Below are 248,487 nucleotides of genomic sequence, written 5' to 3'. Positions count from 1 at the left end.
CTGAAAGGCCTAGAGCAATCATGCAAAAAAAAAAAAAAGTCTAAAAGGCATCAATATCAAAAAGGAAGAAGCAAAATTGTCTGATTACAGATGACATAATATATAGAAAACCCTAATGGCTCAACCAAAAAAAATTATTAGATCTAATCAGAGAATTCAGTAAAGTTACAGAATACAAAATCAACATGCACAAATCAGTAGCATTTCTATACACTAACAACAAATTATCTGAAAAAGAAATAATCCCATAAACAATACCATCAAAAACAGTAATATACTTAGGAATAAATTTAACCAAAAAGGTAAAAGATGTGTATGCTGATAACCATCAGACACTGATGAGAGAAACTGAAGACGACACAAATAAATGGAAATGTATCCTGTGGTTTATGGAAGAACTACTGTTGCAATGTCTATTATCCAAAGCCATCTACAGATTCAGTACAATCCCTAACAAGATTCCAATGGCATTTATTACAGAAATATTTTTTTTAAAATCCTAAAATATGCGTGGTTCCACAGAAGACCCTGAATAGCTTAAGCAATCCTGAGAAAGAAAAGAAGCTGAGGCATCATACTGATTTCAAACAATATTACGAAATTACAATAATCAAAACAGTATGGCAGTCTGGTTCAAGATGGTGTTATAGGAAGATCCTATACTCACCTCCTTACACGGACACACTGAGTCTACAGCTGTATATGAACAATTTTGAAAGAAAGAAAGAGGGAGAGAGAGAGAGAAAGGGAGAGAGAAAGAGAAGGGGGGGAGAGAGAGAGAGAGAAAGGGAGAGAGGGAGAAAGAGAGAGAGAAAGGGAGAAAGAAAGAGAGAGAGAAAAGAAAAAAGAAAAAAGAAAAAGAACCAAACTGTGGTACAACCCTTTCACACTGAGCAAACACCAGAGAAGGTAGGAAAGTCTGAGGCACAACCTCACCATAAACTCCACCCCTGACACAGTGAACCAAAGTTGAAAGGGAACTCAAAACCCAGAGCTTCTCCCTGGGGAGTGAAGGGAACAGAGGAGGCTAGTGGATGCAATCTCTGTGCTCTCCCCTGCCTACTCCCAGCTTGCTGGTATCTTACAGAAAGGAGCTTATACACTTTTTTGGTGCCCTGATTTTTATAGCTGCTGCCAAGGAACACCTTCACATTGCCTAGCCCTGGGGACCGAGTGGGGCTAACAGTTTTGGGTCCAACAGGACTGTCACTGAATGGAGAAAGAGTTCTTAAACAGCTAACACCCCAGGACACAGCAAGAGGAAACAGACCCAGGAGATTTTTAATTTATCAGAACTTCAGTCTTATGGGTAGGCTTCTATCTGAAAACACACCCAAGAGCTGACTGTAAACCCTTCCTGAGACCTTGGAGGGTCTCATGCTTCACGCTCTCACTCCACTGCACTCCAGAACACCAACATCACACATTTTGCATCTGGTGCACTGGTGTCTGTGGCTGCAGTCCAGAAGATACTGCTTGATCACCAGGCTCGGGAATCCAGGTGTCTGGTATTCTCGGTTCCCCAGGACTGTAACAATTGAAGAGACAGTTCTTGGCAGGCTACTACTCCCAAGGCACAGCATGAAGAGCAGAGTAGAACACATCCCCAGGCTTTCTGAGAAGTCTACTTACCAGTCCTAGAGTTTTGGCCTGAGGGGAAGGTCTCAAGATTGGCACATACCTAGGGACTACAGAGCTGCTCTCAGGGAATGCAGATCAGGGGACACCATCTTTGTGTTCTTCTTCTGCCTCTCCAGCTCATCAGTTCCTCGCAGAAAGAAACCTGTACACTTCTCTGAAGCCCCACTTTCAGCAACTGCTTCCCAGGAGACTCCTCCTGATCGCCTGGCCCTGGGAACCAGCAGGGCTTATGTTTGTGGTCTCACAGGACCTATCCCACAGGATCCCACGAATCCCCCAAGACTTGCATACTTTAACAGCTGTTGCCTGAAAGTCTGGCCTCCAGTCAGCCTAAATATAGGTGCTGACTGAAATCCCCCTCCTTTGGGACACTCACTGGTCTTCGAACACTTTTCAACTACTGGGAACTATTAAAAATTCTATAGGCTGCTTGCACAATCACAAGGGTTTGAGAGTCAACCAAGAGCTAGGGCAGAGAGTTGAACAGTAAGGTTTATCTTCTACATAAGACCAACTCTTCAAGAGTGGGAGATGTGGCTGTTTCATTTAACTCGTAGAAACCACAGTAAAGATAAAGAAACAGAGGAATAGGTTTCAAAAGAATAAGACAACACCTCAGAAAGGTGAAGGAGACCAGCACCATTACACCAGCCTTACAAGAAATGTTAAAGGGTCTTCCATAAGCTGAAACAAAAGGACGCTAATTAACAACAGGAAAATACATAAAAGTATAAATCTCACTGGTAAAGGAAACTATACAGTAAAGGTAGTGCATTAATCACCTATAAAACAAATATGAGGTTTAAAGATAAAAGTAGTAAAAATAACTAAATATAATATTAGTTTGGGATACACAAAATAAAAAGGTATGAAACGTGACATCAGAAACAAAATGTGAGTGAAAGCCTGAAAATACAGAGCATTAGAATGTGTTCAAACTTAAAGGTTTTATCAACTTAAAATGGACTGTCACTAAAATAAGGTGTATAAGTTTCATGGTAAGAAATGAATCTAAACATATCACTAAAGAAGTCATTAATTCAGAGAGGAAAAGAACAGAAGAAAAAAGAAACAGTGAACTATAAAACAGCTGGAAAACAATTAACAAGATGGCAATAGGTACATACCTATCAATAATTTCTTTAAATATAAATGGACTACATTCCCCACTCAAAAGACAGAATGAATGGATTAAAAAAAGACCCAGCTATATGCTGCCCACAAGAAACTCAATTTAGACATACGGCCACACATAGACTGAAAGTGACAGAATGGAAAAAGATATCCCATGAAAATGAAGCCAAAAGAAAGTAGCTATATTTGTATCAGGCAAAATCCTTTAAAACAGAGACCAATAATAAAGAAGGGCATCACATATTGATAAAGGGGTCAATCCAACAAGAGGATACATTTGTAAATAAGTATGCACCCATGATAGGAATACCTAACTACACAAAGCAAATATTAACAGACCTAAAGGGAAAAACAGAAGAGCAATGCATTAATAGTGGGGCTTGAACGTACTACTTACACTCCTAGACAGATCATCCAGACAGACAATAAAGAAACACTGGCTTTAAACAACACTTTAAACCAGATGAATCTAACAAATACATAAAGAACATTCTACCCAAAAGCACCAGAACACATATTCTTCTAAAGTGCACCTGGACAGTCTCCAGGGTAGATCATGTGTTAGGCCACAAAGCAAGTCTTAACAAATTGAAGAAGACTGAAATCATATCAAGCAACTTTTCTGACCACAAGGATAGGAAACGAGAAATCAATTACTAGGAGAAAACTGAAAAAAATTCACAAATATGTGGAGAGTAAACAACATGGGTAGTTTAGTCTGAACCCATGGGTCAATGAAGAAATCAAAAGCAAAATAAAAAAATACCTTGAGGCAAATGAGAAGAGAAATACTGCACACCAAAATGCGTGGGGTGCAGCAAAAGCAGTTTTTGTTTTTGTTTTTTTAAGATTTTATTTATTTATTTGTCAGAGAGACAGAGATGCACACACACAAGCAGGGGGAGCGGCAGCAGAGGGAGAGGCAGGCTCCCTGCTGAGCAAGGAGCCCAATGCAGGACTCAATCCCAGGACCCTGGGATCATGACCTGAGCCAAAGGCAGACACTTAACTGACTGAGCCACCCAGGTGTCCTAAGAAAAGCAGTTCTAAGAGGGAAGTTCATAAGAATAAATGCCAGGGCACCTGGGTTGCTCAGTCGTTAAGCGTCTGCCTTCGGCTCAGGTCATGATCCCAGCTTTCTGGAATTGAGCCCCGCATCAGGCTCCCTGCTCAGCGGGAAGCCTGCTTCTCCTTCTCCCACACCCCCTGCTTGTGTTCCCTCTCTCGCTGGCTCTGTCAAATTAATAAATAAAATCTTAAAAAAAAAAAAAAAAAAAGAAATGCCTACCTCAAGAAACTATAGAAAAAAGAACAAAGCCCAAAATTAGTATGAGGAAGGAAATAAAGAGCAGAAATAAATGCAAGAGAGACTAAAAAGACAATAGAAAATAATAAACCAAGAGCTGCTTCTTTGAAAAGATAAAACTGACAAAACTTCAGCTAGATGCACACTAAAAAAAGGGGGGGAGGCTCATATAAAATTAGAAATGAAAGAGCAGACATTACAGCTAATGCCACAGAAATACAAATGATCATAAGAGATTACTATGAACAATTGTATGCCAACAAATTGAACAACAAAGAAGAAATGATTAAATTTGTAGAACCACACCGTTCAAGACTGACTCATAAAGAAAACAGAAAATCTGCACAGACTGATTACTGCTAAAGAGATTGAATCAATAATTTTAAAACTCCCTACTTACAAAAGTTTAGAACCAGACAGCCCCACTGGTGAATTCTACCAAACACTCAAAAAATAATTAATACCAATACTTCTTAAATTTTTCCAAAAAATGGACAAGCAGCAAACACTTCCAAACTCATTTTACATAGTCAGCATTACCCTGATACCAAAACCAGACAAGGACACCACAAGGAAAGAAAGTACAGGCCACTATTTCTGATGGACACAGATGCAAAAATCCTCAACAAAATATCAGCAAACCAAATTTAACAATACATTAAAAATATCATATACCATGATCACGTGGAGTTTATTCCAGAGATGCAAGGATGGTTCAACATCTACAAATCAATAAATGCGACAGACCACATAGACAAAATCCAGGACAAAAATCATATAATTGTCTCAATAGATACAGAAAAGCATTTGACAAAATTCAACATTCATTTATGATAAAAACTTTCAATAATTTGGGTATAGAAGGAACATATCTCAACATAATAAGGGCCATCAATGACAAGTCCAGATGCCAATGTCATCCTCAATGGTAAAAAGCTTTTCCTCTAAGATCAGAAACAAAATAAAGATGCCCACTTTCTCCTCGTTTATTCAACACAGTATCAGAAGTCCTAGCCAGAGCACTCAGGCAAGAAAAAGAAATAAAAAGTATCCAAATTGGAAAGGAAATAAAACTCACTATTTAGATGACATGGTACTATATAAAAAACCCTGAAAGCTCCACCAAAAACTTGTTAGAACTAATCACCAATTTCAATAATGTTAGAGTACAAAATATATATATAAATTAGTTTTGTTTCTATACATAAATAACAAACTATCTGAAAGCAATTATGAAACCAATCTAATTTATAATTGCACCAAAGATAACGACACACCTAAGGATAAATTTAACCAAGGTGGTGAAAAACCTGCACATGGAGTTATAGCTGTACATAGTTGTTTGCAGTTATAAGACATTGACGAAAGAAATGAAAGCCAACACAAATGAATAGAAAGACATTCTATGCTCATGGATTGGAGGAGCTGCTACTGTTAAAACGTCCATACAACCCAATGCAATCCAGATTCAACGTAATTCCTTTCAAAAGTCCTGTGGCATTTTGTGCAGAAATAGAACAAACAACCCTAAAGTTTGTACGGAGCCACAGAAGATACTGAATAGCCAAAGCAATCTTGACAAAGAACAACAAAGCTGGAGGCATCGTGTTCACTGATTTCAAACTATATTATAAAGCTATAGTAATCAAAACAACATGTATTGTCATAGAAACAGACACATAGAACAACAGAACGAACAGAGCCCAGAAATGAACCCATACATAAGCAGTCAATTACTTCATGACAAAGGAGCCAAGAACATACAATGGGAAAAGGATAGACTTCAATAAATGGTGGGGAAAACTGGACAGCCACAAGCAAAAGAATGAAACTGGACCACTATCTCATACCATATACAAAATTTACCTCAGATGGATTAAGCACTTAAATGTAAGACATGAAACCATAAAACTCCTAGAAGAAAACAGGTGGTAAGCTCCTTGGCATTGGTCTCATGATTTTTTGGATCTGACACCAAAACCAACAAAGGCAAAAATAAATAGGTAGGGGGCGCCTGAGCGGCTCAATCAGCTGGGGGCCAACTCTTGATTTTGGCTGAGGTCATGATCTCAGGGTCCTGAGGTCAAGACCTGCATCAGTCTCTGTGCTCAGTGGGGAGTTTGCTTCTCTCTCTCCCTCTCCCTCTGCCCCTCCCCCTGCTTGCACATGAATGTGCAGGCTCTTTCTAAAATAAATAAATCTTTAAATAAAATAAACAGGTGGGACTGCATCCAACTAAAAAGCTTCTGCACAAAGGTAGCCATCATCAAAATGAAAAGGTAACCTATTGAATGGGAAAAATATTTACAAAATATATGTCTGATAAGGGAATTAAGATAAAAAATATATAAAGGATTCATAGGACTTATTAAAACAAACAATCTGATTAAAAGATAGGCAGAAAATCTGAATAGACATTTTTCTAAAGACGACATGTAGATGGCCAACAGGGACATGAAAAGGTGCTCAACATCACTAATCACCAAGGAAATGCAAATTAAAACCACAGTGAGGCATCATCTTAGACCAGTTAGAATGGCTAGTATCAAAAAGACAAGAAATAACAAGCAGTGGCAAAGATGTAGAGAAAAGAGAACCCTTGTGTACTATTGGTGAAAATGTAAACTGGTCCAGCCACTACAGAAAACAGTATGGAGGTTCCTTGAAAAAATTCAAAATAGAATAACCATACAATCCAGCAATCCCGCATCTGGTGATTTAGCCAAAGAAAATAAAAACACTAACTCAAAAAGTTATCTGTACTTCCATGTTCACTGCAGCATTGTTTACAAGAACTAAGATCTGGATCCATCGCCTCCACCTTCTGTCCCACACTGGTTGTGGGCACCAGGGTCCCATGTTCCATCACTGGGAGGCCCTTGTGGTGTGGGGGGCTGCAATGTCAGTCCCCAGTGGGGACTTGGGCATGCCGGTGGAGGCAGGCAATGACGGTGAGGACGTCGGCTTCAGGGAAGCAGAATATGTGCCCTCAACTCCATATTGGACCAGATCAGCTCCTGTCTAGACAAGCTGGAGGAGGACAACCACGTCCACACCCACCTCCAGTTGCTGCTTGAGTACACCAGTAAACACACCTTGTGTTCTAGCAGCAGTTCGGGGAGGCCCCTAGTGATGCCAATCTCCAGACTCTGAAAGCCGCCAACCAGCCTCAACCCTGCCTCCCTGGGCGAGGCTCCAGCCTGGGTACTCACCATCCGGCTTAGATACCTTCTCCAGGGCTGGCCTACAGGCTGCCTGGGGGGTCTGCCTGCCTAGGCCACCCTTTGGATCTCCCTGGGCATGGCCGGGCCAGCTCCAACCACCTAGCATCCCCTCCTGGGGTCAGGTGTGGACCTGTCTGCCTGCCCAACTGTGGGACACTTGCCACTCTACCCAGGCCTGGAGCTTTCACATGAAACGGGGCTCCAATCACAATAACAACAACAACAACAAAACAAACCAACAACTAAGATATGGAAACAACTTAAGTGTTCATCAGTGGATGAATGGTTAAAGAAAACGTGGTGTATATGTACAGTGGACTTTTATTAAGTTAGAAAAGGAAGGAAATACTGCTATCTGAGATAAGGTGGATGAAACTTGAGGGCATTATGCTAAGTGAAGTAAGGCAGACAGGGAAAGAAATACTGTGTGATCTCATGAATATGTGGAATCTAAAAACAATCAAACTTATACGCACAGAACAAATTTTTGGTCGCCAGAAGCAGGAGTTAGGGGCTGGGGGAAATGGGTGAAGGTGGTTAAAAGGTACAAACTTATTTGTAAGTTTGTAAGATCTGTAAGTTCTGGGGATGTAATGCATAGCATGGTGACTACAGTTAAGAATACCATATTGCATACTTCAAAGTTGCTGAGAGTAGATATTAAAAGTTATCACACACACAAAATTTTTTATGATATGAGGGGATGGATGGGTTAATTAAACTTACTGTGGTAATCATTTTGTGATACATGTATCCTAAATCATTGTGTTGTATACCTTAAACTTATACAATACTATATGTCAATTACATCTCAATAAAACTGGAGAAAATCAATACAATTCAGCATATTTACCACATATAGAAAGAAATCACAGGATCATCTCAATAGATGCAGAAAAGTAGTGATAAAATGCAATATTCATATATGACAAATACTCTCAGCAAACTGTGAATAGAGGGGAACTACCCCAACCTGATAAAGGACAGCGAGGAAAAACCTGTAAGCAACATCATATCTAATGGAGAAAGAGTTATGCATTCCCCTAAAATCAGGAGAAGGCAAGGACACACCCTCTGACCATTTTTATTAAAAATAGGCCTACACAAAAAAATAAAGGTCTACATACTGGGATAGAAAACATTAAACTGTTATTACTTGCAGATGACAGATGATATACACAAAAAATCCTAAGGAATACACAAATGTGTTACTGCATCTAATAAGTGAATTTAGTAAGGTCCAGGATATAAGATCGGTATACAAAAACCAATTGTATTTTTATATTGTACCACTAAGCAATTAGAAAACAATGTCGCTTGCCATAGCATCAAATATATGAACTATTTAGGAATATATATAACAAGTGCAATACCTGAATAATACAAGATATTGCTGACAAATTAAACAAGACCTAAATAAATGTAGAGATACAGCATATTAGTGGCAGGAAGACTTAATACTGACTACTGAGTCCATTTTTGCTAAATCTACAGATTTAAAGCAACCCTAACAAAAATCCCAGCAGGATTTTTTTTTTTTTAAGAAATTAAATACTCTCTTAACCACATGGCTTCCTTTTTAATCCAGAAAGTTTTGGTGTATCTGCTTCGCTCTGAACTGGAAACAGTCCATAGATATTCAAGTAACTCTCACTTACAGCTGAATTCTATGATGACGACCCAGTGATTTGGGACATTTTTTTCTCTTGAGGAGGAGAAAAGAGACTGATCAAATTCATTTGATTTCTGGGCCTCTCTGTCGTCAAGAGGCCTAAACAATCAACGTTCTATTTTCTTCCTGACAAATCCTTCAAGGGCTATTTAAGTCCAAATATAATAATATTTTCACTAAAATATTTTTTTAAAGCAAAAGCAGCACAAGTTGGTTTGGTCAAACCAGTTTGCTGTTCACACATTTCTGACAATTTACCCTGGGATTTTCAAGAATGTCCTTGTTAGTAATGAAATAGGAACTAGTGAAATATATCGCATCTGTGTGGGGTAATTTGAGAGGTGAGACAGGATGTTCCTGCCCTTTTCTTCCTTGTTTCTGAACCATCTTATTAAATGTGATATATTGTGGTATTTTGTACTACAGTAAATAGAGCACAGAAACCGAAATAAAACTCCCTGTTCTGCCCTTGAGTGACCTGTGTCACTGGCCTTGTGACACTTAACTTTTCTAGGCTTAGGTTTTTTATTTGAAATTAAAGTACCTAACTTCGAAGTCTTTTCTTCTATAATCGTCAAGTACCTCAAATTGTCTCAGAAGAGCTTTTTTAAAAATTTCAGCTGAACACTGAGGGATGGATTCAGAATCCCTACATTTAACTAGAAAGAAGTCATCAGATAGGATAAAGGAAATGGGGTCCTTAGCATCAAGTGATGCCCCAGGTGCGCGGGGTGAGGTAGGGAGCAGTGACAACACACTGGAACAGGAAGCGAATAAGGAGCAACAAAGCTGAGGAAAAGGGACCAAAAGCTAGAAAACTGGGTAAGACAACTTAGAAACACAGGCTGAAGAGACATTTTATCCGGCTAATCCTAGCTGAGTCCAGAACTTTGAGGAGAAAAAACCACATTGCTCCAAATATTTAACATCAAACAAACAGTACTGTTAGCTACTTGAAGGCAAAGGCCATTCATACCTCACTAATTTCTTCTTACCTCCAATATCTACTAGTCAATAACACCTACTACAGCGACGCCTGGGTGGCTTAGCTGGTTGAGCGTCTGCCTTCAGCTCAGGTCATGATCTCAGGGGCCTGCCCTGGGCTCCTTGCTCAGCCAAGAGCCTGCTTCTCCTTCTGCCTGCGGCTCCCCCTGCTTGTGCACGCACGTGCTCTGACAAATAAAATAAATAAAATCTTAAAAAAATAACTACTACAAAAATCAAGGACAGACAGAGACCAGTCTTGAAGGTTCCTTGAGCAGACAAAACTGGTTTAGTCATGTAGGCAAAGCTTAATTTAGCTTCTTTTGCAAGACTAGCTTGACCTGGATAATTTCTTGCTTGTGTCTCTGGAAATGCTAAGCAAAACTTGAACTGTTTCCCAAGGTTGATATGAAGTAACCACTGAACATTTTCATATTGTAACCAATCACAGTGAAGAATAAACAGTCACTGCTTTCTCCCTATATAAGCTGATTTATAACAATATACCACTAAGCCTCATTCTATTGAAATACTCCTGGCTTGCAAATTGTCTTTTTGGTGTATGCGTAGTAAATTTCTACTAATCATTACTTCATGGATTCATTGGTTTTACTTCGGTTATTTTGAACCTGTGACATAGAATTATAATAGATATATAGATGTTTGGCAAGAATCTGATGAAAATATGATGATGATGTCCTTGCTTAACCAGAAACCCCAGTTCAGTCCAAGTTCCTCTCAAGTAGAGCTGTAGAAAGTTCCCATGTTCACCACCACACCACCACCTCCACAATAGGTATCTACATTTTTTTTCATTTAGGATTTTAGAATTCCTGGAGTCACTGAAAGGAATGAATTGATATCAGTACAAAAACCAAAGAAAAAGAACTGGCAATGTGGAAAGTGAACACAGTCAGCTTGCACACACTCTGTCCATCCAGGTTCCTGAACACCCGGATAAATCCTCTTGCAATGGCCTTTCTCGCTGGCTACTGACCAGCACCCACATAATGTTTTCTCTCTTGAACTATGGTCCCTAATGATCCCCTAGTTTTTTGACCTTTGGGTTTCCTCAAACCCTTCTTTGGTCTTTCTTTCCTACTTCCATCATTTCCTGCCCACCGAAGTCCTTTTCCCTTGTAGAAGAGAAGTTTTAGTTTATTTCACAGAAACTTCTTGGCCCATTATAACTTCGAAAGCTTAAAGTGTCCATCAAACCAGAGGGAAAAAAGAGAAAAGATTAGTTATCTCCTAAATTTGATAATGTTTATCAAAATATTCTTATGTGAGATCCTGTGTTAAGTGTTATCTCATGAATTATCCCATTTAATATATTGATAAATAGTATCATATAGTGTTATGAGTTTGGCCTCTATAAACAGACTTGGGTTTGAGTAATGGCTACTCCATTTACTAGCTGAGAATGACCTTGGGGGAAATTACTTGTCTCTGACTCCAAGTCCCTTATCTGAACAATGGTGATAATATTAGTATCTACATTTCATAGAGTTGTTACAAAGATCAAAGAAATTAATGAAATTTAAGTACCACTGAGAACCTATTATATGGTCAACACATGGAAAGTGCAGTCTCTAAATTCTAAACAAATGCAGATAAGCCAACAAAAGCCTGTGGTCGAACAGATACAATTTTAGTTAAACGAATACAATTTTAAGTTATTAAACTTTAAAGCTCAAGAGAGAACAAGGGATTCATGAGAACCTGAGAGAATTTTCATGGAGGACCTTGATTAATCCTTTGAACAATTAATCAAGTCTCTAGGAAAGGTACTGAAAAATTAAAAAGCTGTACTAGATGATTTTGAAGGTTTTTCCCAAAGTGGATCTACCTGACTCTGTGACTCAAGGTTGTGATTAAAGTTTTTTGGTGTCCTTGAGGGTGGGTATGGAGGACAGAAAAAAAGCTGTTGTGGTGATTTTAGATTTTTTAATCCTATTTTTCTATTTACACATCTAGTACATTTTAATAAACATTTTTATGAGGACACTTAAACTAATTTAGGGCCTGTTATAAATTGACCATGCACAACTCTTAGGTTCTTACTGGTAAATAATGATAGCCATCAATGATTAGAGGTGGGTGAGGGATAACTACTTCTCCTCGAACTCACTATTGGGTTATTATAAAAGGAAGAATCTTAGGTCAAATTCTGTCTCACATTCATATTTATCTTAAAAAGCATTCATTAGAAAGCAGACACCAAGTAGTTCGTATAACTGTGTTACGAATCTGATGAAGTCTCAGCTTTCTAACCCATTAGATGATGTAATGACATCCTTCATGAAAAGTTCGCTTGAGGCAGATATAACGATATTCTGAAGGTAGATCATTTACTTTATCATCAGATTTAGTCAACCAGAAATCTTTCTAACCAAGACTGGATTAGAAGCCACTTAAGAAATCAAGCACCATCCTTGAGGTTTCTCAAGAAGTTTATACTTTATTATTCATCAAAAATGTCTCCAAGAGGCACCTGGGTGGCTCAGTCAGTTAAATATCCAACTTTTGGTTTTGGCCCAGGTCATGACCTTAGGGTACTGGGACTGAGCCCCACATCAGGCTCCATGCTCAGCGGGAGGCATGCTTGAGGATTCTCTCTTCCTCTCCCTCTCCCCCTACTCATGTTCTCTCTCTCAAATAAATCTTTTTTAAAAAGTCTCCAAGATATTTTAGCCAGATGATACAATTTATTTAACCAAAAAGATATTTCTAAAATTCATTAAGCCAACTAACAAGTCACTAACTTCACCCAAGAAAATTCATTTCTGACATTTATTACACTAATTAACCAAGGCTCTAATGACGATCAATGATAAAATTAGACAAGTGCTTATAGTACCTGCCTTTATTGCCTGACCTGGATGTCAGATTAGGTTAACTACCTGAACTAGGGAGTACTAAGTGATAAAAACAAAATCTTAAAAGCAGTCAGAGAAAAAGACACATTGCAAAGTAAGGACTTTATATAACTTAAGTAAGGATACAAGCCAGAAAAATAAAAATCAAAGTAGATTTCTGAAGTGCTGAAAGAAAAAACACTGTCAACCTAAATTTCTGTATCTGGTGAAAAATACATTCTAAAAATAGCAAAAAACAGAAGAAATAACCATAAAATCATTCAACACAAAAATATTAGGCAAAATTCAACATCCATTCGTGATAAAAACTGAGTTGATCAGGAAAAGAAGAGATTTAATTCAAGAAAGGACATATACAAAAACAAAACAAAAAACCACAAAAACACAGAGGAGGTCTTCAAAGATGGTGCCACAAGAGATTCCTGAACTTCCCTCCTCCCATGACACATGGAATGAACAGCTAGCTACACAAGGAGCAAGTTCTTTTGAAAGAAAACCAGAAACTATCTGAGTGACACCTACACATCCAGTGACTAAGAAAACAAAACAAAACAAAACAAAAAAACCCACACTGAAATGGGCAGGAAAGGTTGAAACACTCTTGCCATAAGCCCTACTCTAACACAGTGCCATACAATCAGAAGGGAACCCTTAACTCCCAGCTTCTCCCTGAGCAGGAAAGGGTTTGGACCCCACATCTAGCACCCCCAAGTTTTAAGACTCTCCCTGAGGGATAGGCTACCAGAACACCTCCCTCTGAAGCCCACTAGAGCTTGTGTCCATGAGACCTCCAGGAGTATAGCAAACAAAGGTGCAGTTATGAATGGGCCTGAGCAGGAACACTCACTGCAGCTATCACCCCATGTCTCAGCTCAGAGGGGGCAAGCAGAAAATGCCCATCTCTCAGCCTTTCCCTAAAAGGAATCTATTGGCATACTTAAAAAGCTGTTGTCTGAGGGTCAAGCTTCTAAATTAGCACACATGCAAGGGCTGACTTCAATGTGGACACTTCTTCACCATCTCCCTCCTGCCTGCTCTAAATGACCAGTATCTCCCTGGAAAGAGCTTGTCTATATGTCTACATCTCAGCTTCTATGGATGCTGTCCAAAAGACAGATCCCCTGACTCCGACAGCCAACCGGGCATGGATGCTGTCCAAAAGACAGATCTCCTGACTCCCACAGCCAACGGGGCTTTCATTCAGGAGTCCCACAGGATTATAGGAAACAAACTGTTAAGTTCTGACTTGCTCAGGGGCAGCCCATCCCCACTCCTGGCTATACACCTGGGCCCACCACAGAGCAAGCAGGCAAAAACAGTCACCTCCCAGTTTCTCCCTGGAAGCATTCTAATTACATACTTTCCAAAACACTGCCTGAGGGTCTGGCTTCCAACTAGCCTGCATTTAGGTACTGACTACAATTTTTCCCTTTGGGACTCTGATGGGTCTTGACACACCCTCAACTATGAGAAGCCACTAATGAACAAAGAAGTCAACTTGAACAATCACCAAAGTTTGAGAAACAACCAGGAGCACAGGCCAGGATGGTTGACGAGGTTTATCTCCCATAAGACCACTCTCTCAAGATTAAAGAGAAAGGACTACAAATATACCACTACAGAAAATTATCAGATCACTAAGGAAAGGAGCGTAAGAAGAAAAGAACAAAGGATTTACACAAAGCAAATGGCAGTAATTCCATACCTATCAATAATTACTTTAAAAGTAAATAGACTAAATTCTCCAATCAGAAGACATACAGTGGATGAATAAAAAAAATAAGACTCAACTACATTATGCCTACATAAGACTCACTTCAGCTTTAAGGACACACACAGACTGAAAGTGAAGCAATGGAAAAAGATATTCCATGCAACTAGAATTAAGAGACAGTGGTGGCTATACTTATATCAAACAAAATAGACTTTAAGGCAAAGACTGTAATAAGAAACAAAGAAGGTCATTATATAATGATAAAGTGGTCAATCCAACAAGAGGATATACCATTTGTAAATAATCATGTCCCCAAGACAGGAGCATCTAAATATACAAAGCAAATACTAACAGACCTAGAAGGAGAAAAAGCAAAACAAAAATAGATTTTAATATACCACTATCATCAATGGATAGATTATCCAGACAGAAAATCAATAAGGAAACATTGGACTTAAGTGACATATTAGACCAGATGGACTTAAACATTTATAGGACATTTTATCCAAATATAGGAGACTACACATTCTTCTCAAGTGCACAAAGAACATTCTCCAGGATAGATCATATATCTATGATCTACAAAGTTTTAACTAAATTTAAGCAGTCTTAATAAATTTAAGACTTAAAAAACAAGTCTGAATAAATTTGAAAAGACTAAAACCATATCAAGCGTCTTCTCTGACCAAAATGGTATGAAACTAGAAAGCAAATACAAGAAAACTGGAAAATCCACAAGTATGTTTAGATTAAACAACATAGTCCTGAAAAACAATGACAAAAGAGAAGCTAAAAAGATTTGGAGACTAATGAAAATGGAAATACAACATACCAAAATATATGGGAAATAGCAAAAGCAGTTCTAAGAGGGAAGTTCATAGCAATAAATGCCTACATTAAGAAACATGAAAGACTGCAAATAAAGCATCTACTTTTATACCTCAAGGAACTAGAAAAAGAGCAAAGGTCAAAGATAGAAGGAAAATAGCAAAGATCAGAGAGGAAATTAATGAACTAGAGACTAAAAAGACAATAGAAAAGATCAATAAAACCAAGAACTGGTTTTTTGAAAAGATAAACAAAACACACAAAATTTTAGCTAGACTAACCAAAAAGAGGACTCTAATAAATACAATCATAAATGGAAAAGGAGACATTACAACTGATGCCACAAAAATACAAGAAATCATGATACTACTATGAATAATTATGCACTAATGAATAAGAAAATCTAGAAGAAATAAGTGTTTAGAAACATAAACCTACCGAGATTGAATCATTGAAGAAGAAAATTTAAACAGATCAATTACTAGTAAGGAGATTGAATCAGTAACTAAAAATCTCCCAACACAAAGTCCATGACCAGACAGCTTCACTGGTGAATTCTGTCACATTTTTAAGGAATACCAATCCTTCCCAAACTCCCCTGAAAAATAGAAAAGGAAGGAATATTTCCAAACTCATTTTACAAGGCCAGCATGACTCTAATACCCAAAACAGACAAGGACACTACAAGAAAGGAAAAGTATAGGCCAATATTGCTCATAAACACAGATGCAAAAATCCTCAACAAAATATTAGCAAATCAAATTCAACACTACATTAAAAGGATCACATACCATGATCAAGTGGGATTTATTCCAGGGATGCCAGGATGGCTCAAAATGTGCTAAATCAACGTAATACACCACATTAACAAAGTAAAGGAAAAAAAGGTATAATCTTTTAGTTATGAGATAAATAACAAGTAGGGATGTAATGTAGAACGTGTTGAGTATAGCAGGCCTTACTCTACGATACACAAGAATAAGTCTGAAGAGTTCTCATCACAAAAAGAAAAATTTTACCCTTTTTTCTTTCTTTTCTATTTACTGTTTCTATATAAGAGATGAGCTGAACCTACTGTAATCATTTCACAATACATGTAAATCAAGCCAAACCTGTACGGTGATGTACATCCATTATTTCTCAATAAAACTGGAAAAAACCACATGATGATCTCAGTACATAAGAAAAAGCATTTGATAAAACTTAACATTCATTCATGAGAACAACCTCACACCAATCTGTATATAGAGGGAACATACCTCAACGTTAATAAAAGTCATAAGTGACAAGTCCACAGCCAAGATCTCAAGATCACAAACAAGGCAAGGATGCCCATTTTCTCCACTCTATTCAATACAGTATCAGAAGTTCTAGGCAGAGCAATTAGGGAAGAAAAAGAAATAAAAAGCTTTCAAATTGGAAAGGAAGAAGTAAAACTGTCACTATTTAGATAACATGATACCATATAAAAAACCTTAAGGACTCCACCAAAAAACTGCTAGAACAACAAATTCAGTAAAGTTGAAGGATACAAAATAAATATACAAAAATCAGTTGTGTTTCTACACACAAATAACTATCAAAAAGAGCAATTAAGAAACCAATCTCATTTATAATTTCATCAAAAAGAATAAAATACCTAGGAATAAATTTAATCAAGGAGGTAAAGACCTGGTACACTTGGCACACTGCAAACTGTAAGACACTGATGAAAGAAATTAAAGACAACAAAAAATAAAAAGATATTCTGTGCTCATTGTGTTCATGGGTTGCAAGAACTTTTATTGTTAAAATGTCCCTATTACTCAAAGCAATACAGATTCAATGCAATCCTTATCAAATTTCTAGTGGCCTTTTTTTTTTTATAAACAGAAATAGAAAAAACAACTCTAATGTTTGTATGAATCCACAAAGGACCCCAAATAGCCAAAGCAATCTTGAGGACAAAAAAACAAACAAACAAAAAGAACAAAACCCCACAAAACTGGAGGCATCATATTCCCTGATTTCAAACTATATTACAAAGCCATACTAATCAAAAAAGTATGGTATTGGCAGAAACAGACCCATATATCAATAGAACAGAACAGTGCCCAGAAATAAACCTGTACATAGATGGTCAATTTATGACAAAGAGTCAAGAATATACAATGGGGAAAGGGTAGTCTTTTCATTAGATGATGCTGGGAAAACTGAAGCGCCACATGCAAAAGAATGAAACTGAACCACTATCCATACCACTCACAAAAATTAACTCAAATGTATTAAAGACTTAAAGGTAAGACCTGAAACCACAAAACTCCTAGGAGAAAACATAGCTCCTTGATCTAGGACTTGGCAGTGACTTTTTTTGATTTGACACCAAAGGCAACAAAAGTAAAAACAAGTGGGACTATATCAAACTAAAAAGCTTCTGTACAGCAAAGGTAACCTGCAACAAAATGAAAAGGCAACCTACGGAATGGAGAAAATATCTGCAAATCATGTATTTTATAATGGGTTAATATCTAAAATATATGAAGAACTCATGCAAAAAACAAACAACCTGATTTTAAAAATGAGTAGAGGATGCAAACACAGCTTTTCCCAAAGAAGATCTACAGGTTCATGAAAAGTATGCTCAACATCACTAATCATCAGGGGTATGCAAATAAATAACCAATAGAATGGCTATTATCAAAAAGGTAAGAAATAATGAGTATTGACATGGATGTGGAAAAAGGGAACCCTTGAGTACTTTTGGTGAGAATATAAATTGGTGCAGGACTGTGGAAAAATGTATGGAGTTTCCTCAAAAAATTCAAAATAGAATTATATGATCCAGTTATCCCACTTTAAGGTATTTATCCAAAGGAAAAGAAATCATCATCTCAAAAAGATATCTGCACTTCTGTGTTCACTGCAGCATTATTTACAATAACCAAGACACTGAAACAACCTAAGAGTTCATTAATGGATGAATGGATGAAGAAAATGTGGTATATACATACAAGGGAATATGATGAGAAGAATTAGTATTTTTCTCCCCAAAAGGACCCATAGATTCAGAGCAATAGTCATCAAAATATCTGTAGTTTTTTTTTTAAGAAGTTGACAAACTGATTTTAAACTTACATGGAAATATAAAGGATATGAAATAGCCAAATTAATTTTGAAAAGAATAATAAAGTTGTAGGATTTGCACTAACAGAATTCAAGACTTACTACAAAGCTACAGTAATTGAGAATAAGTGGTACTGGTACAAGGTTAGATATACAGATCCCGGAAACAGCGAGTCCAACATAGACCTACCCACAATGGGGAAATGGGGGAAGGTTCATCTTTACAACAAATGGCATGGAAACAATCATATACTCAGATGTAAAAGAATAAAAAAGAAAAACTTCAACCTTTACATTATATATAAAAATCAACTCAAATAAATTAAAGACCTAAATGTAAGAGCTAAAGTTAAAAGTATATAATTTCTTAAGAAAATCACGGGGGGGTGGAATTCACCTCAGATTAGGCATAGTTCTCTTAGGATGTAAGAAGTCCTAATCATGGAAATTGACTACTGACAGCTTTTGACCTGCATAACTTCCCTTTCCCTTTACTCCCATCTGGACAAGCTATTAAGAAACCTTGGATGCTCTTTTTTCACTGGTGATAAGTTCCAGTCACGCAAGCCCTACAAAGACACCCTCACCCCAGCCCTACTACCTAACCACCATGAAATCCCAAATCCCCCCTACTTCCAATCCACTTTGGGACTTGCTTGGGTGCCTGGCTTGCTTTCCCAGAAAACTTTATTATATGAGTAATAAACTTTTTTGTACCTTCTTGGGGGGGGGTGCATCCATGCAAGATCATCAGTTTTGATATCTGAACTAAATTTTGGGTGAAGGGTTACAGTAAGAACTCTTCTGTGGAGCGATAACAACATCATCTTTCACTTCTCTTGAGATGCTGAATATGAACTTACACCTCACTTAATTCTGTAAATACTTATACATTAAGTATCTTTACCTTTAAACCTAATATTTACCCCAATGTACCTTAAGAGGATCACCGTACCAACTAATGCTTTATACAGTGTCCACAACTGGGCAGTTACGTCAGTCATGGAAGTCTTGTGTGTATGTGTGTATGTATGTATATATGTATGTGCATGTATTTCACTTTAAGCCTACACCCTGTTAAGCTCACATCTTCCTTATTCTTATTCATTAGAGCATCTGCATTACCAAGATGGATTATTATTTTGTTCTTTCTCATGCTTTCCTTGACAGATCTATTTCATAACCACTGCAGACTTTTCAAAGATGAGGTCCAGAATCATGGAAGCATACGGTACTTTGGGGTAGACCTGAGACTGCCCGCTTTTTTATTTCAAATCAAACCACGTTCTCCCTTATGAGTAAGCAACCTCTATATTGCAGAGTCTAACCACTACAGTGTCTTTAAAGAGGTAGACTAGTGCTTCAGAGGACACTGTTTATATTGAATTTCATGTGAATGGTACCTTTGGAGTCTGAAAAATGTCCACCTGCCATAGTACCTACCATTCTTGTCTAAGCTGATAAAGAACCTACCATAAATTAAAAAGGTATTGCTTTGAAACCCCAGATGAGTGATTCATCTATACCAAAGTCAGAAGCCAGTACATGCATTGCCAATATCACGGACAGATGAAGAATACAAGTTTTGATGGAACTTCTAAAACAGTCATATTTTTTTCAGTCTTTAATTTATATTTAAGTCTCAACAATCTGTGGGGTTCTCACATATTTGTATTTAGATCGGAAACTTGTAAAAATAAAAGGCTTTCAACACCCAAAGCAAGGATCTCTAGTTGAGAAAATTCATGTGCCATAGCCAAACATAAATAACTTTTCCCTTCCCCACCGAGGTCTTCCCCAGCTTCTCTTAATCATGCCACGAGCTAGGCCAGCTGTCTATACACAGAGGACTAGTCATGGCGCCAAATATCTGAAGACTTTTCTTTTGGGTTCACTCTTTTCTCCAGCTCAATTCTATAATTCCTAACTTTTTTTAAGCAGCCTATTAGAAGGGTCAATTATGCTCACAACTGAATTCTATCTCATTTTTTTTCTAACTGATCCCTGCTCCTACTTCATTGGTTCTCTGGGGCGCCTGGGTGGCGCAGTCGTTAAGCGTCTGCCTTCGGCTCAGGGCGTGATCCCGGGGTTCTGGGATCGAGCCCCACATCGGGCTCCTCTGCTAGGAGCCTGCTTCTTCCTCTCCCACTCCCCCTGCTTGTGTTCCCTCTCTCACTGGCTGACTCTCTCTGTCCAAAAAAAAAAAAAAAAAAAAAAGACTTCATTGGTTCTCTAACACCACAAGAGTAGATATGAAAATTAAGAAGTGCTGGGAGCAACTTAACATCCGGCATGGCTGCTTCTCAAAAATAAGGGTTTGAACTTCTCTAAACAGACTGGAGAGTTGAAAAATGAGTTAGAAACCTTGCACATTTCTTGTCAACACACAGTTTCAAAGACAGCACACCACCTCATGACTCCAGACAGAACTACATTTGCTGTAAGAGATATTGCTATACCACCTCACACCAGTCAGAATGGCTAAAATAACAAGTCAGGAAATAGCAAATGTTGGTGAGGATGTGGAGAAAGGGGAACCCTCTTATACTGTTGGTGGGAATGCAAGCTGGTACAGCCACTCTGGAAAACAATATGGAGGTTCCTCAATAAGTTAAAAATAGAGCTACTCTATGACCCAGCAGTTGCACTACTAGGTATTTACCCCAAAGATACAAATGTAATGATCCAAAGGGGCATATGCACCCCAATGTTTATAGTAGCAATGTCCACAACAGCCAAACTGTGTTAAGGGCCAAGATGTCCATCAACAGATGAATGCATAAAGAAGATGTGGTTCATATATACAATGGAATAGTACTCAGCCATCAGAAAGGATGAACACCTACCATTTACATCCAACGTGGATGGAACTGGAGGGTATTATGCTGAGCAAAATAAGTCAATAAGAGAAAGACAATTATCATATGGTTTCACTTACATGTGGAATATAAGAAACAGGGCAGAGGATCATAGGGGAAGGGAGGGACACTGAATGGGAAGAAATCAGAGAAGGAGACAAACCATGAGATTCTCAACTGTAGGAAACAAACTGAGGGTTGCTGGAGGGAAGGTGGCTGGGGGGATAAGGTAACTGGGTGATGGGCATTAAAGAAGGCATGTGATGTGATGAGCACTGGGTGTTATATACAACTGATGAACTGCTGAACTCTACATCTGAAAGTAACGATGTACTATGTTGGCTAATTGAATTTAAATTAAAATACATATATATTGCTATCCCATGAAAGTCATTATATTGAATTTATCAAAGAAAATCAGGTTTAGTCATGTTTTTAATACCAAAATATCTAGCAAATTCATCACTGAGTTAGAACTTTAGATTAACAGAGAAATTTGAGGACTTTTCTGTAATTTTATAGAAATGGGAACCAAGGGCTACAGAGATAAATGATTAAGGTAAACAAAAAGCTACTTAGTAGCCCATTAGACTATAGCCCAGATTTTATGACTCATGCTGCAGCACTCTTTAATCAAGATCCTTTGTTTTCACCTGCTCCAAATCCATCACCATAACCACTTCTTCTGGTAATGCACCCTGATTTTTCTTGGGAAACAATTCCCTTTCTTCTCAGACCAGTGGAGCTGGCAGAGCTGACTCCCTCCCCAGCTTCAACAGCTGGCCTGTGATTTAGTTCAGGCCAATCAGGGCCAAACACACTCAATTCCAGGGCTATGTTTCAGGTTCAAACAGTAATGCACCCCACAACCATGGCTGCTGAGAGAACAGATTGTAAGCCTGGAGCTGCTGCAGCTAGCTTACTACCTCAAGGAGCAAGCCTGCCTCAGAATGGAGTCAAACAAACAAACAAAAAGCATATAGAGAGAACAAGAGTAAGCCTTAATGATAAGGGTTGAACACTTAGATTCGGCACTACCTAAAGAACCCTGAGCTCACATGAGTAAATAAATTCCCCTTTGGCTTTAACTGGGTAAGTCAAATTTCTGTTTCTTGTGATTAGAAATTCCAACTCATACAACTTCTACTACACCATGCCATATATGATCAAATTTTTTAAAAAGAAAGCCTATCTAAAACCTGTCAAAGACATTCTCTAATATAATGCAGTTATCTTTTCCTTTTCCATGGTATGCTTTGATATACTGATATAAAGTCTTAGAAAATTGTACTTTGTTCTGCCTTCATTTTGAAGGAAACAGTATGATTAGTTACAGGTCCTAGGCCAATTGGAGTGCAGAGAACAGGACCCAGCGTCTGTTCATCCACACCAAGGAATTGAAACAGTTGCAAATCTGAGCCAGAGAATATTTTAAGAAACCTTCACAAATCTTCCCACAGAACATTCTAGTTTCTAAGAAAGCTAACAAAAAAGGTGCAATCTAAGGATTGTATGGTCTTTCATAGACTGCACACAATTGTTTTTTTAATATGGCAATGATATTATGAAATTTTTTTAGAAAAAAAATAGACAATTCAGTCTTGATTCTAGCAGATCCACTCAAAATTCATTCTAATTATTGACAATATAGGCGAGAATTTTTTAGCTCTATTGGTAATACTATGGTGCTATTTCTGGCTGTGGGCAGGATGGACCAGATGGCCATGTAGGCAAAGTCATAATGGTCTGGATTGGAGAGCAAAACAGTGACTCATTCAGGTTCTTCTCCTTGGGGCAAAAGATAGGATTTGATGCTGACTGAGGTCTACCAGAGTCAAATTTTAGAGGCATAGAGGTAGGACTGGCCTGGGACCATCAAGATTTCAAGTGAAGTGTTCTGTATTTCTAACATGCTTGGCTACTATATTATCCTACAACCTCTGAGAATATCTGGAGGCTTGGAAAGGGTCAGTACAAATGAAGGTCCGTGAGCTGAAGCTTCATCAGTTAGCTCTATGTGATTTCCTTTGGCAGGTTCCTAAGCCGAGGCCCGAGAACTGGCCATTTATCTAAATTTGAGAGTCTCTACGGGGAGGTCAGAGAGGAAGGGAGAGGAAGAAGATCCAGCTATCAAGGCTTGCACTGTGAAGGAAGTTAAGGGCTGAACATGGACATGAGGCAGCCAATATATTTCAGTGGTCTACAGACAAGTCATTTTGAGATACTGAACAAGTAATTCCATCACATTTTATAGGTGAGAACAGGGAAACCTAAAGGTAGGCTGTCAGCCCAAAGTCACAGGTGACATAGCAGTCACAAGCAGACTTGAGAGGTGGTTGAATATTATGCAAACTTACAACAACCATGGGTCAATGAATTCTCCATGTCTTAGAGGTTTCCTTGCTAAGGCAGCATGGAAAGTGCGTGGCCATGTTTATCCACCTGGCACTTACCTAATGAGAATGATGGTCGTAAGCACTGTGTGGAAAACAGATTTTGAGATGGGTTGCCAAATTCTGGTCCTAAAGGATTATTGGATCAAAGATGCAATTGCTTCTTGAAATGGAGCTCTGAATGGCCTCTGTGTGCAGACCCACACAGTGAGTTGTACATGAAAAATGTGAGAACCTTAAATCAAAGGAAAGGCATCTTACCTCCCCAACCGTCAGAGAATAAAATAAAGTGCAAAGGAAAAGCTTCAAGTTAGATACATGGAGAATTAAAAAAAGATTTTCATATGGGTTAGAGAATGATCTCACATGGAGGTTTCCACCATACCTGAGAGAGAAGACTAAACCTCCCTCAGAGCCCATTCATTATCTGCCCTGAGGTACTACCCATTTATATCTTCCTTTTCTTTATGATATTAAGTTTCCAGCCTCTTGTCGGACGCTAACACAACACCACCCCACAACAGCCCCCCCTTTTTTTTCCCAAGGGGCAACAACCCAACTTGCTGTCTGGGAGGAAAAATATAATTCAATAATCCTAAAAGTAAATACTGTTGATACAAAGGGATTATTAAATAAAATCCACTCTGTGTTCTGTTGACCTTGACAAAGTTTCCTAAAGGAGGTCTTTTCCTCTGAAGAAAAGGAGCCTTGATAAACCAACGGTAGCAATATAACAGACAGCAATTGGAGCTGAAATCTTTGTTCTCAGTGTTTACCTCTAAATGGAGAACAAAATGTTGACCTTCAGAAAGTATGTAAAATCGCTAATTATGAAACATCAAAGCATTGGTTATTTGAGTAAACATCTGAAGAATATCTTGGAGGGGCTTACCATATTAGACAAAGCTTCTGTGATTTTTATTTCATTCATGACTATTTCTTGATACCTCTGAATGACTCTGGAGTCTGGAGTGAAGCAGTCAAGTGTGAAGGATCTTAAGGTTCTCTTGACTGGAGTCCACTGTGTACCATTAACAATGAAGATAATGAGTCTAGGGATGTCTAGTTGATGGACTGTATTAAGCTTCATCCAAAGAACTTAGCAGTAGTACTGAATAACTTCCATACTGTAGAGTAAGTACATTTCCCAGAAAGAGTGGCCATTTTTACTTCATAAGATGCAGGCCCTAGTACACAATGTTACACTTCTTTTATTTTCTAGTAGTTCTTACCCCAAGTTGTTTAAAGGCAAAAGAGAAACTCATAATAGGTTTATCACAGAGAGGTGAAAACTTCATTCAGATAATTCCATATATTATGAACAGTGGGAGTCTCAACCTAATGGAAACCATTAAAAGGATCCAAGTGAAGAAATGCCATAGAATGAATGTTTGTCTCTCCCTGAAATTCTTAGGTTGAAACCTAATCCCCACTGTGATGATATTAGGAGGTAGGGCCTTTGGGAGATGAGGGAAATGATTAGGTCAGGAGTGGGCTGATGAATGGGCTTAGCTCATGAATGGGCTTAGTGCCCTTATAAGAGACCCCAGAGTACTCCTTTGCCCCTTCTGCCATGGGAGGACACAGGAAAAGAAAGTTGCTGATGAACCAGGAAGCAGGCACTCACCAGACACTGATCCTGTTGGTGAACAAACTAAGACAAGAATCAACATTGAGGATTAGCTTGTTTACTGGTTAAGGTAGATTAGATAACAAAGCAGAACTACCTCACTCCCTCTCTAAAGCCAGACCTTGACTATGATTTTCAGACTCATTGGCAGGTGAGAAAGCTAAGACCCTACACCAACACTACTAGGTACCAAGCATCTGTCATTTCCTCCCAGAGGTTATCACAGTCTTGTAGAGGGACACACTCTAGTGCAGTAAGATTTTGTGCAAATGTGCAAAACTTGCAAATGTACAAAAAGTACAAAATGCAGTAGCATCAGTTATACTTGAGAAATAGGGGAGAGGTCCCCAAAAACTTCTGGAGTATATGAACAACATAATTTATCCAGCTGTGCTTGAAACTGAGCATATGAGACAGTAGATTTAAAGAGGGACTCTGCAGCTATTAGCAATCTAGGCAAGATGTGGTCACCATCCAGCCCAGATCAAGGCCCTGAATAGGAAGACTAAGAACAGGGAGAAAAAGGGTTGGTGCCCAGTACCATATTAGACACTGAAGACGACAAACTTGTCACAGTTATTATAGCCACTCCACGAGTCCCAACCTAAAGCTACTTCTACAAAGCCCCCTCCACCCTCCTACCCCATCACCCACTCAGGTGCTCTGTACGTCTTCAGAAGTCCCATAGACTTTATTTGTGCCTCTCGTATACTGCCTATCATCATCAGCCTTGTGTCCCAGGTATTGCTGTTATTAAGTTACACATTCCTTGGTGGCAGAAACCCATATTTAGCTCTCTCTCTGTGCTTTATACATAGTAAGTGCTCAATAAATCCATATATATTTTGCATTTAATTAAATGAGGACTAACTTACTAATAACTTAAGAATTACAAAACTGAATAGCTTTGGAAGCCGGGGTGCCTGTAAGAGGAAAGGGATCAGTTGTACAATCTACGGTCTTTATTCTTACTATATCCCTCTGGAGAAAAACATAAAACCCTGCCTCGGTTGCGCCACTACACATCACAGTCCGGTCCAGTGTCCAGTCTCAACGAGACCTCGAGAGGCACAAAATCTTTTTATTTCCTTTCATTTTCTGTACTTCAAAAACTTCATCGTGCAAGTACCTTCCCAAATGCTGTTCTTTCCTCTTTTCTCATTCTAGCCAGACTAAAATATTATGCTTCTTACTCCAAGGATAAATGAGGCCACCAGCTGGGAATTCCCTTATGCTCCTATTCTTATTTCTTGACATCCAAATATCCAAAGCATTATAGCAAAGCTTTCCCATGAAAATGCACCACCCAGGTTCCCTGATGTGCGAGCATAAGTGCTGATGACTCCGGCTGCTGCCCTCCGGGTCCACCCCTGCATTTGTTTTGAGGCCAGGTTTCCCTTGTGCTACCCCCAGCCAGTGACTGAGTGTGGAAGGGATGCTGACAGGCCCTGTCCTCGAGACATGGGACTTCTTCAGCTGTAGGCCTTGGCATTTCATGGGCCCCATCAGAACTTCCTTGGAACTCAGTTCTGAGTTATAGCTGAGATGCTTCCTACCTAATCCTCCCTGTGTCCCTTTTCTTCATAGCTGTCGACCTCCACTGAGGTCTGAAGGGTCTCCACACTTTCTCTTGCTCCCTCTTCCTCATCTTTCCACAATAAACCTCTTACACATCTAAACACATCTTGGTGTCTGCTTCCCGCAGAACCTAAACTAAGATACTTCTACCACAGATGAGGTTTTCCATCACCTCTGTGATTATCCCAGGACCTACCTCCTTCAGAGACCTACTGGGCACCCTGCATCTTCCCTCACTGTAGTTCTTTCCCTGAAGCCTGCATGTGAGCTCAAAAAGCCCCCACTAAAAAAATAAAAAGGATCACCTTCTAGCAAATGACAGCTCTTCCCATGTCTTCTCATCCAGCCTTTTCCTTTCCTCCTTTATTCTTTAATCAACTAAAATGTGCTCACATTAATGAAACTGCTATTCCTAAATCACCAGTGATTTTCTAATTCCCAGAACCAACAGTTTTTAAGCTTGAAATGAATACATTTCTATGCTGTATGTGGCACCATTGATTATGCTTCCCTCACCCTCCTTCTTCATGAAGACTTTCTCCTTCCATGGCCCCCACGACATCAAGTTTAGTTTTCTTTCTACTCTCTGCTCGAAGCCTCTCCGCCTCCTTCGCCGGCCCCTCTATCTGTTCACCTCCAAAGTCCCAGCACAATGCTCCTCTCTTCGCACTTGCTCTTCTGCTCAATGCATTTTCCTCAGAGAATCTCATTCATTTCTATGATTTTAACAACATGTATGCTGATGTTTACCAAAAATATGTATCTGTATGGTGCGCTGGATTTACCTAGACCTAGCTGACTGTGAAATGGATGTCAGATAATTGTCTCCAATTTGACATGTCCAGATCACAACCTATTCCTTCTCCTCTCCCTTCATGAGCCCGTATCCTTAGTTCCTTATCTCAGTCTTCAGAAGCATAAAGACAAAACCTGCCAGTCACCCTTATTTCTTCTCTCCAAGTAGAGACTGCATGGATGGTGGTTTCTACCATAAAATGCTGAGCTTACGTCTCTGCATCTCAATGTTGGGTGATAGTCTAGAGTGTCTCTGATAGATAGGAAAACCAGAAAGAGAAGGACAAAAGACAAGCAGAAAAATAAAGGAGGGCATAATAAGACTTAAGAAGGACTACCTATTTACTTCTCTGCCTTTAGACAGATACGGAAATAGTATTGTTATCCCCAATTTACAGATGGATAGCTTCGAACCAGATTGATGAACTAAAGGTCAGCTAACAAGTCTGCTACAAAAGGGAAACTAAGACCCAGGATTCTGGTTTATTAGTGCAGAGCACCTCACGCTACATGACGATGGCTCAACGGTGACCGAGTGAATGTAAGGGAGGCCAGGTCTTTCAGCAAAGGCTGCCCCACCATCATGGGACAGAGACATCTTTGAGAGAAAGCTTCCTCTCCCTCCATGCGTCTCTGAGCACAGGGCTAATCTCATATACTGTCTGGCAGACAGTGCAGCATCAGTAAAAAGAGATCAAAGGGCAATTTACTCTCCTCTGCTTGTCACCTGAAAGGAATAAATCCTTCTTGGATGACAACCCAAGTCGGAGAAGCCATTTGGGGCAGTCATTCTCCTAAAATCTATGAACATCTGCGGACATCATTTCATCATTGGCTGCAAAGAAATCCTGATACTGGGAAGGAGATCTGGGTACCCTAAATCTGACACAACAAATCTCAGAGAATTACATGCTATCTGACCAAACATGATAATGATTTCACTGAGGCGTTGGAGAGCATGCTGAAGTTATTACCATTCAGTTTTTAAAAGTCTACCAAATCACTTGTAGAGTGGGCTCTTAGCAGAATCTAGAATTAGGACTTTTTAAAAAAACATCATTTTGGTCAGCCAGGCAGAAGAGCACACTAAATTCACTGATCCTTAGCAAAAGAACTTTCCAAACTTTTCTTTTTCTTTCTTTCTTTCCTTTCCTTTCTTCTTTCTTTCCTTTTTTTCTATCTCCCCTTCCTTCCTTCCTTCTTCCCTTCCTTTTCTTTCTTTCTTCCCTTCCTTGTCTTTCCTTCCTTCCTTCCTTCCTTCCTTCCTTCCTTCCTTCCTTCGATTTCATTTTTGAGAGAGTGAGAGAACAAGGGAGCACTAGCAGGGGGAGTCTCGATCCCAGGACCCTGGGATCATGACCTGAGCGGAAGGCAGACCGTTAACTGACTGAGCCACCCAAGTGCCCCCCCAACCTTTTCTTTACATAGTGGATAATATCATGTTCTGACTTTCTACAACAAAGGCCCTGTGAACATTGCATCTGACTTAATCAACACCATAATCTTAGGGGGTACTACTTTTTTGCATTTGATGAAAATGAAGATCATGTAGCTTATATTTGTTTTCCAAACCCACACATAACTTAATATACCAGGAACAGGCGAGGATGGAATTATAATTGAAGTATTTTTTTTTTAAACATCTTATTTATTTGACAGAGAGAGACAGCCAGCAAGAGAAGGAACACAAGCAGGGGGAGAGGGAGAAGCAGGCTCCCAGCGGAGGAGCCTGATGCGGGGCTCGATCCCAGATCGCCAGGATCACACCCTGAGCTAAAGGCAGATGCTCAGAGACTGAGCCACCCAGGTGCCTCATAATCGAAGTATTTCTAACTTCAAAGTTCTGCTCTTTCACTATGTTCCAAGATAGGCTGTAAAAAGTTAATAATCCTTTTGTTGATGATGATTTAATTTTAGCTAGATACCACCACGCTGTGATAGAATGCTTCACTTCTCGCCTACTCACATAAGCATACAAAGTGCAACTGACATGGAAACTACTTTCCTTACTTAACCAGCCCAAACATTTACCTTGCTCTGCTGTGTAGACAAATGTGTATCTTCACATTAAGACATTTTGGCTAGATGGGGCTTGGGGCTGAGGACACTATAGTACTGTAGAATTAGTTACCATCCTCTCCAAATTCATCCCTATATAACCACTATTATCTCTTCCTAGAATCTTCCTTTGCTTATACAAACCTACTCAAATATAGACAGATAAATAGATAAATTGATTTTTTAGGGATGCAACCTTTTTTTCAGCTTTATTGAGAAATAATTTATGTAAAATGAACTGCATTCATTTCACGTAAAATTCCGCAAGTTTTGACAGTTATATACATCCATGAAACTACCACTACAATTAAGATACAAAACATTTCCATCACCATACACTGAGTATTTAAAGATCATTTTGTATTTTACAAATTATTACACCTTCTATTTACATATTATTTCCGTAGGCCAATCTACTACTCAAAAATGTATTGTGGATATTTTCCTAAGTTAACAAATATAGATTCAACATTCTTTTTAATAGCTATAAAGTCCCTCTTATATATGTATCATAATCTATTCATCCATGTCCCTATTAATGGTTTTATTCAGAATGTTTGTTTTTATATGTTATTTTTGCCACTATAATCAATGTCACAGTAAAATCTTTATACTCTTTACTTAAGTATTGGTAATTTTGTTTCTGTGCGATAGATTCCTAGAAATTATTTTGCTGTGTGAAAAGACATTTTGAAATTATGAGTTCTATGGGGTATCTGGGTGGCTTTTTCAGTAAAGCATGCGACTCTTGATCTCAGGGTCGTGCATTCAAGCCCCACGTTGGACATGGAGCCTACTTAAAAAAAATAAATTATGAGTTCTAACATTTTGAGGAGGGACATCCTTGAATGAAAGGAAGGTTATCTTAGAAAAGTGGTCAGTCCCTCTTAACTGAAGAATGCTGCACCTTACAATGCAGTGGGAGCCCACACCACAAACAGTGACGCTGTAGGCACAGGTGGAGTTTTCTGCTCTTTGTAGGCAGCCACAGAGCTTCTGTTCCTTCTGGTGTTCTGAGGAAGGGCAGAAAACCAGGACAGGGTCCACAGAGGCTCACCTGAAGCTGCCCCGCCTGCCTCTTTTCCCTCGTTCCCTACAGGTACCTGCTGACTTTCTAGGCTGGAATCTTCTGGGTTCCAGCTATCCTTCTTTCCTTCCTCCAACACATCAAATTCAGGGCTTTCCAATTTCTGTTCCCTCTATCCTCCCCCAGATCTAACAAGGCTGACCATTTCAGACCATTTGTGTTTGAGCTAAAATGTCACTTTCTCGGGCATGCCTTCCTTCTCTGGCTACTGGCTACTAATGTAATTACCTTCCTTCACACCCCTCCTTTCCATTATGCTCTTTGCCTTACAGCACTTCTTACTATCTACCACTGGCCAAGCTGCAAAATCCCATCCTACCCTATGTGGAAATAGGGTTTTTGCAGATGTAATCACATTACATTGAAAATAAAAATGGGCCCTAAGCCAGTGACTGGTGTCCTTATAAGAGGAAATACCAACACAGAGAAACCCAAAGGAGAATGCCATGTAATGACAGAGGCAGAGATCGGAGAGATGCATGTATTAGCCAGGGAATGCCATGGATTGCTGGCACCGACCAAAAACTAGGAAGAAGTAAGGAGGATCCTCCCCTAGAGCCTTCAGAGAGAGCACTGCCTTATCAAGAGCATGCTTTTAGATTTCTAGAACTTTCAGAACTGTGAGAGAGGAACTTTCTGTTGTTTTAATTTACTCAGTTTGTGGTATGTTGTTACAGCATCCCGAGAAAACATAACACACCACTTCTCTATTTTTTTAAAAAAAAATGCTGTCAGTCAAAAGATACGATGGTGTCAATATTGAAAATATGATGAAAAGAGTTCAATGGTGATCTCTGAACGTTCTTCCACTTTATTTTTTTTTTATTTTTTATTTTTTTAAAGATTTTATTTATTTATGTGACAGAGAGACAGCCAGCGAGAGAGGGAACACAGCAGGGGGAGTGGGAGAGGAAGAAGCAGGCTCCCAGCGGAGGAGCCTGATGTGGGACTCGATCCCGGAACGCCAGGATCACGCCCTGAGCCGAAGGCAGACGCTTAACGACTGCGCTACCCAGGCGCCCCTCTTCCACTTTAAATATCAGAGATTCTATAAGCAACAAGGTTGTTTAAGGTGAGGAACTAACCATGATCTGGCCTGGCCTATTAGACATTTGCTTAAAGACATTAGAAGTCTGATTCCCATGCCAGAGAATAAGGGCTCAGTTCAACAACAGGTAAGGTGAACAAAGATACACTGCTATTACCTTTACTGACAGGAAGCCGAGAACATAGAATTAGCTGATTCATATGAATATATCCTGAGACAGCCTCTAGGAAAGCCAGAATTTACGTATGCATAACATGTCACACACCCAGACAGGTAAAACACTCTTTAAACCACAGCATATGTAAGGTATGATGCTTACGTGGCCTACACTTCTCGGGTAACACAGTGCTAACTGAAATGATCAGTTGAGGTTGTATACATATATATTACTAACAAAACCTCAAGGAGTTCCTTAACCCAAGAAATTCAGAAATAACAAGAATTGAGAATAACTAAACCTACCTCATGGAAAAATAATTTTATACATGTAGAGAAAAATACTCCCTCCCACCTCTGCCCACATCCTCCCTCTGCCCCAGTAAGCATGTGAGGCTTAATAACTTGGGATGGAGAAGGCTGAGTCTCAGGAAAGAGCTGGCATAATGCGTGGGATACTCCACGATATTTTGTGATACTGCAGAAGGATGAGAGAAAACAACAACTCCTTATGCATTCTAGGGGCAAAGCAAGTGGCCTTCCTGGGAATTTCTACTCAAGCATGGGAAGGAGGAAAAAATGGAAAAGGCCACACGCAATCTACCTTGTGGAAGGAGCTGCTGATTCTATTGTGTTTCATGATACGAAATTACTCTTTTTATTAGGCAAAATGGTCAATACCAGAAATTTCGTAAGGTTCAACTTCATGCATTCTGCCTAGACTTTTTAGAGAGAGGACTTTCTTCTCTGCTCCTTTTGGTGAGAGGAATAACATTCACATTGAGTCCAAAGTGAGGATTTTCCAGTGTCTATAACACTATTAAATAAGTCCCCTGATGCAGTGTGTCTGTGTGTGTGTGTGGGGGGGGTAATCTTTTTACCATTCCATGCCAAATTAGCAAAGTTCAATGATCCTTACTTTTAGAAATGAAAATGTTTAAATCAAATCTAACTTAAAACTGCACCAAAAAGAATAAAATACCTACTAATAAACTTAACCAAGGAGGTAAAAGACCCATACTCTGAAAACTGTAAAACACTGATGAAAGAAACTGAAGATGACACAGATAAATGGAAAGTTATTCCATTCACATGGATTGGAAGAATTAATATTATTAAAATTCCCATACTACCCAAAGCAATCAACACATTCAATGCAATCCCTATCAAAATACCAATAGCATTTTTCACAGAACTAGAACAAATAATACTAAAATCTCTATGGAACCACAAAAGACCCCGAATGGCCAAAATAATCTTGAGAAAAAAGAACAAAGCTTGAGGTATCACAATCCCAGATTCCAAGACATACTATAAAGCTGTAGTTATCAAAACAGTTCGGTATTGCCACAAAAACAGACACACTGATTGATGGAAGTGAGAGCCCAGAAATGAACCCATGCTTATTTGGTGAATTAGATTAATTTGGTCAATTAATCTATAACAAAGGAAGCAAGAATCTACAATGAAAAAAAGACAGTCTCTTCATAAATAGTGCTGGAAAAACTGGACAGCTACATGCAAAAGAATAAAACTGGACCACTTTGTTACCACATACACAAAAAATAAACTCAAAATGGATTAAAGACCTAAATGTGAGACCTGAAACCATAAAACTCCTGGAAAACATAGACAGTAATTTCTTTGACATCAGCCTTAGCAACATATTTCTTTCCAGATATGTCTCCTCAGTCAAGAGAAACAAAAGGAAAATTAAACTACTGGGACTACACCAAAATGAAAAACTTTTATTCAGTGAAGGAAACCATCCATAAAACAAAGAGGCAATCCATTAAATGGGAAAAAATATTTGAAAATGATGTATCTGATAAGGGGTTAATATCCAAAGTATATAAAAAATTCATACAACATGACACCAACAAAACAACCCAATTTAAAATGGGCAGAGCACCCAAATAGACATTTCTCTAAATAAGACATAGAGATGACCAAGGGACATTTGAAATGATGTTCAACGTCACTAATGATCAAGGAAATGCAAATCAAAACTACAATGAGATAGCATCTCACACCTGTCCGATTGGCTAGAATCCAAATGACAAAAAAATAACAAGTGTTGGTAAAGATGCGGAGAAAAAGGAATCTTCATGCACTGTTGGTGGGAACATAAACTGGTACAGCCAATGTGGAAAACAGTACGGAGTTTCCACAAAAAATTAAAAACAGAAATACCATATGATCTAGTAATTCCACCACTGGGTATTTACTCAAAGAAAACAAAAACACTAATTTCAAAAGATAATTGCACCCCTGTGTTTCTTGCATTGTTTACAGTAGTCAAGATATAGAGAAAAGAGGCAACCAAGTGTCTATTGATAAGATGAATGGATAAAAAACAATGTGGTATGTGTGTGAATGTGTGAATGTGTGTGTGTGTGTGTATATGTATGAATAACCACTTAAATATAAATATATATACATTATACATGTATATAGGTTAGGTTTCTCCAAAACCTAACCCTGATTTAGGCCCACAACTCAACCCTCCAGAGAGGTCTCCACTGTGGTAGCAGATAAGACCCACCGAGCTCCTGGACCCTAACACTAACCCTAGACTGGTTTCTGGCACTACCAAAGCTCTAAGCACTGGTCTGAAAACCAAGAGATTTTGGACACCTGACCAACACCAGGAGTCAACCAACATAACAGAAGGAAATTGTGCCCTTAGAAGACCAGAATGGGGCTAGGATGGAGGTGCCAGAATGAGAACTTCAGGCAGCTCACACAATCAGCACCACTTTGAACACAAACCCTAAGCCTGAAGCTTACCCTATCCCTGGCCCTCAACTCAGACCGCCAGGGAGTTTCCACAGTGCCTCCAAGATCCAGGGTGGTAATCCTAACCCTAGTCATGGCTCTAGCACCATCCAGGCCTAAAACCTAGTTCTGAAAAACAAGGGATTTGGGACGTGTTACCAACATCAGAAAACTCAACCAGCAACACAGAAGGAAATCATGCCATTTGGAAGACTGGAATTGGGTTATCTAAATGAAAACCTAAACCGACTCACACATTCAGTGCCTCCCTGAACACAAACCCTAAGCCTGAACCTCACACTAACCCTCACCCTCAACTCAGCCCTGAAGGGAGGTCCCACACTGGGGGCAGATAAGACCCTAAAGCTCCTGGGCCCTAACACTAACACTAATCTTGGCTCTGGCACTACACCACCCTAAAGCCTGTGTTCAAAAAATCAGCGGGGGCACCTGGGTGGCACAGCGGTTGAGCGTCTGCCTTCGGCTCAGGGCGTGATCCTGGCGTTATGGGATCGAGCCCCACATCAGGCTCCTCCGCTATGAGCCTGCTTCTTCCTCTCCCACTCCCCCTGCTTGTGTTCCCTCTCTCGCTGGCTGTCTCTATCTCTGTCAAATAAATAAAATCTTAAAAAAAAAAAACCAGCGAATTTGGGACACCTGAATAGGACTATTTTTCAACCATTAAAAAGAATGCCATCTTGTCATTCGAGAGAACATGGATGTGCCTACAGGTTATTAAGCTAAGTGAAATACATCAGAGAAAAACAAATACCATATGATTTCACTTCTACGTGGAATCTAAGAAACAAAACCAACGAACAAACTGAAAAGAAATAGACCCATAAATACGAGCTGATGTTTGCTAGAGGGGAGGGACCGGGCACAATGGGTGAAGGGAGTGGCAGATGCAGGCTTTCAATTATGGAATGAATAAGTCATGGGTATAACAGGTGTAGGGAAGTCAATGGTATTGTACTAGCATTGCAGAGTGACAGAGGGTAGCTACACTCGAAGTAAGCAAAGCATTATGTATGGAGTTGTTGAACTACTATGTTGTACCCCTGAATCTAATGTAACAATGTAATAATTATGTTACTTTATAGTGTGTCAACTATACTTCAATTAAAAATAAACAAAAAAATAAATCACTCAAACATAGGTGGTATTTCTTTATATTTTTAAAATCTAACTTCCCTATCACTTTGTTTTAAATTGTCTGCTACTGTATGAATTAAAATGACCCTTTGGTTTTAAAAGCACAAGAAAAGAGATTATTTTCTTTCATGTCTTTTCCAACCTAAGGCAAGCCTGAAGAGGTCTCTGCCCAGCAGGGGCTGCATTCCAAAGATAGCAGCCTGCCTAGGGAGAGCTGATCTTCTCAGGCATGCTGTTAGCCATGCTAACCTAATGCAGTCACACTGACCACAACTGTTCATCAGGGGAGATAAAACGGGTCACTGAAGTTAAGATATGGTTGGCATAGCTGTTTTTATTATTTTTGTCTTCATAGAAAAAATCCTGAAATCAATAACTCATTTGTCTTTGAGGGAGAAAGGAGGCAACTTTCTGGACTCTGGGAGAATATACTCTCAACAGCACTAGATGGAAATCATCCAAGAAATACCTAGAGGAGAGTTATTTCACATTTATTAATAACATTCGACCAACCCCTCAGCGTGGTATCAGTCAGTGCCTGAGGCACCACTACTTTACAGGGCTACTCTCAACAAAATCCCTTCCATTAGGAGAGATTTTACGCAGGCCGACCTACCTTCTCTCTGCTACTGTTCCAGAGGCAAAGATCTCACAGGATCCGGAGTAAGAATGTTTCCAGAAGATCCAACACACATTCCTTTGGGGCCTCTTGTGTTTGCCATGGGTTTTTATAACCTAGACAGCAAGAGCCATGAAAAGAAAGTTTGGTGGGAGCTGACAAGATAATTTAATAGAACTTCTTCCAACAAACAGGATGTCTGTTCAAATGAAATGAAAAGAACCAAGCCCTCTGAAGACCAAATGAATAATAGTGTAAAAGGCAAGGTTAGAAGATAGCCAAAAACATTTAAAAAAAAATGCTGAGAAGATAAACATAACACCAGACAGTTGTGTTGATCTGTCTTCTTTCATAAGGGCAGTGTCTCTATTTGTTCCAATTAAAATATTGTTCCAGCCCTTTCCAACTCTAAAGAGCAAAGTAAAATGCAACCCGCATGCTTTATATGCCTTTCCTGGAGGCTACTACATATTTATATGGGAACTGTATTCAAGATTTGTAGAGAGCATGTTAATGACATACTGGCCTTTTTCACCCTAAGGATAGAACACTGTAATAAAAGGCTTGGCATTTATAAACAATCCTCCAAAACAAATGAAAATACAAATGAAAGCCCTAAATGCCCTTTTGATTGAAATGAGTTCTCATTCCCTTTTTAAAAAGAGTTTAGCTTTCCCACAGGATAAATGTATTTCTTATAAATTACATTGATCTTCACATGAGAAAGGTTCTACAAAAATTAGAAATAACCCTTGATGCCGGTGGAATTTAACAGAATAGCGATCATGTCTGTTCTCAACAGATTTGTCTCTAAAAATTATAAGATGCTTATGGCATATTTATATTATCAAGTCGCTAAACCATTTCGCTGTCAGTGAACTGAAAACTCTTTGAAATAGATTTTCTTTCCTAGCTTTGGTAGGTGCTACTGGTTAATTGACTTAGAGTTAACGGTATCAGGTTGAATTTCAACCACATGTTGCATTGCTCCAAAGCCAAAGAGCATTCAAAGGTCCTTTCCATTTTCTCTAATTCTTCAGTCGGAAACCCGGGCAGACCTACAATCATGAAAGTGATTGATTACATTAAGAGGGAGGTGGATTTGACTTAGAATGACTAAAAAAACAACACAAGTTCATGTCACCCATTCACCTTAGTGATTGAAGAACACCATTTAGACTACCTTCTTAGACTTTGTGTTTTTTTTTTAATAGAATTTAAAAAATTGACTGGGTCAGAGTCAACACTCAAAATACTGAAGACCCTGTTGGAGGTAGTTAAAAATTTACTTCTGCACAAAGGCATGAGCCAGAAAAACCTTTGGGGTTGCCTGGAACTCTTTTGTATGTGCAGTTGTAGAATCTTCACGACTAGAGTGTGGGCGACTGATGTTTGAACTGTCTACATTCTAAGAAGTGAAAATCCTGGAATACCTTTCACTTAGTCAACTTCAATCACTTAGGAGATATAAACAGAACCAAGTGGAACTCTGGAACGCAGTGGTAAAGTTATAAAGCAGAGTCTATTTGAACAGCTGGAACAGAATTTATTTAGCCTTAGAACCATACAGGAGAAACTTTCTGCATTCTGTCACTAAGTCAGGGGGCTGTATGTGAGCACTCGTAGACAGATGGGAAAATTTGTGACTCATGGACGGACCAGAGGGAGGCATCAGAAATCAGTTTGAGGAACTGAGAACACTGCCTCACATAATCCACTAATATGTGACCAGCTATAGAAGAGTCTCTGAAGCCTCCAGCTGCTGCCAGGACAGGAACCCCTTGAAGGGTAGTGATTCGAGCAAACTCATTTCTGCCTATTGTCATGGGCCACGAGAAACATCCAAATCTCTTATACTAGTCCCAATTAATTCCCCGTTTGGAAATGGGATCGTATCCACTCCTAAGAAAATGCACATATGGACAGACCCACATTCAGGCATATAATTCCAGGGGGTGGGGAGGTTCATGGATCCCCAAGGCCACACAGATTAAAAATCCCTTATGCTAGAGAAGCTGACCATCAAAGCAGTGAATTGTTGGGACCCATTTCTAGTTGGGTAGCCCCACAGTCAGAAGCCGAAAGCTGACTCCATCACTCTGTTGTGCGAAGCAAAGAGAAAACACATTACTTCCCTGCCCTTTGATTGTAGGTGAAAGTAAGTTGTGCATCATCGTCGTCGTCTCAGCTCTGACACCCTAAGACCAAGAGGAACTGTAAAGCTGTTGAGAAATTTCCCATTCTACCCCACGTTCTCACATATATTGACAAAAAAATCCCATCACTAAGGTGATGTGTATAGAACTTCTTGTGACCTTCAAGAGCCAAACTAATATAACTGCCAAGTTATGAGATGGGATGTCCCACTGGGGTTACTCAACAGCCTGCTAGAAAGCTGGCTTCTCTCCTCCCCTCTTCCCTGTAAGTTCACAACAAAGATGGGACCACCCCACATGCCAGCCCTTATCCTAGCTACTGACTGAATTTATTGCAGACATCTGTTGTTTGCCTCTTATTGTGGGCATGGAAGTAGGTAGTTTCTGGGTACTTGAACTCTGAAATGAGTAATCTGGTAACTTGGAAAACAAGTGCTCATAAAGGTTGCCTAATAAAAGGCTGTGAGGGTGGGGAATTGAATCTCAATTAGAACTTGGACAGATTCCTAGAATTTTCTAACTGTCCTTCAGTACACAGTGTTTTTGAGAAGAGTATTAGCCAAGATGAGTCACAACCAAAGTTTCACAGGTCACAGAAAATAGAAGCACCACAGAGATTCATAAAGATCAGGTCTAAAGAGCACTCAGGACACCACCACTTCCATTCCAACAACACACACATGTATTCATACACACCCTCACTTCCACTGCACAGGCTCATAACCGGATATGTAAGATTAAGATGGAACCAGTTTTACTTAAGATTTAGATCAATGTTCAAACCAAACAGGAGACTCAAAGAGTCTTTAAAGAGAAAGTCTTGAAGAAAATGGATAATAACTTCTCTAGAATGAATTATCTGAAGGCTGGGGATTAGACAAGATTCGCTCATTTTTCATTTCTGGAATTGATAATCTTGAAGAAAATTTCAAGAAAGGGTTAAGGAAAGGCAAAGCAGTTTTATTAGCTAGATTATGAAAAATATTTTCTATTTTTTTACATAGGTTCTCTGAAAAGCAATGTTGGATAATGTATAGCTGCACAGGTAGAAAACGGAATTATCTGGAGTTTTTGTTCACCAATACCCATAAAAGCAGCAGTAACAGTAACAAGCAGCCCACCACTTCATCCCCCGAGCTCTCATTCCCTGGGACTCCACAAACCACCCCCCCACCCCCCCACCCCCCGCCGCCAATCTGATCCCATCTCTCAGATCTCCCAAACTCCCTCAAATCCTCCTATTGTTACCCTTTGGAGTCACAGCCCTCACATCTTGGCCAACTGTTTCTTTCATCACATTGTTTTAACGAAAAGCTTGCTCCTTCTGAGCATAGTTTTTTTTCTGGGGCCCTTCCAAGTGAAATGTTTTCTTTTCCACACATCTTGTACCACCAGACCTGGAGGTAGAGGATGAGGTCCTCTTTGACACTCATCGTCCCATCCACACATTGTACCTCCCTCCTCCGCATATGCCCTTCACTGGAGTTCCAACATCAGACTTACTACCACATCATTCTATGGTATATATTTCTTCTGGGTTACTCCCCCTCATTTGTTGAAAATTTTATCTCCAGGTTTACCATTACCCTCATCTGGTATCATCTTTGGTGACTTTAATATCAAAGTAAATTATTCCTGATACCCTGGTACCTCTGTCTAGCAACGTCTTCCTCCACCTTACCCCAGCTACATACTCCCACGCAGTACCTTGGCTTTACCATTACCAGTCTTTGCATCTCACCCATATTTCAAGCATTCTGTTCTCCAACCAACTCCTTCTCTGTGGCATCCCAACTACAGAAACACTGAGACCCCACAAAATTCACAGTCCTTTGATCCACCTACCTTTTCAATATACCTTGCCCCTCTGTGTCCTAATTTCTCTTCCTCACTTAATTTGCATTACCTGATTCCAAAATGTAATTTTTCGCTTTGTATTCTTCTCAACTCCCTCACGCTTTCTTTCGTCCCAATATAACTGCTTGGCATAACCCCAAACCTAGTTAAATCTAGTTCTCCACCTATTGCATGACTACATATGTGTAGCTGAAGATCGTTAAAAAACACACAATCATCTTTACCAGTCTCCCTTAAAATTCATGAACGCCACTGTAAATGGATCCTTTTATGATAACTGCCTATCTTTATTCTTTTCTCTAGTCCATCCATTCCCACATCTTACTCCAAAGCCATGTACCAAACAGAACCAAGATATTAGAAGGTACTACTTTCTTCTGGGCAGGACCTGTGGCAACCAGAACCTCTAAGCCAGGGGCCCCCTGACACAATAAACTTGTCCAGGCCTCCAAATGCCCTTCCAATTGCCAAGTGTGCCACCCAAATATTTTATCTTTTTTAAAAAAATGTGTCTCAGGCTCTTGTCCTGTTTTGTTTTTAAGATTTTATTTATTTGACAGAGAGAGACAGCGAGAGAGGGAACACAAGCTCTCTCAACCAGCTTCTCCTTCAGTCTTAATCTCAGTAAATAACAATTTCATCCTTAAAGCTTCTCAGACCAAAAACCTTAGCACCATCCTTGAGTCTTCTCATCCTGTATCTTGTTTATCATCCAATTTTGTTGCTTCTATCTCAAGATACACACGTGCAGAATCCAACCACTTCTCAGCTACGCCATGGTTTCCACTTTGGTCTGAGAAGCTGGTCTCTCACTAGGACTACTGCAAGATATTCCTAACTGGTCTCTGCATTTACTATGTCTTTCAGCTTAGTCTCACCATAGCGGCAGAGTGACCCTGTAGAACACACTCCAATCACTTCAAAACATTCCAATGGTTTCCCTTATCACTTGGAGTAAAAGCGAGTGTTCCTCTAGAAGCCCACCCATATCATCTGCCCCCAACCCTCCACTTCTCTTTATCCCTAGGATTCTGTTTTCCTCTCTAATCTGGACACCGTGCCTCTGCCTGTACCTCCAATGTACTGACCGTGATTCTCCCTTTGCTTTTGTTCTTCCAACTGTAGCAAATACTCTCCTTCAGCTACCCACATAACTTACTTCTTCACTTCATTCAGGTCTCTGCTAAATTGTCACCTTACTGGGAAGGCCTGGCTGGCTCAGTCATTAAGCGTCTGCCTTCGGCTCAGGTCATGATCCTAGGGTCCATTGGGCTCCCCGCTCAGCAGGGAACCTGCTTCTCCCTCTGCCGCTCTCCCCGCTTGTGCTTTCCTTCTCTCTGTGTGTCAAGTAAATAAATCTTAAAAAAAAAAAAAAAATTGTCACCTTACTGATGAGGGCTTTTCTGACTACGGAATGTAAAATTATCCCTCTAAATTTCTGCTTTATTTTTCTCCTTAATTACTATCTGCTATATTACAAAGTTTAATCACGTATTTTCTGTGTCTGCCCACTAGAATGTAAGCCCCATGAGACTGAAAACTTTGCCTTTTTGTTTGCTGCTGTATCCCTATTACCTAGAACACATAAGATGGTGCTCAATCTGTTCAGTATCTGGTTAAGAATTTTCAACTGATGTTACCAACAATTTTTTAATAAATGCCTCTAACATACCCTCAGGTGGGGTAGGTGGGTGGTTCAGTCACTTACGCGTCTGACTCTTGATTTTGGCTCAGGTCATGATCTCAGGGTCACGAGACTGAGCCAAACGTGGTATCCCAACTACAAAAACATTGAGACCCCACAAAATTCATAGTCCTCTGAACCACCTACCTTTTCAATATACCTCGCCCACTCTGTGTCCTAATTTCTCTCCTTCACTTAATTAAATTACCTGATTCCAAAATGTAATTTTTCCCCTTTGTATTCTCAACTCCCTCACCCTTTCTCTCTTCCCAATGTAATTGCTGGACATGGAGCCTGCTTAAGATTCTCTCTCTCCCTCTCTCCTCCCCACCCCCTCTCTCTCAAATAAATAAATAAATAAAACCAATTTTTTAAAAAAATTACCCGCAGGTGCCAGGCACCACTCTACTGATCTTACCCTTGGTGATAAGCCTCAGTCTCTCTGGCCAAACTGCTGCTGTGCTCCACTGGTTTCCTGAACATCACAGCTCTTTTGGCGACTTGGAAAGCCCAACCTACATGGTCAATGATTCTTAGCTGGCTGCACATTAGAATTACCTGGAGAGCATTTTAAGCTATCAATAACCTAACGTCATCTCCTAAGATTCACTTTAATTGATTTGACCTGGGGCCTCGTCTCCATGCTTTCTCAAGCTCTCCCGGTTTTCACAAGGACTGCTCTGATGATTATCACTACCTTAGTTCAGGCTGCATAACAAAATACCACCGACTGGGCGGCCGAAACTACAGAATTACTTCTCACATTTCTGGAGGGTGGAAGTCTAAGGTCAAGGTGCCGGTGGTTCCGGTGTCTGGAGAGAGCTCGCTTGCTGGTCCACGCCAACCTTCGACCCAGCGTATCTTCACGGAAAAAGGACCAGGGAGCATTCTGGGATCTCTTATGAGGGCGCTAATTTCATTGGGAAGGCTCCACCCTCATGACCTAATTTCCTCCTACAGGCTCCACCTCTTGATAGCCTCTCGTTGGTATTAGGGCTTTAACATCTGAATTTGGGGTGGGGGAAACACAAATGTTCAGTGCAGAGGAATCACTTTGACTTCAAAAGGATAGTCTAGGTCAGTGGCTTTTTAAAACTTGAATGTGAATAGTAATCACCTGGAGGGTTTGTTTAAACAGTTTCCTGGGCAAATCCGAATGATTCTAACTCAGTAGGTTGGGGGAGGGAGGCATGAGTTTCTATTTCGAAGCTCGTAGGGAATGTTAAGATGCTGTAAGTCCCGGAACCACTAGTCTAGTTCTTTCAGATTGATTAATATTTCTGTGGAGTAACTTCACTACCTTACCAGGGACTGAGTTGAGGAGTTCTTAGTGGGACAGCATTTTCTGAACCTCCTCCTAGAACTCCCACAGCTGAGGCTCTTTCACTCTCCCTTTCCTCAAAATAAGTCTCCTCCCCAGCAGTGAGGACACAGCTGATTTTCCTTTTTTGGAAAGCCTGACTCTGAATTGTGTTGATTTAGTATTTAAAGTATTTATACAAGTATTTATTAAACGCCCATGATGCACAAGGCACCCTGCTGGGCACTGGCGAATTCAAATGGGTTGCCATAGCAAAGTTAACTGCCTGCCCCAAGGTGTTTTTCTGAACTCCTTCCAAAGATTGGCAGTTAGCCTATGGGATTATTCCAGAGTGGTCCTAGTGGGAATGCAGATTAGGCTTCTGTGGGAAGCTGGGTGTGCCCTCACAGACCCTAGCAGCTAGCAGCAGTTTGTCCAAAAGCTCGATCTTTAAGAGACAGAAAATAGGAACTATCTTCCCTAAACAGATCCTAAAGGATAGCAGATGGAAACACTGTTATGCAAATATTTTCCAGCTGGTGGTAAGGATTTCTCATCTCCTTTCCTTGCTGAATAAATGTTCTAGGCCAACCTTCCCCAAAACACAGAGTGTAAATAGCACATGGAAATAAACCCAAATATACCAGGAAACATTGCATATGATATGTCACTCTTACAAAGTCAAACATGCACCTTTGCATATTATAGGTTCTGAGGTTACTACAAGTAGTAACCTATAACAGCCCACTAAACAGACTGAGAAACTACTGATACAGGTTAATCCCTTGTTATTACATCTTTATAGACTTTGGAATATGTTAAAAGGAAGCACTCAGACATTAGCAAAGACTATAAAAAATCGGTGACAGAGCCACAATCCTGAATCTTGGTTGTGCTGGAAAACATGAGCTTGAGCGTGCTGTGAGATTCTGTTTTTCTGAGATTTTCTGCAGTTTAAGACTGGGGGAGGGCAGAGATGAGCTAGTAAGCTCTCTAAAGATGAAAGCATAACTATAACTAGGAAATGATTCTCTGACTCTCTGTGTGGCAAACTCAGATGACTTTCCTCTGATTAGAAATGAATCTAAATTTTCCAGTGGCTCAAAATTCAGGAGTGAGATGTGATTTCTGGAAAGACCTACAACCTCTCTGAGCCTCACAATAAAAGAACCTCCTTAGATTTTATGGGAAACAAAAGGAGAACTATATATGAAATGTAACTAGCACATAGTTTAAAAAAAAAAAAAAGAACTGATTCAAAGAGTTACCCAGGAGGTGAAAGATAAAAAAAAATTGGAAACCACAGGGATCAGTATTAAGCTGGAGGACAACTTCCAGCATACAAAAGTGAGGAACTCTTTGGACCTGCTCCCCAGTGAAAAAAAACCATTACTGGTAAAAATTATCAAACAACCATTTAAACTCTCTGGAAATTGTCCTAATGGCACACAGCAAATGAAGAAGCATTTATTCAAAAAATTCTTAACTCTTCGTAGAACAACATAGTCTATGGCACGTTAGCCATAATCTACTCCCTCTTCCCTCCTCTAGCTGTGACAGAAACTCTACTCCAGCTGTTGTGGCCAAGAAGGTGGGGTTCCCTCTTCCCAAAGGTCACAGTCAGACCACAGTGTCTTCCTAGGGGTACAGGCCAACAACATTTCTCATTCCCCCATCCCACAGCTCTGTGTTGCAAAGGCTACCTCCAGATGAGTGCGACAGGGGGGTCAGGGGCTCCCTTCCTCCACCGAGTCCCCATTGTAGGGCAGAGGATCATCCCAGGTACAGCAGGCCAAGAATACTATCCTCACTCCAGCTCATTCATAGCATGGAAGTTCTATGCCAGGAGATGCAAGCTTAGAAGACAAGAGTCTACGACCCCTACCCAACACTTTGTATAAAGCTAGGGTGTAGCTCCAAGAGAAATAGAAACTGTATTTTCCCCCAGCTCTGGAGCAGTGGCTCCCAGATTCTGTCCAGGTGGAAAGCCACACCATAAGGATGGAGAACACTCCCCTGCCAAAACTGACCTTATTTGGGACAGAGTGGGGGAAGCTCAAGCCTGAAGACACTCTCAGAAACAATGGAGATTTAGATGGAAAGCAATTGAGAGTAGGCTGGTAACAACATCAGAACAAGAAACACAATAAGCTAAACCACTGGGTCAGTTAATTTATCAGAAAGAATCATGGGAAAAGAGCTAAGAAAAACAAAACAAAACAAAACAAATAAACCTAAATATGTCTCCAGTTGGTAGCATAATCACACAGAGAGGGATTCTTCCAAATGATTTTAAAGCATAGTAATATGCCTGTATCTCTCTGGTGGAATATACCTTAAAGATGAAAAGAACTTGAGGGAGAATAAGAAAAAGGAAATTAAATATTCTTCAGTAATCATAGTGTTGGTGTTGTGTTGTACTGTTATTTTGAAACTGGAATGGGATAGGACAAGTGAAAAATTATATAATATCCTAATTCTTATTATTGTGGGTATTGTTGAGACCTGAGATTCTTGGCATGGAAGAAAGAAAATACAGATATAAGATAGAAGAGGGTAAGCAAAAACCCTGAAGTACAGAATTTGAATTGGAAGTAATAGTATAAACTTATGACATATTTTCAGGATAGTAAATACAAAAAGAGGTAAAGATATAAATGTGAAAATGACATATCAAGAGATGTATTTCTTGGCTCACTTCAAATCTATAATATTTTTTATTTATTTCTTAGGTCAATCCATCGGAAAGACTAATCCAAGGACCCATTCAACTTAGCAACTCTATGACCAAATTTTGGTCTTCAAACACCATTTCCCACTGAAAGGGCTCCTTGAAGGAATGGTTAATTCCATGTTTGCAAGTAAGCTTAGATTATAGAAATCAGCTTAGAATATCTTCTCATACCAAAATGCAAGGCAACTATCAAAACCTATTAGGGTGTGTCAAAAAAATTCAGAACCCAAGAAGAAGCCTTTGGATCTAACTGCCAGTTTATAGGAAATATGGAGGATAGTAAATTATTAAACAAGACTAAAGAGATGAAAATAGCAAACTCCAGACTGTGGAAAATGGCAAAGGATAAACAATCTCGTTCTTCAACCAGTAAACTGCATGGAAAAAAGAAAAAAAGAAAACGTAGGGAGGGATAATCTATAAAGGGACTTAAGAGAGATATGAACCAATCACAATATGTAAATCTTAATTGGATCTTGATTCAAACAAACTATAGGCAGTCTATGTTTTGTACTGTTGGTTCAAATTTCAGTTACCACAGTATTATCAACAGTGAATTACTGCATAAAGTGCAAACGTCACCACTAGCTTTTCAGTCCACAAATCACTACATAAATAACAGATTTGCACCATGCTCAGCAACCAATTATATCATTTTTTTCACAGTCTGTGGGTGATTGGTCACTGTGCAACTGTTACTCAGTACACTCACAAAGTGCGGACGGTGTGCTTCTGTTGCCTCCTTGTCTCTCAGTGATAAACCTACATACTTTACAAAACTGGAGAATCAAAAGAGACAACTGGCCAACAAAGATGAAAATGCAGCAGAAGCAAAAAGCTATAATGCCGGGAATGAAATTCAATCGAGTTATAGACGAAAGCCGACAGAGGACATGTTGACACTGCAGCCATTCAAGAGACTGCAGATACGCAGCCAGAAGAACTTAGTGAAGGCAAACTTAGGAACGTAAATGAGGAAAGGGGTTGTGACGAAAGGACAAAGATGTCCCAAAGAAAGTGACATCTTGGAGATACTTCATAACGTTGGAAGCTGATCCAAACTTAGGAAGGAGTTGCCAAGACATAGAAGAGATGCCGTCTTCATATCGTAAGTCTCTCTACCAGAAGAAGACAAGTACTGCTGAAGCTCTTCTTGGTAAGTATTTTACCAAGAAATAAAACACTTTAATTCTCAATGTTCCTAATGTTTTAAATTACAATGTACTAAATAAATATTAGTTTTACTAGATATTTCATTTTCTTACATATGTGCATCCAACAGTAAGGGAGTTTTTAATGTTTGATTGTTTAATATTTTTAAAGGTCATGGAACAGTCATAATTTTTCCCCTAAATTATTTATGTTATCTTGGCATGGTCACTTTTATAGTTCCACCCTACTGTGCAAAACAAAGACCGACTATATTTGAAAAAAAAATGAGATACTGACATTTATATGTTGAGTGGGTATTTAAGGATATTAAGGACTTTTTTTAGTTGTGGCAATGGCACTGTGGGTATGTCACAAAAAAGGGGGGGTTGTATAAGAGAGAAAGTCCTTGTCTTTTAAAGATATATACAGTTAAAATTATATAATGTCTGGGATCGTATACCAGCCCCTGGTAACCACCATTCTACTCTGTGTATTAACCTTTCTTTTTTAAAGAAAACAGGAAAAGCTTATTTCTTTTATATTAAAGTTTTTGGTAAATTACAACTTTCATTTCATAGGAGTTAATCGCAAGATACAGTTCTGTATTTTTTTAAGCATTTGTGCCAATACTTGCCAATCAAAATACAATTCAGTTTTAGTTCCATTTATCAGCATATCTATCATTCCTGATAATTAAAGAAAATTGCTATTATTCCATCAAAGTCCAGGTGAATGGGAGAGACTATAGCTAAAGAGTTGCTTATACACCAAAACTTCTAATTTCCAATATCCGTAATGGTTTAAGGAGAAAATGTCTTGCAGGTTCATTTAAGTTGGTGTGTGACTCTCTGTGCTCAATTTAGTAGTTGGCATATGTGTTTTTTGGGGAAATCAGTTATCCTGAAAATAGAACCAAATATCGACAAGGGGGCAGTTCTTAAAAGTCATTCTGTACTTTGATTTTGGAAGTTTGGAAGATTCCAAATTTTTGGAAGATTCTATACTTTGATGAATGGAAGGTGTAAATTGTGTTTTAACTTTTTATCCAAGTTACTATTCAGCATTATTGCTGCATTAATTCATTTTGCTACATGAAATTAAAGGCCAGCATTAGCATATTCACTTAAACAAAAATTTTGACCACCTTTTCCAATGCACTATATCATTTTACAACTAGAGAAACTGAGTTATTAAAAAACAAGTGAGTGTTCTTACCATAATGAATTAAGGATAAACCTTAAAATTCTGCCAAGAATTCTCCCTTCTCTGAGAAAATACACAGATACTAATTCCCCCAACTCCCTTTCAATTGACAAATAATGACTTGGGCCTCTTTGGGTCTACACACTGGAGATGGCTTATAATTTCCAACCTATTGATTTGGAGTTCTCATGCCCTAATGTATTTGTCTTGAATTTATACGGGCTGAAAGGAGTTTTTATAATAAGGAATTGATTGTCCACACCTGTTTTAACAGGCCAAACAGGTTTTTATATTGAGCTCTTTAAACCTCATTCTAAATTGTCTTCCACATAGTATTTGAGGTTCTTTATTTAGCAAACTACTAAAATATTTACATTGGGGGTTTTATTAGCCTTTCACTCTAATACATAATAATTTCCCAGCCCTAGAAGATCCCTGGTTACTGGAAGGAAATGTATTTATTTTAAGTTAGTTTTTTTTTTTTTCTCATAAAGAGGAAGAACAAAGTAAAAGGGCTAAGAAATAAATGAAAAAAGTTTGTGTCAGATGGGAGTGGGCAAAGACTGAGACATGGAAAACCCAACTCACAACCTGAATATAGGAACAATTATGTAAAAGTAGGAAGTCTGTGGCCAAAATAGCTTATTTTTTTAAATGTTAAAGAAAAGGGGAAAAAAATTCTGATGTAAAGAAGAGCCAACTGTTAGGCTGAGCAATGGAGCTTGGGTGACCAACATTGACTTTCCATCTTGTTTCAGTACTTTTCTTCTTAAAGTGATCTTTCAGAATTAGGGATTCTTTTGTCACATATCGTTTGCATTTGACTCCTACTACCTGCAAAGCTCTATTCTTCTTTAACTCAAAATGAGCTTCAAAGACTCCTGCTTTCAAATCTGGCATATGTACAAAGCTTAGTAGTCATGACTCCAACCAACCTAACAACAAGTAAAAAGTTGAGGAAACTGAAAAAACAATAACTCTTCTTAGATATGTCAGAGAAGTGAGATCACAGGGCAAACTGCTGACCCCATAGTTGGAGAAACAGACAGGTGGATACAGAGATTCACAACTTATCTGAGTAGAAACCAATACCGGGTTAGGAAAACCTAAACTATAACTAATGAATTGTTAGAGGCTCAGTGTGGATAAGCCTGAGAGATGAAAATTGTAAGGAGACTCAGTCTTCAGAGGAGAGAAACACACACTTCCATGAGTTTTACCTTCAGGAGCTCAAACAGGTACTCACAGTAAAAATGGGTAAAAGTTCCCTCTTGCTCTTAGCAGAATGAGGGTTAAACTAACCATTTGGAAAACACACACACACACACACACCCAGAGCATTGTTCTTCTTACCAAGGCCTACCTATGGAGAAACTATTTTATCAGAGCCCAACCTACGTGAGGAAAAGAAATATCCAATACCAGTCTATTCTAGCTGTCCTACTCCACTTAAAAGAGGAGAAAAAGCTAAGCAGCACTAGTGAAGTTCGCAGTCTAGAAACACAGGCTTACCAAAAGACTGAGACCTAATTAGAGGACTACAGAATGTTCTCCTCCTCCCAGACGTTATTACTACATAACTAAAGATCTATTTACCAAAGCTCCTTTCTCCTACTACATCATGTATGACTTTGAATAAATATTACAAAGGATACTAAAAGGCAAAAAAACATACTTCGAGGAGATTAAATAAGCATCAGGACTACAGGCAGATATGACAGAAATGTTGAAATTATCAGACCAGGAATGCATAAAAACTATGATTAATATCCTAAAGGCGCTAATAAAAAAAAGAACACAAGATAGAAGAAAAAGTAGATAATGTAAGCAGATAAGTGGAAATTCTTTTTTTTTTTTTTTAAAGATTTTATTTATTTATTTAACAGAGATAGAGACAGCCAGTGAGAGAGGGAACACAAGCAGGGGGAGTGGGAGAGGAAGAAGCAGGCTCATAGCAGAGGAGCCTGATGTGGGGCTCAAACCCAGAACGCCGGGATCACGCCCTGAGCCGAAGGCAGACGCTTAACCGCTGTGCCACCCAGCCGCCCCAGTGGAAATTCTAATAAAGAATCAAAAAGAATTGCTGAAGATCAAAAACACTGTAACAGAAACGAAGAACGTCTTTGACGAGCTCGTTGGTAGGTGGAACATGGCTGAATCCCTGAGTTTGAGGACATGACAATAGAAACCTCCAAACTGAAAAGCATAGAAAAAATAGACTGGAAAAATATAACTGGGAATATCCAAGAACTGTGGATAATTACAAGTGTAATACACCTGGAACTGGAATACAGAAGAAGAAAGAGAGAAAGAAACAAAAGAAATATTTGAGGCAATAATGACTGAGAACTTCCCTAAATTAATGTCAAAACCTAAACCGCAGGTCCAGGAAGCTCAGTGAACACCAAACAGGATAAATGCCAAAAAACCCCACCCCACACCTAGGCATATTCAAAGTGCAGAAAACCAATTAAAAAAAAAAACAAACTTGAAAGATGCCAGAGGAAAAAACACTTAACCTGTGAGGAGAAAAAAATAAGAATTACTCCTCAGAAACCATGCAGGCAAGAAGAGTGGAGTGAAATACTTAAAGTATTGAGAGAAAAAAAAACAAAACCATCAACCTAGAATTCTGTAAAACTATCCTACAAAAGTAAAGCAGAAATAAAGACAGTCACACAAACAAAAATTGGGAGAATTTGTAGCCAGTACACCTACCTTGAAAGAAATGTTAAAAGAAGTTCTTCAGAGAGAAGGAAAATTATTTAGGCCAGAAACTCAGATCTACATTAAAAAAGGAAGAACATCAGAGAATGAATAAGTAAAGGTAAAATAAAAACTTTTACTTATTCTTTATTTTGTTTTCCAAATGAAAGATCTCACATATTTATTACTGAATCGACCTAACTGGTGCAGAAACAAAGTAACAGAAAAATCATTTTTCTGATAAAACATGTCTATTGTTCAAGTACAGTGATATTTACAGAGTGATATGATACAAGCAAGTGACCTTCATGCAACATAAATACTTATACCGTCTCATGTGTGATTCCTTACAGACCAAGGCTTTGGTTCTTCTCCAATGTCTCTTGTTGGAGTTGTACCTGATTTTGTTACCAGTTTTCATCCAAATCCACTGGGGGAATGGGACAATTCTGTTTTTGTTTCTTGGCCAGGAATCACTTGATCCTGAAAATCTTGGGAGAAGGCACGGTGAGGAACAGTCAACTGCACATGTCACGATGGTGGAGAGAAGGACAGCTTATTTTTCTTGTTCTTAATTGATCAAAAAATTACAGCCTGGGAGTGCCTGGGTGGCTCAGTCAGTTAAGCATCTGACTTGATTTCAGCTCAGGTCATGATCTCAGGGTCCTGAGATTGAGCTCACTTTGGGCCCCATGCTGGCCACGGAGCCTGCTTGGGATTCTTTCTCTTCCTCTCCCTCTGCCCCTCCACCCTGCTCACGGTCTCTCTCTCTCAAAAAAATTATAGGCTGCTCAACAAGTAGTAACAACAATGTATTTGATTACATATACTACGTATATAAACATGCTTATGTATAAATGAAATGAAATTAATGACAGCAATGATACAGGGAACAAGAAAGAGGAATTAGTAATATTTTGTTTTCCTGAGGTGTTTGTATTACCAATGCAGTGGTATAGTGTTATTAAAGGGGACTCGGATTAGTTGTAAACACATATTGCAAATTTCAAAATGACCACTTAAAAAAAAAAAAGTACAATTGATATGCTAAGAAAGAAAAAATGGAATCATACAAAATCCTCAAAGCCACAAAGGGAAGAAAAAGTGAGAATGTCAAAAATAGCCAATAGAAAATAGTAAAAAAATACAGTAGCTATTAATTGAACTATATCAATAATCATTACACATTTTAATGGTCTAGAAACACTGACTAAAAGATAGAGGTTGTCAGAGGGAAAAAAAAATAAGACCCAATTATATGTTATCTATAAGAAACCTACTTTTAATATAAAGAAACATGGATTAAAAATAAAAGCATGAAGAAAGTTATAGCAGGGTAACTTACTCATTAACGCACGTGTGCCCAACAATGGCAGCACATAAAAATACACAAAGCAAAAACTGATGGAACTTAAAGAGAAACTGAAATAGATGAATCTACTATTACAGATGGAGACTTTAGTACCCCTCCAAAGTAAATAAAAGATTCAGCAGACAGAAAATCAGTGCGGGCATGGTAGAACTTAATAGTACCATTAATCAACTAGATACAATTGATATCTATAGAATACTTCATCCAACAACAACAAAATACAAACTCTTCTCAACCTCACATGGAAAATTCACTATGTTAGATCCCATCGTGAACCATAAAACACCTTAACAAATTTGAAAGAAAAGAAATTACATGTTGTCAGACCACAATGGAATTAAACTGGAAATCAACAACAACGAAAAAAGCTGGAAAATCCCAGAATACTTTGAGATTAAACATTACATTTCTAAATAACATATGAGTCAAGAAACCTCAACATAGATGAATAATATCTTTTTTTTTTAACTTTTTTTTTTTAAAGGTTTTATTTATTTACTTGACAGAGATAGACAGCCAGCGAGAGAGGGAACACAAGCAGGGGGAGTGGGAGAGGAAGAAGCAGGCTCATAGCAGAGGAGCCTGATGTGGGGCTCGATCCCATAACGCCAGGATCATGCCCTGAGCCAAAGGCAGATGCTTAACGACTGCACCACCCAGGCGCCCCCATAGATGAATAATATCTTGAAATGTATAAACATAAAATACAACTTATCAAAATTTGTGGCATGAAGCAAAAGTAGTGCTTAGGTGGAAATTTACAGCATTGAATGAATATATTAGAGAAGAAGAAAGATCTAAACTTAATTATCTAAGCTTCCACCTTAGAAAACTAAAAAAGGAGAGCATATTAAATCTAAATTAGGTGGAAGAAAGAAAATAATTAAAGTAAAACAGATTAATGAAATTGAAAATAGGAGATCAATAAAGTAAATCAACAAAACAAAAAACTGGTTCTTTGTAAAGATCAATTAAGTAGATAGGCCTCTAGCCAGGCTAACTACAAAAATAACAGAGAGGACATAAATCACTAATATCAGAAGTGAAAGAGGGGAAATCACTACTGATCCCATGGACATTAAAAGGATAATAAAAGAATATTATGGAAAACTCTATGCCCATACATTTGATAACCTAGATGAAATGGACCAATTCCTTGAAAGATATAATCTGCTAAAACATGAAAACAATAATCAATCTGGGGGGCGCCTGGGTGGCGCAGTCATTAGGCGTCTGCCTTCGGCTCAGGGTGTGATCCCGGCATTCTGGGATTGAGCCCCACATCAGGCTTCTCCACTAGGAGCCTGCTTCTTCCTCTCCTACTCCCCCTGCTTGTGTTCCCTCTCTCGCTGGCTGTCTCTCTCTGTCAAATAAATAAACAAAATCTTAAAAAAAAAAAAGAATCATCAATCTGAATAAGTCTATTAAAGATATTGAAATGATAATTAATAACTTTCTTTTATTAACGTTTATTTGTTTGAGAGAGAGAGAGAGAGAAGGAGAGTTGTGAATGGGTGAAGGAGCAGAGGGACAGAGAAAGAATCCTCAAGCAGACTCCCCACTGATTGCAGAGCCTGACATGGGGCTTAATCCCAGGACCCTGAGATCATGACCTGAGCTGAAATCAAGAGTCGGACCCTCAGCCGACTGAGCCACCCAGGTGCCCCAATAATTAATTATTTTCTGAAACAAAAAGCACCAGGCCCAGATGAGTTCACTGGTGAATTCTACCAAATATTTAAGGATGAAATTCTATCAGTTCTCTACAATTTCTTTCAGAAGATAGAAGCAGAGGGGATAATTTCTAAGTCATTTTTTGAAACCATCATTACCCTAATCCTTAAATGAACAAAGAAAACTATAGATCATTATCTCTCATAAACATAGATGCAAAATGTTCAACAAAATATTAGCAAGTTTAATCCATGACCAAGTGGGACTTATCCTAGGTATGCAAGGCTGGTTCAGCATTTGACAATCAATTAATGTAATCAGGGTGCCTGAGTGGCATAGTTAGTTAAGCATCCAACTCTTGGGTTTCAGCTCAGGTTGTGATGTTGGGGTCATGAGACTAAGCCCCCCGTTGGGCTCCATGCTCAGTGTGGAGTCTGCTTGAGACTGTCTCGCCCTTTCCCTCTGCCCCTCCCCACCCCCTGCACTCTTTCTCTAAAATAAATAATTTTTTTAAGAAAATAAATTAATGTAATCTATCAAAATTACAGGCTAAATAAGAAAAAAACCACGTGATTATATCCATAGATACAGAAGAAGCATTTGACAAAATCCAACACCAATTCCTGATAAAAACCCTCAGCAATGTAAGAATAGAGGGGAATGTCCTCAGCTTGATAAAGAACATCCACAAAAACCCTACAGCCAACATACTTAATGGTGAGAAACAGCTTTCCCAGTAAGATCAAGAACAAGTCAAAGATGTCCCCTCTCACCATTGCTTTCAGCATCCTACTGGAAGTCCTAACTATGGAACAAGACAAAAAAAGGAAATAAAAGGTACACAGATTGGGGACCCTGAGTGGCTCAGTTGGTTAAGTGTCTGACTCTTGATTTCAGCTCAGGTCATGATCTCAGGTTCTTGAGATCAGAGCTCCACGTTGGGGTCCACACTCAGGGGGAAGTCTGCTTGGGATTCCCTCTCTCCTTTTGCCCCTCCCCACTCCATGCTGGCTCACATTCTCTTCAAATACATAAATCTAAAAAAATAAAAATTAAAAAATATATACAGATTGGAAAGGAAGAAATAAAACTGTCTTTCCTCACAGAAGACATGATCATATATGTAGAAAATTCAAAAGAATTGAAAAAAAAACCCTCTTGAAACTATTAAGTGATTATATAGCAAGGATGCAGGATACAAGGTTAATATACAAAATTCAATCACTTTCCTATTTCTAGCAATAAACAAGTGGAATTAGAAATTAAAATCACATTGCCAGTTATATTAGCAGCCCTCCAAAAATGAAATAGTTACAAATCTACCAAAATATACATAAAATCTATATATGAGAAAAACTATAATAAACTTTGATGAAAATTTTGATGAATAATATCTAAAAAGAACTAAATAAGGAGAGATCCATGTTCATGGGTAGGAAGACTCCATATTGTCATGTAGGAAGACTCCATATTGTCATATTGTCAAGTTGTTGTTCTTCCCAAATTGATTTATAGTTTCAACACAATCCCAATCAAAATCCCAGCAAGTTATTTTGTGGATATCAACAAACTGATTCTAAAGTTTACAGAGAAAAAATAAAGACCTAGAATACCTAACCAATAATGAAGAAGAATGAAGTCCAAGAACTGACACTACCCAATTTCAAGATATTCTATCAAAGCTACAGTAATCAAGAATATAGTACTGGCAAAAGTATACACAAGTAGTTCTGTGGAACAGAGCAGCGAGCCCAGAACTAGACCCACATAAATATGATCAACTTACCTGTGACTATGAGGGAAGGCAATACAATAGAGAAAAGTGTTTTCACCAATGGTGCTGGAACACCTAGACATCTTCATGCTAAGAAATGAATAGACACAGAACTTACACTCTTCACAAAAATTAATTCAAAATGGATCGCAGACCCAAATGTAAAATGCAGAACTGTAAAACTTGTAGAAGACAACATAGTAAAAAACCTGATGACCTTGGGCATGATGATGACTTTTTAGATACAACACCAGAGGTACAATCGGTGAAAGAAAACTTGATAAGCTGGACTCCATTTAAATTTAAAACTCCTGCTCTGCAAAAGACAATGTCAAGAGAATAAAAAGACAAGCCACAGACTAGGAGAAAATATTTGTAAAAGACACATCCGAGAAGGGACTATTATCCAAAATACACAAAGTACTCTTCAAACTCACCAATAACAAAACAAACAACCCAATTGAAAGATGCACAGAAGACCAGAACAGAAACCCCACCAAAGAAGATATATAAGTGGGAAATTAGCATATGAAAAGACACTCGACAGCATGTGTCATAGGGGAAATGCAGACTAAAACAATGAGATACCACTATACATCTACACTAGAATGGTCAAATTCCCAAACACTGACAATGCAAAGTGCCTGGGAAATAGGAACTCTCCTTTACTGCTGGTGAAAATGCAAAATAGGACAGCCACTCTGGAAGACAGTGTAATGGTTTCTTAACAAAACTAAACATACTCTTACCATAAGACTCCTGGTATTTACCCAAAGGAGTTGAAAACTTACATCCACACAAAAACCTGCGCAAGGATGTTTACAGCAGCTTTATTCATAATTGCCAAAACTTGGAAGCAACCAAGACATCCTTCAGTAGGCACATCCAGGTAATGGAATATTATTCTGCACTAAAATGAAATGAGATATCAAGCCATGAAAAGACATGGCTCCATGTCTTAAAGAGGAAATTTAAATGCATATTACTAAGAGAAGCCCATCTGAAGATACTGTATGATTCCAACTATATGGCATTCTAGAAAAGGCAAAACTACAGAAACAGTAAAAAGGTCAGTTGTTACCTGGGGGTAGGGAGAAGGAGCCGATGAATAGGGGTTTGCCAAAAGTGAACATTAATGTAAACCATGGAGTTTGGGTGATAACGATATATTGACTATAAAAAATGTACCCCTCTAGTGTGGAATGTTGACGGGGGGAGGTTGTATATATGGGGGTGCAAGGAGTTTATTCGGACTCTGTACCTTTTGCTCTATTTTGCTGTGAACTAAAAACTGCACTAAAATATAACGTATACTAATTAAAAAAAAAAATTAGAATGATTAGAATAGAGCATGCTCTGAGACTGCCCTCTTGGGGTCATGTGTGAAAACAAACCTCTCCAAATAAGGAAAGACAAGGTTGGAGGACTTGGTAGGGGTCTACTTTCTATCTACCACACCCTGGCCCCTGCATCTGACATGAAGAAACTCTGCAAGGAAGAAAGGGGAACCTAGGAAGCCTCATCAGTTAAACACACGGACTTAAACAAAGAGAAACCACTCAGCTTCCAGGAATACTACTTCCTTTGATGAGATTTGCTCATGGAAGAGCTATCAGATAGCTACCACTATTTGAAAAGGCTTTCAAATACATAAATGGACCCTTGCAGAATATACATCTTTTGTATTCTATTAGTCTCAACTTTAAAACAAAATAACCTCAAATGTGTCCAAAGGCATGAAAGCGGGGAACACAAAAAGGTATTTGTACACCCCTGTTCATAAAAGCGTTATTCAACATAGTCAAAAGGTGAAAGCAACTAAAGTTGACAAGTGAATAAACACAATGTGGTCCATACATGCAGTGGAATACTCAGCTTTAGAAAGTAAGGAAACTGACATATGCTGCAAGATGATGAACTGTGAAGACATGATAAGTGAGAAAAGCCAGTTGCAAAAGAACAAACATTCTATGATTTCACTCACATGAGATACTTAGAGTCGTCACATTCATAGAGACAAAAGGTGGAATGGAGCAAGTTTGCCTAGGATTGGGAGGAGGGAAAAAGGGAAGTTTTTGTTGAATGGCTTCCGTTTCAGTTTTGCAAGATGAAAAAAGTTCTGTGGAGGGATGGTAAGGATGACTGTACCACAATGGGAATGTATGGAAGCCGACAGAATGGTACACTCAAAAATGCTAAATTTTAGGTAATGTATCTTTTACCACAATTTTTAAAAAGAAATTATTTTTTAAGAGCATCTTAATTTTTTAAAGACTTTTTAATTTATTTATTTGAGAGAGAGAGAGAGCATGAGTGAGGGGCAGAGGGAGAAGCAGACTCCCCGCTGAGCAGGGAGCCCAATGCAGGTCTTGATCCCAGGACCCTGGGATCATGACTTGAGCTGAAGGCAGACACTTAACCGACTGAGCCACCCAGGTGCCCCTAAGAGCATCTTAATTTATGTGGAATTCTCAAGAAGCTGTATTTAAAGAAATGATTCGTGTTTTGTGTTCCAAGACCCTTAAAGGCTGAAGTAAGAGATCAAAGAGACATGATTAATGAACACATCTGAAGACAGCAAAGTTTCACACAAATATATGGATTTTATTGGCACATGATATTTTCTTACAGTAATAAATAGAATGCAATCTCAACAGTTAGTTTGGAGTTTGGAAGGCATGTGTCTTTGATAGGAGCGGTCAGATTTTGTGGTACGATTTTCTAAGAGGGAGCCTGTGCGCTGGCAGGGATCATACAGATGTGCAAATCTTTGTGAGCCCCAATGCTTCTCTCTACACCATCAAGGTAATTCATAACCCCTGGTCAATAGCCCCCCAGTCCTTTTTCCTTCAGTTTTAACATATCATAAAAATAGCTAGTGCCATAAAAAGCCAACATTTCAAATATAAAATTCTTTTAATACAAATATAATTCATAATATAATCATCTTAAAATACAGCCATTTATATGTGTTTGAAATATTAAAATAAATATTTCCTAGAGAAAATTTTATTTGCATCACAAACTTTTAAACAGAAGCATATAAAATGAATTGATTGACTCTTTCCTGTGTCTCCCATTAACTGATTATCTGTCCCCGCTCAGTCTACACAGTAGGAAATGCCTAGAGCGAGCCTGAAACTGCACATTACTCTATGTATACCTATATCTTTGGATTTCATGTACATCTACCCGTAGCGCCCACAGCCTATCTGCTTACATACTCTTTTCCCAGAGTTTCTGGGGGTAAGAAGGATTTCTTGCGCCAATTTGCATTAAGCATTTTTTTTTTCTAGCCATCCTTCTGTTCAAAGGTCTTATGAGCCTGTTACTTTCTGGAAGCTGGGGAAAGTCATGTCAACTTCTGCATCGAAGGAATTATCCTGTCCCCCACGTGGGACTGTAACAGCCCTCTTCCTGGGTATGGGATGTATTCTAATTGTCTGAATTGTTTGGATTTTTGGTAAAGCAGTGAGTGGTATTAACACAGATTTCCCAGATCAGGAAGTTCTCTCTCCTGATACCTAGATGTTATATGGTATGTATTTAGACGAGCTGACTTGTGACTTTTGCAGCATGCTAATACTTGCTTCAAATCAGAACAGTCTGCGTAATAGACGATAGAGTTGTGTTTTTAAATATCTTGGGAAGAGTAGAGGCAAAGGGATATAAACTTACATAAACCACTAAAGTTTCCAACTATCTTTACTTAATCATATCTCTAACTAGTAGGATTACAGTTGTCCTCCAACAATACACATTAGCAAGCCTCACTACACAGTAAGTTGAACGATTACGCTGGCTGACGTGGGCAGCCACCTTTCCAATTACTACCAAAAGGAAAAAGTTTTCAGGAAGATCTGGCTTGCAAACACAAGTGGTAAATCTTCAAGGATGTGAAGTACCTTTCACACAATTTGACCACTGCCAGGAAGCCATGTATCCAGACCCATCCGAGCGTCCTTCTTTCCTCTTATCAAAATTCTCCCTTTTAAAAATAAACATTACTCATCCTTGTTTTCTGAAGCAGAAACTGTGTTCTCCTCCAATTTCATACGCGATCATCCGGTGCCAGTATTTGTAGCGCCCTCTAGAGCCTTGTTTCTTGCACCTCTTCCTCTGTCTCCTCCTTCAGAGCAGCGATCTTGGATCGAGACCTGTGCTTGCTGGAGCTCCGGTGTGGGAAGAACCGCAGCCGGTCCGAGGGGCTGATGGCCTGCCGGAAGAGGCTCTTCTCGCTCAGCAGCTTCTGGATGGAATCGTACTGCCGCACCTTGCTCTCCTCTATGACCTAGGGAAGTGGCCATTAGTGAGGTCTCGGACAGAAGGCGGGGTGGACGAGAGCAAGGACAGAAACTCGCAGAGGCTCAGAGGAAGAGAAAAGCCAAAAAGAAAACAAGGTGTCCAGAGGCTGGCGGTCTGAACAGTCAGATATCTCATTTCACTGCGGAGTCCTCTTGCTTTACGGAGCTTAGCCATTTGGGAAATTAGCTATAATTTTCTACTTAGCAGCTGGAAGAGTTTTGTTTGTTTGTTTGAATTGGTATAGTACTGAGCAATATGCTTCTTCAGAGAACTTTAAAGGAACTAACATTGCTTGGTAAGCCAGAAAGATCTTTGATAGATCCTCACATACGACCTTAAAAATGAACGTAAATTCACAGCATGATAAAGACTTGAGCCTCTTCAACAGGAGGCTTGAAGCTCAACAACTCCACATGGGTCAGGACGTGCCTGAGTTGAACATGCCTCCTTCACTTGTTCAAGTGGAGCAAACCTGAGGCCAGACGATAGAAGGGCTTTCCCCAATCTCCTGAACCTGGCCACAGCAGGGCAAGGGGCTCTGGGCTGGCCCCCTAATTTGTCACTTGAAGCTTATTGGTAATAACAACCCTTCAGTAAGAAAAGCATTTACTTCCAGGAGCCTCAAAGGCCTTGACAGAAATGACGCACTACATCATCCTCAGAACTTCCTTGTGACTAAACCCCAGGGAATTTGTAAACATCACTTGAAAGAATCTGTGACAGTTTTGAAAGCACAATAAGAAGGTGGATGGGAAAGGCACTTACCTGAGCTCCAAATAATGACTAGAAGAATGAAATGAGTCTTTCAAACTATTGCATTAAAACCACACATCGGATTGCAAGACAATGCAGGCCTGTGCTGGACCCCATCCAAGGGAGATTAGTTATTAAAAGCATCAGGACTTAGACTTTATTATGACTTGATCCCCAAATAAAGGATTCGAATGTATAGATGTTTCAATTTATTAATGTAACTTAATAACATGCTGCTATTTGAGATTTACTGGATTCCGACCTCACCTCAGAGCTCAAATTTGTGCAGCTATTTTGAGCACAGCTGGATGGCTGTGTGACACTTATTTTAAGGAAGAACTTGCACATTGTTGTGTTGTGATTTGCAGGAACTCCTGTATAAGATATGGTTAACAAGATTTAAAGGAGAAATGAGATCTTAGGCAAATTATAAGCTCACCAAAAATCGCTGACATTCCAACATAGCTTCTATCCTGTGTTCAGAGAGGATTACTGTGCAATCTGCAAATGCTTGTTTTAGGGTTCTTCGAATGATTTGGTATGTTCTAGAAAAGAAAGAAAATACCACATGTAACATCACAGAATGTCAATAATCTGCCTTTAACCTTGATGACATACCTACTGTCCTATCAATTTAGTTCTTTGAATTACTTATCTTTTTTAAAATACTTTTATTACTATAGTGCTGATACAGAGTTGGCCACAATCAGCTTTCCAACCATGGGGTAGATTCTAAGTTTCCATAAATGAACAGGACAGATATGTTGAAGAAAATTTCATGAGTACATTTTATTCTCATGTGGAATCACGAATGGTTCTTTTGTGCTATAAAAATTTCTTATCGTATAAATGGCATAGAAAGGAAAATCATAAGAATCAGGTTATGCCTATGTAACTAAATATTTCATCATGTGTTGACAAGGGGGAGAGTTTGTATGAAATTCCAAAATTACACTCAGAAGAGCATGCAGGGCTCTTATACCAGGAAATAAGCACTTGTGCTCATGTCAAATAGTAACTTTTCCACTGGGCAATCATTTCATATCTGGGGGCGGGGGGCACTCCTCCACTTGCAGACATGCCTAATGGGAATTTGTGTCAATATGAAGTAGGCGTCAAAGTTCTGCTCCCGTTGTGTTATTAATAGTAGGAATTCTGAAACTCACATTGGATCCAAATGAGCACTGGGTTCATCAAGCAGCAAGATCTTTGCTTTACTGAGAACAGATCTGGCCAAGCACATCAACTGCTTGTGGCCGTGGCTTAGGACGTAACCCCCATCCACCAGGACAAAATCGAGCTTCCCAGGAAACTGCTCTATCACAGATTTGAGTCCAACCTGCAGAAAAGAAAGAGGGGGAAAACATGGTGCTTAAAAGGGCAATTTAGATACCACAAGGTTAAAGACACTCGAGAGGCTGAAAGTTTAAATTTCACATCAACAACCCACCGCTCCTGCCATTTGGGTTTGATTTAACAAAAGTCTACGTATAATCTCGGCAGCTCTAAAGAATACGCCTAAGCCTTGTTTCAGCTCTGTCCTTCACTCAGGAAGTTTTCAGTGAGTGCTTTTCTGTGCCAGGTGCTCCACACAGGGATCAAAAAAATGATAAATGGTACATGGCCCCTGCAAGGCTCAGGATTTATAAAGACATACACTAATAATCACAACACAATTGAACACATGCTAGAAAAGATAATATGTATAAAATGCAGTTATTTGCTATATCACAACAGATTCCTATATTCTACCTTCCATTCCCTACTCTGTCATAATAGAACATGAAAGGTAGCAGAAAAGAATCAATGGGGAGCTTCTTCAATTCATAAAAACTTTTTTTTAAAGAAATTGATGAAACTATGAAGTAAAAAGGAAGAGTTAAAATAGTGGTATATAATTAAGGGATTTAAAGGTGCTTAGATCTTGAGGTGGAATATGAGAGTTGTGTTAAGGCTTATTTTTTTTAAGCTAGATAGGAAATAGTAAGGTGAAAATGTGAACAAGATATAGAAACAAATTTTTTCAAAATAAGACAAAAATGATGAAAGCTTGGCTCTTATCACTTATTCAGATAAGTGTGCATAAATTCTTATTTTTTGCCAAATATTCCCGAGAGTTTGAGGGCCAAAGAGATACATGGATCACTGTCCCTGCTCTTGGAGAATCTGGGATTTAGTATTAGGAAGGAAGATATAATACTAATTGTATTACAGGCAGAATGGGATACTGGCTTTAGAAAAGACTCCTGACTTCAGTGATGAATTTACAGATGGCCCATATCACCATGTTTGATCAGCAAATTCTAACTGTGTGCCCGTGACAGTATTGCAGGTGATACTTCTTTCCTTGACTGGGCTCTCATTAAAGTAATCTCACTTTGTGAAAATTCATTACTTTTGAAAAGAGTTTCTGAGAAGGTAGGGAATGCGAACATATTAATTAGACAAGGGGGATTACTCTGGTGTATCCTGGAAAACTCAACTGTAAAACTACTTTCATATCCAAGGATCCGAGAATATGAATAAAGACGCTGTGTAGGAGTCAGAGGACCTGTGTTCTTTCTTTCCATCTTCATCTTTTTGTTTTTTCTTGGTTTCAGCCTGTGAACCTCAGCAGTCTCTCCCATCACTTACCTCCGGGCTCTCCTTTAGCTATTAATCTGTATCTACCCCCTTTGTAGAAATCTCAGAAAAATTAGTGTGTGTCTGTTGCCTCCACTGCCTCACAACAGGGAACATTTTTTCCTTCTTTGAACGTCTATTCCTTGACTTATGAGAAGCTACATACTCTATGACCACGTATTATCATGCGTGGGCAGCTCTCCCTTTTCCTGTCCCTTGAATATTAGTCTTCCTCACCCCTAACTCTCCAAATTCTCCTTCTGAGAACTCATCCATTCTTAGGGTATAGATGACCACTAATAAGCTAATGATTTTTCAAATCTTTATGTCTAGCCCTGGCCATATTCCAAATACTTCTTAAATTCTTCTCCGAGCTAGCCCCATTGCGGCGGCCATGATTATCCCTTAAGCTTCACACTGTAAATCCCAAGTGGTCGATTTGTCAATTGACCACACAAACACCCCAGGGATCCTTCTAAAATACAGGTTTGACCACCTCATTTCTCTGTTTGAAATCTCTTCCTGACAGAATAAAACTGAGCTCTCTCATGTGACATAAACAGCATCCAGAATCGAGTCTTCTCCACCCTTCATTCCAGCAGCACCAAACAGATTATACCGTGACGTACCCTTCTGAATATTCTGGATCATCCTAGTCAGGCACCTAGCCATGGTAGTATTTGTGTAAGTTTCCCCTGTTAGACTACTTCTTGAGGGTAAAAACATATGCTCTTTAGCTCTATGCCCCTAGTGACAATACCGCGTGCTGTCAGCCTCGACATTCCTTCATTTGTTCAAGTATGTACTGAGCCCCTAAAATACTGGCCAAAAAAACCAAAACAAAACAAAAAACCAAACATGGTTTTGATGAACACAAAAATGAATCTAAACTTAAGAATGACAGGGTGCCTGGGTGGCTCGGGTCGTTAAGCATCCACCTTCAGTTCGGGTCATGATCCCGGGGTCCTGGGATGGAGTCCCGCATCAGGCTCCCTGCTCAGCGGGGAGCCTGCTTCTCCCTCTTCTCCCTACCTGTGCTCTCTCTCACTATCTCTGTCTCTCTCTCTTCCAAATAAATAAATAAATCTTAAAAAAAAAAAAAAGAATGACAAATGATAAGTGAACAAGTGCTGATTTTGTTCTGCCAATATAGAGTGCCATCTAAGACAATCCACTTCCCCTGTCCGTGTGCTTTCTTTTTCTCATCTTTAAGACTTCATAAAATCCCTTAAAAATAGAAGTATAAAATTAGAAGTTCCTTAACACTGGTAAGGATTTTTTTAAAAAAACTTTAAAGTCAAAGTAACCATCAGGAAAAGTACAGATTAGATGGATGTTAACAAGGCTTATCACGGTGATCGTTTCACATTGTATACAATTATCGAATCATTACGTTCTATGCTTGAAACTAATGCAGTGTTATATGTCAGTTATACTTCAGTTAAAAAAATAAAAGTACTGGTTAAAGATTGGGGTTCTGAAGTCAAACAGAAGTGGCTTCGCATCTGCACTTCTCCACTCATTTGCTGATGGTATCAGGTGTGTTACTGTAAGTCTCATTTACCACACTTGAAAAAAACGGGGAAAATTAATAGTATGTACTTCAAAGGACTATACCACAGATTAAGTGAGATAATTTCTGGAAAGAGGTTGCCACACAGCGAGGCAAGGTAAGTACCTAATCCATCCTAACTACTAGAACTTGGGAAATCCCAAGGGCAGGGGCCAGGTCCTGACACTACCCTGGTATGACAAGATGTGTAAGATTTTGGGTTCACAAGTTGCCTTGGGAAGTACATTAGCAGGAAGTACTGCAACATTATTCATTTACATCACACCTCTAAAAACGAGGTTGAGAAATTGGTGAAAATGTAGTGGCATATACAGTAGTCTTCCTCAATCTCCACACCAATCATACATTCCTTTCCCAAGCCATCTTGCTGTATTATATTTTGTTTGTGTGCTTTCCCAAATGAAGCTACTTCTTAAGTAAATAATTAAGTACTTAAATATTTATCACCGTCAATATTTGGAGAACAAAATTATTAAAAATAAATGACAGTGAGACAGACCAATCTAGAGTCTATTCGGCAACATTCCTATCTCACTGTTTTACTCACTATCAAGTACAGTAAAAAAAAAAAAATCAAATCACATTCACCAGAGAGAGATCAACAGGAGTTAGTAAAGCTGTAAGTTTTGAAGTAAGTGAACATTTGACAAGTTTAATTACCTATTTTCCATCAGATACTGTGGTAGGTTTTGGAGAGAAAATAGGAAGCAAGACAGACTAATAATTGTTTTCGAAAAGATACAAAGTTATTACCATAACTCTAGGTGTAACCAACTTTATGTGTTGGAAGAATGGTTTAAATTAGCCTAAAGATTATTTGAATGTAAATGACTGCTCAGTCATGCATTCTTTAATAGGCTCTTAATGAGGGTTTATTAAATTCTAGGTACTATGGCAGACCAGGGATTCAAAGATGAATAACACTAGGCCCTGCCTTGCAGAAATTCATGGACCAGGTGGGGAGAAAAATAATAAGTGAGAAATTACTGTTCAAAGTGCTGTGAGGAAAAAAAAAAGATTTAAAAGGTAATTACCACAGAGATAATTTAATTTAGTAATTTAGTAGAATTCTTTATATGTTAATATATATACATTAATATATCCATATATATTCCTGATATAATGTTATTGATATATATCACAAATTATTTTTCAGTAGATTTAAAATAAATACAAATTTTAGCTTATCTCTGTCCAAGCAAAGTAAATTAAAATTTACTAGAATCCAAACATTTCTAATTAGTTTTATTCCAACTTGGCCTGAAAAATAAATAAAAGCATCAACAGTTTACGGATATAAAAACTTTACAACAAAAGAATTTGCCACTTTTATGCAGTGGAGCTGAAAAGTCCTATATTTACAAGGAAAAGATTTTGTTTCGTGACATCAAACTAAAAAAAAAATGTACTCCAGTCTGTAAGGGACCAGACATTTTCTTCAAAATGTTGACTCTGCTATTGCCACACTCTGGAATGTCATTATGAAGCAAGAGTTTGCTCTTGTGACATGAAAACATGGTGGGGGGGGGGGGAACCAGAAAAGTGAACTGTGGTTGGACCAAACAGTCCATTAGCAGGCAGTTATAAAAATAGACACTCTCAACCCTTCTAGGCACTCCTTTTGTTGCTCTGCAGGTTTTCCAGGGCAGATTTTCAACTTAAAAGGCCACAGTGTCTCCTATTTAGCTTGCTCTTTAAAACAACTTACCTGACTATCAATGTGTTAGGAAGAGAACTATGTTATAAGTTATCGAAAAAGCAAACAATTACCAAAAAAGCCTTCATTCTAAAACCAACAGATGCACTGCTGAGACTAGGGACAACTAAAAAGCTCACTGCAGTAAAAGCCTGTGAACCAGAAGTCCAAGGAGCAGCTGTTCCAGCCTCCACCAAGCCCCTGAGACTTCTCAAGGCTCAGTGTGCTCACTACTAATGGCAACACCTGTTGTGTACCAATCACAAGGTTATCTTCATGATATTTCACACGTGAATCACTGGTTTATTCATTTAAACAAATGAATTAAGCCATTTATGTATTCGTTCAATCAACCAATATTTACTGACCACCATCCACATCCCAACAGTACTGTAAGCACTGGAAATACTGCAGCGAATGGGACAGCATTCCTGCCTTGAGGGGATGGGGAACGTGGACAAGTTACGAGGTGAGTCTCTCCTGTGTGAAGAATGCTACGGAAGGGCTGAGGGTACAGGGCACAGCGAGGAGGGGCTCCTCCTCAGGGCTGGAGCATCAGGGGAGGTTGCCAGAAGAAGGGATGTGTAAGAAGAGACTTGAATGATGAGGAGGAGCAGGAAGTGAAGGTACAGAGAGCAGCATGAGAAAAAGCCTCTGGAGGTCAGAGAGCACATGGTGCTTTAGAGGAATTGGATCATGGTAAGCAGGGGGAGGCTGGGGCATGAGTTTAGAGAGGCAAGCAAAGATCAAACCATGAAGGACCTTGGAAGCCACCTTGAGCAGGGTGGACTTAGTTTTAAGGATGACAAAGAACTCTGGGAAGGGAAGAAACAAGTGATCAGAGAGTTAAGGTTAAGAATGATCACCAGAGCTACAAAGAGCAGACTGAACTGTAGGAAGCCAATGAGAAGGAAACCAGGTAGAAGCCTATTTTAAACATCCACAGAGAGTTAGTAGTGGTATCAGATGGGGATGGAAGCATTCTAGATACTTGCAGGACATGGCATTAACAGGACTTGATAGGTGGAGAGAGGTGAAGAAATCAGGAGTGAAGAATAAGTCCCAGGTCTTGGCACTGGGCACCTAGAAGGTGCTGATGGCATTTGCTGGAATTAGGAACACAGGACAGCTGTGTGCATTGGGGCAGAGAAAGTGACTATGGAAAAAGGTGCTCATCCATGCTGAGATGTCAGGTAGGGAGCTGACAGGCAGATTTGGGAGTCACAGCATCGTGGTGTGAGTTAGAGCCAAGAGGTTGCATGAAATTTCCCAGGAAGAAGTAGTAAAATAGGACTTATTGTAAGGGCAAACACCAACATTTAAGAGAGGGCCAGGCGAAGATCAGATGGAAATAGGATCAGAATAGCTAACAGTCACTTAACACCTATTATTTGCCAGGCACTGTGCTTGCTCATTATATATGTGTAAGCCTGAAAACTTACAACAATCTACCAATTTATTGAGCCACAATGTTAGGGGCCTTTTTTTTTTCCCTCTTGGGATTCAGTCTCTTGAAATTCTCTTTGGTCTACACAGCTGATAAAGTCAGTGCTCCTGGGGAGAAACTATCTGGCTCTGAGTCATTTGGGGATGGGAAAATTGGACCATCTTGGCCCAAGGTCTTAGATAGAAACCCTCTTTCCCTCCTTTCGACTTGCTTTAAATTCATCCATAGAATGATGAGGCTCAGTGTGCCGAGATGCAGGTGTGGGCCTCTGGCACAAAGGGAAAGGAAGCTATTTATGCTAACTTTGCTTCTAAGCCTTAGAACTAGTAACGAGGCACCATCCTCATGGCTTCACAAAGTCTAGTTCAGATCAGCAAGAATAAAGTTTCACACTTTATGGGGGAGTATGGGGCCAAATGCAAGGTAGGAATAAAGTGTTTCTTGGCCTGGTGTCGTCATCGTGTGTACTTCTGATTTTCAGTTGGTGGAAAGCGGAATTATGAAGGAGGCGCTGTTGAGATAAGATTCAGGTGTTTGGCTAAGCCATTGTTACTTAGTTCATTTCCCCGTATTGACACAAGTCACACCAAGGTCACAGCGAGGACTAGATGAGACGCCATGTGTCTGGGTTTGCCCCAGACAGTACTGGTTTATGCCTTTTGTCCCAGTACCCTGTCCAGTTTAGAAACTGACACACCCCAAAATGTTCCTGTTTGGATAAATTATATGATCAACCATGTGGACAAAAGCCCAGGACTTGTAACTTTTAAACCAATTATTTTCTGCTTCGCTGCTTCTCTGGGTTGTTGCTTATTTGTACGCTATCTTTGGGCCTCCTCAACAGAAAGTTATCATTACTACTCAAAAGCACATGACATGAATGTAAGAAGAGCATCATCTTGGTTTATGAATAGCAAAGTATTTTTTAAAATCAGTAAAAAAGAGCTAAATATGAGTTGATCAAATGAAAATCTAGACAGGTAAAATTTATGTATTATGTCAATGTTCAAAATTTTAACCATGTCTTCTAAAATTTTAGATTAGTATGATCCTGATTTCTGTAAATTTTATTGTGACTTGGCAACAGCTGCAGATTTTATAAAGTCTAATGCCTTCTTCCCCAGTTTCTGTCCCACCACAATGTGTTCCTATAGCTCATTCTCCAAGTCACATCAAAGATCTTCAAATATGCCACTTGCAATTTAGTTAATGTTTTCTTTAAAACCCCTGTTTGTTGGGTAATAAGGAAACTTTGATAATAAAAATAGTTAATCTAAGTGTATTTTATGAGGGGCATATTAAGGTGGGGCACTCAGTGGGTAAGTAAGTGTTTAACACTCACAAGGCTGTCAAAGCTCCTGGCAAGATCCAATCCAGAGGGAGGCACAAAAGGGAAGAACATTCGGGATAAACAGAACCAGGCTACAATAAAGACCAAAACTATAGGAGATAGTGAAATAAAGTTGTTCTCTAAGAAGACCTTTGAATCTCAATGTTTTTAGGTCCCATTATTACAGTCTGCCACCAATCAGGGTTTTGGATTAAGCCTCAAATTTAATGAAATAGAACAGTTGATGGTCCCTTTTTTCTTTCATATAATGTCTCTATGTCTAAGAATGATCAGTTTACAGCTGGGGTATTCTGTTAAGGAAACCAAGAATTTTGCTCTCTGCACTCTAAATTCTTCCATATGATGCCTTCAACTATAACCACCTATTGGGTAAATACAGGGTATGATTTAGGAATTTTGATTCCATTTTAATCCATATATTTCTAATATGGCCCTACTGACCTCAGGGGATGGTGCACGCCACAACTAGGTCATGTGACTTTTTGCCTAGAAAGGCTCATAGCCATATCCCCTGAAAGCAACTGACTCCTGGTGACTTCCAGAGAAGACTGCGGCCATTCGCAGGGGCTCCAGGAGGATCATCATTTCTCTGTGCTAAACCCATGCTTCCTAGAGAAGTAGATTATGCTACGCCAAGTGCTGGGAATGCTTCAGAACCCAGGCAGAGGGCAGATGAGAAGGTGTGGAGAGATGATCCATAGAATCACAAATAATCCTGGTGCCCTGTAAGGTGCCTGGGTCTCTCCCAGCCTGTGTCTCATTGATGTACACTGGTAGGGAAGAAGGCTAGTGCAGTGCTGTCTCTGGGGCCTGAGAGTTGGAGACTCATCACAGGGGAAGGGGGAGGCCTAGTCCAAAGTACTGGGGGCTCCAGGTATGTTAGCGTTCTCTACTCTAAAGTTGCACATATTTATACAGGAATAAAGGTAACTGTGTAAAACCATCTCGGCTATGACAACCACTCCTGTGTGTGTATGAACTACCTCTTTCAAAATTATTTCAGTTGGCATTCTTACCTCATCTGCAACTTTCCATATTTCTTGATCATTCCACTGTCCATAGGGATCCAAGTTTTTTCTAAATGTTCCAGAGAAAATAAATACTTTCTAGAGCAATAAAGAAAAAAAAAGAGGAAAGTATGAATAACCTAAACATCTTTGTATGTTTCCATTATTTTATTGCAAAATACTTGAAGCAGAAAAAAATGTTAAAATAACAACAAATGTCCATGTACTTACCAACTAGTTTTCTTAAATTTTATTTTATTTTTTAAGATTTATTTATTTGCCTGAGAGAGAGAGAGAGAGCACAGGGAGGAGGGGCAGAGGGAGAGGGAGAGAGTCTTAAGCAGACTCCACGCTGAGCACAGAGTCCAACGTGGTGCTCTGTCTCAGGACCCTGAGATCATGACCTGAGCCAAAACCAAGAGTCGGATGCTTAACCAACTGCGCCACCTAGGTACCCCTGGTTTTCTTAAATTTTAAAATTTTATCATAGTTGATTTGTGTCTTTTTTAAAGAAAACATTACAGCGACATTAGAAGCACCTAACGAACACTTATCTAATCCCAATGTCCTTAGGATAAGGAAACAGATCATTGTAAGTTGTGAAAAATTAAAATTTGGTTTTATTCCTAGCACTTTTCCTTATTAAGAGCAAGTGTAACAGAAAATTGAACAGTTAAAAAAATTATGTTTGTGAGTTATAATTAACTTGTTGGAACAAATTCCTATTTTGTTCATGTACTTTCCTTGGATTCCTTTGATAAGTCTAGCTTCCTAAAGGATTTTGAGATTGTTTGAAAGTACAGACACGTTATTTAAACACACAGGTTCATCTGGTCTATAAACCAAGGCACACATCGACTTGTACAAGCAGGAGAAAGCCACAACTTAGAAATCAGTGAAAAAAGGGAAATCAAATATTTGTCTAAGTGAATGCTGGATGAGGTGGGTCCTGCTGAGCTGACAAAATGACCATCTAATGCCCTGCAAGGAGAAGGGCACGATGATCACCCTGAGACGCTCTCCTTGCCGTATCACTGTCTACTCAGGTCTGCCTGGGGTGCTAAAAAAAATGCTTTAAAAGAAAATCACTGTCTTGCTGAGAAGTGCTGATGTCACAATACTAATATTTAGTCCTCTCTTTGTGCCTACGGGTGAACTGAAAAATACTTTTGATGTTAACACTCAGAATAATATTTTCTTTGCCTTTTTTCTTTTGCCTTTGATTAATATCCAGTAAAGAGAATTAAGAACTACACTTTTTGAAGTCTTAGTTTTCACCAATTGCCTTACGCTGAGAGAGAAAGCTCAGTGTCCATCTATCTGTAAAGAACTGCACAACACAGGTGGGCCCTGGATGAACAGTATCTGCGGCTCTTGGGCAGAACAAGAGCGTCCTCACCATGCAGTCAGGTTCAAAGAGGGTCACATTAAAGACCTCATTCCCCAGGGAACGGTTTATGGCTTAAAGAACAACATTGTAACAAATATCTCAGGAACCATCCAGAGAGGGAACAAGACGACTTATGCTGGTATTTCTTAACCTGCATCAAAATTATCTTCCTGGGGCACGTGGGTGGCTCAGCTGGTTAAGTGTCTGACTCTTGGTTTTGGCTCAGGTCATGATCTCTGGGTCATGAGCATGGAGCCTGCGTAAGATTCTCTCCCTCCATCTCCCTCTGCCCCTCCCCCCTCCCCCACTCGCTTGTGCTCCCGTACTTCCTCTCTCTCATTAAAAAAAAAAAAAAAAAAAAAAAACTTCCTTAGGGGCACTTATGTTGTTTTATGGAGGTGGATATAAGGGATGAATACATAACTCAAAAGACAATGGATATATTTGTGCATCTTCCTCCAAGCTTCCCAGGAAATCAAAGTAATGTCCCAATAAGCTAAAGAGAGCAGGCAGACAAACAGCATTACTGGGGAATTCTGATAAACGAAGAATCAAATAAGAAGTAGCTCTGAAAACTTGAGTCAATTCATTATTTAAGCAATTGGGTTTATTTCGTACCTAAAGTCCAAAGGCTTACCAAGGGAATTTTGCTCTTTACTGTTTTTTACATTTTTAAAAAAATATTGTGGTTCTTTATATAAAAGTTTCCTCGCATTACTGAGAAAGACAGGAAATAACCACTGTGAGGTTTACCACATATCAGACAATCATGACATGCTTTGGAGAAGTTATCTCCGCCAGGAACCAAGCAGCGGGAACACAGAGCTTCATTTTATGACAGGTTTGCCATATTCCAGGTAAGACTCTTCACATGCATTATCTCTTTTTATCTTCCAATCAGCCTAACGAAATAAATCCTATGATGGCACAGGAAGAAATTGCAGCTGGGAGAACTTAAGTGACTTTTCCAACATCACTTAGCTAGTAGATCGTGGAGCTAGAATTCAAACCCAAGGGTGTTTATTTCCAAATATGTGTTCCTTATCACCAGAGCGAAATGTCTCAAGTCCTACACAGTTCAGTTTTTATTTCTGATCTGGGGCTTAGGAATGATTAAAGGTTGGGCTGAAGCAGCCCAATGGGTCTATAAAGAGCCAGTCAGTGCTCAGCAGCATAGCCTTTGTGTCAGCATCACTGGCCATCCCCTGGCTATAGGCTCAGTTCCTGCACCATGAAGGGAGAGGCTTGCTTCCTCTTCCTAGGCAGAACCTGAGTTGAAGCGTTTTTATACAGGTTACACTGTCTTTGTAACCTTCAAGGATATTTACACATCCAGTGAACAGAACAATAGGAAATTTTAATTTGGCCAAATGGAATAATGTCATTATTCGGGAGGACCATGGGTAGAGGCCAAAAGTAGCATGACAACAAAGCAACCATGGAAGTGATTAAAGGTAACGTGGCTTGCAAAGATGCTGTAACAATGCAGCTCTGGCCCAGTAGGTATATCCATGAACAGGAACCCATGCTCTTTGAGCCTCAGTGTTCTGTCAAATGGGGAAATGCCATCTTTCTTCTCAAACCTACTCTACCTATAGGCTTCCCCAGTTTGATAAGTGTATGGCCACTTCACTTCCTCAATCCAGAAACTTTAGAGTCATCCATGACTTCTTTCTCCCTGATCCTCCCAAATACAATCAATCATCAGTCCTGTGGATTTTCCCCTCAAATATATCTCAAATCCAGTTATTTCTCCATCCCTACGGCCACTAAATAGTTCAAAACACCAATATCACTCTCTGGAACACTGCAAGAGCCTTCTAATTGACTTCTTTCTTCTCACTCTTGCCTCCCTTCCAGTCTATTTTTATTTAGCAACCAAAGCAATTGCTACACCTCTAAATTGGATTATCATTAACCTTTTAAAAAACCTTTCACTTTCCACTACACTCAAGGCAACATGTAAAATCCTTAAGATGGCCTGCAGACCCTACATGGTTTACTCCCTTCTACTTCTTCTGGCTCATTTAGCGCCCTGCTCCACCCCCTCTGTTTTTCACCCCAACCACATGGCTTGATTTCACTTCCTCAGTTTCTTTATACATTCTTTCTTCCCGCCTAAGAATCTCAGCCTGTCCATTCTTGCCGTGGCTGGTCTTTAAAAGAATAATACTAACTATCCATTAAACTTTGATCTTCTGCGTCATAGTTGAGAAATGGTATGCCTAACTTTATCTCATAATAGCTTCATCATTTATACATAGTACTTATCAAGTGTTTGGCAATATGTTATATGTTCATTTTATTTAAAATAGATACATATTAAAAATTGTGAAGGAAGAAAGCTGTGGAAATTCGACATCCAAAAGCCTTAGATGTAGTGGATTTGAGACCACTCAGAAATTCTGTAGGTCTTTTGTTTAGAGTTTGTTGTCTAGCATTAAAGTAATGCTTTCATTTTAATTTTTAAAAAATTAACTGAATGGACCAGTTGAGTTAGAATTAAATTTCATACAATTAACTACACATTTCATTCATCTTATAAATAGCATCTCTTCCTTTTGGAGGTGCCAGCCAGTGTCTTAGTTCTGTTTTCTGAACTGTTTGAAGTTTCCACAAAGGTATCTCTAAAGCCGAGAGGTCCTTGCAGGTCACCTATGTCCTTTCCCCAGGTTTACAAATGAAACAGCCAAGGCCCCAAGAAGATATGTGGCTTGGCCAAGGTGACACAGTCAGATGGGTTATACAGCAAAAAATACAGCTGCAACTAAAAATCACAATGATCCTCTCTTTTAAGAAACTATTCGTCAATAGGAAAATGAGGATGTGCAAATATTTGATATTTACTTAATGTCATGGATGTATGGCACAAAGAGCAATTCTTGGGACTCCAGGAAGAATAAAGAGAGCACCATTGTTCACCAGCTGACTAATCTCTTTCCTGAAGCTGATTCCTTAACTCCTCAACTCAGTGGAGACTGCTGAGCCTACGTGGGGTGCTCAGAGCTGCTCACATCTCAGAACAGCAGGCAGTAGCTTTAACCTTGGATGTCAAATGAAACAAAAAAGCAATCTGGCTTCCATGGTAATTGAATGCAGCATAAATTAAATAAGCAGGAGGAATGACTCCTTATCCTTATGTTTATAGTGCTGTTTTGTTTTGGCCAGAAGGGGAATATATATATACATATATCATGTAAAGTTCTATTAAAATGTGGCCCCAATGCTTATAAGCATCACAGTGGCTGTGATCTCACCTTCTGGCAATGTCTGCAAAATTTTATTATAAGTTGAATCTGTACAATAAAAATCCATCCAATTCAAACAAATCAAGATTCTAAGGTTGCATTATAGAATGTCTAAAAATAAGTGTTGTTTGGCTTTAAGAATATCCATTAATAAGAACAAGGTGACTAGAGTATTAGTCAAAAATGTTTAAGATTTAGAATAGAGAATAATTTTATAATGTTAATGTATATATTATTTATTTACATGTAAATGGCTGCATGTAAGACATTCAAATATTTGGTTTCTGTAAAGTCATTTAATGTTTCACAACCTTTTACACTACACTTTCCAGTATACACTTTCTAGAGATAGCATTTTTATTTTTATTATTATTATTTTTTTAAGATTTTATTTATTTATTTGACACAGAGAGAGACAGCCAGCAAGAGAGGCAACACAAGCAGAGGGAGTGGGAGAGGAAGAACCAGGCTCCCAGCAGAGCAGGCAGCCCAATGCAGGGCTCAATCCCAGGACCCTGGGATCACACCATGAGCAGAAGGCAGACGCTTAACGATTGAGCCACCCAGGTACCCCATAGAGATAGCATTTTTAAAAATGATTTACAGATCTGACAAAATTGTTAAAATTTTCAAATTTTTTGGCTCAGAAATAGTAAAGTTGTGTCATACTAATATCCATACTAGTTATTTTTCTCTTCTCCCTTTTTTTATTTTTCCTAAGCAAACTCTACCCTTCTACATGGGGCTCAAACTCACGACCCTGAGATCACCCACGCTCTACCCACTGAGCCAGCCAGGCACCCCTTCTCTTTTCCCTTGAATTTGGCACCCCGTCCCCGCTGTGGTCTTTGCTATAGTCCAGGATCTTACCACATCACAGCTGGAGAGTTTCTCAGCCCACCTTCCTGCTTCTCACACTCCCTCCCAGAAGTCCATCCTCCACATGCTGCTGTTGGCAGGAGGCCCTTCAGCAACCTTCACCCCGCTCTTCCTGGCCCAGAAAGAGTCAACTCCTTCCTCCCTGAGCCATGACAGTACTTATCAAGTCTTTCCCTCTTTCTCTTAATACTCCCTAACATGTGGCCTCCCCTGCCCTTTGCGCCCCAACTCTTTCTAATCCCCTTCTCTGTACGTGTTTATAATATCCCTGTCTGTCTGGAATCCACCACACCCTGCCCCCAACCTTTCTAAAATCTACAAACGTGCCCATTATGACCCACCTTAATTACCACCTTCTCTGTGAAACTGCCCGTACTCATTTGTTCATAGCAGTGGGAGGAGAAAAGAAGGAAGGATACAGCTACGGTGAGCTGGTGGAAGCAGCAACAGGGCTTCCGGCTGTACTCACCCCCATAAGTACCCACAGCGCCCCCTGAACAGGCCCACGCCTTGATTCATAACTGTATCTAATTAATTATCTTTGGTTTATCTTTTTGGTTTCTTCTTTTGCTCTCTGACTTCAATTTTGAACTTCTCATTGGAAGCTCACAGGTGGGATTGGGACCTCAATACCTTTCACATAACTACAGAATCTATAGCATATAGAATTACAGTACGTTATAATTGTAAACATATAAGAGTTTCACAACTAATTAATTAATTATTATTACACTGAATGAGAACTGCTGCACTCCCAATTCCATTGCTCGAATCTAGAGATACATGATTTGGCCCTATCTGATACCCTTCACAGCAAAAGACGTTCCAACTCTGTGGTGGACAGTCACATGTGGGCATGCATTATTTTCAGGTCATAAGGTCTCACTGCAAGTATAGACCTGATTATTTACTTGAAACAGCTTGCAGCCCTTCAAAGTCATAATTGAAGTTTTACAAATACGTTTAAAAAATTGTTTTCTGTCTTTCAAGAATAAAGTTCAAGGCTACTAAACAATTTCAAGTCTTGATATTCGAATTGCCTAAGGCAATGGGGCTCTGACTGGAGGACACACTGCCCCCTCCCCATGCCCTCAGACATGACCTCACAGGTAAAGTGAGACAAATTAAAGAAGGCTTCACCTTGAAATGTACACAGTACCCTTTTTTCTAGGCTGGTGCATTCTCCAAGATTGCTTTCTAGCTACATGAGAGAACGTACGCACACACACACAGAGCAAGAATTTGCCAAAACTAATGACATCTTGTGATTCCACAGCTGATGTCTCAGGATCACTATGAGGGAGAGAAAAAGGTTTTCATTCAATATTTGTCCCTGTTTCATGTGTCTCAAAACAAGTGACTAATTTACCCAGAAATATTTGATGTTTCCCTGTCAGAGATTCCCTTGCAAGGTCAGAAAGATGGAAGGAAGAAAGATGGAAACACAAATAAAAACAGTTCTTGGATTTTTTACCGTTTCTTCCTTGTTTTGTTCTTTGCTTTTTTTTTTTTTAAAGATCAAACTCCAGGCAAAGAAGAGAAAATCACTTAATTTGAACTCCTAAAGGAAAGTTAGGAAAATAAAAGCATCTCCTAGTTAGGATATTAAAAATGTATGAGGAGTTTGCCCTCTGTTTTTCGGTCATTCACTTAATGTTCTCAAGATGTCACTGTAGAAGAAGTTGTACATTCTGTCTACAGATATCCCTGTGATACTAGGAGACAGTCCCAGAAATGGGGTCATAAAAATGTAGAATGAGATGCATTTGTATTAGCAAGATCACGCATTTTTGAAGGCATATCTCAAAGTATTTCTTGTTTAGTTGATATAATTTTATAAAGCTTGAAGCCACCAAAGAGGGAAAATGAAATAAAGGCAAGTTTGGAAGATTTACTTCAGCAGAAAGAGAAGATAAAGTATTTTCATAAGTGGTTCATTCAGTTTTCCTCCAGGTCTTGCATATTTAGGTCCGTTAAATAGAACACATAATTTTAAAAAAATCTATCACATGGGGCACCTGGGTGGCACAGCGGTTAAGCGTCTGCCTTCGGCTCAGGGCGTGATCCCGGCGTTGTGGGATCGAGTCCCACATCGGGCTCCTCTGCTATGAGCCTGCTTCTTCCTCTCCCACTCCCCCTGCTTGTGTTCCCTCTCTCTCTGGCTGTCTCTGTCTCTGTCGAATAAATAAATAAAAAATCTTTAAAAAAAAAATCTATCACATGACAGATAAACTAAAGGATCCTCAGTGAAACTGAAATTATTTTTTAGAGCTGTCCTTATGTTAATGCATAGATTTGTGTGAATAAGAACGACAAAAAAAACCAAAACAAACAAACAAAAACCTTCACTACAGCAGTTAAAAATGGGACCGGGAGACTTAGAGTCAAATGAACAGCAATGCGTCTTGGACAACCAGACAACCCGATTCTATTCTGTGTTCTTCAACATTGTTATCTTGCCTAAGGCTATCACCTTGGGATACTCGTATTCCCAGTGTTTCTTTATCTTTAGACCATCTGACAATCTTTTTTTTCTTTCTGAAAAACAATACTGTTTTTCAAAAGCTCGACCAGGATTAAGCTTCTGGCAATATGGCAAAGTCTAGACAAAAAAATTAAAAGCATCAATCCAGCAGCTACAATATTTAGTGCCTCATTAGGTGAAAAAAAAGCAAATGTTCCACTAAAGGTAATCTATCAAGAAATAGAAGCTTTTTTCTCAGGCTAGATTTATAGTCCATCTATCGGGAGACGCTCCTGGCATTTTAATTTTGTGTTAAATGCAGAGAATTGTTTAGAACGTGCTTGCGGAATGGATTCAGCCCATTGGCACAAAGGGAGCAATGGTAACTAAAGCAGTGAATATGTCCACAGAGAAGAAAGCAAATGCCAGTAGAAATGCAGCACGTGCCTTCCAGATTTGGCTCTGGTAAAGACATTCCCTGGCTTCCATTAGGAGCATTTTGAACTAGAACTCCTGCTATTTGTCTCACATAGAAGAAATCCTCCTCTACAATGACACAGAGAAAAAACTACTAAGCCAGGGAAGCTAGAGATCCTTTGTGACCCCAAATCAAAGAGTGACATTAAAAAAAAAAAAAAAAAAAAAGCTACCGATCCATCTGACATGGTTCATTTTATCCAAAGAACAAAAAACAATCATTTACTTTCTATGTTCAATTCCACAACTTCATGCTTCCAAGCATTTCTTATTTCAGCAGCATCATTTACATCTTGCAAAGCATTTCTCAACCTGCTGGGATTGGTAACTGGAGCTCAGGCCACTGAAGGAGGGGAGAAAACGCTGATTAAAAATGAAAGTCCCATGCTCCCAGGTGTATTGTGTCTTCTGGGAAATGCTGTGAAAACTATTAATAGTTCAATCACTGTATGGCAGAGAGTTCCAAACTTTTAGAGATAGTTCTTTTTCCCTGTGAAAACACTGCATTGCAGGAAAAAAGATAGCAATAAATAACAAATATATTTTACAGGGAAATGTGATTTGCTTGTGTTTAAGTGTCAAATAATGGTAAAAAATATATATATAGTTAGTCACTTTTTTTTTTAGTAAGTCTTTCTGACTTACCTGTGGGATCACTCCAAAGGCTTTCCTCCACTCTTGCAAAGTTACTGAATCCCAAGACACACCATCTATTTGGATTTCTCCCTCAGTGTTCAGCAGTCTCAAAAAAGCCGATAACAAAGTACTCTTCCCTGATCCGGTTCTTCCCAAGAGGCCCACCTAGAAAACAAGAGTGACAGAATTACTCCTGTGACAGACACCATACAAGTAATGTAATCTAGTATAATACTTCACTAATAAACAATGGAACTGGGTTTTTTTTGTGTGTGTGTTTTTTAATATCACCAGGGGAAGATTTCATCTTATTCTTTCAAACCTTTCTGTAACACTCCCAATTCTGACCAGTAGTGATCTGAGGCAGAGCAACCCTGGAAAAGAATATAGAAACTGACCATAAGGAACTGGACTTTTAATTCTGGACATTTCATTTATCACTGACCTTTACTAATGGCATATAGGTTAAAAATGCCCATTTCACATCAAGGAAAACAAAGATAACAGTGTCTTAATGCATACCATTTCTAAGGATGGCCTTAAGCCAAAAGCAGGGTCCTATATAGCTTGATCTAGTTCCTAACATGAATATGAGCCTGAAAATTAACGGATCTGAAACAGTTCTAACGTTCAGACACTGTCCATAATAATTAAGCACCAGTTTAATGGGCCTGACAATAAACAAGAAAAAGTTCAGTGAGCTCTGTGTTCCCAGAGAAGGCAGGCCAAGCCTTGCCACTTGGTGTATAAGCACTTGGACAGTTGTCAAATCAAATTCTTACATCTACCCTGACTGGCAGGAAGAGAACTTGGAGAAGCAAAAAGGATATTAAGGAAAAGAAATTTAAAAAAAACTATTCTTGTTACCAAAAGACTGTTAAGAGCATAGAACGGAAGGGACAATGCCATGCATTGCAAGAGGAGATCAGGTGCTACAGGTGGCCCACAGGGGCCCCACCTCTGTGTTCCATGTGGGCTTACATCCAGCACTTGAAGGAAGATGCTTTGAGTGGGCAGAACATTCCTGCAGTCATTAACTGAACACTGAAATACAGCTCAACATTTAGTAGCACTGAATAAATGTTTACTTCCTTCCCCTTACATGACTCCTGTTTCTCTTTTATCACTTAGTTTTTTTTGTTTGTTTGTTTGTTTGTTTTTTACAGGAGAGTCGAGCCAGTGGTCTTTTAGAGTAATGCTTTTTGTATTATCTGTGGCAAAGAACAGTTTTGTTTTGCTTTGTTGTTTTTTGGTTTTTTTTTTTGTTTCCAATTCACTGCATATCAGTACTTTAAAAGATAATAAAAATGAATTTCTATATGCTTCCTCTCAGTTCTTGTACTTATCAGAAACCACTAACAGCTTATAAACCAGAACCAGTGCATGGACCACAATGCATGCTTTAGAGCTTCTAACAACTGGTGATGATAATAACTTATTAAATACTTATTAGGAAACTGGTAATAAACCAGGCCTTTGGGATAAGTTGGTAAACAATAATGACACCATGTCTTTTGTTCGTAAGAGCTCTGTAATGAGACTTTCACGAATGCTTGTTCTCTGAGACAACTGAGAAAATCAAGCCAAAAGTTATACACAATACCCTTTTGACATTCTTCATACTACTAATCAGAAGCAGTAATTACTGTATTTATTTTTTCTTGATTATTCCTTGTGTTAACCCCAAGAATTTAAGTTCAACAAGGACAGGGTGATCTATGTTGTTTTCCACTGAATTCTCAGCACCTGCCATAGTGGTGGGTGCTCATAAAGTGCTCAATAAATGATTTTTTGGATTGACTGAGGGTCAGGTAGACAGAAGGATGCATGAATGGACAAATGGACATATGGATGGATGGATAGATGGATGGAAGGAAGGAAGGAAGGAAGGAAGGAAGGAAGGAAGGAAGGAAAGAAGGAAGGGGAGAGTAAAAGGGAGAGGGAGGGAGAGAGAGAGAAGGCAGATGAATGAACAAATATATTTAGTTGATCTAACAAACAAATGAATTTAGTTAATTTTGGTCAAATACCAAGTCAAGTTTTATTTAAAAATCTTGTGAAATTTAATATGCACACTTCCACTTCTGAATCGGCCCATGCTGTACAAATATATTCATCATATGCCTTGATTTTTCAACCACAACAGTAAAGCTTTTATAAGCAATCTGAATATGCCTTGTGTAGATGAGGTATGGGGAAGGAAAGTTCAATAAGAGGAAGTCATTTGCTTTAAAGTCATATCACAAATTTAATCAGACAACAAAAAGAAATAAAAGGCATCCAGATTGGTAAGGAAGCAGTAAAACTTTCACTATTTGCAGATGACATAATACTCTATATAGAAAACCTGAAAGACTATTTGCTAAATTGCTAGAACTGATACATGAATTCAGTTCAGTTACAGGATACAAAGCCAGTGTAAAGAAATCTGTTGTATTTCTGTACACCAATAATGAAATAGCAAGAAAGAGATATTAAGGAATCAATCCCATTTACAACTGCCCCCCAAATAATAAGATACTTAGGAATAAACCTAACCAAAGAGGTGAAAGACCTCTACTCTGAAAACTATAAAACACTGATGAAAGAAATGGAAGATGACACAGAGAAATCGAAAGACTCCATGCTCATGGATTAGAAGAACAAATACTGTTAAAATGTCCATACTACTCAGAGAAATCTACACTTTTAATGCAATCCCTATCAAAATACCAACAGCACTTTTTAAACAGAGCTAAAACAAACAATCCTAAAATTTGTATGGAACCACAAAAACCTTGAATAGCCAAAGCAACCTTGAAAAAGAAAAGCGAAGCTGGAGGCATCACAATTCCAGACTTCCAGTTATAGTACAAAGCTGTAGTGATCAAGACAGTACAGTCCTGGCACAGAAACAGACACAGAGATCAATGCAACAGAACAGAAAACTCAAAAATGAACCCACAACTATGTGGTCAGTTAATTTTCAACAAAGAAGGAAAGACTATCCAATGGTAAAAAAACAGTCTCTTCAACAAATGGTGCTGGGAAAACTGGACAGTAACTGGACATGCAGAAGAATGAAACCGGACCACTTTCTTACACCATACACAAAAATAAATTCAAAATGGATTAAAGACCTAAATGTGAGACCCGAAACCATAACAATCCTAGAAGAGAGCATAGGCAGTAAACTCTTTGACATCAGCCATAGCAACTTCTTTCTAGATATGTCTCCTGAGGCAAGGGAAACAAAAGCAAAAATAAACTATTGGGACTACATCAAAATAAAAATCAATAAAACTAAAAGGCAACCTACAGAATGGGAGAAGATATCTGTAAAGGATGTATCTGATAAAGGGTTAATATCCAAAATCTATAAAGAACTTACAAAACTCAATACCCCAAAATGAATAATCCAATTTAAAAAGTGGCAGAAGAGGGGGCGCCTGGGTGGCACAGCGGTTAAGCGTCTACCTTCGGCTCAGGGCGTGATCCTGGCATTATGGGATCGAGCCCCACATCAGGCTCTTCCACTATGAGCCTGTTTCTTCCTCTCCCACTCCCCCTGCTTGTGTTCCCTCTCTCACTGGCTGTCTCTATCTCTGTCAAATAAATAAATAAAATCTTTAAAAAAAAAAAAGTGGCAGATGACAAGAATAGACATTTCCCCAAAGAAAACATCCAGATGGCCAATAGACACATGAAAAGATGCTCCATATCACTGGTCATCAGGGAAATACAAATCAAAACTACAATGAGATGTCACCTCACACCTGTGAGAATGGTTAAAATCAACAACACAAGAACCAAAAGGTATTGGTAAGAATGTGGAGAAAAAGGAACTCTCCTGCACTATTGGTGGGAATGCAAACTGGTGCAGCCACTGTGGAAAACAGTATGGAGGTTCCTCAGAAAGTTAAAAATAGAACTACCCTATGATCCAGCAATTGCACTACTAGGTATTTACCCAAAGAATACAAAAATACTAAATCAAGGGGATATATGCACCCTGATGTTATAGCAGCATTATTTACAATAGCCAAATTATGGAAACAGCCCAAATGTCCATTGACTGATGAATGGATAAAGATGTGGTATATACAATGGACTATTACTCAGCCATAAAAAAGAATGAAATCTTGTTATTTTCATCAATATGAATGGAGCTAGAGAGTATTTAATTCTCTCTCTCTCTCTCTCTCTTTTTTTTTTTTTTTTTTTTTTTAGAGAGAGAGAAAGAGAGCATGATCAAAGGAAGAACAGAGGCAAAGGGTAAGAAAGAGACTCTTAAGAGAGAGAATCTCACTGAGTGTGGAGCCCAACTCAGGGCTTTATCTTACAACCCTGAGATCATGCATGACCTGAACCAAAATCAAGAGTTGGACACTTAACTGACCAAGCCACTCAGGTGCCCTTGGAGCTAAAGAGTAATATGCTTAGTGAAATAAATCAGTCAGAGAAGGACAAATACCGTATGATTTCACTCATATGTGGTATTTAAGAAACAAAACAAATGAGCAAAGGGGAAAGAAAGAGAGAGGGGGGCAAACCAAGAAATAGACTCTTAACTGTAAAGAACAGACTGATGGTTACCAGAGGGGAGGTGGGTGGAGGGATGGGTAAAATTAAGGTGATGGGGATTAAGGAAGGCGCTTGTTGTGATGAGCACTGGGTATTGTATGGAAGTACTGAATCACTATATGTGCACCTGAAACTAATATCACACTGTATGTTAACTAACTGGAATTTAAATAAAAACTTAAAAATAAATAGATTAAGTAATAATAAAGTCATGTCACAAATTTTTTATAAAAAGTACCTTGAGGTCCAGACCTCTATATTGTTAGCCGGGGTCCTAATAACTAGGATAAATGACCATGTTCCCTTTCAAGAAGCAAATACTGAAAGTTTTAGAGAACTCAGTTTTTATGTTGGTTTAAGACTAAATTGAGAGGCAATTGGTAGACCTTTTGTTTAGCTTTAAAGTTTTGTAGCTATTCTCTGGTTCTTTTATATTATTGAACTGCTGATATTGCCTTGTGTCTGACATGTTTTTAACAGCAAGGAATCTTATTGGTTCATACCTAACAAAGTCTTCTTGTTTATGTAATTGGCACATAATAATTCTTTTCCGGGATTTGTTTTTCTAGGCTTCTCAGTGATCTGTTGAATAAGGCCAGAGTACTTCCCGCAAATGAGCTTTTAAGGTATATCCTAATTCCAAGTCAGTGATTTCTAGTAACTTCAGTGAACTTCCTTTCTGAGAATTTTGGATCAAGATAAATCAAAATATTATGTGGACAGCTAAGCAGTGTTGAATTTGGTGCTAGCTGTAATTGCATTGTACCATGAATAGAACAGTCTCAGTACATTCTTTTCAGAGTGCCTGATTCACTATTTTAGTATTGCAACAGACTGAAACCTGCTATAATTATTTTTCAACTTCTGTGGTCTCACAAATAAAATGAAATTTAGATCACCAAAGTGATAATAATGGTACCTTTTATATATTTATCATTAATGAAACATAATTCTTAACATAATAAGTTATTGAGAATATGCTCCTTATAACTCCAAGATAAATTGCTGAATGATTCAGCTACTAAACACCAATTTTTATCAAGACAGGATGCCATATGTGTTTAACAAATCAAATAGACCTATAAGTGCTTATGCTGCTATGATCTGAACCCTTGATACTGTTGTAATTGCTTCTGGCATCTCAGGATTTTGAAAAGACTACAAATAAAGAACGCAGGTAAGCTCACCCAAAAGAACAGACTTTGAAGTACTATTAAATATCTATTTAATCAGAGGACTGTCCAGTACTGTGATAGACACAATTCACCACCTAAGGCATTTTGATAAGTCTACATTTATCATGAAGGACCTGGCTCCAAATTAGAATCCCAGTCTGCATTTTGAGAGGAAAAGAAAAGGGAAAAAGGAAGAGATATTCTATTGGGGGAAGGTAATCTGGATGTTAAAATTCAGGCAAAAAAAGAAATCAAAAGGTTTTAAGGAAACAACTATTTGAGATAAAAAAGAAAAAATAGGTTTTTTTTAAGTTCATTGTAAAAATATTGCTCTATTTCTCATGAACTGAAAATAAAATTTAAAATACAGATTCTGGGTGGCACAACGGTTAGGCGTCTACCTTCGGCTCAGGGCGTGATCCTGGCATTGTGGGATCGAGCCCCACATCAGGCTCCTCCGCTATGAGCCTGCTTCTTCCTCTCCCACTCCCCCTGCTTGTGTTCCCTCTCTCGCTGGCTGTCTCTATCTCTGTCGAATAAATAAATAAAATCTTTTAAAAAAAATAAAATACAGATTCTGTGAATTAAAGGCCTAAATTAAGAGCAAAGAAGATAATGAGACATCTCTTCCCTAAAATAATTGTTATGGACAAAGTGTTTTACTATGAAGACTGAATAACTTTTTTGCATAAAATACTAATTTTTAAAATCTTTCACCATGCTATGAGCTGAATATTTGTGTCCCCCCCAAATTCTTATGTTGGCCTTTGGGAGGTGATTAGGTCATGAGGGTGGAACCATCATGAATGAGATTAATGGCCTTATACAGAAACCCCAGAAAGCTCCCTCTCCTCTTTCACCGAGTGAGGTTACAGTGACAAGACAAACATCTATGAGGAAGTGGGTTCTTACTACACAATGAATCTGCTGGCACCATGATCCTGGACTTCCCAGACTCTAGAATTGTGAGAAATAAATTTCTGTCATTTATAAGCCACCTAGCCTATGATATCGTGTTACAGCAGCCCAAATGAACTCAGGCACGCCATCTCACCAAGAATGCTGAAATCCATTAAAAATTAAACAAGAAATGCCCACTTAAGTCCTTTCCAAATGTTTTCTTTTTTTCCAAGAAGATGAATTAGACCATAGCTGATCTTGCAGGATTTTGGATAATCAAAATAATATACTGAATTTGAGTCTTCTTCCTCTTCTTCTTTTTTAAGATTATTTATTTATTTATTTGACAGAGAGAGAGAGCCAGCGAGAGAGGGAACACAAGCAGGGGGAGTGGGAGAGGAAGAAGCAGGCTTCCCAGCAGAACAGGGAGCCCGATGTGGGGCTCGATCTCAGGACCCTGGGATCACACTCTGGGCCAAAGGCAGACTCTAATGACTGAGCCACCCAGGTGCCCCAAATTTGAGTCTTCTTCTTAATTCAGCATGCAAGAAGTATGTTTGGGGCATTTTGTTATAGATCGCAAGATGCTGTTCTAAGGGCAAGGCAGTAGAAATAGCAATCTTAAGAGAGCTGCTCAGAATAACATTTTAACAATCAATTCCTATCTTAATCAATTATATGACCTAGAAGTAGGTATAAGTTATTCATTCATTCATATTTAACATATAGTAAGCTAGGCAATGTGTTAGGCAAAGAGATGAAAAGATGAAAAACAGGACTTCTGGTTTCTGGTCCAAAATATAAGGAACTTGAATGTTAGCACTCTGTCCGAACAAGTAAAAAGCTGAGCAAACCGAAAAATCAAGTCTTCTAACATCTGTTAGAGAGTGAAGATACACTACAAACCACAGCCACCATAAATGAAGAGACAGACAGACAGATATAGAGAATCACAATTTACTAGAGAAGAAACCATGATCAAAAACCTCTGCAGAAACGAGAATCAGGGTAAAAAACCCTAAACTGTAACTGACAAATTACTGGAGGCTCAGTGTGGACAAGTCTGAGAGTAAAAGAGTCCAGGGGAGGCCATTTGTAGAAGGGCTCCACACTCTGTGAGTATCACCTCCAGGAGCCCAACTAGGTTTACCTTCTCACAGTGAAGAACATAGAAAAATTCCTTGGTGCATCCAGCAGAAGGAGGAGAAAGCAACAATTTTTGCAATATTCCAGAGCATTAAAGAAATCTGCTCTTCACAAGTCCTCCCACAAGAGAAACTATTTTATGAGACTGTAACCTACTAGGGTTTTTATTAGAATCCAATTGATCTAGGGAATGAAAATACCCAACTCCAGCTCACACTAACCATCCTGTGGCATGCAGTGAAAGTGGTACAGAGGGAAATTTATAGCATTAAATGCACATATTAGAAAAGAAGACAGATCTAAAATCAATAGTCTTAAGTTTCTACCATAGGAAATTAGAAAAAGAAGAGTAAATTAAATTGAAAGGAAGCAGAAGAGAAATAATAAAAATTAGAGTAGAATCACCTAACTGAAAATAAGAAATCAGTAGAGGAAATCAACAAAAGCTGGTTCTTAGAAAAGATCAATAAAATTAATAAGCTTTTAGTCAGGCTAAGAAAATAAGAGAGGTGATACAAATTACTAACATTAGAATTGCAAGAGGGGACATCACTACCTATCCCATGGTCAGAGAATAATAAAGGAAAACTATAAGTAACTATGTGCTCACCAATTTGATAATCTTGATGAAATGAATCAATTCCTCAAAAGATACAATCTTCCAAAGCTCATACAAGAAGAAATGGACAATCTAAATAGGCATATATCTTTTAAAGAAATTGTATCAATAATTAACAAACTTACAATTCAGAAATCTCCAGGTCCAGATAGATTCGCTGGTGAATTCTACCAAATATTTAAAGTAGAAATTCTACCAATCCTCTACTTCTTCCAGGAGATAGAAGCAGGAGGAATACTTCCTAACTATTCTTTGAGGCCAACAATAACAGAACACCAAAACCAGGCGAAGACCAACATTATAGACCAATATTTCTCATGAACGTAGAACCAAAAATCTTCAACAAAATACTGGCAACTCAAGTCCAACATTGTATAAAGAGATTATATATACCATGACCAAGTGGGATTAAGTCCAGATATACAAGGTTCAAAATTCACAAATGAATTAACATAATCAATTCTATTACTGGGCTAACCTGAGAAAAATCACATAATTGTGACAATAGATGCAGAATTCACTTGACAAGATCCAATGCTAATTTCTGATAAAAACTCTCGGCAAACTAGGAATAGAGGGAAATTTCCTTAACTTGATAAAGATATCTATAATAACCCTATAGTTAACATCATATGTAAGGGTGAGAAACTCAAAGACTTCCTGCTAAGGTCAGGAACAAGGCAAGCACGTCCTTTCCCGTAACTCATTTTCTACATTATGCTGGAAATTCTAGCTAATGCATTAAGACCAGAAAAGGAAATAAAAAGCACACAGATTGGGAAGAAAGAAATAAACTGTTTTTGCTCATAGATGACATTATTATATATGTACAAAATCTAGAATAATCAGCAATAAAACTCCTGGAACTAATAAGTGATTATAGCAAGGTTGGAGGATACAAGGTTAATATACATATGCTTTCCTAAATATCAGCAATGAACAAGTGGAATTTGAAATTAAAAACACATTACCATTTACATTAGCATTCCCAAAACAAAATACTTAGATATAAATATAAGAAAATATATACAAGATCTAGATGAGGAAAACCACAAAACTCTGATGAATGAAATCAAAGAAAAATTAAGTAAATAAAGAGATGGTCCATGTTCATGAAAAGGAAGATTCAATATTGTCAAGATATTAGTTCCTCCCGACTTGATCTATAGATTCAATGCAATCCCAGTCAAAATCTCAGCAAGTTATTTTGTGGGTCTGACAAACTGATTCTAAAGTTTATATGGAGATGCAAAAGACCCTAAATAACCAACACAATACTGAAGGAGAAGAACAAAGTTACAGGACTGACACTACTCAATTCCTATGACTTATAATTGACTTAAAAGATCAAGGCTGTATAATATGAACACCTTCAGTTTCCTAACTCTTTTCTCATCTTTCTCTTTAACTCCAGTTACCTGCTTTCCTTCTGTCTCAAAAAACAAACAAAATAAAACAAAACAACAAAAAACAAAATCTCTACAGTGCAAAGGCAAAATTCTTCCACATAGCCATCCTCTTAGGCAGGTGTTCTTTCTCTTTCCCACCACCACCGTTGGTGTTCTACATAACTCCTCATTTCAGTACTCACCCATTCCCTAACTCTTTGGAGTTGGGCCTTCTCTACACCTAATAACTGTCTTAAATTGGGCTCTCTACACCTAATAACTGTCTTAAATTGGGCTCTCATGCTTGGAAGGGCATGTATCAGTCATACAGACCACGGTCCCTACACCCAGAGTTCTTATTCAGTAGGGTTGAGTGGGGCTTAAGAATATGTATTTCTCACAAGTTCTCAAGTGATGTAGATGATCCAGATCCAGGGAATCATACTTTGAGAATCACTGCTCTCTTGAAGATAACCAAAGACCACTTAGTAGCAAAACTGGGTAGGATTTTCTGAATCTTCAACTTCCTTTATTATTTCAGCTCCCATGATTCACAATTTCCATCACGTTGCTCCAATTTGTCTTCTGTTTTATCCTTTAAGCATCCGCCAATCTGACCAAACCAGTCATTGTTTTCTGTACATGCCCCATGTCTTGTATTATTCCCTCTGCCTATAGCATCCTTTTTCACTCACCTTTGCTTGTTCAAATACACAGTTCAAGTCTCAAAGACTTCTTCTAAATGCGACTTCCTGTGGAAAACTTTCCCTGAATAGCCCAACTCCCAGTTGATACTAATTGCTTCCTCCTTACCTTAGCATTTTATCTATATATCTTTTATTCAAGGGTATAACAAGGATTTTTGGAACTGAAACTTATACATTATGGAGGAGTTCTTCCCAGGAATAAAGCTTTCAAAATTAGAAATAAAAAATTAAGTACAGGGCCTTGGAAGGGGCTCAGGCAAGAAAACTTCTCTGAAATTTAAGCTTTGTTAACTTCACAGTGATCTGCCTCACTTCTTACTGGATGTTGCATTTCCCTTTTTAGATGGTCATCGTCTGGGACAGATATCTCTTTTTCTCACTCTCTTCCTCTCTCCTTTGGCTCCTTCTTTTTCTACTTTTAAGGGAAGCAGGTGAAAAAGAACTTTAAAGTCAGACAGATCTGGGTTTAAGATCCCTGCTAACTCGTTCACTTAAGTGAACTTCAGTTTCTTTCACTGCACAAAAGGGGTAATAATATCTACATTTGGAATTAAAATAAGATCAAATATGATAGCAAATAAATGTCTTTAAACAGTGCTTAGGACATGATAAGCACTTGATAAACATTAGTTTCCCTCTTTGGATGGCAAGATCCTTATGTAAGTAATTTTCAATTCCCCCAAAGCACTTACCATTCCTTGCAAAGAATAGTTACTGAACACATATGGCCTATTTTCTATATAAAGGTTCAGAGAACATAAAACCCCTAAGCATACTGCTTCTTTCTCATTTTACAGCATGTTTTATTATTACTCTCACGTCAAGGAAACTACCTACAGAAATAAGGACTCTGCAAATTCTGTCACTCCACTAGGACTTGGTTGAATTTAATTTAGTGGGAAATTGGGCATCAATAAAGCAAACGGTTGGGAGGATGTCAGGAGAAGGGAAAGGAAGTAATTTACCAAGGCTTTTCACTCTGGCTTATATCAACCTATTTCCTGCTATTGTTCGTAACTTGACATCACTTTTGGAATCTATCATGGTGGTCTCAAGAACATCCTCTGCTGCCTGTTGCATTCACTCATGTGCAAAGCAAAAGAGAATACTTAATTATGTGTTTTCTCAATGCAAGGGAGGAACAAAGGCAAATAAATTTACATATTTCTAAAGCATAACTTAACAACATAAACAACCTTATTCTAATATAGGGGATAAATTTAATCTAAATCCAAACTTTCCATTTATGTTGATTTAAAACTGTTTTCTCTCTAAAATTGCAAATGAGAGAGGAGAAATAACAACCAACACCACAGAAATACAAACAATGCACTGTTTTGCACTGTTGGTGGGAATGTCAATTGGTACAGCCACTGTGGAAAACAGTATGGAGGTTCCTCCAAGAGTTAAAAATAGAACTACCCTATGATCCAACAATTGCACTACCAGGTATTTACCCAAAGAATACAAAAACACTAATTCAAAGGGATACATGCACACCTATGTTTACAGCAGCATTATCTATAATAGCCAAGATATGGAAGCAGCCCAAATGTCCACCAATTGACGAATGGATAAAGAAGATGTTATCTATCTATCTATCTATCTATCTATCTATCTATCTATCTATCTAAGGAATATTTTTTAACCATGAAAAAGAATGAAATCTTGCCATTTGCAATGACATGAACGGAACTAGAGAGTATAATGCTAAACAAAGTAAGTCAGAGAAAGACAAATACCATATGATTTCACTCACACATGGAATTTAAGAGACAAAAGACATGAGCAAAGAGGAAAAAAGAGAGAGAGACAAATTAAGAAACAGACTCTTAATTATAGAGAACAAAATGCTGGTTACCAGAGAAGAGGTGGGCTGGGGGGATGGATTAAACAGGTGATGGGGATTAAAGAGAGCACTTGTGATGAGCACCAGGTGATGTGTGGAAATGTTGCATCACTATATTATATACTGGAAACTAATATAACACTGTATGTTAACTAACTGGAATCAAAATAAAAACTTAAAATTAAAAAAAAAACCCTGCTTTCTCTCAAAAAAAGAAAAAAAAACAAATCCCATTCTTGATGAGCAAAAATATAATAAAGAAGTAATTTTAATAGTATGTATTTATCCTAACTGTATGATTAAAAAGGAGAGTCAGAATCTCTGCTGTGCCATTTCAAGCAGTTTAGCATGGTATATAGAAACATTTTTACTCACCCTACATTTTCTTTAATAAATTTTTTTCCAATGCATCAAATTATGAAATATTCCTAAACCGAGGGGCCAAAGTAAGTAATAATAGTCTGTTCCTACGTTAGTGACAGTGATGGTGGCCTAACAAAGGTTACTAACATTATCTCAATGGTAAAAAAAATCTCTATTTGAAATTAAATCACAAAGAGATAAAGTTTTTAAAATTCAGTTTTCATAAGAAGTGGCTTTATTGTATTCTATCTCAATTTTAAGAAATAAACAATCAAAGGAATATAACAATTCTGTCTAGATTTATGGAGCAGCCCAGAATAAGCGATCCGAAATATAAAATATAATTTGAAATATATTTGAAATATAAAATATAACACCACATCTAGAACATGAAATATAGGGAGAATAACTGTCACTTTCTCCAAGAATCAATTCCAGAATTGGTATATCTGAATACCACTCATGTATTCAGCCCAGGGCTGGGATCTATAAGGACCACCTCAAAATAATGAGTGGTTATTTTTGCTTACTAAATAATAAAATTGTTGCTTAGCAAATAACTTTTGCTTAGTAAATTATTGGGAAAAAATCTAAATAATCCATACCTCGATTAGAATTCCAAATAAACTAAACAAAGCTAAGAAAAAAAATACCACTTGTTGGACAGAGTGTAAATTAGGTATAATTCATGAAGAAATTAGAGTCAACAACAAAATATTTCTCTTCCCTGAAATGGAAGACAGTTTCAAGATGCAAAATTTAGAACATATTATAATTCTGGTTTATTTAACAGCTTCTTTTAGTTAGTAACCTAGCAATCGATTAGATATTCTACAAGTAGAATCACACTTAAAATGAACCAACTATATCGTTTCTGTTCTCAGCAAACTAAATATCATATGAAAAAATAATGGCTTCACAATTAATAACTTGAAATATGTATATTCAATATTGGGCTTAGTCTACAATAATGATGTTACCAATGGATTTTTACCAACACATTGCTTGAGGCTCCTGAGATTTACTTACTAAACACAGGTCAAACAAAGCAAGGAATATTTAAAGCTCACCCTCTGGCCAGGACTTATTGAGAAGGAAATGTTCTCTAATATGGCATTCCCACCATCTATATACTTGGCTGTGAGGTCTTTGACAGTCATTTGGCCCCCTGAGGGCCAGATGTCATCTTCCTTCACATGATGATTCTCAGTAATCAAAACTTTTGAGAGCTGGGCATCCTTGGATGGTTTGAATGACTTGGTAGGTGGTTTACTTTCTTCTGTTGGCATGTCAATAAACTTGAAGACTCGGCTCACAGATCGCATCTGAAATGAAATAACAATATTTTATGTTTGTTTGCCTAATAACTGGAGGCAATGTCATAATTAGTGTGATGTTTCCTAAAAAAAATAACATGTAAGATGTGATGTTGCTCATCGTCACCCGGTTATTTGTCAGGAGATTTTCAATGAGCTAACAGGAAATAATTGGATATAATTAAAAGCTTAACCAAAGAGAATTAACTAGGATTTATATAAATGGGCTCTGTATCGACCTGTTTATTTTTGTGATCATTTAATTCTCAGTTATGCAAGCCACACATAAATGGCCAAACTATACTCAAAGGAATAGATGATGTCAAGGGGAAATTTTTTCTTCTACTATGAACACTGTACACTGCTGTACAACTGGTATACTATAATAAAACTTTCCACGCCTCAAAACCACTACTAAGATTTTCACCTTTCTCTCAAACTGCCTTAAAAACTGTCTACAATTCTGTATGTCAGCTGGGTAGCAAGTGGACCCTTGATGCTTAGTAAATTTTGAATGACTTCACAATAATCTTCAAACAAATTTAAGTCATTGTCCCCTATCTGTGGTTAAATAATTACCTTTTTTATATAAATTACTTACAGGTCAATTTCCATTGCTGACATTGTAAAATGTCACTGCATATAAAAGTTGTGTTTGAAATTAAATACATGGTTGCTCTATAAATCTATTCATTGTAACATTTAATAAAGTGTATCTTTAATGCATACAGAAATAAAAGAGCTCAACTATATTTCAAAGGTGCTTAAATTCTTTAAGAACATATTCCTCTGGATAGTTATGATTTATTGGAATTTGGAATATAATTTTAAAAAGAGCCTTGCAAATAACAGGCACTTAATAAATATTTTAAAAATTCATAAAGGAATAAAGGAATGAATATGTAAATGATTACATATATATGAATCAGTAAATGAATAACAAGAAAGAGTTGAAGACTTTGAATTTACTCAATTCCTATTTTTAATAGGAATTTAATACTAATCCTTGATGGCTCAGCTCTGCCCAGGAATTACTAGCTTACTGGAAGGAAATTTATTGCTTTTTTTGTCTTAAAAGTAATTATTGATTCTGGCTTTACTTGGTCAAGAATTCAACCATCTTGGGGTGCTTGGGTGGCTCAGTTGGTTAAGTGCCTGCCTTCAGCTGGGGTCGTGATCCTGGAGCCTTGGGATTCGAGCCCCATGTCAAGCTCCTTGCTCAGCAGGGAGTCTGCTTCTCCCTCCTCTGCCTCTCCCCTGGCTTGTGTTTCCTCTCTCTCTCTCTCTCTCTTAAATAAATAAAATCTTTAGAAAAAGAGAGAGAGAGAAAAAAAGAGTTCAACCCTCTCTTTCACAATGTTAATTTATAACCATATTTATAGTTAAGGCTTAGATTATTGGAAATGATTTCTTTTGCAAAAAAAAAGCGAAGAAATGTATTTGGGGCATTTGCTTCTATTATTGCTATTTTTCCTTATCAAAACATGAAATGGGAATTTTTTTTCATCTGCACTGTGGAATTATTGGTAGATAAATCAGAGGAATTTAAATATTGATCCTTGATCGAACATTAAAAATTCTATCTTAGCAAATGTAATTGTATTGCTTGTTTCACATGCTACTGATCAAGCTTGCTCTTTGTGAAGCTCTTCCATCTAGTAATTCTGTTGCTTTATTTTTTTCATCTTGAAAATATCTTCATATCATCTTCAATAATTTTTCAAGATTCAAGAGGAGAATTCTTTCAAACCAAATCCATTGTTATTGGAAGTGAAATATCCAAAGCCCACACCCATTATAAATAACTCTAGAGTGGCTCCCACACATAATAATTTCAATTCCAAATTATGGGCGACTTTCAGAGGTTGTTAAATCCTGATTCAGTTATTTTTTATTAACTTTGAATTAAAATACACTCCTCTATTTCATTATCATTAATTTTCCTAGAGAGCTGCTAGCCTATATAAGGCCTGGAAGATCAATTAGAATTATAATTACCACTGAGATGGAACTGCCAGAGAACAGCTCAAATGCATTTAAAGGGGTGCCTGGGTGGCCGTCAGTTAAGCATCTGTCTTTGGCTCAGGTCATGATCCCAGGGTCCTGGGATCCAGCCCCGCATGGGGCTCCCTGCTCAACGGGGTGTCTGCTTCTCCCTCCCCCTCTGCCTGCTGCTCCCCCTGCTTGTGCTCTCTCTCTCTCTCTGTGTCAAATAAATAAAATCTAAAAAAAAAAAACATTTAAAATATTTTATTGTATTTATCCTGCATAAGAATAATATTGCCCTCCTGAAATGATTGAAAGAAATCCAGAAATGAAGCTTAATTTTATGAAATAAAGTAAGTCTGTTGACATTTCTGCATGTCGTGTTAAGTGCTTCAGTACATCAAGAAAGATACGATACAAAAAATCCTTTATATTTTAATACTTCCAAACAGCAAGCAAAACTTATATACTGCTATCCAAACTACTCAAAATTATATGTAGTGCTATTAGAAAATGACATTTAAAACCATTATTTTGGCAGCACTGAAACGTATATAATTTTTTTGCATAAGGAGTTATGAAGAGAATAGCAAATTACTCCATTAGTGAGGCTTACCACTGAGGGTGAATCTAGAACTTCTAAGGTCAAATGTAGTAAATGGAATGTACCTATCAAATTTAGAAAATGAAATTTTCAACTCATCATTTTTCATATAGTCTAGTTGTTTAAAGTGATCTCAAGACAGGCTAACATAGTTACCCACAGCATAGTCAAATATCCCTGATCAAGAACAAGTTCATCTTAACAATGGGCACTCATCCACAGCATTTGAGCAGACGCTTATTCAGTTCAGCGGGTTGGGAAATTTTCTGATGAGGAGAAAAGGTGGCTAGTGCAGATACCTGCATTATGGCCAGTTTTGCAACTACTGAAATGCCATTATGAAGGGATGATGTGGCCAGATAATATTATAAATTACTAATTCCTTGTACCTCACAGGCTCTCCAATTGGCACATTCTACTTCCACTGCTTTTGAAAGGAGAAGCCACAAAAGAACCAGAGCAAAAAAAATCAATTTTGGTCTCTCAAGTTTCAAAAATTGGCTTTTGGAACCAGAGATGGATAGTTTGAAAATTTTGAGCCATATGAACACTGGCTGTTAAGTTTCAAAGACCAAAGCTTGAAAGACTCAAAGCACGGTGTTTATGCAAAAATGGTAGCCATAGATTTATGATGGTTGAGAAACAGCTCCTCTCCTCACCCCAAAATCTGACTCATGAATCGGGGTAACAAGAGGACTTAGCCACCAGTTCCTTAAAAAGGAGTCCTGACTTGCAACCAAACTCTAGTTCTATCCTTGAATACATCTGGGGGATTTTTGGAACACAGGAGGCCTATGCCTCAATAACAAGGTGGAGCCCAGGAATGAGGCATGCCTTAGAGAAACTTCCAGTACGTGGCATAGCATGGAAGCAGTAGGGTGGACATGGGTGCTGGGCATATCTAGACACAGATAGTTTCAGATTTCCCTGTATTTCCAGAGTGGTGCTAGAGGAAAGCCAAGTCCCAATCCTTTGGTCCCTCAGGGTCTTCCATGCTTTGGGCATGGAAGAAGTTGAGAGAGAGCTCATCAAAGATGACTCACAATCAGGATCAGAAGAACAAAGATGCAGTCTCCCTAGACTGTCCACCTCTAGGTCAAAGAGCCAACTCAACGTCTCAGAGACAACACAGACAAGGGGAAACCTAGGACCAGATGCTCCCCTCAGTATACTGGCATTCTGTAAACTCCATTCAGAATTTAGATTCGCTTCCAGCAGAATTTCTGAATATGCTGGGATCACTTCTTGCACTCAGCAGCACACATGTTCAAGCAGAAAATAAATTCAACTACAGCAAAGGCAGAGTCATATTTCTTATACATTTGATTTCATAGCCAAAGATTCACAGCTGACCAGGGAAGGACCCCAGTTTGGTGGAACCTAAAGCTTAAATAATTGAAGGGTCTCTTCTTATGTGAAAGCATCAAAATTATGCATTTATAATTAAGTATAGAGCCTCCAAATGTGTCCATGCAAGAGAGAGGACCTGAAGCTGATACACCACGGGTTTCATGTTAAGCCCAAGTTGCCTACTACAGTAACCTTACTCAAAGCATTCCTTGTTGTATCCTACCCATCTAGGGCTTAGCACCGAGTAGTCCCTTAATAAATGTTTGTTAAGGATGATTGACTCCATTGTTCTACCTCATCTGCTGAAAGCAGTATCTGGGCAGGGTGAATGACAGCGCTGAGTCCCTCAGCAGGCAATCGAGGCTGCCATTGTACCTCTCAGCTTCCCAGTCTGAAAATATACATTGCTATTTGGATTTGAAGGAAGTGGCAACATACCAAACTATTTTTAGTCTCATCTAGTTGTTTTCAATTGAGCTTTTTATTTTAACTTATTCCTTTTTCTAATTTAGAATGTCTATTAACATTTTCAGGTGATATGTAAAAACCACCATGCCACTGGATGGAAATTCAGATTTGGCAATTATCAGAGTGACTGTAGACCGTAGACTAGCTGCCTCTTCCTCTGCACTGAAGGGGTTTCCTGAGGAGGAACAAGGGGCAGCTCTGCCTGGCCCCCTGACAGGAGAGTCTCAAAGTAGCCATCACAAGCTTAGGTGAGAGCATTTGTCTTAGATTTTGAGAAATAAATGATGAAGGCAAAATGAGACTCAGGCGCTAAGATGCTCAACCCATTCTTCATGTGAAGAGGAAAACCTGACATAATCTGTACAGACTTCCATAAAATTCAAGTTTAGCCAAATGAGGTGGGATTTTTACTTGAGAATCAGCTGCTTTAAATTCCTGGTTTTGCTAAAAAATAATAATAAAATTAATTAATTTCTGGTTTTCTTATTTAAATTTATTATGTTCCAAAAATTCTCCTGAGTCAATCTTTAACAATGAATCTCATTATCTTTATAATAACTTCTGAAGTTTCTAATCTAAGCATTAGGAGAACAAAGTCTTTAGGGAATGTGATGGTCTTAACAAAAAGAAAGCTCCACAGCCTTATCACAACCTTATTTTATAAGTGATGTGTTCAGCAAAAAAAAAAAAAAAAAAAAAAGTGATTCCTGATTTTCCTTTTCCCTCTCTGTTGATAATGAGGGAAGAAAAGGCTTCAACATCTTTTCTGGAGTAAGTCAGAAAGCCAGACTCCCCTCCTCCACAAAAATATTTGCTCTATTTCCTTTCATCCTTTTGGTTGTATAGAAAACAGGGCATCAAAACTATGCATGAACATCTAAACTATATGCTTAATACCAGAAGAGCCATGATAATAGAAAATATATTGCATAAGCCCGACATCTGGCAGGCAACACTGTACAGAGATTTCATAACTGGTTGTTATAAGAAGATTACAAGAAATAAATGTGAAGAGAATCATCTGCAAAACTGATACAAGGTGAAAAACTTCACACATTTTACAAGAGAAATTTTCAAACCATGAATATAAAATATATAAAAGTATATAAAGTATATATAATATATACATATATACAATATATATAATATAAAGTATAAAGTATATAAAGGAAGATTTTAAATCATAGATCCTTCCTGCTAGGTCCAAACAAAAAGTTTTTCAGGACTCACTAATACAGACCTGCCACCCAGAGCCACATTACAGTCATTAGCATAATCTTTAGCCCATGCACATAGACTTATGAGATAATGGTTATCATGAAAACAGTCTCTGCTGAAAACATGTTCCTGAAACTTTGGTCTATCTTTCTGTGTCTATCACTTATGCTCCTAGAGCATTTAAAAAGTTAGTCAAGGACTGTATTGCTATAAATTATTAATAGCATAAATGAGCTACTTATAGTGTATTATGCACTCTAATGTTTTGTAAATTATTATAGCCTGCTACCTACATAAATTGTTTATTGCCAACCTATGGCAAATCACATGGCAAATCAATGTCACTTTTTCTGACTCAAGAAGTAATAGAAATGGTGTTCTTAACGTAAGAGAAAGAAAATCTATTACAGTTAATGACAAAAGGCATATCCTAAGAAACACAGAGGTATCAAATATGTTGGTGCTTATTTTCAGTAATTAAGAACATTAATAATCATGGTATTAAGTGTGCCAACGGGCAGGGAAAACTCTCAAATTTACCCTTGAATTTGAAAAATCTCACATCACTTACTCAATCTACGACTCAAACTTGAACTTACTTACACTGTATCTGGTATTATTATTTTTTAAAAGCAATGACAGGCCATCAGCAAGTGCTTGATGATTAAAATTCGGTCCATGCGGTATCCATTAAAAGTTTTCCAAAGAAAATCTCAAGAAGAGGGGTCTAAAATATCATATCAAAATATTTTTTCAAAGTTTATACAATTTTAACAAGATTCTCTCTAAGCATCTTAATTTTGAAGTATTTTGGCTTCCCCAAAGTACTGCTACTAAGCATCATCCTTTATATGTATTATAGATATATTAGTTAATATATAGGGCAAAAATGATTTGCTGGTGGTCCATCAATTCCAAAGTAAATTCTATTCCATAGACCAGAGGTCAGAAAAAACTATGGCCCAATGGCCAAATCCAATTGTTTGCATTAGCTTTGCCCTACAAAGCCTCACAAAGAGAGACCATATAGCTCACAAAGCTGAAAATAGTAACTATCTGACCCTTTGTGGAAAATGTTTGCTGACACCTTACTATGACACACACACAAAAAGTCAGAGCTAAAATGAATGTTAGAGATCATCTAATCCAGTGATTCACAAGTCTAGATACACATTAGAATCACCCGGAACACTTTTAAAAATATCGACATCATGCCTAATCACCCTGCCCCCGACCAAGAGAACTGATTTAATTGATCTTACAGGACCCTGAGTAATCTAATTTTTGAAAAGTTTCCTCATGTGCTGTTGAGGTTGAGAACATCTGATCTAATCCTTTAATTCTTGGTACAAATGAAAAAAACCTAAACCCAGGAAGTTAAAAGGACAGGCACAAAGCTCAACAAATTTTCTAAACTTTCCAACACTCCAGCAATCCTTTATGGCTCTCATAAGTCTCTCCTACTAATTCAAGACTCCAGAACATCTCAATGGCACTTTCTCTGTTGGCTCTAGTAACATACTGGTTCGGTTCTTTGTTCTGCTCCTACAAATGCAGTGGTAAATGACTTAACCACTGGAGTTTAGCAGTCAGGGATAGTGGCAGAGAGGTCTGATTCCTGGGGACATCTGGAATAATGCCTACGTATATGCCAATCAAGACTTGAAATTTTTCGTATGAAAAGGATTCAGAAGAGAATGACAGAGTTAACATGGGCCTTAGAAAATTTCTAACCAAACTGTTTACTTTTACAGAGAAGACTGAAGGGGCGGGGGGGTGATGACTTGCCTAAGGCCACACAATATTTTGCTGATAAAGCAAGAGTGGAATGCAGAGTAGAAAAACCATTCTGCAGGATAGAAAGAAAATGTTTGGATGAAAAGAAGTCTGGGGACAGATGTCATGAATGGAAAACATGCCACAAGGCCTCAACAAAACAGAAAAACAAAGATATGATCGAGAGACTACTGAAGGGGGGGGAATAGGAGAACTAAATACTCCCCTCAAATTCTTAGAGTGAAAACTGCATTCAATACAAGAGAATTGGGCACCAAGAGCAACAAAGAGAAGCCACGTTCCCCTTTTTTCGTTCTCTTGTTTGTCACTGTACCATCCGTCACCTGATCTTTACTGGAATCCAAAATAAACACAGGCAATAAAAAGATAAAGGAGAAACAGAGGGAGTTTCTATTGACAGAAAACTCTTCTCAGATTGCATCACTCTTGCAAGAACTTTCTGGAGCCTCATTAACTAGAATCTAAATATTAAGCCCTGCAGATACACAGTCTTCCCTGCTCATCCTGGTGGCTTCCTTCCTCTTGTCTTATTAGGAGCACACAGTACAACAGGCATGTCTTATCTGCTGCTGTAGTTAGAGAATTAAGCAGGATACTATTCACATGCTCAGATCTTTTAGTTATGCTGAGTGGTAGACAATTCTGAAAAATACATGAATTGTCAACTATCTCATTCGAACAGACTTTGAGTGTGCCTAATATACCAGTCACCAGATGGCTTGATATTGCTAAGTTTGAAACATCACTTCTGCACCCATCCTAACTCTTATTTACTTGTCATTCATTCATGGAGGCAGAAATATAGGTATAAACATTGCCTATTTAAGATACATAATGCTTAAGTAGCTAACAATAGGACAAAAAGAAGCTTATTACTAAAAATGGCAGGCATCTTGTGAATTCAAAAAAAATAAATTAGTACACAAATTTGTTAATACAAAAAATTGGGGTGCCTGGGTGGCTCAGTCGGTTAAGTGTCTGCCTTCAGCTCAGGTCATGATCCCAGAGTCCTGGGATCAAGCCCCGCACTGAGCCCCGCATTGGGTCCCAGCTCTGCAGGGAGTCTGCCTCTCCCTCTCCCTCTGCATCTCCTCCAGCTTGTGCTCTCTCTCTCTCTCTCTCTCATTCTCTCTCTCGATGTAAAAATACAATATTTTTTAAAAAAAGAACACAAAAAATTTAAAATAATAGCTTTAGCAATAACAACTATAATTCATACAGTACTTGAGGTATGGAGTTAAAAGGAATTAACGCTTCATTTTTTGCTCATCTACAGAATGGTATAAAATACACACGTGAAATAAATAGACATATACACAATTCGTGTTAAACTGAAGAGTGAATTCGAAATAACAGTATTTAAAACATCATGGTATCAACTGAAATAATTGGAAATTCCCTAAAATGGGGGTTTCCTGTGGGAATTATTAAATTTGACTCTCTGGTAATTTTACTATTTTTTAAATTTCTAGGGTAATTCACAACCTGTTAAACTATATCATTCATAAAGTAACAATGTTCAGATGAATTTTTTTCCAAACTACTATATATAGCCAGACAAATGAGTAGGTAGAATAGAAGCTGTGTTCCCTTTTAATGGTCTCTTGATACCCCAGGTGGTATTTTGAGGAGATTCTAGACAAGAACTTATGCCCCAAAATGTCAAGTTTCCTAAAAGATACTCTTAGCACTGTGCTTTCTAAGCAGAGAGAGGAGTCAAGTTGGTATGGTATCTTCAGAGAGCAGAGGAATGGTCTAAACTAGAGATATGAATGAGTGATTGAGAGATGATTTCTATAGCATGGACTTAGATGGTAGCACCTACAGGGAAGACAGATAGAAGAGAGCTGGAATATAGCTAATGCTCAGATCTGTAAGAAGAGGAGGGGCCAGCAAAGAGAACTAAGGAGGAACCAGAGAGGTAGCAGAGACAGGCGGGAGGAGCAACATGGTAATGAGAGAAGGAAGTATCACCAAGAAGGATTTGTCCCTGGTGTACGTACTGCTGAGAGGGTAAGGGAGACAAGGACGTTGGCTCTGGTAAGATGTTGGTCATGAGTCATGGGGCTGAGGCAAACGAAGTGAGTAGGCTGTGGCAAGAATGGGAAGGAGGAAATGGAGACAGACACTCTTTCAAGAAGTTGTGCTATAAATAGATCAAAGAAAAGAGGTGCAAGTTAGACATCAAGGGAAGGTAGTTTTATGATGGGGACAAAGGTCCCACAAAGAGCAGTTAATTGCATATTACTGGTCTTTAAATAGGAACAAAGACACAGAGGGAAGGTAGGGCCTATGAGTAGAGGTGAAATAGGCTGGCTGGTGCAGTTGGTGGAGAGAAACAAGGAAATTCTTGCTGGTTGCATCTGGTTTTTTCTAGGAAGTATGTAGCAAGGTCATTGGCTGAGAGCACAGGGGGTGGAATGACTGGAGCTCCTGAGAAAAGATAAGAAGGTGGGAAAGAACTATCTTCAGGAATATAATAAAGAATTTATTAGGAAAATGTAATCAAAGGGGTTTTGGTCAGCTTTGAGTGCTGATAACGGAGATGTGCAGTCAGTTACAGATACAAAGTGACATGAAGTAACAATGAGAAAGTGTTATCATCCAAATATTACTGTTACTGGGTGAAAGCTCATAAAAGCCAGGCACCTGGGTGTAAGCAACTGATGAGCAGTAAAAGAAAAGTCATATTGCCGTTTTTATAACTTCATAGTTCTGCTTATGTTTGATTCTGTGTCTGTGTCTAAACTAGGCCAGAGAGGTAAATGAAATACTCTAAGTCTAAAGATAGTTTTTTTTTTTTCTGAGTAGCTCTGCACTGGAAAACTGGAAGTGTATATCAAACAAAGCACCCTCTTTACTGCATTTAAACTCAGATCTAAATTCAGTTAAGACATTCAATTAAGTTAAATAATGTAACATGAGAACACAGTGAATTTTTCCTTCAGAGGTCACAAGGACCTTCAATGTTAACATTATATAGATGTGAAATTTGAGGGCACAGCTATCTCCCCTCCTACCTGCAACACAATTAACTACGAATACCCACAAGGGCCCAGGAAAGACCACTTGTGCTATTTCACAGGGAAATGAAAACTAATGTGAGCACTTTGATATTCAAACAAAAGAACATGACTTTTTAAAATGAGATCAAATGCAAATACTGATACTTTTCATAGGCTGTATTATAACATAATAGTTCTTTGCAAGTACTCTTTTATGCCAGAAGATCAAAGACACAGTGTCAAAGCACTGGGTTACAAACTCAGGATGCCCATGCGAAAAACTTAGAGAAGTCAACATACCTTAAAGAAACTATTTTTTTTCACACTAAACTTTAATGGAGATTAGACATGCAGAATAGAAATGTATCAGACAAAGGTTTCAACATCCAGTGTATAGAGGTTGTTTCATAAACCAAGAAAATTAATGCAGCAAAGGAACTGTGCATATACAAGGTAAAGAGATATTTTTAAATAAAGAAGTGAAATACAAGAGGATTCTAATTGTAAAGTCAAAGTTGTAGAAAGTTTGAACAAAAAATTAATTAAATGCAAGCACAATACTGATTTACTCCTCTCCTGCTATTTTCCAACAGAAACATTTCTAAGTACATTTATGAGACCCAACACCCAAAGCATTAAGACTTAAGTGAGGAGATTAATGGAGCCACTGAAAAAGTTGGCCAATCCCCCCAAAAAATAATGTTCAGAGAAAAGAGAGAAACCCTAATATAAATCATGTTAGGGTTAAATTACATTTCAATGAATTATTAAAATGCTTTGCTTAAATAAAATATTAGGACACATGGGCAGAAAGAAGGCATGAAAAGTTTTGTTTTTTCCCTAGAGATATTATTTTATGATGATATTTGTTCTTTTTTTAGAAAGATTTTTATTTATTTACTTGAGAGAGAGAGAAAGAGAGAGCATGCAAACAGTAGGAAGAGCAGGGAGAGTGACAAGCAGACTCCACCCTGAGGGAAGCTCAATCTCTTGACCCTGAGGTCATGACCCGAGTCAAAATCAAGAGCCTGCCACCTAACCGACTGAGCCATCCAGGCGTCCCATGATGATATTTGTTCTGATAGGAATTGGTTATAAACTTTTCACAGCTGAATGAACATGTGCATTCTGGGAACATGCGACCTATTAGGAGAATGGAGAAGGAACTTAGGCAAAAAGTATAACGATAGTGTTATAAATACAGTCATTCTCAACTTGGCTCTCTAGCCCCTCTGTAAACACAGTAATGGATGACTATTCCAGGCAGACTAATCAAAGTTGATGAAGAAGCTATTCTTGAAAATCATGTATTTCTTTAAATAAAGTGGGAAATCTGTCTTTCTTCCTTTTATCTCTCACTCTTGCTGCCATGGGATTTGTGCCCCTGACACAGTATTCACTCAGTTCTACACTACTCCAGGCCCTGCATTCCGGAGAACCAAGACAAGAGAAACAACAAAACCAAAACATGATCTCCATACACACTAATAAAGTATATAAAAGTGGGGGGATATTGATCCAAAAAAAGAGAGAGAGAGAGAGGGAGAAAGCAAAAAGAAACACTCTAGGAATGAGAAAGGAGATATCACTAAAGACTGAAAATTTTAAAAATTAAAAAAAAAATACTATGAAAAATGTAATGCTGATAAATTAGAAAACCCAAGTTAAGGAAGGGTTTCTTAAACAAGATACCACAACATAAAGGGAAAGATTAATGAAAGTAACTTCATTAAACTTAAAAGCTTCTTTTCATCAAAAGACACTATAAGCTAAGCCACTGACTGGGGGACCATGTTTAAAGTACACAGAATTGACACTTAACCCAGAATTCATGAACTCTCATGAATCAATAAGAAAAACTTCAGCCTACTAGAAAAATGGGCAATTGACAGAAACAAGCAATTAACAGAAGAGGAAGCTCATAAAGCCAGTAAATATGTATTAAGCAGCCCTATCTCCTTAGTAACCACTTCACATCCATCCGATTGCCAAAATTAAAAGATCTGACAACCTCAAGTGTTTCTGAAGCTATGGACCAATAAGAATTCTTATGCTCTCTTGATGGGAGTATAACTGATACAAGATATTTGAGAACAACTGAGCACCACCTGGTAGCTGAATGCGGGTAAAGTCTTCTATGACCCAGTAATGCCACTCCTGTGTATCTGTCCTAGAAAAATCCTTGGATTTTTCACTACAGTGCTAGATCTTGACTGTGGTTGTCTATGTGGAGGAGGAAAGAGATATGGGTCTAATGTGAGATTCACAGTAGCCTTCGATTTATCTGTGATGTTTTATTCCTTAAGCTGGGGGCTGGGTATGCAGTTGTCCCTTATGTCATTACCTATACTCCTAACATAAAAATATTATTATTAAAAATATTATTAAAAATAATAATTACTTACCAAGCTATCCACATCTATGCTGGAGTTTACAGCCCATTGCAATGTACCCATGATATTCATGGCTAATGTTAGAATAATACCAATTGTTCCTTCTCCTTCGCCTACAGGTGGGAAAAAAGATATAAACAGGCTTTACGTTATTTCTCTCTTCTGTGAACCACTTTACGCGTCTCCTAGGGCATACATCATATTAAAATTATATTCTAATTTTGTGCTAATTTTAACCATCTTTCATCTCAGTTCTCCACAGTATCTACCACTAGTAATAATATCTTGCATACAGTTAAGTATTCAACCAGCGTTTTAAATTGAAGAGTGACTATTAGGAAAGAGTTGCCCTTATTTAAAAAAAAAATGCTTCAGATACTGAAGGGGCTGCTGGTGTTGGGTAAATACCACGGTCATCTCTTCTACTCCTCCTCTGTCAGTAATAATACCTTCAAAGACTACGATGGGCAATGCAAAAAAAACTTCTACGTCTGGATGAGCTCCTCCACAGAGAAGTCAAAAACAGGAGAAAGGTGTGTTTGAGCAGCATCCATTAGATGTTTAGATATGTCTCCTGCCTTTGTGGGGAGGACTTTCTCTGCTAATCAGATGCTTTGGGAGAGAAAGTGGACTTAGGGTTTCATGAGGAAGTCAAAACTCATGCATCTGCCATTGAGAAAGGGAGAAAACTGCTTTTTATGTTTAAAAAAATTACTAGTTCGCCCAGGATGAACAATACTTAAGTATTTAAGTAGAATAAATAGTTTTTAGGGCTGGAGGCGATCACTAATTTATGGCCATAAAAATTTTCTAACAGGAAAGTTCTTAAAACTTAAAATTTTATCAAGTCTCCGTTGAGAGTCAGTCCTGGCAACTGCAATGCAGGGTGAGATTGTCACTGGGTTCTAAAATTGGGAGAAATAATCTGTCTTATTATTACTGATTGAAATTTTTCTTCCACATTTCCTCTGACAGGAGACAAACCATCAACAGTAGGCATGTGCTTTAAAAACTAAATCGTTTATTCTAAATAGGAAAGATTTATCAGGTCCCCAGTATATTACTCATTCTGAAGGTTAAGATGAGAGTAAGATAAAATTTCAATAATAACAATAATAAATAAGATTTATGGGTATTTACTAGGGACCAGCACTATACTAAGTGTTTTGCACAAATTATCACATTTAATACTCACCACAAAAGGATAGGTACTATTATGATGTGTATTTACAATATGGGGAAAATGAGGGCCTTAGAAAAGCTAATTAATATGTGCAAGTTACCATAGCTGAAGACCAGGAGAGGCAGGGCTGGTATTCGTCGTGTGGCTAACATTCCCTCTGGCTGAGAATCCGATGTGACTGATAGGTCCTGACCTAAAGTGATCTGTCCACGCTTTGACTACCACCCCTAGTATGTCAGGACTCAATCAGATCCTTAACCACTATTTTATAGCACAAGATACACTGTTAACACATCTTTGTTCATTCAGCCCTCTTCAATCCTGTTTCAAATAACTGAAAGGACAAATTTTAAGATTCTGAACCTAAGAAGAAACTTGACTGTACCGCTAAGGATTTAGTTCATTTGCCCGCTCACTTATATTCATCGCATGGAGTCATTTCCCACCATGCGAGCTGAGAGCAGGATGTATGTGGGGAACGTGCTGCCCTCACAGCAGCCAAGGAGAGCCTGTTCTCTGTTCTCTGCAGGACCCTGTAACTAGACGGAAGAATGCTGCTGTTAACTCAAGGGGCCAGAGACAGTCAATGTGGCACAGCTCTGGTTCACCCGGAAAACCAGTCTTGGGGGGGTGGGGAGACAGAGAGAGAGAGAAATGCAGGAAGCAGCCACAGAGGGAAGCACACGGGACGCATCTGGCCTCAAGAGCTGAGACGAGCAGAGCCGAGTCTCGCTCCCACATGCCTCTTCCATTTCCTCTGAAGGCCCAGCAAGCCTCCTACTCGGGGCTCCACAGGGCCCTCCTGTGACTCCGGCCTGTGCTTCTTTCTGTTGGAGCGGGATTCTTCTATTCCTAAAAACCAAACGATCTCCCCAGTTTGGCAGGTGCTTGGAATACGTGTCCACTGTCACATGTATAAGCTATTTCAACACTTCTAGCTCAGTAATTCAGCTTCTTAAATTAGAAGAACTCATTTGTCCATATAGATTTTCATTGTACTTATGGTGAAAGGTTTTGGGTTTTTCACCCCAAGACCTTAAAATTCAGGACACTTCTAGCTTAAGAATATGGTACTTCTGTCTAAATTATTTCACTTCTATGGTAGTTTTTCATCGTGGAAAAGTCACAGTAGGATAATGAATTGCACAACTGGTGGTAAAAAGAAACAAATTTACCAGGGAGGGGGAGGGGGATTTTGTGTGCCTATGATTTTTGACACCAGGATTCTTTCCCAATATGAGAGTCAAAAGATGATTTTATTCTATCAGTCACAGATTTGTTATCTGACACTCACTCTGTCTGTTTTTCAAACTGTAAAGATGGGACAATACAGCTCGAATTCAAAGAAATCATTTGTTCCACAATAAATGAATTTTTAGATTAAAAAACTCCCCCCAAAATCTATTTAAAGAATACTAAAATGGTCAACCAATAAGAATGTAACATTTTGGGGTTGACAAAGTTTTAAATAAATGGCCAGTTAGATAGTTAACAAGTTTATATTACCTGTTGTTAAAATGGAAATGAAGGTAACAGCAATGAAGAATATGACAAAAATAATTTCCATTCTCATTTGGAACCAGCGCAGTGTGGAGAGGTACAAGAACCAGTTGGCGGTATGTAAGTTCAGAGCCTTGTGAAACAAAGTTTCAAAGTAAGGCTGACGTCCAAAGGCCCGAAGTGTCCATAGTCCTTTTAAGCTTGTAACAAGATGAGTGAAAATTGGACTCCTGCCTGTGAAATATTCCCACAGAAAACAATGCAAATGATATAACGACATAATGCAAATTCTTACTACCAGGTACCTGAAAAAGATTAGCTTAAGAAAGAGTAATCATTCACCAAATGTCATTGATTAGAGTTTTTGCATACTGGTGCCATATTTTGAATAGATGCCATTTGTTTTTATTATTATTTTTTAATGAATTAGACTCCTTTGTTACTTGGCCACCATGGATGGGAACTTATTATAAAATCAATGCCATGTTTTATTCATACTTCTTAGCTACCACTGGGCGCTTTTTTCCCCAGCTAATCCTAAATTAATGACTGCTGAGAGAAAATGTTTTCCTTTTAAGACAATTTATTTAAGTTTATGTGACTTCATTTAGATAATAACCTTCAACAGAAACACACTGGATATCTAACCCTGAAAATGCACCGGCAACAAAGCTGTTACTGAAAAATGTGCTTCCCAAACAGCTCAAGCAGTGCTCGGGGGCACACAAAAAGGCAGCCCCCAGGAGAAAAGGAAGGGTATCTGAAAAATTTTATCCAGTATTGTTTGGGAACCCAGACAAACCTTCAGTAATAGTAGCACTATCATTTTAAATTTTAATTTATATAATTATGTATATTATATACGAATATCCTATACTCCAACCCTCACAAGACCGTACGCTTGTTTTAAAACCAAAATGAATTCCCATGGTCATGAACAAACACAATCTACGTGCACCTTGTAATTTACTGTGCCCTTTTGCATACATGTTCTTAAAAGCCATTGTTACATAAGGCAAGAGTTTAAAAGCAGGGGAAAAAAGGGAAAAGTAGGTGCAAGATCAAGAATCACAAATAGCCATTGTAGTTGTTTTCCACGGCGAGCGGTGTACATGCAGCCTCCTACCTTCAGATTCCAGCTGTTTGAGTTGCTGTGAGGTGTGGAGGAAGTAGGCCCTCAGTGTAATGAAAGCTGCTATCACGGGCACTGTTGCTAGGAAGATGTAGGGTTGCAAAGCCGAGACTACTACCACAGCTCCAATCACAATTAGTAACAACTGCCGAATCAAAGAAAATGCTTGGGTGAGTAAATGCTTTCATGTTGCAAAGCGCACAAGGTATGTCAGAGCTCTTTCTGAAGAGGCTCTTCACATTCTGCTCATTCTTCACAAGGGACAGCTATCTTCCTAGTAGGAAGGCAGCCACGTGAAAGCAACGTTTTTCGTAAGCTCTATCAAAGTTCAAAAAACTGGTCATGTTGCTTTGAATAACATTCTGAAGTTTTGAAAGCATGGTGTTCTTGGATCTCAGGATAGTCTCATTTCCCATATGCCTTAAAATGCAGTATGATAAATAATCATGGGTGAATATGATTTTTTTTTCTAGCCTGGCCTTCTTTTAAAATAATGTTTTTTAATTTTGAAATAATTTTGGCATCAATGTGAAGTTTTAGGACTGATTTTGTTTAGACACTTTCTGAAAATCGGCATTCATCGTGGAGCTTTCTGAGGCAGAAAGATCTGATTTAAGTGAGGGCTTGGTCATTTAGGCAAGCTACTTAGTTTTTCCAAACAGAGGTGATTCATGTTTAAGATTTTTAAAAATTCTATTTTATACATTTTACTCCCCTCCCCAACTCTTCTATTCTCACTCCTCAAAATAACTGGAGATGATCTAAAGGCTCAAAAAAAAGATTTTGAGGATACGGCTGATTTATTTCCATTTTATATGTTGTCAAAATGAACTTTGTGCTTCAGTCAAGCCCATCAGTTAGAGATATCTCTTCACATTATCCACCAAAACACTGGAGCCCTTGGCAGTCTCAGAAACAAGCTAACCATATTGGTATTCTTCGGAATCAAGCTTGTATTCTCGTATTTCCACATGACACTAAATCCATACGCTTTAAAAAGAAAAAAAGTCTGCTAACATTGGCTCTACAGTAACCCATTTGAATAAAGTATAAATAAAGTAATGTCACAACAAGGGTTAAAAAATAAACTTATTAGAACATCCATATGATAATCAGTAAGCCAGTTCTCTATCGGTTTCCACAGGTGACACATGCATTTTTCCAGCTGATACAGGGAAATGTACAACATTTTGGTAGATGGCAGTGGGGATAGGGGTGTAGCTAAGAGCTGCATAAATCTTCTTCAAGTGGGTTGTTATTTTCATCTAAAACTTCAGATGATCTCTTAATGACACCTTTCTAGGGAAAATGGCTCTATGTCTCCAATCAATTCTGCCATACCAGCCCCTCGCTCATCAACAAATACTCCGATAAATCTTTACTGTGCCAGACACTGGACCAAGTACAGATGATGACTCAATAATCTAAGGACAGTCTTCCCTATTCTGTTCTTGCCCTATGAATGCCACCAATACAATGAGAAAGCCCCAAAGGCCTACTTACTACCCCACAAGACTTCATCAATGGCAAACCACGGTTTTTTAACCAAAGACATTTATTTCCTAGAAATAGGATCTTTGGGGGCAGGGGGAGAGAAAAAATAAGTTCCAAGCATGATTAACTAGGGAATATGATTTAATTAAAATGGACCATCACATTAAATACCAGTATGTCTGAAAGACAAATGCTATTGCACTGGCATCATGGAAACATTACTCCATTAGGATCAGGGTCTTTTATTTGCTGTTGACAGTTGTAAACTGCAACTATGTCACAATAGAATAGGTAGAATTGGGTAGTCAGACTACACAAGATATCACACTGGGTTAGAAAAGAATGAGAAAGGTGGGTACGACTGGAAATTATGAAACACAAGATAAATTTCCAGCAATTAGAATCATCCAGAACATAGCTCAAACTGAGAAATAAGTGAAAAAGAAGTCAAAGCATTGAGAAAAATAATTCTATTTGCTCCATAAAAAACCATCCTTAGGCACTGAGGGCCACACGAAAGGCACTGGTTTAATATATTTGATATTCTTATTACACATAAAAACCTTAAATTCTGTTCTAGTTTTTAATTCACAGTGGATAAGAACAAGGTCATTTCAGGTGCATTCATGAGAGGACAACAAAATAAGTAGAAGGAATTCAAGACAAGATGAAAATATGAGCACAGATTTCTCTTTTTTTTTTTTTTTTTTTAAGATTTTATTTATTTATTTGACAGAGAGAGAGAGACAGCCAGTGAGAGAGGGAACACAGCAGGGGGAGTGGGAGAGGAAGAAGCAGGCTCCCAGCAGAGGAGCCTGATGAAGGGCTCGATCCCAGGACTCCAGGATCACGCCCTGAGCCGAAGGCAGACGCTTAACGTGAGCCACCCAGGAGCCCCTGAGCACAGATTTCTAATTCCCAATCATCCTTACCCAAATCCTAAATTTCTTCAGGGAAAAAAAAAAAATCAACAGACTGTAAAGCCTGCAAGGCACCATCCATTCATGGTCCCAGGAAAGAGGCAGCACATTTTCACCCACTGAAAGCAGCTCAAAAGCATTCCTGTCACTGAAGGGTACCTAGCACTGCCTGGGAAACTAGAGCAGATGAGAAGAATGAAGGATCACTCTAAAATCTGCAGTAAGTTAATGAATGAATAGATAGCTAAATAAATAAATATCTATTTGAAAACAAGGACATGAATACCAGGTTTGGAATTTAATTCATAAATGAATTAAGTAAAGGATTAATGGGATTAAGAGAATGAATGGGGAGGGGAAAGATGTGCAAGACACAGAAGAAATCGAAGTAGTAGGACTCAGTGTGGAATCATATATTAGGATAAGAAGAAGAAATCAAAAAGACCTAAGGGTTGTGAGGCTGAAAAGAGAAGATCTGGATATTTTAAAATACATCGGCTTCTGTTTAAAAAAAGATTGTTCACCCAAACATGGAGATAGGTAGGATGCTAAGACATGGTTTTTCTCTGTCTCAGAAATATATCTGGCCTAAAATGACTTGTTTCTTATCCACTCTGAATTAAAAACCAGGACAGGATTTAAGGTTTCTATGTGCTATGAGAATATCAACTATATTAAACCAGTGCCTTTAGTTTTGTACACAGTGCTAAATTATTAGCTTCTGACCTTAGTACCTAAGGATGGCCTGAGCAAATGTGTCATATATGGGCCATTTCCAGCACGCCAATCCTAGGCACGGAACTTGAGTACTGAAAGTGACCATCATCACATTTATCTACCTTATTTTAGGGTTAGAAATAGAATTCAGATCTTCCATTTCCATTATACCATGTTCCAATCCAGAAAGCAAATTTGCTAAAATGTTATTAAGTGTTAGGAAAAAGAATAGAAATTAATTTTTAAAGGAAGTTTACAGGTATGCTTTATTCTGTGCAAAGATCTGTTCCTGTAATTCTGTGACTCGAATAAATTTCTTTAATGAAAACATAATTAACCAGAGAAGCTCACAATCCAGAGAAGTTTCTTAACTCCTGTGAGGAATGACTGATTTTTAAATAAAATCAAAACTAATCAGATTTTTTACTGCTATTTAATTGTCATATATTATGCTTCCTTAATGTGAGGCCCTCTCATAAATAAAATAGGGAAATGAAATAAATAAAAGAGCCCTGCCTAATGACTTGTGAAACCACCCTAATGAACCGCAACATTAGAAGTTGAGCAGAAACTATTCCCGTTGCTATAACAGAAAGGATTTCAGAGTCATTGCATGTGTCTAAAAGGTGTTAATTTATAAAATAGAGACTTAAAAAATATTTCTCCTACAGGATTTCTGAAGCAAGCTTCACGCTGATTCAGAAAATAGTAAACTACGAAAGTAAAAAAAAAAAAAATTATCAAAGGCCAACATTTGTGAATCTTTTTGCAATCATGTCAAGATGTCCATGTTCCAGTTTGCACCAGTTTGTACCAGTTTGTATTTAATAATATTATATTTGGGACCAGTCAGTTACACTCCTAGAACGAGGAACTAATGAACTACAATTAAAGAAAGACACGGAACATGCTCCTTCAAATGCATGACCTCAAAGCATCGGTTAAAAAATTCCAGCAGCAACTGCTAAGTTATATCTCTAAACAGAGCAACTGAAGGAAATCCAAAATGCTAAAGTTCACACGGAACAGTTAACGCATTTAATTGTGCCAATCATTTCAGATGAGGCAAACTGACAATCTGGTTTTTCTGCACCTGCCATTGTCAGTTGTGTACACACACAAATGTGGTAGCCCTTATTTTGTTTTACAGGTCCTCTCCAATAAAGTATTATTATGGGGGGGGGGGGAGAAGAGAATGACTCATCCAAAGATGGGCCGCAATGTTCCAGCTGTCTCTCCAAGGAGATCACGGGGACTGTGGCATTTGCTTGACCTAAGCCACACAGGAAACTGTTTTCAAACCCAGTCCAATAGCCAAGGTCACTAACTCACAACACTCTTAAGTCCTGCCACTCATGGAGTCCTAGTGTGCATCCCCTAGGTCACCTTCATCTCCTTCTCACCTCCAGTCAATCACCACACCCCAGGGATACATGCTCAGAGCCAGGCTTCCCTGGTGGCTCTTCAGATCTGTCACCCAGGGACAGTCCTCTCTAGGGCTCTTTCCCCTCTCATCTGCTTGAAAATGGATCTGTACTTCTGTCCCTATATTATGGTCCTTAAAGTGAGGATGCTGGCTCACTAATTGGGGCCAATGTGTTCCTGGATAAGATTGGTTGAAACTGTAGCCCAACAAGGAATAGCTCTTCATTTTTAATATGGGCCCTTTGGAGGCAGGTGACTTCCATCAAACAGTAATGCCAATGTCAAAAACGTCATACTTTGTGGACAGTGATTTGGCGAAAGATGGTCTATTCCAACTTTCAAACCATTCCCAACCACACGGCTATTATATCTAAATGCGGAATTGCCTTAGGTTTGGGTCAGGTAAACGGTTCTGACTTATCACTGAATTTACTAATTTTATTCCCGTTTTGAAGACTTTTGATATTGTTAAAATTCACACAATAGGTAGGACTTCCACTCTCAAAAGAAAAATAAGCAAAACTTAATCTACCTCTTTTTCTAATTACTAAACGTATGACAAATGTAAAGACACTTAATAATTCTTATTTTTACAAACCTGGATGAAGTCAAATATGGTAAGGGGCAGAAGATCATCCAAAATTGCTATATCTTTGGTGAATCTATTAAGAATCCCACCTATAATATAAAGGAAGATAAATTCCTCAAAAAACAGTAATCTTGAAGAGACATATCAATATTTGATCAATTTGGATGATAGCAGAAGCATTCAGATCTCAAATAAGAATTAGCATGTAATAAGAGAAATAAGGACTTGAAAATTTTAGTATTGTACAAAGATTCTAAGCAACTGTGCTGAGTTATGGTCTCCTACATTTAAACCTTCATAAAATGCAGATTGATGTAAGATTCACCCTACTACAACATCTCACACTTGCAAGCTTGAATTTAATGATAGTTTACTGGACATGCTATCGTCATTCCCTTGCATCTGTATTCCATAATATATGCTCTCCCTCTCCTCTGACTTCTACACCTTTCTGACATACCTAAGCAGAACCCATGGCTACTCTTAATTTTTGGCTGCATGTGATGTGGACCTTCTTTGCCATGTTCTCTCTTTCCACCCTCTTTACTGGCAATCTAAGCCTCAGCCTGTCTTCTGAATTCCAGACTCATGTTTATAAATCTGATCATGTTTTCCTTCAATGAAAAAAAGTTATATAGGGAGTGTTTACTATGTGCCAGGCATAATGCTAGGCACTGAGATAACAGGTGAATAAGCCGTGCTCCTTGCCCTTGAGGAATTCATTGTCTACGGGAAGTTAAAGAAAATATTAGATAAAACATAATACGGTACAAACAAAGTGATACTGAATCTTATCATTCAACCCCCCCATTAACCACATGGTAAAGTCCAGAATTCTTAGTTTAATATTTAATGCCACCCAAAATAAGTTCCCCCTAATCTCTCATATTTACCTTTTTTTTTTTTGGTGGGAACATTTAAGTTTTATTCTCTTAGTAAACTTCAATTATATAATATAGTGTTTTCAATTACAGTTACCATGTTATACATTAGCTCCTCAGACCTTATTTATCTTAAAGGGCAAGTATTTGCCCTTTTACCAACCTCTATAGTAGTGTCAAAAATACTTTAAAAATGTATTTTGGATTTATTCCTCCACCTCCACCAAAACAAAAACAAAAACAAAAAGCAAAACCTTAGAACAAATTTATTTGATCATCTTTGAGCAGTTACATGAAACTAGATTATTCTACCGCATCAGAAGACTTCATCAGTAAAAGAATTTTATATTTCCCTTGGTCACTTCAAATCTTCTTCTCTTTTAAATAATACTATATATTGGCAACAAGATACCCGAGAAGGGGCTAGGCCAAATATCTGAATCGAGAAGGACAACTAACCCAGCAGGCCTGTTCCTGTTGCTACACTCCCATCCCCAACAGAAACACGAGGAGCAGCATCTAAGAAATGTGCATGCCAGTCATAAGGAAGTTCAACAGGGCAGATGCCTCCATCAAAACCCAACGCTCCTTCTAGAAAACCAACAAAATCATAGGACTTTTTGATTGTGGATCAGCGGTATCATTTTGTATACCTAGTCAAATACCTGCTTTCAACGTGTTGAGGGTTGACATAGGTGCTTGAAGAACAGCACGTAACATTTTGCGGTGTAAAATTTTCGACACTGTGATTAGAGTATGCACCAGTGGTAAACCTCTGAAGAATCCCAGAGCAAGCAACGTGTCAGCTACTCCCACATAAATATAAAAAACATAATATGTGCTGGTATTGGTGAAGATCACTGCATAACTGCTATTTATGCTCTGAGTACTATTCCCTTTCTCTTGAGAAGCTGTTCTGCAAAGCAAAAAGAAATTGTTATTTGGCAACCAAACTTTCCCACTGAATTTCCCATACATGGAGACAAACCTGCACTTGAGTCTGAAGAAACACAACATATTTCATTAGCATGAGTTATGCCTTTGATCTCGAGGGCTTACTATCGCAATGAAGTAGAGTACATTTTTCACCAGTGAAACAGATAAAATTTACTGTTACTAAGCAGTCCGAGAAAATACTAAATGTAAAATGTTCTTTTCAATATTTTTATTATATTTTATGGAAACTAAACACAGCTAAATCCTTTAGGAACTGGCAAACAGCTGCAGAAACTGCACATGCTCACAATTTTAAACAAAAGAATTTAATTTTCCATTTCTATAATACCATGGGGAAATGAAGCACCATGGACACTACAATATTTAATAAGACCCACATAATCAATAGAAATAAAATATAGTTTGCAATAGGACATGGAATACTCACTTATTAAGCAGCCACAACACAACCAAAGAAACAGCCACCTAGAATAAAATAATACACCTTGATTTTTTTTCCAACATCTCTACCTATTCTTCCCATACCCACCTCTAATGCCACCACAACCAACAGCAAAATACAATTTCATTTTCCTTTGCTTTGCTTTCCTGGGTACAACAGCTGCAATAATTGTTCTAAAAATCATTATTTGTGGTAAGAACATGTTAAATTAATAGAATTCAAATTTTACTGTATTAAATACTTTGCCATTTCTCTCCATCATTCAACAGGAACTATTCATGGAACCTCACAGAAGAGCTAAGATTACAGTTAAATGTTTTAAATAATAAATTTTGTTTCTTGTAAAGAGACTAATATCAGCCTACTGGCAGATAATTTGTTTAGTTAGTTGTCATAAATAATTTCATTTATTGCAATGGACAAGGGACTAATTCCTATGAAACTAATTATTGGAAAAGATATTAATATTTATGAAAATTAGTTAAAAGTTTCAACACTGCATCCAAAATATTTAAAGAACTTATAAAACTCAACACCCCCAAAACAAATAATCCAATTTAAAAATGGGGAGAAGACATGAACAGACATTCAAGTAGCCGACACATGAAAAAATGCTCATCATTTCTTATCATCAGGGAAATGTAAATCAAAACCACAATAAGATATCACCTCACACTTGTCAAAATGGCTAAAATCAACAACACAAGAAACAACAGGTGTTGGCGAGGATGTGGAGAAAAAGGAACCCTCGTGCACTGTTGGGTAGAATGCAAACTTGTGCAGCAGCCACTGTGGGAAACAGTATGGAGGTTCCTGAAAAAGTTAAAAACAGAACTACCCTACGTTCCAACAATTGCACTACTGGGTATTTACCCAAAGAATACACACTGATTCAAAGGGATACATGCACACATATGTTTATGGAAGCATTATAGATAATGACCAAGATATGGAAGCAGCCAAGTTTCCACCGATTGATGAATGGATAAAGAAGATGCAGTACACATATATACAGCGGAATAAATATTTCACCCATAAAAAAAGAATGAAATCTTGCCATTTGCAATGACATAGATGGAGCTAGAGAGTACAATGGTAAGTGAAGTAAGACAGAGGAAGACAAATACCATATGATTTCATTCATTTGCAGAATTTAAGAAACAAACCAAATAAGCAAAGAGAAAATAAAAAAGGAGAGAAGCAAACCAAGAAACAGATCCTTAACTACAGAGAACAAACTGATGGTTACCAGGGGGGAGGTGGGTGTGGAGATGGGTGAAATAGGTGATGGGGATTAAGGAGTGCACTTGTGATGAGTACCAGGTGATTAAAATAAAAACTTAAAAATAAATAAATTAAAATTAGAAAAAGATTATTTGTCCAAAAAAATGTCTCAACAGTACAAAAATTCAGTTTATTACAGATGCAGGTTGTTACAAAGACAAAACATACACTTCGGGTTAAAACATACACTACTAGTCCTATTCAGGCTTTCTCAAGGTTGAAGCTTTTGTCTAAGAGATAAATATTCTATACCATAACTGAGAAAACAAAAATTTTTTAACCACTTTGATATGTTTAGTTCCTTCAATATTTAAGAGATCTGCACTCAGTTCTATTTCAATTTGGTATCCTATTCTCCTAAATCCTGTGGAGAGACAATCTTGTGTTAATGCTGTCACAATCGTAATACTAGAAATGACTGTAATTTTACAATTCTCCCAAAACTAACTTTACCGAAGAATCTAATAGAAAAAACAAGAAACTGTGAGTAAAATAATTTGAAAATTAACACAGCATAAAAATCTCTAAGTGTTCTTTCATACTCAAAGTATCTAATGGTACTATATAAAAAAACATATAAAGAACATTTGGCATTAACTAAGAAATTATATTATGGAGTTCTGTATTTTAAAGAGATGTACAAGTTGTAGTTAAATTCACATATCAGGAGTATATGAAAAATCTAATGTCATCATTCTTACTTTTCTACTTTTTTTCATTGTACACATAGCCTCCATGCACGGTGTTAGGAAGGAAGAAAAACAATTGCTGTTCCCTTGAAATTTAAGAAAATTCAAATTGACAAGAAACAAGGCAATAATCTGGCTATTTCAAAAGTCTGTGTTCCAGTACAAATGCTTTCCTATTTTCTAAGACTAATAAAATCACTCAAGAACTTAGGTAAGGGTACACTTCTGAGTCACTCTTGGGTTATTATAGTCCCCCTTTGTTCCAATTAAAGAAGTGTCAATATTGCTGGCATTGCCAACATTCTCAGGATAAGAATAAATCCCAGAAACAAATATTTTATAATATTTACTAATGAACAATAACCAAAGCAGTTTTCCAAAGAACTGCTCTAGTCAGCGTAATACAGAGTTATTACGCTGTGAATTTGTGAATAGAGACCACTAGTGGAGAGAGACACAGAACTGCCAACCCAAACTACTTTTGTTGACTGGAACAAAAACACTTCCAAGGACTTGATATAATGATATTAGTACAAATATTTGGAGCATATAGGAGCAATTGATTAAGCAAGTTCTATCATTTCATTTCAAGATGTTTCAAAGTTGTAAAGTTCATGCAGTTTATGATTGAGTGACAGTCCTGGGTGATTAAAAGGGAAGAGCAAAAGGTCTTTATTTTTATTTTTTAGGGTTTTAAAGTTCAATCCATATCACCTAGCAAACAGTACAATCTAAATCAGCACTGTCCAAAAGAAATTTATACAATAATAAAAATGAACCAAATCTGCATTGTTCAATATTGTTGCCACTTCACACATGATCACTGCAAATGTGGCTATATGTGCTACTGAGGAACTGAATTTTAAATTTGATTTTATTTTACTTAATTTCTTTAATTTATATGGTCATATATTGCTGGTGGCTGCTGTATTGGACAGTGGATGCACAGATTATAATAATTATAGGGGTATAGACAGTATTTATTACATATCCATGTAATAATCTGATGATGGCATCTCTAAGGACAGCTCCATGAATGACCAAGATGATGATTCGTGAACTGTGCAAATGACGCCAAGATGGAAAAGAAGTAGCCAGTACTGGGGCCCCTGGGTGGCTCAGTTGGTTGAGCATCTGATGGATGACTTCAGCTCAGGTGCTCAGGTCATGGTCTCAGGGTTGTGGGATCGAGCCTGCCTTGGGCTCTACGCTCAGTGGACAGTCTGCTTGAGATTCCCTCTCTCTCCCTCTCACTCTGCCCCTCCCCAACTCTCTCTCTCTCTGAAATAAAAAAATCTTTAAAAAAGACTACATTCGAAAAAGCAGATAACATGTCATGTAATATAGGGTATAAAGAATCCAAACCAGTTTATTCTACAAGTTTTTATATACACAGAATTCAGAGCTACCTCTTAGTTCACACAATGAGATCTGTATGTAAATGAATACCTATTAAAATACAACTGCTATTTTGAGTTTTCGCCAAAGGAGTACAGTATTATAAATGTTTTGTTAACACTATAAACATAAGTACATTAGCACATTCCACCCATAAGTTCTGTTTTGTTCACTATACACACAGTACACACTGTATACACAGAATTGTGCCTGACATACTGAACAAAATATGTGTTGAATGAGCAAATGGCTACATGAATGGCAGGCAGTAACAGCAAAGTGACACCTTGTCCTGACTTCATACACAGATTTCAATGCTTCACAGATCAAATAATGTCCTAAAACACAGACCCATGCTAGGGAAAGCTGCGTTAAAATGATTATTATTAATCTAATAAATCAGTTATAGCAGAAGTATTATGGGAGTATATTACATGTCCATTTTACTAGTAATGTAAAGCTACCCAGGGTTTCCTTCTTAACAAAGAGAAGATAAATCATGAAAGAATAGGATACAGCAGTACTCTGACACATTTCTTAAAAGTTACAGAATTAAAATACTAAATTTAGGATCTTGAGGTACTCCAGTCAACAATACCCTCTGGTTGTCGTAAGAAGCAGCAGGAAACTTGTCTCCTACTCTTATTTGCAGTTCTTCTCTACCTACTCAGTGATGTACTGCCAAGCAGCAGCACTAGAAAGCCCAACATGACAGAAATTTTATAGCCTTGGGGCACCTCGGTGGCTCAGTTGGTTAAGTGGCTGCCTACTGCTCAGGTCATGATCGCAGGGTCCTGGGATCGAACCCCATGTTGGGCTCCCTACTCATCGGCCAGTCTGCTTCTCCCTCTCCCTCTGCCCCTCCACATCCTCTTGCTCAACTCTCTTCCTCTCTGCTTCTTTCTCTCCCAAGTAAAGAAATAAAATCTTTAAAAAAGAAAGAATTTTTATAGCCTAAACCATTGGGGTTAATATCGAAGAGCTTTCAGAAAATATTGCTTTGCGGTAGAAAAAAATCTTATAGGGGCACCTGGGTGGCACAGCGGTTAAGCGTCTGCCTTCGGCTCAGGGCGTGATCCCGGCATTATGGGATCGAGCCCCACATCAGGCTCTTCCGCTATGAGCCTACTTCTTTCTCTCCCACTCCCCCTGCTTGTGTTCCCTCTCTCGCTGGCTGTCTCTATCTCTGTCGAATAAATAGATAAAAATCTTTAAAAAAAAATCTTATAAAAATATAAAGGTAGACTGACTCCCTTATCAAAATAACACAATGATATGTGGTAACAAACTGCATAAATCAAACTAATTTTTTTCTGTTTCACACTTTGAAGAAGTAAGAAAGGGAAGCATATGGAATGTACTCTATAAAATATAAAATCTAAATTGAAGTATGGTACCTATGAAAACTATAAATGGATAAATTGCTGTTGTCAAGGAAGAAATGTATCTAAACCTGTCTTCAGGTTTTCTGATCATGATGAGTATGAGGCTGTAAACAAGGTTTAAAAGAACTAAGCTATCTTCTGGGGTTAGCACCTGCACCATGATGCACACGGATGAGATATGTCAATAGTAATGAGAAAGGGGCACACTGGTATTAAGAGAAGCTTAATCTAAAAGAAAAACTGTGTAAATTTTGATTCAAAGAAGGTGCCGTAATTGTGAACATCAGTGTTTAGCTATATAACTGTGCACATCACTAAAACAATTGCTATTTGTCTACTATCACCAAGGTTTATCACTCAAAATTTTGACAGCCTGTTTATTAGCAATGCCCCCAGGACACTGGCCAAAAAAACCTCATCATAGGATATCATTTCTTGCCTAGTAAATGGCATTATCAATGTGTTTTGTCCATTAAAAAGACATTTTTTAAAAAATAACTGGGAGCTACCCTATGATCCAGCCATTGCACTACTGGGTGTTTACCCCAAAGATACAGACGTAGTGAAGAGAAGGGCCATATGCACCCCAGTGTTCATAGCAGCATTGTCCACAATAGCTAAATCATGGAAGGAGCCGAGATGCCCTTCAACAGATGACTGGATTAAAAAGATGTGGTCCATATATACAATGGAATATTACTCAGCTATCAAAAAGAACGATTTCTCAACATTTGCTGCAACACGGACGGCACTGGAGGAGATAATGCTAAGTGAAATAAGTCAAGCAGAGAAAGACAATTATCATATGGTTTCTCTCATCTATGGAACATAAGAACTAGGAAGATCGGTAGGGGAAGAAACGGATAAAGAAAGGGGGGGTTATCAGAAGGGGGAATGAAGCATGAGAGACTATGGACTCTGAGAAACAAACTGAGGGCTTCAGAGGGGAGGGGGTGGGGGAATGGGATAGACCGGTGATGGGTAGTAAGGAGGGCACGTATTGCATGGTGCACTGAGTGTTATACGCAACTAATGAATCATCGAACTTTACACCAAAAACCAGGGATGTACTGTATGGTGACTAACATAATAAAAATATATTATTATAATAAACAAAAACAACAACAAAAAATAACTGGGAGGGCTCCACTAATCATTTACATCCTCCCTTGTAATTTTGTTTCTAACTTAGAGACAAAGGACCACTGTCTTCTTCAATTCTTCAATTCTCAATCACTAATCAGTTAATTAATTATACACCCTTTTGAAAGGAGCATAAGTTCAACTTCATGGATCTGGATAGCACAAAGATCCTGTAAATGAACATAAATCATCACCATATTCAGATAGGACCATTTTTTCTTATGTAACTCTCTACACTGAGGACAATCAAGAAATGTGACCTCTCAGTGCAGAGATTTAAATCATTAACAGTTACGAAGGGCTGGTTTGAGATTAAATGTGGCACAGGAATAGGTTTCATTCACATTAATGCTGGTCATTAGGCATGACTAGCAGAGATTAATGAGGTAAATTTAAAATACATTTCAAAGCAATTTTTATGACTCATGAGAGAGTGTCAAATTACCCAACCCCATATTTTTATTAAAGTATAAAAGGGATTATTGAAACTTTCATTGTATCTGTTACAGACTTGCTCACCTCAACCTATCTTGAGCTTTATAATAATGGTGTGACATTAAGGGTATCAATGAGAACAGCAACTAACTTGCTCACTATGTGCCAAGCCCTACATTAAGTGCTTTATAACCACACTGTGTCTTAACTCACAAAAATGACCTAGGAAGTCAGTACTATTACGATCTCTGTTTTGTAGGTGAGGATCTTGAGGCTCAGAGTGGTTAACTACCTTGCTCAGTTTCATAGTGTTAACAAGACAGACTGAGGTCACGGCCAAGCCCGCGCGATGCCACAGTTGGTCCTGTACTATATTGCAACTCACCGCAAACCTCCATCTGGTGTCTTAATTTACAAAAGAAGAAATATCACCAGAACTCAAGGATCAAATGGAAACTGATGGTTTATAAGTGAAATAATATGTACAATTTTTTGGTATATACCTGTAGATATGTAACACTATCTTAGTTGGTCAGGGAGAAGTGATGATTTTTATGTAGAAACAACCCAACAGTAGGAAAACACCAGCCGCTATAAGACTGGGTTTCAGTTACATATACATTTACACGTCTCGGGAGAGGCAGTTCTTCACCTGGGACATTTCTTCCCTGAAGGCAATATGGGCCTTCATATTAGATTTAGCTTGTATACTAAGGGGCATCCAGTGGTGTCCCCTGGAATAAATATCTAGGGTAACTAGTCATTCACAGGCTGAATCCAATCCACATGTGTATTTTGTTGAACCCACCTAGCGTTCATTTGTTTGTTTTTATTTAATCAACTACCTACATTTAAAAAATGGGAAGACTTCACAGAAAAAAAAAATCTGTATTTCTATCTTATCTAAATAAACAAAAAGATTTAGCAAAACTGATCCCAACTTGCCTTAGGGCAAGTCCTTGGCTGGTGCTGAGTTTTCGTTGGCCCCATTAGACATCTGGAGGGCAAGTGCTCTCCATTCAGCCTCAAAGCCACTTCACCCACAGACATTCTCTGCCAGGCTTCTTTTGGCATTGCGGTGGCTGCTCCTCATTGAGAGAGAAGCCTCATCCACCATTCAGCTTCAAGAACCTCTTACATTGCTGCGTACTGCACTTGCAGCCCTACTATGCTGTTTGTACTTCCCTCCCTTGTTGTTTTATCCTGGTGATGTGACAGACAGCAGGGGTGTGACAAAGAGATCAAGATGGTGGCACCAAAGACAGACAAATTCTACAAGCAAGCGGGTGATGTGGATATCTGAAAGGATTGCTTAAACGGTTACCAAGCCACTAATACATATTTATTTCAATTTGCAAAGACACAGTCATTTAAAGGTGGTGATTCATTACTTGCATATTCCATAATGCAATATCTATAGTCAAATGAACTTAAAATTGAGTACGGGATAATTTTCACTGTTTAATTTCAATCCATATGAAGGCATTCTACTTAGAGGTTTTGAACCTCTCTACTAAAAGCTCTTCAAATAGATGATTTAAGTATATTTTATATGAAATAGTAAAATAGCAGTACAAAAACTATATGAAACTATACATGTCATTATATAATGTAAAAATATGTACATATATTTATGTCTATGTGTACATATAGACACATTATATATGCATATATATGTATATAGTCTTGCAAACTATTCTTAATGTAACTTTAAATCACAGTAATATTTTACAACAGAAAATTCTTACCTCAGCCAGAAAAATAACTAAGCACCAAATTAGCACAAAGACTAAGTTCTTGTGGATAGTAACATATCGAAGGTATGTGTTCCATGTAGTCACCGGTGGTATGCTCTCAACATCATCAAAAAAGCACTCCTAATAAAAAGAATCATGGTTACAACAAGGAGACAACACAATTTCACACCACCATTGTGGTTTTATTTTGAATGAACGTGCGGACATAAAGGAACACTGGTGTTCGAAGCTAAAGGAGTTTCAACAAATACGAACCATCATGAATGGCATGTGTGATGTCACTCTATAGCCAGTATAATGTCCACCAGAACAACACAGCTTTTTAAAAAATGAGAAATTCTGTAATTTTTAACAATTCTGGAAGTAAATTAATGATGATACAACTGTATTGATTTTGGACAATTTTTACCATGTTAATGTTTAATAGCATCACACCTTTTATGAAATAAATAGTACCATCAAGCTGAAGTTTCCTATTTCTTCAGGGGTCCATGGACATATACCATTTGGAATTTCGCTGGCTACAGAGGTCTGCCAATAGACATGAAGGCCAGCTGATGTTTGTATGTTCCTCAGGAGCTGGGATTATCTCTTTCCCGATATGACTTAACTTATTTAATTCTAATCTTCAGTATATTTCCCTGGAAGTCTGTATTTGTCCTTTGGTAGAAGCATTTCCAAAATTTGAAAAAGAGCAAGCCCAGATATTCCCAAGGGGAAACACACTTTTGTTTCTTAGAAGTCAACAAAATTCATATAAGAAGCCCCAGAAACTCAAAGAGGAGGTTCTATGAAATTGGAATATAGCACGCTAACTCGATGTAAAGATTTTTGGAAGTAAATAAACCTGGACTTAAATCTGAACTCCACCACTGACTTCCTAGGAGCTGCCTGAATTTAGGCAGCTGGACTTCTCTAAACTTTAGTTTTTTTAATCTGTAAATGCGGATAAGGATACGTACCTACTGGGGTAGTGGTGGGGACTAAATATACGCTGCCTGGCACTAGAGGTGATCAGTAAATACTATTATCAGTTAAAGAGAAATTTCCCGTTTGAGAAATTCATTCAGATTGATATTAAAACCATACAGATAAACCATCCCTTAGGAAACCTTTGTAAAATTATAGAAATACTGAAAGTATGCATTTTAGAGATCACCTGTTCTGTTCTCTCATTTTACAGAGGAGAAAATTTGGGTCCAAAGATGTCAAATGACTTGTGCCTTGCCAAAGCTCATACTACTCTTAAATGATCTATGCTATTAAACATGTCAATTCATTACAACGCTGCCCAATGCATGCAAGGCACTTGAGGAATTTTTCTAGCAAAAAAACAAAACACAATAAATGAAAACCGTCCTCTTTTATGTTGCCTCTATTTAAGAATAAAAGCATTTTATTCTTTAAAACTTAATATAAAAGACTTCCTATCTGAAGGTTGGCACTAGTATACATTGAGTTTCATATACCTTGTCTAAGAGAAACCTGTCCAGAGCGCCGCCTTATAAAGCAAACTTGAAAGATAAAAAGAAGCCCACACAAATTCAGATAAGACCAATGTATAAACCAGAATATGAGTTAGTCCTGTCGAGAGACTAGTTGCTTATACACCTTACATAGGCTATCTCCATACCAAATACTTCTTGGCCTCTAAATAATTGAAGCTGTTATTTGTTTATACATTTACTTATACTCCACTTCTATCCACAGAGGTTTTTAAGGTGGTAACAAAGCAGATTTATAACTTACCATTTTTCTAATTTATAATAATGATTGTTACTGGCTCACTCAAGGACCCAACACTGGCCCTTCCCATTTTACCGGAAGAGATATATGTCCATTACCAAAGGAAATAGTTTATTCTTGTGCATTTTGACGTTGCTTACATAATATATGGATTCTGGACTTTCTGAATCTTAAAATAATCCTCATCTTCAGCCCATAATTTGCGTAAATTCTATATCATACTATATACTGCATTTCACTCAGTTGCACTCTGTGACAAATACAAAACCACTGATCATTTATACATACCTTTAAGTCTTCTTCGTTAATTTCTTCACTTATTTCCAAGCCACTATCTTGAGATAACCGTCTTGAATATATATCCATTTCAGTTAAGTTTGCCTGCGGGGCCAGAGACATTTTTCGTGTGGATGCAGCTGTCCTTCGGTGAATACTTTGACCCTGGCTCCCTGGGGAGCACGTCATCAGATTCAGAACAGACTGCCTTCGTTGTCTCTGAAACGTGGGGCCACTGTTGATCATGTTGCTTATAGGCAGGATGGCCTCTCCTTGCTCACTACCCGCAACTAAGGACAGCCTTCTCTCTACGGGTTCATTGAAATCTTCTTCAATGCCATTCATTTGTAATGGAGTCTTCTGTACAATTGAAAATTTTCTGATAGAGTTGATTGGATTAAGAATAGAGTTCTTCCTTTTTTCACCAAACTCTCCAGTCTGTTTAAAAGATTGCTTTTTTGTTTCATTCCAGGAAACAGCCGCATCTCCTTCTAATGAGAAACGCCGTAAAGTCTCAGTTATGATTGAATTTCTTCTTTCTGCACTAAACTGGTCAAAAGAATCATATCCCATGAGCTTTGAGCTGAAGTCGGGCCGTAGACTTTGTAATTCAGAAAATGTCCCATAAAAATAGCAGCTACCTTCATGTAAAATTAATATTTTGTCAGCTTTCTTTAAATGTTCCATTTTAGAAGTGACCAAAATCCTAGTTTTGTTAGCCATCAATTTACAGACACAGCTTTAAGAATATAAAAAGATATAAATAAGATATCAATTATATAAACACTTTATTACAACAATGTATTGCATTTATCTTTTTATTAATGCATTCTTATGTAAAACGTCTATCATGCAATGTCATTATTATTCTTAAAATAATTCTAAAGTAAATAATAGCAATTAATTTGATGCCTCTTGAATTATTATAGAATGAAATATATTACTGATTAGAGTATGCTATATCATAAAGTTGAGTGTTAACAGATCTAGAGCAAAATTAAATATCTGATACTAAATAAATGTTGGATTGAGCAAATTGGTTACCCTCTGGGCCTTGGTTCATCTAGACAATGAAAGAATTATTAGATAAACTTTAAAGATCCCTGGGGGTGGGAGGGCTATACTTCTGTGTCCTCTAAAATGTCAGAGCTTTCTCCTTCTTTACATTTTCTATTAATTTCCTTTCACATTTTAAGTTGGCCATGAATTTAGTTCTCAAGAGCTTATATTAAAACTAATCTGATTTGTTAAAAAAAAAAAAATAAACCTGAGAATTAAATAATAAATTTGATGCTCCTCTAATAAAATTTTCTTTTAGTTTAAAAGTAAATCCTGACTAGAACCACCTAAGGAGACCAATTTCTTTTAGACATAAAGACATTATATATTGTATAGAAAGAGGCATCATTCTAGGGCCACCTGGGTGGCTCAGTCAGTTAAGCATTTGCCTTCGGATCAGGTCATGATCTCGGGGTCCTGGAATCTAGCCCTGTGTTAGGCTCCCTGCTCAGTGAGGAGTCTGCCTTTCCCTCTGCCCCTCTGCTCCCTGCTCAGTGAGGTGTCTCCCTCTCCTTCTGCCCCGCCCCCACACCCTTGTTCTAGCTCTGTGTTTCAAATAAATAAAATGTTAGGAAGAAAGAAAGAAAAAGAAAGAAGAAAGAAAGAGAGAAAGAAAGAAAGGGAAGGAAGGAAGGGAGAAAGGCATCATTCTAGATTATACTTTAACATACTACTATAGCTTACAAAGTTTATATTAGTGAAGTTACTTATCACACTCAGGATTGTAAAAATCTTAGGTACTACATTTAAATTCTAGGAAAGATGCTTCTAGGGGGAATGCAACCATTTTATACACACACACACCTCTACATTCTTATTGCTTAAAATCTTTATTTTAGAAGAGTATTATAATAATTCTCCCAATAAACTACTTTATAGTTCATGAAATCATTTTGAAATTGAAATCAAGTCATATAAAAAAATGCTCCTCTTAGGAATTTTATATACATTGAGCCCTAGTGGGAGCTCACACGAAATGTAATCCCTAGTTTTGTGTGACTAAGAAGGAAGTTCTGTAGGAGATATCAAGGTAGATGAATAGTCTGAGCAGTCGACTGCACTAAAACAGTCAGCTTGTGGAACGCCTGGGTGGCTCAGTCGGTAAAGCGTCAGCCTTCGGCTCAGATCATTTCTGGGATCGAGCCCAGCATTGGGCTCCCTGCTCGGTGGGAGTCTGCTTCTCCCTCTCCCTCTGTCTCTCCTGTGGCTTGTTCCCGCCCTCACCTCTCAAATAAACAAATAAAATCTTTAAAAAAAAAATTCAGCTTGTTTAGTTTCTTAAGAAATATCCTATCTAAGGAGAAGATGGAATAAAATACTAACACAGAAAAGTAAAAACGTTAAGTACAATAACCAATTTGAATAATATATGCCACAAGGTAAGAATACTGAAAAAACTACACAGATAGTGACTGTTTTAACAATAGCAATGGAAGAAATTGGTTTACCATGAGGTGGTCAGAAAAGGTTTTAACAAAGTGATCTTGAATTTTGACTGTGAAGGGACGATCAGATTTGAGTGAGTGCTACGTCTCTTTCTGCCACAGTGAGTCACAATGGTGGCAATAATTCTCAAGGGTAAACTGCAGTCTCTGATGGTATAGTTGTTCTTTCTTGTCTTTTAGCATGAGCATTATAAATTATTCAAAGAACATACCTTTCAAATATTTCTTTTTCTGTTAAAACATCCAGATATCCAAAAGGAGAGTCTAATAGGTATAAATCAGCATCTTTATATACTGCTCTAAAAAGAAAATGGACATTAAATTAGATTTTTAAAATATTTCCTGTCATTTAGTGTAAATAATTCTAAATGAGAATCAAAAATGTAAGTCATAAATGACTTTTGTGGTTTTCATAATATCCCAAGAACGACTGAAGTGGCTTTGTTAAAAGTAAGTGGCATAAACTAGAAGAAATCAAACGGAATCACACCACACCACACAATTTAAAATACTACCTTGAAAAAAGGAAAATTTTTAATAATAGTATCTGTTTAGAGCCAAGCACCATGCTATGTGCTGAGAATACAATGGTAAAAATTACATAGTCCCTGCCCTCAAAGATCTTGCATGTTGGTGGGAAAGCAAAGAAGAGAACAGACTTTTTCAATGCTGTAAAATGTCAGAGACCACAACTAAATAGCAACACTACATAAGAAAAACGTTTTAATGTTCTTTGGTGTTGACCGCTTCCAACAAATTGTTGTGGCTGTAATACTACTTTTTTATTCCACAGAGTTTCAGTCTCTGTACCATATTTACAAGAATTCCAAACAAGTGAAGGATCAATAATTCATAACAAAAATGTACACCCATACAGTTTTATTTTTTAAGTTAAAAAAATGTTTTATGAGGAAGTAAAATCTTCATCAAATTGATCTTAGCACAGTAATAAGATGAGGAATAGTCCCATATTAATGGAATAAGATTAAATCTTCATAACATTTAAATTTTTCAGGTGTGGTTGTTAGTGACACTACCACTACCCCTGTCCCACACATAGGATTCAGTGTTTATGTATAATTCTTGGTACTTTCTGTAACAATTGTATTCTATCAGTTTTTAACTAAGAGAAGTAATTTTATTTTATTTTATTTTTTTAAGATTTTATTTATTTATTTGACAGAGATAGAGACAGCCAGCGAGAGAGGGAACACAAGCAGGAGGAGTGGGAGAGGAAGAAGCAGGCTCACAGCAGAGGAGCCTGATGTGGGGCTCGATCCCACAATGCCAGGATCACGCCCTGAGCCGAAGGCAGACGCTTAACTGCTGTGCCACCCAGGCGCCCCAAGAGAAGTAATTTTAAAAAACATGCAATAACATGCAATAGCTAGATAAAAGACCCCTATCAAAATGGACCCTCAAGGTCTTTCCTTCCCACTACTCAGTTCTTACTTCTCTCTCTCTCCTTCACATCTATGACCACAGTTTCTCAAGAAACGGAAATAATACTTTCACCATCCAAAACTGGACAACGTATGACACATTCTGATCAGAATAAGAATAAATAATTACTTTAAGTAGTACCTCAAATTGTGTGCACCTTATAATAAAACCAAATTTCAGACTTTTATAAATACAAACTCAATTCTGTGATAAATGCCTAACAGCCACAGAGCATACCTTAAATTTGAAATGGAATGCTTAAGATAAATCTTACTATGGCTCATAGATTAATCAATCTCTAACTATTTGAAGCCATTATCTTGTTTGTGAATTATCCATAACTAGCCATTTATGACTTCACAAGTAATCCCAAAATCAAGTCATGGCTTAATGTCAAGAGTCAAGAGGACCTGGCTCAAATGGTGACTCTACGATTTCCTGGTATAGTTTTTGGCAAGTGAAGCTCTAACAGCCTCAATTATCTGACGATCTCTTCCACAGAGTGGGGAGAACAATTCTTTCTTTGCAGGGGAATATGAAGATTAAGTAAAATTATGCGCACACATAAACACACACCCACACAGTCCACCTAGAATAATACCAAGCAATTGCAGGTGCTCAGTAAGTTAGTTTACTGTTCCAGCCACAGTAAACTAAAAGAAAGGAGCCAACATATCAATAAGTCAATGTGATTTCTTGTTAACAACCTTTGCAACACAGTGAGAAGAATTCTATTCAAATAAAACTGTTGGAACATTTGACTTCTCATATTACCAATAGTTTTTTAAACTGAAAGTTACAGTTTAACCACAAAGTTTTCTTCTTGACACAAATTAACTTTACGTACTTATCTTTGACAGCTCAAAATGCTTAGACAAAGAATGTCTCTACCAAGGACTTCACTGTCCCCCACAATGTTAGATGTGCTTGTCCTATTTATTTTTCCTTAAAGATTACAGACTTGAAGCCAAGTGACATCATTTGCATTACAGTTTTTGTTATGACAATTACTAATTACGTTGAAAATTTGAAAATGTATGTTTACGTAAACCAAGAAGTAGAAACAGAAGCTTAAAGCAGATGAGTGGGGGTAAGTGAGGGGCCCTGTGATAGATTTAACAAAAACACTTTTTTCCTTGTGTTATGCAGAATCCCGGAATTTTCTACTTGCACTAAATCTTAACACCATTAGCCAAACAAATATACAGATACTAAAATAAGAGCATGCAATTTGAAAAATCCATCACCTTTATCAAAGATGAATACTAAATCATTATCTACAGTTCTTAAGGATGATTCTTAACCTGCTAATCATAAAACCCCAGGCGTTTTTCAATTTCAGAAACAGAATATAAAAAAATAGAGAAATATCTATGATTTTTACATGCATGATATTTACAACAAATGCTCACTGAACCAATAATCGGATATTCACCTTGCTAAGGAAATTCTTGCTCGCTGCCCTCCACTCAGTGTGATTCCGCCTTCTCCAAGAACAATATTGTCCTTCTCTGCAAACTTGGAAATGTCCTATTATCAAAAACAGGAAGTTAGAGAGGACTTGTTAGTATGTTTCTGAACTTGAAAGGTACATTTTCCTTCAAATGTATTCATATATCAGACTGTTGCTCTAAACACAGCCAAAATTTAAAACACCACACCTCAATTCAAATCCACTTCAGTTGGGCCGAACATGGCTGAAATTTTAGAAATAAATTTTTCTTTAATTTTTAGAATGTCCTTCATGACCGTGAAATAAGAATTGGAAAAATCAAAAGGTAAACTAAATGTACCTGTATGGGTATGTAAACATGTTTGTATCATCCACAGGTTCATTACACCAACTCAAGTTTGTGCTAAAATGCCATTACCTTCCAATTAAACTCACTCTCTTAAAAGGAAATCTCCAAACATGAATAAACCTCCTAACAAGAAAAACTAAAAGAATACTACTCACATCACCTACAGTACCTAAGCATATTGAGTGGGTGACCAAGGATACAGGCAATTCCTTTCCAAACTTCTCTCACCCGCCTACCACAGTCTTCTTCCCCATCCCTCCTCAGCATCTCAATCCTAATAAGTCCTCTGTCATCTGCTCTGCCTCTCCTGTCACCACCGTCCACATGCGTCATAACATCCTTACTCCCAGTTAGTGAACTTCTCTGTGCAACACCCATGCCAGGCATTGTAAAACAAGATTAGAATTAATAAGAAATAGTCCTTTTTTTTTTAATGATTTTTTATTATATTATGTTAGTCACCATACAGTACATCCCCGGTTTCCGATGTAAAGTTCGATAATTCATTAGTTGCGTATAACACCCAGTGCACCATCCAATACGTGCCCTCCTTACTACCCATCACCGGTCTATCCCATTCCCCCACCCCCCTCCCCTCTGAGGCCCTCAGTTTGTTTCTCGTAGTCCATAGTCTGACTCCTGGTCACTGTTAAGTCTAATCTGGAAGGTAAGCCATAGTTCTGGGGGATGCTAAATAACATCCCAATGACTTAATTCTTTTAAGATAAGTTACAAAACAGTACACAATTAATTGGCAAATTAATTGCACAGACAACAGAAGTATCCTATAATAGACAGAAAACACTAGAAGGCTTTCTGGAAGAGATGAGGTTCGCCTGAGACAGAGAAGAATGAGTTAGACAGGTAGCACCCTCCCTTTAGTTCAAAAAGGTTGCTCTCCCTGTGCTCTTCTCATCCCCAAACATCTGCTCCTCTCTTATGTTACCACCTTCTTCTCTCTCCCTCTACTAAAAAAAACATTTCCATACTATTTCTCCTTTTTCTTTCACAATCCAGAAGCAATCCACGATCTCTCCTTGACCTACCACCACCATTATCAATATTTAAATTGTCAAAATGGTTACTTCTGTTAGTCATTGGTTTCTGTTGTCCACCTTATAAAAGTTAAATAGAACTTCCTATACAAAACTCTAAACTCACAAAGCAGGTAAATGAACAAATATTCATTTATAATAAAAACTACTTGGCAGCTCCTGGAGGATAGACTCACACTAGCCACTGGCCCCAATGCACTGCTAATGTCAATACTCCTGACATAAGGGGACCAAAGGCCTGAGATAAAATATGCTGACATGTTGGGGGAGATGCAGTAGAACTCAGCAGAGTTGGCCATTCAGGCATTGGAGAACCATCACATAGAGACGTCACTGACAGCCAGCAGCCCTGCAGGTGAGGAAGACCTTGGTGGCTGAGACGTATTAAACCAACAGCTTCATTTCCTTCTACTGAACTAAAGGATTTTTTTCAACTCATGAGCCAAACAACATATCTAGGATTCTATCCAAATACAAGGACTACAGCTGAATTCCACTCTCCAGAGTCTAAAATCCTTAGTTTCACTGAAAAGCACCTCCAGGAACACCTGGAGGTTTTTACTGAGCTGTTCAATGAAGCATATTCTCTGTACTTGGTTTGGAGCAATTAATAAGAAAGCTCACATGTGTACTTTTCTCCTGCACCACATTTACTTCCCCCAATCCCATTCTCTTTTAAAAAATAAATCTTTTAGAGTGAAAAAAATCAAGAACAGTTTGCCTTATGTGAATGTATTGAGTGCAGGCTTTTATAAAGGAGGCAAATTTTCTAACACACTATTAAAAAGCCAGAGGCTGCTGGAATTATTGGAGTTTTCATTTCCCTAGATTTGAATTCAACACCATACTAGTTAAATCAGTTAAAAGCTTTTAATATTATTAAAATTTAGAAAAAGTGGTAGTTATGCTGATAGTATGATTATGACATAGTTACACTTAGGGAATAGATTATGAATTTAGAGGATACAAAATCCTAGCCTAGTATGAACATTTAATAAAGATTTGTGGAATGAAGGAAGAGAGAGAAAATGAAGGAAGGGTGGGTAACCAAATATGAAGTAAAAAAGAAAGGGATGCATATAAGAAAAAAAAATGAAGAAAAGCAGACGGAATAGAGAAAGAAAATGGGAAAGGAATAGTGTCAGGAGTAGATATCTTTAGAAAAAAAGCAAGAAGATATTGGCAGAATAAAAGAGACAAGAAAAGTGAAGGGGAAAATAAGAAACAGTAGAAGATCATGAATGAACATTTCTACTTTCCCTACTGAATTTAAATGTCCAAAGAGCACAAATGCAATTTTATTACATTAGTTTTAAGACAATAAATAAGAGGCTGTTCCAGCCAAATTTCTTTCATTCGTCTTTGTATGCTATAGATTTTAACAATTTTTTCCTGCTCTTTGTTTTTACTATGTTTATACCATGTGACATGCAAAATTTTCATTTTCATGAAGTCAATATATCTATCCAGAATTCCTATATTGGTTAAAAAGTACTACTCCACTTTCAGGTTGTTCATGTAATATCCTAAATTTTCTCTTAAAATGTCTTATTATTCTCATAAAATTAAAAAAATATTCAAGGTACAATTTTTGTTTGTACAATGGTGTAAGAATCTAACCTTCTTCCCTCTTAGCTGGACAGCTGACACGATTCATTAAATAATTTTCCTCTGAATTTATACAACATCTACTATGTATAAAATTCTCATATTTTCTAAGGTCTATTTCTGGGCTCTCTGGTTCCTCTCATTCATTTCCTATTCCTATAGTAATACTATGCTGGGTTTTTTGGCTTTGGTCTTTTAATGGCATTAAGTATCATTTACTATCTGACAAAGTCCAATTCTTATTCATAAATCTTTGGCTCTTTTTGTTCATTTAGTCTTCTATATAATAACAATATCAGCAACAACAAAAATAATAGTAATAATAGCTAATGTATACTAAGGGCTTTCTATGTGTCACATACCATTTTAAGTACTTTACATGTATTAACTTTTTAAATATTCATCCTGGCCTCATCCTGATTTTAAATATGAAGAAATTGAAAGTTAGAAAAAATAAATATCATTCCAAAATGGCACGGCTAGTTTAGAGCCAGGATTCAAACCAAGGCAGGTCTTGTTTTAGATCCTTCAGTGAGAGTTTACAATATTCTTCATATATGTCCTATAAATTTCCTGTTAGATTTACCCCTTATTTATTTATTTATTTATTTATTTATTTATTTATTTATTATATTTTTTGAGAGAGAAAGAGAGCAAGAGAGAGCACATGCACACATGTGCATAGAGAGGAGGGGCCAAGGGAGAGGGAAAGAGAGGGAATCTTAATCAGGCTCCACACCCAGCATGGAGCCAGACACAGGGCTCAATCTCACAACCCTGAGATCATACCAAAGTCGGACACTTATATTATAATATATTATAATATAATATTATATTATAATATTATAATATAATATTATAATATCCCTTATATTTTTTAATTGAGATATAATTGACATATAACACTGTATTAGTTTCACGTGTACAACATAATTTGATAGATGTATATATTGCAAAATGATTCACACAATAAGTTTAGTTAACATCTATCACCAAACACAGTTAAAAATTTATTTTTCTTGTGAAAAGAACTTAAAAGATTTGCTCTCTTAGTAATCTTACAAACACACTACAGTATTTGTTAACTATGGTCACCTTGCTGTACACTATATCCCCAGGACTTATTTACCTTAAAACTGGAAGTCTGTACTTTTTGACCACCTTCACCCATTTCGTCCTCTCACCCCCACTTCTGCCCCTGTTTCAGGCAACTGCCAATCTGTTTGCTGTGTCTGTGAGTTCAGGTTTTTTAAGATTCAACATGTAAGTGAGATCATACGGTATCTGTCTTTTCCTGTCTGATTTATTTCACTTAGCATAATATCTTCTAGATCCATTCATGTGTCACAAATAGAAAGATTTACATATTTTTATGGTTGGATAATATTCCATTATATGTATGTACAGGTAGGTACGTAGGTAGAGATAGACAGAAAGGCAGACAGATAAAATATCTTCTTCATCCATTCATCTGTCGATGGACACTTACATTGTTTCCATGTGTTGGCTATTCTAAATAATGCTGGAATGGACATGGGGGTACAGATATCTTTCAGGATAGTGACTTTGCTTCCTTTGGTTAAATACTCAGAAGTGCAATTGCTAGGTCATATGGGAGTACAACTTTAATTTTTTTGAGGAACCTCCACACTGTTCCCCACAGTGGCTGCACCAATTTACATTCCCACCACTACCCCTCAGTATTTTATTGTTTCCTACTATTGTGAATTGAATAGCTTTCCATTTTTACTTTTTTTTTTTTTAAGATTTTATTTATTTATTTGACAGAGGGACAGCCAGCAAGAGAGGGAACACAAGCAGGGGGAGTGGGAGAGGAAGAAGCAGGCTTCCAGCGGAGGAGCCTGATGCAGGGCTCGATCCCAGAACACTGGGATCACACCCTGAGCCGAAGGCAGACGCTTAACGTACGCTACCCAGGCGCCCCTCCATTTTTACTTCTTGGTGACTGTTGCTAGCATAAAGAAAAGCTAGTTACTTTTGTATGTTTGTCTACTATCCAACCATCTTAGTGAACTCCCTTATTAATTCTAACAGACTTTTGTTTTCTGTTTGTTTGCTCTTTGCTAGAACCTCTTTGGGTTTGTTTGGTTTTGTTTGTTTTTTTGTATGAACAATCTTTTCACAAGCATTTAAGATTGTCCCTATTTTAAGACAAGTGGCATTAATCTTTCACCATTTAAAATCATGTCTACTTTGGGATGTTGGGTTAAAATAAGTTACTGTATTTATGAAGTTTCCTTCTACTTCTAGTTTTACTTTAAATTTTTATTACAAATGACTGCTGAATTTTATGTACACTTTTAGCATCTACTGACACTGCTATATAATTTTCCTCCTTATCAATATAACAAATTATACTATATTTACAGATTTCTTTATATTGAAGCACTCTTGCATTCCAATCATAAATCTTGCTTGTCATATTTTATCATTTCTTACATCATGCTGGAATCTATTTATTAATGTTTTACCTGATAACATTTTATTTGAATATCTATATCATTAGTATGATTAGCTATAGTTTTGTTTTTATATTATTTTTCAGATTTTGGTACAAAGACCATTCTGGTCCTAGAAAAATGGGAGAAAAGGGAACCCTCGTATACTGTTGGCAGGAATACAAAAAGTGAAATAAGTCAGACAGAGAAAGGCAAGCACATTATGATATCATTTATATGTGGAATCTAAAAAAAAAAAAAAGAAAAAAGTCAAATGAACGAACAAACAGAAACAGATTCATAGAGAACAAACTGGTGGTTGCTAGAGAGGAGACGAAAAGGGGGATGGGCAAAATAAGGGAAGGGGATTGAAAGATATAAACTTTAAGACACAGGGATATAATGTGCAGCATAGGGAACGAAGTTGATAATACATAACAACTTTGTGTGGTAACAGATGGTAGCTAGATTTATCATGGTAATTGCTTCATAATATATATAAATGTTGAATCAATATGTTTTATACCTGAAACTAATACAATATTGTATGTCTACTACACTTCAATTTTTAAAAAAAAGAAAAAAAATTATTTGAAGAGCTTTCCATCTTTTTCTCTGGTTTGGTATAGTTTAAATAATATAGGAAGTATATGTTACTTAAGGGTGAGATATAATTCAATCATAAAATCATCTAATGATAGTGTCTTTGGAAGTAAACCATCTTTACAATGGTAAATGTCTATTCGAGTCCTTTTGTGCTTTGAAATGCATTTTGATCACTTGCTAGTAAATCATCCAGTTTCTCTGGGTGAAGAAATTTTTTTAGGTTTTTAGTTTTGGATAGCAGCTGTGATAACCTCTGATTCGATATTACTATACTTAAAAAAAAAGAAAATGGTATTTTACACACCATTAAAATACTGTTGAGGAAAGCATTGCCAGAAGATAAAAAAAATCTTGTCTAACACTTAAGACATATTTAATTTCCTATTAGTTTACATCCCCTCCAAGTAATTTTGAAGATCTCTTCTCTTAAGCTAAGACAGAATTAAACATTTCATGATTTTATTAGGGGAAATACTGGTGTATAAGGAAACAGGGAAGGGGGCAGGGAAGGCTGGGAGATATGTCAGACCTAATGCAAGTCCAACCTCCAAGTGAAGGAGAGAAGGACAGAAGGTTGGGTGGAAGGACTAGACCACTGTCTAAATCTAACCAACTGTTGGAAAGCCATCTGGGAGTCTCTGAACCAAAATCAGTTAATAAGTAAGTCCCACATCCTCTAAACACAAATCTGCTAATTTAGTATCCTGCCACACTCAATGATCCACAGAAAGCTGCCTGTGGAAGAAGTCTCAACAAAACCTCCATGAGTGAAGGATTTCATGTATAGCATCTGGGGCCGTTGTTCAGTTCCGCTTCCTACAACAGTGATCCATAAGGCATATCTCATAACCACCACAATCTCTGACCCCCCCCCAAATTGGCAAAGGATATGAAATCAGAATGGCAAACCAACATGAAAATATGTATAATCTCATCAGTAATCAGGGAACTACAAATTAGAACAACAACAAAAAAAAGAGAGATAGAGTTTATTACAAATTAGAATGGCAAAAATTAAAGTATCAATAACAAGTGGTTTCAAAGATGTCTATCAATGGGGACACTCAGAAATGACTGATGGTAGTCTAAATTGGTGCAACTACTTTAAAGTATAACTTGGCAGTCTCTAGTAAAATCTGAAATGTGCCTACGTACCCCAAAACACCACAGTTCAATTGCTAGATATCTACTCCAGAGAAATTCTTGCAGGTGTGCGAAAAGAAATATTCAAAGATTTTCATTGCAGTATTGTGTAAAATCTCGGAACAATCTAAATGTTCATCAATAACAGAATGAGTAAATAAAATGTGACACAGGAGTATAAGAATGAAATAAATTTCCACATATAAGTAGCATGGCTAGACCTCAAAAAGGTCATAGGAGCAAAGAAATCAAGTTGAAGAATGATGTGTGGGAAGTCTACCACTTACATAAATTCCAAAGCCACCCGAACAAAACTGTTAAATATCGTTTATTGATAAGCAAATGTATACATAGGTGTAAATTCAATTAAATGGATCAAAAAAGTACATATCACATTCATCATAGTGACTGCCTAAAGGTTGGGGATTCATGGAAAAACAATGGTGGAAAGACTTTGCTAAAAATTCTACTTAGAATTTGTCCAGGCCCCTAACAAGGCAGGTAGAAAACAGGGATGTTGTCATATAATTGTTTCCTATCCAGAATGGATACTAATGATACAGACTATCTTTCAAAAAGCATGAAAATAAAAGATTCCCACATCTGAAAAGATTTGAGGTTCTAAGCCAGAATATTTGGCCTCCTTTTCTGGATGGAAGCCACTTATGAAGAAAAATGTATAAATGTGGATAATTTAATAAGTTTCTCAAAGAGTGTAATTCATAGGAAAGAGCTGAGATTGAAAGGAAACAAAATAGTAAGGATAGATTGAATAGAATTGTGAATAAGCTCATTATTTTAAGATCAAATAAATTAGTAATACCAATATCCTGCTGCTAATGTGAGTCCTTGCTCTGATTGCCTAGTTTATTGTTCATTTGTAGATTTCTTTATTAGTGTTTGGCTTCTTCTATTTGGTTAAACATAAAACACTATTTTGTGTACATTGTTAAACACTTATCTTTGCTGATTACTAAGGGCACTCAAATCTGACAATATATTTATCTTAAGGGTGTTGGTTTTCAGTCTTCACGGCAGATTTTCTTTTATGTGAAAATTATAAACGAAAAAAAAATTGTACCACTTGGTACTGTCGTGAGTTTGGCAAGCACCATAAGGGCATGTGTTGCTCAGAGAAGATTCACGCATGGAGACAAATGCTGTTTCTCTTCACAAGCACGTGACTTGAGCTCCTCTGGAGCTATCCATAAAAATTGCTGGAGGAAATCATTCAGTGCCATTAAGATGCTGGACATGATGTGACTTCTTAAGTAAAAATGGACTACTAAGATTTTTAAGTAAAAAACCTAAGGCTTAACATAAATCAAATATAGACTTTTAAACAGTGGACTAAATTTTCTTGTTGAAGGAGACCCTGAAGAACCTTTTCCTGAAGCCCTGATACATACACCAGCATTTCATTTTTTAATAATTTCCTCAGCACAGTTTTTCTACAGATAAAATCAAATATGTGGATCATTGGTTCTCAAAGTGAAGTATATGGACCAATTATTTCAAATCGCCTGGGGAACGTGTTCAAAATGTTGTATCTATTCTTACTCAGATGAATTAGAGAAGAGCTCAGGAATTTGCATCTTGTGGTTATTATACCTGCTCAAACACACCCTTACTCTTTGAGCTAACTTCCTTTACAACATGCTGGTTGGAAAGGCAAATGCCAACTTCAAAGGATTCTGTGCATATACTATATTAGGTCTGTTTGAGATTGTAAAACACTTGAAAATACCTAGATAAAGAGCAAGAGAGAAGGTCAAAGTAATGCCATAATAAGTATGCCATAAAGATTAATTTATTGTCAAGAAATGTATAATATACTCAATGTGATGTATGCGCTTCTCGCATAAATGTTTATCATTTTACTTTTTAAAAATGCACCTAAACACCACCCTAATATTATTCAACTGAGCCAGACAAACCAGAAGTTGTTAAAGAGGAACTGCTAATACAAAGCTCACTAACTGACTTGAACACGTAACAGAGGAATGATATAGGGTGTCATTATATTTAACAGAGGGAGAACTTTAAGTAAAGGGCGGAGTGTTACATTTAATGGTTCTTGCAATTTTGCAATATTTGCTGAGTTCATTTGAGCTTCCTGTGACTTGTAGATAGGAAAGTATCATAGACCTTGTTTTATGGCTACCTTATCACTGTTTAAAACAACCTTAACAATATAGCTGCTTGTGGTAAGGGAGGAGGGTGTGAAGCTTGGATTGAGGGAACATGAACTTTAGAGGTAATAACAGGCAATAAAGCATGTTTTTAAGAGTAAATCACTGGACAGTTAGTGCCAAAGTTATTAATGTTTAATAATTACTAAGCACTTGTGCTTTATACACAAGGAAAATGAGCAAGGAGGGAGATGAAAAGAACTGTTAGGGAAAGAGAGAGAAGGGGTAGGGAGGACAGAGGAAGGGAAGGAGAGAATGCAAGAAAGCTAAGAGAGTTCTAGAAAGAGAGCGAGAGAATGAATTTCAAACATTTTTGCACATAGCTTTTATAAACACGGATGTGTTATCTTGAGAGTGTTGGGTAGCTCTGTATGATGTATCAACAGAAGTTAACTTCTACAGCAGTAAATACACATGAATAAATTCATAAATTAAAACCTAGAGTTCTGCTTATTAGGAAAGATAATTTGTTGACTTAAATCAAACTTGATTACAAGTAGCTGTACATGGAAATATTGGCTAAAGATTAATCCTTGCTAGAAAGCATAAGAAATGAGAACTTTTTATCAACTTGAAAAATAAAAGCTCTTCTTTCACTGAGATTTGGTACTGACCAAATTTATAGCAGAAAACTCAAATTCCAATATAATTTTTATTGCAGCCAACAAAAGTACAAAATGCTGGTTATTTTATGTAATGGATTTACTCACCAATATTAAACTACTGTTTAACATTTGGAGATATACATACATATATATGGTTTTATGTCTGAACTTGTGAGTATATACGTAATTCTGTTAAAATCTCTATGCCTCTTTAGTGTTTATTTCTGTATGTATGTAGGTCTGTATTTGAATTTGAAAATAGCATAAGCATTTTTAAAGGAAGAACTGTGAAATGCAATGATTTCAAGTGTCCCCGGGTAAATGCTCCCAAGGAAGTAAAGTTAGGAAAGTTGAAGAAGATGAAGATGAAGATGAAGATGAAGATGAAGATGAAGAAGAAGAAGAAGAAGAAGAAGAAGAAGAAGAAGAAAAGAAGAAGAAGAAGTAGTAGTAGTAGTAGTAGTAGTAGTAGTAATAGAAGGAGAAGGAGGAGAAGAAGAAGAAGTAGAGGAGGAGGAGGGATAGGGAGGAGGAGGAGTAGGATGACGATCTTATTTCTCTTATTCTGGCTCTACATTAGATTCATTTAACTTCTGGACTCCAGATTTCAGATTCTCTGAAATGACATTTAAAAATCTAGTTTTTAAAAGCTCCCTAAGATGATTTTGCTTCAGCCGGTCTAAGAATTGGCATTTAGGAAGCTGTTAATTCCTTTACTATCTCTTCTAGGTCTACCCACCCAAGATTCTGGGACCAATCCAAGGCCTGATAAAGCACTTCTTTCCCAGTACTATGGCAGCACATTGCTGTGCTATCCTGTGGTTGATCCTGCTCTGGACTTCCTAATTCCTAACTCGGCTCCCAGCTCCCTAGTACCTAAGTCAGCTTTGGAATTCAGTTCCTTAGGAGATGGGCTTCAACACTCACTCACCCATTTCCTCTGAAGCAATCCCACCATGATCCTTGTTCTCTCAAGACCTGACTTTGGAGCCCCAGCTGCTCAACTCGCCCTGAGCAGGCTTCCTCCCCTCTGCAGACTGCCCACCTACTTGGACTTCCATATTGTAAATTTGAGGTTATAAGGCATGAAGAAGAGATTCTGCCTCAGTGGGAAAGGAAAAGGAGAAGACAATTTGGAAGAGGATCTGGGGAGAAATTTCCTAACTTACTTAAATTTCAAGTGTGTGGTATAGGTGGCTTTTCCAAGATACGTTTATTTAGGACCATGTGGCTTGACATATCATTTCCATGAAAACAAATAGCCTGCAAATAGTCTTCACAACTATGTCATGGAATGCTCAATGTCATTAGGTCACAAGGTTTTGTTACCATAATCTTCTCCTTTACAAATGGCAGATTTACAATCTTAATGGCTTAATAATACTGTTAACATCATAGTGAGATTAACTAGCCTAAATCTTAAAACTTAAAGTCAGCAATGTTCAATGGGTAAGTCATTAGAGTCTAATTTAGAGTTTCTTTTCTAATAAGCAATAACCCTAATAGCGTACAGAAAAAAGGTAAGGAGTCAGAAGACGGACTCTCTTGCTGGTCCTATCAATTACAGATCTTCAGCAAGTCTCTTAAAAATTTTACTTCCTTTTCTTTAGAATTGGAATAAAAATACATCATAAACTTCCAACCACAACATCTCCATTATCCCCCTTCAATTTATTTATTATATTAGATGAATCTTCCCAAAATACTGTTTTTATTATGGCACTTCCCCCAGTAAAGAAAAGCCACCGTGGAGGATGCTGGAGACCCATTTGCTCTCCTCTGAGGGTAATTCCCTGTGCTCCCACCAACTACCACATTTCTCTGTCTCCTCTGCAGCTAGAATGCTGTATGAGAATTGGATTTCACCAATTGGATTTACACGAAACACAAAAGTGAAACTTCGTCTTTCTACCTCTTTTGGCTTTTTTTATTTATTTAATTGCTGGCAAATGGAAGGACAGAAACCATGATATGATTGTCCTCTCCCAGTTCAGCTATCACCATATACCCCTATCTTTCCAGACCCCAGTTATGCTGCCCTACCTAGAGCTCCTGCAAAAGTGCAGTGCTCTCTCCTGGCTCCGGGCGCATTCATTACACACTCTAGCCACAGAGAACTCACTATAGCTCCTCAAATCTACAGTGCTCCCTCTGGGCTCTAGGCCTTGTACAATCTGCTCTCTTTCTGGAATGTTCTCCCTATTCTTCTTCAAATAACTCCTACTCATCCAACATCTCTCACCTGATATGTCACTTCTTCCAGGGAAATCTTGCTTGAACTTCTAAGATCAGATTAAATGCTGCTTCTCTGTACTCATTGAAGGACCCCATATTAATCAATACCATAAAATTTACCAAACTGCTCTGGTTTTTACTTGGTCATCTGTACTAGAATAAAAGCCCCTTAAGGACAGGGATTATGTCTTGTTCATTAATAATTCCCAGAGTTTGGCAGAGTCTTTAGTTCAATGTTTGCACTTACAAATATTTACTAAATGAGTGAAAATATATATATATATATGTCTTTCCCCCCAAATATCTGTAAGTCAAAAATTAACTGCAGACAGGGACCCTTGTCACACTTGTAGGCAGCATCCAGAGTACCTAACATACTGTGTCCATAGGAGGAACTCAAATATTTGTTGAAATCAACTGTTTAATTTAGTAAATTTGAATCACGCCTAGCTAAACCTTTTGAATAAAAATTAGGTATTATGAACTTCGTTCTGAAAGACATTAATGGTAATACAATTGCCATTTTGAGGGCTGTTTTTCAAGAGAACACTTGTACTCAGAATTTTTAGAAAAACCAAGTTTCCCTTCCTACAAAAACCTTCACGAACATGACTGAGTTCTAACGTTCCTGAAAATATAAGTGTAAAATCTTCCCTTGATCTTTTTTCATTAGCCACTGCTACAAAGAGGAAAATTCCAAGAGTGCAGGGCTCAGAATCCCAGTTCTTCAGGAGGGATGAAAACTTAGGCAGAGACATAAAGACACATCATAGCTTTCACCTTTGGAAAACTTCACCATTTTTTTGTTTTTTAATATGAAAACCTAGCTTAAATATTTTCATTTCATTATTTACACATGAGATAGCCTGGTCCCAGACCATTATAATTAAATTTTTATAATATTGTTCTGTTTACTTGCCCAAATCTCACTAAGACAGGCAGTCTTACAGCTATTTTGGTTTTAGAGATGCAAAACTCTCATTTGTTAAGCTAATAATTAATTCCAGAATTTGTCATTTCAACTGCTAAAATGAGGATCACACTTTTAGAAATCAGCACAGTTTCTCTTTGACTGCAAACTCTAAGCAAAGTTGTCCCTAGGTAACGAGAAAATGAGAATTCAATGGACCAATGTGTGCAAAGTACTTAGCACAGCAGTGCCAACATGTGCTCTCTCGACAGATGTTAGCTAGTGTTTATTTTTAAGTTCCAGGGCTCAAATGAAGTGAAATAACAGTTCAGTTCAGGAAATGCTATGGCATTTCTGTTAGGTTCTGGTTCAATGGTTTTATAAAATAAATGTACTTGCTTCATATTACAGTAAATAAATGGCAGTGCTTTCCAACTTAATTACCTATTAGGAGAAAATTACAGGTGGTTCAAGGTGCAATCATTAAGTATGGTTTATTCTGGTATAGGGGACACCGTTCAATGTTTCAAATATCTGTTTTACGTCTCCATTATGTCTTGGCTGCTACTGAATGCAAATGTTAATTTCTATGGCCCCTTTTTATTTACAGATCTCTTGAATGAACATTACTGAATTTTCCTATAGTGGTAGACTCACCATCCAAAGTTTCAGCCTCTGTTCATACAGGTTAGTTTTGGTCAGATCTGGATATTCTGAGGTCAAATTCAAATTTAATTAGACTTGTGGTATCTGCATGATAGAATTTATTTTCCAGAACAGTCATTAACTCATTTCTTTGCTTACTTCCCTCCCAAGTTTTTCATATTTCTTGCCAATTTCCCTCCCAAGTTTTTTTTTTTCCTTTAGCAACTTCTTGCCAATTTTCATCCTAATCTGTTTTCTTCTAGTGACTTAAAGATGAAAACTGCCAAGCAGTGGTGGTAGAGAAAACACAAACAGATTTTAATTCTGCAACTTACATAGTAAATATTTTTATTACAATGCATATGTAATGGCTGCCAAGACAAATACTTAATGAAGACCATTTTGCGGTTACAAAAGGATCTCAACAACTCTGTGGAAACCGATTACATATCCTAAGTCCCTAACCTCTTCTCATATCCCACACCCCACCTCCCACCATGCACTATCATAAAAGCCAAACCCAGGTACTTTTACAAGAGAGTGAGTCACTGAATATAGTCAGTCCAACTACCCATTACCTAAACACCAGCCTGCCTAGAATTCTCTTGCTGTCAGCTGTGGGGCTCTGTGTTAGGGTAAGGTATTGGTAAAGTGTTAAAAAAAAAAAAAAAAGCAGTACCCTGGAAATAAAAAAAGACAAGAGAACAGTGAAGTCTGTCCTTCTTTCAATAACAAAACAGGGTTACAATCTCCTTAAGGGATAAACTAACAAGGGCCCAGTTACATGAAGTCCTCTTTTTAATCTAGCAAAATCTCTAGTGCTAGTTACAAAAGCATACAAATATTTAGGAGGACCCTCAGGGGTAGTCTGGTTACATGGAAAGAGAAGAGTAAGTTAATGGGCATAGGAATATAAAATGGTATTTAAAAAAAAAAACACAAAAAACCTGTACATTTGTCTAGGAATCCATGGCACCATCATCCAGATCCGAAGAAAGAAATGTAAAGCAAGACATGGATATGTTCCTAAAGGACAAAACAGAAGGGGAAGGACCCGCACCTGACTTGCTGCCTCATGTCTGCATGCTGGGAGTCCTTCTATCAGCACAGAGCTGTCTCCATGCCCTACCCTGTGATAATGTCTTTAAGCGATCCCTGTGAGGGAAGAGTTTCCAACAAACTGAAATCAGAAAACTATGTGAAATATGTTATGCGTGCTGTTTCCTATCCATGCCAATTTACACCTATCTGCCTGCTCCTATGACAGCAAACACCACTACATACGCAAGTGCTCTGTAGATACTAGGGCTGAACAAAAACACAAAAATGAGGAAGAAAATATCCCGTTCTCATCTCCAGTTCCAAGTCTGGCTGGAGCACATTAAGAAACAGATCAACGCTGGCCGTCAAAATGAAAACAGACTGACTCATGGCTGTTTGTATTTGGGGCTAGGGGCCGCTCGGGGAGCACAGCCAGGGCATCTGTCTGTGGCTGGCCCTAGCAGCACGTCCTCGGGGACTCTGCGGGGGTTTCGTGGTCCTACCCGCTAAACTCCACGCTTAAAAAAGAAAAACTTCACTTGGGAAAGCCCCCTCTGGCTCTTCCTGAAAGGGGAGGAACACCTGCTTGAGAAGGACAAGAAAAATACCAAAATTGGAAACCCTTAAGGACTGAAAATAGAGGAAACCTTTGATTTTGACTAAGATAGTCTAGCATTCTAATTCCTTTTGTTAGTCTACCAGTAAGGTACTCTTGCCATGGGATCATCTCCTCCTGTCCCGAGAGATTGCAAGGCTCAGAGGGGAACACATGCTGAGCAAAATTCCCATAACTGGCAGGCCTACTCCAAAATATTGTTGAAACAGTCACTTAAAAGAATTTACCAGACTGCCTCTCCACATCCTGGGTGGAATATACCAAAATAAACTTTTAAGAGTCAGGGCTCTCAAGCAATTTGCCATGTAATTGGATAGATAACAGCATACAGGGAATATTCAGCAACAAGAAAAGAAGCAGGCGCACTGTATATTCAGTGTATTCACTACATCTGCCAGCCTCAAATACAAAGAATTTAGGATGCTGGATGTTTTTGCCTATTACAAGATGACCGGAAAGGCCTAGTTGCAAATGACAGCAGGACAAGAGAGAGCGGGGACTCAGAGATCATCAGGAAATGAAAAGCTAAGTGTTTTGACAATCTAAGGCAAAGGAGAAGAACAGGGAAGTCTACATACCAAAAGCAAAATGCACATCGTCATCATCACTGTTATAACAATTACTTTTTCAAGCCCACCTAGGGGTGTCCTCCAGTGGAAATTTTGTTAGTAAGACCTGTGATCTCTCTGCCTTGATCGGATGTCTCAGTTCTATGTAATTCACCTCCACACGCTTCCTTCCTAAACCCACAGCAATCCTACCTGTCCCCCTTTCCAATTCCCATTGGGCAGGGAATCCTTCATCCTAAATCAATTTCTCTCTTCTAATTTCTTCAGGGAAAAAACCCTCAGTCTTCCCCAAAGGCCCATTTTCCCTGATGCCCTTTCCTATCCTTGGATGGAAATAGTATATAAATATGGCATTCCAGATCTCACAATTTCTCCACTTACCTTCTGTTTCCTCTTGTCCCTCACAACCCTTATCTGGATTATGGAAACAGCCCGTTAGTCTTCCTTCTTTTAGTCAGAATAGCAAATACTACTACTACTACTACTACTACTACTACTACTACTACTAGTACTTCTGTTACTACTACTATTACTACTACTACTGGCTGTTTTATTTATTAAGTACTCTCTATAAAATAGATAATATAATCTCTATATTACAGAGGATAAAACGCAGTGTATGATAGGATTAAGTAACTTTCTTTAGTAACCCAACTCTGTCAGATTTCAAAATATATGTTCTTTCTGCTATCCCACAGTTTCAAAATGCACCCACCTTAATTCTGTTTCTCATCTTACAGCCAAAGTGATAGATCTAAAATGCAAAACTGACTGCATCCTTCTTCCTCTGATTAAAGCTCTCCAAGACCAAATTCCTGAGACTGGTGTACAAGGCCCCCAGGACACAGTTCCTTGGGTTCATTCCTCCCTCCACACTCAGTGTCCCCCAACTGTACTCTGGTTCTATCAAGATGCATGTGGTTCCCTGTACTAACCAACTAGTTTCATGTCCTGTGTTTCTGCTTAGTTTCTTTTGTCCAGAATACCGTTCCCATTTTTACTCATCCTTCAGGCTGTCCACTTTTAGAGAAAGCCCTTCCTGAACTGCTGCAGAAAGCCAAAAGCCCTCAACTGGGCTTCCACAGAGCCCTAAGAATACCTTTATCCCAATACTCACTGTTGTATATTGAAAGGGTCTCTTTCTGTCTGTTTTCCTCCAACCCAGCCCATAAGTTATTTGTGGGAAGGGATGATAACATTTTCATTTTGTACCCACCCTGACCCCAACACAGTGAACAGTGTCTGGTACAGAGTCACGTTTTGGGATGTGAAAGGCACATAGAAACTAGAATCGCCTCCCATTGCCATTTCTGGAGCATGGAAGCAATATGCCTGAACTCCAGCTTGTCTCAGGCCATCTGTTTTCTTCCACAGAATACTCCAACTTTTGTTGATTGGGTCATGAAGAACAACCACCATATTTACAGATAACCACTTCTATAATTTTTTTCTTGTAACCACTTTTGTCATCATCAAAATTCACATGGATGACTTTTCATAGCCATCATGGTTCCCCATCTTAATTACACTGTTTCATCTTATTTCCGTAGTAGTCACTCCCTGACAAGAACTGACTCTAAGAACACATTTATCTTACATCACACTCTCTAGCAGTATTCTCCACCTCAAAAGGAAGTAGAAATGAGCTAATATTTACTGAATGGCTAATTTACACCAGACGCTATGTTACGCACTTTATATTTATCCCACTTAATTTTCTCAATAATCCAGTTACCATTTATTCAACAATCTCCTGCTTCATCAGACCAACCTAACCTTCTTTCTACTTTATTGGCAGCTCCAACGTTCTTAATCAAAAAAATTCCTCCAAAGCCATCAATTTCACTCTTGTCACCACTGGAATTCCACAATGGATCACTTGTACCTCCTTTCAAGGTTATTTCCTTACATCAGGCAGACGGAGATCGATTCCTATGCTCTCTCTTTTCACTCCCATAGAAATGGCTCTCTCATTTTCTATTAGAGCACCAACTACATTCTCTATTGATGTGTTTCCTTCCCTTACTGGTCCATGAACCTCTCAAGTATAAGGATCTTATTCTATTCATATTTTTACAAAATGCAGCAAGTCTCAAATGTTTTCAAAATGAAGACTTCTTAACTTTTTGAGTTCAAAAGTTTATTTGGGCACAAAAGGCCATATATTGAATGTCTGCATTTGTGTTAAATATCCAGAACGGGAAAATTTTAGAGACAGAAGGTAGATTAGTGGTTGTTTAGAGCCAGCTGTGTGTTCAGGGGCAGGGTAGGTATGAAGAAATGGACACTGATTGCTAATGACACTTCTTTTAGAGGAGAAGATGTGGTGATGGGTATACAGCCCTGTGAACATACTAAAAAAACACTAACTTACACACTTTAAAAATAATTTTGAGGTTGGTCATAGAATGAGAAAAGAATATGCTCTTCTTTCTCTTATCCTCTTTTCTTTCATTATTTTTAACAGCTTTATTGTGATATAATTCACATACCATACAATAGTTCACTAAAACACAGATCACTATGACATGAAACCTTTAGAAAATGGACCGTGTGTTTTTCAGCTTGGTTTTCTCTCACTTAGCACAGTATTCATGTTAGTAAATGCTCATTTCATGAATAAGGGACCCACAGCTCTGAATTTATTATTAGTAATATAGCTATGCTCTGTTTGGATTAAATATACTTTTATTTGGTGGAATCAAATCACCATCTGTAAAATTATTTCTATGAGAAAAGGTATATTCAAAGCAAAAAAAGTAAAGCATACCAGAAACCTTCCAACACCTTTCAACCAATAAATAAAGCTATGATTTATCTTGCAAGACACTAACACTCCTACATCCCAGTCCCCACCTAGACAAATATCTGTGGTCTCTAAAAACACCCAGATTTTTTTGTTTGTTTGTTTAATAATAAATCTCCTGAGAGTTTCAACCTCCAGGTTGTGAAATACTATTCTTGGAAGAAGAGCTTTTGAGGAATGAAGAATATCTTCTTCAAAATAAATCCAGTACCTTTTCAGGATGGTTTTTATTTTCATTATGCTTTCATGTATAGAAAATAAGAGAATGGAAGTCTACAAAACTCCTGTTGAAGGGGTCAGTGTATACACGGAGAGCCACTTGTACAAGCAGGTATCTCTCGTTTATAAGAATTGCAGCTTCTTTCTAACTGACAATTAGCCTTTTTCTATTTTTCTTTCTTTTTTTTTTTTTAAGATTTTATTTATTTATTCGACAGAGACAGAGACAGCCAGCGAGAGAGGGAACACAAGCAGGGGGAGTGGGAGAGGAAGAAGCAGGCTCATAGCGGAGGAGCCTGATGTGGGGCTCGATCCCATAACGCCGGGATCACGCCCTGAGCCGAAGGCAGACACTTAACCGCTGTGCCACCCAGGCGCCCCGCCTTTTTCTATTTTTCATGCACTGTATTTAACTTTCATTTTATTACTACTACAGTTTTTTTCATAAAACGTGACTTAAAGGAATCCTTAGTGTCAGATGCCACCTATCAAAGATAGTGACTTTGTTTGTTTGTTTTTTAGAAAGAGGGCACAAGCAGGGGTGAAGGGGAGAGGGAGAGGAAGAGAGGGGCTGGACAGATCATGACCCTAAGATCATGACCTGAGTCAAAATCAAGAGTCAGATGCTAAACTGACTGAGCCATGTCCCAAAGACAGTAACTTTGAATCAAGATCACTATTCAGGCAATATTGTTGATAAACCTCATAATTATATATTTCCTGCCTAAACATTTACATCGATAATTATTGAACCCTCCACCATACGATTTATGTATTGAATAGCCCAAGATCTACATACTGGCTTCACTTGGAATACTTCACATATTTTCAGTTAATTAGCCTATTCCCTAATGTGATTATAACATGAGTCAATAGCATCATCTTCATTTTGCCTCTGTTTTAGAGAATGACAGTCACTAGAGGTCATATGGTTATATGTTCAAGCCAAAGGATAAAATATAGTCACAATATTATCTCTGATTCTCTACTGGCAGGTCAATGCTCATTCCATTAGGCTTTGGTGGTTATTAAAATTATTAAAATCCTCTCATGTAATTTTGAAGTATCTTTTAAAAAATGCATGCCATATAAATATCCATTGAGAACATGCGTCTCACTAATGACTCAATAAAATTCTCTCCATTTCATAAAGGGCTTTTATTGTAACTAAATCAGCCCATCATTTTAAAAATAAATTATACCTTCTCTATGTTTTGTAAGTCTCTTAAAGCAGGGGTCATATATTTTATTAGTTGATTTACTCAGAGTAGTTTGCCCATGTTGGAAACTTGATTAATATATGTAGACTGACTGATTGAACAGGGGGCTAATTATATACCTTAGATAGTTTGAAGATTTCATATGCATAATAAGTATGTCACACAGTTACTTACCTCCTCTAGCTGACATGCTTTGATGACACTCCTATATCTGTACTCATCATAGGAAACACCAAAGATGATGTTTTCTTTAATGGTGCCAGGCATGATCCAGGAAAACTGAGAGCAGAATGAAATTCTTCCACTGTGCTTAATCTTACCCTCTGAAGGCTCCAGTTCTCCCATAATCATCATTAGAAGTGAAGTCTGTAAATAAAACCATGGTTATTAAGTTAAATCATTTGATCAAATCACTCAGAATACACCTGCCTCCAACTATCATCCTAAGCAGAGGTATATGTTCTGATTTTAAAGGATTCTACATTAATTCATTTGATTCAAAATTTATTAAGCACTTTCTGTTCTGGATATGTTTCTGTGTACAAAAGAAAGAGGAATAAAAGAGACAATTACAGTGCAGTGTGATAAGAGCTATGGTAGAGGTTCACAGGGATGGAACACCTGATTCAAATCGTTGGGGTGGGTTTGGAGGACGTTAGGGAAAGATTAGAACCAGCTAACATTCGTTGAGTACTCGGTCTATGCTGGGTGCTAGTCTCTGTGATTTAACTGCATTAATTTATTTAATCCTCATGATAACCCAACAAGATAGATTCAATATGATCTTCACCTAACAAAGAAGAGATCAGTTAAAAAGAGACAGAGTCAGATAAGATTGCTTCCATGAGCACTTCTTGAAGAAACAAGGATAAAATCATCCAAGAGACTGAAGAAGATTCAGCAAAAGGACTATCAGTGAGCAAAGTCTTTATATAAAAGACTATGAACTAAAATTTAAACTAATGTGGGAATTAGAGTTGAAGAAGAGAATTTAAATATGTTATATGCCCTGACAAGAAGAAAAGTTTTAAGTAAAATACAAACAAAACAAAGGAAATGGGGTATAAAGAAAATTTACCGATTGCCTTATCAAGAAAAACCGGAAGTCAAGGATATCATTTAAACATAACACATTGGGTAACAGAAGTGTAAGCATATTTAACAATACAAAGATAAAGCATTAAGAAAGATAACACTACTGACTAAAATTGAGTAGAAGAAAAGGAGGCAACAGAGAAAGAAAAAAACTGATTTTATCGGAGCTCACACCAGGGAATAAAAAAAAAAAAGAAAAACCCAAAGATTTCATGTAAAGTTATTATGAATATATCCTGTATGACAAAACACCTCCCTAACCTCTAAAAGTTGGAAGGCCCTTAGGCTCACACCTTGATCCCTTTCCCTTCTTACCATGCTCTGTCCTTTGGAATCCCACCTGGCCTCAAGTTTTTACACTGCCAGCCCCCAGGCCCTTGAAACCAGACCTGTATTTCCAACTAACATTTCAACTTGGATGCTGAATATGCATTATAAACTTAATGTTCTAAAATCTAGCTCCATCCAAACCAGTCCCTCCTATAATCTTCTCAGGTAATGAATGGTACCTTCATGCTTCCAGTTACTCACCCTTGGACTCATCCTTGACTCTTCCATTTTTTTCATATGCCACCTTCAATCTAATTCTGTGGTATCTTTATTAGAAACATGTCCGGAATCTGACTACTACTTCCATCCCTACCTGGATTAACCAACATCATCATCTCCTGCCCAGTTAGCACAATAGCCTCCTAACTCATCTCCTTGCTTCTGCCCTTGTCTCTCTACAACATATTTCCAAAGTGGCCCCATCAAAACATAAGTCGAGGCATGTTACTTTTCTGCTTAAAACCTTCCAATGGCCTCTCATTTCCTCAGAAAGAAAAGCCTTATTCTTTACAAGCCCCTTCGTAAGGCCCTTGAGGCTCATTTAGAAGAGCCCAAGTAATGGTCTAGCCCACATTACTCCTCTGACAGCTCTACCCTCTGTGGCTGACTCTGTGCCAACCCCGCTGACCTCCTTGCTGTTCTGTGAACCTTACAGGCTTAGTGCCATTTCAAGGCTTTGCTCCACCCTCTCTCTGCAAGACTCTTCTGCAGTTTATCCACATGACCTTGTCCCTCACCTCCTTCAAGTCCCTGCTCAAATGTTACCTCTCAGTGAGGCTTTCTCTATCTCCCCTATTTGAAATTGTACCCCTATCACCAATCTTCTTCTCTCTGCTTTATCTTTATAGCATTTCCTATCAGGTGACATTCCATATACTTATTTTTTTGTTTGTCTCCCACTAGAATGTGAGCTCCTTGGATGGGGATGAGGATATGTTGTAGGTTTTGTTCACTACCATATCTTCAGGGCCTAGAATAATACTTGGCACAAACTGGTGAATCAATAAATTTGTTAAATGATATAATTCAATAATATGATACATTATATTAAATTATAAGGGCTCAATAACTTTAAAAATGAATTACTGTTACATAAGAAACAAACCAATGGAACAGAAATAAAACTACAAACCAGATCCAAATGCACAAACGAATTAGTATTCAATAAAGGTGGCATCTAAAATCAGTGGGGAGGGGCGCCTGGGTGGCACAGCGGTTAAGCGCCTGCCCTCGGCTCAGGGCATGATCCCGGCGTTGTGGGATCGAGCCCCACATCAGGCTCTTCTGCTATGGGCCTGCTTCTTTCTCTCCCACTCCCACTGCTTGTGTTCCCTCTCTCGCTGGCTGTCTCTATCTCTGTCAAATAATAAATAAAATATTTAAAATAAATAAATAAATAAAATAAAATCAGTGGGGAAAGATGGATTATTCAATAAATGGTGTTGGATGCTAGACAGCCATCCAAAGGGCAAACAAAGAAATTTTGTCCATACCTCATACTATATTCATGATGAATTCCAAATAGGTCAAAGAAAAAGTACAAAAATAAGACTTTAAAATCCTTAAAGAAAGCACTGGGAGATGCCTAAAGGGGAAAAAAACCAACTGTGGAGTAAGAAAGCCTTTCTATAACTCAAAAACCAAAAGTCATAAAATAAAATTTTTTTATGAAAAAAAAAACCTGTGCCTAGAAAACAAAAGGAAGAAAGTGTCAAAGTGAAGTAAATATTTGCAACTTAGATCACACAAAAGAATAATTTATCTCTAAAGAAGTGATTCTAAAATCAAAAGCAAAAAGAAAGCAAACCCATTAAAAAATGTACCAAGTATGTGAACAATTATTTCACCAAAACTGAAAATAGAAGAGGCCTTTAAACATATGAAAAGATATCGTACTTTATTCATAATAAGAGAAATGCAAATTGAAAATACATGGCTATGCCATTACCCCCTACAGTAAGACTGAAAAAAATGTAAAAATTGGATAACATCATCTGCTGGTGATGCTATGGAGAAATCCACACTTTTATATAGATTATATGGTACACAGATAGATTAATGCAATCTTCAGGGACAGAAGCTCAATGAATACACAAATGCTATACCATTTCTAGGAAGCTATCCTACTGATACAGATATGCTAAATGGCATGTGTGCAAGGATATTCACCGTGTCATTTTTGTATCAGCAAAACCCTGGAAACAACCCAAGTATCAATCAATTGATGACTCATTACATTATATAACATCCACCTGTACAGTACAATACTATGTAGTTATTTAGATATATATATTCAAAAAATTAAGAGTGGCTACCTGGTTTGGGGGAGAGAATGGTGGAAAGAGGAAAACTGATCAGAGACAGAGTGAAAGGGAAATTTTTCAACTTTTTATATATTTTAATTTTCTAAAGTTTTTAATTGTCAGTTAAATTTTAATAAATAATAATATCAACTAAAATACATTAGGAAGAAGGCAGGATTAAGTAATAGACACCTTTGTGATACACATTTCAGTATATTTTATAATTTTTATTACATGAAGAAAAAAATCTAAAATATTTTATTTCTATGGAAAATCCTTTTGTATAAAAATTAAAGCTAGACGCAATATTTATTTTTAAATATTTTTAGAAGCATTATTTTGATATACAACAGCTCTATAAACCCAAACAATGGAAAAGATCTGACTACCTATGTTAAATATATATAATATTTACATTATTTATATTACATATTAATGTTAATATTTATTAATATAATACAAATATTAAAATATATAAAAATATATTATATAAAATTATTTATCAATATTTTGGTATTTTGAGAGCTAGGACATTAAGTGAAACCATTACTGAATAAATCGTTGATAAAATGTTGATAAATGTTGATAAAACTTCACGGGCATTTGTATTTTATTTTAAATGTAAATAAAAGTAGGCACTAATAGCTTATTCTACACATTTGCTGCTCAGTTATTATTAAGACCAAGCTAAAATTTAGTACCAGGGTAAGGTCAGGATGGATGACAGAAACTATGTGGTGTCAGGAGTTGTCAGCAAGGCCACAGAACTGCTTCAGCTGTGGTGGGGACAACAGAAGAAATGAAAATCCCTCCACCCAGGGGGAGATGCCACAAGCCAGCCTTAGGTCAAGGGTACCCAGTGGTTCAGACTCTTACACCAATCTTGCTTAATTAAAATAATTCACAGAAATTTCATAAACGAAAGACACTTAATGTAGATTAGAACCAAAAAAAACTACTTTCCCAAAGATGTTCAATTAAATAAATGTGTGTCAAGCACTAGGATAGTCCTTGGAATACAGGATAAAGAAGACATGGTTCCCTTACGGTCTAGACAATTATAACAGGAAAGAGCAATAAAATTAAACCTGACCTTAGTGTTTCAAGAAAATAATATGTATTAATAGATATATATTATATATATATATTATATAACTGCAATATATATTATATATTTATATATTTTATATATATATAAATTGTTGTAACTTTGGAAAATCTAGAGATACAAAATATAACCAAAGTCTCAGAGATAGCAACTCGATCCATAAATGTCCTTCCGGACACATGTATACCTATATACGGGCTTTTATAAAACACAAATCATTATGTACATAATATAAGTTGCTTTTATTAACAGTATATCATACATATCCTTCACAGTTATTTTTAACATCCTTTTTGCTGGCTGAATAACATGCCATTCTGTAACTACACTAAAATTTGTCTAATCGATCCCCTAATAGTAGACATTTAGGGATCCCTCCAATTTTTGGTTATTGAAACAATGCTGTGTTGAATACCTTTATGCTATAAAATCTCTGCAAGCATACTAGGTTAAGTCATACAAGTAGAAGAATTATTCAGTTATCTTGAAGGCTTTTGGTATACCAAACTGAGTGAGATAGGATTTGACTTCAAATGTTAATATTTGCAATTATTCAATCTTATACGTTAGCTAGATCTTCTGTCCGGTAGATTATAAAAGACTCCATTCCTAATACTATGCAAAGGCTCCCTCCTGGATTGAGCTGCCAAGTCCTCAGAAGAGCTTAATTATCCCTAAGGAACCACTGCCTTCCTCTGACTTGGTCTTCAGAGCCACTTTCCAGAAGATCCAACTGCAACTCCAGCCAGCAATTATCTGCTCATCAATTCTTAATAGAATTGCCTGAAATTTGGGGCGCCTGGGTGGCACAGCGGTTAAGCGTCTGCCTTTGGCTCAGGGCGTGATCCCGGCGTTATGGGATCGAGCCCCACATCAGGCTCTTCCGCTATGAGCCTGCTTCTTCCTCTCCCACTCCCCCTGCTTGTGTTCCCTCTCTCGCTGGCTGTCTCTGTCTCTGTCGAATAAATAAATAAAATCTTTAAAAAAAAAAAAAAAAGAATTGCCTGAAATTTAATTGCTATTAAGTCTTATAATTTGTGAGTCCAAAGCTATTTTTGTACACCTTTCAAAGAAGTAACTTTAAACATATAAACAGAATTTTAAAAATTATATGAAACATAATTACCTCTCACCAGCAAACATTCCTGTTTAGATCATCTATAATTTGTTGATGAACAACTCCTCCTATGGTTATCTTTTTATTTTAATAGTGAAAATTGCCACTAATATTATATAAAAAATAGAAGGGAAAAATAATACTTAAAAGGAGGAACAAGTTCTCCTAAGAAGAAAATATAAAACTACAGCTACTTTATTTAAAAGGTCTGTTTTACATGTAGAAAAACATAATTGGAGAAAGAAATAAGCAAATTGTATTACTAGCATTGTGGACACCAAATTCAATGGCTAAACATTTTCTGCAACATTTTGTTTCTCAAGTTTCAAATTAAATCCTTCAAAAATATGGTTCTTCCTATATTAGATATTAATGAATGTCTTTCAGGAATGTTTCTTAATTTCTATTTTTATTCACATTTTTTTCTTACAGCAGCAGTGTCCCTGCCTCCCTCCTTCCTTCCCTTCCTTCCCTCTCTCCCTCCCTCCCTTTTTTCCTTCCTTCCTTCCCTTTCATCCTTGAGTTTGACCTTTTAGCTGTTTTTGCTTTTTAACCTGTTAATTTTCATCAGACGTATCTCTAAATATTCTTGGCTTTTAATAAGTTGGGGTGGGGGTAGGGAGTGGGAAGCAGACCAGCTTTGAATAAATTAACATTCCTATGTATTTCTTTCAAAAGCCTATCCCACTCAGTAATTTTTTCTCATAATAAATCCTAAGCAAGTCTGAGTCCATTCTCTAAAATCCTAAATCAACAAAATAGGGACCTTCTGCCTATGTGGTTCTGAGGTAAAATACATGTCATGATTTTCCTGGACCAGTTCTGAAAAAATGTCTATGCCAAACACCGGTAAAAATGAATGGTTCATTTATTCAATAAAGTTACTGAATGTCCACCATGTATAACACACTTTGTTGACTTACATGTGAAATCTAAAAAACAAAAGGAAAAAATAAACAAACGAAAAGCAAAAAAAAGACCCATAAATACAGAAAACAAACTGATGTTTGCCAGAGGGGAGAAGGGTGGGGGGATGGGTAAAATGAGTGAAGGGGAGTGGGAGATACAGGCTTCCAGGTATGGAATGAATATGTCACATGGATGAAAGGTACAGCATAGGGAATATATCCAATGGTATTATAATAGTGTTGGATGGTGACAGACGGTAGCTACATTTGTAAGCATAGTGTAATGTGCACAGGCATGCAATTGTTATATCGTACACCTGAAATTAAGGTAACATTGGGTGTCAACTATGTTCCAATTTAAAAAAAGAAAAAAAAATTTAATAAATGTAAGGATCAGCACTTGGGGGAAAAAAAAAGACATTGTGTTGTGTGCCATGTACCACATAAAGATGTGGAAGAAAAAGCCGCTGGAACTAATATGAAGAAAAAAAAAAAGACTAGGGAATATGATCAGTAGAATAATTTTTATTATAGGGGACACTATATCCAAGCTTTCTCCTACTACCAGTGTAAGAATTTCTCCAACACACCCTCTTACACTACAACCTAGGAAAAGAAAGAAATGCATGCCAAATTAAGTTCTTGATGAGGAGGAATAGAAGACATTACCTTGCCTGCTCCAGTAGATCCAGCAACCGCCAACAACTGTCCTCTTTCTATCTTGAAATTGATGTCTTTCAGGACAGGAGCACCCAGAAGTGAGAAGTTGCTGAAGAAGAGGCTGTTATCACCATTGGAAATTTTTCTGTCATTACTGTTTTGTTTTGCTTTCTCAAGTAATTCCCCAAATCCCTGAAAAAAATATATAGAAAATACAAAGGTAGGTTTTTCAGGTATTTTCAATAGCTATTTGTTTTATGTCGTATGAAAAGCACATGGCCCCTGATCCATACTTCACAGTGTGTAATTCTGTAGTATATGAGTTCTAGAGCACATGGTGCAGAGGTTCTAGAGCACATGGTGCAGAACACTGACAATTTTAATAAAGCATTTAATGGAAACATAATTTCAATATCCTAGACTGTCACTCACCATGAAATTAAATTAAACTTAATTTGATACTGAAGAAAATGTGTACCTTCTATAGGCTGAGCAAATAAATATTATCTAATCCTCAGCACAATAATATCGGAGTTGGATTTTACAATCCGTCTCTTTCAAAGCGGCAGACTTTGTGACTCAGAGGTGAAATGACTAAAGTTGGCCAGAGTGAATTACAACCCAATCTGACCTCTATTCTAACGTGCCGCTGGCACCTTCCTCAGAAGCCTAAAACATTTAAGTAGTTATTAAGTATAAATGTGATGAGACTGCCAGATAATTCAGATGAATTCCCTTATATGAGAATAGCTGGGAGAAAGGAATTCCCTTTCGAAAGTTCCTGCTTCTCTATTGCCCCATGGGAAGCTTTAGGGTAGCAGTCTTCAATCCAGACTAACCAGCCCCAAGGACTGATGGGGAGGAAGCTCATGCACACGGTCTTGAGGGAATCTATTCCCACATTCTCAACGTCCAAATATACTCCTTCCTCAAATCAATCTGCCTGAGATCTGCTTGCTGTTGTCATTTCTTCTTTCCCACTTCCCCACTCACAATCATACTTGCCTCACTTGCCACAGAAGAGGAGCCTGTCACCAGTACTAAGTCTTACTGTGCTATCCTTCCTGGAGTGTAAAAACCTCTAGGACACACACAAGGGGACCACAGAAGACTAATTTTCTCCTGAAAGAGGGTCCCACAAAAGCGAAGCCAGAAATACTAAAGCAGGTAACATCTCATTTCACCTGAAGGCAATCTACAGGTCTTACCTAGCTTAGAATAAGATTATAGAAACTAGTGGCAGGATAAGGCATTTTAATTAACTAATTATTTGATTACTCACTTAATTTTTAATAATTTAACAAATTTAGTTGATACACATTAGTTATCTGCATTTTAAGGTTGTGGTACTCTTTCTGACAAAAAGCAAGCTGAATGACTTAACAATGAGAACTGACTGCATAAAATCATTTATCTTCCATAAACTGCACTCAAACTATAATGCCAAGGTTTTAACAAAAATTCAGTTAACATACTTAGACAATATACAATAAACAAGAATTATATCTCTTGCCACCACTTAAAAGTACATAAAAAGTTATGTCAACTTCACAATGTGTCAGAGGTTATGTGTCATAGTTTTTCAAAATTCCTTTAGGTCATGCATAAAGCAATTAAGTTTGAAGACCACTGCTTTGAGTTCTCATGATATGCACAGCTAACGTCCCCCTTAGTCCTCAAACAACTAAAATCAAAGCTTTTAAGAAGTAGACAATAAAAAGTCTTATAAAATGGGACAAAAGCATTTGTTCTTCCCTTATTCATTTATTTTTTAAAAAAGATTTATTTATTTATTTGAGAGAGAGAGAGTGTGTGAGCAGAGGAAGGGGCAGAGGGAGAGAATCTCAAGCAGACTCCCTGTTGAGCACAGCACCTGACTTGGAGCTCAATCTCAGGACCCTGTGATCATGACCTGAGCCAAAACCAAGAGTCGGACACTCACCCCTCAACCAACAGAGATACCCAGGCGCCCCTCCCTTATTCGTTTATTTATTTCACAGATATTTATTGAGCACCACCTCTGTCTGAAAGACCACTTCAAAAATCCCACAGGGGAGAATAATGTATGAGTAGATATTAATACTGAAACATGCTTAGTGCTAGAACTGAAAATCACAGCAAATCTTATGGGAGTACATTACAGAGAGCAAGAAACTCAGCCTACAACTTGACCAAGTAAATGATCTGCAGGCTGAGCCAGGAGGGATAGAAGTGGAATTTCACAAGACCAAGAAACGGTATAGGTACTCCAGGAAGACACAGCTGCATGTACAATGGTTTAGGCTTAAAAAAACAAAATATGTCTCAGCAATGGTGAGTGGCCATGTCAGATGTATGTGGCAAAATGACAAAAGGTGTCCTTGGTAAGATGGGCAATGCAGGCTGTTGAAAGATTTGTTGGGCCGTGCTTGGAAGCAGGACTTTTAGCCAACAAGCACAGGGACCAATGGAAGGTGTTGTGGCTAATAACCTTTATTTCTGATTACAGAAGTAAGATGCATATTTCAAGAAATTTGGAAAATACAGAAAAGCAGAACAAACAGAAATCACTTGTAGTCCTACCACTGAGAAGAAACCATACTTAACAATGAACTCCCTCCACTTTCTTGGGACGCCTGGGTGGCTCAGTTGGTTAAGCATCTGCCTTCAGCTCAGGTCATGATCCCAGGGTCCTGGGACTGAGCCCTGCATCAGGCTCCCTGCTCAGCGAGGACTCTGCTTCTCCCTCTCCCTCTGCCCCTCCTCATTGCTCATGTTCTTGCTTTTTCTCTCTGTCTCTCTCAAATGAATAAAAAATCTTCAAAAAAAAAGAAATCCCTCCACTTTCTTACATATAAACATATATAATTTCATATATATATATATATATATATATATATATATATATATATATATATATATATATGAAACCAGGGACGAAGGGTACAGCATAGCGAATATAGTCAATATTATTGTAATAACTTTGTATGGTGACAGATGGTTTCTACACTCATCATGGTGAGCATTTTGTAATGTATATAATTGTTGAATCACTATGTTGTACACCTGAAACTAACATAATAGGTCAACTGTATTTCAATAAAATACATATAATTTTTTACAAAATTAAGAAAAAGTAAGGTGGTGACCCACTTTTTCTGACTTATAATAAATCATCAATATTTTCATATACCATTAAATATTACTTTTAGTATAATTTCTAGTTGTAAGATAGTATCCAAGAGTATAGATAAACTATTTGCACATATTTTGCTATAAATTGGGGAGCACATTTTTTTTTTGTATAAATTCCCACAAGTGGAATTTCCAGAGCAAAAGATATGTGAAATTCCAAGACTTGTCAATTGTAGTTCTAAATTTTCTTCCATCAATAATTATATGAAAGTGCTTGTTTTCAAGAACACTTATCAACACTGTTTTTTGGTTTTGGATTTGTTTTTTGTGGGGTTTTTTTTTTGTAGTTTTATAGATGAAAATGAAATCTCACTATTGATCTTATTTTTATTTATTTGGTTATGAAATGGTTATGAAATTTAGAAATACATGTAAGACGTTCAGGAAAGAAACTGGGGCCAGACTGAACAGTTTCCGTGGTTACATGCCCCCCGTAGTTGTGCATGAAATGTTTATGATATCCTTTGTCTTTACCCCATTCTTGTGACATCTTCTCAACTAGCTGGCTAATGGTTGACAAGTCATTGTAACATTCTGAACTTCAGTCTCCGGTGTTGTTGAGGTTATCAAATGGGATCATGCATGTGAAAGCAATATACAGTAAAGCGGCAGTCACTCTTTTTTGTTTCGTTTTGTTTAAATAAGGAGCAGTATGGTGAGTGGGAAAGCGTTTTGGAGTCAGAGAAACTTAGGCTGACCTTTAAGCTCTGCCCTAATTAGTTGTCTAACTTTGTTCTAGTTGCTTAAACTCTCTAAGTTTCAGCTTAGTAAGTAACTCATAATTCTACCGACTCCCAGGTTTGGACTGAGGGTGGAATCATATATAATTCACCAGGGACTTGTCCCTTGGGTAAGTGGGTGGATGGTGATGCCAACAAAGGAAATAGCAAATACACTGGAAGGAGCAGGTTTGTGAAGCTTGGTGAGTGATGAGTGTGCAGTGCTTGAGGAGCACAGAGGAAATTTAGAAATAGATGTAAGAAGTTCAGGAGAGAAACTGGGGCCAGAAATTTGCATTTGAGACTCATCAGCACATTGATGTCAGTTGGCCCGGAGCTTGAGGTCATCCACAGAGGGCATGAAATGCTAGAAGAAAGCCTAAGTGAGGACCCAGAGCCCATCACCATGGAAGCAACAGGCAGGGAAGATGTAGAAGTCATGGTCTGAGGAAAAAATAATATGGAAAGAGTGGTCACACTAAAGCTAAGTGATCAATTCAAGAAGAAAGAAACCGTTTTGATGTGTTGGCGAGGGCAGAATCCAGACTGCGATAGGGAACAGCCCATGAAAGATGAGGAAATGACAACACAGGGACGGAGAGGGATAAGGTTTGGAGGATGAAGCTGGGTAGGCAAAAGCAAGGGATGACTTTTTTTTTAAATTGAAAATATTTGAATGGGAAAAGGAGTCAGTTGAAAGGAAATGTTGAAGCTTCTAGAGAGAGGGCTGCTGGCCCCCTGTTCTAAATAGATGAAGCAAGGTAGGAGTAATAGTTCACTCAAGGGCAGTGGGAAACATCCATCTTCCTCGTGGGCATGAAGGAAGGAGGAACACATAATTCCAAGGGTGAACAGGGAAGCTGGAAGCATTCATACATGATAATGGCTTCTCCTTTCTTTCTGTTTTGTAGGAGGCAAGGCCATGCAGATCCTGGGAGAAGTAGGGGCTTTCGGGAAAGTGGTAAAGAAAATTAACTAACGACAAATGAAAAGATTTCCCAAGAAGGTTTACAGGCCCCACTGAGGTTGAAACAAGAGCAGTGTAGAGCTCACAAATGACTGAAGTGCATGATTTTCCCAGATAGCTTCATCACGGTCCATAAAACAATGTTTTGCAGCAAAGGATCCAGCGGAAATGGGAATTGGAAGAGTTGGAGGGGAAGAACTGAAATGACTGGGCTTGGAATCAGCAGAGACGGAACCAGGCAGGGTTTGAAGGGAGCAATGAAGAGACTAGAAATCTTGAACCTGAAAGACTACAGTAAAGGTAGGATTTAGAGATAGACAGAGCTGGACAGTTAGGAAACTCTGGGCTGAGAAGAAATTTGAGAGTGTAACATTTCCAAACAAACACCACTATCCTGAGCAAACGTGATCAAGAAGTGCCCGGAGTTTGGCAGGTGACAGTCAAAGACTGGAAGATGAGGATATTGCCACATGGGAGGCAACAGTTGGGTGAAGAGGTTGTAGACTATGACTTCTGGGTCCAAATTCTGCCTTCGGCCCCTGCAGTTGTGTGAGCTGAGCCAAGACCCTTGACCTTTCTTAACATCCACTTTCTTATCAGTAAATTACTTAGGTCACAGGAATGTTACGTGAATTAAATGAGACAACACGTATAAAGTGCTTACCCTAGGACCTGGCACAGAGTCAGGGTTCAAGCATGCTACCTATTTCACTAGATGGAAAGAGAGGGAAATGGAAGATTTTTGCAGCGGAGCAGAGAAACAATTTTGTCTGAAATTAGGAGGGAAAATGTTAAACTTCTTATTTTTCCCTCATGCCTAGAAGAGCATTTGAACCTCCTAAACACAAAAAAAGTAAAATCAATCTGATCCCTTTCTGACCTGACATTTTCCCACAAACAATTTTCTTAGACAGATAAAGAATTATTCTCTAACCTGTATCTTCAAAAATGAGGTGAAGTGAAGGCCTGGCTGTCAAGTTGCTTATATAAATAACCAGTTGCAGATATTTTGGCAAATGCAGAAATAGGACATTGGTTTCATAACTCCTCTATCTTTACTCGGCAGATATAAGCAATAAGGAAATAGGAACTCAATAGGTGTTCTCAATCATCAAATATTGCTTCTTGAGAGGCTGAATATCCTCGATAATATTTTTCTGATTTTAAGATATACGACAGAATTTTTAATAATGAATGGAAATAAGTAGAAATAGAAAACAACACATTGATGTCTCTCTCCTACGTCTTTATGTTGACCAGTGTAAGTAAACACATTGGGCTGAAACTTGAGAGCAGAGAAGGGAGCATTTCTTGAGGAACTATTATGCAATAGTTAGTAAGTAAAGCAGTAGTCACTCTTTTTTGTTGAGCACTTCACACTTCACAACAAACTTGCAAGAAACCAGGCACTGGTTGCATGAGAAATATTAATATTTCCTTTTACAGATGGAGAACTAAAGGCTCCACAAGTAACTCAATCTAGATCACACAGAGAATAAATGGTGGCGCCAGAACCCAAGCCGGGCTCTTACCGGGCTCCAAAACCTATGGGTTTTGCATTACTTCCTAATCTTAATTTATCGAATAAGGGCAGCGGCTTCCCTTCTGGTGCTACCAGGTCAATTATCGTTCTAACTTTCTTGTCTATTAGGATGAAAACCAGATTCACAACGGAGAAAATGTTAAAGTGTTTAGAGCAAACAAACAAGAAATTCTGACCTCCTCCCAGAAGGCTGTTACATTCTCCATCACTACTTCTGTAGTTGTTAAATTATATTCCAACGTCTTATACTCTTGCTTTTGTAAGAAATCCTGTTTACAAAAAAAGGCAAAAACATATTATAGAACTAGAATATCATTATTGCATTATTACATCTATTTTACACTCAAATAGTTCTGTATCTTGTATTTGGATTTTTTGAAGATTTATGAATATATTAGAAATTACTTCTTAATAAAATAATTGTTCACAGTGTTCTAAAGTTACTTTGCCAAGCACTCGGATTTATCACATTTGAAATGCACTCTTAAAACGTGCTATTTTATAAAACTGTTTTTATACATTAGATTTTAACATGCAACTGATTCTTCCTTCTACTCTTACATGTTAACCTGGGTGATGAATTTATAAGGCCTCCCTGAATTACCCTCCAATGTGCCTCAATTCAACATTAGGACAGAGAGAAAGCCAAAGTTTTCACGTCTACAGCACCCTCCTTATCTGAGGCATCAATAGCATCACTTCTCTAGGTTACGTAACGGTATGACGATCTGATATAACTGATTTTAAAGCATTGAACCTTGACTCTGAAAGAAGGGCTCTATTAGACATTAATAGGATTCTATAAGGAAAGGTGGGAGCATCAGAAAGAATTAAGCGCTTGAAGTCCTCACCACAGGACAGCCTGCTCCTTGCCTCACTTTAGCTTTTTCTCCTCTACTCTTCTCTCACTCACTATTTCTATTTTGGTTTCTCTCTTTTTCTCCCTGTTTTGTTTCTCTGCCTGTGTTCCTGTTCAGTGACTCTCCCTGTCTTTGTGATGTTCTCTTTGAGTCTGTATGTTCATTTTATATCTCTCTCTCTCTCCTCGATCTCTCTCTCTCTCAGTTGAGAAGGGTTAACAGAAAAAATACAATTAGTGCAAGAGCTGCTATGGTTCTGAGCTACATTCCCCAATTTGTCTAACTCACAGATCTCAAATTCACATATTTTTAAGATGATAAGCTTAAGGAGGGTGGCTGAGTAGAGATTGTGTAGAAGAGGGCAGGCCCTCTTTGAGGGGGGAGTTGCCACAGCTTTATAAGGGAAAAGGACTCAGTTACTATATATTCTAATTCTCCAAAAGAGGCTGAAGACATGATTTATTGCATATGTAACATCTCCCAACTTCTAAATGCTAGCAACTAATGCAAATGGATTATTGTTGTTGTTATTATTATTATTATTATTATCATTATTTAAAGATCAAGTGAAACATGTTTGAGGCCAAAATTAGGTCCATGGGCCACCACTGGCAAAATCTAGCCAAGATTACATAATGGCAGAACCACCTAAAAGTGGCTCACCCTTCACCCTCACTTTTCTTTCTATCACAGTGATTTATTTTCTGGTTAAATATTTAAATGGATATTAAAAAAGTATAATGATACATTTTTGATCTGCATATTAATTATAAAAATTATAACCACACATAAATCCATGCTGGTGATTCAATTAGCTTTACATATACTCGGTATAATCACCTGAGGACTTTAGAACTTCTCTTCCAAGCTACCAGCTACATCAGCATTGCTAGGATAAAATGCCATTCTTATCTATCTTATGTTCTGGAAAGTAGGTTGAAAATTTTTAAAAAGTTTAAGGTGAACATTCTAAATTTTAGCTGGAATGTTTTATGACTTCTTCACGAATCTGCAACCATCTTTTTGCACATTTGCCTAGTTCATTAGAACTGATCTATTGGTTGATTACTTAAATAAAATTCTCCAGAATACAGAAATAATACTTTTTTCAACTTCTTTGACTTAAGAGAATCCCACAGGCCTTCATTTATTTCACTAGGCTTTCATCACAAGGGCTCATTAGACCACATGTAGACATTAGGAGCGGAAATCCTGTGCATCGAACAGGCCCAAGACCAAGATTTCGCCTCCAGAGAGTTTGCTTGCTAGAAAAGTTCAAAACTGTTCTAAAATCACTGCATACGATGCCTAGTTAGGTACATTACCTGTATTTTGTTTATAGCTCCAAGAGAGTCATACCACGTTTGTACAGCCCAGGGGAATTGCCGAGTGACCGCCATGCGCAAAACGATGCAGAATGAGATGGTTGTGAATATTTTTCGGAGGATGATTGTTTTGATCAGTGCATAGGGAAGCACAGATAAAAACACCACAAAGAACCCTGAGAAGAAGAAGGCTGAGCTATTGAAGTATCTCACATAGGCTGCCTTCCGGGTCAGTTTCAGTTCTGTTCTATAAAAAAAAATATATAAAATTTGGGATGCTTATTAACTTTTCCAATACCAGGCATCTTGGAATGTAAAACCTGAACAGAAGCTCTCAAGGCTTTCTGCCTGTGTTCTGATCCTAGCTCCGCCCTATATGAGCTGCATGACCTTGGACAAGTTATTTAATCTCTTTGGGCCTCAGTTACCTTCTCTGAGAGGGAAATGGTAATGAATGTACCAGTGTCTTGGACATTATACCTGTAAATATTATTTTTAAATTATAATTCATAATCTCGGTTATTATTTCTGTTATTGTGACAATATTTTAATATCTTTAATCACTTCATTATTAATTTGTAAGATTGGTAAGACTTTGATTCAAATTTTTTGCTTGTTGGTTGGTGTTTTAAGTAATTAAGTGTGGAAATGAGGACAACACTGAAAGATTTATAAAGGAAAAATATACTTTTGTGATTCCCTAATGGATTCTTAACATTTTAGAAATTCTAGCTTGGCTTTGAGAAACACTGAAAACAACATCTAAACAACAAAGGAGCGGTTTCTCAAACCACTAGCATGGGTGAAAATCGCCCAACAAACTTGTTACAATGCAGCGTCAGGCCCACCACTCAGAGATACTGACTGAGGCTTCCAGAATCCATGTTTTAAACAAGAACCCAAGTGATTCTGTTGCAGGTAACTTTTGAAAAGTTACAAAAGAGTAGCTGCTATAGCCTCTCTGTCTCTAACTTTAATATAATTATTTGCAAAAATCACTTTTTAAAGATTTTATTTCTAAGTAATCTCTTCACCCATCATGGGGCTCAAACCTACAACCCCAACATTAAGAATCACACGCTCCACCGACTGAGCCAGCCAGATGCCCCCGCAACAACTATTTTTCTTTTACTTCTAATCTTCTAGTTTGAACTGCAAATGTGAACTGGGTTTTTTGTTTGTTTGTTTGTTTGTTTACACATAGAGAAGAGGTTTCAGTGCTCCAGCACGCAGAAAACAGGGAGCGCTGATGCTGGTAATAAGAGAGAACAACGCTGCCTTCAACCTCCATCCCACTCAGCCAGGACCAGAAAAATTAAAGTCAGTTGTGATCCTCCTATTTGGCTCTTGCAGGGGGAAAGGCAGCCATGAACAGAGAAGTAGAGGGTTCTGGGGGGAGGGAGCAACAGCAATAGCTGTGCCTGGCATTTGGGGACTAGCTTCACACATGTGTAGAATTCGGAGAAGTTCTCATTCTCAAGTGGTAGAATTCAGAAAAAAAAAAAAAAAATCGGTTTTTTTTTTTTTTAGTCTGAAAAAGAGTCTAATCCTGAGCACTCTGATAAAAAAAAAATGAAGTTCCACGTGCCCAACCTAGACCGTGATTCACAATTTAATGTGGTCTAATGCTTACTTATTTCAATCATTTGGCACTGAAGGCAGACTGTGATTTTGGAATCTCACTGGGGTTTGACCCCTGGCTCTGCCAGTGAGAACTATGCCATCTTCAGCCAACTGCTCTTCCCTTTGATCCTACAGAATCTGCGTGTGTGGAAGGGAAACATACCATCTCCCAGGCAGAGTCGTTGCCAAGATAAACGAGAGCACAGCAGAGGGCATGGCACTAAGAATCTATGCTTAGAATCTTTAATCTTCAACAGAAAAAAAAAAAAAAAGAATAATATTGGCTAGGTTGATGTTAATAAAATGCTAGAATACTCTGTTCACAAACTTGTTCACAAATTCATGAAAACTGTTGTTGAAATGTATTAGAAACCACTGAGGAAAATGGAAGAAGTGGTATGACAAGAAAAAAATAATGGACGGACTTAAGAACATTCCTAAGGATCACCCAGAAAACAGTACTCTCCATAATAAAATCACTTGTACTTTATGAGTCATAAAAATACTTTATCAGTTTCTTATTTAAAAAAAAACTTGAAAGTGACTTTATTACAGAAGAGCAATAAAGGAGGAGATTGGCAGAGTTTTACACAGTCTCTGCCCAGTTCAACAGGGGCCCAGGCTGAGGTAATCATCCCTTTGAAGTGCATCCTGCCAATTTCTTCCAGAATATTACATTTGCTCTTTCGAGTAGAAGCAATTCTTGCTTTCCCATATTTACACCAGCACTTCCCAGCCTTTTTGGTTAACAATTTCATGCCAGATTAAGGAACCAGATCACACAGGTCACAACCAACCATTTGCTATTAGAATCGGTCAGATAGAAACACGAAATAGAAGGGATGAATTTCATCTTTTGAGGAAGAAGAAAAATAAAAACCAAAGTCAAGAGAAGTCAGCACCTAGAATGACCTGACCAGGAGTTTATCTGGAGGCCCGAGACAACGGATCCTCTGATCAACTCCCCATCACATTCTTGGTATGCCTGTGCCCATAGGCATAGAAGTGACCAAGGGGACAAGTAGGATGGAGAACTCACTTGTTAATAAGAAAAACGACTTTAACCGACTAAACAATTCCCCGAGATCTTTAAGGATGTTTCTGGAAAGAAAATATAATTCCTTTCCTGGATTTGTCTTGAAAGGCATAATAAAAACAGGTGACCTATAATGTTTGGGAAATATTTACTCTTTCACTCTTTCTATTTACATGGCAAAGGACTTAATATTTCAGCATTTCTTTTGTTGTTCCAATCACACACCTGCAGCTCAGTTACCACTGTCCACCAGGATCAGCAGCCCCGAGTCCTCATAACCATATTCACACCATCCAAAAGGCTATTCTGCTTTTTAGTATATTTTCCCTGTGAAACTCTCATGTGCTATTGGACCTGAAATCATCTGGTCTTCAACAGTAGTATGTCTATCACTAAGTCACCTAGAACCCTTTTTGACTGCAGTTTGTAGAACATGAAACTTGACTGAAGAAAAATGTTCTCATGGCTGCAGAAATGCCCTAATTTATATTGTGCCCCAAACTATCACAGGAATCATATCTCAGGCTAGGCTGTACTTTTTTGCTGGATATAATCTTTACCAATCAGTAAGAGAGGTTATCTGAGGTGAAACAAGACTAGAGACAGGTGCCAAGTACTGAGTCTATCTCAGGTGATGCTTTCATTGCTTGAGCTGACCTCTCGAGTGCAAGGTTTCTAGAAACACAATTTATGGATATTACCCTGGATTATTACTCTTAAGTTAAGGAAGAACAATGATATGATATGTTAACCAAAGAGAAAGGTTTCTTTCATTTTTCATGAGCTATAACGTAAGTTAAGTGAAATGGAATAACAAAAAAACACTTATTTGGTTCAGAATTGTACAATTATGACTCTGGTGGTTTCAATTAAGCTTTCAATCAGCCTCCAGCATTGTGATCATTATTTTAGTCAAATAAGTATAATAAGCAGCTACAAACACATATAGGAGATTCTTTCACAAGGCAGAAATACCCCTGTAATGAAAAATAACACACTTAACCAACTACATAAAACTACGGCCCATGAAAATGACTTTATGCCACTTGATACTGATGCATGAATAGTGATATAACTTAAAACAACTGATTGTCAGAAACTTCAAATATGAACTGGAAGTAAGTCCATTGTGACATACTCTTTTTTAAAATATTAAACATTAACTGGCTAATGATATTGAAATTATCAGAAGGACTTACTGTCTTATGTTTTCAATCATTCTTTCCATTGCTTCCTCCCAGCAGTATGCCTTAACAGATTGGATATTTTCAATCATTTCTGAGGTGATCACGAGTCTTTCATTGATCTTTCCAGCTCTCTGATCTCTGTAAATCAATCAATCAATCAATCAGATACTTAGTAAGACCAAGTCAAATTGTCACTAAGAAGTACAAAGGCTTTTTAAAAGGCCACACTTCTTATTAAACAGATGGACATTTATTATCTGATAGATGATAACAAAAAAAATTGCTATCTTTTAGTAAATGCCCTCTATGTACCAGACACTACTAGACACATTCCATAGACTGTCCCAGCGTGGGACACATCATGGCGCTCCAGGAAAAGTGGTTATCTCCATTTCAAAGATGAAAAACCAGAGACTCAGTGAGGCGAGATGGCTTGAGTCAGGTCATATAACTAGTAAACGCAAAGTCTGGGGTTCAAGTCAAGAGCTAGCAGACTCCAAAATCTGTATACAGTCCTCTTTCATACACTGGGACTGGAATTACTGGTTCATTCTGTAATAAAAAGTAACTAAAGTTCTGGTGTGATGATCCATCAACCAGAGCAGGAAAAAAACCTATAAAACTCTATCCAAAATTTTTGCATTCCCTCCCATGTACATATATGCTTTATCCATTCTACCTAATCTTATGATCTATCCAAATGAACTGAATCTTCATGTATTTAAAAAGAAATTCTATAGACTGATAAGCCCCCAAAAATGTCCCATTGATATAGGGAGTATTATTTACACCATTAAAATAACTCCAAGTAGATCCCGGTTCAGTAAATAGAGCAGTCCTGGTTTTACTACAGTAGACTTTGTGAAAATCTAATTCAAAACCCTTCTGAGCTATGTAACTAGAGTGCTGCTACCTGTACTTCATCATCATTCTTCCCAAAACGGCTTGAAAAAGGGCGAGGACTATGAGGAAAGCAAGACCACAGAAGGCGGAGGCTTGTAACAAATCCCAGAGTAGCCCCATCAGAAGCGTTACTTGTAAAGGTACAATCCACACAAAATGTGCCAAAGCAAGTCCCTGGAAAATAAAATCACAGTGAAAACCAGTGACAGACAGACAAACAAGCCTAGATGAGAGAAAGTGAGCACAGAGAGTTTAGACAATCAAACACATCATGGTTCCCCGCATGCTAAAATCAAGGCGTTCATACCATGGAGCACATAGCAATGTGCTTAAACATTCTACAAACACACTAAGATTTCCCAAGGAACAAATTTCGAGTCATTGCATTTTTCAGTGTATTTTTATTCAATGGAATTAAGATTAAATATCTTAAGTATCATGCCAGGGATTTATTTTACATAACTTACTTCTACTTGGCTAAAGCAAGAGCCATGATGTAAACATGCAAGAGCAAAGGGGTCTCCAAAGGCTCTCAGTGTAACAACTCTATCACCTGACAAAATATTAAGAATAAATGCATATGCTTAATTCAAAAGTAACTTATTTAGTGCCTGCTGTGGGTTTCACACTCTGCTAAATATTGAGAATGCTAAGATAAATAAAACACAGTTTGTCCTAAAAGACCTTGCATTTATTTGTGTCATTAGACAGCACTGAACAAGAATTGCTCAGAGTATCATATTCAGCCAAAGTAAATACTTGATTTAAAGTATTAAAAGGAAACAAGATCTGATAAAAACTTGAATTTTGAAAAACTTCATTAAATACACAGCAAGCCAAGATGCCTTTGTATTGGGTGGTCCCATGAGACCCCAAAATGGCACTCTGCTACACAAAGTCGCTGGCAAAAATAGGGAAGGGAGGGATGTGTATGACTTAAACACTATCACTGTTAACTGACCCAGGAAAACCCTTGGGGTTGTATGAGGTATAACAATAATGCAGAAAAGATTAAATCAGTAGGTACATACTTCATCAAATTTGTTCAGGTTGTTGGAAAGGAGACTAATAAGTTGTCCAATACTTATTTTATCCAGAACACGGCTTGACAGCTTTAAAGTCTAAAGGAAAAATGGGAAGTTAGGTGATGCTGGCAAAGAGAAGACAAATATATGAATAAGTAACATTGTAAAACAGCGGAAGAATGAGGTCACTATGCACGCATTTTTAAGTAAAGGTCATGAAAAGCATTGTTTTATGTTCATCTACCTTGGTATCGTATCAGATTTATAAAAATTTCTCTTCACAATAAATATTAGAGTAGCATGCCTGCAGTTATTTCATTTTCCAGCATCTAGGCAGTAATGACATGTTTTCTACTCCCAAACAGGAATGATATTACACTTAAATATCCATCTATATGATGTGGAGATTTGGGTGGGTTTTTGCTTTGTTTTTATAGGCAGCAAAATTTAAGATTAAAACCTATAATCTTGGGGCGCCTGGGTGGCTCAGTCGGTTAAGTGTCTGCCTTTGGCTCAGGTCACGATCCCACGGTCCTGGGATCTCTGCTCAGCAGGGGAGTCTGCTTCTCCCTCTCCCCCTCTTCCCCTCTTGTGCTCACACACTCTAATAAATAAATAAAATCTTTAAAAATAAAAAACTATAACCTTATAGTAACCCTATTAACCTATAGTAGAGTCCTATAGTAATTCTACTGAATAAAATCACAATTAAAGTCAATGAAAATATATTATGAATAACTGAATCATTAACGATTTTGCGAAAGATTGAAAAATACATCCCCATACATGAATAGAAATTGTTAAGCAGGTAAATTAATCATGATTATGAAAGCTCACAGTAATACTTTGCCTGTAAAATTTAATAAGAATTGATTAGCCATTAGGTGCCTTTGATTGGAGAATACCCATCCAATATTTGTTTCAACTGAATATATACATATTGAGCACTTAGGAGATGCAAATCACTGGATTCAAGGCTTCAGGATTATTTGGATTTCTTAATACATAATTCTTGCCTCAAGGTAACCTAGTACACACATAACTAAATATGATACGATAAAGGAGTTACAGGGAACAGAATATAATAGGGTGGTTAAGGGAAAGTTCACGTATCTGGTTACAAATATCTAGATTTTATTGAGGCAGAATTTAAGATGGGTGTGGAATAATGAATAGCATTTAGATAAGCACAGATGAAGAAGAATCAAAGCAGTTAATTTCAAAACACTATTAGAACAATATGACGGGGAAAATTCTACTGAGCTGGATTACACATGATTCAGTAACAGACTGTCTGTCTCAGGCGATTTTGAGTTCTCCAGAAGGCGTAACAGGGAGGTACGTGCACAGTAAGCACACAGTAAATATTTGTTCATTTTAAGTATCTTCCAGAAATTCACAGGCAAAGATAAATTTAGTTTGTATTTAGATTCATTATTTTCTTGTATTTTTTAATTTTTAATTGAAGTATAGTTGACTTCCAATCTTGTCTTACTTTCAGGTGTACAACATAATGATTTGACATTTGTATAATGTATTTAGATTCATTATTTAAAATATAATTTGAATGTATCACAGTGGCAGATTTTAGAACAAAGCAAAACAGCACTGTAGTACAAAATTTGGGATACTGTAAGAGTTAATGGCTGCTTGCCATGTGGATGGAACTGGTCAGATATGGGACCGTTAACTCTAGGCTCACTTTAGGGACTAAACCACAGCCATGTGAAGATACAACTGCATTTTCTGGTGATGATGCCAATGCAGGCCAATAAGGGTGCCTAGAGGGGTAAACAAACCAGGTAATTACACAGCTATTCAAAAACAAGAGAAAAAAGGAAAGATACAATAGCTTCTAACTTTTCCTGAATGTGTTCTGGATCTGAAAGCGCATATACTGTTGCATTTGTGCTAAATGTTATATACGGACTTATTTGCAAACTAACCTTTTCCTTCTTTGCTCTCTCCTCCCCTTTAGCCCAGAGTACCTCATACCTCTCTCCTATATGACAATTTGCCTTGCTATATTATTCCAGTACTTTTCCCCTCTAATATTTGGAAAGTCCTCCACGTCAAAGACTATGATTTACCCATTTCAGAAATTTTGAAGTGTTTGCATAGTTCTCTATACTTTCTAGGTCTTAGTTTCTTAAAATGTTTTATGCATAAAACAGGGATAATAGTTCCTACTATAGAGAGTTTTGGAGAAGATCAAATGAGATAATACACCTAGCTCACTCAGAAGCTTGTCATGTACATCCTTTGCTATCACATTATTATGATAATAAGCACTTTTTATAAATATTTTTTTAGACTGAATTGAACTTTCCTTGATATTCATGCTGTGCAATTCTACTTCCCAAGTAATACCTAATAATTTATTAACTTACATAAAACTTCTGGATCAAAATAAAATTCTTGTTGATTTATTACCCATGTTTTCCTGGTACTTGGGAACTGATGAGATTGTAGCTGAGGTGATCTGATTAAACTGTGGACTCCATTTTTTCTTGTGCCTCCATAAAAGGCTGTTTTGAACAATAAAGTATGACTATCAAGGTTTTATAATACAACTGACCTTGCATATATATTATTGGAAGTGTTATGGGTTATTTGCTAGAGATCGTAATTTCAGATCCATGTCCCTTATAAGCCAAGTATATAAAGTTTTTACATTGGGGGAAGAAACAGAGAAGAAAGGTAAAGCAATATCCAAATAATTCGACAAAAATAGCTTTCTATGATGACTTGGTGGATCCAAGCAGTCACACAGAGTCTAGACATGTGTTTACATGTCACTGAAATTACCTTAAATTGTTTTTGTAAGGTAGGTAGGTCTTAATCTGCATTCACCTAAATCAGGCTTCAGCAACTTGAGCTTCTGTCTGGACAATGCATACAGAAGAGCAGAGAAGCTTCTTATGGTTGCCACGCATGTGTTGTTGCAAAAATTTTTAATTTGCAGGACTCACAGGATGACAAAAATCTAACTCTGAATAAAGCAGTGGATGAGTGGATGTCACCACTGTGTCACAACTAATTAAGGTAGAAACTGTTACTGCTTAGAATTTCACTAAAAATTACATACTATACTCTTGTTATGGAACGTACAGATACATGGCATTTTGCCACAAGATGATATTTTGTCGGTGACTTTTATGTAGATAGTAAGTATCATTTTAATGGGGAGCCACAGATTCCAAAAAAATGATGACATGACTAGTTTAAAAAAATGAAATCCAAAATACAGGCAGTTTACAGAAGATGCTCAATAATTATTAGCTGAAATGAACTGAATTAATTACCAAGGGAAATTAGAAACTTTAATTGTTGCTGCCATTTACTTCATAGGCATACAAAATCGATTTCAGCGTTTATCCCTTATGTGTATCAACATGACATTTAACATTTAAAACACAGAGACTGTGCAAGAAAGCACTACCTTCTTATAAATCAAGCTAAACATAGCTATTCTCATCTGCATTCCAATGTGATGAAGGCCAAAAATGACTGGGTGCAGGAGAAGCATCCTCGTGACAAAGAGAAGGCATAAGCCTATGGCTAGGTAAATCGCAATGGAGCGTTCCTGCTTGTTATCCGGATCGTAGGAAGCTATGATTCTTCCCAGTAAGAGAGGCTGGACTGATTTGGTGACTTCCTGAAAAGAGGAGAAACAAAGAAATTAGATTTCATTTCCCTTTCATAAAATGGCCCCACAATTTCAACACAAGAATTTTCATCTTTAGAGAAGGATTTAAAATGGGCTTACACAGAGAGCCACATCGTATGTAACACTCTTGACGTTATTTTCAATATTTTCATGGTTTGAAATAAGATTTGATGTTTTGTTCTAGCAAAAGTCATTTGGAGACAAGTTTATGTATAGGGTATTTTTGATTGAAAAGTGAAAGGTGTGGTCTCTGGAATGGTGTGTCCATTAGTAACATCTACATAGCCCTACTATAGCTACATAGCAGAATTTATGAAATATTTTCATTTGATTTTCATGACATACATGAAATGTTTTGGCAGTTGAGCTGTACACGCAATTTTTAGAATTAGAAATGTACAGGTGTACATAAGTGTTTTTCTTATTGAGTAATTTTAACTACACTCCCTGCCCACTGTGTAGCCACTATTTTTTTTTTCATAACCTGCCATCTCTATCACAACAGACCTACTTGCTGAGTGGTTATTCAGTTGCACTTTTTAACAAAATAAGTAAAATCGGTCTTAATCTGATTCAGGTATCTATTTTACATATTGTCATTACTGAAATAGTTAGTGGTCAACTTGCCTCAACCAAAAGATGACATGTTCATCCTTTGAACAATAATGGCTCTTCTACAGAGACACCACTAGTGCTACTCTGGGAGGTTACATGTTCATCGAAAAAAAAGTAGTTTATTTTTGGTAGAGAAAAATGTCAGTAAGAGGTCATCTGCAAACAGCAAACCAACATACATCTCACCACAACATGGAACTGTCAACATTCAAGAACAAAATCAGCACTCCAACCCATCCCCCATAGTATTTTCCTTAATCTGTTTGAAGCAGCATGTTCTCTAATATTTACAATGGAACCACTTACAGATAACACCTGATTTTTTTTTTTTATTTAGAAAGGAAAACAATGATAACCAGCTTAGTCTATGAAATAGAACCTTTACAAAAATCATCCCTGTGACTGGGAAAAACAAAGTTCTCTATTTTTGATATGTGAAAGCTTTGTATACCTTGTGGCTTGAACTATTCTGAGACTAAAGAAATTTCCCAATTTGCCACCATATAAAATAGTGGAAGCTGAGTCGTGAATGTCATAAGGAGTAACATAAATTTATTTGAAAATTTGATTACGTGTTTTATTACAATGTTTATTACGTTTTATTACATGTTTATTGTTCTTATTATTATGTGTTTATTACATGTTTTGTGACACAAATCAAGATGCAATTCACTTAATGTTTCACTTAGATAACAGAAGAAGCCTGATATCTGTTTTTAAGCTAATGCAACAGCGAAATTCAGAGTCAGGAAACCCAAGTTTCTATCCACATTACCTATACTATCTGTGTCACCTTAGTCTCTTCCTTTCTCTGGACATTTTCCTCACTGATTAACCAAGTGGGGGCAAGCTGATCTTGAAGGTCCCCTCCAGGGCTAACATCTCTGTTTATATGATCTGAGTCTGAGGAGTCTCCTGACAGAGGCTGGGGATTCCTTGGGCAATTGTCCTGGCCCACATCCTGCCACCACAATAGGCATTTTCTACTCAGGTGGATACAGGTCAGAACAGTGTGAGTTCAGAAGACTATCTGGGTAGAGAGGGTCAGGTTAGAGACCCACGCGAATGATTGCATTCCTGGTGGGAATAATCTTGGGTCTCAATTTAGACCAGCCTCCCAGAGAAAACTTAAGAAGGCTGAAAAGACCTCCTGGGAGACATATCTGGTCTTTCATAGGACCCTCCATACCAAAACTCAACATGTGGATGAGTCTAAATCCTTTCACCATTTCTGTTCTGCCTGCATACTAGGACAGGGCCAGATGCTTCTAGAAAAAGGGAAGTTTGCCCAATATTCAGACCATGAAAGAAAGCTCAGGTGAAAACAAGAAACTTTGTTCAGGCTTACAATTACAAGGCTACGTTAAAACCTACACTTCCAAGCCCAAAACACAGTTGTTTCTTCTGATACAGGTACACGATTAGTTGAAGAACTTCTAAGGTTACGTGATTTTCTATGGTGTGAGGTCAATAAAATCATCACCATCATCATCATCTCAACTTGTTTTAAATATATTTTATGTCTTTATCCCAGGAATACTAGGACATTATTTGAGAAATTTTGGAAAGTTAAGATTTTTCTCAATACTGAGAAATTTAAATAGAGTACCAACAGACCATAGAAGAACTTACGATTATCTCAATAAACAACTGTAAAGAAATCTGATGAAACTTCAATACCAGTTTCTGATATACGTTCTAAATATACTTGAATATAAAGATGTTTCATTAACCTGAGAAAGAAATTCTCTCTCAAGACAACTGTCAGCAACTAATTAATTAATACTAATTAAGTAGTAAAACTCTAGAAGCATTACCTTCAGAATCAGGCAAATACAAACAATAGGCATATTGGTTATTAGAACAATTTAACATTCTTCCAGAACTTTTAGCTGATACAACTCAAGAGAAATGATTGATGTATGAGTATTATAAAGAAGTGAAAAGTATCATTATCAGCATAGAATAGGACTATCTATATAACAAATGTAAGTGAATCAAGAGTTTAATAGGTAGAAGTTTAAAAAATAACTATACTAAGAAAATAAATTCCTATATACCAAGCATAATAATCAATTAAATAAGTACCTCATTTAAATATAACAATTTCTGTAATATAATAAGAGACATTATAAATACCAATAATTAACATATATACCTTAAGTATATTTTACAAATATTACTAAGACATAGTTTAAAGTCGTAAATAAAAGTCTTAAGGACTTAAAATTTTTCTATAAAGAAAAACCAAATACTATGAAAATTATATTCTCCTTCAAGTTATTTTGTAAGACTAATGCAATCTTCATCAGAATTTCAAGTAGATTCTTTGGAACTGAACTTTCAGCCCCAAAGTAGCAGGGCCTGTTTGTCTTAGTTTCTACAACAATCCTAACATTATGCACAATACCTACCACAGAATATCCACCCAGAAAATATTTGTTGAATCAATGGATAAAGGATTCTAAATTACATTTGAAAAAATGAGACACTAGTCAAAAACATTTAAGGAATAAGAAAAATGTGAGAAAGTTTACATTACTGCATATTAAGTCATATTATACAGCTATTATAATATGTGGCATGACAAAGAAATACAGTGATTTATCTGTGAACAGGTCCAAGTACATGTAATAATTTTATATATAATATGTCATTTTAATTCAGTGGAGAAAGACTAGATTATGTAATAAATGATGAAGAAACTGGATACTCATCTTTAAAATTAGATTTCTATTTCAAACATACACCAAAATAAATCACAAATGGATTAGATATTTAAATGTAAAAACATAAATATTTGGTTAGGAAGGGCTTTTAAAAACGTCTGATGACAAAAGCAGAGAACCAAGGAAAAGGTTTATAGATTTGGCAGCAAATATTTAAAAATTAAAACTTCTAATTGTTAAGAAAATAAAAGGTAAAAACTCACTAGAAACAAATGATAGGCTGAGGAAAACATTCTCTCATATATCAATAAGAAAAAGACAAATACTAAAATAGGCAAAAACACAAAAAGGCAGTTACATATACAAAAAGAAATCTAAATGCTTAATTAATATATAAAAACTGTTTAAGCTCACTGGAAACCAAAAGTAATGCAAGCAAAAATAATAACACTCTCACTGAGTGATTTGGAAATATTTTTTAAATGATAATACCTATTATTGGTGAGGACTGAATTTGCACTTTAGTAGCAAGAAAGTAAATTAGTACATCTTTTCTGGAAAGCAATTTGAAAATCTGCAAATCTGCTAAAATTAGCTTTTAAAGGGATGTGCATTGAAGGACTGTTTATAATTATGAAAAATTAGAGGCAATATAAATATTTAACAATGGGGAACTGATAAATTATGGTACAGCCACATGATTCATTAAACATTAAGGTGACTAGGTAGAAAAGTATCTAATGACATGAAAAGGCATTCACAACACATTAAGAAGAGAAGCAGATTTATAACACATTATATAAAGCAATGATCGCCCTCCCTTTATTAAGTATATATTCCCATGGGGAAAAAAAACTGGATAGGCATAAATCTATCAGTATTATCTGATTACTTTTATAATCATAAAAATACTTAAAAGAATAAAATTTTGGATAGAAAATTGCATATAACTTATGATAATTAATACATGGTAAAAAGAAAACATGCATAGAAGAACATAAAAGAAAGTAAACACAGGTATACACCTAGAACTTTTCATAAGACAAAAGAGTACTGGCTTATATACCAAAGCAAAGGCTTAAGATTCTGCTTTTGACAGGGTAAACAGGAGTGTCAAATTTTTGTTTATCTTGATACACTAGAGTCTGATGGTAATTTTTGGCTTTATACTAAGTGCTAAAGGAAGAATTTTTCCATATTCAGTGTAGAAAATAACACCTAGTTACTGCCACGATTTTTCGTAGTGTTTATAAAAGTGTTTGTATACCACACCAAGAATAGAATCTCAAAAAACACTATCATAATACCTGTCTACCTCTGAATCGTGTTTTTAGAGTCAATGCCTAATTCAAAACGTTTTGCTTTTGCTATTTTCCTTTTAGGGTTTATTGATTCATTAACCTACCAGCAACGTCCTCAACTAGAAATCTAAGCTATATTCTTCATGTTTTATAAGAAAAAGTTCTTGGATTTGTTGAATAGCAGGAATAGTAGGTTTAATCCAGAAAATGCAAAAATGGAAGATGTGTTAAAATACTAACTTTAGCCCCGAATCTCCAAGGAACTGTTGAAAAGGAAAAACAAAGCTGGGGGCATCACAATGCCGGATTTCGAGCTGTACTACAAAGCTGTGATCACAAAAACAGCATGGTACTGGCACAAAAACAGACACATAGACCAATGGAACAGAATAGAGAGCCCAGAAATGGACCCTCGGCTCTTTGGGCAACTAATATTTGATAAAGCAGGAAAAAACATCCGGTGGGAAAAAGACAGTCTCTTCAACAAATGGTGCTGGGAAAATTGGACAGCTACATGCAAGAGAATGAAACTTGACCACTATCTCACACCATACACAAAAATAAACTCCAAATGGATGAAAGACCTCGATGTGAGACAGGAATCCATCAAAATTCTAGAGGAGAACATAGGCAACAACCTCTACGACATCGGCCAGAGCAACCTTTTTCATGACACATCCCCAAAGGCAAGAGAAACAAAAGATAAAATGAATTTATGGGACTTCATCAAGATTAAAAGTTTCTGCACAGCCAAGGAAACAGTCAGAAAAACTAAGAGGCAGCCCACGGAATGGGAGAATATATTTGCAAATGACACTACAGATAAAGGACTGGTATCCAAGATCTACAAAGAACTTCTCAAACTCAATACACGAGAAACAAATAAACAAATCAAAAAATGGGCAGAAGATATGAACAGACACTTTTCCAATGAAGACATACAAATGGCTAACAGACACATGAAAAAATGTTCAAAATCATTAGCCATCAAGGAAATTCAAATCAAAACCACACTGAGATACCACCTTACGCCAGTTAGAATGGCAAAAATAGACAAGGCAAGAAACAACAATTGTTGGAGAGGATGTGGAGAAAGGGGATCCCGCCTACATTGTTGGTGGGAATGCAAGTTGGTACAGCCACTCTGGAAAACAGTGTGGAGGTCCCTTAAAAAGTTAAAAATTGAGCTACCCTATGACCCAGCCATTGCACTACTGGGTATTTACCCCAAAGATACAGACGTAGTGAAGAGAAGGGCCATATGCACCCCAATGTTCATAGCAGCAATGTCCACAATAGCTAAATTGTGGAAGGAGCCGAGATGCCCTTCAACAGATGACTGGATTAAGAAGTTGTGGTCCATATATACAATGGAATATTAGTCAGCTATCAGAAAGAACGAGTTCTCAACATTTGCTACAACATGGACGGCACTGGAGGAGATAATGCTAAGTGAAATAAGTCAAGCAGAGAAAGACAACTATCATATGATTTCTCTCATCTATGGAACATAAGAACTAGGATGATCGGTAGGGGAAGAAAGGGATAAAGAAAGGGGGGGTAATCAGAAGGGGGAATGAAACATGAGAGACTATGGACTATGAGAAACAAACTGAGGACTTCAGAGGGGAGGGGGGTGGGGGAATGGGATAGACCGGTGATGGGTGGTAAGGAGGGCACGTATTGCATGGTGCACTGGGTGTTATACACAACTAATGAATCATCGAGCCTTACATCGGAAACCGGGGATGTACTGTATGGTGACTAACATAATATAATAAAAAATCATTTAAAAAAATAATAATAAAATAAAATAAAATACTAACTTTAATCTCTGAAGTAAGGCTTAGAATCTAGCTACCATTTTTAAATATTAGCAAAACATATTCCTGTGCCCTATAAAAATCAAATGGGTGCTTTAAGATTGCTTATAACATTTAGAGGGAAATGCAAATGATATGAGTATTTGTGCAGGTAGGTAGATACTCTATTTTAAGATATAGTAATAGCTATCATTTATGAAGCACTTGCTAAGTACCAGGATCTATTCAAGTGTGAATAACTTGGCCAGTGTCACATAGTACTAAGTAGCTTTACTACTAGGCTTTGAACCAAACATTTGACTCCAAAGCCTTCCTCTTATTCATAACCATAAATTGAAATGGAAAAGTTATAACATGACCTGTTTCTCTCTCAAGTGACCATCAGTGCAAGGATTATGATTAGTTCAACATCAACTCTGCAAATCATGTTATAAGTTTAGGTTACTGTGATTTAAGACAAATGCCCCCTCTCTAGGACCCACAGCATGGACACATAATTTAAAAGGTTGAAGAGATCATAGAGATTTATACTTTATTACAGCCCCTTTCACCATATACTCAAGGAAACTGAGATCCAGGCAAGTTCTTTGATTTGTCCCAAGATCATAAAACAAGCTTGTGGCAACAACGCATGAGCATGCCCCAGGGGAGTTAAGGAAAAAAAAAAAAAAATCCCACTTTTGAAAAAAAAAATACACACTTGAGTGCATCACATATAATTTAATTTATTTCACCATATCTTATTCATTAGTCACTACTGGATACTGGTTAGCTATAAGAGCTAAAAATATACCATATTCCTACTAGGAATGGGAAGCCTGGATGCCCTCATATCCAGTGGAAGTTTTTAAAAATATGATCACAAACAATACCTAATTTACAAATCAATTTTGTTCCAAAATTCCACATGAAAGAACAGGAGATACATTTTGTCTCAGATACAGTATTCTACTGGACATGGTACTGGATTCCCAGGTTAGCCTTCAAGGCAGGGTGCCTTGGTGGCACAGTTGGTTAAGCCTCCAACTCTTGATTTCGGCTCAGGTCCTGATCTCAGTGTCATGAGGTTGAGCCCCATGTCAGGCTCCATGCTAAGCATGGAGTCTGCTTGAGATTCTTTCTCCCTCTCCCTTTGCCCCTCCCACTTCTGTTATCTCTCTCTCCCTCTCAAATAAATAAATCTTTTTTTAAAAAAGTACATATACTGCTAGGGGCACCTGGGTGGCTCAGTGGATTAAGCATCTGACTCTTGACTTTGGCTCAGATCATGATCTCAAGATTATGAGATCGAGCCCTGTGTCAGGCTCTCTGCTCAGTGGGGAATCTGCTTGAGATTCTTGGATTCTCTCCCTCTTCTCCTCCCCACCATGTTTGTTTGCTCGCTCACTCTCTCTCCCTCTCTCTCAAATAATACATAAATCTTTTTTTAAAAAGTACATGTACTGCTAAATGCTCTTAGAGCACTGTTCTGTTCAAATAGTATTCAAATAATATGGTACATAAAAACCCAACCAACCTGTATAACAAAGTTTCTACAGAAAAAGATGTAACATCTCTCCCTACTGCAATCTTGGAAGAGAAACAGAGTCCCTCTTAGCCATATCTTTACCCTCTTCATGCACTTGACTTCTGCCTCTCTCCAGTGGACTCCAGTGGAGTCTCTCTAGTAGTCTGGAGGGGTGCCAGAGGAAGACATGGAAAGTTAACACTAGTTACATTGGACTTTCCAATAGATCTTTAGCTACATTTTAATCTTGGTGGGATTCCCCCCATCACTTCTACTCAGGGGCTCCTCAGCCCCAATGAATCTACCTACTTCTCTTTTCACAACTATTCCTTCTTCCTAGGCTTTCTCTTCTCCCACAACCCTGCAAAACCTTCACCTCAGAGCTTTTAGAAATGCAGAATTTTAGGGTCTCACCAAAAACCTCCTAAATCAGAATCTGCATCTTAGCTAGATCCCTGGGTCACTGGTATGCATACTAAAGTTTGAGAAACATTGCTCTTCTGTCATTAAGGTTCATATTCATTTTTATATGTTTTTAAATTTTTCCATATTATCATTAAGAAAAAAATCAAACTAAAAAGTTCTCTCGATGTGGGCCACCCAACCCCTCCCCTTAGATTCTAGCAAAAGTGAGATGCATGCAGTGATAATGGTGCTTGTCTACCTGAATCAGAATCACTTGGGGACTTTGATGAGGATACTAGTATCCCAGGGCCCATTCCAAACCAATTAGATCACATTATCTGGGGTGGGGCTACTGGATACTTTAAAGAGTGATACAAAAATTCTTTATATTTCAAAGAAATCTAAACCCCAAGAACATCCAACTCCTCTTGTCCCAGGAACTGAGGAAGGTGTAGACTGCCTTCATTCAGGTAGAGAGCACAGGAAAGTGTGTTTTAGAGATGGGGGTTCTAGTAGGGAGTAGAAATAGCATATAGAGCAAGTTTAGGGAATACAGCATGCAAGTCACTGCTGGGTTTAGAGAGGGAGCTACATATGGGGAGAGGTAGGGATGGGAAGGAAGATGAAAAAGGGGACCTACCTAACAAGCATCTAGAAGATTTGCTGGAGAAAGCTGTCCCTTCGGTAGCCAATCTTATGAAAGGAACATACATAGGTCAAAGCCTAAGCCAGGGACTGTCTGTGCGCAGAATTCCCCAAAACACTCTCCTTTCCTTAGCAGTAGGCTTGTATTCAAGTCCCTCCCTACTCAATGTCTTTGGCAAAACATAAGGGACAAACATCTTCTGCAATACAGACCACGAGACCTGAGAACTCCAGCAACATCAGTACTAGGACTTCTACTTTATGTCCTTAACCTTTTTGGAGTTGAATGAATAAAAGGAGTTCCACCGAAGTTGCACTGACACGCATCTCACCTTGATAATGGAAATACGCCCAGAGCTGCCTAGGACTCAAGAAGGGATAACCATATTCTCTCAGTAATCTGCTTACAGAACTCCCTCCACCTGGCTTGCCTCTCACTATCCTTAATTGACTCTCATGCTCAGCTTTTCAACAGCCAGTTTCTCGTCTATGTTAGGAGTCTTAAATGTGAAAGATAATGGTGTATCTGGCTGCTAAGTCAGATGAAGAAAAAACAAGTACATAGCTAACGAAGAGAAGCCATAGATAATATGATTTAAAATTATATCAACTCTTGCAGAGAGACAAGCTCCTTTATGATGGCATTTCCTTTTTTTCTTAACCTTTCATAATCAAAAGCAAATTTCATAGTACTTTTTCTATCCGTCTTGAAACCAACCAAACACTCTTTACATCACAATTATCCTTATTCAGACGGACTAAGGAAGTACAGGGCATTTTGAAAGTATGTTCACACTTTACCAAGAGTAGTGTTACAGCAATTTCAAGAACCCTCGTTCATTTCACGGACTTTAACAATTACCAAGCTGATACATGCAGAGGAAAAAAGGAATACCCCAAAAGAATTCCACCAATACTAAGGCACTGGTATAAGTTATTTAAAAAGACAGAGGTCTTATAAGAATGGCTACATTTTCTCCCCTCTTTTCTCTGGGAAGTGACAAAGTGTATGGAGTCCTGAGATCAGGCACCCTGAAAAGCTGCATTCGTCATATTGACCACACGGTTATCTAAATTCTTTAAGACTTTAAGCGACCAACATTTTCACTACTCAAAACTTCACAATATCAGTGAGGCCTTTTCTCTGTGACAAGGGTGAGAAACCTCCAGCCTCAACACACATATACCGTGACCAATGTAAATTTTCCACTCCGTGCCTTCCCACCACACTTGTTTCAGCTGCTTTTCCCATCCACCCTTCTTCTCACCAATATTCTGTCGGTTATCAATAGCTGTGAGCTGGCAGAAGTAAACTCTGCCCTTCAAATGTGCGGATGGTTCCAGACCTGCAGCCCAGGGCTCAGGTTAGCTAGAGACCACATCCTCCCTCTCTCCCACCCATGGGAAAGCCTTTCAGATTCCTTCTGCCGGGATAGGTTTAAGACTTGAGAAGTTTAAGAATAAGTCCTTCTCCACACCCACTCCATTCTTCCACCCCTTAATTTTGTTTATAAGTTTGACCCTAGCACTACTGGCCCTTGGGTGGATTTCACACAGTTCCTTCTGGAGTATAAGCAAGGGAGAAGATTCTCTTTGGTCCCCCTACCCTGCTTCTTACTGTGAACTTTCTGCAGATTTGCCCCTGAGGTGACCCTGGAAGAATCCTCGTCTTGTCAGCTTCTGTTAACCTGGGTCTCCTGAGAAGATGCAAAGAAACTCAGCAGGCCCACGACTGGTTACTAGAGACACCATTCTGTTGAGTAACTCAATACAATCATTACAAATATAATGATATGGCAATTATAATCTGCTATTGCAGAAGGGTCATAGACTTTGAAGCTAAAGAGACCGATCACTCAAATGTACCATATGTGTGACTCTGGAAGTTTCATAATTTCCCTGAGTTCAATTTCTTTTTCTGTATATTAGAGATAATAACATCTGTCCCATGAAGTTACTAGAAGAATTAAATAAAACAATCTGCATAAAGGGCTTAATGCTGAACCTGGAATAGATTAGGTACAATAAACATTAAACTCAATAAATACTAAACTTTCGGTTGTGGTTTTGTACACACAAACGAAAAAAATTGATAAATATGCTCATGTATCATCTTAACTTTCACAGTTCGGTGAGTGCTTTTGTTTGCATGAAACTTTGATGCTGCTGGATAAATTATTTCAGAAGCTAGGGCATAAAAGGTGCTTGATCGTGAGGCCTCTCTTCCTGCTTCTCCTCACTAATGCTTATGTTAATCAATGGAAGCAGAATGTGATGGAGACCATGACTGAGGAGAACTGTCAGTCCCACCACAGTCTCAGTCATGACAGAACAATTGTTGGGAGTGTGATTCACTTCAATCCAACAATAACTTATTGAGAATGTTACATTCTTATGTATGACCAGAGTGAATTGTACTTCTATACACTGACTCAAATGTATGCACTGTAATCATTAAACATCCAACAAAGGATTCTTTTAATTAAGTCAAATAGAGCCAGATGCTATGGATAAAATTGCTTCCCAAGGTTCTCAGTGCTCTCACTGAGAAAAATCACCTCAAGACATCTTAAAAGATAATTAATTCTTGAGCTGCCTTACTCACATTTACAAACAAAATATTTCACCCCCATACTGTTGCAGGTTTCTGTAGGAACAGAGAGGCAGAAAGATGGATAGACAGGTAGGTAGATAGGTAAATGTGGGTGGGTGTATGGATGGATGGATAGATGGATGGATGGATGGATGGATGGATGACAGATAATTTCAAAAACCAGAAGAATTTTTCCAGGTGATTTTCAAGAGCATTACAAAATATTCTGGACCTAAATGTGATCATCTTTGTCAAGATAAATTTTTATATGACTTTTTTTCTTAGTATGTACAAACTACAATTTCTTAAAAACATGCAACTTGAATGGCATCTTTTGGGGAGACACTATGGCACTGCCAATTCTCCAATGCATGAAGACCAATATGAATACGTGTGAATCCAGATGGTACTTATACAAAAGCAAATATTGTACACAGCCTTTACTGAAAGACTAAATAAGTTTTCAACCCATCATTGCGTTTTATAGGTCACAACCAAGGATATGAAATGATGCTCTGGTGATATAAAAAGTAATAGATTCGAGTAACATTTAACAGCAGCTGGGAAACATCACAGTCTGCACTTCAACACCAGAAAGCCTGGGGCTTTCAGGCACCGAGCTCTCTTCTCAATGATGGAGATGTAGGAAACTGAAAAAATATATCGCAACAGTACCTTGCTGCCAAATTTTAAATTTTTGCTATTTTTCCTTGAAACTCAGTACGCAGATATGATTTCAAAATATTACAGATAGTCATACAGATAATTGGCTAAACTTGACCTCATTCTTCTCGACATTGTATCTTGAAATTCTACTGTCAAATACAGAAATATAAAAGCACCAGTAATCTCATATACTAGTAAGATAACATGATTTGGGATCATAACAGAAAATAAACCTCTTCAAAGAAATTTATTTTACTGAACCTATTATTTATTTATGTATTTATTTATGAACCCACTTTAAATTGTAGATTGCTACCTGCATTCCAGGACACCTTAGTACTTTTTACTTGTCTCTACAGAGTTTTAGTGGTTTCTTTGTATTCGGAGTTGAATTAGTCCTTTTATCTGAACACGAGATTACCCTGGTCATAAAAATGAATATAATTACTTTAGATTAATAAAATAATAATAATGAATATACTTATTATCCATAATAAATTTACGAATGAGATCCTTACCCCTAAATATAATAAGATTCCATAGAACATAAATCTCCAGAAAAAGCATCGCCGAAGGGCATTAATGAGTTTGGGGTTTTTCTTTGATGCCAGCTCTCTGTCCCATTCTCTGCAAAAGAATAAAAAGAGGGACCAATAAGTTGCATGCACAAATATTTGAGTTGTTCTATTTCCCTTAACGTAGTTTTATTCTCACAAAGACATCCAAGGAGATTAACCCAAGTGACTGAAGAGATAAAAAACCTTGTGGAGACCTTCCAACACCAACACTCCGTCAGATATTTGGCAGAATTTGATGCTTCACCATATATCAATTTTCAGGGATTTGACGACATGACAAGGTCAGATTTTATGTATGAAAGGAAGGTTCTGGGCTTCTTAAAAGCAATGCAAGAGGTGGACAAATAAAGTATAACTCTTATGAGTATACATTACTGTGTTTGGGACAAAGTGAAAAATAAACAAAAATTTAACTTTCTTCCCCCTTCACCTTTTGATCTTTATTAGTTTAGAACTGTAGATTTTACAAAATTTAACTGTCAAAAAAAAAAAAAACCAACATAAAGTCAGGTGGATTTTTCTGTTATTTAACTTTAGAAAAACTTGTCTAAATGGCTGTTTTTAAATGTAGGGGTATGAAACAAATACAATCAAACTTCATTTTCAACTATTAAAGTCATTTATTAGAATAAAAGTCTTTGGAAAATTAGAACAGAATCAAATTCTATATTTTCTGGTAGGAAAAGAGACCACATAGTCTGAAAGAATGGTGATATCCAATAAGTTTTCCATTAAAAACTGTAAGTTCATCAATGGATTATATTTACATTATAGCCACTTCTATCTGTTAATGAAAGCCCTTTCTCTTCATTACTAAACCATACAGAGATGAAAAGTTTCACAGGCAAGAACTAGGTAAAGGTTTTGCATTTCATTAAGAGGTATGTCCATTACTATTCATCTGTGATTATTAGAGGTTGTTTTAAATTACCCCAAAGAAAGAACACACAACTGAGATGTGAGGGCAAACTTGGCAGTCTCTGTGCATGGACCCTGGCTGCCCCAAGAAGCTTACTATCTACAATGCCTAATTACCATATTCCATCTATCCACCTCTCCACTCGTTCACTCAGGCCTTGCTCCCATCCATATCATTCAGTGACTCACAACAGGGTAAGAAACTAAACCTGGAGGCAGATTCAGCCTCTCTTTCAAAGGAAGAATGAGTCAGATGAGAAAGTCAGGAAAGAGAGGTGGTATGTAGACCAAAGAAATGGTTTCAAGGTGGGAAGAAGTGGTCCACATGAAGTCATGTAGGAAGAGACCATTTTACTTGACATTAAGAGATCTCTGATGACCCTGGTCAATGTCATTTTAGCAACATGGTAGACATGGAAACCATATTTCAGGGAGCTGAAGTGTAAAGGAAAGGTGAAGAAGTGGAGAGATCAGGAGAGCAGAGAAATAATAGCTATGAAAGAAGTGGGAAAAAAAAAGAATGGGGGAGCAACCTGAGGGAAAAGCAAAGTGGGAGAATTTCTTTTAATGGGTGGGATTTGAACAATGAAAGAAAGAGTGAGCAGGGAAGAGGAGGTGGTGTGGTTTCAGCAGCACTATAACAGACCCAGTAAGAATCCCAAACACGAAGTTAAATCACAAAGGAAGAAGCTCTATACTTATCAGTTTTGTAGCTTCTCATGGAACAAATGTGAGTGTGCACGGAGGAGTGATGTAAAGGGTTCAACACTGCAAACTGAGCCAGATGGGCCAGTGTGCCTCAACTACGTGGTAACCACCAAGGACCTTTGTCACAAGGCAGTTATGAAATGTGAGGCCAGGGCCACTTCCCAAGGATGCAGAGGTACAAAGTACTATAAATGGTGTGTCAGTCTTCCAAAATGTTTCAATAAATTCTAAATAACAACTTTAATTTTTTAATTTATTTTATTTTTTATTTCTTTTTTTTATAATAAAAAAATAATTTTTTAAATGCATAGGGTGAAAAGAGATACAAAGTAAAGACAAAAGTAAGAAAGACAAAATGTATAGACTTATGCTGGCACAGAGTTGTTGAATTGAAAAAAATAGGTATATTTTTAATTGAACTGATATGGGAGATATAATAAAAACAGGAGAAAAAAATCTTAGGCCAGATAATCCTACAAATTCAGGTGTCTTCTACTTGGCCATAAATAAAAATTTATCTGGAGTATACAGTCTTTTGTTAACCTAGCCCTTGTCTGATTAATCTTTCCCGTGGCATCTGTTCAGAACTTAGGTATTCAATATCCACTGTTTTATTGTGAACTTGCTGATATACCTACAATGTATTATATTTATATATTTTATCTCTGCAACAATATTACAGATTTTTACATAATGCTAGTCATTTCACCTTCACTTATCATTCATTCAACAAATATTTATTGAGCAGCTACTATAGGCCAGACCCTATTCTAGGCACTGGGGGATACATCATAAATAAACCAAACCAAACCAGCCAAAATATCCTTGCTTTCATGGCATTTCCATGCAGTAAGTGCTCAATAATACGAACTGGTCCTTGATCTTGGTAATATGAATCTATTATTCTCACTAGCCAAATTCTTTTAATCAAGAAAATTAAGACTGAATATCTTACTTTGCCTTGAAAATATTTTTTAAAGGGAAATGAGTTTAAGGGAAATAAGGTCAACAAATTACAAGGCTCAACTTTTTTTTATTTTGGAGCAATCATTTAGTAGCTACTTTTTCTTTTTCTTTTGTTCCTTTGTTTTTCCTTTGGTCTATGGAGTGAGTGTGCGACCCCAGAATCTCTGGGATTTTTCACATTTGGCCAAGGAAGAAGGGCTCTTTCCTCTGTGGTTTGTAAAGAAATGAGCAGGGTTCTAAGGACCCACTGCTTGGAGGAATGTGGTCTGAGAGAGTAAAACCAGCACAAGCAGAGGCCACCAAGTGGCATCGGAGTCCCTGGTTCCACTGAGTCTCTAAGGCCAGTTCTCTGCCAAGGCCCCTTCACACAGGAGCCAACAATTTACTTAAGCTAGTTAATTGGGTTTCTGTCACTGGTAATCAAAAGGGTTCTAACCAATACTCTTAGAAAAGGGAACTCTGAGAACTTGTCTGCAATGGGAAGTGCAGATCTGTGTTAGAATCATGTGATTCCATTTTAGCTGGAAAATTTCATCATCTCTCTGAGTCTCAGTTTGCTGTCTGCAAGATGGAGGTAACAATGCTTTCCTCCAAGAGCTGAGAGGAGGTACTATACCTAGCATTCAATATGTACTCAAAAATATGAAATATTTATATTTTTTAATATCCAGTAGCCATTACCTTAAGATTTCCAAGTATGTACATTCGTAGTCACATATTAAGATTTTGGAGGCAAATATACACAATTTGCTTCATAAAGATGCTACTTCAGTCTTCACAAAATCCACTTACTGTACTTTAAAGACAGGGAACGTCTTATTTTCCAGAAAAAAGTCATTTATCAAGAAAATGGTTAATCTTTCAACCTTTCATTGTTTAATTTTTAATTGGTCAAGACTTCAGCAAGAAAATAAGATGTTCCTATTTTAAAGACGCCATTTTAAGAATTAAGCCATCTAATAAGTTAGTCCTCCATCACCTAGAGTATTAATAATATTAATAATATTAATTCCTCCTTTCAACTAATGAACAATGTGCATGAACATACCTTTCCAATTTTTCAGACAGATTGTCAGCAGAATCAGCAGAAGGGATTTGGTATATGTCTGATAATTCCAGGCGCTGTCTATACCCTTTTGACAAAATTGGTCCGGTCCAGCTAAAACAAAGATAAGGGACAGATGTAAATATTCACTTAACTTGGTCTCCAATATAGACTTGGAATCTGATACTGTTTAAAATCTTCTGTCAGATGGGAAATGGTGGGTGCATAAATATGAGAATAAAATAATCCAACTTATAAAATACCAGTACTTCATATCTTATATCTGTATAAAACACCAAAACCTCTGAGCTAATGTGACTGAGAGAAAGGATCAGGAATGATAATAGAATCCTTTCCAGAGGAAAAAAACAAGTCACTACACATTCTATATTAAAAGTACTCTTTAAAAAAAAAAAAAAAAAGGCAAAAAAACTGCCCTAGGAGCTCCTGGGTGACTCAGTTGGTTAAACATCCAACTCCTGGTTTGGGCTCAGGACTGATCTCATGGTCATGAGATTGAGCCCCGCATCGGGCTCTGTGCTCAGCACTGAGCTGGCCTGACTTTCCCTCTCCCTCTCCCTTTGCCCCTTCCCCCTGCTCTCTCTCTCTGTGTCAAATAAATCTTAAAAAAAAAAAAAAGCTGCCCTAAACAATGAAATACTAGGCGTTTATAAGCGCTGAAGCCCAGTCTCTACCACTTTAAATATAAAATGATCTATGAATGATAAGATAGACCCTCAATCAATACCCCTATACAAGGTTGTTCTTGTAGTACATGGTCCTCAGCAAGAAGCTATTTGTTGAATGAACTAATTATAGCTGAAGGATTAATGAATAGTTTGTATTAATTTGTTCACCTAATTATCACTTCTGAATCATTACTTGAGGGTGGGGATCATAGTTCTACATTTTGACTCCTCAATTCACAGCAGTTACACACATCTGCCCTTTACACATCTAATAAAGAACAATTTATGATGGACACTAGTGAAGCTAGTATGATCAATAATTAGACAGGATACCCCAGGTCTTTTCTTTTCTTTCAGTTATTTTCAAGTATATTGTTTCTAACTAGTATGGATAAGACAAAATAATCTTCATAGAGATAAGAGCCTAGACACAGGAAGACCAAAAGCTGGCAGACTACAGGCAGTGGGGTGGTATGCAGGCAAATCTTTAACCAGCCCTTTCCTGGGTGAGGGGGGGGGGGGGGTGACTTAAGTCATTTGCCAATTTCTGTGGTGTAAATACTCCCACTGTGACCAATTTCAAGCTACCAAATGTGAAGTTACTGAACACAGAGTTGGGAAGATACACGGCTGCATATTATAACATAGTATATTTACCTTTCAGCTATAATGAAGGTAAATAAGCTCAACAGCAGAGATAATAGTAAAATGTCAAATTAGGTAGTGACAACTTTTGAGTTTTTATTATCTTTGTTTTAATATAATTATACGTTTATATCATTTAATTTTTAATACTAGTTGTACTTAACAACGAGCTCACAAGCTTCCTGAAAATTTAACAATCTGCTTAGCCAGAAAGGGCCAACTGCAGAAGATCGCTGACTGCCAGATGATTGAAAGACTTGAGACAAGGGTAATGGCATTGAAGACAAAAAGGAAGGGATCTACAGAAGGCCTAGGAAAATGTACTCCATCTATTAACAAACACTGCATGTTCAGTATGTTTGAAATTATTAAAATATGATACCAAATTTACAAATAAACAGAATTTTACTATCTGTAAATTCCAAATACCATAAGACATTTGCAGGAAATTAAAAAAATCTTTTCATCTCTTTAAAAAATATATAAACATACATCTTTTAGTCCATATCTAAGATCTGATGATCATTCCCATGAATGAGTCTCAACCTCATTTTAAAGTAATACAATTTGTTGGCTGCCTCTATACAAACCTTCCTGTGTAATTTGTGCCCATTTTAAAACATATATTACACCTTGATATCAAGGTTTGATTATCAAGCCCAGAATCATCAAACCAAACATATTCAGTAGTATTAAAACTCAAGTTAGCCCTTCACAATTATTAATAAAAGTTAATGTTTCCTGATAGGCTTACCACAATAAAACCATATTTGTATCCTGAAATAGAAACCTGGCTTAAAGTGAATTATGAGAACTAAAATCAGTTGACCTTAGGCTGCCTAGTAATCACTAGACTTACCCTACAGAGAAAACAATATTCTGTTAAGTTAAACTGATAACATTGTATGAAATTTCTGCGCCAATGAGTTCTCCATGCCTGCCTCAAGCCTATCTTAGAAATGCAAAAACAAAGACAAAACAAAAAATTCCCCAGATATCTACACTTAGACACTTAATGAAATATTAGTTAATGTAAAACTCCAGCCGCCACTCCTTTTGAATAATCCTGAGGAGGTTAAACATACTTAGATAGAATTTAGGAATGCCTGGTCAGGATTTCTACTTCCATATTCCTTTCATTTGGAATCAATGATCATCAGGTGGTTCATAAAGCAAAGCGGGTACGCCTGGAATTACCCAACGCAATAAACCCTGTTCCTTCTTCCCTTTGAATTTGCTCCCACCGTCTCTTCCTCTCATCTCTAATTAACTTTATCCTTCTTCATTCATAACCAGTCACTATATAGTGGCAATGGACTTTAAAAAATGGTCTTAGAAATTGTGAGTTTCCAAAGGTCCTAGTATCCCAGATAAACTGTTCTATTCATATAACTATACAAGGCTTCAGATTTCATTGAGGAAAGATGCTATCACTTCATTTTTTAAACACACACACAGAAGAAATTGTTTTTTAATTAATTTCATTTCTTAGGACAATACTTCCAACTTTTGCATAGAGTGACTTGTAATTTCTTATAATGAAAATAATTTTTCAATCATAGCCACTATTAAAGCCTTGGTTTTCACAAAACCTATTGCCCTAAAACCACATAATTAGAGCCTATAATCATTTTTCCATTTGACATTGGCTTTTATTAATCCAACAGAGACATCTGACATTTTCATGTGCTAGAATTTAAGATGAAGGTCAGGTGTTAGACCTTTTCAGTTCAAAATGATTTTGTCTGTATAAAACAATCATGCTTCCACAGTATTTCACTTTACATTTCCTTTAACTGGCCAAATGAAATAAAAGAGCAAATTCAACAAGTACTAGTTGCACAACTCTTCTCCCAAATACTGACAAATTGATACACTCAAAGACTAATAGTCTTTTTCCTTTTTGCATGAAATAATTAATACTTGAGGAACCAAGTAGAAATTAAACTATTTTGTGTAGACAAATATAAATACACCTGAGGTTTTCTCATCATCCAATTTATTTACCATCAGTTTGAACTAGCCCAAATAATCTGAACAGTCCTAACAGAAGAAAATGTTGAAGTTCAACGCAGAGGAAAGATGGGGAATCACCTAACACACTGTAATAATAAATCTCAAATTTCTGCACATAGTGCTGTCATTTTGCTTTGGGTTTTTTTTTGGGGGGGGGGGGGTTGCTTCTTGTTTTGATAAATGGCTATGATGGGAAGGATTGATTTGAGACCAGAAGTCATTCTCATCTTTATAAGGATTTAAAGAAAAAAAGTCATAGAAATAATTCTTCAAATGTCACAGTTGTTTTTATCAACTTAGATTCAATATTATCTCATAGTCAGATGTATTTTTCTCAGTGAATTTCAGTGAAAATAACACTTGAGACAGTAGTGGTACCTGGCTCTAAAAGTCCTGTGTAAATCTTGCAGGCTTCAAGGGTGTACCCCAAAGTCATAGCTGTGGGGTGAGGGGCAGGTCAGGGAGTTCTCCTTCTCTGATTCCAGACGTGTTTAAACAGTATTTGCTGTTCACCCATAAAATGGTGAATTTATAAGTAATACCCACTTGAGTCAGCTCAAAAACCTTTGGAAAGAACATGCTAAAATCAGCCATTTTTGTGTTTGAGAGTTAATTATTCATGAGGGTCTTATTTTACCAAGAGAACTGTGGAAGTTCTTCTTCTTTCTCCAGATGAGTGAACAGCACAGTAAATGTAGTCAATGAATTTTAGACAATCTGGAAAGATAATTAATTGCTGCTTAAAAAAGACAACGAGCTAATTCTGAAAAATTGGACTTCTGGAAGTCCAGAATTTACAGCCATACAGGCCTCTTAATATAAATTAATTTAACCTCATGCCTAAGGAATCCAAACATTAAATAGAAAATCTATCTGCCCATTTTATAAGATGCTTCTAAATGTAAGTGTATTAGGAATGTATGCATATTAAAAAAATGTCTGAAAAGATATTTTCTTTTTTACTTATCTATATTCTCCAATGTTTAACTATGAGCAGGTCTAACTTTGGAAATAAGGCAGAAGTTCTTTTTAATTAAAGAAGGAACACACAGTTATAATCCATTACTTGTTATGGCTATCCAACATAAACTTTCTAGTCAAATGTGTTTTTTTTTAAAAAAAGATTTTTGTTTATTTGAGAAAGAGAGAGAGAGCAAGCACAAGCAGGGGGAGAGGCAGAGGGAGAAGCAGATGCCCCACTGAGCAGGCAGCTGGACAGCAGGGCTCCATCCCAGGACCCTGGGAATCACAACCTGAGCTGAAGGCAGACACAACCAACGAGCCATTTGGGCACCCCTCTAGTCAAATGTGTTCTAACTCCATGATTCTTACATAATGTTCACTATCAGTGCTGATTTCCCACAAAATTATTTTTTTCCCCTGATATGGTTGTCTGAGGTATGATTTCATCATGAAGACTACAAAATGCCAGTCACCTGACTCTTACTATAAATCTGTTACTGAAAAAACTGAATTAGTGATTTTAAGAAGAAAAGACAACTCCAGGCTCCGACACTGTCTCTATCATTTTCCAGTCATTTGACCTTGGAAAGTGCTCTGGATCTCTCAGCTGCAGGTCCTGATGGAAAGAACAACTACCATGACTACTTTACCTGATTTTCACAGGGGCCAAATTCAATTGTTGTCTATAAAGCAGTACAAATGTACCTTATTACATGCTTCTTCATGTAAGAAATTGCTTGGCTTCAGTTTAATTTACTGAGTGCTAGAGCTTATTATTACTGGGAGTATAACAATAGTAATAGCTAACATTAATAGAGTCTTACAACAGCCCTGCAAAATGCTAGGGATTTCACATATATTATTTCATCTGACCCCCACAACAGTTCATAAGTCCTAGTATTATCTCCCTCTTACAGATGAGTAACTGAGCCTAAGGGAGCTTAAATAATTTGCCCACCAAAGAGTTAGAATTAAAAAATAAGACTGTGATGCCAAAGCCTACACTTCTATCAAATGTGCCATATTAGGACCAATTAAAAAAAAAAAAACCAAAACCAGCATACACTTAGATATAACTCCAAAAGCACAAGCAACAGTAGAAAAAAATTAATGATATCATAAAAATTAAACACTTTTATGTTTCAAAGGAGACTGTCAAGAAAGTAGAAACATAATCCAAAGAATGGGAGAAAATTTTTGCAAATCATCTATCTGATAAAAAAGAGTTTTATCCTTAGTATTTAGGGACACTTATAACTCAATAATAAAAAGACAACTCAATTTAGTCAGGGGAAAAGGATATGAATAGATATTTCTCCAAAAAAAGATATACAAAAGCAAATGAAAGGATTCTCAAGCTCATTAGCCATTAGGGAAATATAAATCAAAACCACAATGAGATACCACCTCACACCCTTTGGATAGCTATCATAAGAAAAACAGGTAATAGGGGCACCTGGGTGGCTCATATGGTTAAGTGCCTGCCTTCAGCTCGGGTCATGATCCCAGGGTCCTGGGATCCAGTCCCACATCAGGCTACCTGCTCAGTGGGGAGGCTGTTTCTCCCTTTCCCTCTACTGTGCTCTCTCATTCTGTCAAATAAACAAATAAAATCTTTAAAAAAAAAAAAAAAGAAAGAAAGACAGGTAATAATAAGTGTCAAAAAAGATGTGGAAAAATTAGAACCTTCATCCCCTGTGGTGGGGATGTAAAATGATGCAGGCACTTTGAGAAAATTGTCTGAAAGTTCCTCAAAATATGAAACATAAAGTTACCCTATGACCCAGCAATTCTACTTGCTGGTACGTCCCCAAGAGAAATGAAAACGTATGTCTGTGCCAAAACCTGTACACAAAGGTTCACAGCAGCGTTTTTTATAATAGGCAAAAAAGTAGAAATAATCCAAATATCTACTGCTGAATGGATAAATGGGTATTTCCACAACTAGAATATTAGTGATTAAAAAAAGCATGCTGTACTGACACATAGTACAGAACGGACGACTCTTGAAAACATCACACGAAGGGGAAGAAGTCAATCACAAAAACTACATGGTTCCACTTGCATGAAATTCATAGAATCGTCAAATCTAGTGAGACAGAAAGCAAATTAGCAGCTGTCTAGGATGGGGTGGAGGATGGGGAATGACTGCTTAGAGGCATAGAGTTTCTTTCCAGAGTGATGAAAGTATTTAAAAAAAAAATACTTTTTTAAAGATTTTATTTATTTATTTGAAAGAGAGAGAGAGAGCACAGATGGAGAAGGAGAGGGAGAAACTGACTCCCCACTGAGCAGAGAGCTCAATGCAGGGCTCGATCCCAGGACCCCAAGACCATGACTTGAGCTGAAGGCAAACAGACGCCTAACCAACTGAGCCACCCAGGCGCACTGAAAGTATTCTAAAATTGACAGAGATAGTTTCACTACCTGCCAAAACCAATGAATTGAATATTTTAAATGGGTAAATGGTTTGGCATGTGAATTATATCTCAATAAAGCTGATATTAAGACAAATAGCATACAGAAATTGACTGTCAGTGTTGATCTTGGAAAGCTTTACCACATTTTATTTTTACCCCTAGAACTCGTGAAAGGCAGATTCTTATTATGGTGACGTTGACACTCTAAGCCCTTTCAAACAGGTTTGCGTGGGTGGCTACTTTGAGTGATTAACACCCTTCCCATGAAAAGATCTAAGGACTGGTGACATGCATCATTAAGTCATGCAAATTACTTATTTCCTGCCCCCCCCCCCAGAAACAAGGTGCTTCACAGCTGAAACTACTATACTTTTTCTGTAGAAAAAGTGACCATGGTGATAATAGCGTAAAGAAACTGAGGAATGAGTACCACTGACGAAAAACCACTTATATCAGCTCGAGCTAATTCACTGGATTTCAGGGACTCATAGCCTATGCCCATGTACTTATGAAAAGCAGCCTCAGAGAGGTATTTCATGATTTTTGTTTGCTTTTTATTCTATCTGGGCATGAAGCCACCAATAAAAGCCACAAAATTTATCATAGCTGGAACAATTGGCTAGAAAGATAGGATGATTAACTGCCTTATAAATTTGCTGCATCCTTTATAAGTTCACTTTTAGGAGCTCCTTACTAAGAAAGACAAGTGACACCATCACTCTCTGATTTCTGGGTTTTATTTCCATTGGCAATAAGAAATATATTTGAAACCAAGAAAATAAGGAAGCGGGGAAATGGATTGGCCTTAAGATTTTACGGTAGAAATGCCACTGGGTTACTGGCTGGCATTTGTAAAAGCTTACAGAGAGAAAATTGTGTGACTGTCAGAAGCTCACCACTCTTACTGTTATTTTAGACAATCACATTCTGGAGAGCAGAGCGGAGGAGCAGTTCCAAGCATGCCCAGTGAGAACTGAGAGGCAAAGAAGGAAAACAAGTTCTCTCTCTTCTTCTTGCTAAGGTAGGAACAAAACCTACTTCACATGAATGATTTATTACGGATATCACCCACAGGATATATTGATTTAACTTTACTGGTATTTGTTTTATAACTATCCCATTTACCTGGTATTCCCTCCCTTCTTCTAGAACCCTGAATTCTTTATTGAAGCTCTGTGTGTGTTTGGACACCACAACTAGGACCCAAAGTAAACAGTCTCTGATGGATTTTTGAATTTTTTTTTTAAGATTTTATTTATTTGACAGAGAGAGACAGCCAGTGAGAGAGGGAACACAACAGGGGGAGTGGGAGAGGAAGAAGCAGGCCCCCAGCAGAGGAGCCCAATGTGGGGCTCGATCCCAGAACGCCGGGATCACGCCCTGAGCCGAAGGCAGACACCCAACGACTGTGCCACCCAGGCGCCCAGGGTTTTTGCATTCTTGAGCAATAAAATATCCACATCCTTTCCAAGTCCTGGTTTTCATTCTAGAGTTAACTCAACATCTGGAATCAAAGGTACTTGATTTTTCTCTATTCAAGTGTTTCTCACAGTGTGGAGATGATACTCCTCTCCTGGGGACAGTAATCCCGAGAAGCTCTCGGCTGTGGAGTCAGAGCCGCCAGAGGCAAAGCAGAAGCCAACTCTCACGACCTTCAACATCCAAATCACTTAATGATCCCTCACTATGTGTACAACAAATATCACTACTTATTAAATCCTCTCTGAAACATGCTTGCTACTTACTGCCTTGACGAAACTTTTCCCAAAATTAAAAAAAAATAATAAAATCAGTGTGATGCCACCCAACATAGTTTATTCAAAGATGTATTTATTTGTTTATTTTGCTTGACAGATAGAATGGTAAAATGGATGTTGGAAGCCACCTTGGAAATGTTCTAAAATAAAGACCATTAAGAACAAATACTGCCTGGGTAACACTGATACGTGCTGCATCAGGAAAACAAAGTTTGACGATTTTTTTAAATTCAGTCATGATAAAGTTGGTCTTGAGGGTTCTGCTTGAAATCATCTAACCAGATAAATGGTCAGTCACATTTTAGGGTTTTTTTCATTTATCTTAACCTTCTCTTCATTTTAATTTATTTATGCTGTCTGCTCTCTCACACTGTTACATTACTGCTACTCGTGATTCCCTCTCAGAATGATTCAAAGAGGAACATGGCCTTGGATTCAGACTTCCCAGCTTCAGATGATTTTCCATCTTCAAATTATATGTGAAATTTGGTTATTGGTGGCATTTTAACCTGTTTTATGCTTCTATTGCTATTATTTCACCCTTGGAAAGCAAACTGCAAATTATAGCATTGAAAGGTAAATTTAGTATCCTGTCTCTTCTCCCTTTGGTGACACATTGCATGACTCAAGATTTAAATTTCAGATCCTGTTCCTAAGGTTGTGGAGCAATGCTAATGCTATTTCTCATTTTCTTGGAGCCTTGATATTACTGGCGGGGGGCGGGGGGATGACACTGACAATAAAACTCCTGAGAGGTTCAGGGAGGAGGAGAGGTGGCTGTACCCTCACCCTTGCCCCACTGTGAATCCCAGAAAAAAAAGAGCCTGACAGAGGCAGGGCATGGAGACAGTCAGTGGTTCAAGGATGACCAAGGAAATAGAACTGCACTGTAAGAGCCTTACTTTAAATCCCCTTCACTTAATATTTACATCTTTTATCATATAAGAAACATGTGGGTAAATAAAGGTCCATAAACACCCTAAGTGGCTTTTTCCCCCCAACAGTAAAACACACAATAATAGATGCCTGAATTATTAACTGATCCTAATAAGCAATTTAAGAGTTCAAAATGGTCACCCTTCCCATCAGGTCTTGAAAACACAAATCATAACAGAAATCACAATAGTTTAGTGAAAAATCATTTTATAAGCATTTAGGAATTACTGTGATCTTAAAATGTCATGATCTCTTGCTTCCATACGCACTTTAGGAAAATGAACTTTAAAGGAAATATCGAGCCAGATTCTCTTCCTTTTGAACTCTACAGGAGTTCCCACTGGATGAAACCATTGGTGATAAGGGAGATCAGAATTTTTAAAAGGATTCTCCTAGTCTCATCACCTAGCAGGGCATTTTTTGGTTTTGTACCAATACCAACTAGGTGCTAGCTTACCCTGAAGAAAAACTAATAAATTCCTTGAAATAAAATCTGACCTGTATTTCCAAGAAATCTCAAATGCACTGAAATAGTTTCATATAAATTATGTATGTGTGAGCCTCTCTGCATCCAGGTTAAATTTTCTTCCTGTGTGCTCCATTCTTGCCTATAATTCCTCCACCTGAGCCATAACCACAAACTGTCTATTTACTTGTCTGAAATTCCCCGTCTCTAAACATACTGGACTGTCAGCTCCATGAGGGCAAAGACCTTAGAGATCTTTTCTTTTCCTGCTGTATCCCCAGCACCTATCATACAGTACAGCACATAACTGTCACTCATTTATTTTCAAAATTGTTAAATTAACGTTACCACATTACACTTTGTTTGCTACTTTGTTTTCCTTATAAGACTAACTTCTTGGACAACGTAAGTGTCATATAAATTTGTATATCTCCATTGTCTTCTCCAGTGTTTAGGACAACAAACGGAATAAGTTAATGTGTTAATTAATTCCTCGAAGATGGGATGTTTATAGCCCATCTGAGGACACTGATATGATTGCAAATATGTGTTGTTCAGCCAATACTCCTGTTCAAGTGTATTAAAAGCCAAAAGCAAAGTCAACACATTTTTCAAGTCTATGGTCAATGCAATGCAAATGTCAAAGTGTCTATACCCTCATATAACATACAATTAAATGTTTGGGCTTGCTCAGCGACCATTTTTGAATAACATCTCTGAGTCATAACTTAAAGCCAATAATCTTAAAATTTCTAGCCAAGATTATTTAATTCCCCTCAATAAAAAATTTTCATATTTAACACCCTTCACTACCAAAACATTCTTCCAAACGTCTGAGCTTCATTCTATTTATTCTTAATGGTGATGTACAAAATGTTATAAATGAAAGTAATTCTTCATTCTACTCAAGAGCAAATGGTCCCTTTTATTCTACCCTCCTTGACAATTCCCATGTCATGTCACTTGGCATCTTCTGCATTATCTCCATGTCATTTCTGTACGTTAGAGATGAGATACACATAGCTTTTTAAAAGGTTCATAAACCAGTGCAACTCCGTATATGTATTATACTTTACAGTTTCAAATTGCTTCTATATTTCATTCTGTTTCTGAACACTATTACTATTAGGAATTGAATTGTATTCCCCAAAAAAAGAGATGTTGGAATCTTAACTCTCAATACCTCATCATGTGACCTTATTTGGTGATAGGATCGTTACAGAGGTACTCATGTTAAAATGAGTTCATTTAGAGTGGCCTTAACCCAATACGCCTGCCCTTATTTTTAAAAAAGGAGATTTGGACACAGAGACAGACACACCGAGAGAATGCCATATGAAGATGAGGGCACAGGTCAAAGGGAGGCCTCTTCAAGTCAGAGAATTCAAAGAGTGCCGGCAAATTACCGGAGGCTGGGGGAGAGGCGCAGAACACAGTCCCCTTCACAGCCTCAGAAGAAACCAAACTTGCTGACACCTTGATCTCAGACTTTTTGAATTCAGAACCGTAAGACAATAAATGTCTGTGGCTTAAGCGACCCAGTTTTTCGTGCTTTGTTACAGCAGCAAAGATATTGGCCTCCGAGCACAGAAAATCTCCATGTTACGACAGTGCATGCAGAGGGACAATGGAACAAAGGTGACACTCTGAGGATTTACGATAAGGTTAAAAGCTGGAGATAAAAGCCAATGGCAAAGCACAGGCTACAGATGTGGAATTGGGCAGGGGCATTTGGGGGAATGTGATCCCCATAATTCAGAGAATTCACTGGGCCTAGCTTACAGAAGAGAAGGGTTACTTAGAGGAAAAAGGTATTTTCTTAGAGCCTGGTTGTGAAGATGGATACAAATTAATTATAATAATCATGCTAATGGCAGTCTTTACCATTTATTAAAGAACTACTCTATGTCTGGCTTTACTCGCTGTCATTTAATACATGGACAGTACTTAATTTTATGTGTTAACTTAGAGAGTGTTTTTGGACGAGATTTATATTTAAATCAGCAACTTTGGGTAAAGCAGATTGCCCTCCATAATATGGGTGGGTCCCATACAGTCAGTTGAAGACTTACATATAACAAAAGGCTGGCCTCCCAAAGCAAAAGAGAATTCTCCATTGTACTGCCTTCAGAATAAAATGGGAACATCAGCTCTCCTGGGTCCCCAGCCTGCCAGCCCACCCTGCAGATTTTGCACTTGCTAGCCTTCATAATCATGTGAGCTAATTCTTAGAATAAATCATATGTATACATGTATGTATATCCTATTGGTCTGTTTCTCTGACCTCTATGACCCTGACTAATATACACAGTAAACACTCAATGAATGTTAGATATCCTAATAATGCTGAGTTGTGTTAAATGAGGATAACTGACTGTACTGACAAGCATAATACCATCATCAGAAGATAAGTAAATTGCCCAAGATCACACTGTTAATAAGTCACAAGGATTCCAGCCAGGTTTGTCTCATTCCAAAGTACATACTTCTTCCACTATATATTGCCACCTAGAAGTTGACAGTAAGGATTAGAAACAAAGTAGAATGTGAGACTATTTTCTCAGAGTATAGAGTGGGCGAACTAAGAAACTCAAGGGAAGGTCAAGAACAACAAATATGGGAAGGAAGATCAGCTCAGTGGTTTTCAAACTGTGGGCCCTACCACCTAGTATTCCCTAGAGATACTTCAAGGAGCTCACCAACTTTTGATTTGAGGTGTTAATATTTTTAAGCATGTTTTATTATTTCAAAAATAGGAATTAAAAACACCACACATTCTCATATGTATTATATGAAAATTTTAGCATACTGGATTCATTCAAACATGTTCCTGGACAGTCAGGCTAACTCACTTAGTACCCACTATGAAGGAAAGGTTCCCCTGACATCTCTCTGCACATATTGTAAAATATTATCGTCTGTCATTGGTTATTTCCACACTGCATAGGTGAGCATGTCACTGTGGATACACGTGGGCCAAGCTCAGTGAACAACCCACCGTAGCTCTGGCATTCCTGCTCACACAAGGTCTCATCCCAGCCTAACAGAATTTTGCAATCTCTAGGGAATGTTAACAAGCTACATCAGATATCATCATGGTTTTACAATACTTTATGATGTTTACACAACAATACAGTGACATTGATTCTAAAACTCACCATCAATTTAGTACTAGCCTTTCCAAAAAGAAACACTACATTTTAAAAATACATTTTTTAAAGAAATTTTCAATATTATACACTTACTCATGCAATTACCTACCCCTTTCTCTTTAGTATCATAATTAAAGTTTTCTTCTAAGCCTTCTTCACACTCAGATCAAAAGTATTGTTTTGACTCACTCTTGACTATTCACAGCAATGAACAGGGTCACAGTGACAAGCTGCATTCATAACACATTCACCTGGAGGGCAGGCAGGGCAATTTCGAGGCACAGTGAAGTGCTGAACTTGGGCAATTTCTACTTTAATTACAGAGTCTGGGCTGATAAACTTCACACTAAATCTTAACTGTTTCTTTCAAAACTAGATCACAATGTAATCATTCTCAAGAAATTTCAAGCTAGAAACTAAATTTAAGTTAAAAGTCAACCTTGTGAGGTGTAACCAGTATAAATAATTCAACTGAGGTCACAGGAATATGTACCTTCAATATACTGCTAAGTTTCCATACTATAATTCATTCCTGGGCCTGAGGGCTGACAAGTTTCCTTTGACATCAGTTTTAAGAGGCATCTCGATTTCAGAAACATAACACTGCGGAATAGGTGAACATATAGGACCAAGAAAATAGTGCATAAATGTTATATAATCATTTCAGCCCTTATTTGGGAGCAAGAAATTAACTATATCTTTGTATTTATGGAAGAGTTATTGTCTTATATTATCACTTTTATTTGCATATATTGCCATTCCATGGAAGATTTCATTTGGAAATTGGGATTCACTGATGAAACTATTGTTTTTAAAAAATTGTGAAAACCACTGCAGCAAGGCAAATCCGAGACTTACATATACAAAGAATCAAACAACAAGCCAAGAACCATCTGACAGGTGACTCTGCCTCTTCCTTCCAGTCCCAAGAAACAGAATAAGAGTAAACAGAAAGAAACAGAAGGCAAAAATGATGAATGTCTAGGAATTGGTGATCACAGCAGGACCCCAGTGAGAGTTGGTGGTAGGGAAGGGAACACTGAAGGGACTGAACTGGGATGTAGCTGAGAGCTGAAGTTGGTAATGGGAAGAGTGGATGCAAAATCTTGGCAGAAAGTCTGGAGCAGTAGTTTTGATGAAGTGGAAAATGACAGGAAGGTGGATTTGGAAAACGAAAAAAATGAAGGGTGATGGCTAGTACCCTGATGGAATGAATCAGGATAAGAAGTGAAGTCTGGTTTTGTACAACTGAGCTGTTTCCGTGTGACAATGGTTGGCTACTGGCATGCTCTGGTTTTGTACAACTGAGCTGTTTCCGTGTGACAATGGTTGGCTACTGGCATGCTTTTTGGCTGACCACATCTTTCATTCTCCAACAGGACATTTAGAATCTTAAAGATCCCATTAACCTAAGATAAGACAATGCGCCCTTTCTCCCCTCCTCATCCTCTCTTCTTCATCCCCCTGCCCCCAACTCCAAGCAGCTTGTCACATGGACCTAAGTGGGAAGGCATGTTTCTGGCACTTCCAAGAAGAATAGAGTCTAATGCCTTATTTAAATGATATTAATTATAATGCTTGTATCAAAGATAATAAATTTTAGAGACAAGAAAATTAAGAAAATCTATGTAGAATGAAGTGAAATTATAAAATTCACCAACTCCATTCTAGGCTTTTGGATAGTGGGATGTACTGGTTAAGAGAAGAGCTCTGGATTTAGACCAATATAAATATACATCTTGACTTCACAGTAATTAGCTGGGTGACCTTGTATAAACTCTTCATAATCTTTCTAAGCCACGTATTTCTTAGGTGTAGAATCTGTTTGGAATTGAAGAATTCGCCAAGATAATATAGACAATCCCTGGTACATGGAAAGTGCTTAGTAAATATTAGGAGATAGTGGGAGACCAAAGTACAGATTTCAAGAACTACATGAGAGGATATTTTGAATTCTGTGGCATATTAAACTGTATCTATGTTTCTGTTGTTAATTTACTGAAAAAAAATGTCAGTAAATTCAAAATCCTCTTCCCTGGACACTAAGGTTGGGAAGAGGAATGTTGGGAGAGAGAAGGCTCATGGAGCTGGGAGAAGATGGAATCACCTCCATACCCCCCATTTTATGATTATGTAGTGGAAACCCATCATTTTTCCTCAAATCTGTAGTTTTTCAATCTTTTATTAAGGTTGAGAAGCAGTAGTTGGGCCATTTAAACACATTTTCTTAAGACTGACCTAAGGGTTCCCAGATTTTAGTAGACAAAAAGAATCACCTGGAATGCCGAGAAAAATGCGGTTGCCTTCTCCCAGAGATTTTGACTTAGTAAGGATGGACTGGGATCTAGGAGTCTGCATATTTGATGTGATACATATGTCTTAATTTAAGTTTACTTGATAATTAATTTTAATTAATAATTCATTTGATAATTAATAGATCAATATTTTTAAAGCAGGTATTTGGCAGACCAATTTGAGAAGTATTTCCCTAAAGCTATACAAATATTATTATGAAGAAGCTCCTAATTTTCAGAGCACATGTATTTACCTAAAGAATTTCTTTATCCTGTTTCTACATTTCCTTTTCAACAGAATAACTAAGCTTTGATCAAATTTCCAGAAGCAGCAGATTTGGTGGCTCATTGTTTTTTCATAACAACTTATACATATCTACTAATCCCAGAATCTGACTCGGTTCTTCAGTAATAGTGGCTAAAGTGACAGAGTGTGACTTGGGAAAGACATGAGTTGTGTTGCTACCCTTAACAGCGGCAAAAGCAACTGAATCAGGGGCACCTGTGTGGCTCAGTTGGTTAAGCCTCCTCTGACTCTTGGCTTTGCTCAGGTCATGATCTCAGGGTTCTGAGACTGAGCTCCACATTGGGCTATGTGCTCAGTGCAGAGTCCGCTTGGGATTCTCTCCCTTTCTCTCTCCCTTCCCCTCTGCTCCTCCCCCCACCACCCGCACCCCCGCAAATGCTCTCTCTAAGAAACAAATATCTTTAAAAAAAAAAAAAAATTGAATCAGCAAAGCTTTACATGAGTTCAAAAAGGCTGCCAAATTACTAAGCTAATATCTCAAGGGATCCAAAGACTCTGTTCAAGGATTAAATCTGATATATAGGGGCACCTGGGTGGCTCAGTCAGTTAAGCATCTGCCTTTAGCTCAGGTCCTGATCCCAGGACGCTGGGATCGAGAACTGAACCCCAAGCCCCAAGCCCTGCATGGGGCTCCCTGATGAGCAAGGAGCCTGCTTCTCCCTCTCCCTCTGCTGCTCCCCCTGCTTATGCTCTCTCACTCTCTCTCTTTCAAATAAATAAAATCTTTAAAAAAATTCCAATATACAGTTCTAAATGTAATCACCTTATGTTTATATTTCATAGGAAATATTATTTTTAGTTTTAAAAAATACATCAATTTTTGTTGTCAAGGAATTATATTGTTGACTTCCAGTTAATTTTATTATGTGAGATGACCTTTCTTCAGTCAATTTTATAAATCAATAAAAAACTTAGGTTCGCTTCATTAAATGGGCCAAGGGAAAGATCTATAGATGTATGATGGCCTTTGTGCTCCAAAGGGGAAAAAACTGCATCATTAAAAATATTAACATAAAAATTCTGGTAAAAGAAGAATAATTAGAATGTATAATAAGTTTTGATATACATTCTAAGTTTCTAAAGTACTATATTATGGGAACATACCAGACACTCAATATTTATGTTAAATAAATGCATGTGTTCACGAATGAATGACTGAAAATCACATATGCATTTTAAAGTTATACATTAATGAGTTCATTTTGTAGTGATTGTCTTTCTAATAAAATTCCATTGCATAAAACTTAGTTCTGATGTTATTGGGATGGCTACCTCTGATCTTTAATTTTATCAATTTATAAACTCTTTAATATGTGAATACAATTTTGGATCTCATTATAGGTATATATATATATATATATACTTTTTAAATTTTTATTTGAATTCCAGTTAACATATTGTGTAATATTCATTTCAGGTGTACATTACAGTGATTCATCACTTACATACAACACCCAGTGCTCATCACAAGTGCCCTCCTTAATCTCCATCACCTTTTTAACCCATCCCTCGACCCACTTCCTCTCCGTAACAATCAGTTTGTCCTCTATAGTGAAGAGTCTGTTTCTTGGTTTGCCTCTCTTTCTCTGTCTCTTTTAATGTAAATACCCAATGTCTAACTATTTAAAAGATGTTGGTCCTAGTTGACTCCATAATCAAATTAACCCATGGAGAATTTATTTGCATTGTGCACTTTCATTCACAATGTGTATATACAAGCTATGCATTGACTTTTCTGCATAAAAGAGAGTAACCCTGTTAGATATCAGGTGACAGGGGTAGAAAAGAGGCTAATGCGAGTTTTTAGAAGTCAACCCTATCTTTGAGCCAAAAGGTAGAAGTGCTTTTGGTAATAAATATTTCATCAACCTACTTATTATTTTATTGAAAAAAATGTATTCAGAGGTCCAAGACTAAAATGAATTAAAGGTTCTCTTTTTTTAAAGACTAAATTGTGGTACATACATTTAGGAAAAAATTTTGGAAATAATTATTTTTATGACCTGATTTTAAATTAAACTATCAGACATCCTGAAAACTAACATGAGATTGGAAGAGAAAAATATTTTTGGGGAAAAGTCTATCTATGGCAAAGTTGGTTATCATTGAAATTCTGAAGAGAAAATGATAGTGTACTAAGCTGGAATTTTCCTATAAAGTCCCACATATTACACAAGCAAGCAAAGGAAACTGATTTTCCTATTTTGTGTTATACTTCAGAACACATGGATTTGGTAAAAACAACTAATATTTTGATTCAAAATTTGACATTTTATCTTCAGAATACTAAAGTTTAAGGTCCACATGTACAAGTAAATTTTACATTTCCATCAGAAATTAAATTTTAGAATTATATCCATAAACTTTAGTCAAGTTTTAGTCAATTCAACAAGTATATCTTAAGGGCCTATTAGGTCAAGGAGTCAGACAGATGCTTGGTATCAAAAAAATGGATAAGAGCCTCTGCCTTGAAGGACACATCAAAAGATGCATATGCAATCAGAAGTCAAGAAGAAATGGTCGATAGGTCCCTATGAGACAAAACTATTCTGAGAAATTAACTAATAGCTGTTAAGCTACTATTTTCCTCTTCGGAAAAGTCCATTTTGCTTCACTTTCTTTTAAAATCTGTTTGTTTCACTTCCTTTTAAAATTACTCAATTACTGGATAACAATAATGTGAATTACATATGAGCCTTGAAAACTTTTCCTAGATCTTTTAGTAATTTTAAAGCTGTATTTTGAAGCTTCTTGCAATAGACTTTTTAAAAAAGAACATTTTGTGACTGAGTTATGTAAATACCTAATGTGCAACTGTTGAAAACTATATGTGAAAACTATATGAAATTCAAATTTCAGTGCCCATAGTGAAGTTTTACTGGAACACAGCCATGTCCATTTGTTTGTCTACTGTCTCTGGCTGCTTTCCCACATCGGCAGAAACCACATGGCCCACAGCGTTGAAAATATTTACTATCTGGCCCTTTACAGGAAACGTTTGCCAAACTCTGATCTAAAGTATAGCAATGAACTTGGGGTACGTGGGTGGCTCAATCGGTTAAGTGTCTGACTCTTGATTTTGGCCCAGGTCTCCATCTCACAGCTATGAGTAGGCTAAGAGCCTACTTAAAATTTAAAATAATAATAATAATAATAATAATAATAATAATAATAAAGTATAGCAATGAACCTGGGTTGAGAAAGTAAAGCTTTGTTAGCTCTATTTTCCAGAGTTCACAGGGATGTTTAAAATAAACAAAATGTGCAAAGAGAGCTTCCTATATAGTTTCTCCAAGATGCTGCCTCTAGAAGTATGACTGGTAACCCCCACTAGTAGGAGATTCATTCTCTTGTTGCTCCCACAACCAACACTGGATTCCAAACTCTGGCCTTGAACTTCCTCTAAACACAGCTGTCAGACTTCTGGGATTCTGCCTTTTCAGCTTAATTTTCACATATTGACTTGACTGGTACCAGATGAAATCTGTGGGTCTCTCTTTCAAATTACGAACTTCAAGTTAAGAAAATCACTAGGCATTTGGGGGGGCGGGAGGGGAGTGCAGGGTGATGGTCCTGTGGAAGCTCAGTAGGCAGTGCTAAGACAGAGAGCTCTGTGTGTTTTAACAGGCTCAAAGTTTGAACATGAAACAATGATACCTAATCTTTTGCAGAGTAATGAGAATCTTTTGTTAACGCACACGCAAAATATCTCATGCTAGTAGGCGTGCGCTGATTGACTCAGTCACTGCAGACAGTACCTGCGGCCCCAGCCGATTTTCATACCTCTTTGAATGTCTATGATCATAGAAATCAGATATGTAAAAACCACTGTGAAAGAAGTGAAATTCCAGTGAGATGGGGGCACTTCAGACCCCACCTGAGTAGGTGGGTTTGGAGAGGGAGGGTCGTAGGAGGGTTTTAAGTAGAATTTCTAAGTAGATCTTACCCCTTGCCATCCCTAGAACACGGCTGCTGATTCCTGACACTCTCAGGGTGACTCCATAGCACAACAAAGCCAAACAAGTAGCCACTTTAACTCCTTCCCTGGACACCACCCTGGACTTTACTGAACAGCGTGAGGGCAGTACTTATAATCCTGACTGTCACCTCGGACTTCTTAATTTCTCTTACCTCAAGCTGGAAATCACTTTACTATATTTTCAAATAACCATATTACCTGGCCTTGAGCCATATGCATCATTTCCTTCTTTACCTTAAAGAGAAGCAGAGGGTCCACTAGGCCTCCACTCCCACCCCCAAGCCTTCTCCCAATCTCCTCACCCAGAATACTTCACCATCATCCCATTACCCAAGTCAGCACATCTAGACATTATCCCTGATGCTTCTCTCTCCTTCACCTTTCACAGCTAATCAATTCTAATCAATTGCCACGCCCACTCCCACTCCCAAATGTCTTTTTTTTTTTTTAAAGATTTTTTTACTTTTAAGGAACCTCTACACTCAACATGGGGCTAGAACTCACAACCCTAAAATCAAGAGTCACACACACTACCGACTGAGCCAGCCAGGCGCCCCCCCCCCAAATGTCTTTCAAATCCATCTTTCTATCCCTACAGCTCCCCATTTCCTTGGCAAAACTGCAACAGCTTTGAACTGGTCGTGTCACTCCTCTGCTTGAAATCCACGGCTTTTCACTTCCAATCTGATAACGCCCCAACAAAGCTCACCAAGCCCCTTATAATCAGGCCCTGGCTAGAATTTCAGACCCATCTCCCACAAATCTGTCACACAGCATATGCTCCAGTCACAGAGAATGTCTCTGAATTCTTTGAAGGTGTCATGCTCCCTCTTGCTGCCAGTCCTATACAAAGTCTGCTCCTTCCATGTTTACATTTTTCCCAACCCATCCCTGCCCTCTCTGGACAATCTCCTTTAGGTGTCAACTCGGGAGTCACTTCTCCAGCAAGCCTGCCTTAGCCAGCCTTACACTGGATTCCATGCTCCAGGGAGTGTTTTTACAAGCCCCTGTGACTCTGGGTTTCAGAGAATTCATTCCACTAAGGCAACACCAATTTCTTTCTTGTCCACCTCAACCTTAATAACACTCTGCGTAGAATACAGAAGGTGGTGAATGAATGAATTAGGGCATCCTCTAAGCTGCCCTGAATCATTACCTGCAAAGGAAGTACTGCTCTGATTCAGCTCTGTAAAGCCACCTCTGGGAGATTTCTCTGATTCTATCAGAGTAAAGCCCAGTTTCAGGGCTGAGAATACTAATAATAAGGAGAAACCTTTAAATCATTTCCTAATCCCACGAGCAAGGAACTAGCAAGCAGGCTTCCCCAGAAAGGCTAAGACCTGGCCATAAAGGGACACAAGAAAAATTTGACAGAATTATTGTTCTGAGCAATAAGAATCTATCCACGGCCCTGCTTGCGTTGACCCTTTTCTATCAGAATGAAGGTGCATTACAAAACTGTTGAATGTCATCAATCTACCACATCTATAAGCCTCTCAGGTCGATCACTATGGAATCATTATCATCACAAAGAGATATTTATTAAACCATTACACACAGGAGTTTTGCTATGGTCTGAATACTATATTAAATGAATCATAGAAGGCCCTGACATCCAGGGCTTTACACTTTGAAATCGTCATCGATGTTAAAAGACAGTAATAAGCTAATGGAGCTGCAAAGAGAATAGCAACTTGACAAGCCTTGCCACTTGGAAAGAGCTGTGAAAGCCAGATCTTTCAGAGCTCTATAAGAAATATATTCATTCTCTACACCAAGCAATCTATTTGAATTTTTACAAGTTTCTTGCTACAGGAAGCCTAAGCTCCTGGCTGACATAAAGCTCAATAGTTAAGTCACTTTGTAATGCTAATTTTCCCTCTCAAACAACTACCGGGTGAATTCTGCGGGAGCTGGTGAGAAGCACCTGAAATTGTACTGTTTTGCTCAGTGATAAGGTACTTAACATATTGGATACATCACACCTTCGGTCAGGGTCCACAACCAGACCTCCCTCATAATCTGTTTTCCCCTCTTGACCTCATTGCATCTCCGGGATTTGGTTCCAGGGACGTACGTACTCTGCACAGATGCGTCAGGAATCCGTGGAATCAAAATTGCCAAAATTGCTGCTGAGTCAGAGGTGTTTTTAAAAATTTGACAAACAACATATAGCTGCATGCTGAATGGTTAACACCCTTCCCTGATGGTTTTGCAATCCTATACTTATATTGTAGCTGTATCACACGGAAATTACAGGTTCCTATGAAACAACACTAACAATAATAATACAGTTTATAGAGGTGCTCGTTTACGGGCCTTTTAAACAAGTTTGAACATTTATGCATGGAATATTATCACACTAAGTCCTACTTCCTCCCGCAAAACATAAACGGAAAACTGGAAAACCATGATTTCCCTAGTGTATCGGCTGGCTCCAGAGATATTTTGATTGTCATATCAAACATAAAATATTGATGAAGGAGTTAAGAAAAATAGATTCCACTTCTCTGTTTAACAAAGAATTGAACATTATTAAAGCTAAACTATCTGCTATGCGTTTTTAAGTATATAAGAATACTTCTGGACTGTCAAGTAAGTAATAATTTGAACTACTGAAATACACTTCAAAACCAAGGAGGAATTTTTTAAACTAGCAAAATTAACCAAAAGGAATTTAATTATATATACATATATCTTATATATTTATATATATGTATATATAATTTCAATTTCAATGCAAAAGAGATAATCTTAGAATTCTCAAAGTTAAACCAATCAAGATTGACACATCCCAGGCTGGAAAATCTGAACTATATCATAAAACATGATCAGCAAAAGATGGATGGATAGAAAGGGATAGTCAGGGACTGATGTAGGGAGTAAACATTTGTCAGTGTTCAGGCAACACTGTCCAAGAGAAAGGGGTGACTGTTCCAAAAGTGGTCTCCTTCAATTCCTAGAAGAGACAAAGCCAAAAGAGTACAAGGAAACCCTGCGTTGTCCTCATTGGATGACATTTGCACACTGACTGACTAGATGGACTCATGGTATTCAGGTCCCCTTGGCAGCTAGACATCTCAAGATGAATTGTGCATTTCATGTTGGCCTTTTGTTTCATGCATCTATTTCTTTTGATTTGGAGAGGCTCAGTTTTGGCTGAGAGACAAACCTGAATGCACATGTATTGATCAGGATAGGACTAGACCCTTGTTTGAGCAGCCAACTGTCTTTCTCCACAGCAGTTCCATGAATGCTCACCAACAAACGGCAAAAATACTTATGACTCTGCCATAATTTTAGATTTCCTCATACCTTACAAACAAGTAGTGAAATGTAAATATAAAACCACTGTAACAGATTTTTTTACAATGTGCCATAACTTACATAATCAAACAAGTATGGTTCTCTTCAAAACTGTGATCTTTATGGTTCTTTCATTATAAACTTATTGTAATTATGCTTCTGTTGCTCAAAGCACTTATATTAAAAAAAAAAAGCACTTACATTTCTCTTCATTGGGAAATGTCTAAAGCTTGCAATACATTTTTTTGAATGATAATACCTAAACTTAAGTATCACTTGGCTGTTAACAAAGCAAATTATGATGAAGAATCTTTACACCTTCAGGGTGGATTTGATTTCAAGATACAATCAAAAGTCATTTAGGAGCAAGTTCAAGTGACCAGTCTGGGCAAGAGGACTAATAATCTAATGCAAGCTATGACTAAAAATAATGGCTAAAAAGTAATGACACCACTATATACCCAAGAGAAGAAACTTATATACTGTTTTTAAGGGTAATTTCATAAAAAGAATCCAAAAATATTTTGATCAAAGGCAGAATGTTTAGAATGAGAGCTTCGTTTTCACTGATAGCTATTCTGATGCACCACATCCATTCTAATACATAAATTCTAGTTTGTTTAAAAACCTCTCATTACTTTGTGTTCAGTAGTTAACAAAAGTATCTTAGGGACACCTGGGTGGCTCAGTCAGTCAAGTGTCTGCCTTTGGCTCTGGTCATGATCCCAGAGTCCTGGGATCAAGCCCACGTCAGGCTCCTTGCTCAGTGGGGAGCCTGCTTCTCCCTCTGCCTGCAGCTCCCCCTGCTTGTGCTCTCCCTCTCTCTTTGACAAATAAACAGAATCTTTAAAAAAAAAAAAAAAGTATCTTAAATGATTTAGTACTTATGAAAGTATTTTAAATGATCTTATTATTAAGCTGAGACTTATGCAATTCTTGGCCTTAGATCCTAATATTACTGTATTTACTCTTTGATCTTATTTGAGACTTCTCTGTGGAGTTTATCAGGAACCCCATTCAGTTTTGTAAGAATCTGTGGCACTTGGATTCTGTGGGGCTCTGACAATTCTTCAAGAATTGATCTAGACTCCTGGTATGCCATGACTAAAATTCAAGGTATTCAAGACTTCAGATGTCTTTCAAATTTTGTACTTGATGGGAAGCCCATGCAAAATTTAAAAAGTACTTAAAATTATCCCAAACTTTATTACCTTTTCCAATAATAAAACCTAAACAATGAGAAATTTAATATAATCTATAACCCAAACCATAACAGCTTTACTCTTTGATGATTCTGAAACTGAAGGGATCATATTCAGAAAGTTAAACTGTTAAGTATTTAACAACATATGATATAAGCATATGACTAGTAAGGCCATGCTAGATGAAATCTTACCTAAATTAAATTCTCATCGAGGCCCATTCTTACAGACTGATAGTCACAAAATTATATTCAACAAAGATGAATTGAGGATCTTATATAAACAAAGTACTTGGTATTATAATGAATGTAAAAATATGACAATAATACTAGCTAACATTTACTGGGCTAACCACTTTACATGCATTTTCTCAACAGATTAACCCCTATGACATAGGTCCTATTAGTCCTGAGTTTTAAAGATCAAGTCACACAAACACAGAGATGTTAAGGGACTTGCCTCAGGTCACACAGCTGAATCGAAACAATCTCAATCAAAACAGTCTGAATCCAAAGCCTAACACCCTTGACCACAGAGCAGTAGTGGTCAATGCAGAAAACAAATTGCTGACCCAATGCAGAAAATAAATTTCTTACCCTTTAGAATTAAAACCAAGAAGGAAGTTTATAATCACTGCTATTTTAGGTGATTGTCAGTTCCCATAAATAGTAGAAACTTAACTTTTAAAAATAACACCTCTTCTTAGAGCAATTTATTATGAAATAGTTTGGAGAACAGGAATGAGTATGCTCTTAACAAACTTCGTAGTCATTATAATACATTTTTTTTAAACAAATCAACCTCAAAGCATTTTTTAAAACTATACTAAAATTTATAGGTGATCTGTTAAAAAACTATTTTGATAGATCAACAGTGATCTAATTTAAATCAACAATGTGCTAATTAAAAGTTCCTTAGCACTTAGAAGTAGGCCTACTATATTCATGTTTCTGAAAACTGCATTTTTACACTTATTGGCACTTATGTTCTCACTGTGCTCTACTAAAAAGTCTACAGTTTAGGCCAGTTAGTATTCTGATTTTGTAAGTAGTAGGAAAATAAATGGACAGATAATTCAACTTTTATAGATGGAGTAACAAAAGGTGCTGAAAACATAAATACAGAAGGTAATTTCAAAGAGTAAAGTCCTTCTCTCTTATCCACAGGGACGAACTTTCCTTCAATGGTCAACGGCCATTCCTTAGCACCTGAGTTCCACGCTTACTGCACATGCAGAGAATAAAACATAGAAAGATATGAAAGTCCCTTCCCCCCACACACATACGGGTATATTTATATTTGGCTTTTTTGATACCTAAGTACGCTGATTCATTGGATAATTATGAGTCAAGTAATATTCCATGACAGAGCTATACCTATTCATTCATTCACATAATATAACAGGAACAAAGTAGATACTGTATCCAAAGAACACTTCAAATTTAAAATGCTACATCTAATTACACTTGGCCTAAGACTCTGAACTTAGACTCCATTTTTCAAAACATCATTAGATGAAGTTTGCAAGCTTTTATGGCTTATCACATGCAAAGTAGGATAAGAGTATAATTTATTACATGTCAGTTGTGCATAACTTCAGTATCCAGTCCTATGGCTTCACATTTCCATGGTAATTCTGATCCCCCCACCCCACCCTGTAAAAATGTATGACTTGTAGGGGCACCTGGGTGGCTCAGTCAGTTGAGCACTGGACCCTTGATTTCGGCTCAGGTAATGATCTCAGGGTCTGGGATGGAGCCCGTGTTGCCCTGCTTGGGATTTTCCCTCTCCCTCTGCCCATCCCCCCTCTCTTTAAAAACTAAAAGTTTAACTTGTAGAATTGGCTTTTTTAAGAGAGATATTTCAAAGGATTTGCTTTCATCCTTAAAAGAATAATGGAATGGTGGCAAATACTCTTTAGATTTACTCAGTATCATAACAATAAAAAACTTTATTTAAGCTCATATTACCCACTTTACTCATCTCCCCTAAAAAAAGTTCAATATTCAGTCAACAAGCGTTTTCTGAGTACCTACTACATGCAAGCATGGCACTTGGAATAGTATGCCAAAAGACATCTAAGTTTCCAAGGCATGAAGTGGGTGCAACAAGGGACCAAACTGAAGTATCTGTTATCAACAAGTTTCTCATTCACTAATTCCTTAGAAAAACCAAAGAAAACACTTGCACAGTAGCACATTTGGGTCTGCAGAGTGCAACTTTCAGTTGCAAGTAGTTCAGATTTCAAAGTTAAGCTAAAGCTCTCTATCCAAACAAGCTTTAGTTTATTCTTTAATCTCTTCTTCACGTTTTCTATTTTGTTCCCAAAATCCACATTCTCTTCCATAACAATGAATGATAGCGCATCTTTAAAAAAAAAAAAAAAAAAGCTATTCCTCTTTCCCCAAAACCCAGCCCATACACACACCCTCTTCTTTCGTGGGCACGTGTCCTTCCAAAACTCGGCAGGACACCCCCTCACCTGAAAAAAAGTTTGGAGAGGACGCTGGCCTTTTCCAGAGGCGACCTCTGCATGGTCTCTGTGGGCGTCGGGGTCCCTGCCGGGGCAGGCTGGGCTCGAGCTCCTAATGCCAAACGCCCTACTTCTCTGGCGCAGGCTGCTCGCCCCTTTTTCTCTGACCTGCTGTGATGTCATTTGCTTCCAACCCCCCCCCACCCCACTCCTACCCCACACACCTCCCCTTTCCTTGAGCTCCTTCCCCCGCCTCCACTGCCCAGGTTAAAAGCTGGGCGCTCTCTGGTCCAGCCCCCAATTTGCCCTAGCGGCTTTCTCCACCCCCTGTGCACCCTGACCGATCTTCCTTCTTTCCTCCGCTTCCTAGCTGCCCTGCGTCTCCCTTTCCCCATCCTGACTCCCATTCTTCCTCCTTCGCGCGCGCTCCTTGCGCGCCCGCGTGCCTACCGTCCAGCCCCCACCGGGCCCGCAGGTGGGGGACAGCCGCGGCCGCTCTCCGGGTCCTGTCTCCGACGCTCAGCAGGAGCAGAACCAGTCCGGGGCAGCCTCCTGGACCGTCCTCCGCGCCAGGTTCCGCGGGCCGCTACGCACGCGGCCGCCAACTTCTGAGCCTTCTTCCTCACCCTTCTTCCGAGAGCCTAGCCAGGTTCGCGTTCCGTTTGCAAGGTGCATTTTGAAGGGGGAACGAAAATCTATGTCTCCCGTATCAAAATGCAGTCTTAGAGACCCGGAAAGTTCCGCGGCAGCGTCTGCTGTGTTCACCTTAGCGCTTCCTTTGAGTGTCGGAGGGAAGAACCAAGCTTTGTTAGTTCCAGGCTTAGGTGAGCTGAGTGCGGCTGAGGCTCTTGGCAGACGCTCTCCTGAGAAATCCTATAAGGTGGTAATCCCTTTGTCCTGTACGCGCTCAGGATTTGTACATTGTCTGAAGTTTCCAGCCCGGCTTGCGTTCTGAAGGAAGGCTTTTGTGTGTGTTAGCGACTAAGATGACAAGTCTACAGTGTGTAAACTAACCCGCCCCTCCTATAGATTTCCTAGTCTCAGTCCGCAAAACATCTTGACTAATACACCGAAAGGAATCCAGTCTTTGAAGGGAAGGGAGCGCGTTAACCCCGACCTGACTCAGAGAAACGCCATCTTCGACTCTATGAGGGCATCTAAGCTTTCCCAGGTGTGGGCGCCTTAACTTCCCCCAGGTTTTGGTGTATGGATTGTGCGCCTGCCTGATGCCTTTTAAAGAGCCAAGACTTTAATTCCTGAATCCTACTGTGTAAAAGCAAAGGCACATTGAATTTAAATCGAAAAATTCAAATGAAAGTAAAAATCTTTGTCTGAATATTGCCTCTACAACTAAGGAAAGGGTGTTTACTTGTAAATTACCTTATTGTTGACTTGTGGCCACCCAAATACAGTACAAATAAAACGTGCATTTCACAATAATTGAAAGGAACACGCATTTAAATTAATGAACGCATTCAGCAGGTTTTTATAGCTTCATTTTGAATTTCAATGTCACCTTTTTTTTCCATCTTAATGTGGGTTGTATCAACATTTAAATTCCACTATGCTATATTTTAACAGTAAATAGGAGCAAAGATATAACTCAAAAATGCATGGAGTTAGATACCAAGAAAGAACTTCAGCATTTCTAACTCATGATCCCTGCTTCAAATCCTGTACCCATGTTTTTCTCTCTCCAGTATGACATACAAATTAAGGCTCTCTCGGTCTTTATTATTGACTTTTCCCAGGTATGTGATTGAACTCATTCCATCCATTTTCCCACCCCCACTCTATTGTTTGCTTTATAACTTCTAGTATGACCCATCAAATATAGTACACACATTTTGAAATGAATTAGCAATCAGTTCCTCTTTGTTACCAAAGAGCAAGTGATAATAAAGGGATTAACAATTAAGTTCCAAAGAACACAGAAGCTGACCAACTGATACGGTTTGAAAAGATCCCAAGTATTTGTCAATCCATCTCCTTCCTCTGGAAAGAATAAATGAAATAGTGACTATTTCTTGAGTTCTTAGTAGTTGCCAGGTATCATCTCATGTAAACCTTACAACAACCATGTAAACAGGTGTTATTTTCCCCAATTTTCAGTTAAGGAAACAGATGAGAGAAGTTAGGTAAATGTCTGTAATGGTAGAGCTAAGATTCAAACTTGGTCTAATCCAAACCATGACTTCTAACAGTGTGTAACATTGCTTCTCATCAAATCATCCCTCCTGTATTGATATGCCATAACTTACACACCAACCCAGTTTTTCTCCTCATATTGGTTTCATGAAATCATAACTGCTAGACCTATTCAGGACTGAGGTAAGAAAGCAGAAATCTGCAAACCAAGTAGCTACTGGAGTTTTATATTTTTAATAAATGACATTTAATTATGATATTCCATTTTAAGTGTGTATACACACATGCATATAGGAAGACCCCAGATTTTTTTCATAGAAGATTACATCCCAGATTTGTTCTGGGCATAAGTAAGATTTCACTATTATTCAGAACATTAACACTATTAGCAGATATGAACAAACTGAACTGAGACATGATACTCTAAATTTGCATCTAGGTACATACCTAATGCGGGAATGTAGACTTATCCTCCAGGAAAGTGTTCAAAGTGGCTGAAGGTCATGACTGAAATCCTAAATGTGGCTTTGAGATGTCAGGAATAGGAAAGAAATCAATGGCTAGGATGAGAATGGAAAGAGGTAGTGAGAAACTGTGCAGCTCTTCTCTCCAAGCTGCTGAAATATCAACTCATAAAATTTTATTATAATAGCTTGTATTTGTTGAGCACTTACTGGATATAAGCTAAGTGCTGTGCCAAATACATGGTATGCTTTGCCTTTTTTAATCCGTATAATACTTTCATGGGACAAGGTGTCTTCTTCATTATCCATATATTACAGGTGAAGAAACTAAAGTACAAAAAGGTTAGCAATTTTCCCAAGCAAGTTGCACAGTATATAATAACAGGGAAAACAGATTTGAACCTAAACATTCTGTTGAGGGAGCCCAAGCATTTAACCACTATACATACCTCCCCTACAGAATTTCCTACTGTTTTAAGCAGAATTGACATTCAATTTAGAAGATTAGGTGACCAGGGGCACCTGCCTGGCTGGCGCAGTTGGTGTGGCATGCAACTCTTGATCTTGGGGATTCTAAGTTCAAGGCCTATGTTGGGTATAGAGATTACTTAAAAATAAAACATCTTTAAAAAAAAAGATTAGGTGGCCATTTGTATGGCATTTTTTTATTGTGGTAAAATGCATATACATACATCAAATTTACCATCTAAAACCATTTTTTTAAATGTTCAGTTCAGTGGTAATACACTCACATTGTTATGCAACCATCACTACCATCCATCCCTACAACCCGTTTTATCTTGTAAAACTGAAACACTATACCCATTACACAATAACTCCCCAGTCTCTCCTCATAGCCCCTGGCAACCACATCTCTACTTTATCTTTATGATTTTGACCTAAGTACTCCCATATAAGTAGAATCATACAGTATTTATCTTTTTGTGACTGACTTATTTCACTTAGCATAGTGTCCTCAAGATTTATCCATGTTGTAGCATATTGCGGAATTTCTTTCCTTGTTAAGGCTAAACAATATTCCATTGTATGTATGTATAACATTTTGTTTATCGATTCATCCACTGGTGAACACTTGGGTTATAGCAATTGTGACTAACACTGCTATGAACATTGGTGTACAAATTGTGTGCCATCATTTTAAAGGTATGTTAAGAAGAAATAAGAAGAGCCAGTCTGGCTCAGTAGGAAGAGCATGTGACTCTTGATGTCAGGGTTGTGAGTTTCAGCCCCATGTTGGGTGTGGAAATTACTTTTAAGAAATTAATTAATAAGACGCGCCTAGATGGCTCAGTTGGTTAAGCATTTGCTGTCTGCTCAGGCTCAGGTCATGATCCTGTTTTCTTTTTACTCATCTTTTGTTTAATAATACAGTATATGCAATCAAATAACAATTTTCTCTTGGGCTTACTGACCTAAGAGTTGAACTGTCATCCTCAAGGGGAAATCTGAAGATGCTCAAGAGATGAATGACTACCATTAATCTTGTCGGAGGCAAGAACTCATTGCTAAGGCAAGTATTCAGAATAAGGCAGAATCGACACTCTTCAATTCAGACTCTACCAGTAATCATCAAAATTCTCTGAAGACGGTACCACAGCACAATAGAAAGAGCTTGGGCTTTGAGAAAATAAAAAGCTAAATTTTCAGTCCTGGCACCACTGCTTACTTGACTGTGTGGTCACTTTTCTGGTGTCAGTTCTCTTCCCTGAAAATGAGGTTGATAATACCTACCTCATGCACAGCACAATGAATCCAGACAACAATATTGTACTGTAATCATCAAACTTGCTACGAGACTAGAATTTAATTTTTCCAACTACTAAAAAGAATAATTAGGTAAGGTGATAGAGGTGCTAATTATCGCTACAGTGGCACTCATCTTACAATATGAGTGTGTCAAATTAACATTTTGTACTCCTTACATTTACGTAAAGTTACATGTCAAATATATTTTAATAACAAAAAATAATAAAAAATACCCACCTCACGGGGTTGTTGAATGGATTAAGTCAGGTTCTTTCTACCTCAGCACTACTGACATTTGAGGCTAGGTAATTAATTCTCTGATGTGGGGGACTGTTCTGTGCATTACAGAATGTTTAGCAGCATCTCTAGCTTCTACCTACTGAACGCCAGTAGAACTAGCCAGTCCACCACCACCGGAATTGTGACAACCTAAACTGTCTCCAGAGATTGCCAAAACTCCTGGAAGACAGGGAGGGCAACACTGCCCCTGGTCGAGAATCACTGGATGAAATTACTTAAATATAATGCACGTAACAGACATAAAGGGTTTCAAATTGAATAAGCACTCAATGAATTTTAGAAATTATTGTTACATATCACTGGTGATAAATCAGAAATCAGTATAGCATTGCAAAAGAAAATGCTAAAGAAACTGAACTCCCTAAGGCTATCAGAATTTTCAGGAACATTGGATTCTCTCATTCCCTCTAAAGTTATTTGCTTGTAGTTAGACTAGATGAAAAGGGGAAAATTCAGGTACCCTCTCAACTATAAGATAATTTCAATTTAGAGACAGAACTAGATTTTTATATGGTGGAAGTCCTCACTCCCTTTGCACTGAAATGACATTTGAAAGCTCTGTTTTTCAGTTCCTCAAATTTTCAGCTCATCACCAGTGTTATATTCTTAACTACTGTGTCCAGATGGAATTTGGCACCCTCATGGGTCTTCTGTAAATTAAAGGCACTTCCTCATAAAGGAAATCTTAAAGATCCTCAATTTGTACAAAATGAGAGCTTATTAATGCTATTAATAAACTGGGACAATTATGAACAATATTTTGAATGATGTAATTTTGTCATGAGCATAAAAGTTAGTAATTCTGGAGTTTCCTAAAACTGCTGTTCATGAAACGTTTCATTATTTATACTGGTTCCCTTTTCATTTTCCTGCCTAAGCTTTTTTAGAAACAAGAGAATTTATAATACCAGATCAAATTTTCACTAGTGATCTCAGGCTGAAAGCCAGATGTTATCTATAGAATTAAAGCTGTGGTCTTATATACACGGACTCTAGGAAGAAAAGTGTTAGTTTTTTTCTTCAGGTAAATTCTGTACTAACTTATATGGTACATGGAAGAGTCACATTTGGAAAGGCAGTGGAGTACAGTAAGTAGTTACTTATAACTCCTTTCCCCCAAATAGATAATTTATAATAACAACATGTAAATAAAGAAGGTATGTGAAATAAAGCATTAGAGAGACTCGGTCGGAGACAATTAATGCATCTAGGAACTAAAAGTAATTGTAAAAGTCTTAACCCTCAAAGCCCAGCAGGTTGTATTGTTCCCATTGTCTGATATTTGATAGAAGTTAATATGCAAGTTCACCTGGAAATAAAAGCCATCCTCTGTTCACCCCAATCTTGGAAGAGTTTGCCATTGAAAGGCTTGTAAAATTGTCACTGATATCACAGATGTCATTTTCAGCTATAATTCTTTTCAGAAACATTTATTTTATGGTCATTTCTTATACCGATTCATGACTTAACGACAAGGACACAACATGAAGTCAAATATTCGAGGGAGTTCTTGTTCAGCCTGGGAAACTATAACATCCCAGGTTCTATTTGCTTTAACTTACCCTACATAGACGAGTCTGTGAGATCTTATTCTTTCAGGACTATGCTGGTCATTTATTGATCTTCAAGTTCAGTGCAATGGGTGAAACTATGGTGATGAATCCATAGGGTCAGAATGACAACCAATTCCTGGTTCTGTGACTATGGCTCATTGGCCTCCATAGCCTACATCTCCTTGTCTCCCAGTGACTGGAACTTCTTTATTTTAAAGGCTGTTGAGAGGCAGCACTGATGAAACTATGGCAAAAGACTCTGGAACTCTTATTTACATGTGCAAAAAATTACGCTTAAAGACAGGTATGAAAACTGTCTAAATCATTTGTGGAACAAAGCATATCGAGCTAACTAAAGAAAATCAAATTGACACATATGTGTCATACCTTTCCTCTAAACAAACGCAAGGTTTTACCTAAAACTATAAAAATGGGAATTTTTTATAATAGCAAATTAAGCTTAGCATGATCCTGTTTTTGCAAGAAAAAAAAGTACAGGTTTTATATACGAATTTGTTTCATAAATTTATATTACATACCTCAGAAAAAGCTGGCATATTTCATTATCATTGTCACTCCATTTCACAGATGAAGAAAATGAGGTATAGAAGGTTAAATGCCAAGCACCAATTCGAGAACCAGAGCCAGAATTTGAATGAAGCTCCAGAGCCGAGCACTTGCTCACCATGCTGGGTGTATAACCGGACCGCACAGAATTGTGTTGTTTAAGAGGAGCTGCCTTTACAGTTTGTCCATTTGTTTCTCTATGTAGCTGAAAACAGGTACTTATCACAAAGGAGTTTTCTGTTTTGTTTTTTTCCTTTTTTCCTTCATTTCTTCAGAATCCATTAAGAGGACTATTTATTATAGGAATGGAAAGTAGGTAGGTGTCCGTGGGGAGGGAAGGACTGCAGAGAACCTTTTCTTCTCCTTTTCTTTTGAGATTCAACATAGTTAGAAATTATTTCATGAGTTGAGCTGACCCTGACTGAAATGTTCGACTATGCGCGCCAAGGGTGCCCAAGGCGGACTTGACACAACATGAGAGAAAAGGGTTAATGCCAATGCTTACTGCTTGGTGGGCGATGGGCCACTTTGCAGACAAAAGCGGAAGGTTGCCTCTATGTACCCAGCATGGATGCTGGGTAGGCTTTCAAAACTGCTGAAGAAACTTCAAAAGTCCAACTTACAAAAAAATTTCCGGACTTCTTGCTAACTTCAACATTTAAAAGTTAAAAAGACATGTAACCTTACTTGTATCCCAAGAAGTAGGTAAAGAGAGACGTACAAGTTGCACATATGTTTGCATGAGTATTGAATAAAAGCTTGGAGGGATATATGTCATCATCATTTTATGCCATAAATTTCTAAACATTTCAAATATTTTTGCAGCACAAACAAAAGGCATGCATCCTACGAAGTAAAATGGCTTTCTGACTCCATTTCACAAATGTTTTTGGAAAGCCTATAGTGTTCCAGCTTTTTGCCAGGAAAGGGAAAAAGTGAACAAGACAGAATTCTGCTACAATTTTCCAAAGGTTTCTTGGATCTTAAATTGCTACTCAAACTGGCAAAGCAAAGCATTAGTTGCCTAAGCCCAGAGGAAATGACCAACACCAACATTTCTTTCATTATTCTGGATTCTCGTTGGCCCAGCAAAATCCATAGGAACTCCCTAAATCTCTTTCACCTCCCTTTCTTTTACCCCCACTGCAGGCCTGCATTCTTTCCCCATTCCTGGTTTGGGGACTGAAAACAAAATCCTCTCAGAGATCATTACGTCTAGTCACAAAGATACCCTATGAGGAGTAGAAGAAAAATCTTTCCATCAGGTAACTTTAAACACCTGACCCATAATCAGCTCCCACCACCAGTAGTTCATTAGAAGATAATATTCTGATAAATCCTAGCAGTTTTACATATCTCTTTATATATCTTGTGTAAGTGCACCATATACTCCATTTCAGTTTTTGCATGTCAGGAATATTAATTTTTAAAACACAGACATATAAAATAAAACACAATTTTTTAAAACTCTATCTTGGCAATTTTTTCCTTAAAACAAACAAACACTAAAAGCCTCCAAAATAGGAGTGTCCCAGTCCTCTGTTTCTTCAGAAGACTGTGCAAACTCCCCTCTCCTCTCAGGAGAGGCCTGTGAGGAGCAGTAGTGGGTTCTCACACACCTGTCAGTGCCAATGTCAATTCCCCAAAGTAAAGCAGGAGCTCCGCTCCTCATGCCCCTCGGGGCCCACAGGATACTCCTCTTGTTTGCTGTCAGACAGCCTGCATGCCCTCAACACTACTGGGGAACAGAAACCTTGAACCTTTCTGCACCTGCTAGTGCTTGGCACTGTGGGAACCCGGCAACTGACAGCTCCCTGGAGGACAGCCAGGCCGGGTGGAACACCCAGTCCCACGCTGCTGGCTCATCGCCAGGCTCGGAGCCAGCCCCCAGCTGCAACCGTGCTGCTCTATTTTTCAAGAGTGTCTTTAGGAATTCTTTTTGTTAATACCTATTAAATAATAAAGCAAATGAGTCTTGGAAATTAACTGCCTGACCCAAAACAGGGTAGGGAAAAACAGCCTATTTGATTATTAACATAATATCTTGCTTGCTTTCAAGAAAGTAAGGATTTTTAAAAAATGTTGTAAAATAAATTTAAAGATCTGAGAAAAAGTGCAGACCTTTATTCACTGAATGGATTCTCACACAACCCCAAACAAATTTGAGGCTTGTAACAATCTGAATAATTCAAGAAAAATGGACTATTTTCTGGAATCTGTTTCTATGTTCACACAGACTTAATTTTAAAATATACTTTCATTTGGCTGTGTAAGAAAACAAACCTTAGATTATCTGATTTTAAAATTTATTTTTTCTGATAGCATGGCACGGGGTTAGAGCTTTTCCACTGGAAGCTGCGATTTCTTCTTTTGTAAAATGTGGGAAATAAGAGTTTCCATTACATTGGGTTATTATGAGAATTAAATGAGTTCCTATAAGGAAAAAATTAATGGATTGCCTGACAAAAATTAACGGCTCAGGGGCGCCTGGGTGGCACAGCGGTTAAGCGTCTGCCTTCGGCTCAGGGCGTGATCCCAGCGTTATGGGATCGAGCCCCACATCAGGCTCCTCCGCTATGAGCCTGCTTCTTCCTCTCCCACTCCCCCTGCTTGTGTTCCCTCTCTCGCTGGCTCTCTCTATCTCTGTTGAATAAATAAATAAAATCTTTAAAAAAAAAAATTAAGGGCTCAATAAATGTGTGTGTGTGTGTGTGTGTGTGTCAAATTTCACACCCTCATATTGATGATTTAATGCAAGCTAAACTCGCCCTTCCATGATTTTTTTTTTACAAGAAAGAAAGAAATGTGTATGGGATAATTCTTTATGACTTTTTAAAGGAACATCTTCTCAACCAGTTTTAGTGTTTGTTTATTTAGTTCCTTCAAAAGAAAGGGAAAATAAAACTCAACAATAAGAAAACAACCCAATTTAAAAAATAAGCCAAACATCTGAAGAGATACTGTACCAAAGAAAATATACATATGGCCAATAAGCATACGAAAGGATGCTCATCATCACTTGTCATCAGGGAATTGCAAATGAAAACAGCCATAAGATACCACTGGTCACCCTTTAGAACGGCTAAAATCCAAACAACTGACAATCCCGATCACTGGTGAGGATTGCTGGTGGGAATGCAAAATGGCATAGCTACTTTGGAATGCAGTTTGGCAGTGTCTTAAAAGCTAAATATAGTCTTACTATACAATCTAGTAATCACACTTCTAAGTATTTACCCAACTGATTAGAAAACTTCAGTCTACATAAGAATCGCCACGCAAATGTTTATAGTAGTTTTATTCAAAATTGCCAAAACCTGGAAGTAAACAAGGTATTCTTCAATCAGTGAATGGATAAACAAAGAGCGGTACATCTACAAAATGGAATACTACTCAGTGATGAAAAGAAATGAACTACTTTTTAAAGATTTGTTCATTTATTTTAGAGAGAGAGAGAGAGAACACAGGAGCAGGGGGAGGGACAAAGGGAAAGGGAGAGAGAGAATCTCCAGAAGACTCCCCACTGAGTGCGAAGCCCCACTCTGGGCCCAATCTCATGAGATCATGACCTGAACCAGAATCAAGAGTCTGATGCTCAACTGACTGAGTCACCCAGGTGCCCCAAAAAGGAATGAACTATTAAGCCACGAAAAGACATGAATGAATGTAAATGCATATTGCTAGTGAAAAAAGCCAATGTGAAAAGCCTACATACTGTATGATTTCAATTACACATTTCTTGGAAAAAGCACAACTATATAGAGATGGTAACAGATCGGTGGTTGCCAGGAGTTTGGAATGAAGAGGGAAAGGGTTAAATAGTGTGAAAATTAATAAAATGAAACTTCATTTAAAATGGAGCGGGGGTGGGGCGCCTGGGTAGTGCAGTCGTTAAAGCGTCTGCCTTCCGCTCAGGGCGTGATCCCGGCGTTCCGGGATCGAGCCCCACATCGGGCTCCTCTGCTGGGAGCCTGCTTCTTCCTCTCTCACTCGCCTGCTCTGTACCCTCTCTCACTGGCTGTCTCTCTGTCACATAAATAAATAAAATCTTTAAAAAAAAATAAAAATAAAAAAAAAATAAATAAAATAAAATAAAATGGAGCGGGGAGGTCAGAATGGGGAGCTCTCATGCCCTTAACACTCCTCACTAATTGCAGACCCTACGTGTCCTACATGTCCTGAATTGCAATTCTCTATTATTCCTGGATAAACCCATTTTACTGGTAAAATAACTGACAGTTTTATTTTTAAGGTTAACAATAGGTAAAGCACAAAGAATATTTTTAGGGCAGTGAAGCTATTCAGTATGTGAATTTTTAAAAAAATTATTTAGGAGATGGGGGATGGGGAGGAACTCCAGGATGGAATGCAGAATGTGACAAGAGAATCTAAATGTATGAGAAATATATGAAACAATCTCACTGGAAGGAGTGGGAGGAAAAAGCTCTGGACTAAGTAACTTTGGAAATGAGTGGAATACATAAAACTACCAGTAGAAGGGTCAACATGAAGCACACCTCTGGCCGATAAAGTTGTATCCCACAGGGTACCGATTAACAATTCTGAAAACACTATGCACGTATAATGGAAATGAAAAGTTAAGTAAACAGATAGTGGATGGTGGAAGTCAGGTTTCTCACTGTTGGAGTGGGAAGTTACAGATAAGCAAGGGGAAGAGGTTAGAATGATCCGTGTGGTAATGAATTAGAATTAGAGACAGCAGTACACACTCACGTTTAGCTTAATAAAGATACAGATGCTTACATACAGAAATATTTATAGATGTGTGTATACACAAAGTTAGTATACATGCATATATTTTCTTGCTCTGTCAGCTGAGACAGCCTAGAAGCAAGGACATCTCAGGAGCAACCAACACACCCTAGCACCCAGACCTTGATTTGTAATACTATTCCTTAATAAGAGAAACCAGAATTCCTTTTAGGACTGAGGCAGGAAATGTACAAGGTAAGTGTGGAGCATCTTGTAGTGCCAGAAAGGAAGTGCTTAAAAACAAACAAGCAATAACAACCAAAAAATCACAATGATGGGGGTATTTCAAAGGGACACAAGAGTCAGATGTAAAAGCCCCCCAATGGTCAAAGCTAAAACAGTCCATCAATAAAATAATTATAAACCAACTGAATTATAACCCAAGTATAAAATAAATATCCACAAGTCCATGCTGACATAAATAAGTAACTGAATAAATTAACAGGGGAAAATAAACAAATTTCCTGTACAGAAGAATTCCAAATAATTTATGAAGATACTTTACTCTCAAGGAAGTGGAGCTCAACTCTTTACTCCTTTAAAGGGTGGATGGTACGTAATGACTTCCTTCCAAAGAGCACAGTACCGACGGGAGAAAGAGTACCTTTCCTAAGAAGGAACCTAACAAACACTATCTCAGTCAGGTAATCAAGGTCAACATCAACAGTGATACATCATGTTGATAGTACATACCTTTGATATTATGTGATGAAAATGGTATTTACCTTTGTGGTCCTCCTCCAAAAAATCCATAACCCTGGTTTAATCATGGGGGAAAAAATGAACCAATACCAAACTCTCCAATCATCAAAAATGAGGAAAATCCAAGAAGCTGTAATAGCCAAGAGGACCCTAAGGAGATAAGAGAAGTAAATACAGTGTGTTATCCTGGATGGGAACTTGGAGCAGAAAAAGATCATTAGACAAAAACTGGGGAAATCTGAATAAAGTATGGACTTCAGTTAATAATGTATCGATATTTGTTCATTAATTGTCACAAATGTACCATACTAATGAGGACATTAATAATTGTAGAAACTGAGTGTGGTGTATACAGGACCTCTCTGTAGTATCTTCACAATTTTTCTGTAAATTTAAAACTTTTAATACAAAAATTTAAATTTGTATTTAAAAGCTAAAGAAAATGTTTTTTACTCTTCTGTGGCACATTTTACATGTAACAACAAATTATTAACAATTTGAACATTAGTAATATTTACTAGGGGTGCCTGGGTGTCTCAATTAGTTGGGTGTCCAACTCTTGGTTTTGGCTCAGTCGCGATATCACAGGTCCTGAAATCGAACCCCACTTTGGGCTCCACTCTCAGTGGGGAGTCTGCTTGAAGATTCTCTCCCTCTGCCCTTCCCCCCACTCACACTCACTTGCTCTCTAAAATAAATAAATCTTTTAAAAAATAATATTTAATAATAACATCTCAAGCCCAGTCAGATCCTTTTATCTCATATTTAGCATTTTCAAAGTTAATACTCTTCACATTTATAATGCTCAATTAATTATTTCTTTTGCAAGGGTGACCATAGGATTTGGGTCTTAGAACATAAAACTTAACAAGTCTGGAAAATTGGCTTCAAATTAAGTTACTCTATAACCTTAAAAAAACTTCCCACCCCCAGTGGGAAATAAATCATGTAAAAAACAAGGGTCAATGAATATTTCTTTAAAATAAATCAAAACTAAACAAAACCCTACTAAATTTCTTGATCCCACAAAAGTTCACAAGAAAAATAAAATCCTCATGTTCCCTTGTCAACTCAGGACCATCAAACTGGTCTGCAATTACTCAATAATCTGTAGCTACTATTAAGACGATGGAATTCATCAATCATGCTGAAGTGTCAAGGTAATATTAGCTACTCACTATAAAAATTGTAGGACTTAAAAATAAAAGTGAATTTGGCCACAGAGTGATAACACATTTTTACTCCCATTGTATTGTGTAAAAAAACATGTGGATTCTTAAAAAAAAAAAAAAAAAATGGATTAAAACATGCAACTTCAAGGATCTATTCTCTATTTTCTCTAGGAAAATATTTTACTTAAATAATTGTATTCAGTCTGTGTGATTCCCTTTCCACCTCTCTACTCACTCCTCTCTCTCATTCCTATACTATAGTAACTGTTATGGATTTTCAGCTTTATTTTTATTTCTTTAAAGATTTTATTTATTTGTCAGAAAGAGAGAGCAAGCACAAGCAGGAGGAGCAGCAGGCAGAGGGAGAAGCAGGCTCCTCGCTGAGCGAGGAGCCCAATGTGGGACTTGATCCCAGGACCCTGGGATCATGACCTGAGCTAAAGGCAGATGCTTAACTGACTGAGCCACCCACGCATCCCTGATTTTCAGCTTTAAATGTTTACATGGATTACTATGAATTGAAAAAGAGCTGTCACATTTCCTTCAAAAAAAAGTGTTCTGGAAATAGCTGGTCAGCCATAGCTTTTACATCTCTGTTGGAACATGTATAGTAACACGTTTTAAAAACAGAGTATTTTTCTTTGTAGAACCACTAATATTAGAAGATATTGAGGCACATGCATCTTTGTTCCTCCCTGGATTGTACCTGGCTTGTTTTCCAATCTGAATCAAACCCACTTGTATCCCCAAGATAAACTAAATGCAGGAAATTAATTAGTATGGAGTCCCTAACGTGTAAGCCTTTTACATGTTTTCCTCTCATTTAATTCTCTCAGTATCTTTATGATTTTACTCTTGAGGAAAAGAGGTTTCAAAAGAATTTTTAGCATACTAATCTATAGCTTTGCATTTAGTACAGGTAGTCCTGGATTAGATCTAGCCGATCCCAAGACCATTCTCCTTCACTACATTGTTGTGGGGTAAAATGTCATCCAGTGAACCAAAATCATTGAGAATAGGAAACTGTAGAATTAATTTCCTTTATAATTTTAACAAGAGATCTCAACTGAGAAAAGAATTTTTAAGTTTTTACTGTGAAATAATTTAAACTGGAAAATTCAACTGGCCTCTTAACATCACACAGGTTTGGGGCATTTAGCAAAAAAGATTCTGTGTGGTTGTTCCCTTGAGTCCCAAGAAGCCCTTGCTACAGAACAAAGGGGATGTAAAGAGAGAATTAAGGAAAATACCCTCTTTCTACCCTTCCCAGTTGATGGGGCACCTTTCGTCCAGAAATTCAGGCGAGAGCTCAAACCAGTGTTGTAGGGTCTGTGAATGACAGAAAGGGTAAAGGCTGAATTATGGGTACAGAGAGTAATGGCAGTTTTTTGCACTTGAGCATGGAATTCCATGTTATCCGTATATAAAGACCTGGACAGGGTTTTGTTTTGTAACATTGCACAGAAATATTTAAGCTTACAGTTTTTAAAAATAAGACAAATTTTAAATTCTTTTTGTAATCTTTGGAACGGTTGGGACTGCCTTGCATATTTCATAGCTATATAATTAAAAGTTTTGCACACAAATAGATAAATATTTTCAAATGTCTGTTAGCCATATCTATGTACTTTCTACTTAACTAGAAAGTGCTTGTCATTAAGTCATTATGAGAACCACCCTTCAGGCATATTTCCGCATATGCAAGCTGTTGTTTCTCCTTAGGATTCATAGAACTATCTTCTTTTTTTTTTCTGTAAAATTCTATAATGATAACATTTGCATATTAATAGTTTTCTTAAGTTATACTGCATTTTATTTTAAACATTTTCATGTGCTATGCTTAAAAACAAATTCTAGGTTAACAAAATGCCTTTTAAAAAAGAAAAAAGATTTTATTTATTTGACAAAGGGAGAGAGAGAGCACACAAGCAGGGGGAGCTGCAGGTAGAGTGAGAGGGAGAAGCAGGCTCCCGACTGAGCAGGGAGCCCGATGCAGGACTCGATCCCAGGATCCTGAAATCATGACCTGAGCCAAAGGCAGCTACTTAACCAACTGAGCCACACAGGTACCCCTAACAAAACGCTTTTAACTCTTGATAAATTTATAAGTAAAAAATAAGAAAGAAAGACGTATGGGTATGGGTTATTCACATAGCATTTTCCTTCTAGTCACTGAAAAAACTTTGGTACTATTAGAGATTTTTTAATGTTTCTATTGTATAATAAAGTTTAAATAAGTGTAAATAAATTAATAAATTTCAGATAATCCATAAACTTGACAAATAATCTTGTCTTCCAAGTTTTCATGCATTTAATTATCTATCTCTTAGGCATGATTCTTGTGGAGGACACTTCACAATCACCTATATTGTATAAATTAATTAATCCTAACTTCACTACTCCTTGGTTGCTGATCCATCTCTACCCCTGCTCCTTGAACCACTGATACTGTAGGAATATGCCAAATCTGTCAGGTGTGTGGGAATAGGAGAAAAGGGTGTTACCTGATGTTTAAATAACCAAACTTTCTTTCTTACTACTGAATTATCACAAGTAACAGGGTCCTCTTTATTTCTTCTCCTTTTCATTATAAAATAATTTTATAGAAAAGATTGGGTTTATATTAATATAGCAAAGAAGGGCCTGAAACACATCATTCTATTAAGTAGTCTAAGAAAATGAGATTATATCAGAAATGAATACCTAAATACATACATTTCAAAAAGTAAACAATAATAATTCTAACCATGAGTCCATGCTTTTAGGCATGCCTGACTTCTATGCATTATATTAAAAGGAAGATCACAAAGATACCAATTCATCTTTTTATACACCTCAGTGGGAATACCTCTAAACCAGGCAAATTTAAGCTATGCTAACAGCAGAGAATTATTTAGTATTGATATCAACTTTAACCCCTGCGACAATGAATTCCAAATACTTCTGGAATCTTCACTATTTTTCATCCCTAGCCTAGTTTCCAGAAATAAATTATGCGGATTCTCATCAAGTCCTTATTAGTCAGAAGAGTCTCAGAGAACACAATTCTCATTACATGTCTCATACAGAGTACAGGTAAATATGCAGTCAGTCAGTCAGTAAGAACGAGTACTTTTTCTCCTCCCCGGTGTCTAGTTCTTTGATCTGACAAGTGTAAAACAAGTAAAAGTTAAATTATAGACATTAAATTAGAAGTTAATATTAACTTTCGATCTTATATTTGAGTAATATTCTGACCAAAATAAAAAATATGAATTAATGCATTATATTTATATACAGCACCTTTTGGTCATATAATTACACTGAACTCACTTCAGTAAATACGTATCGGGTGTCCACCATGTGTGAGGGTGTCTCACACAGAAAGTCAGAGGGTCCTTTGGCCCAGGCCTCAGGTGATGCACAGTTCCACAGATGTACTGACAAGACAGGAAGAAGACAGTCACTGGTCAACGTTGAACTTGTGCCCAGTTGCCAGACTACATCAATTTAAGTATACCATGAGTTCAGTTTTTTAGAAATCTTAGGATCATCTTACTAACACCATAATTCCTTCGGGGATTGTTGTGGGAATGTGTGTGTTTTAATTGCATCCACTTGTCTAATGCAACATTTAAAATATACCACAATTTTGTCACCCTCTCATTTCTTCAGGTTTTTGATATATTGAGGGCCTCAAAAAAACAAAAAACAAAAAACCACCCACAAATGGCTCTGGCTTTTCTGAATATCTAACAGGCTCTGCAGGGCATCATGCTAATCTCTGGGGACAAAACACAATCTCTGCTTTCAAAGAGCTTATTGTCAGCAGAAAAAAAGAAATAAAAATGAAAATACCTTGTATAGATGATAGGATAAGATAAGAGTCATTCCACAGATGTAAATAGCCATGAGACTCAATGGCACCAAAGGTCATTTCCAGGTAAGAATTAGAATGCCTTCAAGAGGACTTGTCATTGAAGGTGGATCTTGAAAGACAAGGAGCCACTGAGAGCAAGAAATGAGTGAGAAAGACTTGAGCAGAGAGAGGCATATTTAGGAACAGCACTGCTGGGTAGGTGTGTGAAAAGTAGAGAATGAAGGGAACATGGGAAATCAGATTGGAACCATGAAGTTCACAGTCACGAATGGCAGGGTCCCCCTCCTACTATCATTGGCAAAAAGAAGTTAGTATGGGGTTTTGAGCAAGGAAGTAACGTCAGTGCACAGTATTTCAGGAAGATGAAACAGGAATAAATATCCACAGTGGCCTGAGAGAGCAAGAAGAGATGATATGTAGAACCAGTGAGGAGGGGGGCCACAACAGCCCTAAGCCTGAGGGTTCTTCACTCTGCCAACCAGAAGAATTTCCTTTTTCCTCAGTCCTGAAGACCCCTGCCTTGTATTCTCCCTCCACCTGCATCCCAAGCCATAAGCTTACCTTGGGGCGGTAATCAAAAGCAAGGCTTTTTTGTTCATCGTTTTGAAATACTCCTTATTAAGATCGGGGGGATTCCTCATCAAAAGCAAAACTTCTCTTCCTCATCCAGCTTAGTCCTTTTAAAACAACCCGATCTTACCCCATAACGTATTCATTACACATAGTCAGGAAATTCAACACCAATTCACAATACCAGGAAGCATTTAGTCTAAGACAACTAAGTGACAGACATTATTGCTTCCATTTGCTCAACAGAGTTAGGTGTTCAGAGTCACTCAAGTCAAGGTTTTTTCCCACTGCATAAATGAAGAATAGAATTAGGACTTCCGAGAATGAGATTATTTTTCAGGTTTTTCCTTTTACTGAAGAATCCATTTTTTTCAACTTTTTTCAATTTTTTACGTGATCCCCCAGACTAATTCAATAAATGGATTAAAGTTAAAATAAGTAGATGCCTATGTAATAATAGCTAATGCTTATAAAGCACTATGTACTAGCAGTGTTCTAATCACCGTGTGTAATTTTGTTTGACAGATTAAAAATAAAAAAGATTCTTACAGATGAGGTTCACAGTAAGGAGAGGTAAGAAGGAATTCCCAGTACTTGGGAGTAAGCAGTATGAAGATGTATCCTCCCCATGAGAGAACCTATTCAGTTTCTCCCTGCTCCTATAGTTTCAGAACAAAGGAATTATTCAAGCAGAGAAAGCAAAAATCCAAGCTGCCGCTTAACTTCTCATTTAACAAAGGTTACATGCAAGTTGTCTTGAGCTGTTGAATTACATAGTTTATCATACCATCTAGGGCTTTGAAAAGGATGTTTTATTACTGATTAAACAAATTTAAAGTTGCAAGAGAAAACACCTTAATATACCCACGAAAACTATATTTAAACATCCCCGTGGGGTACAGTACTGCACTAGGGTCTCCTTCAATTATATAGACTCGCTATTTGATTAATGAAACTGAAAACTATGCTTAACAACTCTGCATATTGAAGTAATGACCAAAAGGCTGTATTTAGATATGTATGCAAAGTAAGCACAAAAACATAACCATAATTGAATTAGAAAACCAACATAAAAGGAGTCTAATTCACCAGCATTACCCAAACTAAGAGAGGACATTTTGGACCTATGATCTCAAAATATAAAGAATATTCATATTTTCAATATAGTCACTGATTCTAAACAATTAAAAATTCAAAGTACTAATTTCATTTGAAATTCATTTATTAGGCCAAATGTATCTATTAAAATCATAATTTCTACTTAGATAAATTATTTCAAAACAGAATAATTAAAGAGAGAACAAAATAACCTGCTTTGTAAATATTTCAGAGAAGTGTTTAGTTGGAATCAAGATAAAAGTAGAGATGCTTTTATTTTCTTCCCTCTTCTTCACCTGCCCTCTGCTGGCAAAAGAGAGAAAAGTGACAAGTAAGGAAGTTTGACCAATAGTGAAAAAGCACATTTTACAATGAGAAATATATAGTGTTTTAAAATTTTTCATAAGGCCAGATTAATTTGCCATATTATCTCACCACTCACATGTGAGTTAAGATTGAAGTATAAAAAAATAATGTTTGGAAGTTGGACATATTTCACTATTTAACAGAGTTCAGATAAACAACTGTGTTGAAGAAAGAATACAAACAACTGAAAATGTCGGGGGGGGGGTACTTGTGTCATTTTTATCTTCAAATCCTTGCTGACCAAGTTAATATGGGCTGGCTGACAGTCCCACCAGTGGTATTTGTAATGGACTGAATGACCATATCTAAAAGGGGTCTACTCACTAGTCACCATGGGTCAGGATAACGGTTAATAAGGATGGTCTGCAGGGCTTTATCTCTAGTCCTTTATCTCTAGCATCTAGGCATTACCATCAATGCTGAGAATGAAGCTCAGTGAATTCCAATCCATAAAAATCTCAACAGTCTGGACATTGAAAATTCTACCAGGACAAAATAAAACAGGAATTCCTACGTAAGTCTGAAAGTTTGCACGAGCTTCCTGTTCCTAGTAGTTCCACTTGTGAAAGAGACTTTGACGTTTCTGTCATTAGGAAACTCAAAATAAGTTTACGGTGTGATGCAGTGCCAAACAAATTTAACAATAAGTGCCTTCACTGAGCACTTCGTGTGGGCTAGATCTACACTGAACACTTCACATAGATTATAACACCCCGGAATAATGCAAATTTACATTTGTGATTGGCTCATTTATTGCCCAGGTTTCATTAGGGACCTGGAATTTTTAGACCTATTTCTCATCTTTTTTTCTTTTGAAATTTAATATACATAATGTACATAATTCATATATGATAGTTAATGACTTTTATAAAATGAATACAAGTAACTACCACCAGATCAAGAAATAGAGTGTCCCAGCAAAACAGAAGCCTCCCTCCTGCTTCCTCTCAATCTTACCTCCTCTCCAAAGATACTGCTACTCTGATTCCTATCATAATAGGTTTGTTTTGGCCTGAACATCACATAAATGGAACTCTAAGGCATGATCTTAGTGTGTGGCTTCTTTCATTCAAATTATGTTTGAGGGGTTCATTCATATTGTACGTAAAAGCAGTCTATTCATTTTCATTGCTACATGTAGTATCCCACTGTATGTATATATTAATAAATTTATCCATTCTATTCTTAATGAGCATTGGATTGTTTGCGGTTTTTGCATTTCTTTTTGGAATAATCTAGGAATAGGAGTAGAAAATCAGGGTCCTAGGTTTTCCATATGTTCAGCTTTAGGAGAAATTGGAATTGTTTTCCGAAGTGTTAGCCCCAATTCATAATTTACCTTCTACCAACAGCACGTGGCAGCTCTCGTAGTTCCACATCTAACACAACACTTAGCGTTACCGGGGCTTTTTTTCTCTTCTAACTTGAGTTATTTCGGTGAGTAAGTAGTAGTATTTAATTGTGGTTTTAAGTCGCATTTTCTGATAATTGATTATTTTGAGCACATTTTTATATGTTTATTGGCCAATTCAATGTATTCATTCATGAAATACTTATGCAGCTCACCTGCTCATTTTTCCATTAGATTATGTGTTCCCTATCTCTCACTGATTTTTAGGAGTTCTCCATGTATTCTGGTAGAAGTCCTTCATCAGATATAAGATATTGCAAATATTCTCTTCCCTTCAGTCGGTGGACTTTCCACTCTCTTAATGATATCATTTGGTGAAAGAAGTACTTAATTTTAATGAAGTCCAATTCATCAATCGTTAACCTTATAGTTAAGTACTTTTATAACCTGTTAGATATATACAAGGATCTTAAGAGCAAAATCCAGGCTTATTTCTTTAGTATCTTGGCTTCTCAAGTCCTGGCGGCTAATCATCCCGAGCTAGGGAAGACCGGGATAGGAAGAGACATGATGCTGTCTTCAAATAGTCGAAAGGCTATCAGAGCGATGAAAACATCAGGCTGGTTCTGCAAAGTCCCATGGGAAAAAAAAAAAAAAAAAAAAAACCAGATTGGAAGGCCAAAGAAGGAAGATCTACTATCAACATAAAATTGTATGTCTGACTAGCCTAGTAATGAAATGAGATTGTATTTTCCTTGTCACTTAAAATACAGGTTGAGGAACAGTTTGCTGGAAGTGGACGTTGTACTAGACAACTTTAAGCCAGTATGTCTGGCTTTAAGAGTGTGGCCACAGCACGTGATGTAGAATAGTATAGTTGCTCTCTGTGCCACCAGTTTAAAGAAGTTACGGAAGAACTCCCATAACATCTTTATTTTTCTCTTAATAGAATACATAAACCTATATAGATTCTTATTTGCTATTTTTACGTTCAGTCTCTATGACTTCCACTTTTTAAAATAGTACAGTAATTCTCTTCATCTTAAATTTTCACTTTGAAATTTTTTAAGGGAAAATCTCTATTTCTAATATTTCAGGATTTGTCAAATAAGATTTTATTTGTGCAGGATTTAATTCCAGTCCTTTCCCTTTCTACCTTCATCTACTCAGAAGAAAACTTCTCCATTTGTTAATTGCTGCTGCTGACAGCAGATATCCTTCAGTTTTTTGTTTATTCTAAAATGTCATTCTCTACACACTTTCCTAAAGCTCTAGGTATTTCCTGAAATTCACTCATCAAAACTATATGAATATTTCAAGAGAGAACATAACAGTAAGGTAGTAGTATACTGTATTGCTTAATTGATTGGACCCTAGAGACAGACCTAGTTCAAATTCCATCTCTAACACTAACTAGAACATGTCACTTAAAACTTGCTAGGCCCCAGTATTCTCATGGATAACTGGAGATAATAGTACTATGTGTCCCATTGTTTGCTGTGAGGATTAAATGAGATATTGTCCATAAAATATTTAACATAGTGCATGGCTGATAGCACACACTTTCTTTCTTTTTTTTTTTTTTTTTAAAGTATATATAACGGAAGGTTACCCAGCTATGAGTATGCTCTTGAGTTCTGATACATGCTACATTCATGGACGAACCCTGAAAACATGCTAAGTGAAAGAAGCCAGTCACAAAAGGACAACTATTGTTATGATTCCACTTACAGGGGGTATCTAAAATAGGCAAATTCATAGACGCAGAAAATAGAATGAAAGTTACCAGGGGCCAAGAGGAGAGAGAAATAGGGAATTATTGTTTAATAGATATAGAGTTTCTGTCTGGGATGATAAAAGTTAGGGAAATGGAAAAAATTATGTGATGGTTTCACAACATGGTGAAATACTAAATGCTACTTAATTACACCATTAAAATGGTTAAAATGGTAAATATTTTGTTATGTATATTTTACCACAATAAAATTACTAAATAAACAAAATTTTAAAAATGCTTAAATTTTTAAAATGTTTAAACTGTCATTATTACCTTCCCAAAATCTCTAGGGGAGGTCTAAACTGACTCTCATAAGATCATGTCTCCGCAATGATAATTCAAATTATTCTAGACATACACCTTATCTCATACTTAGCCACACAAAAGTTTAACTATCTTTTTCATGTCTTCTCTCCTAGCATTTCAGATTTTAAAAACCCCTTTGTTGGGGGCGCCTGGGTGGCACAGCGGTTAAGCGTCTGCCTTCGGCTCAGGGCGATTCCGGTGTTATGGGATCGAGCCCCACATCAGGCTCCTCCACTATGAGCCTGCTCTCCTCTCCCACTCCCCCTGCTGTGTTCCCTCTCTCGCTGGCTGTCTCTATCTCTGTTAAATAAATAAATAAAATCTTTAAAAATAAATAAATAAATAAAAAAAATAAAAACCCCTTTGTTAATTTTTATCACATCCATATAAAGCATTTGTTATGTGATTATGAACTTGGTGATTTAATATAAGTGCCTAATTTATAAATTTTTAACACTAACATCAGGACTTCTTACTGAGAAAGCCAGCTACCAAACTTTTTTTTTAATCTTTTTATTTTTTATTTAAGTAATCTCTATGCCCAACGTGGGGCTCAAACTCACAACCCCAAGATCAAGAGTCACATGCTCCACCAACTGGGCCAGCCAGGCACCCCTAGACTTTCTTTTTAAATAAGTAACTGTACCAACTCTTTGCTACTGGTTTCTCAGTTGAGTTCCTAAATAAAACAAAACTTTTCCTCCAAACCTACAGTCTATCTTAAGAGATAGATTCTGGTGTGGATGGGTATGTGTGTATGTGTTCTGGGATGTGTGTGGGGAATGGTGGGACACAGCAGGGAGAAGGAAGACTTTGTCAAAGGCATTTTTTCTAATGTTAATAAGTTACATCTACTTGTTCCTCTTTTTTCAGAGAGCTATTTATCACTTCACTGAACTCACCGTGATTGGATGGCATGATTTCCCCTTACGTAAATCATTGTGTTCATCCCCCAATAGATTGTGTTTGCTTAAATGTTCAACAATTATACCATTCATTACAAATTCTACTAGCTTCCCTGACCTTGAAGTAAAAGCAAGCAATCTGTAATCAAAAAAGGCCTCCAATGGAATGCTTTGCATGGATCGATTACACAGAATTTATTTGTAATGATAAGATACACATTTTAGTCAGCCAATGGTAGTTACATTAATGTGTGCTTGAAAACACAAAGTCCTTCATGAACACCACTTGGCCAAGTTATTTTTTTCTTAATCTTTAGTATTTCCAATTCCTAGTCAGACATTTTATAATATATACTTATTACTATATATACATTTTAAAATCCTGGCTATACATGCAACTTATTTCTCAAAAACTATATATTACATCCAATACTTAACAGGCACCTGATGATCTAGAGGCAAAAACCCACAACACTCTGAATAGAGAAAATACATTCTCTTCCACAGAACCTAGTTTTCTGTTATCCGAAAGTATTCCAATTTTGTTTTTAGTGATGTAACTTTCATTAACAGAAAAAAATGCAAAATATTAAACCTAATTCTACCCAGAGGAATATATTCTGAAATTTCCACTGGGTATCTTTGGGTCAGCAGCTCACATGCTTACAAAAATGTATCTACGTTCGGATCTAATCTACTCTCCGTGTAATGAACAGACTATAAGAGCTACTGAGCTTGATCACAGATGTATTCACCACAGGCATTCAATCTATTGCCTTGTTCATTTACATAAGTGCTCCAGGAAACTTCTGAGAGAATTTATCCTAAGGAAAGAGAGAACCGAGTAAACGCTCTTGGTCCAACAGAAAAAAAAAAAAAAAAAAAAGGCAGTGTATTACAGTGGTTAAGAAATGGGATTAGGTAGGGGCCCCTGGGTGGCGCAGTCGTTAAGCGTCTGCCTTCGGCTCAGGGCGTGATCCCGGCGTTATGGGATCGAGCCCCACATCAGGCTCCTCTGCTATGAGCCTGCTTCTTCCTCTCCCACTCCCCCTGCTTGTGTTCCCTTGCTGGCTATCTCTATCTCTGTTAAATAAATAAATAAAACCTTAAAAAAAAAAAAAAAAGAAACGGGATTAGGAGGGGTGCCTGGATCGTGAGGTCAGTTAAGGATCCGACTCTTGGTTTCTGCTCAGGTCCTGATCTCAGGGTCCTGAGATCAAGCCCTGTGTAGGGCTCTTTTGTCTGCTTGTCCCTCTCCCTCCCCCTATGCCTCCCTTCCCCGCTCATTCTTCTCTCTCTCTCTCAAATAAATAAATAAATCTTTAAAAAAAGAAAGAAAAAAAATGGGATTAAGAGTCTGTCCTAGGTTAGGTTCTTTAGAAGAGCCTGAGATGGGTTTCATTGGGGTGTCCTCTCAAAAGTGAAAGAAATAGAATAGGTCAAAGGAAGCAAGAATGTGTCTGAGATAGAGACTACTTTCAGTTTGATCCCACAGGAAGCTCTGGAGCATAAATTGCACCACAGAATTAGCCTTGCCTTGATGCAAGTGGTTAGCCCTTTGTAACCCCCTATGTAATTCAGTCATTGGTCAAGATCTACTGGTAGGAATAGGAAGAATCATAGTCCCCTGGGAGAGAGCAATTCACTGAGTCGTATCTACTAGAGGATGGGATGGTGAGCAGAGTAAAGTGGACCCAGTTGCAGGATCAACATCTACTACAGGATCCAACTAATCTGGCTTTGAATCCCACCATATAGCTACTAGCTATTCAACACTTGCTCTCTGACCTTGGGTTCTTTATATATAAAACTGGAAAATCACACGTCCCTCAAGCTTGTTTTGAGAATTTAAAAAAAATGCAAGCCTAGCACTTGGGCTAGTGCTAATCAAACAGATATTTTTTAAAATGCTAAATAGTTAGAAAGCAGAAATGATTGAAAGAACAGTATGATTTCTATCAAGAGGACACGCTGCTTAGCCAAGTTCAACAAGTAAGGAAATATTTTGGGGTCCCCCTCCTGCAAAGCATTACACAATAAAGGTATCTTACCTGTTTCCGCAGACGTCTGCGTAACCACCAAGTCCCCAGCAACTCAGTGGTAGCACTCAAGAAGGAGCCAAGGTGGTGGGGGGAGTGCTGTGATTCTCATGAGAGCAACAGTCTTGCCCAGAAGATATGAAATAACCAGCAGAAGTCATAACACCCAGCAAAAGGGAACTAGAATAGGAAGAAA

General features: G+C 37.6%; 1 protein-coding gene and 1 pseudogene across 1 annotated transcript; one reads left to right on the top strand and one right to left on the bottom strand.

Annotated features, from left to right (window-relative positions):
* Nucleotides 1-6,980: 6,980 nt before the first annotated feature.
* LOC113263351 (bublin coiled-coil protein-like) lies at nt 6,981-7,305 on the top strand (annotated as a pseudogene).
* A 51,529-nt stretch (nt 7,306-58,834) lies between these two features.
* CFTR (CF transmembrane conductance regulator) lies at nt 58,835-222,719 on the bottom strand. Its single transcript, XM_048213069.2, has 27 exons — nt 222,584-222,719; nt 195,973-196,083; nt 192,273-192,381; nt 179,303-179,518; nt 175,867-175,956; nt 174,846-175,009; nt 173,945-174,070; nt 170,087-170,333; nt 168,078-168,170; nt 161,508-161,690; nt 154,152-154,343; nt 133,682-133,776; nt 131,016-131,102; nt 128,312-129,038; nt 126,269-126,397; nt 118,172-118,209; nt 117,453-117,703; nt 115,916-115,995; nt 110,756-110,906; nt 109,636-109,863; nt 106,959-107,059; nt 93,880-94,134; nt 80,109-80,264; nt 71,015-71,104; nt 62,476-62,648; nt 61,749-61,854; nt 58,835-60,542 (listed from the first exon to the last, which is right to left on the bottom strand). The coding sequence occupies exons 1-27, from the start codon at nt 222,634-222,636 to the stop codon at nt 60,342-60,344; spliced, it is 4,452 nt and encodes a 1,483-aa protein (XP_048069026.1). The 5' UTR covers nt 222,637-222,719; the 3' UTR covers nt 58,835-60,341.
* Nucleotides 222,720-248,487: the final 25,768 nt, after the last annotated feature.

Source organism: Ursus arctos, unplaced genomic scaffold (genome assembly GCF_023065955.2).
Source record: "Ursus arctos isolate Adak ecotype North America unplaced genomic scaffold, UrsArc2.0 scaffold_3, whole genome shotgun sequence".
Classification (NCBI taxonomy): Eukaryota; Metazoa; Chordata; class Mammalia; order Carnivora; family Ursidae; genus Ursus; species Ursus arctos.
Note: the sequence above shows the minus strand (reverse complement) of the source record. Positions and strands in the feature narration are given on the sequence as shown.

Excerpts from the sequence above, each read along its gene's own strand:
- CFTR (XM_048213069.2), bottom strand. The coding sequence starts at position 222,636 with ATGCAGAGGTCGCCTCTGGAAAAGGCCAGCGTCCTCTCCAAACTTTTT. Across the intron at positions 117,704-118,171 it reads GTGTTGTGGCTGCTTAATAA|AACAGCTTCTCAAGAGAAAG; the intron begins GTGAGTATTCCA and ends TTTGCTTTGCAG. Across the intron at positions 62,649-71,014 it reads TATGGAAAGTTGCAGATGAG|GTTGGACTCAAATCTGTGAT; the intron begins GTAAGAATGCCA and ends TCTTTTCTGCAG.